The 288,358-nt window shown below is 37.3% G+C and overlaps 3 protein-coding genes, 1 long non-coding RNA gene and 1 other non-coding gene across 7 annotated transcripts; 2 read left to right on the forward strand and 3 right to left on the reverse strand.

Annotated features, from left to right (window-relative positions):
• Positions 1-12,180: 12,180 nt before the first annotated feature.
• Positions 12,181-124,081, reverse strand: LOC131066217 (DEAD-box ATP-dependent RNA helicase 22). 2 transcript variants are annotated; one of them, XM_058000929.2, is made up of 7 exons: positions 123,688-124,080; positions 74,580-74,858; positions 74,192-74,314; positions 73,432-73,901; positions 66,421-66,748; positions 31,299-31,451; positions 12,181-12,626 (listed from the first exon to the last, which is right to left on the reverse strand). In XM_058000929.2, the coding sequence occupies exons 1-7, from the start codon at positions 124,012-124,014 to the stop codon at positions 12,561-12,563; spliced, it is 1,746 nt and encodes a 581-aa protein (XP_057856912.2). In that variant the 5' UTR covers positions 124,015-124,080; the 3' UTR covers positions 12,181-12,560. The 2 variants fall into 2 exon arrangements, with proteins under 2 accessions (XP_057856912.2, XP_057856913.2); XM_058000930.2 differs by lacking the exon at positions 74,580-74,858 and having other exon boundaries at positions 123,688-124,081.
• On the reverse strand, positions 14,098-14,168 carry TRNAA-AGC (transfer RNA alanine (anticodon AGC)). The gene has a single exon. It is a non-coding gene; the product is annotated as a tRNA-Ala (tRNA).
• A 39,757-nt stretch (positions 124,082-163,838) lies between the features above and the next one.
• Positions 163,839-203,679, reverse strand: LOC131066218 (uncharacterized). Of its 2 annotated transcripts, none has more exons than XM_058000931.2 (5): positions 203,139-203,679; positions 175,092-175,233; positions 164,841-165,000; positions 164,510-164,730; positions 163,839-164,365 (listed from the first exon to the last, which is right to left on the reverse strand). In XM_058000931.2, the coding sequence occupies exons 1-5, from the start codon at positions 203,626-203,628 to the stop codon at positions 164,308-164,310; spliced, it is 1,071 nt and encodes a 356-aa protein (XP_057856914.1). In that variant the 5' UTR covers positions 203,629-203,679; the 3' UTR covers positions 163,839-164,307. The 2 variants fall into 2 exon arrangements, with proteins under 2 accessions (XP_057856914.1, XP_057856915.1); XM_058000932.2 differs by having other exon boundaries at positions 164,292-164,424.
• A 32,771-nt stretch (positions 203,680-236,450) lies between these two features.
• LOC131066219 (uncharacterized) lies at positions 236,451-239,754 on the forward strand. Its single transcript, XR_009111632.2, has 3 exons — positions 236,451-238,013; positions 239,167-239,231; positions 239,338-239,754. It is a non-coding gene; the product is annotated as an uncharacterized LOC131066219 (long non-coding RNA).
• An 8,052-nt stretch (positions 239,755-247,806) lies between these two features.
• Positions 247,807-250,425, forward strand: LOC131876293 (caffeic acid 3-O-methyltransferase-like). Its single transcript, XM_059221211.1, has 3 exons — positions 247,807-248,404; positions 249,950-250,014; positions 250,120-250,425. The coding sequence occupies exons 1-3, from the start codon at positions 247,807-247,809 to the stop codon at positions 250,423-250,425; spliced, it is 969 nt and encodes a 322-aa protein (XP_059077194.1).
• The last annotated feature ends 37,933 nt before the right edge of the window (positions 250,426-288,358 follow it).

Genomic DNA, 288,358 nt, shown 5'->3' on the forward strand with positions numbered 1-288,358 from the left:
ATTTTCAATCTTGTCATTTTGCGTTATCATTTTCAATCTTGTCATTTTGCGATCAATTTGTCATCGATCGTCGTCCTTCTCAATCGTGTCAATTTAGATCAATTTGTCATTGTTCCTTGGCGCATTTATCAATCAAATCATTTATCAATTCAAAATCATGATCGAATCAACATCAAATCAATTTTATATCAAGACCTAATTGTCGTCCTTGCATTTCTAATTTATCTTCTAGGGTTTTATGATTTATTCATTTAACCTTGTTTGTCATTTTCTCTCCATTCTCCCTCTAGGTTAAATAATTTATTTATTTATCCTAAGTCTTCTTGTCACAATTAAATGTTTATTTAATTGGCTAATTAATTCCTCCTATTTTTGTAAATTAATTAATGAATGAGAAATTATTAATTAATTTACCTAATTTGCATCAATTTTCTAATTTCATCATTTCTAATTTTCTAAATTCCTAATTTTCTAATTTTCCTAATTCCTAATTTCCACCTATTTTCTAATTTGTCAAATTTAATTTCCACCTAATTAATTTCTCTCTAGTTCTCCCTATTTTTGTGCTTTGGTGGAAGCATGAATTTCTCATGTGTCATACTATTGGCATAGCAAGATGTCATAGGCTTTTAGTCCTCTAACCTTTGCATTGGCAATATGTCATAATTCATGACATAGAAGGTGTCATAACCTTCTTCCTTCAACTCAATTTTGCCATTTTGAAATCAATTGCCTCTAATATCAATTTCATGCTAATCTTGTCTTTTCTCCAATTTGTCTATAAATTGGATGAATTTCTTCAATCAAGACTAATCACTTTGTCGAATCAATCACGCTTCGAGTATTCTTGCGCTACTATCTTGTCTACTTGCTTTCATCTCATGTGTATGCACTTGTAGGTGAGATCCACAAACAAAGCTATTTGAAGAAGAAAGAAGGACAACGGAGCCACATGAAGGAGATATTCAGATCTGCGTTTGGTTTGCTTAGTTTTTTTAATCTTGAATGTTTTGCTTTCATGTCTCTATTGGATGTAATTAGGATTGATCATTGCATTTGTGCTTTTGTGATCGAGCTATGACTAATGTTGAATTGCTTGTGATGATTTTCGATTTCCTAGCTACACAAATCTTTTTGGTTAAAATCGCTTTTCTTATTTGTTTTCTGGTTAGAAGCATTTAAGTTAATTTCTATTCATTGAATATCATCTGAAGGTAGCCGCTACCTTGTAAAATAAGTAGAGAATCAGTCAATAAATAGTTTGGTCAGACTGGTTCAACTGTGGTTACATTTGTCACCTTTGTGGGCGTGAGAATATAGAGTTAGGTGATAAATCTATTAACCAACACTTGGGCAGCTCTTCAAGGCCGCATTTTAACAACAGGTGGTTTAGAAAGATTAGGTTTGAAGGGTCATCTTAGTGCATGCTTTGTGAATTAGAAGAACAATCAATCAATTATATTCTCATTTCCTGTCATTTTTCTCAGAAGTGTTGGCAATGGCTTTGTGCTAAACTAGGATGGACATCAGCACTGCCCAATGACATTTTAAGTGTGTTTAAGAGTTGGCCTAATCTATATTCTTCAAGTATTTTTCATTCTTTGTGGATTTCATCTCCTTCAATTATAATTTGGGGAATCTGGAAGGAAAAAAATAGAAGAATCTTTAAAGGAGAAAAATTACTATGGGAGAGTTTCATTAATAGATTGGAAGCTTCAATAGTGGAAGTAGTCAACAATGGCATAGTAAAACATCAAGGGGGTAAATCTCAATTTTCTTGTTGCGATATAGGATGAGGATTAATTGGTTTGGATTAAGAATCACTCCCTTTATTGGGAAGGGGGGGGGGGGGGAGAAAGAGACTAAAAAACAAAGAAAGGTTGTGGAATGGAGTCCTCCTAAAGCAAGGTGGTTTAAAATGAATTTTGATGGAGCCTAAAGAGGAAACCATCGAAGCTCAGGAGCGGGTTGTATTATTCACTCTTCAGAGGGGAATGTTATAGCTAAACTAGCAAAACCTTTATCAAATGATACCAATAATGTGGCATAAATCAAAGTTGTTATTGAAGGAATTTCAATTTGCAAAGAAAGTGGCATCAAAAAGATTAAAATAGAAGGAGATTCAACGATAATTATCAATGCCCTCAAAATTGGCTCAACCCCAAATTGGAGACTGAATTCATATCTAAGTAGAGCTACAGACTTCCTTAAAGCCTTTGATGCTTTCACCATCAATCATGTATATAGAGAAGCAAATGCAAAAGTGGACTTTTTAGCCAATAAAGGAGCAGATGGACATAAAGAGAGTTTTTTAGATAAAAATCTCTTAGTTGAATTAGGTCATTGATGTAATGCTGAAGTAAAGAATATTAAAATATTCATTATTACAAATTTCAAAAAAAAAATGAATTTTGAATATAACAGTAATGAGAAAGGACTCCAGAGGTAACACATGCATTTTCAAGTCGGGATGGAGGCTAACAGTATTCAAAACGTCAAATGGGCTCTATTCAAATTAGGCCTTCTTTCTCTAGCCTTCAATCTTCGATGACTGCCTACTAGGGGTTGATTTAATTAATCCTAAAAGGTAAGGATTTTTAATTTGGATTAACATTAATTTCATGGTGGGTGGCTTTTCTTTTCATGTGAAAGTTTTTATTCTTGGCATTTGATCTCATTATTCAACCATTTTATCTGTCCTTTCACTCCCTCCTTTCTAAGTGGAGATAACTTACTAGCAGTTTTCTTCACTAGTAATGATTAGACCATTTAGAGTGGATTTTTTGTCCTACTAACAAGTATAGAGGAGTAAATTGTTAAGCGGTTGGCTAACTTGAGAAGAGTTGGCTAAGATGTAATTAGTGGCCAATAAAGTTGGCGGAGCTTTCTCTCCAAGAATTAGCATCAAATTGACTTGAAGGATGGAGCAGAGGGTGTCCTTTCTCACACCCTCGGTTTCATGAAACTTCCCTCTCCAGCAAACTTTTTGATATTATTTTCATCGCTCTTCTTTCCAAATTTTGTTTTAGATCATGGTTGGTTCTCTCTTTTATTTTTTGGTAATTCTAGGTTTGGCTCAGGTGTTGTGGCTATGGATTCCCCTATTTGTTTGAAGTCTTCAAAGAGGCAAAAGGCATTTCTAGGACAAATCAGTGAAAAGAGAATGCAAGAGGTCCTGACGAATTATCATTTCCTCATCTCCAGGGTGGTTAAGTTGATTTTGGGCGACCTTTTTTCTAAGAACTAACCACAAATATAGGGTGAATACTGATATCCCCGCGGTCTTTCTTGCCACCCTACTTCATTTCAGCCTTTCAAAGAGGAAATCTCAGATATTATGCAGGAAAGTCTTCAAATCCGACCTATTGCAGGGCCTAGATCAAGTCTTGTGAAACATTGCTGAAGAATTGACAATTCCACTGCCAATAGATTTTGGGGTGACATTTAAGAATGGAAAAAAACCGCCAAGGTTCCCTATCTTATATGTTGAGGACATGTGGACTTTCAATTACAGAAGGTTCATTGTTGAGAAGAATGTCAATTTCCTATGGACTCTCTTTAACCATACGAAAATTGAAAGTGAAGATTGGATTGCAAAATTTCTTGATTTTCATGGGTTTTCAGAGTTTGCTTCAAAGTAGAGAATGAAGGAATGGGCAAAAGAGCTTCGAGACATCTAGGCAAGCAGTGGAGATGAACCAGCCATAGAGATTGAATGCTTCCCCAAGCCGAAACAGATTGATTGGGGAAAAAGTGTTCCTATCACCCTAATTGATTATGTGAATGATCCATCTCTCGCTCCAGGTTCCCCTTCTTTGGTTAGTTAATTTCTAATTCAGCATTTTGAGTTTTCCTTGATCTTTTCTATTAGCTCGTCTTGTTAGTCTTCTAGTAGTTTTTTCCAGAAATTGAACTTTAGAGTTTGTGGCTCAGCCTTGTATAATTCTTGGGCATTTTGTAATTATTTTTTGATCATGTCTTGGACTTGCAAACTTCAAACTCTCAACTATACTATGTATATCTTGTTTATATTACTATATAAATCTATTGGCTAATACCCTTTACTAATCAAAAATAAAAATGAATTACTAATTTGGAAATAACAGTGTTAAAGATAGTATTGCAATATGTTAAGTGTGTTAAATATAGTATTACAATATGTTAAGTGTGTTTGACTATCTACACGTGTCTATTTTTGGACCCACTATTTTTTGTTTTTTTGTTTTTTTGTTTTTTTGTTTTACCTCCACGTAATTTAAATATAAAAATACATTTAAATCACATATTGTTGGTTAACAAATTTGTCTTCTAAAAAGAATAACTTGTGTGAATCTATTATACCCAAAAATGAAGACAAATTATTAAAAAATAATTAACTTGCCTCTAAATTTTAAATAACGTACAACTCCCTTTTATGATCAATTTTAGATTTTTGAGATTTTATAATAGGCTATATACTTTTGACCAAAAAGTAGAAAAGGAAAACTAACATTTGAACATAGCCATGACACAAATGTGATATTGGGATATAATACAATAAAATATTAAAGCACGTAGACTTGAAAATGAATTTTAAAACATTACATCCAAATTCACACGCACACAGACTTATGAATCCTCCCATAGAATAGGCCAGATTTTTATTTGTTCTTTCTTTCAATTGAGTCTCACTAACACACTACAAGGTGTTGAGGATCAAAATTCCAGACCACCCTTAAAATGTCCTTCAATTATAGATTTAAAGTTGTTTAAATGTAATTGCCACCAAAGTTTTGAAATCAATTCTTTAAAAGAATCATAAAATAAAATTTTAATGCAATTAAAACTTTATAAACTCAAAAACAAACATGTGGCTATTACTAAGGTGGTTGGTTTTGTGGGCCCACGTTAGCTCTGTTCACTAGGACCTACTAAGCGGCTACCATGCATGCCTTGTGATTTTTCAATGCTTTTGTGACAACTGGAATCTTTGTGCATTGAGGAATGTTCATGTTCTTGGTCTTGAACTTCCAAAGGGCCTTGTTAGCACAAATACTATCAATCTTACCAGTAAATCTGGTTGGTTGGCTCTCAAACAAGGCCAAGACAGTTAATTCTTTCCAACTTCAATTTATCCATATTGAAGGCCTGCTCATTTGCAAAATGCATCAATACCCTTCTAAAACTCTACTTTCAATCCATTAGGTGTAGCATCACCTAAATTATCTTTCTTCGGTAACTAGCATCCTATATCTAAAAATTATTTGTGGAGGTCCGCCTAAACACGGTTGCACTAACTTAACAACTTACCCTTCTCCTTGATATTTTGTTTTAAGAAAGAATCTCTTCATTCAATTCTCTTTCTCCACATAATACATAAAGTGTCATCCTTACCTTAGATAATTTGTGCAGTTGCAGCCTTTCTAGACAAAAACCAAGATTTTTTTGGGCTCTTGATCCGCTTGCAACCAAAGGGAATCTTCATGTTTGGTATTTGTTATCTCAATATTGATAGCATTCCTCAACAAAATCATTTTTTCATAAATTTTTCTCAGTTGCTCAATAAAAGGAGGTCCTTTGGCTTTTAAATCCTTTACCCATTCTTGTGTGGTTCTGCCATAAGGACCACCTTTTTGTACCTTGTTGACCAATTCCTTCCCAAATGCAAAAGTAGGGGCAAATGAAGCACTTGCTTGGCTGATTGATTGGGGTAAAGGATCAGCCAATGACTTCAGACAACTTGTTAGTAATTCTACCACCTTTTTCAGATCATCCTTATCTTGTTTGTCCCTTTTAGTCCTCTCCACCAATCTTGTGGCTATTACTTGAAAATTATGGGCATCCCCATCCCTACTCGAGTATCCCAAGTCAACTTTGGTCATATTATAGTTAGCTATTGTAGCCTAACCAAGTTCTTTTTGCACAAAGGGATGTACGATTTCTACATAGAAGTGCCCAAAATCATTGTCATCCATAAGCCTTGATGTTGTCTTTGACTTTTAAGTTTAGGAGACCTTTGTAATAGTTGGCCTTCAATATTATCTTCAAGTAAGCTCACTAGTATTGTCTTTCTTTTCTTTGACAATGTATTCTCCATCCATGAGGGAGAGAAAGTAACACCAACAACTTGAGATTGGGAGCCAGGCAATTAGAGATGCAGTGCTCTTCTCAATTGAGGGGTCTTTGTTACATTTAACAAATTAAAGAGAAAGGAAGAAGAGTTTTACCTTTCTAAACAACATTGACAGACACATTTTAAGAAGGGTTTGGCAATGGGCCAGAAGAATCAACATTACTCTCCTCAATTTCTTGTTCTTGTTCGTTATCTTTCTCCTTTCCTTTCTCCTTGTCTTTCTTTGCTTGCTCCTCCACTCCATTGTCCTATAGTGGACCATCCAAACAAACAAACTCGCTTGAGCACAAACAAACTCGCAAGGAACATGGGGTGCTCAAGCCAAACATTAGGCAAACCCAACTCATCTAAATACATACTTCACCCAAATAGAATACAATCAATTTATGCCCCATATTTGTCAAACTTGGCTTCACAAGATGAACACCAACAAAAACATATAAATTAAACTCTAACAATGATTAGAAAATGGAAGCTTGGAGTCTTCAATGTCAAAGAAGGGTAGCATAAGGGATTGCATTTTTATCCTTGACGAAGGTGATGAAGCAACTACTTTCATTGAAATTAGGTAGCTATTGATATGTTTTTTAGGACACCTTGAACATAGAATAAAATGTCAAGGATTATATCCTCTCTTGAATAAAGAAACCTCATATGCTAAAGGATATCATCAAATGAGACAACTCCAAGGTTTACAATGCAAATGATAGACTTTACATTGTGGATAGGCTCAGTGTATATGATGTGATTTGATCGTAATCACAAAGGGACTTATGCTTATGAACACAACTGAAATGTGGAATCTAACTTAACTCTCTTGGAAAAATAAAAGACAAGAGGAAGAAGGGTCAAAGAATCTAATCTAATTCTAAGATCAATGATGATAAAGGATGATGCTTTGATAGACAAACTCCTTCAAACCAAGATTTGCTTCATCATGATAATAAAAACTATACAACACTAGTGCGATCTCCAAAGGTAATGAAAGATTTTCACACTGCGAACAATTCATTGAAATACCCTACAAGAACAATCTAAATAAGCATTTACAATCGAACTATGTGCCTTCCACATGGGTAGTTATCCTCTTCGTGGGATGAGTCGGGTTCATTGAACTTGGACGTCTTGACTTGGAATCTTTTGATTGGTTGAATGTGACTAGGCACCAACTCATCATGCTTCTTGTAGATCATCACGAAGAAGTGCTTGTGTTTGAGCAATATCTCTTGATACTCAACATTATCAATTGCTTGATTTGATGGATCATATCCCAAATTGCATATCTTTGATGATCAAGTTTCTAACTTTGCTTAACTTGCCATTTTTCCTCAATCACACTTCACTTTCATGTTCTCATTCAGAAATTCTCTTCTTCGTGATGCTTTTCCATCCTCATGTTAGGGTATTCACCTTGTTCTCTCCTTTATGATTGCTTCACATTTATCTTGGACGTCTTGACTCCTTCCTCTTGATGGTCTTTGATCTTGAAGGGCGGAACACATCCTTGATACGATTGAACTCCATGTAGTAGTTGTGAAATCCTTTGTATTAATTTCAACAAGTCTTGGCAGCAACTTTGAGCTTCCTACACTACTTCTACTTTCTAATTACTTTTGCTACTAACTATCAACTATTGTCTATCAAAATCAGGAAAAGACGAGTTTATACAACACAAGTAGCAGTTCACTCAAGAAAAAGGCCCTAAAATCACATTATAGTCTAATTAATTCACATTAGGTCTAATTGCAATGGCTCAAAATAGGTTTGCATCATTTCGCCTAATGCCTAAAGAAATTCACATATTAGGGCTGGAAATCAATGAAAATTCACTAAAATTTGCTTCAAATCGGGCTCAAATTCACTCTCTGCTTGACTCTAAATTCACCTCAAATCATGCAGCAATTTGCCCATATTCAAGACTAAAACTTTGGGAAAGTTCCCTCAAAATCGCCTACAAAGGGAACCTTGTCTAGTTTGCTCTTAGGTCAGATCTTAATTGCTAATGAAAAATTGCTCCCAAACTACTAGTAAGAAGTCGCTCAGATCTGCTAGTGTTAAATTGCTTTGGAAATGAGTTGAATATATGGTAAAATGATCCAATTCACTCATCTTAAATATGATCCTTCACACTTTGAAACACACCCCTCCCAACATAATCGACTTGCTCTCTTCATTTTAAAATTTTGAATTTGAATTCATCAACAACATCATCCAACTTGTTATTATATGTTTGAATTTCATTTTTTGAAGCATCATTATTGTTTGAAAGGGGGTCGACTTGGAAATAAGACCCATATCAATGCTTGGGATAAAGAAATAAGTGGTGAGCACTAGATTTCTAGGTGAAGTTGAGCGCTAGGTGATAATTAGGAAGGTTTTGAACACTGGATGTTGATTTGGATAATGAAAATGCTTAGTGCTACCCCTCACTTAAGGTGGAAGTAAAATTGCCCTTATCACTTGTCTTTGATTAAGCCAAAAATGAAATTGTCCAAAATTACTTTCTTTAGTTTGAGCTGGAATTACTTCCTCTTGTTTTAGCCATAAGTGAATTTGCTTGAGATTGCTTCCATTCATTTAAGTCGGAAATGATATTACTTAGAATTGCTTCCTTACATTTAAGGTGGAAATGCAATGGCAAAAACGTTTTTGATGTTGGAATTACCTTGGTGAAGAATTTGTTAGGTTTAAAGTTGAAATTTTGTCAAGAAAAGTAAATTTGAGCTTGAAAATTCGCAACTTATTTTTTATTGTATTTCTTCACAAGGAATTTTACTAACTTTTTCAAGGAATTTTTTACAAAATTTTATTTCCTTTCTAATCCAAGTCGAAAAATCCAACCTTGACAAATGTCAAAATTCAATGTCTTCCACGCTTATCACTCAAAAATTCAAAATCACAAGCAATTGACACTAACAACATTTTTTACATTTTTACAATTTTTACAAGATTTTACAACTTTGACAACATTTTGCATTATTGACAAGTTTTTGACAATTTCAACATCATTTGCAAGATTTTACATCTTTTTCTACTTAACAAAATCTTACAATTTTCACAACTTCCAACAATTCGACCTCAATTCTAATCTTGACATTTGTTCATGGATTCTAGGCTTGAAAGTTGAGTTCCTGACTTGATTGAACACCATGAACAAGACATCAAACCCTTGAGACATTCCAAAGATCACTCGATCACACCCAACCCAGATTGACAAGACAAACCTCTCTCACAAACAAAGGTTAAAAACTACGATTATTGCCAAGCTAGGATGACTAAGCTAGAAAACACCAAGTTAGGAAACAAAAAAAATGTGGGGTCCCTATTTGCAATGAAAGATATTGTTTACTGATTGGCACAATCTGACAGGTTTGTTTAAATAAAGTTCTTTCACCAGCGTGTAGATGTTTTGGGTTTGAAGAGTTTTTGAGGATAATTTGCGTGTTATTGACTTTTAGAATGTTGCACGATAGATTCAATACAAATAGAAAACTAAATAATTCTGAAAATTGAAAATCAGAACTCTATTTTTTATTACAGCAATGTAATTTGATGAGGAAAGACAAATTATTTTTGCTCAAGGTATAAATTTGCATACCAGGAGTCCAAAACTTGCCTGGTTGAGGCTCCTTAATTGACTAAACTTCAATAGATATTGATGTGTGAGCTCCCAAAGTGTGAAATTATCTCCAAAAGACTTTATTGACCCTGAAACAAATTACCAAAAACAATTGGAGAAGAACTAAACAGACCCAGATTGATTTCCAAAACCTTGCCAAGAGAAGTCACCCAATTTGACATCTTTTTCCCAATAAATTGCATGTGGCTCAAATGAGATATGTATTCTATGAAATAACCACTAATATGCCTTAATCCAATCCCAACAATGAATTCCCAGGCAAAAGTTGATTCCAAAACCCTCATGTTTATTTATTTGATCTCCCAGGCTTGCTAGAATGATACGATCTGGCTGGGAAAGTACGGCTTGCCCCAAATGTGCACAATTTTCACTGAAAATTATCAAATTCCTGCTCATATCTAAATTTCAAAATGATAACATGTAGTTGTCATTAAAACTCTTATTTTAGCCCTCCTTGACCAGATAGAAGCATTCTAGGCAAATTGATATGTTGAGAAGTGAGAGGGGTTTCGTCCTTTCACCAAGAAATGGAGGTTTTCGTCTCCAAATCCACTCTAAAACTCTGCCAAACTTGTTGCAGACCTACAGATGATAATATTCTCTCAAAAAAAAAACAACTCAATGACCAAATGATTGTCAACTTCACTTTTTATTTCAGCTCTAACCCTAATTTTGAATTAGGATTTCATTTCCCCTATTATTAATAAAATAACTTTATTTTATTTATGCCTCCTTATGAAAATCGAACCACAAGGGGTCTTCATCATTATTTTAATTTGGCCCCCTCATTATTATAATAATATTTGCTAAAACACCTAGGTAAGAGGGACAATGAATTATTATAACTTATTTCCCCATAAAGTGACTATAATATCACTTTATTGTTATTTTATTAAGTCCAAACTTAGAGAATATTAAATATTTTTTTATTTATTAATAAAATGAGATCCGGGATTCAAATTGGAATTTTGTCTGAAGTGCTATGGTCCCCGATGCCACCTGAGTCCTGCAAGCTAACTGGCAGTGATCCTCTAAACAACAAGAATCCTCCTAGAAAGTAGGAAAATGTCTCCAAACCCTTGGAAATGCTCAAAAGTGATCATATGCTTCGTGGCCCTCTGAGTGGTCGACTAGTCAACTAGTAGTCCACCCTAAAAAAATAGGACCCCTCCCTAAAATATAGGAGATGGTTTCAAATGATCCAAAATTGTTCCTAAAAAATAGGGATCCCTCCTAATAACTAGGAACTATCATCTGAATGTTTGAATTGGCTCACAAAGCCCTCTACAAAGCTCCATGACTCCTAAACGAGTTCCCTCTTCACTCTACTGGCCTACAAGAACCAAATGATAGGCCAATCCATGTCCAACCGTCAGTCACCTAGGAAGGGGACATTACATGCAATGAGGCGATGTGTGAAAAGGTCACAAGGGTTGCCATAGTAGAAACATTAACAATCATTCAATGAAATTTACTTTTGTTTTAAGAACCCTAGAAGCATAAATCATGAGAAATTGCTAGTAATAACAAACTCCCATTGTTGGTGATTTTTAACTTGCAATAATTGTGATTTTTGCAAGTTCTAATGATTTTTCTCCAAAAATTACAAACAAATTGTCAACATCACAACTATTTTCAATTTTACTATTTTTTGACAATTTTCTAGTGATTTTGACTTTGTCGAGTAATTTTTTAGTCATAAAAAGGGTTTTTGATTTTTTCATCTGTTTCCACACAGCTGTTTTTCCACATTTGTTTGCACAATGGCTGGTTTTTCATAGCTAATTGTTTGCACAAGGTTTCTTTTACCACGGCTAGTTTTTACTAGATTCACCAACAGAGTAGAATGAAGAATGAGTGTTCATGTCACAGACCAGCATGGCAAATGGCTAGGGAGAGCCAAGATGACAGTAAAGCATAAATCCAGACAATTTCCATTGGTTTGGCTAGGGGAATTGTTTATGGTTCCAAATTTGTTTGACCCTTGGTGTGGTACTCATTGTTTTCATCATCTATTTTGACAACTAGAGCCTATTTTTTAAAATAATTTAACTCCAAGGCAGGAAGACTATCAAACCAATTAGACTAAATAAACTTTTTACAGTCTCTCTATATCATAGTTCTCAGACTCAGACTCGGACTCAGAGAGTACTCAACAAGCCCAAAATTTTAAACTAAGCAAAAACTCGGTGACTAAGAGAGCACCTAAAGTTAAAATTTCTTAAAAAAACATATATTTTTTGCAAAATCCAATTACAAGATGTAGTAAATTGAAAATTGAAATCTCGAAAGAGAAAGTGCATGGTTTTATAGACAAAAAGGCAAATGAAAAATGTGTTTTAACCAGTGCTTTAACCACGTTGTTTTTATCCATGTTTTTCCTGTGTATATAAAAACTCACAAGTTAAACTTGCAAAAACTCGCAAAGCAAAAAAAAAGCAGAGTACTCGTAGAGTTTGCAAACTATGCTCTATATTGTACACATGCACATCAACGATGTTAAGCTTCAAGGATATCTTACATGATACCCCTATGCTATTGAAATGCCTTTAAATTTAAAAAATTTGCAGGATCTTCCCCCTTATTTTGCATTCTTCTACATCAAAATCCATTTTTTTCCTATATAAATCCCTATTTTTTGAAAAAACAACTTTATCTTTTGATTTGCTGTTTTCTTTCCTGTAGTGATTTTTGCTGCTATGTATAGAACAATTCTTTCAAGTTGTCCAAGAGTGAGTCTAAAACATAAACAATGATCAGAAACCCATGAATGAGGTCTTCATATGTAGAAAGCTCCAAAAAGAAAAATCAAAGATTAGCACCCTTCTTTTTTAACTTTTTTCTAAAACTCCTTTTCCTGCTAAATGCTCCCTCCTGCAAGATTAAAAGTCTGCACATTAGACATTTAGAAAGAAAAGGGGGATTGACAAGTAGATCATGCATCATCCACTACAAGAATAATGCTTCATAAATTATGTTTTTACCACCATCAGTTTGACTTTTTTTCTGATCAACTTTCCATTTTATCAAAATCATCTGCCAAAAAGAAAATAGCTTGCAGAAAAACAAAAAAATTACACTATCATTACAGGGAAACTTGGTTATTTACAGGAAAAAAGATCAGAGAAATGAATTAATAGTTTCAGAATTAAAGACTAAATCAGATAAATGCTTATTTACATTAATATTACCTTCACTTTGTATTAACTAAAAAGGAGTAGGAGTAGGACAGTGAACCTCAACATGCCTCAGCAATAAGTTCTAAAAAGCGGTACGCATATTGAAACAAATTTACCATGGTGACAACCAGCCTTAATTATACTCAAGGCATCCTACATTCCGTATGTGTTTATATTGATATAATTATATAGCGGATACATTTGCAAGACTTAGCAGCCAAAAGATTAAAGCAGTTAACAAGGAGGCACATGTGATGTTTAGGAAAGGAATACCAAATTAGAAGGAAACAGGTACAGATACGGGAAACATTATTTTTTTGGCAACCTAGGTTTGATTCACCGTGGAAATGTCCAAACATAATTAAAAAGAAAATTAAACATGATATCAATACAAAATGCATAATGTTCATTAAAATAAACAAAAACGAAACAGTGCATAAATCAAAATATCATAGGTTAGCCTGATGAATTGTGCCTGTGATACAAGATAAAGTGGTGCACCCGTAATAAGGCAATGCACAACTTGGCAAACATACACATGTAATAACCTATCCAAGACTAAGGCATATTCATCTCTAGAACTGGATTGGGCTCAATGTTGTTCCTATTTACATTAAACAAAAAAAATACCATAAGAGTAATTAATTGACTTATATCATCTGTTCAAACTACATGGATGTCAAAATAGCTTGGCAGCCAGGTTAACACATTAATTGTTAAGCAATCATGTCTAGTTTAATTTAGAGTTTAGAGATGGTTGGATTGGGCTTGGGAACAGAGATGGATATAAGAGAAATAGCAGAATGGGAAAAAAATAGGATGTTTAGCTCCTTTGTTTGTTTTTTAATTCAGCAGGGTCTGCAGCATGTCTGTCCCCACAAATGCCAAGGGGAATAAGAATCAATATCAAAACTAGGATTGAATCATTTAAGAGTACATGAGAGAGGCCTCCCAAAGAATCCAATAATGTGGAGTAATACACAACCATCTAACTGAAATTTAACCCAATAATACAATGTCCATGTATAAGTCATAGAATATACAAAATTAATGTTGAAACTGCAGACTTCAGGATCACCAGCTAAAATAATGAAACCTTTCACAAAAGTATGCAATAATGAGCTTGCTTGAATACTAAGATATGAGATATATTACATGTTGAGACATGGACCAGCTAGGACTCGAACCTAGGACCTTCCATCGCTGCTGGAGTGCTCTACCACTGAGCTACTGGCCCCTCTTGGACCAGTCCATCGTCGGTCCAGGTGTGGCTTATTTCCAACACCAACATTACAAATGTACAATCGCCTTGACTATATAGTCAAGGTGTGATGATGTATGACAACTACCCGTGATAGAAACATTAAATGCTTAATGCAAATATTAAATGCCTAAGTGACTAAAAGTAAATGAGGTGCACATGGCCCCATTATAACTAACTTCTAGAAGTGACACCTAGGACCTATGTTAACATGTGAATAGGTTCCCACTAATGTCTAGTTAGGAAATAACCTCATTCACACTAACAACCCCCTTAAGTGCAACTTAGGGAGATGAAATTATTATGCAAATGAATGCAAGATGCAAGATGGGTTCCGGCTACTAGGCCACGTTAGGTACCCATGTACAACTGATCTCTCACAAATGGAGAAAAGGAGAAAACCCAATGGGATAAAACTCCTCCCAAAAAGAGAGGATGCAAATAAGATCATATACTAGTGGTAGAATGAGTGACATATGTAGGTCTCATCAATACACCCCAAGAACTACATCCATCACGAAGATACAATACAAGAACCCCTTCGATGAAGGCAAAGATAGAGACTACATAGCCCCCCCATAATCAAGTATCATCAAAACCATTGAAGCATGCCTAAAGACAAAAGAGAATCCAATGCTAACAAACGTCTCCCCTGAAGAAAGAAATCCAATGGTGAATGCTGAAGAAACTCCATCTCCATGAAGAAGCAAGAGGGAACAAGTCTCACAAATAAAATCTCTGAAGAAGGATCAAGTGCCTCTGAAGATGTCTCATCAAAATTAGGAAGAACCCAATCAAGGAAGAAACAAAGGAATGAGGAGATTCAAGAACATCCTCCAAAGAAGAATCTATAAAGAGGAGTTACCCCCTCAAGCATGTCCTCCAAACCTATAGAAGAAGAATGACAAACCAAGTCTGAAACACCTAAAATGAATCGATCCGGCAACCAAAAATCTAAAAACTCAATATATCCTGCTCTATTGAAGTCCAAGAAACTATGTCAACTCTTAACTCTGATTAAATAGGTAATGGGGGAACCATGGCAAGATTCACAAACCCATTAGAAATAGAATCCTCTAAAATAGAAACACTGCCCCCACTAGAATGAGGAGATCTAGGAACATAAGAGTCACTGTCAGGATAGAAGTGGGAAAAAGTATACACCTTAGAACAATGATCAGCCTGACCCACAGCAATATGCTCTCCTGTATCTTGACGAATGAAAACTGATTCAGAAGTGAACTCAACTGTGTTGCGACTCTGTGCTATGTGATAAATCGAAAGAAGATTATGGGCAATCTCAGAAAAGTAAAAAACATTATAATACTTGCCCTATACCCTAGTCAACATCTCCCATAGCAGCAACATTAACATAATGATTATTTGCAATCGGGATCACAGCATAGGGAGTTGGTTGAAGGGACCCTGGAATAACTTGATCAAGTGAGCAATATATTATGAAGCACTCGAATCAATGATCCAACCAATGTCACTATCAACATAAGTGGTGATTAATGCATGACTCTTTTATTTCAAATTCCCATTACCAATATCTGCTGGCCCAGTGTGTGTAGAAGAGGAAACGTGATTGGAAGGAGATTGTGAACTAGAAGATGAAGGTATGGAAATATTATGATCCTCCAAAAGTTATTTCAACTCATGAACTTCCTTCTTATAACAAACCTATTCACTATGCCCAATCCCTTTAAAAAAGTTACACTTATGTTTCTCCTTCTTAGATTGATCCTCTTTAGAAGAAGTGGTGGAAGTATCACTAGTATCTGTCTTAGGCTTATTCTTTTTCTTCCCTTTTCCCTTAAGTGATGAGGCTAACAATGCATAAGACTTAGGAGTAGCATCAAATTGACTAAACTTAGATTGTTCCCTGATCAATCATTCATAGAAATGCCTCAAATGAAGACATGATAAATGAATCACCTAATCCATCCATAGTAGAGTAAAAGGAAGTAGAGAAGTATGAAAAAATACCTTTTAACTTGGACAAAATCAGAAATATGTTTTCCTTATCATTTTTCTCTTTCCCATAACCAGCTAATTGAGACCTCAATGATTTGAGCTTATCCAAATAATCCTCAAGAGTAGGAAAAGTATCAGTAGAAAGAGATGCCAATTCTACTTCCAATTGCATAGCCCTTACCTCACTAACTAAACCAAAGAGATCCTTGTACTTGTCCCATACCTGAATAGGAGTAGTGCACTCCTCAATGTGGAAGAATAAGCTATTTGAAACATGCATTGCAATCAAGCGCGTAGTCTCATCACATTTGTTCCTATGTGAATTTTTTTCATATTCCTTGGTAAAGGTAGGTTGTTGATCATTCAATGTAAACCATAAACCCTTAGAACAAAGCAATCTTTGCATCTTGACCTTCAATGTATGATAGTTATGAGGAGTGAGAACTTCAAACCTTGATTCAGCCATTAGGGTCACAAGCACAAATAGAGAAAAATAGACAAATATCTGATAGAAACTAATCTAAAACCTCCCAAATCTGAAGCACAACTGAAAATGAGGCCCTCCCCATAAACAGAATCTCTCTAGGAGACAGTATGGCCGAGTAATCAAAGTAGATGCCAAAATTGCAAAAACTCAATAAATAATACTTGGGGCTGAATCTAGAAGAAGTGCATGGACAGAATGATAGATCTCCTAATCACCTTTTAAATGCCACTAGAATCATGAAAATCGGACAATCTGGCAAAAAGTTATGAGCTTGGGAGTCCAAAGGGGAGATCCACTTCAAGCTCCAATAAATGCTACCAAACAGAAAACTTTTAAAAAATAACCTTCATCACTAGTAAGTTGACAAAACCAACTATCCAGCAATACCTCGTTTGAATAATTTTGCCTCTTGTAGCAACAGTTATGCCCGTGTTTACCCTCTCGGGTGAATAACTTAAAGCACACAGATAAAACACGTAGTGCAGAATAATAACGCCATAGATATCAGATGTAATATAAGAGATGTTATTCCAGTCATAAGTCTTCCCCCCTTTTACAAGTTACATTCCGGAGTATATAAAGATGCCGAGGGGGTGCGAGCGCCAACCGTCGCACGGCAACTGCCACCCCCCGGCTGCCAACTAACCAACACAATTACAACTTAATTAACTAGTTTTATTTCCGTGTACAATATTGCCGCCAACATCATCCCCCCCAAAAGAAAAGCAGTCGTCTCCGAACGACTTAATACAAAATAGAGATGACATTAAACAGAACTGCTGACGCCAGTCAAGCCCGAAACTTATACACACGCTGCCTCCTCGCTTAAAAACCCTTTTCTACTACCATCCTATGCTCAAGTGTGGATTTCACCATTAGTGCTTCCTTTGACATCACAATCCTCCTGTGCCTAAACCAAACTTGTCTGCAAAACAGGCTTTTCAGTCTCAGCCTCCACCAACTGCTACTCAAACGATACTGTCTCCCTAGCCAATTTGTCCTTGATAGCCACCCGCGCTGCCCTCTTGGCATCCAACTCCTGGGTACGCTGAGCTACGTCTCATGCTAGTACTGCCTCCAACCTAGTGGTCAGCTCCTCCCGAGCCCTCGCTGCATCCACCAAGGCAACCTCACGTCCAGCCGAGACATACTCCAAATTCCTCAAAGCGTACCATTCCTGCCTGGAGGTGGCCACAACCCGCTGGCACAAAGGCTAGGAGACACCTCAAATCCTCCATCACACTCCCCAAAGGCTAATAACTAAACTAAATAACTCCTTGGTGTCATACAACTGCGCGGACCTGCAATGCCTTCCCTCAAACTCTGTTTGTTCCCAACCTCCAAATCCGTCTCCCTCTACGACTTATGGCTTCCCTGCCAAAGCTTAGCTGCAGGCTTCTTTCTCACAGTACGGAAAACCACAACACTTACCGTGACATCTCTAATGCCCTTCGCCCAACTCCAACAAGTGTACTGTAGCTCAAAAATAAACTGGGATTTGGGGGCAGTGCCCCCAGCGAGGTCGAGGGGCAGCGCCCCTTGCGGGGTCCAAGGGCAGCACATCAATTCTATGATATTTACAACCTTCAGAACCACACGAAAGTCCATGGCACGCATCATTTCTGTGATATTTTATGATGTCAAAACCCTTCTTCTACACTCCAATATTTTCAGTGTCCAGGCTCCAGATGTCATCGAATAATTTTTCAATCTGGTTGTCGTTGTTTTTCTTTTTTTTTGTCCACTATAATGTCCCCGATGGCACCCCAGCCATACAACCTCCCCGTACGATCAACAACAACACTGACACCTCCAATCGTGCGACCACCTTCCCATGTGGTCAACACCCCTCCACCGTACGGCTATGTGTTTGTTTGTGCGGGGGCTGCGTGTCTTTCTTCGTGCAGGGTTTTTATTTCTTCTCCTTTTAGTTTGCGCAGCTTTAACCCGCGGCGGTGTCCACCATCGGTGTTGCCACTGCACGGTGGTCCCACTGTTCGGTGGTTCCACCGTCGGTGGTCCACCGCACGGTGGACCCACCGCCGATGGTCCACCGCACGGTGGCCCCCACCATCGTGCACCTTCTCTTTTCTTTTTCTTTTTTTTTTTTCTCGTACGGTTGTCGTACAGACCGCACGGTTTTTTTTCTTGGTTTTTTTTATTTTATTTTTTTTTCCAGCCGTACGGTCAACTGCTGTACGGACCCATACAACCATACGTTGTTTTTTTTCTTTTTTTTTTTTTTTATCATTTCTTAATTTAATTGTCTAGAGAGTCTTCGGCTCGGGTCCCCTGTCTTAGGGATCGCCCTTCATCCTTCTTGGTTTTCCTCGCCCAAGAGTCTCCCGCATTGGTCCCGTGCCTCTCAAGTCGCCTGCCCGGCTTCTTGAGTCCCCTTCCATCCTCTCGGGTCCCCCTCCGGCCTCTCGGGTGTCCTGCTACCCTCTCGGGTCCCCTGCACGCTTCACGTGGTAGGGTTTCAATTTGGACCCGTTGGTGGCAAGTCTATTTTCAATGGCCATCCGAAGACCTGGAACCACAAATTCTACGGCAACCACAGTCTCCTTCCCGTACATAAGGAGAAGAAGAATAATAAAGATTTTGAAGGCTGTGGCCTTCCACACAGGGTTCCAATCGTTGCCAATATTATTGGGATTATCTACGTCATCGAGGTTTGGGGCATCTCCCTTCCAATACTCTCTGTATTCCGGCAGGTACACCTCCTCTGTTGCTTGCTCTGGTTCCTCTACCTCGAGCCTATAGCTCTGGAACATTTCGTAATCCTCCATTTGCCAATGGAAGAGCCCATTCAATGACCCTGTCTCATCCTCGGAGCACTCTCCTAGTTTGAGAATCCCTTCGTCGTTGGGCTCCCTGCAGCCTCCTCCTTCGTCCCTCGAGTCGCCTTTTCCTTCATCCTCCAATTCCGAAGATAATGTCAGTTCCTTGTCGACAACCTGGGTCCTCAGATCAATGGTGTACTTCCGCCCCCCTTTCTCCATAGAAAGGGTGTTCTTTTTCCAGTCGTGGTTCACCTTTGCTATAACCAGTCACTCTCTGCCTAAGATGGCGTCGTACCCCTTCTTGAGTGGGATTACCACAAAATCTAGTATGAAAGGTTGCATGCCGATGGTGACCGGCTGGGCCATCAGGGTGCCGAGTGGCTTGATGTCGTGCTGGTCTGCACCTACCAAGTTGAACGTGGGTGGCCATAGTGTTGGCTTCCCCAGCTTCTTCCACGTATCCTCTGGAAGTACATTCACCCTCGAACCTCCGTCCACGATGGTGTCTTTGAGGATAGCCTCGAGAATTCCCATCTCTACTACAGCAGGATGCCGACCACTATTTAAGGCCAACAACATTGGGTCAGCCGAGGGGCTGACTGGAACTTCCGCCCGTGTGGCACGCAAAGGTGCCTGCGCAGTGGTTTGTATGGAACTAAAAATGGCAGTTCTTAACTGTGGCATTGTTTCTAGAAGGTCCTTTGCCCTTATAGGTACTTCCATCTGCAGTACTTGCCCAATGATGTTATTTTCCACTTCCCTACAGGATGATGTGTTTGCCACCTCGTTGTCCCGTCGTTTGGCCGTCATCTCACGTTCAATATTGGCCTTTGCCTCCCATAATCTCTCCTTCTCCGTACGGGGTTCGGGATAAGTGGTTTTTTTCATCTGGGCGCGGGTGATCGCCAGTACTTCTTTCTCACCAGTCTTCTCAGCCTTCTCAATGTTGAGGAGATTAACCCCTGCCTGTGGGCAATTTGCGTCCTCATGGTCGCCTAGCCCACACCATCGGCAGAGGTGCTGAGGGGTGGCTTCCTTCGTGCAATCACGGGCGAAGTGCCCCCACTGATTACAGGGCCTACATTGGATAATTGGCCGGCCCTTGGCGTCATACTGGATATGGCTTCCGTTATTGTTATTGTTGCTATTCCTTCCGCCGCCGCGTCTGTTGTCCCAGTAACCTCCAGATGATGTCGTTGTGTTGGTTTGTTGGGCCGTACCCGCAGGTGCGGATGTTGTGGCCTACTCCGTGAACAACACTTGGCTCATTTGCGTACTTCGAGTTTTCATGTTGTATGGGCACTCCTTGGTAGAGTGTCCCATCACTTGGCAAATCTCACAGAATGCCTTCTTCAGGCAAGTACCCTTTGTGTGCCCCTCCTCTTTGCACTCAGTGCACCATATGTCCCCTTTGGTCCAACTCGTGCTTCTCATTGTTTTGAATTCCCTCCTCATCTCCATGTCTTTCCGGAGCGCTTGCACCCGTTTGCCAGCCTCACTGTCGCTGCTGCTTTCCTATGACGAGTCATCCTCCTCGGACGAGCTATCCTCCTCCTTTTTCTTCGATGTCTTGGTCTCGCTCTCAAGATCCATCGCTCTATTGTATGCGTCTTCGTACGATGTAGGTGGAACGATCTTCATCTTTGTTCGGAGGGAATGCTTTAGTCCCTCCACGAACCATCGCTTTTTCAACCCATCTGCTAGTTGACTCTCCATTTTTCCCAATAGTTCCTTCAACCGCCGACTATAGGCTCGGGCAGTCTCGTTCTTGTTCTACTTCGTTCCATAGATCTCAATGACTATTTCGTTGTCATCTCTCAGGAGGCGGAACTCTATCCCAAACTCCTCCTTCAGGTCAGGCCATGTGCCGACTTTGGCCTTGTCCATATCTAAGTACCAGTCTATGGCCACTCCTCTCAAGGTTGCTAGGAATTGTGTTACCCATTCGTCTTGGTCGGTAACACCGTTCACTGACCATATGGTTTCGCACGTTCGACAATGGCGGACGGGATCTTCCTTCCCGTCGCCATTGAACTTCGGCAGTTTCTGTTTACTCCCCATCGATGGGGGTTGTCTTCCTGGAGGTGGCTGAGGCTGTGTCTGGGCCCCTGCGCCGCTCCCTCCGGTCCCTCCGATGTCGGTGGTGTGTCCTGCGTGGGTGACTGGAGGTACGATGTTTTGCTTGCCGAGTGTGGCACCTATCGTACGGTTATCCTCCCCTTCGTTGTCACCCGCACCCACTCCTGGCTCCCTTTGGCGATCCTCACTTTGTGGTGTAAGGGATAAGTTTCTGAACCGATCCCAGGTCTCTTCGACTAGATCTCTCCTTAACCTTGTTTCCTCCAGAAACTCTTCGTGGCTCCGCACCCTACGGTGTTCTGGCGACGCGTAGAAATTTCCGTCGGCTTCTACACCCTTCGTGACACCTCCTTGGTTCCCCTCAGGCCACCCTTCGGCAGGTCGTCCTTCGGCAAGTTGCCTCAGCCTCCGTCTACGTTCTACTTGTTGCTCCAGAATCAAGGCCCTTTGCGCGGCCTCCCACTCGTCCGTTTCTGCTTTTTTATTTCTATCTTTATTTAATATATTGGGCATAAATCACTTCCGTACATAGTAAGCACACGCCATGTACACAAAAAAAACTTTTTTTATTTTTCCTTTCGGCCACAATTTATCTCAACATTGTGCCGGGATTATTATAGGGTTCAATTTCCCCTTCGCCTCTTGCCATCACGCTCTGCGTCCCACGACGATTGTTCCATTTGTGCGTCGTCAGCCTCTGGGTTAATCTCACCGACGGGTAGGCCCATCGTGTCCGTGCGCCATCCATGTTTTCCGTTCCCGAGTACATCTAGGCAACGGCGCCAAATGTTTACCCTCACGGGTGAATAACTTAAAGCACACAGATAAAACACGTAGTGCAGAATAATAACGCCATAGATATCAGATGTAATATAAGAGATGTTATTCCAATCATAAGTCTTCCCCCCTTTTACAAGTTACATTCCGGAGTATATAAAGATGCCGAGGGGGTGCGAGCGCCAACCGTCGCACGGCAACTGCCACCCCTCGGCTGCCAACTAACCAACACAATTACAACTTAATTAACTAGTTTTATTTCCGTGTACAATATTGCCGCCAACAGCCCGTTCCAAAAAAAGGCCCAATTTGGGCACAAGGGAGCCAAAAATGGGGCACCTAGGCACTAAATCAGGGTCATCATATGACCACGGGCGCTGGTAGTTTGAAAACTTTTAGCCACCTGGGCAGCAGCAAATTTTGGCAATGGGTGGGTGTCGGGATCCCCACATCACCCGTGCAAGGTTAGCTCCAGGTCTTTAATAAGACCGTGCAGATATGTAGATAAGCACCCAGCCAAACTTTCAAATGCAACAAATAAAAAAATAGTAAATATCTTTTTAAAAGGCTGACGTACCAGATGACACCAAGTTTGTACCATGGTTGTGCAGAGACAACCACTATGCAGTAATCACATAGAGTTCATATGGCTACCGCAGGCAAGAATATTCTTGCGAATATGTCAAATTTCTACAGACTAACCACAAACCTTGTGACACAATACCTACGTAGAGACCTATACAAACTATGCAGAAATGGCGGAAGAGGGGAAAAAACCTTTGATGCCCTGGGGTCACCATCTTTGATTTTGACGATTTGACAAGCATTCCTAGGGTTTTGGGCTTTTCGAAAACAATGGCAAGATTTGTTTTGGCCCAATCTGCACTGAAAATTCAGCTACCTCCTAGATCTAGCAACTTGCCCAAACTTCAAACCCTCTCATAGCTTTGGCAAAAAAGGTTGGATTCAGATGAAACAAAAACCAATCTTGACTTTCTCCGCTATCCTAGACTCAATGATGAGCTTAGATATCCTTCAACATGCACCAAAATTAACCTGCAATAAAAAATCTCTCATCTAGCAATAGCTCAACCCTCAAATCTATGAAGGGTTTTGCAAGGTCATGGCTCCAATACTCAGCATCACCAACAAAAACAATAAAGCCTTCCACAAGAGAGTATACAATAATGAGATTGCTTGAATATTGATATATAAGACATATGTCATATGTACAATCACCTTGATTACATAGGCAAGGTGTGATGAAGTATGACAACTACCCTTTATACAAACATTAAATGTTTAATGCAAATATAAAATTCTTAAGTGACTAAAAGTAAATGAGGTGAACATGGCCCCATTATAATTAACTTCTAGAAATAACACCCAAGACCTAAGTTAACATGTGAATAGGTTCCCACTAATGTCTAGTTAAGAAATAACCTCATTCACACTAACATTTAAGAAATAGCATACCCAATGTCTACAAACTTTCATAATCCTGGTCAAGTACATCATGTATAAGAGGGTCAACCCTAGGCATCATGAAGAATGTCCAAAGGAGTTAGGATGTCCAAGATCAATGCAAGATATCATAAGGAAAATTCATAAACCACATAAAATAAAATGCAAGCGTGATCAAGGAATGGAGATAATTTCAGAAGAGTTAAACAAAGCTAGAAACTTAATCGTCATGATGATACAATTTAGGAATACGATCCGTCATTAACACATCAATCAATTGGAAATGTTGAGTATCAAGAGATATTACTCGTGACACAAACACTTCTCTACGAGTGATGATCTACAAGATAAGTGTTGTGACGTTTTCACACATCGCCCCATTGCAAATGGGGACCCCCTCTTTTTGCCAAAAAAACCAAGTCTTTTGTGGTCAATGTCATCTCTCGACCCTAAGGAATGAGTTATAAGGCCCTGTTGGTCTGGATTTTAATCTTTGAAGGTGATGAAATGCCTAAGTAGGGAATGGATTCTTAAGGAATAAACAAACTAGATAGGATACAGTCTTAATATTATCATCAAGTCAAAAATTAGGGCTTTGATATATAGAGAAATGCATTATGCTTATTGCTTTATCCTTCAAACTTTGCATTTTGCTAACTATGAACTTGATTGGTACTTGTACTTAACAACGTTTCCTTATCTTTTTCAGGTACATTGCAGGGAGCAGGACTTTGGATGCTGAGAAGAGGACATCATTGAGTGGATTATATCGTCATCCAAGGAAGAGATTGCAGTGATAGAACAAAGAATGCACGTGTAGAGGAATGGAATGATGGACATTTGGCTAAGTGTCAGGAAAACCTTGAGAATTGATATAAAGAAATGAAAGAGAAACAACCGAATTTTGGCTAGGTCTATAAGTGTTTTGGAGAAATTTGGCTAAGTCTGGAAGTTGGTATTGTCTATTTTAGGGTTTTTACCCTTCAGACTTAGAAATAAGGTCAATAACTTAGGGTTTTGAGAAATTTGAATGAAGCAATGAAATAAGAACCCTTCAAGGAAGCTACCAATGAAATTTGAGCAAATTCTGAGAACTTACTACTTTTAGTAATTCTATTTTTAGTAAGGCCCATATTGGCCTAATTTTGTATTTAAACAAACTATTTTTAGCAGTGTCTATTTTTAGTAAGTGTCATTGTGTCCTGGTTTGCCCTAATTTGATGCTTGGAAGAACTTACTATTTTTAGTAAGTCTAGGTTTGGAAAGTCTATCTCTAGCAGCTAGCTGGAGACTGACGACAAAGCATTCTTGAATATCCAATTCTAAATCCGAAAAAGTTGAAAAGCAAGCAGACGATCAAAATTTTGGCTAACTCTGGAATTCTTTCCCAAAATGGCAAAGGCACAAAAAGTCTACTCTTGGACATGAAGGAATTCATCCTTCACTGCAAATTCCTCCACTACCTCAAAATTACACTCAAGGACAAGAGGAGAGTACATTTCCTTGGTCAAGGAGGATTTTACTTCCTTGGCAAAATTCCTCCACTACCTTAAAATTGCACTCAAGGACAAGAGGAGAGCGCATTTCCTTGGTCAAGGAGGATTTTCCTTGGCAAAATTCCTTCACTACCTCAAAATTGCACTCAAAGTTAAGAAGAGAGTGCATTTCCTTGGTCAAGGAGGATTTTCCTTCCTTGGCAAAATTCCTCCACTACCTCAAAATTGTGCTCAAGGACAAGAGGAGAGTGCATTTCATTGGTCAAGGAAGATTTTCCTTCCATGGCAAAATTCCTCCACTACCTCAAAATTGCACCCAAGGACAAGAGGAGAGTGCATTTCCTTGGTCAAGGAGGATTTTTCCTCCCTATCAAAATTCCTCCGCCACCTCAAATTTGTACCCAGGACAAGGAAGGGAGCGCATTTCACTGGCAGTGAAGGATGTTTTAAAAATACCAAAATTCCTCCTTCCATGCCAAAATACGCTCAAGTATGCAGAATTCCAAGAAAGTGAAAAATTGATTGTGTTGAGAATTCCACTCCTCCAGACTCTAGACTAGACAAAATTCTTGAAACATTGAAAAAGTGGTTGAATGTCAGAAAATTCTTCCTTCAAGACAAAGCACGCACAAGCATTCACAAAACAGGAAATGGCAAAACTTCACAAGGAAAGGAATTTTTCCATCTCGAGGGTTGATATGTGATCAAGATTTCCTCGGAAACGGAAAAGATCGTGAAATTATCTCCAAGGCAAAGATATCCTTAAGTTCCTCCCAAATGCGCCCAAGCACTTTTACAGCATAGACAGGATGAAATTTCACTAAGGAAAAGTTCCTTCTTTCCCTTCCAAATGCACCCAAGTGTCGAGAGAGGCAAGAAATGACGAAATTTTACTAAGTTTGGGAAGAATCCTCCGTGTCATTTCGTGTGCACCCAAGCAAGAAGAATCCTCCACCATGGAGAATTGGCGCCCAAACATGGAGAATCCTTCCACCCATTTTAAATGCACCCAAAAAAGAAAAGCAATTGGAGACATAAAATTGAAGTTCCTAAGGAGATATTTTGATAAAACGTGGCATTCTTGACAAGTCCGAAAATGATAAACATCAAGAATTCATCTATCCAATCCAAAGACAACATCGGGACATCAAGAGGCACGAAGGTCGAAGATGAGCAAATCCAATTTATGACATCCAAGTTTAAGAAGAAATCCAGTCTCAAGAAGTTCATGCAGGAGGAATTTCAGTTCTAGAGAATGCTAGTTGAAAGACTTCAAGATTCAAACAAGTACAGATGAGAAGAATTTACAACTATCTTGAATGACCATTGGAAGTCCAAGATCCCAGTCAAGAAAGAACGAGGAAGAATTCCAGTTCCAGATGTTCAAGGACTTGAGATCCAGTTCAAGTATGAAAGACTTCAAGAATGACAGGATCGTCGACAAGGAAAGATATTCCAAGAAGGTGAATTCCCAAGCAAGTACATGAAAGGAAGAAAATGATAGAGGAAAGATAATTTCAGAAAATGATGCAAAATGGAATATTCCTCGTGATGAGACACAAGGTCCACATGGCGTCTAACATGTTGAGGTGGTGCCCTATCATCTTCTTCAGCCAATCACGTGTTTTCAAACCGTCGTGACCAAAGTCAATGCATTTGCTGCCAAGGAGAGAGATAGTGGGCATGCTATTTTGGGCAAGAATCTATTAAATGCTTGTTGTGGCGGCTCATTTAATGCATAGTGGTCACAAAATGATGGGTCATTTAATGCAAAGTGGGTGTGATGCCTTATTTATTACCAGACCCACTAATTGGCGCCACAAAGGGTTCATTTTTGGTCCAACCCTAATTAGAATTTTGCATCTTGTAATCTCAACCCTTGATTTCAAATCAATCTTGGTCGTTCATTTGTGGGAGGATCTCTATAAAAGGCCCTACCTTCTCAATTGTAATTCATTGGATAGATAGCTTATTAGTTCAAGTAGAGAGCTCTTGCTCCTTATAGTAGAAGTAGAGTAGGAGAAGAAGAAGACATTGTTCTAAGACTTGGAGAAATAAAATTTGAAATTCATTGAAGATATGGTGGATTCATGTTTATTTCAACTTGTTGCATGGTGTTCTTCCAATTTCTCAATTGTTAGATAGAGTGCTTTGATTTCAATGGAGAATGTAATAGTGTTTGATGAATTTCCATGGTTCATTATTTTTGCATCTTGTTGATTATAAGTTGCAGTGTAAAGTTAGCCTGAGCCACAAAATTTGTGCTAAGTTCGATTGTGGATAGTCGTTTGGATTGCGTCGTTTTGGGTATTCAAATGCACTTTCTTGATGTGAAAATCCTTCAGCATCCTTGGAAGATTGCACCAGTTCTTGTGGAGTTGTAGTTAATCTTGGCGAAGCAGAACTTGGTTTATTTGGAATTCATCCATCAGAGCACCATCCATTGATATCATTGTCCTTAAGAGTAGATTTCGATCTTCCTAACCCTTTCCCCTTTTAATTTCAGTTCATTCGAAGCAAAAGCATCACGAGATTGCAATATTCAATGAAGAAGTTCCAACCAGCATTGCAAACGAAGTGAAGAACGATTCAAACGTAAGTCCCTTTGTGTTACCAGCATATCACATCAAACCAAATGAGCTCATATCCAACATATAGTCACAAGTTCGAAATAGGAACCTTGGAGTCGCCTCTATGATCTTCACAATCTTAGCATACAAGGGGTCTTTGCTCAAGAGAGGATAGAGTGTCCTTTGGCACTTTATTTCGTGTTGGTGTGTGGTCACAAAACACCCATCAACAATAAGCACAATGAGTTGGTGCCTAGTCACATTCAACCAATCAAATCATGACAAGTCAAGACATCCAAGTTCATTGAACTTGATTCATCTATAACTACATATGTGACATGTGGCACTACATCGAATATTGTTCCATGTACCTAACCTTATTTTTCATTGGTCCATATTCAAAGAGGACATGTGTCCAATACATTGTAATTTTCTCATTGGCCAAGAGGGAGTTAGTTGTAACTAACCCTAATTAGGGTTGTTTTAAATTCTTTGGGTCATTGATCTTGAATCAATCAAAGACATTTGTTGTAATTAAGACCTCTATATAAGGCTCAGTCCTCTAGTTTGTAAAGGTTAATAGTTAGAGATGAGAAGTAGAATAGAGTAGGAGGGAAGTCGGGGATTGTTGCCAAGGCTTGATGGAATCAACATAATTCTTTCATTGAAGATGTGGTGAGTTTCGTTCGTTATTTCAACATGTTGCATGGTTTCTACTTCTCAAAGTGTTAAGATTTGTTGATTAGTTGAATGGAAGATCTTATTGTTGATTTATGGTGAAGCATAATGTTCATACCATTTGGAATTTGTTGATTGCAAATTGCAATGTAAGGTTAGACTGAAATTAATTCAAAGCTTAACTTCAATTGTGGTATGTCCATTGTTCATGGTGTTGATGTGCATAAGTAATATGAAAATCATTTGCTTATCATTAGGAGATTGCGCCATCTTCGTGTAGTTGTTTCCTCAAGATGAAGCAAAGCTTATTTTGGTTTCATCGAGTCAGCAATCATTTCCTGCATCCAAAGGTTTAGCTTAGATCTCTCTAAACCCTTTCAGTCTTTTGTCTTTTATTTTCCCAGTCAGTTTAGATTCCACGTTCCAGTTGTTTTGCAACGTGTAAGTCCCTTTGTGATTACCAGCATTATCATATCACGTTTACAAGCTTAGTCTATCCAAAATCCAAAGTCGATCATTCACAGTGTAAACCTTGGGGTCATCTTGATAATCACAAAGCTTAGCATTCAAGATTTCCTTGTTCAATAGAGGATAGAATGTTAATTTTAGTACTTTCAAATTAGATGAAACTCAGAAAATCAGAATTTGTTTCTAACTAGGTTAATTAGATTTATTATTTTTCAGATTTAAGCATAGTAAGAAATGAATGCAAAAGGACAAGACAAAGTTACCCTGGGAAAACCTCCTAGGAGGAAAAACCCAGCCAGAAAAGATCCTCAGATCTGATTATGGTTTTAGATTCAATTGACAGTTACAGACTTATCTGGAGTATAGAAGTTGCAGTCACAAGGAAGATGATATAGAAGACTACACAGCTAGTTTGTTGGCAGTGATCATGATTTACAGTCCTTCTAACTTGTCTTGCTGTGCATTATAAGGGTTAACTGCACCTTTCAACTAGTTCGCAGTCCTTTGCTTGAGCCTTCAATGGAGATCACTGTCTTTGATGATAACTTGCTGTCTTAATGAAGTTCGCTGTGATCACCAATTAGATCTGCTGCACATAAATGGAGTTCGCTGTGACCTAACTGATAATCTGCTGCATATGAATGAAGTTCGCTGTGATCTGCTGCTTACAAGGGAGTTTTCTACCTGAGAATGTATTTCGCATTTACTTGAAACTGCTTGAATGATATTGTGAGAAGTATATGCCTTATTTATAGGAGAGCAAACACTCCTAATCAAGTCGGCTTGAACCTTTTAATTTGATAATTAATTTATTAATTTCTTTTGTGTGTAGAGGATAGGGTCGGCCCTATCAAGGTGTAGCGTGGGGACCTTTTGGAGAGCCGAAAGGTATAGGGCCTGGCCCTATATATTGGAGAAGGAGCTGGCCCCCTTAGGCGGATTCCAATGTTGCCCAAGGCAATTGGAATCCACCAGGCCCTAATTATAAACAACATAGAATACCTTGGTATTTTATTCTATGTTTGAGGTGCTGAAAAACACATCAACAGAACTGAACCCTGGCAAAACTCAAAACTGAATGTTTCCATCTGGGAAATCTAAGGAAAATATTGTAAGGGGACTTCACATTTTTTCTTCTAACATCCTGATCTGGGGTTTCTCTGGAATTTTAGTGCTCAGCAACAAGGGGTTCTTCAAATTCTCATATGTAAAATATAAGATACCTCCTTACATAATTTCTTTATTTATGTATACACAAAAACTACAGATGAAATCCAACATTTATATCAATGGAAAATAAGTAATTCCAGATTTTCAGCGATGTAACTACATAGGACAAGATTACATTATTGATAAAGGCTACAAGAACATGGAAATTTTACTCTGTGAAATGGGCATTCGAACCAAATGAATTTTGCTTGGGATCTTAAAAAATGATGCTTGTAAATATCTGCATTCACAAGATATTTCAGATAATGAAATAGGGCATTTACAGCGTGCTCCTTGTGGCTTAGAAAAAATGTGTCTAATGATGCTATAATTGAAATACATATCATATTTTTATAATTATCATTGTTAAGAATGGAATTCAAACAGTTTTTAATTGCCAACACAAAGAACAGATATCTTCTAATTACTGGCAATGTAATACCAACAAAATGATAGAGATTTCAGAATCCTTTCTTATTGATCACTGTTTTTACTTCCCACTTGGTTGTGGAAACTCATATTCAAAAGATAATGCATAGGATTTCAATCGGGAAAAACAAGTTATGATCCATGACAAAAAGGAGTCGAATAACCAAGTTAGAATTGGCAATAAATGATCAGTTGTGCGTCCAAAAGGTATACATTGATAACATTGCATTCATTCCGCAATGTCAAGATGATCTTGAATTACGTACCACAGATTCATCAGGGCTTTAATAAGAAAGAACTTCAGGATTTGGTTTCTGAAAAAGAAATGGATGGTCTAAAGATAAGAAGGATTCAGGAGAACTTTCACTTTCACTTCAAGAGGAATCAGCTAGCTGCCTAAAAAATATAATTGGGTATTGCCATAAGGGATCAATGATTTTTATATTACATTAGCCATTAAAATCTCATAACAATGAAATCTTTGCCACCATGTCTCTGACATCTCATAAAGGGGCACCATTTGGCTCAGGACTTCCTACATTGGTTCAGAAAGATACTTGATACTAAGAACATTTTGAAACTAATATTGGCTTTACAATTTGAAATGATGAACTTAAAAAATACTCAGATGACTCCCAAACTGAAGTTTATAAGATAGGAGCATCTTTTCTAAACCATAATAATCTTACCACTGGTTTACCCAAGTCTTCTGCTTGTCGCACTGCTTCAACAAGAGGTCGATTGGCTTCTGTGTACAGGCTAGTAACCAGTCCACATTGTCCTGCACGTGCTGTTCGGCCAACCCTGTGCAAAAAGTCTACAGCTGAAGTTGCAAACTCTGCCTGATCACAGAAGTACTAGTCAGATAATACTCAAAACTACCCATTTTTTTGTTAACAAAGCGGGACTTGTTTCAGAGAAAAAAACCAAAAGAAATCAAAGTGTGACAAGAGATTCATATTTACAATTTCATCTTTTCTTGCATTCATATGGAGTTTCATTTTATTTTGTATTTATGTAACTAATTATATTGTATTAAAATGAAAAATGACAAAAATGAAAAATGCATTCTGATTCAACCATCCTATGAGAGATCAAAATGATACGGTGACAATATTCAGACTACATTAGTATTTGACATTTATCCCCGAGAACAAAACCTCCTATTTCCCAAACTATACAGTAAAGTTACAAACCATCTTTCAATACCTAAGACTATACACATGAACAACTGAAGATTAAAACACTAGGCAATAACCTAAAATATGGAACAGGTGTATTTGGAGAGTGAAAGGGGCTATTCTTGGTAAAAGGATGAGGAGAATGAATATAAGAGGAAACATGGGCAGAATGATCAGCTCAAGCCATGGGCAAGATGTGAAATGGATGCCCAATGCACCAATCTAGCAGAATTAAAATAAGTATAACAAGGAGGAGCCTCGGCATGAAAGTTGTAGTGACAGATCAGTTGAGGTTGATCCCCACCAATGTGATTTCTTTAGAGTGGGAGATTTTGGAGGTGGTGCCATTAGCAAAGGAGAATATTTTGCTGGCTTGAAGGAACTTGCAAGTCCTCGCCTTCAACAGTAATGGGATTTTTGAGGATGATGGAAGAGTTGATACTGGCATGCATTTTGCATCAAAAGAAAGCCTACCTCTATTGAAAAATGTGTGATAAAATTTAGTTGTCAGGAGCAACTTAATGGTTTCAAAATCTGATTCAAATCCAATATAGATTAAATATGACAATAAAATAACACGGAGAAATCAACACAGAGAAGATCAACACCATATGTATCCTGGGATAACACTTTACTAAAAGAATCCCAGTGCAAAAGTAGAGATCTTATTACATTAACACCTAGCGTGCTTCCAAATACAATGAGATGATCACTAACACTGATTTTACAGTAAATAGCAATCCCAGAGAAATTTCAGCAACATCCTGGCAGCATTTTCCTATATCCAAAATCAGCAATAAATCAACTATTCCAATGTAATGTCCCACCCTATTCTGGAACACTGAACAAACTGTAGAACTGAAAATAACCTGCTTGTTCCCTGTACTATTTTTTGTTTGGTTGATTTTATCTTTCAGAACTAGACAGAAGTTAAAGAAGGGTTTGTGTTTTTGTTTTGCAATGTTTTGAGTTGATAATATTGAACAGCAATATGTATTTGCAATAGTAAACAAATATGAAACAACATCACATATTTTTGCAACTTGAGAGCTTCAAATTTCAGATTTCTTTAGTCTCAGAATTACAAAATTTGTTGATAAAGAGAATTACCTAGTTCAGAAATAGATCTTACAAATCAAATTTAAGTTAAGTTGCTGAATCGTGGGATTTTTCAGGCGATTCCGGGTACGAAACGTACCAAAATCGGATTCTGAAACGAATCTCCTGCGGGTTCATCCAGGGTTCGTGTTTTTAGATGCCGAAATGTTTAGTGATTCTAATTTGATCTTTTTGATATTCTGCAATGCTGATTAGTGAACTCGGAACTTATCTATCATGACATTCTAGTTTGACCTTTTTGATATTGAAAACTGAATTTAAATTAGTATGTTATGTTGCACAATTTGAAATTTGTAATGGTTTTGTTTAGCATATGTATTGGTATATAACATTCTAAACCATAAATTGAACACCAGATTGTATATGTGGAAAAACCCAAAATGGGAATAAACACAGAGAGTGATATATGGTGTTTACAAAGAGGGGTGGCTCACTGTCGAAATGCTCACTGCAATAGAAAATAATTGAACTGAGAAAAATTGCATCTCCAAATGCATGAGGTTGGTTCCAAGTTAAGCTCAAATAACAATTAACAAAACTCATAGCTGATCCGACAAGGGATCACTGTATCACTGTCTACAATCACCTGCAGCAAGTCCGGTAAGGGATTACTGCACTACTCTGCTGAACCAACTACTTGCAGCAGATCCAATAAAGGATTGCTACAACACTGTCCACAACTCTGTCACTCGCACACTCCTTATTCTACCACATAACACACATGCTCCCCTAATCCACACATTGCTCTTCTATCTGATGATTTTCACACACACTTCTTCTATGTATATATATACCGGTAAGCACATATACCAAGATACTATGTCAGCCAAGCACAAATAATTTACACAATAACACAATGCTCGAATCAACAAGTTATCCAATAAAGCTTCGACCAAAAACATGATAACAAAGTCGACCTTCACTTGATCCTTTACATATTCCATTTACCAAAACATACACCTTAATTACCGGAGCAAAACAGGGGTCTATCAAACCCTTAGACTTGAACCCATAAGCACAAACCCAAAGATACAGATACCATAGATTCCACAAATATTGAAACATAAAACAAATACAACTAATATAACCGATACCACTCATACCAAAACACACACAGCTAATACCGGAACTGGATATAAACCAAGATAAGCAAAACACACGATTCTGAAGAAGAGGATCTTCCAGAAATGACTCCAATATATCATCTATATTTTACTGCAACATATTACGTACCTATCTTCTACTGTAGCTCAACAAGCCTCATCTAGTCCAACCGGGTAACCAAGTTTGACATCAATGACAACAATGATAATATTCACACAAGTCTAACAAACATTACACCCAAGCCCAAATTAAATAGGCAATTACTAAATAGAAAACCATGGTTTTGAGAATTCATGCCACCTTACCAAGAGTATCCCAAATGGCTTTATAAATCCTCTTGATGTGGCACAAATCCCCAAACTCATGTGCCAATGTAACTCCCACTCAAAGATGTTGCTTGCAAGATGCCTTACACATATTACACCAATTAAAGATAGTAGAAGCCTTCCACCACTTACACCAACTGAATGTAGTAAATTCCAAAAACCCACTTACAAATTTTGTCCTCTATGAAATGTGGTGTCCCATTCCACATGCATGGTTATTTTTATTTTAGCAACCTCAAATGTACCGCCCACTATGACATACAACATTCCAAGTGTCCTACAATTTTTTGTATTCAACTTTGGCATCCTACTCTACATGAGGGTCAAATTTTACATAATTTCCAAAGTTGCCTAACCAACTATGATATCCCCAATCTCTAGGTGAGCCACATGAATGAACAACATGGTATGCAAGGTGCAAAGCACCTTCCCAACAGGCTCTTGTCCTTCTATATGAGCTTTCAACTTAGCCACTTTCCTTGTTTTTTGACTACATTTGCCCTTCTATTGGGACCTATATATAGGAGAAAATTCACTCTTCTTATATATATATCGGAAGAATTGATCGGTCGAGTACAAGGGTGGTTGGGAGGTAGAAAAGTTGGTCGAGGTTCTTGTTTTCTTATGAACAGAATACCATTCCAGTTTTTTGGCATTCTTTCTTTCAGACCTCTCAAAAAACTCTGGCAACCATCCGATCCTCAACTATGATTGAGAGACATTGAACCTAGCATGCGCCTGTGCCTTATTTCTCACACCCCCACCCCCCTTTAGAATAGTAGGGCTAATCCACCTCTTGCTCGAATCAATGCCCTACTATTCTAAGGATACACCTGCTAGAATAAGCTAGAATAGGAGGGCCTTCCCACCCACCCCCCAAATCTACAAAGGTTGTTTTGAGTAAATTAGGGAAGGAACGGCAGATAGTTTTAAAGGCACCCATGATGATTAGATTTGCAAGAGAGATAGCTTGAACACAATCTATGAAGCAATGAAGAGACCCATTTCATCGTTCCAATATGGAGTTATATACAAATTGAGGACATCACAAGAGTGCTGAAATTCTTATGAGGTACGATAATAAGAAGGCCCCACAAAAGACTTTGGCAGCTACAAAATGAAAATTTGCCCAGTTCTGACTGAATCAGTGCTCAAGTCTTAAGGCATCAAAGTTCGCTTTAAATGAAGTCTCGGGGACTTTTTGTTGAACAAAGTATTGTCATTGATGTCAATGGTGTTGTCATTGATGTCAAAGTATCTGGAGGTTTGCTGAAGTATTAATTACGTATATCATGACATGCCAAAGCATTTCAAGGACAGAGTCAATTGTTGGCAGATAGTTCACAGCTTGTACCAATATAAATTGTTCCTGATAGTCTAGCATATTTGTTGTTGCCTAGAAGTGTCTGCAATAAGTTTTTAGGTCTATTGCTTAGAGACAATATGTGCACTCATAGTTTTTGGTACTATATTCTACCGCAAAAATGAATTATGGCTTGCGATTTGGAAGTAAAGTAAAGTTGCATATGAAGTATATTATTCCAAAGTTTCAGAGGATTTGGTCAAGCATATAGAAGGTTATAACTTCTAAGTGATATAGTGGTCATTGTATTAGGTTGTTGACTATGCTAATGTTTCTAATGGATGTGCCACAGAATGGTAATGTGTGCCAGCTAGAGGAAGCATGTGAAGGGAGTTTGGGACCAATTGAGTTCATGTTGGGTGACACATCGCGTGACCCTACTCCTAGTGTATCACGTTGGCTTTAGGACCAATCTGAAAGAACTGAACTTGTGGCCGACTTGCCGATGTTGTAAATATGTTCTAGGCCGACTTAAGGATGCAATTAATATTGGAATTCATATATAATATTGATTAGATCATTCCAATGGTGTGTGATTGGCAAAGGTGGCAAAAGTTGTGCAGGTTGTATTTAGGAGCAAAGATGAGCTAAGTGGTTCAATCAAGCCCTCAATAAATAACCTCCTCTTTGATACATCTAGAACTATTGTTGATAGGCCTTTGGCTGAAATCTGCATAAGAGTGTATTAAACTATGGCCCTAGTTCACTATTCCATGATACCACCAGTCATGGGCATCTCCCTCCAAATGCAGTGTGGCATATTTTATTGCTTCTCTCTCAAACATAGGATTTAATGAGAAGTATGTATCCAAAAATTGAATCCATGAACATGCTATGCATTTGTTTGAGTCATCAAAACTAAGATATGGACAACTTGTCCAACCTTCACTCTAGGTCCTACTTGTGGGTACCTCTCTCTTTCAGTTCCTCATTTTCAATTGGCAAAAATCAGTCAACGACTTCACAACATGAAATTCATCCCCTAAGGACTGATACTCATGTAGATAATCTAAATGGCTTTCTCTGTTATTTTGTGTTCCCCATCACCTTCAGGGCCACCTTCTCTATCTAGAAGCTTTGGCATGAGAGGCTAGATGTTGATCCAATTGTAATTCTGGAACTATTATTAATATATTGTTATTGTTCGAGTTACTAGCCTCACCATTGTGACTTTAATTGACTCCTAAAGTGTTCATATTTTGTAACCATAAGGTTATTAAATTTGTGAACTAATACTGACTATGTACGAGAGCATGGAGTTACAGATCTGTTTTATTCCCTTCATTATTAGTCTTCATTTCTCTGTCCCCCATGATTTCTTCAACCTCCCAATCTACAAATGAAACCTATTTTTTGGATTTTCAAGGAAACTAATCTGTCCTCTTTTGAGTTCTCTTTGATAGTACCTGTTAGCTCTATCACCGAGTTGAATATGAGATTTAATTCTGTAGCAAAATGTTAGCTTATGAACAGGCTGGCTTAAAATTAACTGAAATAACGCTGACAGTATTATTTCAAGTGTAGTAACCCCAATATGTTGTACTGTCTTCATTAATTGATGAATGCAAAGTTGTAAACTGAAGTAATGTTGGAGCCTTGAATACAGCTGAAACTAGGACAACTGAAAATCAGAAATACAACAATAAATACCAGTACAGCCTCCTTGCTGTGTGTTAAAACTCGCATAAATGATTGCAATAACCATGCCCAAAAAACAGAAAATTTCACAAACTGCTGGAATATGGACTGTAGCAGTCATATGGATCACTGTAGAAAACTCCAAAAATCAAAAAAATCTTCAAAAACTTCCAACAATCAGTACTGCAGTGATTCCTCGATGAAATCACTCAAATGGCTAGGAGACCTTTCATCCTTGAAAGCATTCTTTGCTGAAGAGTTTTCATCCAAAGTCAGAAAAGATAAACAATGTTCAACCTCAGAAGAATGGAGTTTGATGAAATAAACAAAATGACCTCTTCTCTCCAAAAATTTCCATTGTATACACACTTTTAAAAATAATAAAATATTATAATTCAATTCCTTCTAAAGTGACGCTTGAAATTTCTATTAATTTAACTTTACCTTTGGACCCCAATAAGTCATTTTATAATAATGTCCAAGCCTTCTAAAAATAATTAATTAAAAATAAGTTGCCTTTAAAATGAATATGTCTAGACAACTTAATGTAATTAATTAATTATTACCTTGCAACATCCCAATTAGCCTACAAAAAATAAAATATGCTAAGGGGCCATTACAGAAGATTTGACATAAGATCATGTTGCTGAATGGACCTTGCAAATTGAGTTTTATTTCTACTTTTCATTGTTGATGAAGTTCCAAGGAATATTGAAAGCAATTCAAAAGTTCCAAAGGACTGACCAGGAGAAATTTGTAGCTCTGGATTCTCAAAGAGTTATTCATTGGAACAAGAATTGTTTACATATAATCCATCAATCCTAAGTGAAGAAGATCAAAAGGATTACTTACAGCAATCTATAGTGAGGTAAGATTATTTGGCTTCTTTTTCAAGTGTATGCCCATTGAAATTTGCCTTCTGGTTATAACAAATCCAAAGAATTGAAAGCTTGGAAATCCAGAGTCGACATGGATCTTGGTGCCTAGAGAATAGGATCTATAAAGGTCTGGTCTTCTATTTCCTTTGATTATGCTGTGATCATAGTGATGCTAGTGCACAAACTCTGGCTAGATTCATTATCATGGCAGTTTCTGCACCAGAATGGAATATTTTCATAATTAATATGCTGTTACCATTCTAGGTCTATCATATCACATATAAGCCTGTTCAAAAGAGGATTTTCAGATCTATAATGATGCAGATGCAACCATAATTTAAAATTGAAGACTCCTACTTTAAGTGTCATCTCCAAGGCCATTATGTATTCTCCAATTGCAGAACCAACTTTTTCATGACAAGATTCAGACTCGTACTGACTTAGAGGATGTAATGTCCCCTTCTCCATAGTGATCACTCAGAGATACGATTAACCTATTCCATCACTCCGGTAGGCTAATTTGGAGGTGTAAGGAATGATCAGCTGGACTTGTTCATATTTTGGCCATGGAGAAATAAAAGATTATAATATTATTTTAATGAGCTTTATAAAATAATCTTATAAAAGTCACTTCAAAAAAATAAAACGGAAATTTCATAAAGTGACTTTATAAAAAGAAAAGGCAAAGTGAATTTTAAAAATAAAATATTTTATGCCTAGGAGTGGTATGACCCCTTTTGGAGAGGAGACAAATTATTTAAAATCATATAAAGTGATTTTGAGGTCCAAGGTTGTGCAAGGAGGTATTATAAATGTTAATCTATCACCTCGTAAGCTCATGATGTTGATTTGTGATACTTGAAATTTCTCCATTATCATCTGGTCTTGACAGGTTCAGCCATTTCTGAGGACAGAAACCCTTGGAAATCAGTGGATTGGACACAAGCCCAACTCGACTTTGAGAGGTGGATTCATTCAGGATTCATCATTGGGCTTATTCCATGTTTATGGTGATTATTGAGCTTCAAACAGCCAGGTTTTGAGAGGAGATTATCATATCAATTAGGGTTTGAAGTTTTTATTGCATATTGAAGGCAAAGGAATTCAGATCTGAAGTTTATAATGGCATATTTTCATCAATGGATATATTGCTAGGGTTTGGAGGAGAAGTGTCTTGCTTGGGAAAGCATTTTGGGGTTATTAGCATCATTCTCTTGTCTGCAGATTTATATTTCAGACCTCTGCAATTTCATGTCAGAATTAAGCTACAAGGGTTTGGTGGCAAATTTATGGGTTGTACTGCCAATACTTCCAACTAGGGTTTCATTACCCTATTCTCCAGACCTAGCCTCTTTCATTGGAGGAGACTAAGGTTTGGTATTGGCTGCCATATCCTCAGAATATAATCAGATTTATCCCAGACTTATCTGCAGACATTTCCTTCAACCATACATGCACTATTTGATGTCATATTGGGTCTACACAACGAGATAAACAATCGGGTATGCAAAGAACCCAAATCTTAAGTTTGTTTTGCTTACTATAGGCACATGTTGTGAAAATTACCAGTCTGATACAGTTTGAATCAGGCCTGATAAAAGTTCAATCAGACCTGGTTCATTGTTGAATAAAGTGCAAATCGATTGTGGCAAGCTTGTTATTGGTTTATGCAAATATTATATGTAGTTTCTATGTTTTTATATATGTTTTGGCATCACTAAATCAGACATAAAGCAGAAACAAACTCAGAAAACAGAACTCAAACATTTGCATGCAAAGTGTTTGACAAAATGTCAAACCTACCTAGCTGAAGAACTAATGGCAGAATAAGCAAGGGTTCTTACAAAGGAAGAGTTAGTCAAACCCACACTAGAACAATAGTCCTCTGTGGGATTTAAAGCAAAAGACCAATGTTTCATGAACAGATCCAATTTATTAAAGAAGCAAGGTCCTCATTGGAAAACTTGATCTCCTTCCTGTTGCAATGAGAACATCCCAAGAAGTTCTCTTTGGGATCATAAGGACCTTAAAAAAATTTCCAATGGGTGCCAGTTACACTGGATGTGGAATTTAAGAATTTTAGGGCCAAAGGATCCTCCTATAGATCTATAAATTAATGCTTTGTCTATGAGAATCCGGAGACGACTAACCATTTCATCCATTGAGAATGAGAATTTTGGAGTATCTATTTTAAGTTAATAGCCATTTTTCTTATTTTAAAGGAATGATGGCCTTGCTGTCTCTTTGAAAGCATTTTTGAAGAAACAATTTCAAATATATTATATGTTAAGTAGGAGATTCATTGGCTATGAAGATCACCTAGTTATAATGAGGGGGGGGGATGAATTAGTATAACAAAGAACTTTTACTTTTCAAAACAGAATTAATTACAATAGCAATAATTCAAAACTAGCCATCCATAGCAGTAACATAAATGTAAGATGTAGCAATCGGGAATAGAACGACACACGATTTATGTCGAAACTCTAGTGGGAGAAAACGACAGCAAAATATTGCTTGTATTAGAAACTTTTTACAAACTTCATAGGCACCAACCCAAAGGAGACACCAATCCGTTTTAGATGATCCATAGGCACCAGCCCACTAGTGACACCAATCCCCACAACTGAGCACCAACTCAGCAAGAGACAACAATCTCATTGAATGCAAGGCACCAACCTCCAAAAGATGATGTGATGAGTACTTGATCTTTTTCTTCAATCAGACCTAACTCTCCTCCACAAATCTGCTCTAAAAATTCTTCTTTAAATCTGCTTATGATCTTCAATATTTTCTGCTCATAGATCTGCAATAATTCACCTTAAAATCTGTTCATAATCTTCAATATTTTCTGCTCATAGGTCTGCAATAATTCACCTTAAAATATGCTCATATATGCACCTTAGATCTGCTCTAGATCTACTCTAAAATGGAAATATTATTCAATGAATGCTTGTTGAAATAAACCTCAAATGATCTTCCTTTTATTCATGCAAATACACCCCTTTACCCAATGGATGCAAACCTCCATGCTGGTCAGCCAAGGTAGCATTTAAATATTTTATTTATTTTTATTTTCTTGCCCAAAGTGGGTGCACCACACAAGGGGGTCGGCCTAGTTTATTTTAATTAATTTTTCAAATTTAAAACCTCCAAACTAGGGCACCACAAAGAGGGTGATCGACCCTATGATTAGACATTTATTTGCAATTTTTAATTTTCTTTAATGAGGGTGCCAAGTGTCTGAAGATCAGCCCTTAGCAATAATATATTTCATTTCATTTTATTTCTGACTTCCTTACACCTATAGGACAGTGAACATATGATAGAAACAAATATATAGGATGATCATATACTACTTTGATATCTTTCAATGTTTGCTTCATCCATAAAACCTGAGTGTAACGAGATGCCGATGCTGCAATGTACTCCACCTCTACAGTGGATAGTAAAAATTGGTTCTTGTTTCTTACTCAACAAAGAAACAAGATTATCTCCTAAAAAATGCACTGCCACTTCTTCTCATTTTATCATCAATACTACTGGCCCAATCTCCATTTATATGTTGTTAAGGTGAAATCTTCACTTCATGAATACCATAAGTCAAAATATAGTGTGCCTTTAAAATATTTGAATATCCTTGTAACTGCTTCCACATGAGTTTCTTTAGGTGCAACTTGAAACCTTGCTACCATACCAACTACATGAATAATGTCAAACATTAAAGATGTCATGTACAATAGGCTTCCAATCATTGACCTATAGAGTGTTTGATTTGCCTCGAGTTACATCCTATTACCATGGGTTTACAATCCTCCATTATGAACTTCAACATTACCTTAATATACCTGGTCTGTGAAAATCTTAGAGGCAGAGACCTTAATACCTTTTGAACAATCACAGCTTCTTCAACTTCTTCGCCAAGACCTCTTATTGTGTTCACGATCTCATCAACGTGAAGCAAATAAGAGGCTACGTTTACCTCTTCTTTCCTCTTGAGATTTTTTTAAATTGTCTTCGATGAGTTTGAAGCTTTGCCATCTTCACTTTATCATCTCCTTTAGATATTCTTCAACATATCCCACGTCTTTAGCTGATTTGCAATGCATAAGCACAAAATCGCATGCTTGCCTTTCGCATTGTCCTTACTTTCTTTCTTCCCTACTTGATCCATTGAGGGAGTTGAAGGGGTTGTGTAGCCATTTGCAACAGACTGCCAGATATCATACCCTAGGGCATTCAAACAGTTTTTCAATCCTTATGCTCCAAAAAGCATAATTTATCCCATCAAAAATGGTGCTTATGAGAATCTGTATCCTTCTTGCCCATCCATATGTACTCCTTTTTAGATCTTCCTTCTAACTATTAGTCTATATCCGAAGGAACCAGCTCTAATACCAATTGAAGAGAACTCAGTTATATTGTGAGGGGGGATGAATCAGTATAACAAAGCACTTTTACTTCTCAAAACCTAAATAGTCACAATAGCAATACTTCAAAATATAACCATCCATAGTAGTAACACAAATGCAAAATCTAGCAATCAGGAACACAAGAACACACGATTTACATTGAAACCCTTGCGGGAGAAAACCACGGCAAAATATTGCTTGTATTAGAAACTTCTTACAAACTTTGTAAGCACCAACCCACAGAAGACACCAATCCCCTTTAGATGATATGTAGGCACCAAACTACTAGAGACACCAATCGCTACAACTGAGCACCAACTCTGCAAGAGACACCAATCTCCTTGAATGCAAGGCACCTAAATCCAAAACAATGATGTGATGAGTACATGATTCTAATGTCCCCTTCTCATTGATGACCTTCCAGTGGTCCATTAGCCTATTCCTGAGACCCGTAGGCTAGGTGGAAGGAAGAATGAGGGTCCAGCATTGATGAAGCGAGGACTTACTATTTTTAGTAAGTTAGGGAATGCCTATTTTGGTGACATTGTCCTACTGAGCTCTCCATGCTTTGTCACTGGGCTCGAAGATCACGCTTTTCGGAGCATTAGTTCTTGACTTACTATTTTTAGTAAGTGGCAGTATGGCATAATTCTATTTCTGGCAGTGGACAGGATGCTGATCCTGCAGCAGTTCAGTGGTCTTCCTAGCTCAGTTTCATCCTGGTTCTGACAGTAATCAGTACGGGAGTCATATGTGATGCAATTAAATATTATTTCCTTATCCTAAGGTTTAATATTTAATTAATCTGATTAATTGCTACTGATTTATGGAATTTGGGATTAATGTCTATTATCTCCTAAGTTTGGCGAAATTCATGTGTATTAAGGGATGTCAAAATTATTTAGAGTATTATTTTTTATATTGCATCTCTAATATTCGCCAAGTGGTTAACGTGGGTCCATACCTTTGGCACGAAGTTTGACTCTTGAAAATGGTGCTACACTTGGGTCCACATGAAGGTGAAATGAAATGCAAATGAACGAAGTGGAGTTTGGAGGAATTTGCATTTGAATTTTGATGGTGAGAAGTTATAAATAAGAGCCTTGGGCTCCCATTTCAGGCATCTTGAAAATTTGTAATGTTATGCTGCCAGTTTGGCAATAGAACTTGAGGCTTCGGAGTGCGTCTCCCTAGTGCTTCCCGGTTTCGTACTTGAAACATAGTACCTAGCTACGTGTTGTATTCGACTACATTCTCAGAGCTTGCCTTAGACATTTTTGGTGTTGAAGTGATTCTGGACACTTGCTGGTTTGCCTGTGGCTGAAGTACCTTTTCGATCATACCTCTCTGCTGAAGCGACTGACGGTTATGGGTATCATCTCTTTCTTCCTTCCCAGCACTAGCAATATACTTTGTGAGTTTATAGCATGTTTGTTCGAGTTTTGAATTTTCTAAGCTAAATCAAAATTCCCAAGCTTAGCATGGTTTTTTGTTTGCATTGGGATGTGTGCCAAATTAATGAGGGGTCTTTGGTAACATGGTTTGGGTTAGTTGTTGTTGCATGGGTTATATTGTGGGATTGGGACTGGTTTGAAGTGATTTGGATGTATATTGAGGGAGTTATGAGCTTTTTAGCATTTTCATAGGCTGTTGATTTGTAATCCCAGCCTACAGATTGGTTTTAGCAGAAATTCATGTTTGCATTGTTATAATCTGCATTACTCTCCTTCTCTTATCTCTATTTTTGTAAGGTTAAGTAGTACTACTACTAACCAGTTCTACTTTGTAATTCTCATCCCACTGAAAAAGTGGAAGAGGTTGGCTTGCTGCCTACTATCAAGCAAGTTTGTAATTTCAGTCCTCCCACTGCATAAGTGGTCGAGTGATAGTTATGTGTAATGGTCCTCCCGCTGCATAAGCAGTCGAATTGAGGTTGATATGTAATTGCAATCCTCCTGCTAAAATATTGCGGTTGAGTGATTCTTATTTTGTGTATCTTACTTGGCTGGTTCACCGCCAAGTTTCCTTGTTTTTCCGCTAGATAAGCGGAAGGGGCTGGCTTGCCGCCCAAGCATTGCATTGCATTTCAATTTCTTAAGCTAATGATCCCCTCAGCACCGTATGCTCTCACCTTCCCACATTGGGCACTTGGTGATCAGAAAGTGAAAGGGTTACTTTCCCAGCATGTTTCAGTTTATGATTTCTAACCTTAACGGGTTAATTTCTTGTTGATGTTCATTGTTGGCCTTAAAAATAAAATATAAAATAACTGGGATATTACAGTGGTATCAGAGCTGGTTTTCCTGCCAGCCTGTGAGAGTCAGTGGGTTCAAAAGTCTCCATGAGTGACAGAGACGTCAGATACTACAACAGAGAGCAAAAGAGACAGCAGTTTCAGATTCCGATAGTGCCGGAAGCGGACACTTTCTCAGAAGTACTGAGAAACAGAGAGAAGGATCTAGATACTTCAGATTCAGTGGATTCAATGGCAGATAAGACTACAGAACCGAATGAGGCACCTGATAAGAAGGCAGAGAGACAATTCAATGCCATGATGGACATGATGTCTCTACTTCTGGCTAAGCTTAACCAGAACATTGTTGGGGTCCCTAATCAACCCAACAATGGATTGGAAACCAGCACTTCTAACGCTCCTGTAGGCAATGGAAACGGGAGTAACAATGGAGGTTCAGCCCCAAGGCCTTTACAACCTGTATTTCTGCCTAGAGAAGGACAACAAGCTGAAATAGAGATACCCACAACTGATGAAATAAGAAACAGCTACATGGCGTATGCTTCTCTTCCTAGTGAGATCCAAGATATCCTAACTCTGGATCAGTTTATGAATCAGAAAATGAAGAGGAAGGAGGAATGACTATAAGTCTGCTGCCCCAAGAGATTATCAGCAAGCTCTTGGAAGAGTGACCTTAGCACACTTTGATGGAAGCGCTAAGAGTACAGCTAGAGCATGGGTACAGAAGTTGGACAATTACTTGTCCTTGAGGCCTATGCCGGAGGAGGATGCCATCAAGTTTGCTACCTTGCACTTGGATGGAGTGGCCTACGAATGGTGGTACCATGGGTTGGTCACCCTTGGTCATAACTTAATCACCACATACGCTGATTTCACCAGCAAGTTGATTCAGAGATTCGACACCAGGGATCCAGAGGTGAAGTTAAGAGAACTTGCACAACTCAGGCAGCAAGGTTCATTGGACACTTACGTGATTGAATTCCAAAACTTGTCAGTCATGGTGAGTAGCATCTCAGAGAGGCGATTGGTTGTCCTTTTCACTGAAGGACTCGAGGAACCTTTGAGAGAGTGGGTCAAATCTTTTGATCCGCCCACCCTGGCAGAAGCTATTAAAAAATCTAGAAGTATGGAGTTGGCTGCCCCAAAGAGTAAAATTCGGTCCAAGCCTTTTCCTTTCAGAAAGGATAAGAAGAAGTTTACAAATCAGACCAAGATGTTCCCTCGTATGGATGATGAGCTCCGTCAAGAGCTCCGGAGGAAGAATCTTTGTTACTCTTGTAGAGAACCTTGGGCCCTGGGACATAAGTGTCATGGAAAGAGGAATTTGCATCAGATGGAGTGCTATTCTGCAGATGGATCAGATTCTGAAATTTCAGAACAGCAAACTGAAGTTGTGGACAGCGAGTATGAAGAGGCTCCTAAGGGCCTGAATTTGGGTCAGAAGATAGAGAAGTGGTTGCTCAACTCTCGAGCATTCACAAAAATGAATCCTTTAGAGTTCGGGGTGTGATTGGAGAGCATCATGTCATTGCTCTCATTGACACAGGTGCAACACATAACTTCATTGATGAAAGGATTGTGGCAAAAAGGGGACTAGTGGCAAAAGAAGTTGAGGGCTTCAAAGTCATGGTAGCAGATGGCTCCACTATATCCTGTAACCGAATGAATTCCAAAATGTCTCTGAAGTTGGGAAATCATGAAATCAGAGATGATTTCTTTGTGGTGAGCATTGCTGGGACTAATGATGCAGTCCTCGGAATTCAATGGTTGAGATCTCTTGGTGAGATCACTCTAAACTTACAAACCATGGAGCTGAAATTCATGTCGGAAGGGAAGAAGGTAGTGTTGAGAGGAATGTCGCATGGGGGACTTAAAGTGGTATTCTTGAAAAGAATGGAAAGGCTGATCCGCCATAATCAAGTGGAGTGGGCAGCAGAGTGTTTGCTAATGCCTTCCAATCCATTGGTGGATAAGGGCAGCTATTCCTCAGATATTCAAGCAATGATCACGGATAGAAATAAGATTATGGTCATGCCCTCAGAACCACAAAAAGAGAATAGGAACTATCCGAAAGACATTCACGCTTTGATAACCAAGAGAAGCAAGGTGTTTGAAAACCCACCTCCTAGCAAACCCCCTGAGAGAGGTGCCGAACACATTATTGAGCTTGAAGGAGGAGCTAAGCCAGTCATGACTACTCCTTACCGATATCCTAAGAAGCAAAAAGATGAGATTGAGAAAGCAATTCAGGAATTGCTTGACATGGGTTACATCCGGCCTAGCAAAAGCCCCTTTGCTTCGGCTGTTGTTTTGGTGAGAAAGAAGGATGGGACCATGCGCATGTGTGTGGATTACAGAGCCCTGAATCAGAAAACCATCAAGAATCGATATCCTATTCCAAGGATTGATGAGCTCATTGACGAGCTACATGGAGCAGTGTTCTTTTCCAAGATTGACCTCAAGTCGGGGTATCATCATATTAGAATGAGAGCATCAGATGTGGAGAAGACTGCTTTCAGATGCCACTTTGGGCATTTTGAGTTCCTAGTCATGCCCTTTGGCTTGACTAATGCACCCGCTACATTTCAATCATGCATGAACAGAATCTTCCAAGAACAGCTAAGGAAGTTTGTTTTGATATTCTTTGATGACATACTCATATTCAGCAAATCTTGGAAAGAACATTTACAGCAATTGGATGAAGTGTTATGCATATTGGAATCCGAATCCTTGTTTGCCAAGGAGACCAAATGTGAGTTTGGGATGGAAGAGTTGTTCTACCTCGGTCACATCATCAGTGCAGGAGGTGTGAAGGTGGATCCTGAAAAGATTAGAGCCATCATTGATTGGCCTACTCTCGAGAACATAACACATTTGAGGAGATTTTTGGGATTGTGTGGATTTTATAGGAGGTTTCTGAAGGGATATTCTGAGTTGGCTGCCCCCCTCACAGATCTTACAAAGAAAGGAGCTTTTGAATGGTCCGAAAAGGCACAGACAGTATTTGAGCAGTTTAAAAGGATCATGAGTTCCTGCCCTGTTTTAGCATTGCCTGATTTCACCAAGCCGTTTGAGCTACAATGTGATGCATCTGGAGAAGGTGTTGGCGCAGTCCTCATGCAGGATAAGCATCCTATAGTCTTTGAGAGTAGGAAGTTAAGAGGTCCTGAAAGACTGTATTCAATTTATGACAAGGAAATGCTTGCCATAATGCACGCCCTTGCGAAGTTCAGGCAGTATCTGGTGGGGAGTAAATTCATTGTTAAGACTGATCACAATAGTCTTAAACACTTCATGCATCAGAAAGATTTGAATGAAAGACAACAGAAGTGGGTGAGTAAGTTGCAAGCTTACGATTTCGATATTGAGTATGTTAAGGGTAAAAACAATGTTGTGGCAGATGCCTTATCCAGAAGACCCCATTTAAGCTCAATATGCGAGCTTACTGCTGATTGGAGAGAGTTGCTGCTTGCTGATTATGCCAAAAATCAGTTTGCAACCGGCCTTATAGAAGGTACTTTTCATGATGAAAGGTACAAACTGATTGAGGGATTGATACTGTACAAGGGGAGAATCTTCATAGTGGTTGAATCTAAGTTAAAAGAGAAGATTTTGAAGACTTTCCATGACATCCCCATTGCTGGTCACCAAGGGTATTTCAAAACATACAGGCAGATCCGGGAGAGATTCTCTTGGAAGGGACTTAAAAGTGATGTTTTGAAGTACATTAAGGAGTATCATACATGTCAGAGGAACAAAGATGAGCACACTCTACCAGCTGGTTTGTTACAACCCTTGCCTATTCCCGGTCAAAAATGGGAAAGTATTTCCATGGATTTCATCACAGGGTTGCCTCGGGCTCAAGGGAAGGATAGTATCTATGTGGTGGTGGACAGACTTACAAAGTTTGCTCATTTCTTCACCATCACCAACTCTTTTACAGCAGCACAAGTTGCTTAAGTGTTCTTCCAGGAGGTGTTCAGATTACATGGGTTACCGATAAACATTGTGAGTGATAGGGACAGGAAGTTCCTAAGTGCTTTTTGGCAGGAGATTTTCAGATTGTGTGGTACTGTGCTCACTCCAAGCACCAGTTATCACCCTCAAACTGATGGGCAGACCGAGATAGTGAATAAGTGGTCGGAAGGCTATCTTAGAAACTATGTCTCGGAGCAGCACAATACATGGGTGAGATGGCTTCACCTAGGGGAATATTGTTACAATTCCTCCTATCACATGTCCATCTGGATGTCACCATTCATGGCACTATATGGTTATGAAGCTCCTAGGTTCGCGGACTTGGTATTTGGTGATAGCAGAACCCCTCAGGCAAAAGATATAATGCAGCAAAGTCAAGATATTCTGAGGATTCTTAGGGACAATCTCCAACATGCACAAAATCAGCAAAAGTTGTATGCTAATCAGCAGCAAATTGAGCGCACCTTTGAGGTGGGCGACATGGTTTATTTGAGGCTCCAGCCCTACAGACAGTCTACTCTCAAGAAGAGTGGGGTTGAGAAATTGAAGCCACGATTCTATGGGCCTTTCAGAGTCAGCAGAAGAGTTGGAGAAGTGGCGTATGAGTTGGAATTGCCAGCAAGCAGCAAGATCCATAATGTATTTCATGTGTCTCGCCTTAAGAAGGCTATGGGACATAATGTTGTTGCTTTAGCTGAGTTACCTTCACTTGATGAGGAGAGAGAGTTAGTTTTGGTTCCTGAAGCTATCCTTGAATTCAAGGAACAATCTTTGAGGAGAAAAGTGATCAAGGAATACTTGATCAAATGGAAGAATCTACCAACAGAGGATGCTACGTGGGAAAATGAGAAGATTTTATTGCATCCAGCCTTACAGTTGCTTGAGGACAAGCAATTTTGGGGAGGGCGGACTGTAATGTCCCCTTCTCATTGATGACCTTCCAGTGGTCCATTAGCCTATTCCTGAGACCCGTAGGCTAGGTGGAAGGAAGAATGAGGGTCCAACATTGATGAAGCGAGGACTTACTATTTTTAGTAAGTCAGGGAATGCCTATTTTGGTGACACTGTCCTACTGAGCTCTCCATGCCCTGTCACTGGGCACGAAGATCATGCTTTTCGGAGCATTAGTTCTTGACTTACTATTTTTAGTAAGTGGCAGTATGGCATAATTCTATTTCTAGCAGTGGACAGGGTCTTGATCCTGCAGCAGTTCAGTGGTCTTCCTGGCTCAGTTTCATCCTGGTTCAAACAGTAATCAGTACGGGAGTCATATGTGACGCAATTAAATATTATTTCCTTATCCTAAGGTTTAATATTTAATTAATCTGATTAATTGCTACTGATTTATGGAATTTGGGATTAATGTCTATTATCTCCTAAGTTTGGCGAAATTCATGTGTATTAAGGGATGTCGAAATTATTTAGAGTATTATTTTTTATATTGCATCCCTAATATTCGCCAAAGTGGTTAACGTGGGTCCATACCTTTGGCATGAAGTTTGACTCTTGAAAATGGCGCTACACTTGGGTCCACATGAAGGTGAAATGAAATGCAAATGAACGAAGTGGAGTTTGGAGGAATTTGCATTTGAATTTTGATGGTGAGAAGTTATAAATAAGAGCCTTGGGCTACCATTTCAGGCATCTTGAAAATTTGTAATGTTATGTTGCCGCTTTGGTGACAGAACTTGAGGCTTCGGAGTGCGTCTCCCTAGTGCTTCCCGGTTTCGTACTTGAAACATAGTACCTAGCTGCGTGCTGTATTCGACTACATTCTCAGAGCTTGCCTTAGACATTTTTGGTGTTGAAGTGATTCTGGAGACTTGCTGGTTTGCCTGTGGCTGAAGTACCTTTTCGATCATACCTCTCTGCTGAAGCGACTAACGGTTATGGGTATCATCTCTTTCTTCCTTCCCAGCACTGGCGATATACTTTGTGAGTTTATAGCATGTTTGTTCGAGTTTTGAATTTTCTAAGCTAAATCGAAATTCCCAGGCTTAGCGTGGTTTTTTGTTTGCATTGGGATGTGTGCCAAATTAAAGAGGGGTTTTTGGTAACATGGTTTGGGTTAGTTGTTGTTGCACGGGTTATATTGTGGGATTGGGACTGGTTTGAAGTGATTTGGATGTATATTGAGGGAGTTATGAGCTTTTTAGCATTTTCATAGGCTACTGATTTGTAATTCCAGCCTGCAGATTGGTTTTAGCAGAAATTCATGTTCGCATTGTTATTATCTGCATTACTCTCCTTCTCTTATCTCTATTTTTGTAAGGTTAAGTAGTAGTACTACTAACCAGTTCTGCTTTGTAATTCTCATCCCACTGAAAAAGTGGAAGAGGCTGGCTTGCCGCCTACTATCAAGCAAGTTTGTAATTTCAGTCCTCCCACTGCATAAGTGGTCGAGTGATAGTTATGTGTAATGGTTCTCCCACTGCATAAGCGGTCGAGTTGAGGTTGATATGTAATTGCAGTCCTCCCGCTGAAATATTGCGGTTGAGTGATTCTTATTTTGTGTATCTTACTTGGCTGGTTCATCGCCAAGTTTCCTTGTTTTCCCACTAGCTAAGCGGAAGGGGCTGGCTTGCCGCCTGAGCATTGCATTGCATTTCAGTTTCTTAAGCTAATGATCCCCTCAGCACCGTATGCTCTCACCTTCCCACATTGCGCACATGGTGATCAGAAAGTGAAAGAAAGGGTTACTTTCCCAACATGTTTCAGTTTATGATTTCTAACCTTAACGGGTTAATTTCTTGTTGATGTTCATTGTTGGCCTTGAAAATAAAAAATAAAATAACTGGGATATTACAATGATCTTCTTTTTGCATCTGACATGAATCTCCTCGACAAATCTGCTCTAAAATGCTTATTTAATCTGCTTATGATCTTCAATATTTTCTGCTAATAGGTCTGCAATAATTCACCTTAAAATCTGCTCATAATCTTCAATAATTTCTGCATATATGTTTGCAACAATTCATCTTAAAATCTGCCCATACATGCACCTTAGATCTGCTCCAAGGTCTTCTCTAGATCTGCTCCAAAATGGGACTAATATTCAATGAATGCATGTTTAAATATATCTCAAACGATCTCCCTTCTATACATGCCAATGCACCCCTTTACCTAGTGGATGCAACCCTTCATGCTGGTCGGCCAAGGTAGAATTTAAATATTTTATTTATTTTTTATTTTCTTGTTCAATGTGAGTGCACCTTACAAGGGGAGCCCATTTTGTTTTAGTTAATTTTTTAAATTTAAAACCTCTAAACTAGGGCACCACAAAGAGGGGTCGGCCCTATGTGTAATGTCCCCTAATTAGTTACACCTTAATTTAATGTAAATTTGGCCAAATCTATAAATAGGTAATTGGATTTTATAGGTGTACCTTTATATACTGTTTTCTTGCAACCAAAGTAGAGAACATATATGAAAAAATATTAAATCTGAAATATGAATTATATTAAATGATATCAAATCTACTATATTAATGACTGTTTGAATTATAATTGTTGGATATAATCAGATTATTATATTTCTTAGAGGAGATCACATTATTATATAAAAGTCAGTTATTAATCAATTCCTTTAGTCCATTAGTTGGATAGGGTGTCCAAGAAACCATCCCTCCTAGGCCCAAGGGCAGAATACCATATCCCCCTTGGCTCCATATGGCAGGTGTTAGGCATCCATCATGGAGTGGCATACTGTTGACGTGTATTTTGTATACTGCCTAACACAGAATAAAATACCCAAGGGTACCTTATCCTCTCTTGAATAAAGTTTCCGAATGCTGAAGATATTGCGAAAAGGATCAATCGGAGAAACTTCAAGGTTCTTTGATGTAGGGTCTCTACGTGTGGACAAGCTCCAGTGGTATGATGTGATTTGCTGGGATCACAAAGGGACTTACATGTGATGATTGAACTTCCGATCTGCTTTGCTGGACACAGGCTCTTACTAACTTAGATTTGAAAAAAAATGAAAAAAGGATAAGGGCGAAGAGAGGATCTAATCCTAATACTAAGAATGTAGGAGCAATGACTTGATTTTTGATGAAACTCTAACTAGATCTTGTTTTGACATCAATGGAACATCTACACAAGACTAGTGCGATCTTCTAAGGGAAGCTTTATGATGTTCAAATCATCACCGCAGGCATAGATACCATCCAAGTTGATGCATATCAATGAAGAGGCAACAAATTGAAATTGAGCTTAAGCTGAACGATTCCAGTTGACTACACAAGGCAAGTCTGCAATCAACAAACTGCTAGTAGTATGGATATACGAATTCCACCATCAATCAATCACATTTCCTCCATTCATCTAATCATCTACCATCTAAGATTGAAGACTCAACAAGAAACCATGCAAATTGCAAGAAAACGACATATTTCACCATTACTTCAATGAAAATGGAGTTTGTTTACAATCAATAGCAACAATTTCTTGCCTTGTCCTCCTATTCTACTCTAATTGCTATTCTATCAATTTCTAACTACTCTCTATCTACTAACTGCTTTCAACTATTTCTATATTATCTCTCTAACTCTCTTTTACAAAATGAAATGTCAGGGCTTATATAGTGCCCACAATACAATTTGATGGCTTAGATCAATTCAAGATCAATGGCCAAGAATTTACAATGAAAACCCTAATTAGGGTTTGTTACAACCATTACATAACATTTAATGCTCGACCAATGATAAAATTGTATTGCTTGGACACATGTCCTCTCTAGAAAAATCGACCAATGGATAGCCAGGGTAGGTACATCGGAGTTTGTGCCACCTTCCATGAGTTAAGTACATTGAATCTGGACATGCTGAGATGGACCTCACTGATTGGAGACGTGATGACTAGGATGCCACCTCATCTGACACTTGTAACTTTGGTAAATATTCAACTTGATGTTGTTGAGAAGCTTGCTTTAATTAATTCATCTGGAATTATTTGCTTCTTCAACGAGCCCTTGTTCTAACTCCTTGTGTCCTTGATGTGCAGGATGATGATGTACCTCGCCTTGGAACGTTGGATTGAAAGAGGTTGCCCATGTCCTTACTTGATCGTCCTGGCGAAGACCGTCCTGGATCCGGCTTGATTTTCCTTGAAGAGATCTCCATTTGATGCCTACACAACATTTCAAAATTAGTACCATGATTTTGCAATACATAACATAAATTAGAGAGCAAATTTTAGGAAACTTAAGTCCTTTATTAATCATTTCCTAAAAACGACTATTGAGCTATGAATTCAAAATTTCAAAATTTCAAAATCTAAGCTATGACGATCAAAACTAAAACAATAAAACAAATATCGCCATACCTCAGTTGAGAGCTAACTCTAGAATGCAAAATGAAGAAAATCGCTTAGGCAAAATTTGAAATTAGATGACTTTGACGTGATCTCCAATGATAAGGAACGTCCTCTTTGTCAATTCGCCACCCTTGGGGATATCTTTGATGTGTTCTTCAATGTCCTTGGCAAGTTTGCCTAACTTGAAACTCGAACTCCTTTTATTAATGCTTGTACCTTGACTTTGAAATTCGCTCCAAATCGCATATGAAAGAGGATGCTTGAATAATGATTTTAAAAAAATGAAATAAACACCTCCTTTTATAAACACTTTCCTCATGCATTACCTTAGGCCGACTTGGTGAAAACAAAGACAATTAAAAGCCATTTTTAATCAAAACCAAGGCCGACTTTTGTAAAATAAACCCAAGCGCTCAACTTGTTTTATAATTAATTAACTTTATGCCTTTATAATTAATTTTTTCGATTTTTAATAGGCAAAATTAATTAATAAATGTTATGCGTTATTTTTAAATGCCACTTAATTAAATTTTCAAAACCTATCAAATTTAGCATTTAAAATAAATTCAAAAAAACTTGTTTGAATGCCAAATTTTGAAGATGAAAGATACGTACCTCATCGCCCTGGTCCCTGACTGAGGGACAGGAGCGATCCATCAATTTGGTCTTGATCCTTGCATTTTCGATCTCAAATCTCCATCATAAGGTGAATAATAACATTGTTCCTTTACTCCACGCTTGTCTTACTTGACTTTCACAAGGCAAATTCAATGTTTGGAGGATCATCGCCCTAGTCCCTTGGAGAGGGACAGTAGCGATCCTTGTCTTCTAGCTTGCAACTCTTCATTCTTGATTTTAACTTCTTCGTTCATCACCCTTCAACCTTTCAAAAGACATCTCAAACCCTTTGCAACTTTGTTTTAACATAATTTTCGAAGGATTATAAGTGTTTTGGCAAATATCGCCCTAGTCCTTGTCCAAAGGACAGGAGCGATATAGGCTCCTTGGCTCAATTGATAACATTTTGACGTCAAAAACCTTTGTATATCATCTTCAAAAGACATCTTAGACCTTGTATGACCCCGCAAAACCTTGCCTTAACGTGATTTTTGAGAGATTTGGCCAATATAATCAATATCGCTCTGGTCCCTTCCTGAGGGACAGGAGCGAACTTCAAGTTTTTGAGCTTGTCCTTGCTTCCATCAACTTGCCATCACTTTCATCGCGTAGAATGAAGTCCCTTTGATCCCCTTGGATACTTGATGTTTGATAAACTTTCAAAATTTAGAGCTTCATGAGGATTTCGCTCTGGTCCCTTGGAGAGGGACAGGAGCGAATTAGATGTCTTGGTGCAAATCCTTCATCTTTGGCAATTTTTGATGCTTTGCGCTTGATGGAGATGTCTTAAAATGTCTTCACCACCTTGTTCTTCGTCTTGGAGTGCCTTGAATTTGGAGGAACGACAATATAACCATTATATCGCCCTGGTCCCTTAGAGAGGGACAGGAGCGATCCTGCTCTTGTAGTCTCCATCACACTTCGCCAGCTTCCAAATTTATCTTCAACGGTCTCGTAATGTCCCCTTTCATTCATCCATGCCTTGGAATTCATTGTAACTTGGCAAGAAATTTGTCTAAGACAAAAATCGCTCTGGTCCCTTGGAGAGGGACAGGAGCGAACTTGGGCATTTGGGACCCTTGTTGACGTTTGATAATCTTCAATTTGTCTTCAATGGGTTCAATTCATCTCCTTTCTTGCCTTCAAACATAAAACTTACTTGATTTTTGCCTGAATTTTGCCTTATGAAGAACTTCGCTCTGGTCCTTCAGTGAGGGACAGGGGCGAATTTGACCCTCTAGGCAAAAACTTCATCATTTCATTGTTTTTGATCAAGTCTGGATGCTCTATCATGCTCATTTCGTCCTTCACCATGCCTTTGATGTCTCAATTCGTCCAAACACGGTCAGGAATAGCTCAAATAAGTATTTTTGCTCTAGATCCTCAGTGAAGGACATGAGCGAAATTTGACTTTTCGCACTCTCTATCAGGATAATTTTTATGGAATATAACATTTAAGTATAAGAAAGAAGAAACATAGAAGGAAATGTCACTTATATAAGAAAGAAGAAACATAGAAGGAAATGTCACTTATACTTTAAGTTATATTCCATATATACTTTCAGGATGTTTGAGAGTGGTTTCAGACCTCCAGGAGTTATATTGCAAAATCTAGTTTTTGGAGGTTTTTTTTTTTTAGTTTCCAGACTTAGTCAAATTTCAGGATCAGGACATTCCAGACTTAGCCAAATTTCAGGATCAGGACCTCACTCAAGCCGGACTTGCTTATCCATGTGATCCCCTGGGCGACGTTCAAAATGCAAAGGCTAGCTAACAAAACCCTAAAAAACCTAAAGAACAAACCCTAAAAAGCAAAAAACACGGGTCCCCATTTGCAATGGGGCGATGTGTGAAAACGTCACAACACATACCCAGAGAGGTGTTCTATCGCCGTTCCCCCTCATCACAACTACCTTCTCCCTTAAGCTCAAGAGCAGATGATTCACCCCTCTTGGCTCCATGTGGCAGGAATCAGGCATCCACTATGGAGTGGTGTACTTAAGAGAGGATCCCTCATTTGCAATGAATCATTTATTATATTTATTCAAGTTACCTCATCAGTGAATCATTTATTATATTTATTCAATTCATTCCATTTTGACAATCATTTATCATTACATTATATTACACTACATTTGTGCTTTGTGTTGGGTTTTCATCAATGTTTTCTGTTAGTGTTACTATGTATCAATATTAACCTCAGTTACCGGTTCTTGCCTAAATTGGCTGGGTCTTGGTCCTGGTCCCTGCCCGGTCCTGGTCCCAGCCTAGTTCGCCGCAGGACCCACAGGGAACCCAGCCGCCTGGGCAGGACCCAGGTGGGACCCAGGGCGAACCCAGGAGGACTCGGGTGAACCCAAGAGGACCCGGGTGAACCCAAGCCCGTGGGTTCCCAAAAACGGGGCCCACGGGTTAGAAAGCAATTAAAAACAATTAAAAAACAATTTTTTTAATCTTATTTTTACATCTAAACCCTAATCCACCCCTCTATGATGCATTTCATGCATCAAAACATGCATTCAACCTATTCTACTTGCATTTATCTGTTATCATTTATGTATCATTGTATGGGAAAGTTACATTGTATGTTTCATATTTGTATGTTTGAACTGTGAACATATATAATTTTGATGTTTGAAGTTTGAACATATATATATATATTAAAAATATATATATATATGTATGGACGAACCCGTACCCGTACCCAAAATTTTTTTTTTTTTGCCAAATCCGCGAATCCGAACCCGAATCCGAACCTGAATCCGAACCGGAACCGGTAACTTAGATATTAACCATTTACTGTCATTATTCCATTACAATCAATTTATTACTTATTATATCATATGAGTTCACAGCATTATAATAACTTGTGTGACTGAATTTTGATTGTATTCTGTATTCTTGGATTTATGCACAGATTTACCTTTAAATGTTATATCTAACAATACTCTGATTTTAACGCTGTCTGATAAATACATATATAATTTACCCTTCCACTTAATTTAATTGTCATAAATCTATTTAAGAACACCCACCTTAATTTATATTCAGTAATGTACATCTTTGGACTCTAATACATATATTGAATTGACTGATATGATTTAATGCTGACTCAGAAAATCATAAAATACGTACCTGTTATTGCTCTGACTGCTTTTGCTTATCCCACTGGCTGACTGGGAGGTTCCTTTTGTGTTTTCCTCTTATCGTGCTCCTTCCTTATTATCTTCTCCTTATTCTCTACCGTGCCTCCCCTTTTCTATTTTCTTCCCCCTTCCTACTCCCGTGAGAGGTATCGGGCTTCCCTTAAATATGATATGAGGGCCCCTTTGGGAAGAGACGTGGCTGTAATGAGAGTCACATCCTCCCCCCCTTAATCGCTGCTTATCCCTTTTTGTTATCGTGACTTCAAATTGTTTTTTGATTAGCATTCATTTTGTTTTGGTTAACATTCTTTTATCATAGGAGACTCATATAAATGTCTATTTAGTATATTTTAAATTAGTGTATGATGTAATTAACTACTGATTTGTTATCATTAAATATTATCATGAATTAGTAATTAGTATATACAACCAATAACTGGTAATTACTAAATAGTAATCAGTAATTAGTACTGATAAATTATGTATGACCAAACATGAATGTACACAAAAAGGATTATGGATTGGAATTTTAGCCATTGTATTTACAATTTATGATTTTATTATATTTGGTTTTCATTATGGCATTCATCATTTGGTTTTTCCCCTTTATATTTTATGTTTGAGGGAGTCACAACTCTCCATTCCATGTCTTTTAACCATTCATTTACTTAATTAAATTTTAATTATATTCTCTTATATTTTTATTTTAATATAATTTTTATTCTTGTGCATTATAATTTTATTATTATTATTTACCATTAAATTATATTTCAAAGTGGGGACATTACGCTATGATATAGACATTTATTTGCATTTTTTAAATTTCTTTAATGAGCCTGCCAAGTGTCTAAGGATCAGCACTTAGCAATAATATATTTCGTTTAATTTTTATTCTGATTTCCTTGCACCTATAAGAGGGCGAACATATGATAGAAAAAAAAATAGGCAATTAATAAACTCCCCTCCATAACCAACCTTTGACATCAATGACAACAATTTCAACAATTATAAAGTGAATAATCTTGGAATGCAACAGAGCCATACATCTCGTCTTGACTAAAATGTTCCCCCTTACTCTATTCCTCCCCCTTTGACATCAATGGCCAAGGTTAGCGAAGGCTAAATGTTAATATAATGAATAGCTCCCCCTCAACACATGCTTCTCTTGAACAACTTAGTGAATGGATGAGTGATATCACTCAAAACAATTCTCTTAGATACTCAAAATTCTCTTTAAGGATTGGCTTTGTGAAGATGTCTACATTTTGTTCCTTCATAGGATATATTCCAACTTTACTTGTTGATCGACCACCTATTCCCTCAAGAAGTGATATTTTATGGAATTTGATTTGTTCCGGAGTGCATGAGTGATTCTTCAAAATGTTGATAGCACTCATACTATGACAAAATATAGATATAGGATGATCATGTTCTACTTTGATATCTTTCAATGTTTGCTTCATCCATAAAACTTGAGTGCAATAAGATGCTGCTGCAATGTACTATACCTCTGCAATGGATAGTAAAACTAACTCTTGTTTCTTACTCAACAAAGAGACAAGATTATCTCCTAAAAATAATGCACCGCCAGTTGTACTCTATCATCAATACTACCGACCCAATCTGCATCTATATATGTTGTTAAGGTGAAATATTCACCTCATGGAAAACATAAGTCAAAATCTAGTGCACCTTTTAAAATATTTGAATATCCTTTTACTGCTTGCACATGAATTTCTTTAGGTGCAACTTGAAACCTGCTACCATACCAACTGCCTAAATAATGTCAAGCCTTGAAGTTGTCACATACAATAGGCTTCAAATCATTGACCTATACAATGTTTGATTTGCCTTGGGTCATTCATCATCCTTAACTTTTATATTGTTACCACGAGTGTGCTAACGAGATTACAATCATCTATTCTGAACTTCTTCAACATTTCCTTAATATACTTGGTCTATGAAATGAAATCCCTTTATCTAATTGAGAAATCTATAGCCCAAGGAAGAAAGATAAGTAATCAAGCATAGACATTTCGAATTCTTTTTGCATCTCCTTAGAAGAGTCTTGGCACATTGTCAATAATCCCCCCGAATATAATATCAACCATGTACACTACAACTGTCAATTGATCTTCGCCAACTATTTTGACATAAATGTTGCTATCTGCAACTCCTTTCTTGAATTCTTGTTGATGCAAGTATTTATCTAGCTTTGCATACCATGCTCTAGGAGCTTGTATTAGTCCATAGAGCACTTTCTTCAACTTGCACAAAATCCTTGTTTTCTAACAACAAGAAACCTTCTGGTTGTTCCATGTAAACCTCTTGCTCTACATTGTCATTAAGGAAAGCGAACTTCACATCTATTTGATAATCTTTAAAATTCTTTAAGCTGGCAAAAGCTAAAAACCTCTTAGCGGCTCCATAAAAGGAACAAAGCCAAATGTTTCTTCAAAATCAATTCCTTCAACTTGGGAATACCCTTTGCAAACTAGTCTTGCCTTGTTTCTCACAATTTGTCCATCCTCATTTAGCTTGTTCCTAAATACCCACCTAGTGCCAATCACATTCTTATCCTTGGGTCTTGGGGCAAGTTCCCAAGTTTCATTCTTCTATATTTGATTCAATTCCTCTTCCATAGCTTTTATCCAATGCTTGTTCTCGCTTTTGTAAAGTTCTTTGGTTCTATTTTTTAGAGAAAGCACAGATTCACATGTTCTAATGTGGTACTAAATCTCCTTCTCATCTGAATCTCTGTATTTTTGTCCCCAATAATCAAGTCATCTAGATGATTCTTTAGGACAAATCAAGATGGATTCTTGAAAGAATGGTTTTCTTGATGGTGTCTTTGGGTGCTTTGCTCAACTACCTCTATCTCAATTTCTCTCTTCGTTTCCTCTTCTTTAAAAACTTCTTCATTTTAAGGAACATCTTCTTGTACTTCTTCATAGTGTTTTCCTTCATCTACTTTCACATTTGCACTTTCAATGACCTTGTGCAGCCTCTTATTATAGCATTTTTACTCTATACTTCTTGTAGAGTAGCCTAGGAATATTGCTTAATCAGCTCTAGAATCAAACTTTCCTAGATCTTCATCTCTCCTTATGTAACATATTCTCCAAACACTTTAAATGCTTCATTGTTGTCGGCCTTCCTCTCTATAACTAATGGTGTTTTGCTATCATTTACATTGATTTGTGCATGATTTAAAATATAGACTTCCTTATGAACTGCATCTCTCCAAAAAGTGGCAGATAACTTTGATTCATTTAACATGGCTCTAGCCACTTCTTGGACTATTCTATTCTTTCATTCCACAACTCCATTTTGTTGTGGAGTTCTTGCAACTGAAAATTGTCTTCTTATCCCATGCTTTTCATAGAAGTCCACAATTTTATTGGAAGTAAATTCTCCTCCTCTATCTAATCTAAGACATCTGATCTTCAAACTTGATTCCTTCTCCAATAAGGCTTTGAATGCCATAAACTTGACAAGGGATTCAAATTTTCCTTTTAAAAACGTGACCCAAGTCATTTTAGAGTAATCATCAATTAAAAACATAAAATACCTTTCTCCTTGCATGCTTCTTGTTTTAGTTGGACCACAAAGATCTATATGCATAGTCTCCAACAGTTCCAATGCAGTGTTCCTTTGATTTAAAACTCACTCTAGTACGCTTCCCAAGTTGAGATTGCTTTCAAGTGATGTTTGTAAGCTTTGAAATCCTTGGCATGTCTCTCACAACTTCCTTACAGTGGATTCTCAAAATTTAGGTGCCCCATTCTCCTGTGCCATAGCCAGCTCTCGTCTTCTTGCCCCATATAACATTTTTCGCTTTTGATTTCATTGAGAATGTAAGGATTCTTCTTGATTTCACATCCTCCAAGATGAAATGTGAGTGTGCCCTTGGTCATACATAGGAGATTTTGCTTCAATCCTTTAACATATAGAACATTCTCAAGTTTCGTTTTTCCATTACCATGACTAAGAGTCCCTTTTCCTTTTATATTTGCCTTAGTATTGTCTCCAAATTTCATTGTCCCTTCCTTCACTTGTTCATGTGTCTTGAACAACCACTATCAACATACAATTTATCTCCTTTGTTTTGTGTATGTAGAGTTGTTTGAACAAACATGGATTCTTCCTTGTTTTCTTGATCACGCTTCTTCCAAACCTTAGTTGATTCATCCTGCCTTTTGTCATGAACATCCTCCTTGTATTGTCTTGGAGACTCAACAAAAATAGTTGTGCAAAACTATGTTGTGTGCCCAAAATTGTTGCACTTGTAGCATATAATATTATAATCCATCAAAGGAGCAAATATATTATAGTTCCTTTTGGAGAAACCAATATTATCCATTGTGTGAATCCTACAATCTACTGCTTTACGAACAAAATAATGGCATGAAAAACAATGTCCATGAACGGAATGATAGAACTTGGTTATTCGTGGTTGTCTTTGATAAAAAGGCTTTCTGAAGTTGTCCTTGTTTGCCTTTGTAGGTGTATTGTTCCCTTTTGGGACTTTATTCCCCTCCTTGTTCTCTTTTTTCTCGTTGCCTTCCCTTTTGGTGGACTCTTAACAGCCTTAATGTACCGTTTCAACTTTTCCTCACTCACCTGCTGAGGTAGATACGTAACATTAGAACTTGTATCCTCCTTTGTCTTCTTTTGATTTTCAACAAAACCAAGACCAGTTTTAATAAATAGTGACCTTTGCGAATTGATGGTATCATCCAATATTTCAGTGCTCTTGTCAAACTTCAAGCTTCAATTCAAGTGTTCAATAGATTTCTCCAACGCCTTTCTTAAAGAAACAATTTCAAACTCTAGATTTTCACAATCAGATTCCTTTGACTAAAGTTGAGCTCCTATAACCTCCTCGATCAGTTTTGCCTCTTCTAATTGCACTTTCAGATCTACAATTATTTTATCTGATTTTTCAAGACTTTAAATTTTTCTTGGGCTTCACATTCTCTCTGTAAGCATATAATGGAGTTCTTCCTCAAGACCTACTTCCTCTTTGTCTTCATTGCACACCTTCTTAAAATCATTTTCTTCTTTCTCATTGCCTCCATCATTCTTTACTTCCATTGCCATGAAGAGTATTTCTTCTCCATCACTATTTGAACTTTCTTCACTTCCCCTCCGGTGAGCTATCATCTTTTCTTGAATAAGTCTCATTTTGTATTTGCGACAATCCTTCTCTTTTCATATTGACTCTGCTTGTGGCTCTTCTTTTGATGATGCTTTCTTCCTTTCTTTATGTGGTGATCCTATTCATCCTCGTTGCTTTTATTTGTATCCTACAAACATTTAGAAGCAAAATGTCCTATTCTAACACAATTAAAGCATTTGAATGGTAACTTACCTTGATGTCTCCCGAATTCTCATGAAGTGAGCTTCTTCCTCGTTCATTTCACTGCTTGAACCTATCACTCAGTTCACATACTTTATTGTTTCCCTTCCTTGATGCTTTAAAGGCTGCCTCCCTTTTTTGACCTAATTAGTCACAATAGCAATACTTCGAAACTTAACCATCCACAGTTGTAATACAAATGCAAGATCTAGCAATTAGGGACACAAGAAGTACAAGTGATTTATGTGGAAACCCTTGCAAGATAAAACCACAACAAAATATTGCTTGTATTAGAAACTTCTTACAAACTTTGTAAGCACTAACCCATAAGAGACACCAATCCCCTTTAGATAATACGTAGGCACCAAACCCCTGAAGACACCAATCCCTACAACTTAGTACCAACTCAACAAGATACATCAATCTTTTTGAATGTGAGGCACCTAAATCCAAAAGAATGATGTGACGAGTCCTTGATCTTCTCCTTAATTCCAACCTAACTCTGCTCCACAAATCTACTCTAAAAATGCTTCTTTAAATCTGCTTATGATTTGCAATATTTTCTGCTGATAGGTCTGCAATAATTCACCTTAAAATTTGCTCATAAACTTCAATATTTTCTGCTCATAGGTCTGCTATAAATTAATAATTCTCCTTAAAATCTGCTCATACATGCACACATAGTTTGAAGACTCATGGACTCGCCACGGACTCGCGAGTCCAGTGGCTCCACGAGTCGACTTGCCAAGGACTCACGAGGCGAGTCCTAGTGAGTCTTTTTGAGAGACTCGCGAGTCTTTCTCATGGACTCTCGCAAGTCAATTACACGGACTCGCGAGTCTTTTGAAGGGACTCGCGCGACCCAGTTATGACGCCCAGCAACGTTCAAACGTGATTTTTTGCATTTTTTCATTAATTTGCCTTTCTTTCTTGGTGAAAACAGGTTTGTAGGGTTTGAAGGAGGAGAGCAAAGAAGATTAAATCAGCAAAAGAGATCTTATGTTCTCTAAATGCATTAATTTCTTTATGTTTTTTTGTAAAACTACGGGTTTTGTTTTGCCGAGTCTTTCATGAGTCCGAGTCCGAGTCCAATTTTTTGGTTTGCCGAGTCCGTGGCAAGTCCGAGTTTTAAAACTTTGCATGCACCTTAGATCTGCTCTAAGGTTTGCTCTCGATCTGCTCTAAAATTGGAATGATATTCAATGAATGCTTGTTGAAAATTTGAAACAAACCTCAAATGGTCTTGCTTGTGTACATGCTAATGCACCTCTTTACCCAATGGATGCAACCCGTCATGCTGCCAGCCAAGCTATCATTTGAAAATTTTATTTATTTTTTATTTTCTTGCCCAAAGTGGGGACACCACACAAGGGGGTCGGCCCATTTTGTTTTAATTTATTTTTCATATTTGAAACATCCACACTAGGTCGCCATACAGAGGGGGATCAGCCCTATGACATAGACATTTATTTGCAATTTTTAATTTTCTTTAGTGAGGATGCCAAGTGTCTAAGGGTCGGCCCTTAGCATTAATACATTTCATTTTATTTTATTTCTGATTTCCTTGCACCTATAAGGGGTGAACATATGATAGCAACAAATTTAGGCAATTAATAAACTCCCCTCCATAGCCAGCCTTTGACATCAATGACAACATTTTCAACAGGTTATGATATTTCTGAAGCTTAGTGCCTTTAAAACTTTGAGAGTTGATGAGGAGGGCATGGCCTCCTCATGGGAAGTGAATCTCCAGTAAAGCTAATAAGGATATTTGATTTAGGAAGATTGGCTCAATAAGAAAGAAGGTAATTTAATAGGTAGGAACTGGTGCAGGGAAGAGAGCATGGTGGAGTAAGAGCATCTAAGGTTAAATAAGTAGCAGAATATGTAAATCATGAATCAATATGCTTATCATATACTTTTCACTTTCCACGGAGTTGCTTCAATTTCTATTTTAGACTATTTATTTCCTTCTAAAAAATAGATTTAAAGGAATTGTTGTCGGAATGTAAAATTCATGGTATTGTAGCGTCAAATCTCTTCTCGTGGATTGTTCAATAAAGCTTCATTTGCATTGCAGTGTCATATGTGCTTATTGTGTTTGTTTTCTTTGGTTCATTCATTTTTTCATAACATATTAAGTTTCTACAATTTAGTGTGTTATCCGCTATAATGCAAATTAAATCCGAATTAATGCAAGGAAAACTCCTCTCAAAGGAAGAGATAGCACATAAAGCTGATAGAGATTCAGGCTGGACATGAAACTGACCCTAGTCTATATCAAAATAGAGAGACAAAGGGCTGACATCCACATTATCAACAGTGAAAATTCCATGCAAGAACAGATAATATCTATAAGAGATTGGCTTGAACTAAGTGGACCTGGTTATGCAATCGTGAAAGCACAATGAATGTCCCCTAGAAATTCCATTAACATCTACGTTCAGAGGTCTACTAAAAGTAGAGAAAAATATCTAATAGTATGGAACCATCTGGATCTCCTGGGATGTGGTAAGTATAGCTGATCCTCTACATGGAAGGACAGCAAAACCACCACATTTGGTACAAGAAAAGGAGGAATTGCCCATATAGCTTCTTGTGAAACGGGACACTGTCAACAACTGATCACCATCTGCATGGATATCTGTAGCTTTCAAAAGACATTTGACACCTCCAACAGCTGATATGAATTGGAATAAAAGGGTAATTAATATGGTAGTCCTCAGAGTCCACATCAAAGCTTGACATCTAAGGGTATGCCTACAATCATCCTTTTTAATCTATCCACAGGGTTGCAATATTTTTTATAGCCCTTGATCTTGTTTCTAAAACATCCTATTGGAATGTTTTCTTTTGCATATTTTCCAATTTTATTAATAACTTGAGTAAGAAATAGTTGTGCAATGGTCCTACTGCCTAACAGGTCCATACTGTCACATATCAATACTATATTTTTGTTTACTGTCAAGCTAGCATTTGTTCCCTAAAAATGAGACGTTTCTAAAGCATTTTCAACATTACATTAAAAGGCCATAACAAACACAAATCTCTAGAAATTTGGATGAAGATGCCAGCGCATCCATAAACTGGGAAATTTGATTTAGAAACAAGCAAGACCTGAATAATATGCCAAATGTTTGGAATGTCAAGACCACGTGCAGCAGAATCAGTGCACACCAACACCCCTCCTTCCTCTTGAAAAGTTTTCAAAGCCTGGGCACGTTCCTCTGGCAAAGTATCTCTATGATAAATGATACATTCAATACCATCCTTCATCAGTATTTTTGCAATTGAATCAACCGCATTTACAGTGTTTGCAAAAATCATTGTACGCTTTACAGAGTTGTCTGAATCCAGCTTTTTGAACTCCCAACCCTCTTTTATTGCATTAAAAAGGGTTTCAACTTGTGTCTCTACTGTAACTTCTCTCCATCGTTGCTCCAATCTGGAAATCAAACAAAAGAAACAGATTAGGTTGTCCAACTTAATGGTTGTTCAAGATTAAAAAATTCAAATTAAAATATCAGCCGGTTGAGACTTCCACATTCTACAAGTCTTGATTCCATGAGAAATATAATTTTGGAATGGCAAAGAAGTTACTAAAAAGTATGTTGGCTCAAACAGAATCACAGCATATGCACCATACTGCAAGGTGTAGATATCCCTTCATTATATATTTGATAAAAACAAAAAACGAATTTTTGAAGTTGGAAGAATGTTAATATAGATTTATAAGGAAAGTGATGCGGTCTAGCAGCATGTGAACTACCTATGCTGTCTAATGATAAGCAATAACAAGACTCTATTGCAAGTAAAGTCACCCAGCACTTGCTTTAGCTCAACACAAAACCGAGAAGAACCTAAGCTTAGAGTTCTCAAAATACACCTGTGTCAATAACTTTGTTTAGTGGCAATGTTGTTTATCAATACTATTTGTTTGTCGTTGGAAGAAGTGATCTTAGGATCCCCAAAGAAACATTTTTTTTTAAATTGTCAAATGACACAGACATTATTTTTTTATTTTATCCAAACTAAACTCTATTTTGTTGAATATATGCACAGAATCATGTGTTTAAAGCGAAAGCTAAAGATCATTATTATTCCCATTCACTATACAGAGAAATACTATTGATGAGTTATAACAGTTCTAATGAGTTCACCTCTACAAACCTAAGCAGTGCATACTTGTATTCAAACTATTTTAGAGAATAAACATATAACTATGGTCAAAATTTATGATCCACACAGAGTTGCAAAACATCCCAGAAAATACAGCATAACAAACTAAAAATTAAAATGATGGCAAAATAACTTGAGAGTTTTAACATGCGTTACCAAGTAATAAGTCTCACTTCTGTAAGTTAGGATATTAGTTAATTTTCTACTTATTTGTCATTTAAATATTGCCTTGGGTACATAGTTGTGAATGTGACTCTGGATATCCAAGTTAATGAAACAACAAGCTTCATTAAACACCAAATTATTGAATCACCAAAGATCCAACGCCCAATGTGAAACACCAATGATAAAGCAACCTCAAAAAATTGTGACAAAAATTTTAATAAGAATGAGATCCTCGACGAGTAGAATATGCCATTTGGTCTGTAAACAGGCCATAATTAGAAACATGTATTACATCAAATATAACAACCATAAGCTAGATAAGATCCACAAGGAATGAGTTCAAAACTGTAAGCAATGTTGATATCCAAAAGGAGGAGGCTAACATATAAATCCACAAACTTTTGCCCCAAAGCCATGCTTTCCAGGCAAGCAAAGCTTTTGGTACTGGTAATGCTTTATAAAGAAAATATTATTTGATACACCCAAGCTAGTATGTAATGTCCCCTTCTTAGCCAGAATCAACAGATTAGGATCAGTCTATTAACGAAGTCCTCATAGACTGATAAGGACGGGTAGAGGACGCTGGACTGGTGATTTTCTCATATTTCAAAGGAAACTTTAGAGTAAACGTGGGTGGAATTAGTCACTAGTATTGTTATCTCCAAGTTGCCAATCTAAAACTGCATTAAACCCTAGAATATCTCCTTAAAAGGTATACATGAGTCTAGAGAGAGAGTGAGGTGCTTCCTTGCCAGGTATCCATGAGGAGAGATAAAAAAAGCAAATTAAAAGAGATCTTAAAGTTGATGCAAATTACTTTATAATCTCTGCTTGGGTCACTTAAAACAAATTTATAATATTAAGTTTCACCTTTCCTATGTACCTATTCCTAGTGAGTGAATGGCGAAGAGAGAGATAAAAGGTTAGTATAAGTGGACAAAACATATAACATAAAGTGTATGTCCTAAGTGGGAGAATTGTTATGAGGATAAAGTAACTATTATTTAATTCAGTAAATTTGATTGAGGTGTTAGGGTTTCAACCCTAATTAGGGCAACTTGAGGAAAGGTTTTTAAAAGTCATTGGAGACTCATTTCTATTCATGTTTTTGCTGATTATTATTTCTGCCTCCTTGTGGAGCTTATCAACCTTAGGGTTTTGAAGACCTTGGAGACGGAAACCTCAATTGTTCTTACACACTTGCAGCTGTGAGAGACCAGCCAAGAGTGTGCAAGGAGATTCTACTTCAGGGATCTCAATTGGGCTACAAAGAAATCAGTTGTAGAAGACTTTTTGCTGGTTGAAATCTAAAGGAGCTGCTTGCTTGAGAGGCTGACCCATACTTCAACTAGTTTGGAGTGTAGGAGAGTACTTTCCTTGCATCTTCAGCATTGAGTTATCAAGTCACATCATGACCAGCAAATTTGAGTAAGTTTATATCAGTTTGGAAACAGCTGTGGATAGTTTTTGTTGCTGTTACAGAAAATCTGAGTGAGGTGCTTGCTAGCAACAGCCCCTTTTCTCGACAAACTAAGAATCCAAGGAGTTCCAATCTACAGATGGTGTGGTAGAGCTGCAGAGAAGAGGGTTTGTAGTATGCAACAGCAAAAGACTCAAAGTTTTTGAAGTTGTTTGGACGAATTTTTGAGTGACCTCCATGCTTGCTTAGCTGACCCCTACCTAGGCATTTTAAAGGGTTTTAAGAGGTCAAATCTGCTATGCTCAAGTTGGAAAAGAATTGTGTAATGTGCCCACTTTGAAATAGAATTTAATAATAAATAATAATAATAAAAAAATTAAAATATTAAAAATTAAAATTAAAATTAATCTTGATTATATTTAATGATTAAAATTAATCTACACTAATTGATTATATTATACACTAGTTTAAATTAATATGAAAGTATTTGTATGAGATACTAACCAACAAAAGTGAATATTAACAAAAGTAAATCAAGTGCTAATTAAACAAAGCTCATGTGACCGATCCACCAAGGGTCATAACTTTCTGGAGGCAAGCATAGTTTGGTGGAGGACGTGACTCTCATTTAAGCCATGTCTCTCCCCAAGGATCGGGGCTGCTAGAGGATTTAAAGAGAGAGGGAGAGAGAGAGAGAGAGAGAGAGAGAGAGAGAGAACAATTATATGAATATATACACAGATAGAATAATTAGTAATCCATTTTGAAGACTATAAGTAGACAGTACTTAACCAGATTTGCCATGATACTAAATGCATCAAATATAAATAAATAGATTGATAATTACTGAAACATAAATAGAATGTTTTAAAACTGTCTTAAACCATAATCAGTTCTGTATTTTCTATTCCCCAAGGGAGATGGGTGCTGCTAGGGAAGGGCAGAGTAAAACCACTTCAATAGAAAGCCCCAAGGGTGAATGGACTAAGTTCCGGTAATCTGGGTTACATTAAGGAGGTGGTGTCAAGTGCCCTAGGCAGCTAAGCCCTCTTCTGGGAATGGGGTCGGATTGGTTTGGATTTAGGCATGGTTTTAATGGCATCATAAGTTATATTACAGAGAATTAGTTAGTTATGCTCAATTAAACATGGTAGAAGGTAGTAACATAGATGTTTCCCTTTGGGAATTGACAACCTATAAATAGGGGACATTACAAATTAGGTGTCCAAGAAGAAAGTTTTAAGAGGTTTCAATGCTGGAGTTTTGGAGTTTAAAATGATTCATCATCAAATTTCTGAGTAACCAGCTCGCTTGGCTAGCCGTACCATTCAAGAGCAATTTTGAAATAGTAAAAGTGGAAATACATATTTTATTTAGTGTGAACTAGTGAACTACTTGTGGCAAAACAGGGGAACATCAAAAGAGTGGAAAGTCATCATCGAAGGAGCTGCTGCAAATCATTTTCTGAGTGACTTGGTTGGCTGCCAACTCAGTTCCAAGCTGGTCATCAGCAAGCTCTTGGACACCTTCACCCACAACCTATAGTGATTCTAAAAAATTGGGTATGCTTAACTGAATTCTTGTAAGGCTCAGACTACAAGCTGGCCATCCTTTTCAATGGTGCCTATATGTTGTAAATTTTTCAAGAGTCAGAAAAATCGATAGTTCAACAACTTGTATACAATTTGATTTCAGTTGGTTATTTATTCTATATGTGTTGCAAAACCATAACTAAGTGGGACTCTTCAAAACAATAAAACACACCTTCTGCAACTTCTGTCTAGTTCTGAAAGATCACATTCAAAAAAAAAAATACTATTATTAATTTAATTAAAGAACAAGCACGTGTTCTTATACTGTTCCAGCTTTCAGTGTCCTACAGAGGGTGGGACATTACATAGTAATGGAATACAATAATGTATTTCAACTATTTGCACAAATGGTTAGTTGCATTAGAGCAGAAAACATAGTATTTACATTGTTATCTAAGGCAAAAAGATTAGGCAATCTATATAGGTAAGTGTAAGTTCTTTGTGGCATAAAGCCCTATGTTGATTTAAGAAAATGACATGTTTCCAAGTAGAATGAAATAGATTTAAAGTGCTTGTTGTTTGTAAGGAAGCAAGGAATGCAGAAATGATTCCTAAACCAATCTTGGAGAAGAATATTGTGTAAATTTTAGATCTTTAAATTATAAAAAAGACAAATGCATATGAAACATAAACAAAATCATACCACAACACAAGTGTAAGTGGAGAAAATTCTTTTGAACACTCCAAACTAGCCTAATATATTATTGAGTAATCTAAACATAGTTACAATACACTTGCAGAGCAAGCCTTTACAAGAATCTCACCAACCAACCAAAGATTTGGAGTAATTCAGATAACAAAGCAGTACCTACAAAGTCATTATCCATAGCTCCATCTCAAGCATCCTATAAATATAAGCCACTAAATGGTAATTAGAAAACCAAGCTAAAAACATCCAAAAAAATGGTGCCCAAATAAATAATTAGAAAACCAATACCCGAATCCCAAGACTAGTTCATAGGCTAAAATAGCATATTCCTCCCACCTATCATAAGCGTGTCATAATCCACTCACAAACTTAGTCATTCCATTTTGGCTTCATTATCTCCATTCAATGATACTTCATGATGTTCCATAACATGCATCATAAGTTGGTCAACAATTGTAACTCCATTTTATAACTCTTTTTTGTTGAAAATAATAGACAATATAGAAATAAACACTGAAAAACAATAAACAAAGAACACACAAATATACATGGAGAATTTGATAATGTACTAAGAAAAAATCAAGGGCAAAGGTCTCACAATATTTTATTATCTCAAGAATCAATTCGCTGTTACAATAACCTGCAATTCATCTTGTAACAAATTTTATTCTATCAAAAAAGTCCAAGGATTTTACTGTAAAATGGGCAACCTGAGGCCTCATTAAATGTCATTGTTATTTAATGTTGCTTAGGTTCCTTTAATAGTTGAAATGTATTGTGAATATTTTCAGCATATCACTTTATGGCATCGAATGTAGCTGAATTATATGAACTGTCACAGCCAATATGAGATCAGATTCGACAAAAATAAAATATATATATTAAAGATAGAGCAGTACATAAATCTGAGTTATTAGGTTAACCCACGTTAGGAAAACAATAGATTGCAGTAGTACAGCTATAGAAGCTGGTAATAAATATCATCTGAGCATAAACACTAGAGGTAAATATTCACCCGAAATACATTAAGAAACTGAAAATCTTAAATGTGTTCTATTTTGTTTCAAACATGTTTCTTACTATATATATGTATGTATATGTATGTATACATACATATACATATATACATACATGCATATACATATATATGTGTATGCATATATGTATATATATACATGCACATATGTACATGTGTAGTACATATATGTATATATGTATATATATGTATATATATGTATATATATATGTATATATATGTATATATATATGTAGACATATATGTGCACATATGTATAAATATACATATATATATATATATATATATATATATATATATATACCTACACACTCCCGTGTACTTACTGATTGTCTCTGATGTACAGAGCGGATCTCTAATTAATGCAGCCTCAGGAACCCTAATTAATTAGAGATCCGTTCTGTACATCAGAGACAATCAGCAAGTACACAGGAGTGTGTATGTATATACATATGTATATATATATGTATATTTATACATATGTGTACATATATGTCTACATATATATACATATATATACATACATGTACTACACATATATGCATACACATGTACATGTGTAGTACATATGTGTATGCATATATATACATATATGCATACACATATATATACATATATGCATACACATATGTACATGTGTAGTACATATATGTAGACATATATGTACACATATGTATATACATACACACTCCCGTGTACTTGCTGATTGTCTCTGATGTACAGAACGGATCTCTAATTAATGCAGCCTCAGGAACCCTAAATCTTTCAGGACATTAATAATGTCCACTGAATATGGAGTGGAAGGCTATAAATGTCAAACTCAAAAAACCTTAACAAAGACTTCAAATAATAATAAAAGCCATGCAAGAAATGTTTAAGGAATTCACAAAGTTTTCTTAAAATTCAACATTTGCTAATTTATGTTAAATATGTATTTGCACCTATCCAATAACATGTTGTTACCAAGTTAATTTATACTTATCTAAGCAGCAATCCTTTTCTTGTACATTAGAACTGAAAGACATTGGAAAGATTTCAAGCAAATAAATTTGATGCATAATAACTATCTTGTTAATAAAAGGCCAACCTTGGATTATGCCGATGAAGAAAATTCCCACTAACCCAAGTGGCTTCTGGGAAAAGACGCCTCAAAGTCCCTCCTGCAGTTTTCTTGCCACTTTCGGGTAGAGTGGCAGCAACAAATATATATTGCTTACTTCGATTGTAGATTTTTCTTGACCGTAACCAATCTTTTTTCTTGTTAGAACCCTCAATTTTCTCTCCTTGTACCTCAACTTTCTCTTCTATTAGCTCATCCTCACTATAAGAGTCGTCATCTAAATCTTGAGTTTCTGCATCTGGATTTGAATCGAACTGCTCTTCATCTTCTTCTGGTTTGATATCTATCCAAGACATGGAATCTGTTTCAACTGAATTGTCAACTACTGACCTCACTGCTTTAGAAAGTTGCTTCTCTTGAAGCCGGAACATATTTATCAAGCGTACAACTTGATTTTGGAAACTTCCACACAAAAGCATGTCTGCCTCATCAAATACCTGCCCTTTTAAATTTAAGGATAAAAATTAGAGCGCGTCACTAGGAAAGCTACAATCTCAGTGAACAAAATTTATTTATTTTGTGGTGAACAAATTATGCTTAATAATGATTACAAAGTCATCAAACACCCATTTCCAATTCAGTTCTTTCATACTGATGCTGAAACTTTAAGCATTTTTACTTTATTTCCATGGTCTAATCCACAAGAACAATGTCAGCATTATTGAAGGCATCAAAAGGCCCTTGATAGTAATTAAAATGGAAAGAAAACAATGAGAGAAGAAGATACCACATATTTCACATCCCTTGTAAATACTGTGCGGCGCAGTTTCCTTGGATCGAAAGCTAAAAGGCTATTAAGAAGTGCACCTGGTGTCGAAATCAAAATATCAGGTTGAACAACTGGCCAACCCTGAAAAGTTCAATTCTGGCTCAGTACAGAAAATTGAAACATAAAAGCTCAAAAACAATCTTCAAAGTGTGGGATCATAAATGTGACTACTCAAGCAATGACTTGCTTTCTTCTCATGATCATCATAACATCAATCATAAATTTATGCACAGAAAATATTAAAATATACAGATTGCTTCAACTATTACTTTTAACAATGTCCCTGTTCCACTTTAATGCTCATGGTTGTTTAATTAATCAGGAATCCAGATATTAGAACTTGTACCTGATTTCCACATACTGCCATTACTGTCAACAAAGGGTAACCATTAGAATCATGAAGATTGCTAGCCATGCGAGCCACCTGCTCACACAACATTACATTTGGACACAAAACAAGTGCAAACTTCCGAGGCTCAGATTTTCCTGGCTTATTTTCATGGACTTCAACCATACAGCGCATATTGTGAAATAAAGGCACCAAATATCCATGTGTTTTACCACTTCCAGTTTCTGCTGCCACTATGACATCTTTGCCTGATAAAATAGATGGAATGGCAGCTGCCTGCAGTTCAAAGGACTTTAATCTATTAAGAGTCTCAATAATATCTGCATAGAATTGCATAACATTATTTATTTATCCTGTTCTCTAGTTGGCCTAGATGATGCCAAGTTCAGTATTGCTGCAGCAAAAATTTACAAATAATACACAATGAACCTTTGACCTTAGTTTTATCCACAGATGTGATCTCCCTAGAGTTGACCATATCCCATGAATATTAAGTTTTAATATGATTCTGTATGAAGTGGCATTAAACCTTGATATACATACCTATGCAACATAAATATTTTACAAAGTAAAATCTATGTTGCCAGGATATGGTTATGAGGTACCAGCATGGGAATATAGATTTTACAAGAACCATGGATACAATATGGCATGAAAAAGTCTGCAAAATATTGAAACATGTATAAAGATATAAATTAAACATAATATCCAATGTGTTTCCAAACTATAATTGTGTTGGTAAACGGATTTGTTGCTTTAAGAAACTTTCTTGAAAAACTCTGTTTTGCCCTGTAATTAGCAACAAAGTGTTCACAACAGTTGAAGAATCACAAAGAAATGGTAATTCTTCTCTGCGTTTGAGAAGGGCAGCTCCCTCGTATAATGGGGGTATTTGGATTTTTCGAAAATTTAAAGAACGAACAATAAAGAAAGATTGAACGCCAAATAAGGTATGAATCTAGATTAAAATAAATTCCATATAATCAAGTTTGAGATACCACAACTTGAAATAAAACTTCTTCACATTCAATGTTAAAGGGAAAGCATTAGGTAATCATCAATTAAACATAAGAACATTGATAATAACCCATGAGAATAAGTTGAACACACATCCAAATTGATCTCTATTGCTTAATTGCTTGAATAACACCATCCAAGTCTCTTATACAAAGCTTGTGAAAAAGTGGAATCCCCTCACATTGAATAATAATGAGGTATATATAGGTGAAGTGGTAACCACCTGAGGTAACTACCCTAACCACCTTTATAACTACTTTATAACTTCCTCAACCACTTGAAATAACTTCCTCAACTTTGGGAAAAATAACTACTTAGAATAACTACCCAAAATGAGAACTTAGGATAACTACCTCGTATGAAAAGAGCCAAGATTATCCTTTATTACAATACAGAAATAGAGATGAGAGAAAAGGAAACTCGATCATGAGAGTTATTTACAAAGAAAGACAAAAACATGATGCGAGTAACACAACAAAAATGAAGACTATACAAAATGCAACTCTGCACTTATTCTAAGCTAACTCCTTGCATTGCCGATGAGGCTGTCGTTTCTGTAGGCACATTATGTTGTCCAAGTCCTTTGTCTCTGAAGATTCTGAAAAGTCGGATGGCTGAAGTGACAGATTTTCCTTTGGGAATTAGGATGTTGGCTATCCTCATTTTCCATGTCTTCAAGTTTCTATGAACGCCACTTAGTTCTGTCACCATGCTGAGTATCTGAGACATAGAGATTCTCAAGGAAGAGTAAATATCAATCAATTTTTCCATGGTATTTTCATTGAAGTTTGTCCTCTTAAAAAGCTGTTGATCTACCATGTTCTGGAAGCTATTCTGTAACACCTGCAAGTCTTCCATCAATGTCACATTTGGGAGAAGAGCAGTGAGTTGTCCTTGGAGTTTGACACACACTTGATCACATGAAAGCATGAGCTTTTCTAACTCTGATGAAACTTGATCTATGATCACTAGTTTCCAGTTAATGCTTTCTATCCATATCTTTGGATAATCTTTTTCCTTACTAGGCAAGATTTTCTCGGTTGCAAGGGTGTCCATTCCAATTTCTATCATTTGTTTAAAATCATTCACAATTTCTTTCCAAGCTGCCTCCTCTTTCTTGACATTCTTCAAGTCTTTCTCAATAGTATTTTTCTTTATTAAGGCCTCATCATGGATAGATTTTGCTTGGACTAGGAATTCACATGCGAGAGTTTTGACCTTTTCTACCCAACCTTCAATTACCTTTCCATAGGCTTGGTACTTTTGAAGATTATCCATAACATTCCTTTCAATTTCTCCTTCTGGTGTCAATATAATTGGCTGACGATCTACACTTAGTGGCATAGTGGAGGTATCAACCACAGATTTCAAGTAAGAAGACAAAGTGTGTACTTGTTGTTTCAATTGATCCTTGGATTGCTTATCCTTTTCACTTCTCTCCACCATTCTGGCTGCCATCACATTAAAGTTCTGAATATCAGACTCATGAGAAGAAGGTCCCATATCAATCTTTGTCACAACAAAGTCCACAGAGGTGGCCTCATTTGTATCCTTCTTGGATATGGGTTGAGCAATCTCTAAGCACATATTCTTTGAATTTGGATCAGTCTTTATTCTTGAGGATACTTTGAGTTTCTTCGGTTTTTCAGCTCTTCCAAAAAGATCAGATATGCTACTAAATTCAGGTACCACTAGCTTTTCTACCTTCCTCTTCTTCAACAGACTTTGTTCTAACCATGGGAAAGAAGAATTTTCTGTAGACTCTTGGATGATTTCTTGTCTTGTTACCAGTGTTGTTGTTACCTCTCTGATTTCTTCAAATTGATCGCTTGGATTGCTTGGAAATGATGAATCCATGACTAAAGTATTTTGTTGTGCTTCTTGTCGTAGGGATTCAATAGGAACTGAGGGAGATATGGAATGCATTCCATCATCAAATCTTGTGTCATCCAGAATTTCCACTGGACCTTGATCCTTTACTTGACTTGCAATAGAATTTTCTTCTATGTCTTTTGCTCTGGATTTCTTCCTCTTTTGTCAAGGTTCATCACCACATGTGTTCTGAAGATTGTTCCTCCTTGGAGGGTCTTCATCTCCATCACTTCCTTGAGTATTCTGGTAAGAAGGAGTATCCCTAGCTGGAGTATGGGAAGAATGCAGTGACGTAGAGCTCTCAAGCTGACGTCCTTTCCTTCTTGGAGTTTCCTTTGTTGGTCTGGTAGCAGTCATTTGAGTAATCTTCTTCTTAATCCAAGCTTCAGAATTCTTGATTACAAAACTTGTTCTTTCTCTGACATCTCTCATTTCTGGATCTGCCCAATTCAAATTGGGAAGTGGCTGGGACTGGACTTGTTCAAAATAGATAGGATCAATCAAATCAGATCCATCATCTTCAATGCCTTCTATGGTCCAATCCATCTTGAAATCATTCAATTGCTTCAAAGTCAACCTTGTCCAATCTCTTTTTCTAACCTCGAACTCGTCTTCGCAATCCTTGCAAAAGTCTTCGAGATTAGGAAAATGAAAATAGCCAGGACCTAACTTTAAGCTGTTCTTGACATAATCCTTACTATCAAAAGGAAACCTCATCTGGTATGGATACAAGTTGACCTTAGACAAAGCCTTTTCTGCCTCATCTGCTCTTGAACTTGACTCACATCTATAGTGCCCGAGACAAATGGGAAAGGCTACCCCTTTATTCTTTCTATCTCTACATTTCTTTTGAACTGAAACCAATTGCCGACAAAGCTCAACTAAAAAGAGCTTATCATCAACATATCTGGGTAGCTTGTGTGGATAACCTTCAAATCCTCCTACTCGAAGATAGGTAAATCTCGGAAACTGGATGAAGAAACTTCCATATTTCTTTATCAATTTAGCGGCTTCCTTTGATATTCTGGTGGCAATGTCTCCTTGTAATAACCTTACTGCCCACATTGTGAAAGCATCATTCACCCACCTGAAATACACAAAGCTTTCCTCGAGTTGCAGTTGCTTGTAATAATGGTAAATTTGAGTTTCTTGATTCAGGACACCATTAGTACTTAACCCTGGCCATGACCTCAAATTGGCAATAGCATATATCAAGTAAGAGATCATATGGAAGCATTGACTTGTTTTGAAGTGCACTAACTGGTCATGTATGCAGTTGCTAATGAAATGGCCCCAGTCAATGAATTGCTTACCGGCAGAGATGACTGTTATGAAGAGATACATACGACTCCCTGTCACTCTATGGAGTAAGATAATCAAGTAGCAAATTTCTTTGATGAAAAGAGAATGATGGAGTGTTTTTGGAAGCTGAGACTGTCCTCCCCGTGGCGCAACCATCCATTCTTTAGCCAAATTGTTGAGGCATTTGCTTCTATTGTCGCTGAAGTATTTATAAGCTTTTGCTTATCAATGTGAGTGAACTTTTCCTTATATGGCAAACGAAGAATAATAGCTATTGAAATTCCATCAAGTTTGGCCATTAAGGATCCGTCTGTAGCTCTTATCTCTCTCGCATCTGGATTATATCTTTTTGAGCATTCTAGTACCAAATCTGTACATTGAATTGATATGGGAAAACATGCTGCTTCAATCAAGCCTCTTCCTGCCACTCTACAGGACAACTTTGATCTGTCACCTTCCATGAAGAACTTTTTGATCTCCTGCAAATTTATGTGCCCAATCTTGGTATCATGAACCTCTGGAATCATGGTGGTGATCATTGGGGCATACTCATACTCTTGAGCCTTGTATTTCATGTTGATGTGTTTTGCAGATTCTTATACTAAGAAGTTCTTAAAGCGTCTTGTTATTACCAACTTCTTCTGCATTCAGCAAGCTGAATCGAATAGAGATATGGGACACTGAAGTGTACAAGATTTCAATTTCTGAACACTGTTATCCCTGCCTTGAAAAACTCATGCTAGTCGATAGTTATAATTTAACGGACATTGAAGCATTGCCAACAACAATCAAGTCAATAACTTTGTCATCCTGTGAAAATCTGAAGAATATAAGGGTCATCTGCGATCTGGTAAACCTTGAAAGGCTGGTAATAAAGTGTTGCCCAGAGTTGGTTGAGTTTCCGAGCTTTGCACGATTGACATCCCTCACACCATTTGACCTAAGAGGCTGCGACCGAGTTGAGAAAATTGAAGGTTTAGAATACTTTGTCGGCTTTTGCATGCATGTCGACCGGAGCACTTTCCAACTATAATATCTGACATAAATCTTCCTCCCATCGATGGTTTGGTGGATGTTTACAACCTACTCCAAAGCTCCCATATTCGGTTCAGACACAAAAGAATCGCAGAGCCTGGCACTATTCGTGCAATTCCATTCACTTGAAAATGAAAACCTCTACACCCGCCAAGTGCATTTTCTTGAAACTGAAAAATGCCTTCACACCGAATCTATTTTCTGCATTTACTTAGTGTAACTGTGGAAAACAATTCCAAAGGTGGTGGTATCTATACTTGTTTTATTTCATTCCTGGAGACGACATCTTCTTGAGGCGCTGGATCATGCAATTCAGTTGTAGGCTAGCGGAATACTGAGTTCATTTGCTTTTCTAACGTCTTATCAACATACCCAACATCTTCAATACCTGCGAGTGGAGTTAGAGAGCACGATAGCATGCATCTTTATCGGCATGCAAAACAAACGGTGGAAGTAGTTATAAAACTGATTTTGCTATCTTTCACCAGCCACGTGGTGTATTCAATCCGCCAGATGGACATTCAAGGGGAAGACGTTGTCTTTCGAAATACTCTCATATCGCCAATGAGAATGGAGGAATTGAAGTGTATCGGCATCTTGTTAAGGTTGGCCAACTCACCGGTGTATGAAACAGTTACATGACTTTAAGATTTTCCACTTTGTGCGTAGGAATGGAATGCATCGGTAATTTGATGCTTCCCACCAACTCAGCGATAATGAAACAAAACCGTGGCTATTCTTCTTAAAGCACGATATATGCACCACGTGGGATTCTTGGTCTTCTTTCTTTAAAATTCTCCTTTGCCGATAAGAACAGCAACTTAGCATGTATTGGTATCTTGTTAACTTGTCGGTGCATGGAGGCGATTGCTAAGTTATTTACATTTATCATGAGGGGTCAATACAACTTCAAATTTTCCCACGTTATGCGAAGAAACATATTGGTAATTTGATGCTTTCAACTTAGCGATAATCTGGCCATCAACACTTCATTAATGATAATTGGATCTTTATCTATCGATGGTTTAATCTCTATCCACAAGTTGCCATGGGATATTGAAATAAAGTGAATTAGTTTGTTCTTTTTTTTTTATATATGAACTCCACCAACTTACCGATGAAGAAGTTGTCAAAACTTTGCGTGAAAACATATCGGTTACTTATGTTATTTACCAACTTGGTGATAACAATCAACTCACTTTCTGAACTTGGTGAATATAGGCGCTTTGATTGTTCTACCAACCTGCCGCTAACACTTGGTTAACTACCGGCTTAAACCGCCGATGGTGTACATTTCCCAAGTGAGTCGCTTCTAATGTAAGAATCTCAAAACCATTCTTTGAAGTGTCTTACCTCCATGCCGTGAAAGCCCGCAATCTATATTTCAAACTCGATCGTATAATACGATTATCACATTACATATCACAAGGACGGATAAGGGTGCATTCGGCAATTTGAAGTCCGTCCGAGTAATTTTACTTTCTTTCAAAGCCAAAAATTAATAGTTAACCACGGAATAGGAAGACCATCCCTATCATAGGCAAATTCACTTCTTGTGTCATTGGTACATTTACAAGACATTGTTGATAGTAGGTTGTTTTGTCAAGAGGTTTCTAAATTTCTTGAATGACACGAACATGGCTTTAAATAATAATTTTTTTTTTTCTTTTTAAAGAAATTGATCGGTTAGACCTCTTGACTTCGTCAAATGAAAAGAAATCACACATATTCATGCTTTGCATATATTCATTTTTCGTTGAATATTGTTATCGACTCAGATTGTTTAACACAAGAATTCCAACAATTTTCACTCCACAAAAAGTAGGGTTAACAAATTGATATGTTCAAAAATATCACACTATCATAGTTAAAAACAAGTCAAACAAATAATTATATTACTCTATATAATATGTTTTCCAGGAATAAAATTGAAGCTTCAAAGTTGCAGGTTGCAGCATTCTTCTTGTTGCACAGGATGATTGCAACAAGTCAGAATGAATGAAAGCAAGAAATTATGTTAATGTCCACAGATGACCAAAACTGGGTCAACAGGACTCAAAAGTACAGCAGTTTGCAATAGAAAGTTATAGGATGAAAAAACTAGAGAGGCCCCACAGAGGAGAAGAACAAAAACAAAGAAATACAAAACAGCAGGGGACCACAAACACAATTTTTCAAGAAAATAGTACAAATAACGAGGAAGGGAGAATGTGAAACTCAAAAAGCAAACGCTGAGGAATACTGGAGAGATGGGAAAGTCTCATTGAGTATCACTGTCTGGGCTAGAAATGATGAAGTCGTCAGTGTCATTATTGATCACCATGAAGGGACCAATACAAGATCTGATAAAGTTCACTGGGGATTGGGGAATACAAAAGGCCAATAGAGTTGAGAAAGGTACTCCCCTAGGATCACACCTAACATCCAAGGCGATGTAACTGTCATAATAGTGAAAATGCTTGTAATATGTGTCTACCCCTGTGACTAGGGGGGTGGCTAGGGAGGAGCAGATCTATGCTGTCAAGAAGCAGCTGAACCACACTATCAAAAAGAAGTAGAACCATGATGCTTAGGAGGAACATGTTACGGCAGTAGTTGTGAGAGACATCGTCTTATAGGTCTATCCACATCCATGTGAGTAGTAGTATGGAAAGGCCATCTAGTTTTGTCAATCTCTTAAATGTACTAGAAGAAAGAGGTGATCAGCATGGGGCCTCCAGAATCCCTAGAGATCCCATGTAAGAATCTGTGCTGAAGGTTGACAGCCTCCCAAAGATAAAGTGTCAAGCACTGTTGGTCTATATATTTAAAGAATGCAGAAAGATTGTTGCTTGAGTCCTTGTAGAGACAATATTATCTCCTTCAGATCTCCTAGTAATTAAGGCATCTGAAGATGAAATATTCCTTAGTCTCCACCTCCTTCCTAGAGGATGCAAAGACAGCAAATCTAATCTGAGTGAAGAATATGATGATCTTTCTAAACACATAGCTAGCGGGAATGCAACCTCAATTAACCAAGGCCAAACCTCAAACCATGTGACCAATGATGCTAGAGATAGTGAGGACAACATAATATACCATCTTCCACTTATAAAAAATGCTTAAAAAAATAAAGCGAATTTGGGGCTTAGTGGCACAAGAGGGGAGCTCCAAGTGACCTAGATGTACTATTTGTAAAGGTCCTTTCTAGCAACTCTAGGGATGGAAGAAAGGATCCATGAAAGAGCATCCAAGGAATACATGAAGGGAGGTAATGTTGCCGGGAATAATCATTATGTTATGTTGCTATATTATGTTTATGTTGTTGTCGGTAATAATGAGTTACGGCGGTCAATTAGTTAGCCGATGGGTAGGTAGTTGGAGTCGCGACGGTTGTGTCGCACCCCTTCGGGTATTATATATTGTGTACCTTTTCTTCGAAGTATGATCATGTTAGTCAAGTCGTGTCAAATGTAATGTTATAAGCACTTATTGTACATGGACTGTGGAATTAATACAGAGGCTGGTTATTTAATATATTTCCATTATGTTCTGTGCATTTACTTTCTGCATTTAACCGTTTACCCGAAAGGGCAAACATTTGGCGCCGTTGCCTAGACGAACTCGGGAACGGAAGACACGGATGGCGCACGGACACAATGGGCCTACCCGTCGATGAGATTTACCCAGAGGCCGACGACGCGCAAAGGGAACAATCGTCGTGGGACGCAGAGCATGATGGCAAGAGGCCAAGGGGAAATCGAACCTTGTAATAATCCCGACACACTGCTGATATAAATTGTGGCCGAAAGGCAAAATAAAAATAAAAATAATAAAAGTTTTTTTGTGTACATGGCGTGTGTTTGCTGTGTATGGAAGTGACTTATGCCCAATAGACTAAATAAGGACAAAAATAAAAAGATACAGAGTGACGAATGGGAAGTGGCACAAACCACGTTGAATCTCAGACAGTAGATAGAACGAAGGCGTAGGCTAAGGCAGCTTGCCGAGGGACGACCGGCCGAGGGGTTGCCCGAAGGGAACCCAGGAGGTGTCACGAAGGTTGCAGAGGCAGAGATAGACGGAGAGAATTACACTGTCGTAGGGTTGCCCGAAGGGAACGGAGAAGGAGTCACGGAGGGTGCCGAAGGAGAACTCTACAGTTCGCCAGAATACCACCGTAGGGTAAGAAGTCGAGAAGAGTTGGTGGAACAAACAAGGCGAAGTCTAAACCTGATTGACGCTACCAGAGACTTGCTAAAGAATTTGTCCATTTCAGAGGACAACCGGAGGGAGACAGCAGAAGGTGACGGTACGACCGAAGGTGCCGAGGGAGCACAAGGGTACCGTACGAGAGGCAATTTGTTCGGTTCGGTGTCAGCAACTTTTTCCGGAGGACCCACGAGTGGAGGTTCAATTGCAGGAGGCGGAGGATTGCCAGGTACAAGCACACAAGGAATTAGAGGAGCAAGACCCAGCGGTGGGATGGTGAGTAAACAAAAATTGCCAAAGTTCACAGGGGAGGGCAAGGAAGACCCCTTACGGCACTGCCGTACATGTGAAACCATTTGGTCTGCCAACGGAGTAACAGACCAAGATGACTGGGTACAGCAGTTCCCAGCCACGTTACGAGGAGTTGCCATAGATTGGTACTCCGATGTGGACAAGCAAAAAGTGGCCACGTGGGCCAATCTACAAAAGGAATTCACGGGGGAGTTTTGGTTGCTCCGTGATGACAATGAAATTGTAATGGAGATATACAGTACCAAACAAGGTACCAGGGAGACAATACGGGCATACAGTCGGAGGCTGAAAGAACTCTTGGGTAAAATGGAAAGCCAACCCGCAGATGGATTGAAGAAATGATGGTTCGTTGAAGGGTTGAAATCCTCCCTACGAAGGAAGATGAAAATTGTACCCCCAACGTCATATGACGACGATTATAATAGGGCGATGGACCTGGAGAGCGAACACAAAACATCAAAGAAGAAGAAAAGTAATAAATCCTCATCCGAGGACAATGACTCTTCACAGGAAAGCAGCAGCGACGACGAGGCTGGCAAACGGGTGCAAGCGCTCCAGAAAGACATGGAGCGAATGAGAAAGGAATTCAAAATAATGAGAAGCACTAGTCGGAACGAAGGGGACATATGGTGCACTGAGTGCAAAGAGGAAGGGCACACAAAGGGTACTTGCCAAAAGAAGGCATTCTGCAAGATTTGCCAAGTGATGGGACACTCCACCAAGGAGTGCCCATACAACATGAAAACCCGAAGTACACAAATGAACCAGGTGCTGTTCACAGAGCAGGCCACAACATCCGCACCAGCGAGTACCGGCCAACATACTAACACAACGGCATCATCTGGAGGATACCGGGAGAACAGACGCGATGACGGAAGGAATAGCAACAATAACAATAACGGAAGCCGTATCCAGTATGACGCCAAGGGCCGGCCAATTATCCAATGTAGGGCTTGTAATAAGTGGGGGCACTTCGCCCGTGATTGCACGAAGGAAGCCACCCCTCAGCACCTCTGCCGTTGGTGTGGGCCAGGCGACCATGAGGACGCAAATTGCCCGCAGGCAGGGGTTAATCTCCTCAACATTGAGAAGGCTGAGAAGACTGGTGAGAAAGAAGTACTGGCAATCACCCGCGCCCAGACGAAAAAAGCCACTTATCCCGACCCCCGTACGGAGAAGGAGAGATTACGGGGGCAAAGGCCAATATTGAACATGGGATGACGACCGAACGACGAGACAACGAGGTGGCGAGTACATCATCCCGTACAGAAGCGGAAAATAACATCATTGGGCAAATCTTGCAGATAGAGGTGCCGATAAAGGTAAAAGACCTTCTAGACTCTATGCCACAATGAGGACTGCCATCCTCACCAATGTGCAAAGCACCGCATTGTCGAGTGCACCACAGGTAGGGATTCCCGCCACCGCATTATCGAGTGCACCACAGGTAGGGGTTCCCACCACCGCATCGTCGAGTGCACCACAGGTAGGGGTTCCTGCCACCGCTTCGAAGAGTACACCATAGGTGGAGGTTTCCGTCAGCCCTTCGACTGACCCGATGTTACTAGCCTTGAGCAGTGGTAGACACCCAACTGTGGTAGAAATGGGTATCCGTGGGACCATTCTGAAGGACACCATTGTGGATGGGGGATCTGGGGTGAATGTACTACCGGAAGAAACATGGAAGCGGCTAGGGAAGCCCACCCTATGGCCACCCACATTCAACCTGGTGGGAGCGGACCAACATGGCATTAAGCCACTCGGCCTGTTGATGGCCCAACAAGTGACAATTGGTACGCAACCATTCTTGTTAGATTTCGTGGTTATTCCCTCGAAGAAGAAAGGCTATGATGCCATCCTGGGGAGAGCATGGTTGATCAACGCGAGGGTAAACCACAACTAGAAGAAAAATACACTTTCCATGGAGAAGGGAGGGCGGAAATATACCATTGACCTACACACCCAAGATGTCGGCGAAGAGCTCGCCTCTTCCGACTTGGACTCAGAGGACTCTAATAAAGGGGAAGGGGGTCCCGATGAAAGCAAGGGCAAGAACGCGATGGAGCCGAACAGTGAAGGGGTGCTCGAATTGGAGGGATGTTTTGAAGATGAGGTATGCTCACTTAACGGGCTCTTCCACTGGCAAATGGAGGATTACGAAATGTTCCAAAGCTACAGGCTCGAAGTAGAGGAACCAGAGCAACCAACAAAGGTGTACCTGTTGGAATACAAAGAATATTGGAAGGGAGACGCCCCAAACCCTGGCGACGTAGATAATCCGAAGAGTGTTGGCAACGATTGGAACCCTGTGTGGAAGACCGCAATCTTCAAAATCTTTATTATTCTTCTTCTTATGTATGGGAAGGAGACCGTGGTCCCTATAGAATTTGTGGTTCCAGGTCTTCGGATGGACATTGAAAATAGATTGGCCACCAATGGGTACAAATTGAAACACTAACACGCGAAGTGCACAGGGGACCCGAGAGGCTGGACGGACACCCGAGAGCCCAAAGGGGGACCCGAGAGGATGGAAGGGGACCTGAGAGGTCGGGCAGGCAACTCGAGAGGCACGGGACAAAAGCTGGAGACTTTTGGGCGAGGAAAACCGAGAAGGATGAAGGGCGATCCCAGAGACAGGGGACCCCAGCCGAAGACTCTCTAGACAACTTTTAAAAAAAAAAAAAAATCCGTACGATCGTACGAGACAGTTAACTGTACGGTAGGGGAAAATTGTGAAAAAAACACCATCGCACGAGGCCGTACGGCTGGAAGAAAGAAAAAAAAAAAAAAGAAGAAGAAAGACGTGAGGCCACTGGCTCCACCGTAGGTGGGACCACCGAAGGTGGGACCACTGACGGTGGGACCACCGATGGTGGGACCACTGTGCGGTGGAACCACCGAAGGTGGTCACACAAGCGGTGGGACCACCGACGATGGATGCCACCGAAGGTGGATGCCATCGTGCGGTGGTCAACCGCACACCCAGCATAAACCCCCGCACAGCCGCACACAAAGCCGCTCCGTCGTTATGGTCCGCCGTACGGTGGAGGGGTGTAGGCCGCACGGGAAGGTGGCCACACGATCGGAGGTGCCAATGATGTTGTTGACCGTACAAGGAGGTTGTATGGCCGGGGTGCCATTGGGGACATTACAGTGCCAAATTATAAAAAAAAACGATGACGACCAGATTTAAAATGATTCGCTGGAGTTTGAAGCCAGGACACTGGAAATTCAGAGTGGAAAAGAAGGGTTTTTGGCGCTGCCCCTCGACCCCGCGAGGGCGCTGCCCCCAGACCCCCAATTTATTTTTGAGCTACAGAATACCACGGGAAGTGTTGTGGTTGTCCGTATTGTGAGAAAGAAGCCTGCAGCTAAGCATTGGCAGGGAAGCCATAAGCCGTAGAGGGAGACGGATTTGGAGGTTGGGAACAAACAGAGTTTGAGGGAAGGCATTGCAGGTCCGCGCAGTTGTATGACACCAAGGAGTTATTCAGTTCAGTTTTTAGCCTTTGGGGAGTGTGATGGAGGATTTGAGGTGTCTCCTAGCATTTGTGCCAGCGGATTGTGGCCACCTCCAGGCATGACTGGTACGCTTTGAGGAACTCGGAGTATGTCTCGGCTGGACGTGAGGTTGCCTTGGTGGATGCACAGAGGGCTCGGGAGGAGCTGACCACCAGGTTGGAGGCAATAGTCACGTGAGACTTAGTTTAGCGTACCCAAGAGTTGGATGCCGGGAGAGCAACACGGGTGGCTATCGAGGACAAATTGGCTAGGGAGATAGTATCATTTGAGTAGCAGTTGGTGGAAACTGAGACTGAAAAACGTGTTTTGCAGACAAGTTTGGGTTAGGCAAAGGAGGTCTGTGATGGCAAAGGAAGCAATATTGGTGAAATCCGCATTTGAGCATCGGATGGTAGCAGAAAAGGGTTTTCAGGCGAGGACGCAGCAAGTGTATAAGATCCGGGCCCGACTGGCGTCAGTAGTTCTTGCCGTTCATCTCTATTTTGTATTAAGTCGTCGGAGTCGACTTCTTTTCTTGAGGGGGATGATGTTGCCGAGAATAATCATTATGTTATGTTGTTATATTGTGTTTATGTTGTTGTCGGTAATAATGAGTTACAGCGGTCAGTTAGTTAGCCGATGGGTAGGTAGTTGGAGTCGCGACGGTTGTGTCGCACCCCTTCGGGTATTATATATTGTGTACCTTTTCTTCGAAGTATGATCATGTTAGTCGAGTCGTGTTAGATATTATAAGCACTTATTGTACATGGACTGTGGAATTAATAAAGAGGCTGGTTATTTAATATATTTCCATTATGTTTTGTGCATTTACTTTCTGCATTTAACCGTTTACCTGAGAGGGCAAAGGAATACATGAAGGGAGGTAATCTATCAATAGAGATTTTGATGGAATGAAGGAGCAAACTAGTCTTAGATTACCAACAAAGGGGCTAGACAAAACCTAGTGAAGCAAAGAGCCAAGTACAAATATTTGTAACAACTAGAAGTAAAATCCCCCATGGATCTAAGTCCATGTATGTAGAAGGTAAGTCAAAAGATAGTCTCAAGATGCAACGATAGGGCAACAAACTCAATCTTGACAATGCTCCGAGGAAGAACTCGCTTACACTAGATAAGTAATTGCAGCATGAGAATTTGGACCCTCTCAATACAAAGCCCAATCAGAGGATCCCAAGCTAGGCCCCCAAACCTCAAAGCCATACAAGACTATAGGCTTCATGATGGTATCAAAAAGATATATATTTGAAGGAATATCTTGGAAGTGGATCAAGAAACATTGATGTTCCAAGGCAAAGAGAGAGGTATGCCCATTTTTCATGTCCCTTTTTGGGGATTTACCTAAATTTAACCCTGAAACAGCAATTTCAACTTAGGATGAAAATCGCATTATCTTTACCAATATAACTTTATAATAAAATTACCAATTGTAATGCCCTTTATGGGATATTCCTTGTTTAGGGCCTGCAAAGTGCAAACAATATTAATCACTAGAAACTGAAATTAAAAACATTAAGCATCATATCCATGATAGCATCTAAATCCATATAAGCATCATTCTTATCTAAATCAATACACCCTAATATAATTAATATTTAGGCCAGGTCATATTCCTTATAGTCGACCATATTAGGAATTCATTGGAAATGCTTGCAAACAGAAATCTCAAGCATGATCGTCCTTATATTGCAAGAGCATGGAAGGATTTCTAGTGCATTCCATCCCTCGGTCCACCTTGGAGATTGGCCGTCCTCCTCGACCAAGCCCAAAAGCACAGAAAGGATTTCTAGTCTATTCCTCCTCCCAGCCCACAAGCTTCAGGGTGGGGATCAGGGCAAATAGGTTGTTGGTAGGGCACACCAAAAAAACAAAATTAGCATAGGAAACCCACACATTGAGGCTACTATTAGAGGTTTTATTTGAAATTTTTTGTGGGAGAAGAGTGCAATAGAAGGTTTTGAGGGAATGGTGAAAATCAACAAGCAAGGAAAGTTGCCAAGTCACAAGAAATTCCTGCTTCTTGCAACATAGAAGACAGCATACTTAAATAATGCAGTTATAAATACTGTTATCACTCTACTAGTGTTTAAGGTTGAATTGGAAAAAAGAAATCAAAAGAAAGGTGGAGGCAATTACTGCTCAAGCTAATCCTATCCTTTCTAGTCCTACTAATTGAACCCACAATATACAGAAAGATGCCAAAACTAAATTGGTTGTGTTGACGGGAATAATCATTATGTTATGTTGGTATATTATGTTTATGTTGTCGTCGGTAATAATGAGTTACGGCGGTCAGTTAGTTAGCCGACGGGTAGGTAGTTGGAGTCGCGACGGTTGTGTCGCACCCCTTCGGCTGTCATATATTGTACCACCTCCGGGTGTTGGAGGACATGTAATGTGGACGACAAAATATAATATGAACATCTCTTGACATTAATGGAAAGCTTATTCTGGTACTTCTTTGGTATTTGGATTGTGCATTGCTGTTCAGTTTCTGTATTCTTCCTGTTTACCCAGTGAGGTAAACATTTGGCGCCGCTGCCTAGACGAACTCGAAACGGAAGACACGGATGGCGCACAGACCCAATGGGCCTACCCGTTGCTGAAATAAACCCAGAAGTCGACGATGCCCAAACAGAACTCTACGTAGGAGAAGACACCTACCGTGAGAACCGACGACAGCAAATCTTACGAGAATTTCATGAGCGCCAGGATGACGGACGTAGGGAAGACCGACGAAGGACAAATAATCCTTAAATTGTGAAGGGAGAGAAATAAAGAACACTGTTAGAAGCAGAAGAATTATGTTGATTGTATACAAAAGAATGAATTAATAAAGACGTGTTGTGTTTTGGTTTATGTGTTGTGAAACATGAAATTGTACCACAATTAATGCCCAATTTACTGAATAAAGACAGAAATAAGAAATTAGAAACCGACGAGTGGGAGGCTGCGCAGAAGGCTTTGATTCTAAAACAACGTGTAGAACGTAGACGGAGGCTGAGGCAACTTGCCGAAGGACGACCTGCCGAAGGGTTGCCCGAAGGGAACCAAGGAGGTGTCACGGAAGGTGCAGAAGCCGAGGGGAATTTCTACGCGTCGCCAGACTACTGTAGAGCGAGAAGCCTCGAAGAGTTTCTGGAGGAAACTAGGTTACGGAGAGAACTAGTTGAAGAGACTCGAGATCGGTTCAAAAACTTATCTCTCACGCCACAAAGGGAGGATCACCGAAGGGAGCCGGGCACGGGTGACGGCGAAGGGGAAGCTAACCGCACGGTAGTCGCTCTCACGCCACAAAGGGAGGATCACCGAAGGAAGCCGGGCACGGGTGACGACGGCAAAGGGGAAGCTAACCGCACGGTAGGTACAAGGCAGAACACCGTACCTTTGGTCACCACCACTAAAGACATCAGCGGCATCGGAGGGAGCAGCGTCGGAGGGCAGACACGGCCACAACCACCTCCAAGTGGATGACTTCCATCAATGGCGACCAAACAGAAGTTGCCCAAATTCAACGGGGATAGCAAAGATGATCCCGCACGACATTGCCGTACCTGCGAAATCATCTAGACAGCCAACGGGGTGACTGACCAGGATGAATGGATGAAGCAGTTCCCCGCCACACTAAGAGGAGTGGCTATTGACTGGTATTCAGACTTGGATAAAACCGGGGTAACTACGTGGGATGAATTGAAGAAAGCATTCGAGAAGGAATTTCGGCTTCTCCGAGATGATAATGAGATAGTCTCGGAAATCTATGGAACAAAGCAAGGAAAGAAGGAGACCGTACGGGCATATGGCCGCCGGCTGAAGGAATTAGTCGGAAAGATGGAAAGCCAACCGGCTGACGGCTTGAAGAAGCGGTGGTTTGTCGAGGGTCTGAACCCTAAGCTACGACGAAAGATGAAAATTGTACCTCCGACATCCTACGATGATGCATACAACCGGGCCATGGACTTGGAAAGTGAAAATAAGACGGCCAAAAAGAAGAAGAATAGATCTTCGTCATCCTCTGAAGATGATACGTCGGAAGAAGAGAGTAGCAGTGATGAGAAGCCGAAGAAGAAAGTCACGGCCCTTCAGAAGGATATGGAACGGATGTTAAAAGAGTTTAAGACAATGAAGGGGACCACAAGCAAGGATGATGAACTGTGGTGCACGGATTGTAAGGAGAGCGGCCACACAAAGGGTGTCTGTCCCAAGAAGGCATTCTGTGACATCTGCCAGATCATGGGACATTCTACGAAGGAATGCCCATACAATCTGAAGGCACGTAACCAGCAAGTGCTCTTTGCCCAGGAGCAGCCCTCCACATCGGATTCAAACAATAATGCATCTTCCGGAGGCTACCGAGGAAACCGACAAGGCGGACGGGGGAATAATAATAATTCCACTAGAAACAGGGTCCAATACGATGCAAAGGGACGCCCGATTATCCAATGTAGGGCCTGTAATCAGTGGGGGCACTTCGCCCGTGATTGCACGAAGGAAGCCACCCCTCAGCACCTCTGCCGTTGGTGTGGGCCAGGCGACCATGAGGACGCAAATTGCCCACAGGCAGGGGTTAATCTCCTCAACATTGAGAAGGCTGAGAAGACTGGTGAGAAAGAAGTACTGGCGATCACCCGCGCCCAGATGAAAAAAGCCACTTATCCCGACCCCCGTATGGAGAAGGAGAGATTACGGGAGGCAAAGGCCAATATTGAACGTGAGATGACGACCGAACGACGGGACAACGAGGTGGCGAGTACATCATCCCGTACGGAAACGAAAAATAACATCATTGGGCAAATCTTGCAGATGGAGGTGCCGATAAAGGTAAAAGACCTTCTAGACTCTATGCCACAATTGAGGGCTGCCATCCTCACCAATGTGCAAAGCACCGCAGCGTCGAGTGCACCACAGGTACGGGTTCCCGCCACCGCATCGTTGAGTGCACCACAGGTAGGGGTTCCCGCCACCGCTTCGAAGAGTACACCACAGGTGGAGGTTTCCGTCAGCCCTTCGACTGACCCGATGTTACTAGCCTTGAGCAGTGGTAGACACCCAGCTGTGGTAGAAATGGGTATCCGTGGGACCATTCTGAAGGACACCATTGTGGATGGTGGATCTGGGGTGAATGTACTACCAGAAGAAACATAGAAGCGGCTGGGGAAGCCCACCCTATGGCCACCCACATTCAACCTGGTGGGAGCGGACCAACACGGCATTAAGCCACTCGGCCTGTTGATGGCCCAGCAAGTGACGATTGGTACGCAACCATTCTTGTTAGATTTCGTGGTTATTCCCTCGAAGAAGAAAGGCTATGACGCCATCCTAGGGAGAACGTGGTTGATCAACGCGAGGGTAAACCACAATTGGAAGAAAAATACCCTTTCCATGGAGAAGGGAGGGCGGAAATATACCATTGACCTACACACCCAAGATGTCAGCGAAGAGCTCGCCTCTTCAGACTCGGACTCAGAGGATTCTAATAAAGGGGAAGGGGGTCTCGATGAAAGCAAGGGCAAGAACGCGATGGAGCCGAACAGTGAAGGGGTGCTAGAATTGGAGGGATGTTCTGAAGATGAGGTATGCTCGACTAACGGGCTCTTCCACTGGCAAATGGAGGATTACGAAATGTTCCAAAGCTACAGGCTCGAAGTAGAGGAACCAGAGCAACCAACAGAGGTGTACCTGCCAGAATACAGAGAATATTGGAAGGGAGACGCCCCAAACCCTAGCGGCATAAATAATCCGAAGAGTATCGGCAACGATTGGAACCCTGTATGGAAGACCGCAGTCTTCAAAATCTTTATTATCCTTCTTCTTCTTATGTACGGGAAGGAGGTCGTGGTCCCTATAGAATTTGGGGTTCCAGGTCTTCCGATGGCCATTGAAAATAGACTTGCCACCAACGGGGCCAAATTGAAACCCTATCACGCGAAGCGCGCAGGGGACCCGAGAGGCCGGACGGACACCCGAGAGCCCGAAGGGGGACCCGAGAGGATGGAAGGGGACCTAAGAGGCTGGGCAAGCAACTCGAGAGGCATGGGACAAAAGCAGGAGACTTTTGGGCGAGAAAAACCGAGAAGGATGAAGGGCGATCCCAGAGACAGGGGACCCGAGCCGAAGACTCTCTAGACAACTTCACAAAAAAAAAAAAAAAAAATCGCACGGTCGTACGACAGCGACCGTACAGTCAAAAAAAAAAGGAAAAAGAAGGGGAAAATGGCCACCGTACGATGGGACCAAGGTGACAAGGTGACACCACCGTGCGGTGGACGGTGCACCACCGTGCGATGGAAGCACCGACGGTGGCACCACCGTGCGGTGGAACCACCGACGATGACACGGAACCACCGACGGTGGCACCATCGTGCGGTGGTCACACCGTACGGTGGGAGCCACCGAAGGCGGTCACCAAGCAGCCCGCGGAAGAATAAAACGCCGCCAAACATCAAAGACGCCGCACAACACCACCGCGACGAAGAACAAAACAACCCCGCACACCACCACCACCGCACAGCAAGGGGTAAAGGGAAGAAGACGCTGAACACCGCACCACCACGTGATGCGAAGGGTAAAGCACGGGCCGACCGCCACAGGTAGACCAAGCAGCCGCACGATCAGAGGTGCCAATGCTGTTGTTGACCGTATAGGGAGGTTGTATGGCCGGGTAGCCATCGGGGACATTACAGTGCCCTTAAAAAAAAAAAAAAGAAACGACGACGACCAGATTTAAAATGTTTTGCTGACATCTGGAGCCTGGACACTGAAAATATTGGAGTGTAGAAGAAGGGTTTTGACATCATAAAATATCACAGAAATGATGCGCGCCATGGACTTTCGTGGGGTTCTGAAGGTTGTAAATTGGTGTTGGCGGCGGGGGCGCTGCCCCTCGACCCCGCCCTGTACTGCGACAGGGAGTGCACCTAGGGCGCTGCCCCAGGACCCCGCAAGGGGCGCTGCCCCTCGACCCCGCTGGGGCGCTGCCCCTCGACCCCCAGTTTATTTTGAGCTACAGAAGACCACGGGAAGTGTTGTGCCTGCAGCTAAGCATTGGCAGGGAAGCCATAAGCCGTAGAGGGAGACGGATTTGGAGGTTGGGAACAAACAAAGTTTGACGGAAGGCATTGCAAGTCTGTGCAGTTGTATGACACCAGGGAGTTATTCAGTTCAGTTTTTAGCCTTTGGGGAGTGTGATGGAGGATTTGAGGTGGCTCCTAGCATTTGTGCCAACGGATTGTGGCCACCTCCAGGCATGACTGGTACGCTTTGAGGAACTCGGAGTATGTCTCGGCTGGACGTGAGGTTGCCTTGGTGGATGCACAGAGGGCTCGGGAGGAGCTGACCACCAGGTTGGAGGCAATAGTCGCGTGAGACTTAGTTCAGCGTACCCAGGAGTTGGATGCCGAGAGAGCAGCATGGGTGGCTATCGAGGACAAATTGGCTAGGGAGACAGAATCATTTGAGTAGCAGTTGGTGGAAGCTGAGACTGAAAAACGTGTTTTGCAGACAAGTTTGGGTTAGGCCCAGGAGAACTGTGATGGCAAAGGAAGCAATATTGGTGAAATCCGCACTTGAGCATCAGATGGTAGCAGAAAAGGGTTTTCAGGCGAGGACGCAGCAAGTGTATAAGATCCGGGCCCGACTGGCGTCAGTAGTTCCTACCGTTCATCTCTATTTTGTATTAAGTCGTCGAAGTCGACTTCTTTTCTTGGGGGGGATGATGTTGACGGGAATAATCATTATGTTATGTTGGTATATTATGTTTATGTTGTCGTCGGTAATAATGAGTTATGGCGGTCAGTTAGTTAGCCGACGGGTAGGTAGTTGGAGTCGCGACGGTTGTGTCGCACCCCTTCGGCTGTCATATATTGTACCACCTCCGGGTGTTGGAGGACATGTAATGTGGACGACAGAATATAATATGAACATCTCTTGACATTAATGGAAAGCTTATTCTGGTACTTCTTTGGTATTTGGATTGTGCATTGCTGTTCAGTTTCTGTATTCTTCCTGTTTACCCAGTGAGGTAAACAGGTTGCTCACCCAAAAGATCCTCTAATCAAAGATGACAAGATGAGAGGAAAACCTAAGGTGGTTTCATTCAAGAAGTTGGAATTCCTCAATTGTAATGGTCGGCCATTGATGGCCTAAAACTCCTTGCTGATCTGTAGCTATCGTTTTCTGGTCTTCTGTTGTATTTGGTGTTTGTTGTCGGTTCTTCCTAGTTTTGCATTTGTTTTTAGTTTTGGTTCAGTCTCACGACTCTCACCCTTGGTGAGACTTGTTCCATTCACCTATATGCCTATTTTGTAATGGGCTCAAGCCCTTTCTCCATGTTTATCTTTAACAAAACATTCATTGAAGAAGCAAACGAGTTATATCATAATATCAATTCTGAGAAAAAGGAGATTGATGAAGAGATTAATGCATTCAAACAAGAAGAAACAATTTGGATAAGATTGGATAAGAATCTACTTGATTTTGAAAACCCATTTGCATCCAATAGCCTTCTTCCCTGGTGGAAGATCAACAAGTTCCCATGTATTATTCGTTAGTAATGCTTAATATCCTACATCCATGGCATCCTTCCAAAGGTGGTGACTTAAGAGCCTGCAGAATTGTTTTTGGTTCTGAACTCTAAATAACTATAAAAATAAGAGCCAGATTTACCTTTTCACAAGTCTTCTTGCGAGTTTTGGACCCAAACAGAGATGTATATGTAGTTGCATCATCTTTAGTATCCTTTATTGTAGCTCAATACCACTTAGGAAGCTTTTTGTACACAAGAGATGAGGATGGGGCCAACGAAAGAGGGGGAAACTATTCCAGTGGAAACAAAGCCTCTTCTTGTGCTTCTTCATCAAGGTCCTCATCTTCAAGTTCAAGAATATTCGGTGTTTGAAAACTAGTAGGGGATGTTGGGAAAAAGGTCTTGCATCTTGTTTCCTCATCAAAAACATCCCAACTAATGTACACTTTCTGTGTTAATGCAACCATATGTCGATATCCTTTCAACTCTAACATGTACCCAAGGAAAGTACATTTCAAGGACTGACCATCCAATTTTGTCCTTTGTACCTGTTGATGTGTCTTTTGTACACGACCAAACATAGAATAAAATACCCAGAGGTATCTTATCCTCTCTTGAATAAAGCTCCCCGAATGCTGAAGATTTCGTAGAAGGATCAATCGGAGAAACTCCAAGGTTCTGTTATGTAGGTTCTCTACTCATGGATAAGCACCAGTGGTCGTTGTGTTTGCTGTTTTACAAGGGGCCTTACGTACTTTCTAAGAAAGTGTGTTCTTGCAACTACTTTTCAATGAGGAAACTGAATTCTCCTAATACTAGCTGATGTTTCAAAAAAAGGCAAAAGATAAGGGTTTAAGAAGGCGATGCTAAACTAATCCTAGGAATGACTAAATGAGGACTGGTCTTGATAAAACTCTACCAATTTCAGTATTGCCAAAAGATTACAACTCTACTGGAATTGGTGCGATATTCTAAGGGGATTCAATGATTTTCAAATCATCAATGGAATAGATAACATCAATAAGATACATATCAATATCTCCAACTATGATTGAACTCTTAAACAATCTTAATATCTCCAGTTGACCACACAAGGCATGCTTACAATGAGTAAGGAGCTAGTGGTTTGGACTATGAGTTTTACCAAAGATCAAACACAACATTCGTCCTTCAATCTAATTCTAAAATTTGAGTACTACCTCTACTAAGAGTGATTCAAGAAGATAAACAACCATGAAAATAGCCACAAGGATTGCAATAAAACACCATAACTTCAATATTTCATTGATCTCATAGAAAAATAAAACAACAATTGTTCAACTTTCTTCCTTCACTACTTTCTCCGTTGCTAACAATCTTAATCTTTTTCTCTCTTTTTCTCTAACTCGAACTATTCTCTGACTATTAACCTTTACAAATGAAAAGCCAGGGATTTATATAGAGAGCCCTTTACAAATTGGCGGCTCTGATTGACTTAGAATCAATGGCTAGGATTACAAGATGAAAACCCTAATTAGGGTTTGTTATAACAAACACCTCAGCCAATGAAAAAATTACATTCAATGAGTGTGGACCAATAGGAAGCAGGGGTAGGTACACCGAAGTTTGTGTCGTCCCCGATGAGTAAGGTACATTGAATCTGGACATGTTTGTTTTGCCAATAAAGTGTAATTCAATGCATTGCAGAAATAATAGACATGACAGAATATAAAGAAACTCAGATCTTCATTGATTCATAATAATGTCAGTACAATGACAATGACCATACTAACTCCATCCCCATGACCAAGGACTCGCTAATATATAAAGGTGACCGATCAGTTACCCGGTGTCAACTGTCGACAACCGATGGGTTAACTGTCGTCATTAACTCTAATTACATTAAATGTCTTATTGCTTAATTACCCGACAACATCATCCCCCCAAAAAAGAAATGTCGTCTCCGGACGACAAACAACAAAATGGGAATGATATGCCTACAACAGATAACAACTACGAACCCCACAAAATAACAACTACACACAGACTACTGAGGGGGTAAGGGAGGCGTCCTTGATGGTGGAGGGGCTGGGACTGCTACTGCCAACTGCTCCTGAAGCTGAACCACCTGGTCGGTTCGGTATTGGAGGTCCTGCTCAGCCTGCAACTACCGCTCTCGGGAACTCCTCACTCGAAACACTGCCTCCATCCATTCCTGATGCTTCGCCTCCAACTCGGCTGCCAGGGTAGCAACTCTCGATTCTGCTAAGGCTCTCTCATTTGACTGCATTGCCAACTCTGCCCTCACGGCACTCAATTCTCCTCTCACGGTGGCAAGGATCTCATCTGTACTCCTAGCATGGGTGCGCTTCTGCTCTAACTCTGTCTCCAATGCAAGGATGCGAGTGGCCAACTCCTTCTGAGCCCTATCCGCCCTGAACTGAGTCTCTCGAAGCTCGAGATACCTATCTCGTACAGCCTGCTCAATCTGTCTGACCACAAACTGTGTCTGACTCCCTCCGGCCACCTCTTGGCTTTGCCACTCTGCTCGCATCTCTGGAAGATCAAGCGTCGGCCATCCATGCTGCTCAAAACACTGCTGAAATGACACTGCTACTCCAAATGTAGCAAATGCAAGGAGTCTCCGCAAAGTGAGTTGTCCGACAGACTCCTCTACTGTCGAGGCAACCAGTAACTGAACCTCCTCCTCCATCCTAGCTAAGAACTGCACCATGGCAGTAGGTCTCCCCTCTCCAATCCGTCCAACCTGATGCTGCTACTGCGGTGATACCGCCCCCTCCTCCACCAGCAATGTCTTTCTATCGCCCTGCTTTCTAGTGCCACTGTCCAAGTCGATAACCCCTGGAGGTGAAGGAATACAAGGGTAGGAAGGTGTGGGTGGTGCCTGCTTGCGTGGGGATGAAGGTAGAGCCGCATATCTGTCTAGCCATGAATCGACATCATCCCCCGCCGACCTCTCCTCGACCGTCCTCTAGGCGTCCTCTGTCCTAGGTTCCGTCAAGATGACGGGCATGCGTACCGGTGCACTCGCTGGTGTCGTCATCTTGGCTGTGACTGGCGATGGCTAGACTGGTGGAGGCCGAGGATGCATCTGACCAAACCCAGGTATGAGGATGGTAGAGATGGTACCCACTGTGACTCCAGATGATGCCAATGGTCCTCCCTCTCCTCCGACGGTCAGGAATGCTGGAGTAAATACCACCTGGCCGGTCCTACCAGCTCCCCCTCCAGGCATTCCACGATGCCCCCTCGGTACACTTGCCAACGATATTGTCTGAGTGGTGGGGGTCTCCTGCGGCGGTACTGGCTGCTCGATCTATGAAAACCTGAAGGTGCTATCTTCCTCTGAATCATCCGACCCCTCACTTTCCTCCTCACTAGTGCCATGTCGCCCTGAATCTGTGTCATTGGCTGACACCACTACGTGGACCGGTCTCCTCTTCCTGCTAGTTTGTCCCTCGGCGGTTGTCAAAATATCCATCTCTGACCAATAAAATATAGCTGGCTTAAGGGAGTCGATGCTATCCCGCAGCTGCCATCCTCTACGGTGTGGTGGCACCTGTACCCACACGGAATCTAAAAATAATCTGATAGCGTGATGTGACATATAAAATATTTTATGTTTCAGCATCATACAGTCGTGAGCTCTGTCTGACAGTAGACTGGCCCAATCATACACCATGCCCTTTCTGAGTCTTGCCATCAATGCGATCATAGGTACTGCCGCGACCGACGCTCTGCTGGCGCCAGTCAGCGTGCTCTGTACTACGTCAAGTAAACATTGCCAGATGCCAGATTTTAAAAATGTCTTCTTCAGACCTCTTCCCTTCGGATCCAGGATGCGACTCCATTCTTCTGTAGTCAAGTTGTCCCTACACATTTCTTTTAATAGCTGGGTTCTTCTTTCCTCGGACAACTTTGTTACCTTTTCGTCAATCTTTTTACCCTTGTCAGGAATGCCAAATACTCTCTCAAAATCATCAGAGTTAAATGAAACAATGATGTCAGTGTGCTGGAAATTGAATGACGATGTGCAAAGTTCAGGATCATATGTTTTAATCATTTGTCGTAGGCAGGGTTCGAATTCCTTAATATTAAAAATGGGCATCTGAATAGCATCATGGACCCTAGCTTTTGTTAATTCGATTTTTACCTCAATATCTGACGGGCTCGTGGCATTTTCCCACCATTGCCTACACACCGTTCTAGCCAAACCCTCGAATAGAATTGTATCTGCGGTGACCTGCGTAACTCTTCCCTTTCCTGCATCTTGTGCAATTGCTTTGCCCTTGTCTTGGTCGCCCATTGCTACAGCAGGTTTCTTTCTGGCTTCCTTCTTGGTTTGCTCTTCTCTTTCCTGCAATTTCTTCCTCTAGTCTAGCTTTTTCAATCCCCTAGGTTCAGTCGCCATTAATCAAAATAAAATAAAAATTCCTTGTCTGGGGTTGATTTGTAACTATTTCGAGTCTTAACTGTCTTTCGTTTTGTACGGATTTGCTAATGTGGTACGGCTGATTTGATTGTACGGCTATCACCCGACAATTTCTAACTGGCAAGTAGCTGATTTGTCCGTACGAACGTCTTTATAACCCGACAATTTTCTAACTTGGCAATTTCCTGAGTATTCATGCCATATAAAACACTTAATGACAAAAAAATAACTTCAACTTTTTTCTGTATGTCCCTTTTTTTTTTTTTAAACTCAATTCCGTACGACCGTACGGGTTTTTTTTTTAAACTCAATTCCGTACGACCGTACGGATTTATATATATATATTTTTTTTTTAATTTTAAAAAAATTCCATACTGTACGGCCGTATGAACCCATTGTACAGTTATTTTCGTACGACAGCATTTATATATATATATATATATTTTAATTTTCCGTTTTTTTTTTCCTACGGCACTGTACGAGGTCGTACAGACCTACCATACAGTCATTTCCATACGACCGCACTTACCTGTCCGCCTGGGCGGACCTCGTCTCTTGCCTCCGTTGGTGATAGATTTTCAACTTGGAGCCATTTACAGCATCAGGCACCTCCATCCCGTCCATCGTCCACAGCTTGATGGCTCCATTCGCACCAACTTCGCGAATCTTAAAGGGACCTAGCTATTTTACCCTGAACTTGCCTGGCTTAATTTCATTTCGACCATTAAACTTCAATACCAATTGCCCCGGGGTGAACTGCATCCTTCTTAAATGTTTGTCGTGCCAGGCTTTCCGTTGTTGCTGAGCTATCTCCGCCACCCACTGTGCCATCGTCCGTCTTTCATCCAACTTATTCAGGGCGTATAGTCTCTCCCAGAGGCTTTCCATGTCACCTAACCTGTTGTCAATGGCAATTCTGAGACTTGGCACCATGAATTCCACTGGCACCACAGCCTCTTGGCCATACATTAATTGGAATGGTGTCTGCCTAGTGGTTACCTTGTAAGTTGTTCAGTACGCCCAAAGTACCGACAGTAGACGCTCTTCCCAATCTTCCTTCTCAACCCCGCAGGACTTATAAATTACTAACACCATGATTTTGTTGGTCGCCTCAGCCTGGCCGTTTGCCCGAGGATAGTATGAACTTGAAAGAGAATGGAAAATTTTGAATTCAGTTGTCAACAGCCGGATAATGTGGTTTACGAAGTGCCCTCCTCTATCACTTGTCAACTGTATAGGTATTCCATACCGGGTGATAATCTGTTCATAAATGAATCTCGCCATACTAACGGCGGAGTTGTCTGCCAAGGCCCTCGCTTCGACCCATTTGGTCAAGTATTCGGTCGCCAGGACAATGTATCTACATCATTGGGCCCGGCTTGGTTTTAACGAACCAATGAAGTCTAACCCCCATCTTTCGAACAGCTCTTGAGCATTCGACGGGTTGAGTGGCATAAAATCCCTCTTTATCGGTCGTCCAGCACGTTGACATGTATCACAACTTGTCACTCATTCTCTGGCGTCATTATGCACTGTCGGCCACCATAAGCCAGCTAGTAAGACTTTCCTTGCCGTCGTGTCTGGTCCCATGTGTCCTCCTACGACCCCTTCATGTGCTTCTCTCAGGACTCCTGGGATTTCCTCTTCCAAGACGCATCGTCGTAGGATCTGGTCAGGTCCCATCTTGTAGAGAAGGCCATTTATAAGTTGGAACGTTCTGCTTCTTAGTACAAGTTTTCGTCTTTCGCCTGACGACATTTCCTTAGGAAATTTTGAAGTTGACAGGTATTCACCCACACTCGTGTACCAGGCAAGAAGGACGGCAATGCGGAAGAGATGGGCATCCGAAAAATACTCGTTAACACCTTCAGCTGGCTCTCCAAACTTGATCCGTGATAGCTGGTCGGCGATGACATGGCTCTTGCCAAGTCTGACAATGATGTTGAATGTAAATTCTTGTAACAGCAATAGCCATCAGCTAATCCACCCCTAGATGATTGGCTTGTTCACCAGGTACATCAACGCCTGGTGATCCACATAAAATGTGAATGGTGTCGCAAATAGGTAATGTCGGAATTTCTGGATGGAGTATACCATCCCGAGGGCTTCTCTCTCCGTCGTGCTATAATTCTTCTCCGCTTTTGACAAGAGTCGGCTTGCAAAATACACTAGGTGGTCCAGCCCGTGGCTGCCAACCTGCGCCAGTGTGGCCCCTATGGCAAAGTTGGATGCGTCAACATGTACATGGAACTCTTTGTCCCAGTCTGGATATGTCAGGATTGGTGCACCTACCAACCGTGATTTTAACTCCTGGAAAGCCTCTCCTTGGGCCGTCCCCCAGATGTACGGCACCCCCCTTCGTGTCAGCATATCAAGTGGGTATGATACTTGGGCAAAGTTCTTAATAAACCGCCTATAATACCCAATGTGTCCAAGAAATGACTTGACGCCAGTGACATCGTCGGGCGCCTCCATCTCCACAATGACCCGTACCTTGTCAAGGTCAGTCTTCAGTCCGGCCTTGCAGACGATGTGCCCTAGTAACTTGCCTTGAGGCACCATAAATCTGCATTTCTTGGGATTTAGGGCGAGGCAGGCTCGTCTGCATCTTTCCATGCATTCGCCAAGTGCAGCGAGATGTGCCTCTTCCATGTTGTAAATGGAACAGTTGTCCAAGAATGCTTTGAAGTTTCCTACGGACATTTTGTCGAAAATATGGAGGATTATCCGTTGAAAGGTAGCTGGTGCGTTGCACAACCCGAATGGCATCCAGTTGTAAGCATAGACGCCATCTTCTACGACAAAGGTGGTCTTCAATTTGTCCTCCTCTGCAATGGAAATTTGATTATATCCGGAGAATCCATCCATAAATGAATAAATTTCATGGCCCGCTACTTCCTCGAGGATGGTGTCTGTGAATGGTATGGGAAATGGATCTTTAATTGTGACAGCATTCAAACACCTGAAGTCTACACAGATTCTTATCTGATTGGCCTCCTTTTTCAAGGATATCACAATGGGTGATACCCATTCACTGGTCTGGACCTTGAAGATGATACCTGCTTCGAGCATGCGGTCAATTTCGTCATTTACCCTAGCGGCATAATTTCTGTTCATCCTGTATGGCCGCTTCCGTACAGGCACGGCTCCGGGAACCAGAGGGATCCGGTGTACACAAAGTTCTTGTGGTACCCCTTTGAGGTCTTTATACGTCCAGGCGAACACATCCTTGTACTCTGTGAAAATTTTGAACACCGCCGTCTTCAAGACCGGATTCCAGTCATCGCCAACCAGAATATTTTTCTGTTCTAAAGTTTCTCCAAGATTTGTAATTTTAAGTGCGGATTCCTCGTGCCTTATGGGCTTACTCTTGTCGAACTGGTGCGCCGGTGCATCATCCACAGGGCATCCCCTTCCTTGTATTGTCCGTACTCTGGCGGGAACTCGTTCTCGTCAGGTTCTTCTTCGATCTCCAGCATATTGCACCCGTACAATAATTCATTGTCTTCCATTTGCCAATGGAAGAGCCCTCTCAAAGAATCTGTCTCGTCCTCAAAACAGGCTTGAATTCCTAAGATGCCTTCGTCATCTGGTTCCCTGCCATCCTTCCCTTCATCCGTACCGTCGTCCCCGTCGGACTCTGACTCTGATGCCAACTCTTCACTGACCAGTTGGGTTTTGAGGTCAATGATATATCTTCTGCCGGCCTTTTCCATGGACAAGGTGTTCTTTTTCCAATTGTGGTTTGCTTTTGCCGCAACCAGCCAGCCTCTGCCAAGGATGGCATCATATCCCTTCTTCTTCAATGGGATGACCACAAAGTTCAAGATGAACGGCTGTGTTCCGATCGTCACTGGCTGCGCCATGAGTGTGCCAAGCGGCTTGATGCCGTGTTGGTCTGCTCCCAATAAATTAAAGGTGGACGGCCAGAGAGTAGGTTTGCCCAATTTTTTCCATGTTTCCTCTGGCAAGACATTTACTCCCGACCCGCCGTCGACAATGGTGTCGGTCAAGATGGTGCCCAGTATACCCATTTCCACCACTGCTGGGTGTCTACCATTGTTGATCGTCAGGGCTAATGGGTCTACCGCCGTCTCGCCAAGGTTGTCCCTTCCATGTGTTGGTCGGTCGACTGGGGTTATCAGTACGGATTGCAGAAGTGTCGTTCGCAAGTGTGGCATACTTTCCAAGAGATCCTTCATTTTGACGGCTATCTCGACCTATAGCAGTTGGTTTATAATATTTGTTTCTGCTTCAGAGCGAGAAGTACCTGCAAGCCCGTGTGCATCCTTGTTCGTCAACATCTCCTCCTCCAGTTCCGCTCGTGCCTCTAGTGCCTTTCGTTTTTCCGTATGAGGATCTGGGTAAGTGGCCGTTTTCGTCTTGGATCTTGTTATGCCGAGCACATCCTCCGTTTCTACATTCAACAAATTAACTCCAGACTTCGGACAGTTGCCATCGTCATGGTCCCCCGAACCGCACCACTTGCAAAGTTTTTGTGGCACTTCCTCCGCCGTACAGTCCCTGGCAAAATGCCCCCATTGGTTGCAAGCCCGACATTGTATCATCGGCCGCCCTTTAGCGTCGTATTGGATTCGGCTTCTATTATTGTATTATTATTATTGCCTCTTCCTCCTCGCCTGTTGTTTTGATAGCCACCAGACGACGCATTGTTGATCGCAAGCTGGGACGTGTCGGCTGGCGCAAACGGTTCCGTAAAGAGAACCTATTGGTTACGGGTCCTCATATTGTACGGACACTCCTTGGTAAGTTGTCCGGCAATTTGACAAAAATCACAAAATGCTTTCTTCGGACAAGACCCCTTGGTGTGTCCGTCGCTGCGGCAGTCCGTGCACCATAAATCCCCTTCGTCGGCTTTGCTTGTGCTTCCTTTGGTCGCCTTCATCTCTCTCATCATTCGCTCCATATCTTTCTGGAGAGCCCGTACCTTCCAATTAGACTTGTCATCACTGCTACTGCTTTTGTCAGAAGAGGAATCGTCATCTGACGAGGATTTCTTTTTCTTTTTCTTGGACGTCTTCTGCTCGCTTTCTAAATCCATTGCCCTATTATAGGCATCGATGTATGAAGAGGGAGGTACGATCTTCATTTTCCGTCTAAGAGACGTCTTCAGACCTTCCACAAACCACAGTTTTTTCAGTCTGTCTGCGAGCTGGTTCTCCATTTTTCCTAGCAGCTCTTTGAGCCGCCGGCTGTAGGTTCAAACCATCTCGTTCTTCCTCTGTTTTGTGCCGTAAATTTCGGCTACGATCTCATTATCGTCTCTTAGGAGACAAAACTCCGCTTGAAATTCCTTCTTCAAGTCAGGCCATGTGCTAATTTTAGCCTTCTCCGTATCGGAGAACCAGTCGATGGCCACACCCCTTAGGGTTGCGGGAAACTGTGTTACCCACTCGTCCTGATCGATAACACCATTCGCTCCCCAAGTTGTTTCACAAGTGCAACAGTGGCGAACAAGGTCTTCTTTCCCGTCCCCATGGAACTTTGGAAGTTTTTGTTTTTGCGCCATACCTTGTCTTTTTAAAACTGGTGGCTACTCTCCTACTCCGGATGGGTTAGATCCTGTAAGAGGTGCTTGACCGTCGTGCCCCGGTGTCCCTCCGACACTCCTGGCAGCCCCGATGTCTTCTCCCTCCCTTGCCTCCTCCCCACTCCATGGAGTTTTCCTAGCCTCTGGTGTGCGTGACAAGTCCCTCAACTGAGTTTTAGTACACTCTATCCTGCGGCGGGTTTCCGCAAGTAACTCCTCCCAACTCCGTGGGTGGTCGTTGGCCTCACCGTCCCCTTCGGAGCGTTCCTCCTCCCTTCGCTTATACCTCTGTCACCTTTCCACTTGCTGTTCAAGGATCAAGGCACATTGGGCTACTGCACGTTCATCCATATACTCTTGCTTATTTTTGTCTTTATTCAATGTATTGGGCATTAATTCCCGTACGGCTTTATATATAACGACATATAAAAAGTAGAACACTTTTATTCATTCATCCTGTGGGATACAAGTCTATGTCAACAATATGACATAATTATTACAATAGGTGTTCTTTATTCCGCCCCGTACGGCTCAAGGTTCAAGTGTCCCGTCGCATGCCATCCTGTTGCGCTTCCCAACGACGGTTGTTTTCTTCATACTGTAGGAGGATTTGTTGGCGTCGTTCTTCGCAAGCAATTCCTCCAGGCGAGCCCGCTGTGCGAGTGAAGCCTGTGCGAGCAATCGGGGGAGGTGGTTCATCAACTGATTCACCGCAGGGCTAACTTCCAGTGCGGTCCACACGGCACTTGTTGGAACTTCTGCCTCCGTGGCCTCTCTTCGGACATAGGTTTCGATGGCCACCTGAAGCGGGATTGAAAATTCCCTCATTGTAGTATCTTTTCCGTCGTCGAGCTCTGTTCGTGCGTCGTCCGCCTCAGGGTTAATCTCGCTCACGGGTAGGCCCATCGTGTCTGTACGCCATCCGCTCCTTTTCTCAAGTCTGTCTAGGCAACAGCACCAAATGTTTTGCCAATAAAGTGTAATTCAATGCATTGCAGAAATAATAGACATGACAGAATATTAAGAAACTCAGATCTTCATTGATTCATAATAATGTCAGTACAATGACAATGACCATACTAACTCCGTCCCCATGACCAAGGACTCGCTAATATATAAAGGTGACCGGTCAGTTACCCGGTGTCAACTATCGACAATCGACGGGTTAACTGCCGTCATTAACTCTAATTACATTAAATGTCTTATTGCTTAATTACCCGACAACAATGTTGAGATGTACCGATCCGACTAGAGGAAAAGTGACTGGGATGCCACCTCGTCTAACGTTTGTATCTTGGTTGATCCTCCTCTGTCCTTGATGCGAAGAAAGATGCACTCCTTGATCTTCTATGTGCTTGATGAGGCTTCCTTACAGTCAAGTTTTCTTTCTCCGGTAGCATACCTCACCTTGAAGTGTTAGTAAGGTCATTCTTCTCTGTCATCATGTGGGTCTTTTGTGTGGTAGTATGGAGTCTTTTGAGGATAGCCTAGAACTCTTCGAACACTTGTAGTCTTCCAATGCTTCAAAACACCTTGAGTCCTCCTCCATGCCTTTGAAGTGTCCTTGATAATGATGGGCTTAGAATAGGTCGTCCTTGTCTTGGCCTGATTTTCTTCCATCTGCAGAACAAACCAAAAGGTGATTAAGTACAAATAAATTCATTCTAACATAGCATTTCCTTTCATATCTTTGACAAGAAGGCATTAGAATGAAATTCGCTCAAGATCCTCTCCAGGGATAGAGCCTACAATAAAATTCGCTCAAGACCCTTTGGAAGGGTCAGCAGCGAAATTTTGCATTTTAGGACAAAATCTTCACATTTTGTGACCACAACTTGATCAAATGCATGCCTAAGGATGCCTCTAATCTCAATCAACACTAGGTTTGATGCAAAATTGGGAGCAAAATAGAGGTTTTAAGGATTTCGCTCTGGACCCTTTGGAAGGGTCAGGAGCAAGATTCTTCCTTAGGCTCAAATTCTATCATTTCTCTACTCCAAAATGCCTCCCAAGGCAAGCATACACTAGTCTTCTCTCCACCAAGGCCTAGGAATCCATGTCTTGGTCTCAATCATGAGCAAACTAGGTGATTTTGAGAATTTCTCTCTGGACCCTCTGGAAAGGTCAGGAGGGAAATTCAAGATTTGCTTGTTTTTTGTAAATGTAAATAGACTGTGATGACTTTCAAAACAATCAAAATTCTGAGACAAAGAATTTATACTGTTAGTATTTGATTTAAAGAAATATAAACTGATTTTATTTATGTCTTATCAGTTTGCCTCTGTAGATACGAAGACCAAGCAATTATATCTTCTACGTTCACCACGTGTATCGTCCGACGCTATATCTCATTCAACGAGGGTGGCAGATATATATTACTTGTCTTCATTGGATCGTGCCTCCACAGGGGGTCACAATCCTATGTGGAACCACGTGGTTCCACATAGGGTCGTGACCCCTGTGTGGAGCCACGATCCTTCTACACCGGCGGGATTACTTAACCAAACATAACAATAACAAACTAATGTGTTAGTTTAATACTCACTTACATAAATCTCAATTAAATCGCAAGTATATCAAATCAACTTTCTGGGCGTTAATAACTAGATTAGTTACAACTGAGACTAATTTTAACATTTTCCTTCACCTAGATTCATTCTTCATACCTTGCTTCCCTTTGACATTCAACTTTGGATCCCTCTCTCATGAAAGCGACATTTGTTTGACCCCTAAGAAGGCCTGAAAGGAGAAATTCGCTCCAAATCATGGCCAAGGACAGGACCTTTTGAGAATTTCGCTTTGGACCCTTTGGAAGGGTCAGGAGCAAAATTCATGTCTTGAGCTCATTTCTTCAATTTTTTCAACTCCAAATTACCTCAAAAGGCAAGGACATGTCACTTCACTTCCATCCACGCCATAAAAAACCAAGGATTTGACCTCCTCCAAGGGAAAATAGGTGTTTTCAAGAATTTCGCTCTGGACCCTTTGGAAGGGTCAGCGAAATTCAAGTTTTAGGACAAAATCCTTCACTCCTTCACATCCCATCACTTCAAAAGGCAAAGACATGTTCATCCACTTCCAAATATGCCCAATGAACTAAAATGTTGGTCTAAACAAGGAAGAAAATGAGGTTTATGGACATTTTCGCTCTGGACCTTTTGGAAGGGTCAAGAGCGAAATTCCCAATCTTGGACAAAATCCTCACTTTTCAATGCTTTCATTCTCTTCCTAAGGCAAGAACATGTCCATTTACCCCTACTATGTCCAAGGAACAAGGCTTTTAGTCTAAACAAGAAAGAAAATGAGGTTTATGGAGAATTTCGCTCTGGACCCTTTGGAAGGGTCAGGAGCGAAATTTCCATTCTAGGTTGATTTTCACCATTTCATCACCTCAAACCTTCTTTCAAAGGCTAGAACACCTCAAGGTCACTCCAACCATGCCTTAGAAGTCCAAAAATTGGCCATGACAAGGAAGAAAAAGAAGGTTATGTGAATTTCGCTCCGGACCCTTTGGAAGGGTCAGGAGCGAAATTCTTACTTGGGCTCATTTCTCACCTTTTTCCTCCCTTCTTTGGCTTGGATATAACTTCTTAGGCCTCCTTCCATCATGATCAAGTGCATTTTCTCCTCAAGTTGGCATCTAGTTCAAGATTTTGTGAAGAAATAGGGTCTTACAAGAATTTTGCTCTGGACCCTTTGGAAGGGTTAGGAGCGAAATTTGCATTTTGGGTTGATTTCTAACTCCATTTCCCACATTTCTTCATTTAAACAAGTGAATTGCCCTGAATCATACCTAGGACATGGATTAGCTCATGGCTTTGGGCAATGTAGAGTGTCTTATAGAGGAATTCGCTTTGGACCCTTTGGAAGTGTCAAGAGCGAAATTCCTATTCTAGGCTCAATTCACCTTCAAACTGACTTGACTTTGTCTTAGACTTGATCCTAGATCCATTTCCTTCCATATCCTTGCAAATTTGCTCAACCATTCAATGATTTAGGTGAAGAATTTAGGTCCTTTGTGAAATTTCTCTCTGGACCCTTTGGAAGGGTCAAGAGCGAAATTTGACATTTTAGCCTCTCCGTCAGGATTCATATATGGAATATAAGATATAAGAAAATGTCACTTATACTTTAAGTTATATTCCATATATACTGTCAGGATGTTTGAGAGTGGTTTCAGACCTCCAGGAGTTATGATGCAAAATCTAGTTTTTGGAGGATTCTTGAATTTTCCAAACTTAGTCAAATTTCAAGATCAGGATGACATTCCAGACTTCTCAAGGCAAATTCGCTCTGCCCTTGATGTAAGGGATGGGGCCTAGGAGGACATTATGCATTCAACCAAGGTTTGATTTAGCAACTTGAAGTGCGACCAGATAGTACACAAAAAACACCCTAGGAATGATCTAAATTACCCCTAATCACTCAATTGACCTGACCTCTTGAGTAGATCCACCTAACTCAAGCAAAGCCTGCTACCTAATGAGCCCCCTAGCGACCCTTCAAATGCAAAAGGTCAATAGACAAGAACCTAAAAGACCTAAAAAGAAAACCCTAGAAAGCAAAAAGTAGGGGTCCCCATTTGCAACGGGGCGATGTGTGAATATGTCACAAAAGTACCTTGAAAACATGCATGTAAGTTGTACATCCAAACACTCTAAAATGTGATATAGAGGGCTCCTTCCCAATCCAAGCTTCTTCTGGTGTGAAATTTTCAAGCACTTTGGTGGGTGCTCGATTCAAACAATACACTATTGTGTGAGCTACTTCAGCCCAGAATGCAAGAGCAAGATCTACATCCTTCAAAATACATCACATCATTTCCACAATAGTGCGATCACACCTCTTCACAACACCATTTTGTCAAGGCATCTAAAATGTATTCAACTGTCTTTGGATCCCATGTTCTTGAAGGCAGTTTGAAAACTCCTTACTTGGTAGTTCCCCCCCTCGATCTAAGCGAAGGGCTCTAAGATAATGACCTAATGACCTTTCTACAAGGGCTCAAAATTCTTTGAATTTCTCAAGTGCTTGATTTTTGTGAGCCAAACAATAAACCACATTTAGTATTGTTAGTACTTGGTGGTATTGGTCCACATAGATCAATGTGAACCAATTCTAAGGGACTTGAGGTTCTATTCTCTACAACAAGAAAAGGAGCTCAATGTTGCTTTCCAGCAAGACAATGTGAGCAAAGAACTTCTATTTTCTGCATGGGGGAAGTCCTCACACCAAATCTCTCTTACTCGGTGTTGGATTATTGTCATTGATGTGATAAGGCAAATCGCAGGCCAAGTTAATAAAGCATAGATTGTGCCAAATTTATGGCACCAGTTTCAGGAATTCGTTGGGAAAATAAGGAGGCAATTTAAATATTAAATTGCACAAATATTAATGCATGGGCGACCCATGTTTGGAGGAATTTGAATCAAAATAAACTAAAATTAATTATTGCTAAGGGCCAACCCTTAGGATTTGGCGCCCCCTCTCTACATTTCAATTATTGTAACACATTTTTTGGGTGTGGTTGACCCCCCCTAGCCCCTAGTTTGGACACCCACTTTGGGCAAGCAAACAAAAAACAAATAACTATTATTTAACGCCCTTGGAAACCTGTTTTTGAAGAGGTGCATGGTTTGGATAAAAAGGTGTAAAAGCATGTTTAAATAGAAAGAAGATTGAGAGGGCTTCATTAAACAACCAATTCATTGAAAATCATTCCTATTTTCAAACTAGATCTAAAGAAGAAAAGTTCAGATTTTTGGAACAGATTTAATCCAGGTTCATGAGAAGACATTAAGACAAATTATTGCAGAATTGTGAACAGACCTTAAGGTGAATTATTGCAAGATCGTGAGCAGAAATATTGCAGATTTTCAAAGATATTTTGCGCAGACTTTTGAGAGAGTGTTAAGGAAGACCTTAAAGATATTTGGAGCAGCCACTTAAGACAGATTTTGAAGAAGACATAATTTTTGTTATTAGAGGTTGGTGCCTCTCATTAAAAGAGATTGGTGTCTTTTGGTGGGTTGGTGCTCAGTTGTGAGGATTGGTGTCTCTAGTGGGTTGGTGTTATGAATCATCTAAAGGGAATTGGTGTCTCCTATGGGTTGGTGCCTATAAAGAATGTAAGAAATTTCTAATACAAAAGCAATATTTTGCCATGGTTTCTCCCACAAGGGTTTCCACGAAAATCATGTGTTCTTTTTGTATTTCCAATTGCTAGTTCTTGCATTTATGTTACTGTTGTCGATGATTGAGTTTTGAAGCATCGCTATTGTGATTAATTAAGTTTTGAAAAGTAGAAGTTTGTTGTTATACTGATTCACATCACCCCCCCCCTCTCTATATAACTAAGTGCTCTTCACTCAGTGCAAGAAGATAGCCAAAACTAAGATGGACAAATCTTTGATGCCATAGAGTTGTGGATGCAATAGTTTTCACTACAAGGGCCTGATTTTTGCCATTGACAATCAAATTCAACTTTCAAGTTGTACTCAACTAACTGATTTCTTGAAAGATAGTTCTTTGTGAGCCCTAGAACATATAGAACCTTTGTAATTCTACATTTGTGAGTTTTGAGGGACAAAGAGATATCTCCCATTCCCTAAACTTCATACTTTCTCCTTATTTTGCATTTGAAGGCAATGAAACTGGCATTGCAAGTGGAGAATTTGATTTGGATTTTTGGCTTCATAAACTATTTTAAGACAATCCTAAGCATCTTTGCGGTGGTGACTGTTCTAATATGAGGTTGAACCTCATTAGACACTCCAAACAAAATGATCAATTCGGCCTTTTGATTGACCTTGTCAAACCTGGTTTGGTCTGCACCATCATGGTTAGGTCTAATGGTTCCCAAAAACTATATCCCAAAGGTCTTCAAACTCTACTTGGGTTTGGACTTTAGTTTTCCACGCAACATAATTACTGCCTCCCAGAAGTTAAGAGTTGGAAAGCATGATATTGGGTGCATTATTAGCCATTTTCTAATGTTTTGGGGATCCTTGTCTCTCTAGAATCCTTATAACTCCCTAATATTTGGTTTTAAAAGGGTTTTACAAAACTACTAATGGCTTTCTTGACAAAAGAATTAATGTAAACTTCTCTCCCAAATTCAAATATAGTTTTTAAATATAACTATATTTTGAAAAATACAAAGTGGGAAATTAAAAATAAAAAATGCACCTTTTCTTGCTTCCTTCACCCAAATTTGGTCTGCTACTGCACTTTTTCACCAAAAACTTTGTACTTCCAGCAAATTGAATGCCCAGCAGTCAAACCTTTCTTATCTATTTGCTACAAATCAATATGCAAATGCTTCATATGCACCTTCAATGGACTAGCATCAAGCACTTCATTGGTTTTGCTGTTGACTGCAGATTTCTATGCTTTGTTTCAAGCTTCGAAAACACCAAAAATGCCTTCGCATTTCATATGCTTTCATATGGCAACTTCTGCATCTTCTTCTAACGTCTTATTGCATTCTGCAACATTTTATCATGCTAAATTTTGTCCTCGTACCATGAAAGATTTAATCCTTTATTAATGCAGATTTCAGTGCCTTAACTTTGCAAATTTCAAAGCCCTTTTTTAAGCTTCAAATGCCTTCTCCCAGCAGTTTCCAATGCCATATTTCATCAGCATCTTCAAGCGCCCAGCAATGGATACAAATGGAGCGCCTTTATCTTGCTGAAAGTAAAAGAGCAAAAAAAAAGAAATTTTTAAACAAATTGCTTTCTGGTTAATGCATGGTTCGATGAGGAATGCAAAAAGGCAAGGAGAACTTTGAAAGAGAAAAACAAGGAAAAAATAAATCTCAAAGTGTACAAGCAGATTTTGAAAAAGAAAAAGCTGATTTCATGATCACAAGGAGGGAAGAGCTAATCTTCCTTGGAAAAAATAACCCCAAGTTATTTTGGAAGGAGCTTCAACCAAGAAAGAGGCAAACTGAAAACAATGTAACAACTTCTCAATGGTTTGACTATGCAAGGCAGCTTTATGAGCAGGATTTTCAGGTCGTCCCTCCCCCTTTGGTCAGTACCACTACTAAATTTTTCACCGTGCAAGAGATCAAGATGGGTATTAAGAAGTTGGGTGTTGGAAAAGAAAAATATTTAGTTGAACTTCAAGCAAAGTATCTAAAGTGGGGTATGAAAACTCTTGCACCTCACATTACAAAAAATTTCAACATCATCATTCAGCAGGGGTGCCCTACAGATTGGACAATTAGCCTAGCAATACCTCTTTTCAAGAGTGGTGACGTCAATAATCTCTCCAATTATAGGACCATTATGATCAATCCTTTATTTGTGAAGTTGTTTGGTAGTATGATAGAAAATAGAATCAACAAGTGGACAAAAGGAAGAGATAAACATGCTAGAGGGCAAGCAGGTTTCAAACCTAAACATTCCACAATTGATCACAGTATAACTTTAAGGCACATTATTGAAAATGTTTGGGAGAAAAAGGAGGAAGCCTTTTGTTGCTTTGTTTATTTCAAAAAAACATTTGACATTGTCCCTAGGGATAAGCGTTGGCACAGAATGGAGGAACTTGGGGTTCCTGTGCATCTTAGAGCAGCTGCTCATAGGCTGTATGAGGAGGTTAACGTTAAAATCAGAACTTCAGCTTGCATCTCCGAAAGTTTTAAGAGTGATATCAGGGTCAAGCAAGGATGCCCATTGTCCACTCCCTTTTTGGTTTATTTACTGACAAACTTGACAAATGATTAAACTTGCAAGGGGCTGATGGTGTCCATTTGGGTGAGTTTGTTATAAGGCTTATTTTATGTGCAAATGACCTTATTCTGATTGCTAGCTCTGCTCTTGGCTTGCACGAGCACCCACTTTCCCTACAGCATTTTTGTAGAACGGTGGGAATGCAAGTCAATATTAGCAAGACAAAGGTGATGGTTCTCTTTAATAGAAGAAAACATAGCCAGCATAAGTTCTAATTTGATGGCAGTACTCTTGAAGAAGTGGCAGAGTACAAATACCTCAGAATTGACTTCAACAAAAATCTAAGTTGGAAAGGTTGCAGAAAGAAGAGAATTTGGGAGGCTGGAAAGTGTTTTATTTTTTTCAAAATAGGTGCAGTGAAGCTGAGCTATGGGATTGGAAGACTACCCAAACTCTTTTTGGGCTTTTAGTGCTTCTGGTTGTACTCTATGGTTGTGCATTGTGGGCCAGAAATACCTCTGATTTACAGTGGAAGCAAATTGAGAAAATTCAAAAATGCTTGATCACAAACAAGTTCAAAATTAAAAGTTCAATCCCTTGTGATATAATGCTGAGTGAAGTGGGGACTGAACCTATTGAAGCAATTGCTATGGTGAGACTCATAAGATATTTAAAAAGAATTGAGCGAATGGAACGGGATAGATGGCCTAAAGTTGACTTCAATGACACATTGTGCAAAAGAAAGAAGACTTGAATGTGACAAAATAGCAAATGGTTTAGTAAATGGGATATTTACTTAAACACGTGCCCCACAAATAGTAAAGAGATAAAGACTTTTGTTATGGATAAGTTCAGCAAGCGTACTTGGAATATAGGGCTTGGGAGAAAGAAAAAGTATTATATTGAAGAGTTTAATCCCACTCGTAATCATCATCAAAAAGCGTACATACGGGCCAATATACCTTGGAGAGCCAAAAAATTTATTGCTAAGTTAAGAACTAACTCTCATCAACTCCGTTTGTGAAACCAAGCATTCGAAAAGACCAAAAGAAGCTTGGAAAGAAAGAGCATGCATCTTTTGCGACTCCGAAAAAGTGGAAACAGAAAAACACTTCATCTTAGAGTGTGATGCCTTGAAGGACAGCAGGGACAGTTTTGTTGCCTACTGTGGAGAAGTTGGGGGCGCTCAACAGCTCGTTACATAGGAAAAGGGCTGAAATGCAGAAGTCAGCACGTTGCATAGGAAAAGGGCTGAAATACAGAAGTCAGTTTGTGAGGCTATCTGTCCCATAGGTTATTTTTAACCTCGTGGATGTTAAAATAATTTCTTTCTTTCTTCTCTCTTCCTCATGCTACGCAATATTTGTCATGCCCAGCAACTGGCCCAAAAACCTTATCAACATCTTTCAGTGGCATCTTAAAAACATCTGCAATTGATGCCTCCTCTGCAGTGTTTCACAGGCAAAGGAAAGAATTTCACTCTGATACCATAATGAGCAGAGGTGATGAGCATAAAACAGGTGATGATCTATTATAAATAGCAGCAACAAATGTATACAAATGAATAGTGGCAGTTAAATGTCCACTAACCAACCTGATGATTGTAATTAGGTAGGAATGGCGGATTCCAATTGCCTTAGGCAACATTGGAATCCGCCCAAAGGTCTGGCCCCTCCTTCAACGTGTAGGGTTGGGCCCTCTCTCACGGCACTCCCTAAATCCTCACGCCACACTCAAGGTAACGTGCTCCCATACCTGCCATTGAAGGTGCTAACATCAAGCACATACTGTCATAAAGAAGTGCGAACTGCTCTAGATTCAAGGCACTAAGGTTACAAATCAGTTTCAAGCATAAGTGCAGACTTAAGATGCACTAAAAGTGTAGATCTAGTGTATGAACCGGATTGCTGGTTAGTGTGCTAAAGGGGCAGACCTAATACTTATGAAAGAGCAGACTTCTTGAAGATTTCATCAGCCCTAAGAGTGAACATCTCAGACCTCTACAAGTACTTGAGATAAGTATTGTAATCAGAATATTGAATATAATCCATAATCAAATCTGAGGATCTTTTCTGGCTCGGTTTTTCCTCCTAGGAGGTTTTCCCAGGGTAATTGTGTTTTGTTCTTATTTGTTCATTTCTATGTTATGCCTAAATCTAGAAATCTCTAAATTTCACAACAAACAATCTAATTAGAAACTAAATTCTGATTTCTGAGTTTTACATTAATCTAAAAGTATAAAAATCAACATGGTATCAGAGCTATAGGCTAAATCAACTTTCAAATTTCATAATTTAGTACTCCGTTATTTCCAGATTGTTGTCTCATTCACAGGTCAGGTCAATGGGGTTGAAAGTTGACGATAGGCTTGATGGAAATCTCAACTTTGCTGCATGGAAGGTTTGAATCATGGTGGCTCTAGAGGAAGAAGATCTTCTTCACTTCATAGAAACGAAAGAGCTAACTGAACCTACGGATGCAGCTGAGCTAAAACAATTCAAAAGGGATGCTGTCAAGGTCAGGAAGCTTCTCATTGATTCAATTAAAGACCACCTAGTCATCTCCATTGCCTCATTCACTACTACAAGAGAAATATTCAGTCATCTACAAGGTACCTATGAAATTAACAATCTCAGTAGGACAATTACTTAATATCAAAATGTCAAAAGAAGATTCTGTTATTTTTTATTTTATGAGAATTTCATAACTAAAGAATCGGCTAGGTACAATTGGACATAACATGGAAGACAATGACCTTGTTATGATTGCCCTAAATGGTTTACCACACTCATGGGAGTCTTTTATTCAAACCATAAGTGGTAGAACTGAGTTACCTACCCTTGATCGCTTTAAGAATGATTGCATTCAAGAAGAGTCACGCCTTATCACAAGGGGGCAACTCAAAAGTCCTCATGTAGATAATCAACACATGCTTGCAGCCCAATGCAAGAAAGGTGGAAATTGGAAGAAACATTATCCAAAGAGAAATAGAGAATTCAGACCACCTAGTTCTCAGCATTCTTGGAAGAAACAAAGAGATATCTCTCGTGTACGATGTTTCAAATGTGACAAATTTGGTCACTATGCTAAAGAATGTCAGAATGATCCTACTCAAAGAGAAGCCAACCTAAATGAAGTCTCAAAACAAAATGATGACTTCTTATTCATCTCTGCCCTGTCAAGCAACATACCCACAGACAATAATACATGGCTGGTTGACAGTGGTGCTTCCAGACACATCACAGGCTACCGTGATCATCTTTCAGACTTAGTAGAAAAGGATACAAGTCTTCACGTGGTAATTGGTGACGATGCTCGATATTCGGTAAGAGGTTCTAGCACTACTTCTTTAAATTTAGACTCTGGTATTTCACTTCACTTTAGTGACATCTTATTTGTTCCTGGAATTAAAAGAAACTTAATTTCCATTTCTGCTCTAGAAGATAAAGGTTATCAAATTGCATTTTCTGAGGGAAAAGTACTTGCTTGGCCTAAGAAATCTAGTTTTAAATCTGCTCGTGTAATTGGTAATAGATATGATAGTTTATATAAGCTCTCTACTGACCCTGTTCAAACCCTCATTAATGAGGCTCCCAAATCCTATGAGCTATGGCATAGAAGACTTGGACACTTACACTATCAAGCACTTCCCTCTCTTGAAAAGCTAGTCAAAGGTATGCCTAAACTCAGTCAAATTCATGATAATACATGCAAAGGTTGTGCTATAGGTAAAAATGTTAAAAGCCCTTTTCATAAAAGTGAAAATAGAGCTAAAGATAAACTAGAACTTGTTCACTTTGATTTATGTGGTCCTATGTCTATAGCATCTCCTAGTGGATTTCTTTATTACGTAATCTTCATAGATGATTTCTCTAGGAAAACTTGGATCTACTTCTTGAAATCTAAAGAATTTGATGAAGTCTTAAGTAAATTTAAAGAGTTTAAGGCATTGACTGAAAACTCCTCTAGTAAAAGAATTAAATGTTTAAGATCTAACGATGGAGGTGAGTATACCTCCGATAGCTTGTATGATTTTTGTGTTGAGTCGGGAATTAAGAAGGAGTTATGTGTTCCATACAATCCTTAGCAAAACGGAGTTGCTGAAAGGAAGAATAGAACTATTGTTGAGGCTACAAAGGCTATGATTCATGATCAAGATTTGCAGACCTTTCTATGGGCTGAGGCTTCAAGAACAGCGATATATATTCAAAATAGATGTCCTCGCCGTGTTCTAAAGAACATGACTCCTGAAGAAGCCTTCACAGGATCCAAACCGGACATCAGTCACCTCAGAATTTTTGGAAGTCTTGTTTATGTTCATGTGTCCAAGGAAAAGCAAACCAAGTTGGAGCCCTCCGGGAAGAAAGGCATGCTAGTCAGATACAGTGAATCCTCCAAGGCCTTCAAGATCTATATTCGAGGTCAAAGGTATGTTGAGGTAAGTAGGGATGTTACTTTTGAAGAAGATATTGCCTTTAAGAAATCAAAAGGTTCTTCTGTTATTGATGAAGTTAATGACAATCAAGATATGAATGTTGATACTAACCCTGAGATTCAGAGGGAGCCTATTGAACCTCCACCTCAAGAAGAACATGACGATCCACCAAAGCCTATGAATCCCACTGATATACCTAGTGACATTGTTGTTACCAAAAAGAGGCCACTTTGGGTAAGAAACACCATTCAAGAAGCCGAAAGATTTGCTGCTCCCAGTGGCACTTTCTGAGAAACCAAGAGACCTCAAGTATTCTCCAACTACGTTGCATTGATGTGCAATCTTATTGAATCTAAACCTTGCAATGTTGAAGAAGCCTTGAACCATCATGCTTGGAAGCTTGCTATGGATGAAGAGTATCAGTCAATCATCAAGAATGATGTTTGGGACATTGTGCCCAAACCCAAAGGTAAATCTGTTGTTTCATCTAAATGGTTATTCAAAATTTAACATAATATTGATGGTAGTATTGAAAAATATAAGGCTAGATTTGTAGCTCGTGGTTTTTCTCAAAAGGAAGGCATAGATTATGAAGAAACATTTGCTCCTATTGCTAGATATACCTCTATTAGAACTATAATAGCTATTGCTGCTGCTAGAGGTTGGAAACTACATCAAATGGATGTTAAGACTACCTTCCTTAATGGTGTCATTGAGGAAGAAATCTATATTGAACAACCTGAGGGTTATGAGATTCAGGATAGAGAAACTCATGTGTGCAAATTGAAGAAAGCCCTGTATGGCCTCAAACAGGCCCCTCGTGCTTGGTATGAAAGAATTGATAAATACTAGTTAAGTTTAGGATTTTGTAAAAATGATGTTGACTCTAACATCTACTTTAAGTTGTCCAATGATGAAATGCTAATTCTAGTTTTATATGTGGATGATTTATTTCTTACTGGTAAAGATGAACTTATCATTAGATGTAAGAAAGAACTAGCTTCAGAATTTGAAATGAAGGACTAGGTCTAATGCATTATTTTCTAGGTCTAGAAGTATGGCAAAGATCTAACGAAATTTTTCTAAGTCAAGGAAAGTATACTATTGATATTTTGAAAAGATTTAGAATGATGGATTGTAAACCTATGTCTACTCCTATGGAATCTAACTTAAAGAAGTTAAGTGTTTCTGCAGCTAACTCTGATTTTGCAGATCCATCGGAGTACAGGCAGTTGATTGGGTCACTGATGTATCTAGTTAACACTAGCCCAGACATATGCTTTGCAGTGAATGCTCTCAACCAGTTCATGAGCATGCCCAAACATGTTCATCTTATTGCAGCCAAGCACATCCTACGATACTTGCGAGGCACGGTTGGTTATGGGCTGAAGTATCCACTTAACACTTCAATAACCTTGAAAGGCTATTCAGATGCAGATTGGGTAGATGCAAATTGGGCAGATGCAGATTGGGCTGGAAGTGTCAAAGACAGAAAAAGCACTTCCGGCATTTGTTTCAGCTTAGGATCCGCAATGATCTCTTGGGCTTGCAGAAAACAATCCTCAGTTGCACTAAGTACTACTAAAGCTGGTATATTGCAGCAAGTGTTGCTTCTAAAGAAGCGGTGTGGCTTCGTAAGCTTCTTGCTAGGTTGTTTGGACAACCTTGGGGACCTACAGTTATTCATTGTGATAATCAGAGTTGTATCAAAATGTCTATCAATCCAGTATTTCATGACAGGTCAAAACATGTGAAAACTCATTATCACTTCATTGGAGATATGGTGCAAAGAGGCGCCATTCAGCTGAAGTATGTCAGCACTGATGAGCAGGTTGTAGATATTCTTACCAAGCCTCTGTCCAAAGTGAAGTTTGTGTACTTCAAAGACAGACTCGGTGTTTTGGAAAATGAACCTTGATTGAAAGGGAGTCTCAACCTCAGTGATACATTGTGTTGTATCAAACCACCCTCTGCAGGCAATGTAAGATGGTATTGTAATCTTCTTAGGGAGAAGAGTTATTGTTAACCATCCTCTGCGGGCAATGCAAGATGGTAGAAAAGATCCTCTCCACCCTCTGCGGGCAATGTAAGGTGGATCCAGTCTATGCTTATGTGCGAGCTGGAAGATTATATTATGTAGTTCCATTATATGCTTGTGTTTGTGTGCAAAATGGAAGACTACAATATTCTGATTATGTAATTCATTCTTTGCTTGTGTGCAAGATGGAAGATTATGATTATGTTTTCTCCTCCCTAATTGAGAGGGAGTGATGATTGTAATTAGGTAGGAATGGCGGATTCCAATTGCCTTAGGCAACATTGGAATCCGCCCAAAGGTCTGGCCCCTCCTTCAACGTGTAAGGCTGGGCCCTCTCTCAAGGCACTCCCTAAATCCTCACGCCACACTCAAGGTAATGTGCTCCCATAAATAGGGCCGACCCTATACTAATAAGGCATTTTGGTAAAAGAGATGTTAATAATTAAAAGTTATCAATTAAGTAAAAGCCGACTTAATTAGTTCTTGCACCACATATAAATAAAGGGCATCTTCACCTCATTCAACACACAATACAATATCCTTTCATGCGAAATATATATCTGCTTAATGCGAAGGCTGAAGAAGGAACATATGCGAATCATACCTGACATTGAAGGTGCTAACATCAAGCACATACTATCATAAAGAAGTGTGAACTTCTCCAGATTCAAGGCGCTAAGGTTACAAATCAGTTTCAAGCATAAGTGTAGACTTAAGATGCACTAAAAGTGCAGATCTAATGTATGAACCGGATTGCTGGTTAGTGTGCTAAAGGAGCAGACCTAATACTTATTAAAGAGCAGACTTACTGAAGATTTCATCAGCCCTAAGAGTGAACATCTCAGACCTCTACAAGTACTTGAGATAAGTATTGTAATCAGAATATTGAATATAATCCATAATCAGATCTGAGGACCTTTACTGGCTGGGTTTTTCCTCCTAGGAGGTTTTCCCAGGGTAATTGTGTTTTGTTCTTATTTGTTCATTTCTATGTTATGCCCAAATCTAGAAATCTCTAAATTTCACAACAAACAATCTAATTAGAAACTAAATTCTGATTTCTGAGTTTTACATTAATCTGAAAGTATAAAAATCAACACAACCAACAAACAACCAACGATAACTATATGAAATAGTTACGAGTCATGACGGTTATGGTGTAATAGAATGCTAACACAAAACATTGCCCAGCTTCAGTTCAGCCATCAATACAAGCCATTGTAGTTCCAATGTTTTTCGGTGTGACTGGTTACTTACGAAACCCACTATTCTTTCTGTAATTGTCAAATGTGATATAATATCTTAAAAGCAAATCCAAAATAATCAAAACAACAACCAGCTTCCGCTTCTGAATTCAATATAAGCCATTATGGTTCAAACGTTTTGAGTTATTATTCATAGCTCACGACGCCCACTATTCTATCCATAATTGTTGAATGTGATGTAACATCCTAATAACAATTCCAACAAGAAAAATCTGAAAACAACAGCCGGCTTTTAATAGTAATACAATCAGTCAGAGTTCTAAGTTTTCAAGGTGTGGTTGATGGCATCCAATATCCCAAAAGAGCATCGAATAGAAGAATTCTTGAAGCGACAAATTATAAATCGTAACTGTTAAAAAAAAAAAGGATGAGAACGAAAGTAAGGTAAATGTCCCGTACTTAGGTCAAATGGAATAAGCTCAAGTGGTAAATCCATGGAGTTTTCGTAGTCAAAACCCATGTTCAGAGCCCCTGGATAAATTTGAGAAAGATATATTTCTTAATTGTGGTTATGACATCCAAGCCAAATGGAAACTAGATGCAAGTCCTGCGTGCCACCGGGCATGAGGAATTTAATTATTAAAAAATTACACACATATATATGACAGATGAAACAAAGTGTGTGTATATATATATAGAAAACAGATGAAACAAAGTGTGTGTGTGTTTATATAGCAAACAGATGAAACAAAGTGTGTGTTTTTATATATATATATATATATATATATATATAAAGCGAACAGATGAAACAAAGTGTGTGTTTAAATATATATATATATATATAAAGCGAACAGATGAAACAAAGGAAAGAATAACAGGTCACATACTTACAGTGTTACAAAAATCTCAAATTGTTGAGTAAAAATGATATAATATTTTCATATTTCTATGCCAAAAATATATACTGAAAGTTAAAAAAACAAAAGAGCCCTGCCTGAATTAGAGAAGGTTTGTTTAGGCCGGCTTGTTTCACTGCATTTTCAACTTCTTCCGAGAGACCGAGGGATTTCCAGCTCACTCCTTCAGCGAAAAAATCATCTTGCCCTGTAGACTGTGTAACGGATTTTGGTGACTTATGAACATCATTTTTCACAGTTTTCTTAACTTTGGTTCTTGAAACTGGAATGCTTGAAAAGACCTTGGCTGCAGAGTAATGCGTTCTGTACCTGCCTGTCAAACGCGAAAAGTATTCGAGGGCAATGGGATGTATATTTGGGCGCAATATGAGGTTTCTGCAACTGCACATTGCAGAAATATGCATGGCTGCAATGCAATTTTTCTTTTTCGACAAGTACTTACTCAGTAGCCAACTATGGGAAGGAGTTTTGAAAATCTTTATCTAGTCCGAAATGAGACGATTTTAATATTTTAAATTATATTTTTGAAATAAATTTTAATTGTCAAGACCTAAGTGTGTATGGGATTCTTGAAAGTTATGATATGGAAATCTAAAGTCTTTAATGGTCTAAATGTGGTTAAAGATTGAATTTAAATTATATAAAGATTTATTTTATTTTATTTTATTTTTAATTTTATTTAAAATTTATTGAGTGAGATAATATTATTATGAGTAACAATTGACATGTTCTATAGCAATGCATCAATGAAAGTCATCTCAACTAGTCATATTCATTATCTATTGAAGACAAGGAAAAAAGTGAGGAAAATACAAAGATTCAAACATAAGAAATAGACCTTTATACCTTGTTTTTCTCCGCTCATATGATTGAATTGAAGTAGAGTGCACCTAATGCTCCTCTTGATGTGTTATTTATGATAGATTAATGGTGGAAATGTGGTTGCTCCTATTATTATAAGAATGAAAATAATAATACACACACACACACTTGGAGAATATACATTATTTTTATTTATTTATTTTCCACTCCCAATTATGGCACATGTTGTAGGAAGAATAAGAAGCTTCAAGAGGATTCTCCACCACCTTGCATGTAACTCCCCCACTAAGTTTAATCACTTTGCATGAGTCCAATATGGGAAAAGAATCTCCTTTTTAATTAAATTTTCTAGATAGTGGAATGGAGGGAATTTTCTTATAAAATTGTATGCAAGTTTCAAAGAAGGGAGTTGATTATGTTTTGAAGGAAATTTCCCAAGTTTTAGAAGTAGATCTTCTTTGGTAGTCTCATTTTCGTTGTAGGAATTTTAAGTTGTTGTTTGAAGGATTTCTCTCAAGTTGCAAGAAAGGATCATAAGGATAGCTAGTGGATTCAACATCAAGCTCGATAAACCAGGTTCTCTCCTTGTTATTTCACATTCACTTATGAGGAATTCGTAATATCAAAAATATAGTTATAGATCTTCCTTTATATAAAGAAATTTTTTTTTTATATTAGATTGTAAATCTTTTATTTAGGGATAAATAATAATGATAATGCTTTCATATAGTGCATGTAAAAAATAGTTTATTTATTTATTTTATTTCCCTTAAGAAAATATGCACATGATCTTGCTTTTTTTTTTTCCAAAGATTTTAGCAAAAAAAAAATCATATTCCTTTATTTGTTTAAAATCTCTTTTCTGAGATTAAAATTCTTCCTTGTGTGATTTGAATCTTTATTTCTTCCCTCTAATTCATTTCTCTGGTTCTTCAAATGGAAATCTGAATCTCATTCTTTAATCTCTCTGTGATTTTTAGTTAAACAAATCTCTCTGTGATTATTAGTTAAATAAATCTCCCTATGAGTTGAACAAGATCTCTCTTTGAATATTAGTTGAATAAACAATCTTCCTATGAATACTAGAAATAAACAATCTCCCTGTGAATACTGGAAATAAACTCTCAAACCCCCTATGTGAGCTTTGTATAAGCATCTGCCTACTTCTTGATAATCTGGAGCAAATTATTCTCTTTTTATTTTATTTCTCTGTTACACTCTCATCCCTGGAATTGAATTGTTATTCTCACTCTTACATTAATATTTTCTTATATACACATACATGTTTATGTATTCTCCTTTTATACAATTTAATATTCTGGAATGAAACTATAAAAATATATATATTCATATATATGCATAAGGTATTAATAAATTTATGTGAAGTAATTAATTTTTATTCTGGCACGATATAGTACTCCATACGTATCGGCTCACAGGTGGGGAATGGAGTTAATACTCCGCAGGGGAGTGGTACCATAATGGTACCCCCCACTAGCCTGCGGTCACTACTGCGGCAGTGGCCGCAGGGTAGTGGAGGGGACCCGTGGGGTCCCACTCCCACTTGCCCTTTGTTAATGCCAATCAAACTTTAAATCCAAGCCAATGTTAATTTTTAAAAATTCTTTTTTTTATATATGTATAAAATTTTAGTTTATTTAAATTCTTTCTTTTTATATATATAAATTTTAGTTTAATAAAAAAAATGAACTTAGGTAATTTTTAGATTTATAACTAGTTTTAACAAATTTATAAATTGTAGATTAAATTATACTTAGATCCTCTTAAGATCCACTTAGCAATTAATCCATATTAAATGACTTGAAGCTAAATTCTATTTTGGGATTAGTGACTTTATAAGCGATATTCTCGCATGTAACTTACCCTACCTTCGCCTCATGCAAATTGCTTTACATTGATTACATTTATTGGTGTTTCCATCTCCATGCAAGTTTCACGTTTAAATATTATTATGCAAGTTTCCTAATCGTTATTATTATGCAAAGTTATATTTCAAGTTTTGAATAATAAATAATGTTAGTTATGGTTTTTATTTCATGTAATTCATCAAGTAGTTATTTCAATTAATTGAGCTTTGCAATGTCTAATTATACGTGTTCAATTCATAATTATTTTTCAAGCATGATGTTTATCATAAGTTAGAAAATTAAATAAAGGAAGTTGGAAAACCAAAACCTAATAGTGTTCAGTATATACAGTGCCTCTGGGTCACGCTTACGGGTAATGTCGTTGTGTTGAACTACTGCACTTAATGCCTAATAAAGCTACATCAACGACGTCTGTGGCATCGTCCCTATAAATCGTCGGGGAGTAATAAGGGACACTTGGAAGTTAAAATCCAAGGGGCGGGTAATCCCCCTTGGATCGATAATTTAATAAGATAATTCTAAAACGATCTTTCATTCGCTGAGTTAAACTATAGTAAACCCCTATAGGGATGATGAGTGAAATGCTTTTATAAAATTGATTTAATCTCGAAGAATTGTTGGCAATTGACAATTGGTCAAGGGTGACGCTTATGTTAAGAATTAGGATCTAGTTGTTTTAGGCCACAAGCAATAGGCCATCTTGAGCCCTTGCTTAAGTGCTACCATCGTGGGTAGCAACCTTAGAGAAACTGTCTAGGGCATTGACCCTAGAAAGAGTTGGGTACCCACTAATCAGTTTACATCAAACCATAAAGTAGAAAAATAGAACTACATACTTTACGCCTCGATCCCGTGCCAAAGCGGGTATGCCGGCAGTCTTGGGATGGAGTTGTCCCTCGTACTCAGGCGTTCGTGGGTGGGGTCTAGGCTTGGTATAGAAGGATTGAATAGAATCATAATTTGAAAGATAATTAAAATGGAAAGAGTAATTCAGTGCATACTCAGAAGGAATCATGTATGGATTCGCTTGACTTCCCGAGGCTTTAAGCTAAATTCCAAGGTGGAATTCAAGCTTGTATTATGTTATTTAATTACTCGTAAGGACGGCGACCTTGGTGCACTTCTATTAGAAGAGTGTAGTACTTAGTGAGTGGCTCAGGACCCGAATGGTCCTGATGAGTCTAAGTCTTTGGCCAAAGCACCTCCTATCCCGATTCGATAGATGCCTACCCTGTATGGGTAGATGCCTATCCCGTATTGGATAGATGAAATCTTATGTCCTGTATGGACAAATGCCTACCCCATATGGTTAGATGCTCATCCTAGAGGGATGAATGCCTAATCCAAATGGATGGATGCCCAAAGTATGCAATTGAATCAAACATAAATGATTAAACAAAAAAAAAAGAATGGTCAATTTTGTTGAGTTAATTATGGGTGGGTTATTACAGAAATAACATTAAAAATTAATGTAGGTCTCAATTACAAGGCCATGTTAACTACCTATATACGAATGAATCTCTCACAAATGGAGAAAAAGGGGGAAAAATACAAAAAACTCCTCTCAAAAAGAGAGAAAACATAATAAGATGTCCAAAAGTATGAGGATGAAATCACATGTGAGGAAGAAGTCTCCCTATAAGAGAGAAGAGGAGAGACCATTCACCCCCTAAATTATAATATTCTATAGTAATGGTTGATGTTCAACATTAAATGTTAAGATGCTAGAAAATTTTCAAAAAACATTCCTTCCCTTAAGAAGAAACAAAACCGATAATTAATGTAGGATGTTTTGCCATTTCTAAAAGAAATATGAATAAGGGAAGATGTGACATCTTTTAACTCTACTCAAATGTTTCCATATAAATGCCAAAAGGTTCCATATTCAATTTACTTGTTTCAAGCCACACTAATGAATATGATAATCTAGAACCTTGTAGAAACGGATGTAAAACATAATCCAAATAAAAATATTTCTCCTTCAAATGTTGCTTAAGAGTCTCAATTCCAATGTCAAACTATGACAAAAGATGATGTAGAGAAAGAACAAGAGGCCCTAAAGGTTCCCTCATAAGATCCAAACCAGATGCAATTCCATAGGAGCAAACATCAAAGAGGAAATCAATGTCCTTAATAATTTCCCCCAATTTTGTATGATAGGACTCACAAAATAAACCTCCAATTTTCATCAAGTACCCATCCCAAGTAGTTGCATCTAGAAGATGATGTATGTCTTGCAACACCAAATTATTAGAATCCATGGATGTAGTAATACTAGTCTCAAAAGTAATAATAGATGAAGATGCGATCTCAATAAATGTCACTTGACTACACCACTTATCTTTGAATGATATGTGCACACAAGATGCCTAAGTGCGAACATAAAATGAATATGCCAATATTGGATTACTAGAGGTCTTAACCTTAACATTTTGACTTATATGAAGCAAATGAACCCTCTAAATCTAAATTAGGAGTTGCATAAGTTAAATGATAGTTCTGATACTTAATGTTAAGTACAGATGCCAAGCTGATAAGATGTGAGGGGGGGGGGGGGTGAATCATACAAACTTAATCTTCCATAAAAACATCAGATTCAACCTCGGTAACATATATTTTAGTAATATAACCAAAACTGTTAAACATGCAAACTCAAAAGCATATAAACATCATAAACCTCATAACACCAGATTTAACATGGAAACCCAAATAGGGAAAAACCACTGTGGGATTTCGGACCCACTAAGAAATATACTTTTCTAGAGTATGCTCAGTTAAAAGCAAATCTTGTTAAAGATTACAAACACATTGCTAGATGTGACCCGGTTAAGGGATTTCCCTCGGTTCTGTTAGGATCTTCACCTTGTTAGAAGTGACCTTGTTAAAGGATTTCAAACACTCAATCAGAATGTCACCTTGCTAGAGGGTTTTACAAATAAGACTGTTAAGTCCACTCGGTTAAGAGATTTTCTGTCACTTAACAAAATAACAATAATAAAATCTATCTGCAACTTCACATCTAAAATGCTAAAGCAGGTTCTTATTTGCTCAATACAATTTAGACATAGAACTAATCTTGTCCATCTGTTGGGCTCTATACTCTGTTATTCAAAACAGGTCTTCAAGCTTCTGTGCTCGGTAATCACTATGTAGCATCCCTGTGCATACACTTGCCCGCATACATTGTTTATCAACAGTTCCCTATTTATAAATAATTCACCAACTTCTTAATCTCCTTGATCACATTTCCCATGATCAATCATAGCCATCAAATCTTCAAACTTTGACCAGGTTCAATGTATCCTTCGATCTGAAAAGGTTTTACCCTGCCTTGGAACTTGCATACATTTCTTGGAACTTGTGCTAGGGTATTACGGTTCAATTTGCATTGTAGATCTTCATGTCGATTTTCCTTTGCCATAGATTCTTTAACAAACTTCATTCATGACATTCCAATCATTTAATCATAGCCAGCTCATCAGGTTCCTTCATTAAATAATGAATGTAATCATTTAATGCATTCTGTTACAGCTCGGTAAATACTAAATTTTACTCGGTAGACATTTCGCCTTCATTAACCGATAGTGATAACCTTAGGGTTTACCGACTAGGTTTCTTAGGGTTTACCGACTAGGTTCTTTGCTCGGTAACATAGTATAGTATTAACCTTTCATTCAATAACATATGTATGATATCAAAACAATCTAAACATCATGATCTCATCATTGTCTAACTCGGTAATAGTTGCCCATTGAATAACTTATTCATCCCCTTATTCATCATATTCTTTCTGTGTCTTTTACCGACATCTTTATACTCATCAAATCATACTTTTCAAGATATGGCAACATCATACTAATTTAGAAAATCAATATCTTGACATCAAAGACAAAATAATAATATTAAGACAGTAAATCATCCTTAATTAGTTATATCCATAATCATCAACAACCTTCTCAATATCCTTATTGAAATGTCAACAATCTCCCATTGTCTGTTATAATGCCAACAATCTCCCCCTTTGGCATTGATGGCAAAACCAATTGATTTGAACTAATTGATTCAGATTGCTGTGAGATTCTGAGATGTTGAAATGCTCTCCCCCTTTCATCAGTTTTCTCCCACATACATTATACTTCTCCTCTTTTCTCAGTCTTTCTTTTCTTCAGTCTTCTCCAGTCTTCTCCCCCTTTGACAACAATGCCAAAAAGTAAAGAATTAAAACATAATTTCTTCCTATATGAAGTGATTTCCTATTGTGATGTATCAACTTAGTCTCGGTCAAAGCATTTTGTCTTCAATTCTTGTTTCTTGTATTGTTTCCTGCACACCTTTAGAAAACATCCTAAAGTGTGTAAATCAGCATCAACTCCTAAAAGATATTTTGTAGAGTCATCGAATTGATGCCTTCACCGAACTTGGTCAGTGACTAGAAGATAGGGGTAGGACCCCTAACTTACTTTTGAGATACTCAAAAGTGTCCCTTGGCAGTGGCTTGGTGAAGATATCTACTATTTGTTCCTTTGTGCTAACATACTCCAACACCACTTTCTTCTCTTGGGCTTCTTCTCTAAGATAATGATATTTGATAGAGATGTGCTTTGTCTTAGAGTGCATAACAGGATTCTTTGAAATGTTAACGGCACTAGTATTATCATAGAGTATAGTTACTGGCTCAGTAACTTTCTCATTTATACCTTCCAATAGTTTTTTGATCCATGCTATGTTGGTACAATTCAATGCTACAGCAAAGTATTCAGCTTCTGCTGTTGACTGTGAAACACATCCTTGTTTCTTGCTAAGCCAACTCACTAGTCTTTCTCCTAAAAAGAAAGCTCCTCCACTTGTGCTTTTTCTGTCATCAATGTTGCCTGCCCAATCAACATCAGTATAAACTTTTAAATCAAAATCATTTCTTTTCTGATATACTAAGCCATAATCTTCAGTGCCTTTCAAGTATCTGAAAATTCTCTTGATTGCTGTCATGTGTGTTTCCTTGGGATCTGCAGAGAATCTTGCAACTATACCTACTGCATGTGCTATGTCTGGTCTGTTGTGAACAACATATTGTAGCTTTCCAATCATGGATCGGTAAAGTGTCTCATCAACAGATGCAGATTCATCATTCTTTGATAGTTTACAGTTAGTAGTCATAGGAGTACTTACTGGTTTTGAATCCTCCATTCCAAATTTCTTCAAGATTTCCTTTATGTACTTGGATTGAGTAATGAAAATCTCATTTTTCATTTGCAGTATCTGTAAACCTATAAAATACTTTATCTCACTGATTAATGACATCTCAAATTCTTTGCTCATTTCATTTCCAAAGTTCTTGCATAAAGAGTCATTTCCACAAAATATAATATCATCAACAAATATGGTTGAGATTAGTATTCCATTTTCATCATTCTTCATGTACATATTGTTGTTTTCACTTGTTCTTATAAAACTAATCTTAATCAAAAAAGAGTGCAATCTTTCATACCATGCTCTAGGTGCTTGTTTCAAACCATATAAAGCTTTGTTCAATTTACATACCTGATCTTCATTCTTGTTTTCAACAAATCCTTCAGGTTGTTCAATAAAAACTTCTTCTTCTAATACTCCATTCAGAAATGCAGATTTGACATCCATTTGATATACCTTGAAATTCTTGTAAGCAGCATATGCCAACAATATTCTTACTCCTTCAAGTCTAGCCACAAGTGTAAAAGTTTCACCATAATCAATTCCTTCTTCTTGGACATAACCTTTGCAAACTAGTCTTGCTTTATTTCAAATGACCTCTCCTTTTTCATTCAACTTGTTTCTGAAAATCCACTTTGTACCGATTACATTTTTCTCCTTTGGTCTTGGGATTAGTGTCCATGTGTCATTCTTCTTGATTTGATCAATCTCTTCTATCATAGCATTTATCCAATCTTCACTGTTAAATGCTTCTTTCACTATTCTCGGCTCAAATTCAGATATTAGACATGTGTTTTGTCTCAGTTTGTTCCTTGTCATCACTGGATCATCCTTATCTCCTATAATCTAACTTGATGCATGATGTATTCTGACATACTTGGCTAATATAGGCTCGGTAGGCTCTGTATGATCTTCTTCATCACTGGGTAACTAGATATTCTCTTCATTTTCTTCAACAGTTTTCTCGATAAGACTTGTCGGTTGAACATAGACAAATTCATCGTAGTCTTTTGGTTCCTTGGAATTTCCTTCAGCATTTCTTTTTGCAAATTCATCAATTTTCACATTTGCACTTTCTACTATTTTGTTAGATAATTTGATCAGACATTTAAATGCTTTTCTTCTAGAAGAATAACCAAGAAATGTTTCTTCTTCACTTTTCTGATCAAACTTGCCATTTCTATCATCTTTGTGTACATAGCATCTACTTCCAAAGATTTTGAAATAACTTACATTAGGTTTCTTGTCATACCAGATTTCATATGGTGTCTTCATAGTTCCTTTCTTCAGTTGTACTCGATTCAGGGTATAAACTGTTGTGCTTATTGCTTCTCTCCAAAATGTTTGTGGCACTTTCTTTTCAATCATCAGGGTTCTGGCACAATCCACGATAGATCTATTTCTTCTCTCAGCTATTCCATTTTTTTGTGGAGTTCTTGGTGCAGAGACTTGTCTTTTAATATCGCGATCATTGCAGAATAAGTTGAACTCATCAGATGCGAACTCTCCTCCTCTATCTGATCTAAGACATTTCAGTTGTCTTCCTGTTTCATTTTCAACTCTTGCCTTATACCATTTAAACATTTGAAAAGCTTTTGATCTTTCTTTTAAAAACATTACTGACATCATCCTTGAGTAATCATCCACAAATAATATGAAATATTTATCACCATAATAACTTTGAACTTTCATAGGACCACAAAGATCGGTGTGCACAAGATCTAAAATTCCCTTAGAAGTGTAAGACTTACTTGTAAAGCTTGATCTTGTCATCTTACCCATCTGGCATCCTCTACACATAGCATTCTAAGGTTTTTCCAAACTCGATAGACCTCTTACTCGGTGCTTCTTACTTATTTTGATCAGATTATCAAAATTTACATGACAAAACCTTTTATGCCATAACCAGGTATCATCTATCTTTGCATACAGAGACTTATTCCGAGTTGAGTCAAGGTGAAATGTGTTACCTTTTGTTTGTGTCCCAGTAGTGGCTAACTTTCCATTCTTGTCATGAACTTTGACAATTCCTTTCTGAAATTCTATTCGGTATCCTGTATTGTTTAGCTATGCTACACTCAACAAATTGTATTTCAAACCTTCAACCCAATAAACATCATGGCATCTTGCATTATCAAGAAGTGTTATAGATCCTTTACCTTTTTCTGGACATGGTGCATCATTACCAAATCTTACATAGCCTCCATCATAATCTTCTAACATAACAAACTTGTGTTTATCACCAGTCATGTGATGTGAGCATCCACTATCTATGATCCAAGAATCATTAGTATTTATGTGAGATATTAGGGATTTTTCTTCATACCTTTCTTCATCCGATCCATCTTTGATAGCCACATAAACTACTTCCTTTGTATCAATTGCATTTGATTTATCATCATTGGATTCCTCATCAGCTATTAAGCATGTCTTTCTATCTCTTCTTCTGAAGTCTCGGTGTCCTCTGTAATGATTATCTTTTTGTCTATCATCTTGGTAATCTCTCTTTTCAGTAGAATCTTTTTCAGGATAGTTAGAAGCCATATGTCCTATCTTATCACAATTGAAACATTTCAAAGGTAGTTTTCCTTTATACTTACCTTTGCCTCTCAGTAACCTTCTGGCTAATAGTGCTTCAAAATCTTCTTACTTTCTGATTTCCTCATATAGTTTGTGTACTTCCTCCATGTTCTTACGAAATCTTTCACTTGCTCCACTGTGATCTCCTTCAGAGTACTTATACTTTCTTTCATTGTAATCATTAGATTCATCAAGATGAAAAAAACTAAATGCAAATTCAATTTTATTTACCGATGACCCACTGTTATCAAAGTTACTTAACTCAAATGCATGTAGCTTACCAATAGTAGCATCTAAAGAAACTGGCATATTAGGTACGGATCTCAATTCATTGATTGCAGAGACTCGGATTGCATAAGCTGGTAGAAGGGTTCTTAACAACTTACTTGTTATATCCTTTTCTTCAATAGTTCCACCTGCTCCTTTGATTTGATTTACAATCTCCTTTAGTCTTGTAATGTTAAGTACAAATGCCAAGTTGATAAGATGAGAGGGGGGGGTGAATCATATAAACTTAATCTTCCATAAAAACATCAGATTCAACCTCGGTAACATATATTTCAGTAATATAACCAAAATTGTTAAACATGCAAACTCAAAAGCATATAAACATCATAAACCTCATAACACTAGATTTAATGTGGAAACCCAAATAGGGAAAAATGACTGTGGGATTTCAGACCCACTAAGAAATATACTCTTCTAGAGTATGCTTGGTTAAAAGCAAATCCTGTTAAACATTACAAACACATTGCTAGATGTGACCCGGTTAAGGGATTTCCCTCAGATCTGTTAGGATCTTCACCTTGTTAGAAATGACCTTGTTCAAAGATTTCAAACACTCAATCAGAATGTCACCTTGCTAGAGGGTTTTACAAATAAGACTGTTAAGTCCACTCGGTTAAGAGATTTTCTGTCACTTCACAAAATAACAATAACAAAATCTATCTGCAACTTCACATTTAAAATGCTAAAGCATATTCTTATTTGCTCAATACAATTTAGACATAGAACTAATCTTGTCCATATGTTGGGCTCTATACTTTGTTATTCAAAATAGGTCTTCAAGCTTCTATGCTCGGTAATCACTATGTAGCATCCCTGTGCATACACTTGCCCGCATACATTGTTTATCAATAGTTCCCTATTTATAAATAATTCACCAACTGCTTAATCTCCTTGATCACATTTCCCATGATCAATCATAGCCATCAGATCTTCAAACTTTGACAAGGTTCAATGTATCCTTCGATCTGAAAATGTTTTACCCTGCCTTGGAACTTGCATACATTTCTTGGAACTTGTGCTAGGGTATTGCGGTTCAATTTGTGTTGTAGATCTTCATGCTGATTTTCCTTTGCCATAGATTCTTTAACAAACTTCATTCACGACATACCAATCATTTAATCATAGCCAGCTCATCAGCTTCCTTCATTAAATAATGCATGCAATCATTTAATGCATTTTGTTACAGCTCGGTTACAACTCGGTAAATACTAAACTTCACTTGGTAGACATTTCGCCTTCATTAACCGATAGCGATAACCCTAGGGTTTACCGACTAGGTTCCTTAGGGTTTACCGACTAGGTTCTTTGCTCGGTAACATAGTATAGTATTAACCTTTCAATCAATAACATATGTATGAAATCAAAACAATCTAAACATCATGATCTCATCATTGTCTAACTCAGTAATAGTTTCCCATTGAATAACTTATTCATCCCCTTATTCATCATATCCTTTCTGTGTCTTTTACCGACATCTTTATACTCATCAAATCATACTTCTCAAGATATGGCAACATCATACTGATTTAGAAAATCAATATCTTGACATCAATGAAAAAATAATAATATTAAGACAGTAAATCATCCTTAATCAGTTATATCCATAATCATCAACAACCTTCTCAATATCCTTATTGAAATGCCAACAATCTCCCATTGTTTGTTATTATGCCAACATTAAAATCTCAATGGAAGTCTCTATATGATTAAAAGGAGAATGTATAGAAGTATTAATGTCATCACGATGATCAATTTCTTCTCATTTAGTGAGCAATATAGTTGTGTTATGATCATATGATAAAAAAATATCTAGTGGAATAAGATATTTCACAACATAATCCTCTAGGAATGGAGATTCATTCAAGTGTCCATACATCTCCCAAATTGTGATCCAAAGGTCACAAGGGTATTCATTGTTATCATGGTGTAAAGCGGAAAAATCGCAATCGAACCCTAGTTGTTCTCCCCTCTTCCAACTTCGAGGAGAGAGAAGGGAGGTTCGCTAGGATTCGATGGTTTTCACTTAGGGGAGAGACTTTACATTCAAAAGAGGGGTTGAAACTCATAAGATCCAATCCCACACAATGTAAGATTGGATGCTAAATGAATTTCAAGGGTTAGGAAAGCAAGGCTACCCTCTTTTGTAAAGAATGTTGTTAAGGAAATTAAGCTAGGAATGCATAGAAAGTCATAAAGATTCGCTTATAAACTGAGTTCGGGTTATAGGATGAAGCTGCGGACCTGGAATTAGCAGTAAAATGTCGATACGACGTTGTCCTGCAGATTTGAGCAAAAGTTGTCGGGACGATGGCGCCCGGCACCACGGTCCTCCGGAAAATCCGCGAAACGAAGGGGGATCTGTTCGTCTCTGCACAAGGATTCCAGATCTTCAATTTCAACCGCGTACCTGCAACCTACACACAGAAAAGCGAAGACGATTGGGGGGTTAGGGATTAGGGGTTTGCCTTTAGGTCAAACCCCGGTTTTGGAATTAACCAAGAAATGAGCAAGAGCTGTAAATGTAAATGTATGTAAAACAAGTACTAATACCTTGTTCTAAGGATGTTTGTATCCTTATGTGCGAAGGTTTAGATGTTGTATGTTGTATGTTGTAGCATGTAGTATGTGATCTCCTCTTCAATGGTTGAATCCTTGTCTTGAATGCAACACTTAGCCTTGAATGGAGACTTGAAATGATCAATTGCTTGAAGGAATGCTTGAATGCTTGAATGCTTGAGTATAATTTCCACGCTTTGTACACATATCCTCCTCTCTCCCAAATGAGAGAGAAAAATGTAGTTTATATACTTGTCATTTAGGGCTGATAGACTGATTTTCCCGACCTTAGGCCGACCAGGAAAGTTAATTTCCAATTTGCAAACAAAAAGACCCGAGACCCCTTAGGAGACCGGGCCCAAAATAGGACCCAGGGACCAGGGCGCTGGGCGCTCTGGTCCCACCTCCCGGGACAGCAGGGTGCAAGGAGGTTCAGGCCAGGGTGCTTGAAAAATGCAGTTTTCAGTGTCGTGAGCAAGTTTCAGGGTCTCCATTCATCTTGCGTGTTGCGTCGCCATCGTGAAGACCGAAATGCGGTCGAAATTGCAAGTGTCACAATTTTAGGACGCTACATTTAGCCCCCACTTTAGCGGGAGTATGTATGCTCATACTTCCGGTAAAGTACAAGGAAACAACATTGAAAGACTTTCACCACGTCAAGGAGGCAAGATACACCAAGCCCCCAGTGGACTAAGGATCTTACGACTTCGATTGACAAACTAAAAGGGAAGATCACGAGGGAGAACCATGACTGTCAGTAGTAAGGCTCCCTCACTATGAGTCATGCAAGAAAGATATCAAAAATTTTCAAGGCAAGGCTAAATTTGCCAAGAAATTTTCAAGTATCTTGAAAAGATATGAACGGGATGTATGCCCCCCTACGTTAAAGCGATCGCACACGCCTCACCGGGGGTGATTGTTTTAACGTAGTGATACACATAAGAAATGAGAAAGGAAAGGAGAACGTTATCGCAAGGATTTAGCCCCCAAGTGTGAGATAAACCCAAGGATAATAGACACAAAACACAAAGCACAAGGTGACTTCGCTGTCCTCGGGGTCAGTATGCTGTATGATAATTCATGTATATGTATCATATGTATGTATGCATAATTGTTCTTCATTCCCCAATCAAGGAAGGTCACCTAGAAGAAGGGAACACATGTGTCTTTTGAGTCAACATGATAGAGATCGAGAGATCTCAATGCTTTGCATCGTCCTCAAGTAGACAACACCAAGGACAACAAATAGAAGAATGAGAATAACATATAGAAGAAGTAACAAAAGAGAGGAGGAGAGAATCTGCTATGCTAACGTAACTAGTCTAGCACGTCATCTACCCCCCGATCTTGCTGATCAATGTTTCGGGAAGGCAGGGAACATGCTAGAGGAGGAACATCCAACACAGCAGATGGAGCTATCACAAGATCCAAACAAGGGCTATGTTCATGTTCCAAGCCACATTGTTCTTGTCTAGGAGCTAGGATAAGTGCTTTAGAAAATTCATTAGATAAATGGTTATCAACATCAACAAGTTCATATTCACTATCAGAAGCAAGAGGAGTAACATTTTCATCATGAATAACATTTTCATCCATATCATCATCAAGATTTATAAAAATAGGATCTTTAACTCGCACCGGATCAAGACCATCATGCATCTTATGTTTAGGAGATTTAGGCTCAATGTCCGGCTGAGGAGAAAATGGAATAATGCTTGTTGAAGGTGTTTTTGGAGATTGTAAAGTTTGAGAAGCAGCTGTTTGAGCTCTAAGACGACGCTTTCGTCGGCGTTCACGTGCAGAACGATTTCGTCTAGTCTTAGTAAGAAGTGGAGAAGACTGAGGAGGAGGAATGTTCTCATCCTTAGCACTTGGGTGTTTAGGTTGTGGTCTCTTAGGCTGGATAATAGGAGAAGAAGAAGGTCTCTTCTCTCTATAAAAAGAAGGAGGAGGAACTGCTCCATACAAAGGAGGAATTTTTGGTTTAGGGAGAAGACCAAGTCCATCATGACGAGGAGGTATAGGTCTACTCTTAGGAAGTTTATTAGGTATAGACATAGTCACATCCATAGGGATGGGTTGAGAATCTTCTTGAGGAAAGACATTAGTTTTATCTTTCAAAGGAAGAACTTCCTTCTCAAGAATGATAGGAATATCAAGTTTAGGTGCTCTAGGTTCACTTAGAGATAGGATCATATCTATTTTCCACTTTTGATAAGATTTGAAAAGATGATCACTTCGTGGAGGAAGAGATTGGAATTGTTTAGGCCAAAAGTAATCAATAGGAACACTAGAGGTTCTTTCAGCTGGTTTAAAGAGACTATGATTGACAGTAACAACTTCACCATTATGGGGAAATTTCAAACACTTATGAATAGGAGAAGCAATAGCTTTCATGGAAGATAGCCAAGGATAGCCAAGCTTCACACGAAATTGTTCGGAAGATGGAATAATAGCAAAGTTCACATCAAGGGATTTGTTATAGACCTCAATAGGCAGTGGAATAGAACCAATTGCAGGAGAAGAAAATGCATCAAATAATTTCACAATCACATCTGTTTTGTCATATATCACTTGATTCAATTGCAAAGTAAAAAGAAATTCTTCAGTAATAACATTAACCATGCACGAAGGATCAATAAGCACTCCACGGCAAGGTGTATTCTTAACTTTTGCAACTATGTATAAAGGACCATCAGGTGCCCTAATGGTTTCACTGGAATCAAATGTGATGGAAGGTTCTTTAGGGATTTCTTGCTGCTCTACAAAGTTAATCACATTCGGAGTCATAGACACAAGACCATCAGATGAGAGAGAGGAATCATTAGCCTCAATTGCATTAGAGGTATGAGAAGGCAATGGATCAGTGAAAATCTGAAGATTTTGGTTAGGAGGAGCTACAGATGTGTTGCCTTTATCATTCACTCCAGAAACAGAGATAGTATTGTTATCAATCAAATCTTGAATTTTACCCTTTAAAGAAAAACATTTTTCAGTATCATGCCCAGGCTGACGATGAAATTGACAAAAGGCTTTGTTATCAAAATAAGGTGAAGTAATCTTTGCAGGATCAATTTGCCTTATAGGAGGAAGAGTAAGCACATTTTGTTCCAATAACTTATTCATAATACTATGCAATGATTCATTCAAAGGAGTATACTTTCTTTCTTTCTTGAAAAATTTAGAAATAGGAGGCACACCTGATGCTGCATTCACATTGTTGTTGATGATGTTTTCATTGAATTTGATGGAATCTCTGTTCGGTTTAAACTTCCCAAATGGTTGTTGACTGCTATCACCCTTATCACTCGGAGCCATAGGATGTGATTGTTCCATTTGACTCACAGTCAGTTGATAATTGTGAAGAGTTGCACACAACTGTTGGAAAGAAGTAAACTCAGAAAACAGAAGTTTGTCTCGAATATCCCTTTGTAAATTAGAAATAAAGATTCTTTGAATATCATTGTCAGGCACTGGAAAAGAAATTTGAGCATACAAATGCTTATATCTACCAATGAAATCAGTCACTTTTTCTTTAACACCTTGTTTACAATGCATTAAATCAATCAAAGTAACTTTAGGACTTATATTGTTTTGAAATTGTTGAATGAAAGCATTTGCAAGTTGTTCGAAAGAAGTAATAGAATAAGAAGGCAACGAGCAATACCATTGTAGGGCTTTGTCTCTTAATGTTCTAGTAAATAGTTTCGCAAGCAATCTTTGGTCATAAGCAAAATCGGTACATATTGTTTGAAAAGTCTTAACATGTGTTAGAGGATCACCTTTACCATTATAAAGCTCCAAATGCGGGATTTCAACATGTTTAGGAGGGATAGCTCGAACAATGTCAAGAGAAAGTGGGCTCGCAACATCAAATGTGGGCACACTAAACTTAGATTGATTCATAGAGGCAATTTGTTGCTGTAAAGAAGAGATAGTTTGTGCAAGATTGTTAATGGTCGCTTCAGTCGAAGAGTTCATATTGGATGTGTTAGATTGAGATGGAGGTGTTATGTTATTGAAAGAAGGTAGAGAGTAAGGTGGTGGGACTCTATGATAATTAGTCATAGGAGATGATTGGACAGGAGGAACACTACAAGGAGGAATAGAATGGTTAAATGAATTGCCCCCTTGCGTCATGTTCATTTGTGGTGATATAATAGGGACACTCATTGAAGGAATGAATGAAGAAGTCGGATTGAATGAAGGAAGAGGGTTAATTGAAGAAGAAGGGTTGCCCCCATGACTAGTAATCACGGGAGGAATGTCTTGTATAGAAGTAGCCATTATGTTTGATGTAAAGGTAGGTATACTAGCAATAGGAGTTGTCAAAGGAATAGAATGATTGACTTGAGTAGGAGGTTGTGTATAACCTAAATTTTCAGCACAACTCTTCATAGGCATCACATTCGAATTCACAATGTGTGAAATACCACGCAAAATATCAATTCCATTCTTATCACTTTGAAGCATACGTTTTAGACCCTCAATTAAAGGAAGAGCTTGACTATCAGGGTATTCTTGAGACATCCATTGTCGAAAATCGTCAAATTGGTTATCCAATTTCGAAAGTTGTTCTTCAGAAACCTCATGGAGAGCTTCTTCATCATTAGGAGGATTAGAGGAATTACCCATGTCCTCGTTAAAAAGGCTATTCAAATTAGGTTCCATCTCCTCAGTAGTTAAACCTCGGAAAGACTTAATTCTACGGCTTCGTCTAACGGGAATAGTGTAAGTAAGGCTTATTGTTGTAAAACTCATGCACTAGAAAGAGAGAGAAGATTTTTGAATTTAGAGGTAGCAATTTTCAGTAAAATCAGCCAATCTTCTGGATTTAAGCTGTTAAATGCAATCACGACAGTCTCCCGAAATTTTGAAAAAAATGTCCGGGACCGTGGCGCTTGGAGTGCAACACGGTCCTTGCAACTTTTTTCGAAATTTGCAGGGATGAAAGGTATGATGATTTTAGAGCTAATCTGAAAAAATTGAGTGATTTTACGATCTGTAGATAGGCCAAATTAAAGTTGTAATCTCAAAATTGAACCCTACCAAGATTGTCAAAAAATGCAAAATTTGAATTTTGAAAAAGAGAGGGAAACTGAAATTTTGAATTTTATGATTTTAGAGGGAATGTCAAGAGCAATGCAAATTTTGAAATTTGAAAATTGACTCAATTTCACGCAAAATTCAATTTTGAAAGCGGAAATCAAAGTTGTTGTAATTAAGCACTTAATTTCAAAAGTCACAAATTGCAAGAATTTGAATAAAGCACTGAAATTTTTAATGAATAATAACACACTTTTCAGATTTAGGACAGTAAGAACACAATTTTGACACAAAATTTCAATTTCAATGATTTTCAAATGTTTAAAAGCCTTAATCCAAGCAATCACAAGACCAACTTTGACTGTAATTTTGAAGGTGTTAAAATTGATAAAATCAGCCAAAATTCTGGATTTTAGCAGCAAAATATAGTAAGATCTCGCTCCCGAAATTTCGGAAAAAATGTCGGGGACGATGGCGCCCGGCGCCACGGTCCTCGCAACTTTTTTCCAAATTTTCAGGGATGAAAGATATTGTAATTTTATTGTGGAATCCAAAGTTACAGCTGATTTGGAGATGTTTTGATCAGTGAAATTGTCGGACAAAAGTTGAATCAAGAGGGTTTCAAAAATTAGGGTTTTAACACTTAACCACTTAATTTTCAGAATTAAAGCACAAATATGAATTGAAAATTTGTAATAGAAGGGCAGATCTGAAACAGGCATTAACATTTAGACATTTCGCAGGTTCAATTACCAAAAAGAAAATTTAGGGTTTTTATGCAATCACCTCTAAAATTTTGCAAAAGATCAAACATGGAAATGTAATCAATTTAAGCATGAAAAATCAGAAAGGATGTTCACGTCGGGTTCACCAAAATGTAAAGCGGAAAAAATCGCGATCGAACCCTAGTTGTTCTCCCCTCTTCCAACTTCGAGGAGAGAGAAGGGAGGTTCGCTAGGATTCGATGGTTTTCACTTAGGGGAGAGACTTTACATTCAAAAGAGGGGTTGAAACTCATAAGATCCAATCCCACACAATGTAAGATTGGATGCTAAATGAATTTCAAGGGTTAGGAAAGCAAGGCTACCCTCTTTTGTAAAGAATGTTGTTAAGGAAATTAAGCTAGGAATGCATAGAAAGTCATAAAGATTCGCTTATAAACTGAGTTCAAGTTATAGGATGAAGCTGCGGACCTGGAATTAGCAGTAAAATGTCGATACGGCGCTGTCCTGCAAATTTGAGCAAAAGTTGTCGGGACGATGGCGCCCGGCGCCACGGTCCTCCGGAAAATCCGCGAAACGAAGGGGGATCTGTTCGTCTCTGCACAAGGATTCCAGATCTTCAATTTCAGCCGCGTACCTACAACCTACACACAGAAAAGCGAAGACGATTGGGGGGTTAGGCATTAGGGGTTTGCCTTTAGGTCAAACCCCAGTTTTGGAATTAACCAAGAAATGAGCAAGAGCTGTAAATGTAAATGTATGTAAAACAAGTACTAATACCTTGTTCTAAGGATGTTTGTATTCTTATGTGGGAAGGTTTAGATGTTGTATGTTGTATGTTGTAGCATGTAGTATGTGATCTCCTCTTCAATGGTTGAATCCTTGTCTTGAATGCAACACTTAGCCTTGAATGGAGACTTGAAATGATCAATTGCTTGAAGGAATGCTTGAATGCTTGAATGCTTGAGTATAATTTCCATGCTTTGTACACATATCCTCCTCTCTCCCAAATGAGAGAGAAAAATGTAGTTTATATACTTGTCATTTAGGGCTGATAGACTGATTTTCCCGACCTTAGGCCAACCAGGAAAGTTAATTTCCAATTTGCAAACAAAAAGACCCGAGACCCCTTAGGAGACCGGGCCCAAAATAGGACCCAGGGACCAGGGCGCTGGGCGCTCTGGTCCCACCTCCCGGGACAGCAGGGTGCAAGGAGGTTCAGGCCAGGGTGCTTGAAAAATGCAGTTTTCAGTGTCGTGAGCAAGTTTCAGGGTCTCCATTCAGGTTGCGTGTTGCATCGCCATCGTGAAGACCGAAATGCGGTCGAAATTGCAAGTGTCACAATTTTAGGACACTACACATGGATGCCTCGGTGTCAATATCCACTACAACCAATTACTCATAATATTTTTCTAGTATTAAAATCCAACACAAGTTTCTTCTAATATGAGGTATGTTTAGGAATTGATCCATAGAGATAAGGCAAAAGATGAAGCCACCTACGATGAAAAATTTCATTTATCTAAGACTTATAGTTTCATCTCTCCAATCTCATTACACATGAAGTCCTTTTATGACTATGATAAACTCTAAAAATTTAGTCACACAATAGACTAATCAAAAAACTCAATCCAACAAAAATATAATATTACCCCCAAATACACACTATCACAAGACCCCCAATAATATATGATTTTTTTATACTTTATATATAGTGTAATTAATACAAGTGGAGAATAGTGCACCAAGGTCATTCAAAAGTAGGGAGATTGGGAGGGTGGTAATAGGCAATAGACTAACTAGTGAGTATAGACAACATTTTAAGGCCCAATTAACATACACATGGATGACCTAAGGATGCAATGCAACTCTTACCCAAGATTAGGAAAACATGTTGGTCAATAGAGGTGGGCATAGTTCTGTCTTATATCACTTTTGTTACAAAAGGTGGCATGCGTATTTGGGGTAGTACTAACAATGCCACCCTTGTGCCCTATTCAACATTGTTGTGAGTGATGCACCCTAAGAGGGAGAGATGTGAGGACCTCATTATTCATACAAGTACAAACATATGATGAATAATGGGATAAGGTGATAGAGGAAATGGATATAGATGATGTAAGGTGTAGTAATGGTGGCATTGGTTTTATGAATTAAGACAATATACCCCACTATTGTTAAAAGATTTAACATCAATTAGTGTTTATACTATTTTTGTTTCTTTAAAAGTCTTGTTAATGGGGGGCTATATTTCACCAAAAAATGACAAGACAAATTCAACATGTTACATCTAATAAGAAGTATCACACTTGAAGCACAAGCTATATCCTAAACAAAGATGAGGTGGAACGAATGAGATAAGAAAACTTGAATTGATGTCAACACTCTATTTTCCTAAGCATTCCCCATTGATACAGAGGGTCTAAAAAGTCTCACAACAATCAGGAATCATATTCCAATCCCCACCTGATTTTGAACATTGAATGCTCAATCAAGACTCTAGCCTAAACAACGCTTCACCTAGGCCTAATGAGACAACATAGCAAAGGGCACAAGAAGGACTCAGGGAAGGAGTTCCAACATGTCCTCTGACCTATTTGGAATTAGAAAAACCAGTCTCACCCTCGGAATAACGTCCTGCTAGATCATCCAACACCAATTGCATCCTATAGGCCTAGACTCTAGTAGCCCTATTCCGTGATAAATTTTATTATATCTATTGATTCACAGACACAAGGAATGAAATGAAACCATTTTTAGATACCCTTTTGGAAGTAGTAAAACATATGTGAAAACTAGGGTGAGGTACTTTGGATCAAGTTTCTCAAAATCAAACTGTTACAGTCCTGTGAAAGCCCAATTAGGCCTCCAACTACACTATATCCACCTCTTAGATTCTCCACTGCCCTGCAAAACCAATTTAGAAGGTAAGGGGATGACCAAAGTAAATTTATTTCATAGTTTTTGTGGTCACTTTGGTTGTTTTGGTACCAAAACCATCAAAAAACCACTTAACCTTGTCAAACTGGCCTAATACATGGAGATATTAGGCGTTCAAATGCTCAAAGACCCACTTTAACTCCTCCTCTGCAAAAATGGTTCAAAACCCATTTGAATCACCCTCATACCCATAATTACACCAATTCTTGAGTCAAGCCATTAGTGGAATGAGTTGATATGCATAATTCTTGTTAAAACCCTCCAAACCTAAGGTTTTAGACCAGTCTAGACAAAATTGCTTGTAGCATGCACAAAAACCAATGAAATCAATCCAAATCAGTGCCAAATGAAATTTAATTCAGAGACCTTTCCAACAATTCTATCCTTGAGTTCTAATTCATCCAAATTAGAGAGTTATGAATCAAAGTGCAGTGTTTTTTCTGGAAATCGAAGAGAAAATATTCATGAATTACCTCCAAACTTTGAGTTCTCCATACAATACCATCAACCAACCCCTTCCAAACATTTGAAGGGTCTATAAATACTCCAAAATCAATGGCTATAACTACCATTTTAATTGGTTATTCGTACAACTACCTTTGGTATGCTAAGTATCTTGACAACATTGAAAAGTTGTCAAGCAACTTTTACAAAAAATGCACATTTTGCATATTTGACACCAATGACCCTTAGGAACCTTGAAGACATATCAAATAGGGTACATAAAAACCAAATACATCAAAGATACTCCCATACCACACTTTGGGAGGCATTGACCTAGTTTGACCAAGATATCCCTATCTGAGTATATTCAACAAATTGATACATTAAAAATTGGAGATATGGCTACCCCACGGGGTAACTTAATCTCATATGCATTGGGACCAATCTCGTGAACCACCTAGCATGGTCCTATCTTTTTTATCATCATCTTGGTGTACTTTCCTTTGCGAAGCCTTTCCTTCTTCAGATGTGCCAATACCAAATCACCAACCTTGAATTGTAGGTCTCTCCTCTTCAAATCTGCCCTTTCTTTATACTTTTCCACATTGTTTTGAAGGGTTTCTCTTACTTGTTGATGAATGTCCTTAATTGCTATAACAAAATATTCTCCTTGAGCACTCCTCTTGTCAATCCCTTGTAGATCTCTCAATTCATATACACCTCTAGGGTTCATCCCATAAACAACGTCAAATGGGCTTCTTCCAATGCTCCAATTCATGGAATTATTATAGGCATACTCCGCTTGAGGTAGGACTAGATCCCAAGCTTGCCCATGTTCTTTGGTAAGACATATCAAGAGATTTCCCAATGATCTATCAACAACTTCTATTTGACAATTGGTTTGTGGATGATAGGTTGAGCTATAAAACAATTTTGTGCCAAGTTTCTTTCATAAGGTCCTCCAAAAGTGACCAATAAACTTAGAATCCCTATTAGAGACAATATTCAATGGTAAACCATGAATTCTCACCACTTCTTTGAAGAAGAAACCTGCAATTTGAGATGCATTATTAGTACATTTACATGGAAGAAAGTGTACCATCTTACTAAATCGGTCAACAACCACAAAAACACTGTCAAAACCCCTTGGAGTTCTAGGCAGCTCTGGTACAAAATCCATTCTCACACTCTCCCAAGGCCTATTGGCAAGTGGTAAGTATTGATAGAGCCATAGATTTGAGGAAGTACCCTTGGCCTTTTAACATACAAAACATCCTTCAACATACCTCCTGACATCAACCTGCATTTTTGGCCAATAATAGAGCCTCCTAACCAAATCCAAAGTTTTGTCAAGCCAAAAATGATCCCCCAAACTCCCACAATTCTTCTCTTTTATAATATTGTCCCTCATTGAGCATCTAGGTATGCATAACCGACTCCCCTTGAAGAGTAAACCATTTCAACGTAAAAAATCATAATACTCACTGTGGAAGGTATTTAAGGATTGTTCACAAACCTCATAATTCTCTTTGAAATCTGCATCATCATGGTACATGCCTTTCAGTGCATCTACCCCCATGCTTTGTAGTTCAATTTTTTGCACCATGAGGGGTCTCCTACTAAGAGTATCTACCACCTTATTAGCTTGACATTTCTTGTGCTTTATAGTGAAGGTGTATGCTTGCAAGGATTCAACCCACTTCATATGACTATGGTTAAGCTTATCCTATCCATTCAAGAAATTGAGAGCATGGTTATTGTTGGATATTGTTGGCATATGGGGAGATTGTTGATATGATGATAATGTATGTTGTCATTGATGTCAATAAAGTTGGTGAACTGGTATGAAGAATCATGAAGAGATGTAGTGAACTGGTGTCAAGGTTTCACTTAGTGTGACTACTGGTTGGTAGTCTCAGCTCTATGGTTATCGGTTTGGTGATTCAGCTTGTGTGATGCAACCGATGATACTCTATGATGAGTTAACTAAGAGATGTGAATGAGATCGAGGTGTCACGTCAGCTTTGTGCATGTGAAGGTTTTTCTTGAGGATCTTGTATGAGAAGATCGACTGCGTTTAAAGTCTACCTCGAGAATGATCATTCTTCTTAATGGTATGAGAAGAAAGCGTGATGGGTTACTGATTCCCATGAGCGGTGATGAATGAACGATGCAGATTGTCTTGTGATCTATTTGAAATTGTAATACTCTATGCAATATGTTTGGACGGTTAGGATTGGACCGCTTGTGTTGTAAACCTAAGCATCTTAGGGTTTAGGGTTTATGTTACCGACCTAACTGTTGTCTATAAGGTTGATGATGTTTTTTATTGTAAAGTTGTTGGCAAATGTTGTGTGTGTGTATCCGAGTAAAGAGATACTTGATACTTGCTAGACCAGTAAGAGGGAAACTGCAAAGTGTGATTGAAGAGTAGAGGATATGAAAAGGATCTGCCTTGGCATGTAGTGTTGTTATCATATCAGGAGTTTTACCTATTGTCTTCTAATCATTTCAACAGTTTGAAAATCTCGTTATCGGGTAGCTTTAACAGGCTTATTGTAAAACTTGTAACCTGGTAACTCAAGATCATTGAGTTCTTTAAATCCTCTAGTGTGGTAACCTTTAACAAGGTTTCAAACCTTTAATAGGGTATATAGCCAACCCTTAACCGGGTGATCTCTAACAGGATCGGTTCCTAGCAGAACCTTATTGTAAACTCTCTAACCGGACTAGGATCCTAACAAGGCGAGCTTCAAAAGAGTTCAAAACAAGCTTGTGGGTATTCATCCCCACCATGGTTTTTCCCATTTGGGTTTCCACATGAAAAATTTGTGTGTTATGTGTTATGCATTTTTCATGTGATGTTTATGAAGTATTTGGTTGAAAGACTATGCATGTAGAATCTATAGGTTATGGTATTTCTAGTATACCACATGCATATGTTTATGGGTGAAATTGAAGTCGAGTACTGATCGTATTTGAAGTGTTCAAACTCATCAGTTTATGGTGTTTGGTGTCTTACTGTGTTTAACCGGTATTGCCATGGTTAAGTTCAGTAATGATGATAACCAATTGGTATTGCTTTAGCTAGAGAAAGTGGTTGAAGAGAGTTTTTATTTGTACTGATTCACACCCCCCCCTTCTCAGTACCGGTTGGGTATTTGTTATTCATCATTATTCATCAGTTATCAGTAAAAACAACAGATTATTTGGGCAGAAAATAATGCCTCCAATTTTTAAGAGCCTGCACCATAGCATACAATTCCAAGTGATATGAAGAATACTTCCTTTTTGCATCATTGAGTTTCTTTGAGAAGAATGCCATCGGTCTGCCCTCTTGGCTTAACATCGCCCCTATGGCCTGATTGCGAGCATCACATTCAATAGTAAAAATCTTGTCAAAATCAGGGAGAACAAGTATTTGTTGTTGTGCTACCCCTTTCTTCAAATACTCAAAACTCCTATCAGCCTCATTAGTTCAAGAAAACTTACATTTACTTCCACCCTTAATAGTATCTAACATAGGTGCACAAATCTGACTAAAATTCTTTATGAAATTTCTATAGAAACTAGCAAGCCCATGGAAACTTCTAACATCACCAACTAACCTTGGGGTTGGCCAATTAAGAATGGCCTCTACCTTGGAGGGATTCGTTTTTCAAATTTCCCTTGGAGATGACAAAACCAAGGTACACTAGTTCCTCCTTCATGAAATCACATTTCTCTAGATTGATCATGAGTTTCTCCTCATGTGACTCTTGAGAACCATGTCCAAATGTTGCAAATGTTCTTCCTTTGACCTGCTAAACACAAGAATGTCATTAAGGTAAACAACAACAAATTTACCAATAAAGGGTTTCAACACCTCATTCATTAGACGCATAAAGGTTCTAGGAGCATTTGACAGCCCAAAGGGCATCACCATCCATTCATATAAGTCTTCATTAGTCTTAAAAGCAGTCTTCCATTCATCCCCCTCTCTAATCATTATTTGATGGTAACCGCTCTTAAGATTAATATTTGAAAAGTAGCATGCTCCCCCCAAACAGTCCATTAGGTCTTCAATCCGTGGCATTGGGAATCTATATATGATAGTGATCCTATTAATGGCTCTTGAATCTATACAAAGTCTCCATTTACCATCCTTCTTGGGTGCTAAGACGGTGGGTACTGCACACGGGCTCAAACTCTTCCTCACCAAACCCTTAATAACAATTCTTGCACTTGCCTAGCAATTTCTTCATTTTGGGAAGGTGTCATCTTATAGGCAACCTTATTAGGGAGTGTGGCACCTAGAATAAGGTCTATATGATGGTTGATATCTCTGATTGGAGGCAGGTTGTTAGGCATTTCATCAACTACTATACCTTTGTATGTCTCCAACAATTGCAATACCTCTTTAGGAGTGTCTTTCCCCTTACTTGTTAGCAAATCAAATTCACCTTTTGGCTTCAAGATCAAGGCAAACACTTTTCCACCCTCTTCCTTCAAGGTTCTCAAAAATTCCTTCTCACCTACCACCATGACACTAGAGCCAACTTGTCTAACCCCATTCTCATCCGGTAAAGGGTTCAAAGTGAAGACTCGCCATTTTTGGTTATGGTGTAAGTATTTTTATGCCCATCATGTTGAGCATTAAGGTCATACTGCCATGGACGTCCTTGAAGAAAATGGCAAGCATCCATGGGAATCACATCACATAGGACTCTATCCCTATACCCCCCAATCTGAAATTATACCCAAGATTTTTCATTTACAAGCACTTGTTGGCCCCTACTCAACCAAGACACCTTGTAAGGGGTAAGATGAGGAATTTTCTTCAATCCTAATTTCTCAACCATTTCTATTGACACCAAATTATCTGTGGATACTGAATCAGCTATAATTTTACATACCTTCCCTCTAGATTTTCAGGAAGTCCTAAAAAGTGACTTCCTCTGTGGTGGCTCCTTGGTGCTTAGAACCTTCAAAAGTGTTCTCCTCATCATTAGGCTCTCTCCATATTTTGGATCTGTGGGTTTGGGTGGTGCATTGACACTTTGGTTATCTTCCTCTTGCACTAGTTGATTCCTCCCATCTCCTCCATGAGAACTAGAGGCTTGCTTTTCAAGACATTTGAAGGTCGGATGTCCTATTTGGTTACAATTATAACATCTATCGGTAAAAGTACTTGAACCTCTTCCCAGTCCACCATTTCTTCCTCTTCCATTGGGCCTTCTTCCTCTAAAAATTCCTTTACTATTTGAGTCTCCATTTTGTTCATTTGGATTTGACTCTCCTTGTTGTCTTTGGGACTGATTTTTGCCCCCAAAGTTTCCTCTTCCTCTGAAACTCCTACCTCTTCCTCTACCTTGTTGGTCACTCTTCCTCTTCAACTTTTCTTCCAACCCCAATGCCACTTGAAAACACTCATCCATGGTCTTAGGAACAAGAAGGATGATCTCATCTTGGATATTGAACCTCAAGCCATTTAGGTATCTAGCCACCTTTTCTCTTTCATTCTCCACATGTCCTGATCTCATGTTGAGTTTATGGAACTCCTCAGTGTAGGCAACCACATCCATGTCTTTCTGTTTCAAGTTTTGCATCCTCCTGAACACTTGAACCTCATAATCAGAAGGTAGGAATTGTCCCTTCAGTTTGTTCACCATGCTATCCCATAAATTGATTATGGATTTGTTTTGTTTCACCATTTCTCCTTGGGTGTAGTTCCACCATGTCAAGGTAGAACCCTTCAACTTGGTCTTGGCAAATTTTACCTTCTTATCTTCAGGAACCTCCTTGTACTCAAAATAATTGTTCAAGGCATCACTCCACTCTATCAAATCCTCAGCATCCATTTTTCCTCCATACATTGGAAGCTCCATCTTCACATCAGCAACATCTACTTTTACTGACTTCAAGGCATTGATGAACCTTCTTTCTTCAGGAGAGATCTCCTCTACCCGAGGTCTTGCAGGAGGGGTATCACCTTCACCTTCTCCTCCTTCCTCTTTAGGGTCACTATCACTCTCTTCACCCCTATCTCTCCATCTCTCTTTGGACTTCAATGCTTCTACCTCTTCTCTTAGGGATTTCAACTCCCTAGCTATTGTTGATCCAACCTTTGAAGGCATATTGCCTACTCAAAAATCAATTTCCCTTCTTCACACACTGGTGCTTTTCCTACCAAACCAAATGTGGATTTGATACCACTATGATGTAGAGGTTCTAAGAGGTCTCACAACAATCAGGAATCGGATTTCAAAACCCACCTGAATTTGAACATTGAATGCTTAATCAAGACTCTAGCCTAGACAACGCTTCACCTAAGGCTAATGAGACAACATAGCAAAGGGCACAAGAAGGACTTGGGGCAGGAGTTCCAACATGTCCTTTGACCTATTTGGACTCAGAAAAACCAATCTCACCCTTAGGATCACGCCCTGCTAGATCATCTAACACCAATTGCATCCTATAGGCCTAGACTCTAGTAGCCTTGTTCAGAGATAACGTTTATCATATATTTTGATTCACAGACAACAATTTTGAGATACCCTTTTGGAATTTGTAAAACACATGTGAAAACCAGGGTGGGGTACTTTGGACCAAGATGCTCAAAATCAGACTGTTACAGTCCTACAAAAGCCCAATTAGGCCTCCAACTACACTATAGCCACCTTTTAGACTCTCCACTACCCTACACAACAAATTTGGAAGGTAAGGGGATGAAAAAAGTAATTGGATTTCATATTTTTTGTGGCCACCTTGATTATTTTGGTACCAAAACCATCAACAAATCACTCAACCTTGTCAAACTGGCCTAATACGTGGAGATAATAGGCCTTCAAATGCTCAAAGCCCCACTTGAACTCCTCTACAAAAATGGTTCAAAACCCATTTTAAGCACCCTCATACCCATCATTATACTTGTAGACACCTAAAAATGGTCAACGCTTGTGGAATCATACTTTAACATTTGCACATTACCTCATTTTAGGTTTTTGCGTCGCATTAACATTTCTCCTATGTTTCGCACTTGGTCTTTATCATTTGTGAGCATCGAGTCATTCTTCTACATTCTTCAATCGTCTCGCTCTCGAATTTGGTCTTGTCGACAACACTATCCAGTCATGATTTTAATCGATTTTATCATGTCACATCAATGTGCGTACTCATTTGTCATTATTTTGGACATCGTCAATCCTAATTAGGGTTTTGTCCTCTGATCAATCTTATCATCTGGCGATTGATTTGTCATCGGTTGTTGTCATGTTTGATCTTGTCATTTTGCGATCGATTTGTCATCGATCATGGTCATTTTCAATCCTGTCGTCTTGCAATCTATTTTGTCATCGACCCTTGTCCTCTTGTCAATTTTGTCATTTTGCAATCGATTTGTCATCGATCGTTGTCTGTTTCAATTATGTCAATTTGGATCAATTAGTCATTGTTCCTCGTCAATTGGCGCATTTATCAATCAAATCATTTATTACATTGGTCCTTTGTTAATCAGAATCATGATCGAGTCAATTATCCTTTGTCAAGACCTAATTGTCATCCTTGCATTGCTAATTCATCTTCTAGGGTTTCGTGATTTAATCATTTAACCTTGTTTATCATTTCTTCCTTTGGGATTAATAAAGTATTTACTTCATGTCGCAATTAAATGTTTCATTTAATTGGTTAACTAATTATTCCTTTTTTTGTGAATTAATTAATAAATGACAAATTATTAATTAATTTACCTAATTTCCTAAATTCCCTCTTTGTGAATTATTAATAAATGAGAAATTATTAATTAATTCTTAATTTCCTAATTTCCTATTTTCTCAATTTCCTAATTCCTAATTTCCACCTATTTTCTAATTTCCTAATTTTAATTTCCACCTAATTAACTTGTCTTTAGTTCTCCCTATTTTTGTGCTTCGTACGTCATACACTTGGCATAGCAAGATGTCATAAGGTTCTAGTCCTCTAAGCTTTGCATTGGCAATATGTCATAATTCATGACATAGAAGGTGTCATAACCTTCTTCTTTTCACTCAATTTTGCCATTTTGAAATCAATTGCTTCTAATATCCATGTCATGCTAATTTGATCATTTCTCCAATTTATCTATAAATTGGATGAATTTCTTCAATCAAGATCCCCAATTGATCGCATTTTGAATCCCTAATCAGATTATCGAATTTCTAATCAATCACGCTTCGAGTACTTTTGAGCAATTTTCTTACCTACTTGCTTTCAATCATGTATGTGCACTTGTAGGTGAGATCCACAACCAAACAATTTGAAGAGGAAAGAAGAACAATGGAGCCGCATGAAGGAAGCATTCATATCCACATCTGGTTTGCATAGTATTTACTTTGAATGTTTTGTCTTTATGTCTCTATTGAATGTGTTTAGGATAGATCATTGCAATTGTGCTTTCGTGATTGAGCTAGATTAGTTTTTATTTGTTTGTGATGATTTCCGATTTCCTAACGTACAATACTAAGTCTTGATTCAAGCCGTTAGTGGAATGAATGGATAGGCATAATTCTTGTTAAAACCCTCCAAACTTAGGGTTTTAGACCAGTCTGGACAAAATCACTTGTAGGATGCACAAAACCCAATGAAATCAATCCAAAAAAGTGCCAAATGAAAGGTAGCTCAGAGACCTTTCCAACAAGTCTATCCTTGAGTTCTAATTCATCCCAAATAGAGAGTTATGAATCAAAGTGCAATGTTTTTTCTAGAAATTGCAGAGAAAATACTCATGAATTGCCTTCAAACTTTGAGTTCTCCATACAATACCATCAATCAACCCCTTACAAACATTTGAAGGGTCTATAAATACTCCAAATTCAACGGCTATAACCACCATTTTAATTGGTTAGTCGTACAACTACCTTTGGTATGCTAAGTGTCTTGACAACGTTGAAAAGTTGTCAAACAACTTTTACAAAAAAATGCACATTTTGCATATTTGACACCAATGACCTCTAGGAACCTTGAAGACATCTCAAATAGGGTACATAAACAAAAAAATACATCAGAGATACTCCCATACCACACTTTGGGAGGCATTGACCTAGTTTGACCAAGATATCCCTATTTGAGTACATTCAACAAATCAGCACCAAGGCCTTACAAAATGAGACAAAAGGACTCCAAAAGTTTGAATATGGTCCTTGAGACCTTATTGCATCCAACATGAACAAAAAACATGAAACCAAGAACAAACACACTGAATAGGTCCCATGGACCCAACTATGCCCCTGCACCATCCATCTGAAAAATATTAAATTCAATTAAAATTGTCCAAATAATCTCTATTAGAGCTAAGGAAACCCAATGACAATAGAGCTGTAACCATCAATGACAAATATAGTATATACCCATAAATGCTTGATTTATAATAGTCTTGTATTACATAAGAAGTAACATATGTCTATTAACTTGAAATATCATGATTTCCTTTGTAGTTGATAAAACTAGAACTACACAATTAAACGAATACAAAACTCACGCTCCTTTTCAAGTAGGATCTTAGCAATGCAGATTGACGAGTCTAGGGTTACCCTTCCTCATTTAAATGCTAGGGTTTTGATTGCCCTATATCCAAAAGTTGAAATCCCCAACAAAATTGCTTTGACAATTGATGATGAAAACATACATGGAAGTTTTGGATTATCTCAGTGGTTATTTCTTTTGTAAAAATTGGGCATCTCAGGCAAGATTGCCCTGGTATTAACCCAAAACAAGTTGGGGTTTTCAATACCAAAAAAGGCAAACAAGATACTTCTAATGATCAAAATAAAGGGCAACCTCAACATAATGAGTCAAAGAATTGTGGCATGGCTATTGACAACCAGTCCACCAAACAGTCTACCCCTAATGACATTGAGATGATTGAAATGACAGACTCTCCTGTGAAGGAAATGATACATTTTAGTGGCTCAAGGCCTGATAAGTTGAAAATGTCCTAGTGGACCCTCTTTTTGAAGACCTTTAAGTGATTCCAATATTGGGTTTAGTTGCTCCTATATCCCACCCCTGCCCCCAACCTGGACAGGGCTCGAACGCCATCCAATCAAGGAAAAATGCACAACAATTGGTCCTTGATTCTATTGAGGCTAAGGCTATAAGAATTAGACAGAGTATGTTCTCCTCTATTCCGATGAGTTTTGGTGACCTACAAGCCATAGATTTTGGCCCCAAACCTGGTGATGAGGCTTTTGGTAAGGAAATAATACTAACCAATCCTTATTCTAATCATACAAAAGATGGTATGCAAAACCTAGTGGTGGCTCAGCCCCCGATTCCTTCCAAAGAGGATAAGAAAAACAAGAAAATCAAGGATAGACATGGTAATTCAGAGTCTAGGTCTGAAAAAGAAACATAGTAAAAAAGAAAAAGGAATTCCAAAATGCTTTGACAAATTGTATAAAAATTAGAGAACACCCCCCCTTCTGATATTGAAAGAATTATTACATCTATAACTAGAATGTGAGAGGGATGGAAACTGGGGATAGAAAGTATGTTGTTTGAGCCTTCTGTAATGCTAGGCCAAACTTTTTTTTTCTCTCTTCAAGAGATTAAGGTCACTAGCTTTCAAGCTCAAAGTGTAATCAAGTTCATCTAGCACAAAGCTAGGGTGATCATCTTTGATCATGACAAGGGCAAAGGAGAAACTATTATTCTCATACACCCTAAATGGGTTAATAGCTTTATTTAATTTGGTTCCTCTCCTTGCAACAGACTGGTGTGGATTGTCATAAAAGTGGAAGAAAATCATTTTGGGATCTATTCCTTGTATGCTTCTAATGATTGTAGGGAAAAGCTTTCTCTTTGGAATTGGATGACCGCTAATCTCCTCGAGGTACCATGGATCTGTATTAGAGACTTTAATATGGTTGAATTTGAGGAAGATAAAAGATGGGAAAGGAGTTTTGTGGAAAGGTGATGAAATGTTTTTTTCAGACCAAATTCAAAAGATTTCTAAACTTAGTGGACCCCCTTGCCAAGAAGAAATGTGACTCTTGCTCCATATGGTATACCTCATGTAACAATCAAGCCTTGCTCAATAGGATCTATTGCAGACACGACAAGGTATATGCTAATAGGTCAGTGTTTTCCTTTAATCCTCCCAATGGACGTAATGTTGTTTCATGGTCCCTTCTTCTATGCCTGATCACTCTCCTATAGTTGTAAACTTGACTTGGGATGCCTCTTTCACTCCTAAGTGGGCCCCTAGATCTCAACTTTTCAAATTGAATGTGTTCATGCTCAATGATGAAAATTGTTTATAGGCTTTACAGTCTACTACTATAATCACTAAAGCTCTTAATATATAGATGTCTCCTATCCAAGCATGTGAGTCTTTGGTGGAAATGTGGAGGAAAATTTTTCAGATTATGGGAAAGAAGGTAATAAATAGGAATAGAATTGATACAATGTTACATCAAAAACTCTTTTGCTTAGAAGGGCAATTGCAGGAAAGTGGACCAGACCGTCTTTTAGAAGCTAAAATGATAGGACTAAATCCCTTATTAGAAAAATACATAACTATAAATATCAGGGTCAACAAATTAGAGCCAAGATGAATTGGCTCAAAGAAGGGGATAGAGGGTCTAAACATTTCTTTAACCCAATCAATTATAAACAAGAAGGAGAACTTATTCATTTGATTGACTACAATGGTCAAACCTTCAATGATAAGGAATTCCTTAAATTTGCATTTATGATTTTTTTCAAAAGCTCTTCTCTTCAGAACAAGGTTCCAAGGATCATGAAACTATGGATTTTTGTTTTAAATCGATTCCAAAGAAAATTACTATGGACTAGGCCCAAAGTCTTGATAAAGATATCACAATGCAAGAAATTAGCAAATACCATTCGGTCCCTAGCCAATGGAAAATCTCCAAGACTAGATGGAGTCTCAACTGAAGTTTACAAGAAGAATATTGGATGGATTAGCATGGAACTCCTAGAGCTGTATACTGTTGTATTTGATAATAACTCCTCGGGGAAGAATATTAACTAGGGAATTATTAAGCTCATCCCCAAGGATGGAGATAAAACCCAAATTTAAAATTGGCATCCAATTACTTTACTCAATCTTTTCTATAAGATTTTGGCAAAGACGTTGGCTAGAAGGCTTACAAAGGTCTTGGGGAAGATAATCTTAGTAACTCAAACATGTTTTATTAAAGGAATGTTCATTCTTGAAAACTTAATAACAAGTTGGGAAGAGATGCACTCGGCTAAACAAGATGGACAAAACGTGGTGTGATCGTATTGAATCCTTTGTAATTGGTATGTTGAGGGCATTTGGATTCACTCCTTAAATTCTGTAAATGGATCACCATACTTTTCAAAGATTTTACTGTTATAGACATCAATGCTAAACTTTCAAAACCTATTACTCTCCATAGGTCTATTAGGTAAGGATGCTCTATTGCCCCTGCACTCTTTGTCATTGCTAAAAATGCTCTTCAGTATATTTTTAGAATTGAATCTATTTTTCCTCTTAGGGGTATCACTCTCCCCAATAATGACATGCTCTTAAATGCCTAGTTTGCTAATGAAACAACTTTGTTTATTGAGACCTCAGAAACTAATTTTGATAATGTTGTTAATAGGCTTAAAAAAAATGTCAAACTTCAAGATCCAAAATTGCCCCTCACAAATCAATTGTTATTGGGTGGTTTGACGATCCTCCAATTTAGTTTGTTGATAAAGGATGGGGTTGGTCCAACCCCAATAAGTTGGTACAGCATCTTGGGATCCCATTTTCTATTTATCCTTATTTAAAAGATATGTGAGAATGACTTTTTAAAAAAATGAAAAGAAATATAAAAAGTGGTAAACAAATTTTCTCTCATTAGCTTGGAGAATTCAAGTAATCCAAAAAGTCCTAGCCTCACATGTTATTTATCACTACTCTTCTTGGCTTTTTGCTAAAGTACATTTTAATAAGTTAGAAAAAATTCTAAGAGACTTTTTGTGGTCCGATGGAAAAGGTAATCAGAAGAGACACAATGTATCCAAGAAATAATGTTGTCTCCCCAAATCTCATGGTGGCTTACGTCTGAAGGACTTAAAATTGTAGGGCATAGCCCTTACCTCTGAATGGGTATTTAAGGCCATCCAAGGCAATAAGCCTTGGAAAGTGTTGATTAAGAAGAATTTGTCTTTATCTAAGACAAGAAGAGGGAGAATATGGAATCCTATCAATATGTTTGATATCCTCTTTGGCCAATTTGAGGTCAAGACCTATGGCTCGGTAGTCTTTTCCTCCTCGTGGAAAGCTTGGGCACAAGTGGGAATGCTTGTAACTCATTGACCAGTTTTTTGTGATGCTCCTCGATACACCGTGGTCAATAGATTTGTTTGATGGGGAATTGATGCTCATGGAAAACCCTTGGTGTTGACTCAAGGTTGTTCTACTAAACAGGGGTTCTCTATGGGGATTGGAGTCTTGAATGATATCCTGATTGATGGCAGGCGTGGGACATGGGAGCAACTAAGATAGAAATATGATTTGCCTCTTTCTCATAAGAAGACATATACTATGATCCATAATGCATTGCGGGACTGGTTCCCAAGCAATATATTCATTGATTTTGAACTTATACAGGTGATTAGATGGTAGGATAGATCTACATTTATTGATGTCAGGATGGAAAATCTATTAAATGCTTGTGCACTCAAATGAAGTGTACTCTTGACTAAACAATGTTTGGAATTTAAGCTGGTCGAACACCAAATGGCTGAAATGTCTTAACCATCTGTGGCATAGCCTAGTTGAACCTAAGAAGATATGTTTTCGTTGGTTGCTTTTATTAAAAAAATTAGCTACTGATAATGTTCTCCATTCCTATGGCTTGCCTACTAGAATTTGTGAAAAATGTAATGTGTCTAAATCATTCTAACATTTATTTTTTTAGTGTCAATATGTTGTTGCTCTAAGGTCTTTATTATTTGATCTGCATGTCAATTGGAATGCTAATGAGGACGTTAGTTATTATTTTTAAATGGGGTCTACTTAAGTAATTATGAAAGACTAACTTGTAAATACTTGATTTTTTTTTAATCGTTCATATGTTAGATTCTTTTAAACAAAGATATCAAGTTCTTTTAGTGTTCAAGGTAAACAAGATTTAGCAAACTCATTTAGTAACAAGATCAATATAAATGGATCTACAAATAATAATACCTTGTACACAATACCAATTAAGCCTTACAACCACATGCAATGGTGTCATATTTAATAGGCCGCAAAATAGCATTGATTTGCATGTACAAAAAGCCTCTTGTTCATTAAAGGAATCAATATCCCTTTGCACTTTACCATAGAAGGGGGGAGTCTTTGATGAAATTTAGTCTCAAGAAAGGGAAGAGGTTTGTGAACCACAATTTCAAATATCTAATCAATATTTTTATTTCTTGTTGAATGGTTGTGATTCATTTTGAATGAACTACATATAGAGAGAACTCAATTTTTTTTAAACCTTCAAAAATTGCTTGTAAGATCATGTTCAATAATCCTTGTTAAAAATGTGTATTTAATTTATTGAATTACATTGTTTAAACCCTTTTAACTCAATTTTGAAACAAAATTCATCTAAATCTTGTGTCATAATAAATTTGGGAGTTTCATTTTTAAAGCAAATCCAAGATCATTAAGATCTCTACCATTGAAACAAAAGAATTCACATTTAAATTAAATTTTACTTAATTGTTTTTTAAACCTTGTATTAACAATTTATGTCAATATTGTTTATTCATTCTAAGGTTTGTAGCTTTAAGCCTTCATTGAGAATTGATATCTATGAGACAGTTTCATTTAAAAAATATTATTAATAATCCCGAAGTTAATGTGTATGTAAAGATTAGTCATATCACAAGTTTTGAAAAATGCATCTGAGAAATAGTTGAATCATGATTTATAATGATAATAGGAAAGTACCAAATGATCAATATAATGCAAGGAGAAGCTGCAAAAGAATGTCCATATAACAACTAAACAAAATCATCAATTGTTAAATGGACGATTTTTCATAATTGAGGATTAAACATGTTAACAAGTGAAGAAACCATTGAACTAAATGCTAATTTGTCTATAAAAGATTTGCTATACAGATTGAACACATGAATAAATGACGAAACCATTAAACAAAACCATCAATAGCATTTAAAAAAAATCTTATAACAAAGAATTAACAATTAAGAAACATTGAGACACCAGATGAAATTATTAATCATGTTGATTAGGCATTGCTCCAATTGAAATGTACCAAGTAACATTAAAAACATAGTTATAGAATCAAAGTGAACCTATTTTTCAATTTGCGTAAGATTGCAACATGCATAATATAATTACTCCACCAATTATAGAATTTGTCTTGAAGATTGCAACGAGTATAACATGATTACTTACCTGGTTTAGGACAGAAGCTTAGTTATGACCATTTATCATAAAGTTTAAAACGAAGTTGAAGAAAATTCTTCATTTTCAAAGTTCAGACCATCTCCATTGCTCAAGGGTGATTGTGTGCCATGATAAGGCAAAAGAGGGGAATCAAGTCAAGCTTCAAAATTTATGTATCAACTACAACACCATGTAGGTTACCTAGCCTTAGACCTTAATATACAACGTGGACCTATTTTATGGAAGGGTGATAGAAAACACTAAGAAACATAAATCACTTCAAGTAAGTGTACTCATAAGAAACGTAGATCACTTTAAATAAGTGTACTCATTCTACATTGTCATTTTGGGTTGAGAATGGAGCCTGGTTAGATAGATACCAGGAATAGATCTAAAAGCTAATAACTATATCTTATTATTCTAAGAGTGATAGTAACTTCCCCATTGACTTTAATCTTGCCAGGTTCCATTAAAAAACTGTTTACAACATTGATTTTTTATAACATAATGAAAGCTAATTTGCACCTAATAAGATTTATGCATACCTCCCTTGGACAGTGCATCAAATTAATCACCGCACAAACTACCACTAAAGCACACCTCATATGGTGGTGCTCTAGAAAGTGTGCTCCATTATTTCATCAATGAACTTTGTAGATGTTTTACTACTGATTTACCACTCGTAAAACTAAAACTCTAGTTAACTTTGATTTCTTTAAAGCATTGTGAAAGGAAACCCCACAATTTTTTCTTAAAATGCTAAATCTACTCACATTTGTAGCCCGTCGGTGATTTGTTTTCATCTTGTCTTATGATGTCATATGAACATAATTTTTCATTGGTTACCTTACAAAACATTCTATCAAAAGTCCTTCCATGGAACATAACTCATTCATTTGACAATATAGCGAAAGATACATTATTTTGCATTAATTGAAATGTGCATAAAAGCTTCAACAAAAAATTATGTACTTCGCCAAATAAGATTCTATCCTGGAAATACGTTTGCAGCTTTCCCTAAGAGAACTGGGGAAAACAGTATGCTATATTTGAACAAATGATACTAAAATTTAAATAGCAGCAACACCTGCACACCCAACAGAGATTTCTACCTGCATAATTGATTGGAAATACCAAATACTTCACGTCTACACAATGGCTCCCTGTATTAAACAGCGTGATGAAAAAAGATAACAAAAGTATTTGCCCTCAATTTATGCAAGGGGAAAAACCCTAAATACATCTTGGTACCATCTTTTTCTAATTTAAACAAAACATAAACTGATCCCTACTAAACTAATAAATAGGACACAACTCTGAAGACCAGTGATGACTTTAAGATTCCCCACCTCAAAAAAGATAAAATCTCGGCCAATATTTATTTATTTTGGATAAAAATAATAATTTGTATAGGCGAATCTTTCATTTTTTTAAAGAAAAATATTAATTTTATTGGCAAATTTTTTTGGTAGAAAATCTTGGCGAATCTTAAAAAACAATATGTATGCATTAATTACTATTGTGGATAATTTCATTAAAAAAATTAAATTCTTATAAAAAAGTAGAGGTCTAAGGTGGAAAACATTAATGAGTTTAAACGGTAGACACTACTTTATTTAGTTACTATCATTAATTTAAATTAATCTAATAGCCTTCTTTGTATTTTGTTAGATAAAATGTACTTAAAATTTGTAATACTCATGAGCCCGAAATTGTTTTTATACCATTAATTTCCATTGAGGTCAACAATTGAAAAACAACTCAAACCCCATGAGCATTATAGCTTGTAGGTACAATTTACCTCATGGAATGAAATGATGGTCATTAGATTATATTTTGAATCAATGGTGGCAACTAAAGATTGCTGATAAAACCCTAAAGTAGCTAATAACTATGATGTATTATTGGTGAATTAAATTAATTTTTTACAATAAATTATTAAATTTTGTCGAATTTGATCCAATCATGTATCAAATATTTTGGTGAATCTTTGAGTTAAAAACTTTAATAAAATAAATTACTTGGTGATTTAAATAAGACAAATAAAATTTTGTAAAATTGTGGCGATTGAGGGCACCTTAAAATTTGAATTATTAGCCAAATTTTGATATGCAAATTTTTAAAAATAGCCAATTGGCGAATATTAGCCACTAAAAAAATCACTGCTAAAGACGGTAGATAACATACTAATATTTTGTTGAGCCCAAATACAAAACAATGCATTCTATAAATATGGTAATAAAACTGATTGAGAATCTGTTTACTTTTAAAACATGGTTACCAGAAGACACAGGAGTTCCATGATGGGGGACAGATGGGGATGAGGATGCCAATTAAAATAAGCTACACAAGTAAATTTACAAGGAGATGGCTCTGTTATATATAACTATAGTCACCATTGTTTGTGGGTATAGGGACGGGTAAACAGTCCATGTCCCTACAATGGAGTATCTTGGTAGCTATACTTTTTAAACAAGCATTTGTTGATCAGGAGATGTGAGATAAAAAAAATGGTTGATCCATGTAATAAATAACTTCACGGCATTTGAAAATCATGTTCATAATATTACAGCCCACCTTCAGCTCTTCATTTGCTCGTTTGCTGCTGCTCCTTGTAACAATTCATTGAAGCTTGCATTTACAAGACATTTTTTATCCAATAAAAATAATATCTATGAAGAAAATGCTGCTTTGAGAAAGATAATAATTTGGTTCACTTGCCTGAGCCCCCGACCATGCCTTTGTCCTCTAATTAAGTGCCATTTTCTTCGTTCCTCAAACTCAACTCCACTAGTCTTCAAATTGTTAGCCCCTTCCAACATTTTATTGTCGGTCATTTGTGTCTTGGAATTGCCATGCCTCTTGATTCCTCCTTTTACCTCTAACATTCTCATCAAATATTGAGATTAGTTGTATAAGACAATCACATTACATTTGGTCCTAAACAAAGCAAAAAGAGTAAAACATAAGATGCACCATATATCTTTGAGAGAAATATTGATTAGTACAGAAAAATTAAACTGACCTTGATGTGAAATTTTCACTATTTTGACCATGCCTGCCACTAATTGGGAACTGGGCCTTGGGAACCATGAGATCACTTTGAAATGGCCTACCTATGAGTTGCCTGTGTTCCATGTCTGCTTGTATTTTATTCTCATGAACTCTCCTCCTAACGTTTATTTCCATGAAATATCCCTCTTTATCCCAATCAATTCGATAGTTTGCCTTGAGTCTAGAACCTTCCTGCTTCCACAATAGCATATTCAATTGTCACCTCTAGTGATGAGACAGGTTTTTTCTGAAAAAAATCAAAATACCAAAAAAGTGTAAATACAAGATATTTAATAACCCACTTTTTGCATTGATCGACCACAAAAAGCTTTGACAGCATTGAAAAAACTGCTGTATCTCTCATATTGAACCCAAACTTTGCAGTGCAATGCAGATGTGATATCCCTGCCTATGTCTTGCACAGCTTTACCCAAATCATTGTTTCCAACAAAATCAAGGTTCCTATTTCAGAGTGTAAAACAAACATATCAAGCAATTGTTACTAAAGATTACCAAATCGCTAAGAAAGAAACAAGCTTCATGAATAACAAAAGAGTGCAATTTATACATTGAAAGAAAAATGCATGAAATTTGAAGAGAAACTTGTGTTAATTGAAAGGATGGCAGCTCTTTGAAGTATCTGAATAAGGTTTACCAGCACAAAAGGAGAAGCCTGTGATATCTCTCTGAAAATTTCATAATTTTAGAAACTTGATTGCCAATGATGCAATCTTAAGAAAATATGCAGTAAATCCCAACATTTGTCTTCTATTGACCCATCATGACCTCTTAACCCCAGAAATAAAATTCTCGCCCCTAAAAAAAGTCCATTGCTACAATGCCTCCCACTCATCACTGTCTCTGCTGTTCACAATGTTTCAATCCCTAAATGTATTAAAATATTGTAATATTTCTATAAAGGTCATCTTAAGTTATTTTTAGAGTCTTAGAGTTAGAATAGCTTGTCGCTATTTTTAGCTTCAGTTAAGTGAAAAAGAAACACCATCATGTAATCTCTATTTATGGAGCCTTCATGTCCTCTGTTTAATATCGAATTATCTGAACATGATATCAGAGCGGGTCAATGGGATTTCATAAAATTTGGAGAATTTTTTAAGAATAATTCGAGCCTCTTCTGATCTGGATTTTTTTTCCAGAAATTTGTTCTTCGATTTTTTATGAAAATAAAAAATTCGTTGGAGTTTGTTTAAGCACTGTTTTTTGTGTTTGTGGGCTTCTGTTTGCAAACCCACGTCTGTTGGTTTTTGGTTTGAAGGCAAAGGTTTTTTGTGAGCATTTGAGGCATCGCTTTTTCTTTGTACAGCTTGCGCACGGTTTGCATCTGTGATTTCGTCTAGTTTTCTTCCATTTCTGGGCACTGTTTTCACCAAATTGAGTGATTTTTTAGATGAACCAGATCTTGTGTCGACCCTTCTGATTTTCGTGACTGATTTTTTTTACCTCCATTTTTTCACGAGTTTTCATGCTGTGCGCAACAACCCTCCTTTTCTCTGTTCACGACAGGATTTTTGATATGCGGTTTCTTTGTTCAAATTTTTCTTGCCTAAGCAAAGGTTTTGTGAGCCGTTCTCTGAACCCATGCCATTTTTTTGGCAAAGGCCACATTTTACAGACACATCAAGGCACCCTTATCTATGTTTGGGTGCCTCCTTGTTGCCTGCAATGTGGATTTTTGGGCTCTTTTGTTCACGGTTTTTTCTTAGAGCTTGCAACCTTCACGAAGTCCTTTGAATTCTTTTCATCTTTGTGTTTGCTCTTGTATGCCCTTGTTAGGGTTTCCACGGGTTACGAGGGCTCTCTGGTTGCATGGGTTTTCTAATTTTTGTCCATAAAAAATTAGTGTTGGTTTTTCTAAATTTTCTCCATAAAAATTAGTGGTGGGTTTTAAAAATTTTTCTCAAAAAATTTTGGAAGGGTTTTACCGTTTTTTCCTCGAAAACGAAGTTTTGTATGTTGATCCGCATCTTGGATTTTGTGCCAGCTACTTTGATATTTCAGTTTCTGGGCTTTGTGCGATTTTCTCCTAGAGTTGCTAGGGCAACAGTTTGCACAAGGGTTTGCCATATCGGGTTTGGCGATTTTCTACTCAAAAATCGTCATTTCAGGTTATTATCGGGGTTTCAGTTTTGTTGCCCAACATCAAGTTGGAAGGATTCTGGTACTCTTTATCATTAACATTCCGCAGATCCAGGGAGGGTCTCAACAGCAGCAGTGTTTTGAAAAGAAGGGGCAGCCTTCTTTGTGTTTGTGATCAAAAGACCTATGTCTTTTGTAGGGGAGTTAGAATGATGACCATTAAGGGAGGTTATTAAAATATTGTAATATTTCTATAATGGTCATCTTAGTTGTCATCTTAAGTTATTTTTAGAGTCTTAAGAGTTAGAATAGCTTGTCACTATTTTTAGCTTCTGTTTTAGCTTCAGTTAACCGATTGTTTCTTTTTAGAAGCATCGTCATGTAATCTCTATTTAAGGAGCCTTCGTCTCTTCTATTAATATCGAATTACTTGAACAAAATGCTCTTTGCCTTTGGAGAGATGCGAATAGTCTTTAAAGAATCACAATAGGGATCTCAACTCTTCCCTTCACCTAGACTGCCATTACAAGAAGGCACTTTCAGCCACATTGACTGATTGCCCCGCATTGGGTGCAGTTTTGGCAGGAAAGAGGAGAGCGTCCAGTGTTCACAAGTTGTCTCCAAACTTCCCAAAAACTTCTTTTGTGTCTCAGTACTCAAACTCTAACAGATTTTAACTCCAGTGCAGCTAAGTGTTTAAGGCTTTAGGTGATTTGAATTTAGATGAGGGTGCCATGCCATTAACCCATAGTTTGCATAAGGATATGTATAGACAGCTTATGGCTAGCAGAATTCTTGAAGGTTTGTGAATTGTGGCATGCATGATCATTTATAGTCCTTATAGGTAATTAAGTTAGTTTGGGTGGCATCCATGGCACAAGTATATAAGAGGTAGTGGTTAATTCATTATTTTGCGAATTGTGTTCTTGAGGACTTTTGGAGGTTTGCCCACTCGAAGTGGCTTGTTATTCTCAAATATTTTCAAGTATTTTCAATTATTTGCAGTGTAGTTCCCACTACATTCTTTTCTTGTGCAAGTTATTTCATTGCAACTGGCATTAAAGCATAGTCTTGGCATTCAAAAGGCAAGAAACAAAGCAATTTTTTTCAATTTTAGAGGGTTGATCAAGTACACATTCAAGCTGCTACAGTCCAGAATTGAGATAATTTGAAGCAAAATTGATCTATGGTGAAATTAGGGTTTTGACTAGATTCACTCCCAAGACTGCCTATCAATGATTTCTTGTAGTTGTATGCCTTATAAGTTACAATAAAGATTTCAGGTTATTTGTATTCAAGCTGCTACAGTCCAGAATTGAGATCATTCGAAGCAGAATTGGATTTATGGTGAGATTAGGGTTTTGACTAAATTCACTCCCAAAACTGCCTATCAATGAATTTCTTCTAGTTGTATGCCTTATACGTTACAACAAAGATTTAAGGTCATTTGGATTTGTTTTTTGAAATTTATTGCAAAATTGTTTTGCTGCACTATGGCAGGGGCTTGAACAAGAGGCATGGAAAGGAACCCTGTCACAACTAGAAAATCTCCAAACAAGGATGATCCAATAATTGAATTGAGGAGATGGGTTCCATAGATGCAAAATCTGTTAGGGGATAAACCACGAAGGTCAAGGATGATATTTTGGCATGGGAAGAGATGACAAGGTTTGCTACTGAAGACGATATTAAGGTATTAATGAGAAGATTTGATTCTTTTGTAAGTTCTATAGATTCTACGTAACCAAATTCTCATCACAAGATTTGGGAAGAAAATGCCTCTTTAAGAGACATGATGCTTTTGGGTTTGACTCGGATAGAAAGATGGACCATCACCCAAATTATTCTATGGCTACGCACTTGGTGCGAAAGCTGGATATACTAAAGTTTAATGGCAAGGATCCAACCAATTGGCTCTACCAAATGGAGCAATTCTTTAATCTTCATCATGTTCAATGTCAACTAAAGGTGGCAATGATATTCTTACACTTGGAATTATACCAATTCATTTAGTATCGTTGGCTTTGTCAAGAGAAGAAAAAGAAGGGAAGTGATGTCACATGGACAATTTTCCAAGAAGAACTCACCACACAGTATGCTAACAATCTTATAGATAGCTACTTCTGCTAGATTCCCAAATTAAAGCAAATAGGTATGGTCAAAGACTATATTCAACAATTCCAAATCTTGTCCTTATGAGTGGAGCCTATTACATAGTAAAACTTGAACGAATTATATCTAGGGGATCTAAAGGATCACATCAAATATGAGGTATGCATGTTGAAACCACTTTTGTGTCCCAAGCAATGTTTATGGCAAGGTAGGTAGAGGAAAAAAAGTTGCCAATAGAAGGCAACGCTTTGTAAACATAAGATATAGAAGCACTCCTACACTATCATTCCCTTAGCCTACCAAATTTCACTCCACAACAAATTGAAGAGAAGAGAGCGAAAGGGTTATGCTTTAATTGTGATAGCAAGAATAGTCGAGGACAAAGTGTGGAGAAAAGAAACTGTTACTGAGGTTACCAATGAAGAAGAAAAGGATGAAAACTAGGTAGGGGTGATCGGTAAAGAGACCGAGGAAGAAATTGAAATCATTTCTTGCCATGAACTTTTAGGAATCAATAGTCCACAAACCCTCAAGGTAGTCTAAGTTGACTTATTGAAAAAACCATAGTTGATAGTATCAATTGACTCAAGTAGTACTCATAACTTTATCAATAATAAATTAGTTATACACTTAAATTGTTTTGTCCATCAAGCTCCAAAGTTTCATGTCATGATTGCAAAGGTGTAATAGCCAATGGTTCCGGTAAATGTCATAGTTTTATGTGATCCATGGGTGAATATAACTAGGCAATTCTTTGTTCAACATTCCTATGGAGTGAGCTGGCATTATTTTGGGAGTCCAAGGACTTTTCATGCATTTCCAACAAGAGCAGAAAATTTGAACTTCATGGACTATGTGCAACATCACCACAATTGGTGAGTTCTCATCACATACAAAAGCTTCTAAAAAGAAGTGTGGATGGGATTTGTGGCTCAATTATTTTCAATAGAGGCACGACCAACAAAGGAGTCTACCCCACTAACCCTACAAGCTGTTGTGGTGAAACATTCAACAATCTTTGGATATATGCCAAAAGGACTTCCTCCCAATGTAATATACCCTACTGTTGTATGACTGAAAGTGTAGGGAATATTAACAAACCATTGTCTGATAAACTGCTGTTCTAGTTTCAGGCTGAATAACTTGCGTGTTATGCAGTTTGGACAGCTAGCATAATTCTGCGTGTTATGCAGTTTTCTTTGGGTTTTGGCTGTTTGGTCATATTAATCCAATGCGATGAATCTAAAAATAGATTTACCGACTAAGAATGCATACTAATATCATATTCAGATAGTTGGCATTTTGTCAAACATATTGCATGCATCCTAAGTTAGCTAATATGCTCCTACAGCAACTAGACATTGATGCAAACACTTGGCAAGCATTTATTCAATTCCGAAATGGAGGTACAGCAACAACACTTTGCCATGACATGTAAAACTCTATGCAAATAGTCTCTTACAACCAATAGGCATTTAGACAAACACTTGGCATGCATACTAGTGATTCAATATAAGCTGAAATGAATAACTACAGCAAAGACATTTCATCAAACAATTATTGTGCAACCTTGTAACTCCTTATTTTTGAATGCCAAAGCCAAGTACAATGTGCCAAACTAAGTGATGTTAATATATAATGAGAAACCTGGAACATAATGGCAGTTTGCTGTTGAAAATACTTGATGGTGCGATTGCTGGTAAAGAGTTCGTCAAGCTGCAATGTTTGTCCCTTTTAATTTGCTCTCAAACCCTGCTGTAACATTCTGGCGAAAATATGCAGTTGATAATATGAATTTGTGTGCAGACCCTAGTTGCCATTATGCTAAAAGCATGAATTAAGAACCTGCAATAAACTCCATTGTTATTCCTGAGTGAAACCACCTCACAATGGTGCTTGGGTTTCCGTCCAACACCAAGAAATCAAAAGGTTTTCGTCCTTAGAATAATCCAGTCACTGATTTTGGGCAACAATGGAGAAATAGCTTCAAAGAAATAATCTCATAACATGCTCTTGAAGGTAGACAAGCTTTGTTTATAAAGACTCCTCGAACTCCAAATCAATCTCCACGCTCAATGTGGGATAAATCCTCCTTTAATTCTAAATCCTCCTTATGAAGTCAGCCATCTAGAGTCTTCTAATAAATCATTAATAATATAAATTTATATTTGCACTTTATGTCATTTAATTGCCTCCTTGGCTAGGCGCTCAATAATTAATTACAACATGGCCCCATTTTAATGATGAGTATGACCCTTTCTTTATGAAATAATAATAACTTATAATATAACATTAAATGGCCTCATAATAAAATTTATTAATGAAGTTATCACTTTATTAATAATCAAATAAGCATAACTCCATGATTAATCAATATTTCTTCATTCTGTCTGCACTGGGGACTTGAAAATTTTGTCCTTTGTCCAACCCACTGACTTACTAAAAATAGATAGGGTCCCTCTCGATCACCTCCTGACTTACTATAAATAGTAAGTATATGAAACTGAGCCCAAACGAAGTCCAATTTGAACCAAACGAAGAGCAGTCCTGAACACTTCTGACCTCTGGAATGGGAATAAGCCTCCTGCACTGCCAACTGGAACCCTCTTACAATCAGTCTTATAGCCTACAAGGGCCAATAATAGGCTAATCCAATCATAAACCATATCATTCGGAAAAGGGGGCATTACAGTCCGCCCTCCCTGAAATTGCTTGCCCCCAAGCAATCTCAGAAACAAAATAACACACTAGTCCACTCAGGTCCCAAGGGAAGAACTGTGTAATGTCCCTACTGATACCAACTGCCCACCAACATCAGAATAACTGACAGTAGCTGCCAAACCAAACCAATACCAACAACTGGTGTTGCAGGAGGAGACGACTCAAAGAGAAGCAACTCAACTGAACTATGCATCTGAAAGGGGTCATGCACATGAGGATCAAAGGTAAAACTGTAGGCACTCCTCATTGTGTAAACACCTGAAAACTACTCTGCAAACCCTAACTAAAGTCCCGATGCACTATTAGGAGTCCAAACACTACAATCAATGCTCACCTCAAGACTTGGGTCAAAAGAGTGGTCAACATCTAACTCAAAAAGAGGATTATCATAAGGGGTTGTTCACAAACTGAACAACACCTTCATGTTGATTCATATCATACCACTTTGAACCCACATCACGTGTGCTATCATTAGTGCACACACCAACAACTAAGGTACTTCTGCTTTGTACCTCAAAAGATGGCTCAACTGGTAAAGTAGAAGTTGTTGATATTACAGTATCTTCACACGATTCCACCCAAAATGTAACAGCATATCCATCCAAGTCACGATCCTAGAATTCATTGCCAACCAATGAATTTTCTGAATTATTTTCCAAGGTCTGATTTGCAGCACATTTCCTACTATATCCTTCTCTTGTGCAAGTTATTTGATTACATGGGGGAGGGGAGTGTTGGCCGGCAGCTAACTTTTCCAACTCAAGCAATCAAAACCTTCTCTGCAATACTTCCAAAATTGATAATCCTTTCCATCTCTCTACCCATTTGCTCATATTTCTAAAGTCTACATAAATGAGGAGACAATTGACTACAAAATTCACCTACAGGAACATGCTCTCCTATAAAAATTTCTATGTTACTAAGTTCTTTAAAATAGGTCACCAAATTGCAAAAATTTAATACATGTATTGGTACAGGTCCAAGACAATCTAAGGTTTGCCAAAGGTTCACTCTGAGAAACCCAAGTCCTCTGTAGGTTTGTTCGAGCCATAATTGAGCAAGTTGTCGGAACCCTACTGGTTCTAACTCTCCTGAAATACTATTGTTGTTGTGTTTTTGGATTTTCAAAGTTTTTGAACAATTTTAAAGCAAAAAATAACGAGTGTGCCAAGCAAGAATTGCACATAAAACTGAATAGAAACAGAATTGAGAGCAACTGCAACTAAATTATGAATAAGATAACAGATACAATTAATTCTACTGCTAATAGCATACCCATAGGTCCTCAACTTATTTTAAATGAAGAATTCAAGAGTTTGCCAACCAAAACTGGGAAACTAACCAAAATGAGAATACAAATTCAGAATGTGATTTCTCTAAGCCAAAAAGTTGATGGAATAGCTTGAATAGGCTAGGCGTTGGGAACTGTGCACTTAGAATGCAAAATAGGGAGGCATTTCAGCCTCCAATCAAAAAACGTCCTTCTTGGAACCCCCACATGGCAGCTGAAAGTGTACGGCCAGCGAAGGAGAAGTGTACGGCTGCTTTTATTGAAATTAAAATGCTGCAAATGGGATGTCTAAACCTGAATGTCCCTCTTCTTATTCAAAATCTATGAATAACTGAATACATTAACCTTTGATGAAGCACATAAAGACTCCTGAATGAAGCCCTCTTAGTTTGCAATAATTCAGCTGATCTTTCACAGCCTTAGAATCACAAATCCATGAAGAATGCACATTCTTCAATAGCAAGCCCTCTCAAACCTTTGTCTCAGACAATCCACAGAGAAAAATCAAACAATGTCAAATAATTAATAATAGAGTTTGAATTGCTTACAATTTCCTTATAACCTCCAAATGGCACGATTTTCACTAAGTACGCCCAAATGCATTTTAAATACATTAAAATGTATTTAATTAACTTTGCATAGTTTAAAAGTCAACTTGGGCACCCAAATCATTTAAGTGATTTAATAGAAATCACTTTATAATATTAAGTGGCTTTTTAATTTAATAAAGTCACTTTATGATTTTATAATAACCATATAAGTTAATTAAATAACTTAGCCACTAGAATATTAATATCTCCTTCATTATTCAGTCTTTTGACGTGTCATCTAAACCTGGAGTCAATACTGAATAACCCCCATGTGTCCAGGTGCCCTAACTAAAAATAGCACAACTGCTAGATTGACTTACTATAAATAGTAAGTTCCTCAACTAAGCCCACACACTAACTGCTAAGTCCTTGGAACTGAACCCAAGACTGAACTGAAGAAGTGGAACTGCCACTGAGACCCTCTATCCAGAATGTTAGCCTACGAGAGTCCAAAATAATAGGCTAATCCATCAGTCACTGAAACTGAGCAGAGTGGCGACATAACATAAGCCCATAGAAAACCCACATCAAAATAAAAAAGATAATCGTATTCGAGTGGAGTGAATATAGAAGTGGGATAGTTCTCCATTGTGAGCAGGTGTGCAAGTCAAAAAATTTGTTCTTTAGCTATTTTGGATCGAAGAAGTAATAGGTTCAATTATTGTTGCCAATCATAATGTGAACCCAATCAAAGTTTGATTGTGCTCTTACAAGATAGGGCCTTTAGGGTTGTGTGCACCCTTCTCTTGCAATTTTGGACGACACTCAAACCAAATAGGGTTAGCTTTTGACCAAACATTTCACAGTCATGAACAAGTGTCAGAAATTCATTTGTTGATCAAGACACCCATTAGTTCATACATTGTTGCCTCTTCTTTCAAGCAATGCCTTCCTGAAATTTGTAACAATAAGTTCCTTGGTTTAGCAGTTGTTTTCCCAAGGAATTTGACTTGGTATAGACATCATAAAGTCATTATCTTCACAGTTAGAAATGACTGGACACTTACATTAGAAGCAATTAGGTGGCCTTGTGCCTGCCACAAAACAGTGGCATTGCCATATGCATCAAAAATATCAAACAGTTCATTTACTAAACAAAAGTGACATCCTCAATGTCCCAAATGCCTCAGGGACTTAAGGGGCATATCCCCATTTTCCAATAGCAGACAACCTGTTCCATTTGGTACATACAAATTTAAAAATATAACCTTTTAATGAAACAAATGCTAATGACCCCTAAAAATCTAAAAGAGGGAGGATCACCATTGTTAATATAGCACATTGTATTTACTTCTCAGATTTTTAGCTGCTATTAGTTTGTTTAAATTATTTTAATTGCCACCCCCTTCATTTCCAAATTTGCTAATAATTTTGCCATCCCCATGTCCACATCTCAGAAACTCAGAGAAACACTAACATTTTTCATGAACATGGCTAGGGCATTCAAAGCAGAAATAGATCCTTCTGGGCTGTGCATGCATAACCACATTCTTTCTCTTGGCTTAGACGCCAGAATCTGAGAGGTAACTATTCTGTCAAAATTAACCACAGACATAGATTTTTAACCTCTTTTTTCTTAATATGGTAAGCACCTATGTAAGAATTGTTCCCCAAGTGAATGTATAAAGGCCAAATTCTATCCAAGATACCATGATGTTTGAAAGAATGCCTAATCAAATAGAAATAGAAACTACTTATCAGTGCAAGACCAACCACACAAAAAAATATATACATCATGTGACCTGATCTTGCCAAATTTTGAAAAAATGGTGTGTGTAACAAGGACAGAAACTTTTGACGACACCCTAGGCTCTGCAAACCACCGAGATGGAACACCTTCCAATATAAGGGTATCTGGTTGTAGCATATTCCTTGAACCATACCCTGCAAGATAAGTTAGAAATATAATTAGAGGAAAAGTGCCATGTACTTTACCAAGTACCACTGAGTCAAAAGATTATAGACACCAATTAACATAAATGCAGCACAACATATACAAAAAAAAGTTGATTACTCCTATCCAGCACTGATATTTTAATCAAGAGCAATCACGGTTGACTTAAAAACACCAGAAGCTTCTATGTCTGATTGCTTGCTTATGACCATTTAATAAATATTCAAATTTGCTCCCAGTGTCCCCATCTAGGAATTAAGTTCAGAGATTTGTATTAAAATTTGTCTCATTGACCTGAAATATGCCTCCAACAAAAGTAACTAGAAAACCTGTCACGGCCCATAATTATTTCAGTACACAAAGCTTGCAGAAAATAGGTAAAAGACCTAAGTTGTTTTTAAAGTCACAAGCAAGCCAAATGCCAATTTGGCATGTGGAACCACCTTGAAGAAGTTCATGTAACTTATTTGTTGTTAAAATTGTGCATGCTTGGGTTTTGAATCTTCTGACCTTATGACCATGTTTAGGATTAATCCAGCCCTTGCCAGCCCTACTCAACCAGAAGTACAAAAAGCACTGAATTTTGAGCAACAGGTTTAAAGACATGGCCATCTGAATAAAATCAAAACTGAAAGATGGAAACAGTAAGAAAAACCCACAAGTAGGCCCAAAAGGCAACAAAAAGAGCATTACATATCATTCAAGCATGTAGATTACTTGGATATCGAAGGAAAAGTGACTAATGCCCCTTTTATGGTCATTTCTGAAGGATTAATAAATACAGAAGAATGTATGATAAATGGTTATCATCATTTTCATATTATCTCTACTCATATCTCAAATACACTCCAACAACAGTATGCATTGCAGTCCAAAGAAACAAATAGTTTTCTTGGGAATATCTCAACAAGTGAAAAGAAAAAGATATTTTTGATTTCTCAGGATACTATAGGGAAACTACCAGGAACCTAAAAGAAGGCAGAAAAATTTAAAAAAAAAAAAAATCATTCAAAGTCATCTTAAATGCATCAAGAGTGAGAGTGAAAGTAAATGAGAGTCTACACCATGAATATTGATGTATGGATTTTCCTCATTAATTTTGAGATCACCAATTGCAGTGCCCATTGTACAGTGTATTACTTTATAGTTTGACTTCAAAGGTCAAACCCTTAAAATCAATTATGCATCAATTATGTACTACAGAGTCACAGACTACAAAATTCAGGCTGCAAGGTAACACAAAGTAGACAGAGCCAATGAGACTAACTGCTACAAACTATGATCAACTACTATGAGGCTGTGTTTTTATGCACTATGCAACACAGAATAAAATACTAAGTATTCTATCCTCTCTTGAACAAAATCTCCTCTTATGCTAAACTTCATGATCATAAGAGGTGACTCCAAGGTTCCGAATGTCAGGTTTTGATGTGCTCTTTGATAGACTCATTGTGTATGATGTGATTTTGCTGGAATCACAAGGTGGATTTACATTGAATCTTAAATGCGTGAAATATTGTTGGAATGAGGAAATTAACTTGATTTGAAAAATCAAAAAGGACAAAAAAATAAGGGGTTTAGAAAGCTAATCTAATCCTAAGAATGTAAGAAATTATGAATGACTTAGTGAAATTCAACTAGACTTTTCTTTGTCGTGCAAAGCAACAACTCCACAAAATTTAGTGCAATTTCCTAAGGTAAGCGTATGATGTTCAAATCACTACCATGGACATAGACACCATCAAGGCAATGCATGTCAATGAGCAAGTAGCAATTGGAGTTAAGATTATAAAGGGTTCAATCGACCACGCAAGATATTTCACCATCGATGAAATACTAGTAATATGAACATAAAAATTCCACTATTAACCATTCGCAAAGTTCTTCCATCCTTCTAATCAACATGAAAACAAATAAGTGGAGACCATGCAAATTGTAGAATCAACATATGAAATAAACAATGCTTCTTGCTATCTTGACAACAATCTCTTTTTTCTCCTACTTTACTCTAGCTATTTGCTTGCTACCTGCAAACTATTAATTATTAGCTATTCACTATTAACTTTTACAGATGTAGAAGTGGAGCCTTATATAGTGCTCTTATTACAATGAAGGGCCAAGATCAAATCCACATCAATGGTCGAGATTAAAAGATGAAAACCCTAATTAGGATTTGTTACACCCCTTACAAAGCATTTAATGCTTGACCAATAATAAAATTACATTTTTAGGACACATGTCCTTCCTTGAATTTCTACCAATAGATGATGTGGGTAGGTACATCAACCTTTGTGCCCACATGTGGTAGTTATCTGCCTCGTTGGATGAGTTAGGTGCATTAAATCTGGACGCCTCAACTTGGAATGATGTGATAGGATTGAAGATGACTAGGTGCTACTTGAGCTGGCTGCTTCTTGTAACTCATCACAAATGTAGGTGATTAATGCATATCTCTTGATACTCAACATTTCCAAGCTCAATCATGAATGAGACGAAGATAGGAGATATTCTTAATTGCCTCATCTTCTAACTTTGATTAACTCTTCTGGAACTATCTCCCGGATGTACTGGCCATAATTCTTGGATTTCCGGAGGAAATTCAAGATAGTCATATGTTCTTCTTTTGATGTTGAATTTGATCTTGCCTTCAAGATGCTGATATCTTTTCCTTTATGATGGTGAGTCTTTATCTCTCCTTTGCAATGTTGATAAATGCTAGCATGCTTGGGGAATCCTTCACCTCTTCGTGTGACTAGATATCACTTTGTCCTTCATGTCTTGTCTTCTTGATCTACACTTGTCATTGTGAATGCCTTCACCTTGGAGCTGATCCTCATCATGTGTGGCTAAGCTCTTCCACAACTTGAATCCCTCTCTAGCTTCGCCCTAAGTATGTTGAAGTGTGAATGTCATTCATCTTCACCTTGTTGTCTTCCTTGGGCTTGGACACCATGAGCTGATCTTCAACATATCCCATCTGCTTCAAGTGATGAAGTTCATCCTTGCTTGCTTACATAACCTGAAAAGCAAACACAACTTGATCAAGATAGAGGATAACAACATCACTCTTAGAATCTGAAATGAATTCCCTTTATCTGATCTTTGATTTTCACATTTCAAGGTCTGATTTCTCTGATTTTTATTGATTTCAGGTCTGAGACCTACCCTTCCTCATTAGCTCTCTAAGTCGTGGATTGGAAGTGACTTCCCAAGAAGTTCGGACTTTTAGTAGGGCATTGACAGGAAATGGTCGGACTTTTTGGGAGGCACTGACTGTGGTGTAATCAGGTCGGAGTTTTAGTGTAGCACTGGCTGAAAATGATCAGACCTTTTGGTAGGCACTGACAATGCTTGCAAGTGGCTCCAACTAGCTGGGCATAAGGAGAAGTGGGTGGTTTTGCTTGCTAAATGGAAGTGATAACTTCCTTCCTTACTCTTTCATCTCTCCACAAATTTGATCATACACATGCCTGATCCATGAAATCAATCATCATTCAATCAGTATAAACACCATCTCCATGCTTGGGCAAGATTTTGAATATCATTGACACTAACATATAGCAAGTCGGAACTTTGATATGTCACTGACAGGGATGCCAAGCTGATCGGAGTTTTGAAGAGGCACTAACAAAAAGTGGTCGGGCTTTTGACAGGGCACTGACTGGAAATGGTCAGACATTTGCACGGTCCCTAACGGTGGCTCAAAAGGATCGGGTTTTTGGAGGAGCATTGACTGTGAAAGGTCAGGATTTTTGGGTAGGCATTGACAATGCCTTAGCCATGTCTTAGGCCTTCAAGTGAAGCAAAGACTTCCAAATACCATCAAATTTCATTGATCATTGTTTGGTCTCCCCTTTGCATCTTGTTTAACTCATTGAATTCATGTTTTGCCAATCATCATAGACTTCATTAACTCACCTAACTTCAGGCGAGGATTTAAGCATGCACTGACAGTCATCCAAGGAATTTCGGACTTTTGAGGTGTCACTAACCGAAAGTGGTCGAGGATTTATGGGGTCATTGACGGGAAATGTTTGGACTTTTGGGGGGTCATTGACAATGCCCCAAAAGTGTCAACTTCACTTGCTCCATTAGTTGGTTTAAAGCATCTCAAGTCTTTGCTAGAAGATTTCATCTAAGTCATTCATCACTACCCCCCAAAACATCAAGCATTTACCTCAATCAATGTTCATCTTGCCAAGTATAAGACTGCCACATCTTGATCGGGCTTTTGAAGGGTCACGAGCTGGGTATAAGGCAAGTCAGAGATTTGGATGGGCACTGACTGTAAGTGGTTGGGGTTTTCACCCCTCACTGACAGTGAACTAAAAAGATGTTAACTCTGCATGCTCAATCACCTCAATTTCTTCAAACATCAAGCACTCACCTCTCCGACTCTAAGGATCCATCATGATCAAACAAGCCTCCTTATGATCAGCATCCATCAACATCTCAATTCCTGTGACTGACCTCTACTTGCACTCATTCATACTATCTCTGATGACGATGACCTAATGAAATGATCATCATATCGTTCATTGCCAAGCCTTGAGAGCTATCTAGCCTCAATCCCACCTAAAGAGAGAAAAATGACCTCATTACTTCTTGACTAATTGGGCCATCACACCTCCTACAGGTAAAAGGTTAATAGCTAAAACTACTACTAGATGACGAAACTAAGACAACAATCCTAGAAAGCGAAAAAAGTGGGGGACCACATTTGCAATGGGGCGATGTGTGAAATGGTCACAACAGGCTGCAGTTTATGTTTTTGTCATGGATTATACTGTATACATAAGTAAGTGATGCTAGATCCTCAAGCTTTTTTATATGAACAAAGTAAATAGATTAAATTGTCTTACAATAGCTAGACGTGATTGTGTGCAATATAAACCACATTGCTTACAATCACTTAGTTCAGTCATGCACTGAGTTGTACCACTATTCAATGCTAAATAATACAAGGGCCTTCATCATCCATTTGAAGTAAAGCCAGTTCAAAGGGAGCTGTCAATGTTTGGTCAATCCTCATGTTATAATTCAGTGTTGTTGATTGGTAAACATGAGAAATAGCAAAGCATCATGTTTCTCATGAAGACCAAACATGCCACCATTTCCATATCCTAGGCAATTGCTTACAACAGAGATCTGATTTCTATAGTGCTCAGAGCATTCCACATTACCACCATCAGAACACCCTACCAATGAGTGTACAGGGGTTCTAACATAGCTTGCACATTCTTACTTCCACTGAGTACATCAGAATCTGTGCTGAAAATTTTAAGGGAACCAAAGGAAATATGGTCATGTGTACTCCCAAACTGAAATATCTTCCTACTCCCAATCATGAATTCTAACAAAGAAATGAATAGAACCGAGGTGCCCTTAATATATCACCATAACACAAGATGCAAAGTTTGCAAAAAGCACATCAGCATAAAACAATCTCATAAAGGAATTCAATACAGTTGCTGATGTTGAAGCTCCAACATTCTGCTCATATTTAATTTGATTCAGCTGCTCTGCATCAAATGCCTCATCCATCCTAAATACAACAGAATCATTCGGTGCTTGGAAAACCTGTTGATCCTAATTGTAAATTTGACAACCATAATTCTTCTTTGTTTCCATGTAAAAACGGGTCACTTTAGTGTGAATGGTTCGTCATATATTTGGATGTATTCGTAAAAAAAAAAGGAATATACGTGAATTCCCAAAGTTCGCCCAAGCTTTAAAAGTCATAATTGTACTTCACGCTATGATGGTGAAGGGTCACAAATCATGTTTTTGAGAAAATCGAGAAACTCTTTGTATTTGTATTTGCAATCCTATGAACATTTTCAAAGTAAAGGATATGATTCAAAGTAACATGTTGACTTCTAAACTTCAAGTTAAATGATCCCTCGAATTGCCAATAAATGAATGATAATATTGTATTGTCTTGGATTGCTATTGGCATTTTCAAAGAGTTTAAAGTAAAACATGATCATCAACGGTCTAAGCTGGCAGTTGACCAAGTATTAGCGGCAGGTTAGTAGAATAATCAAAGCGCCCATATCCACCAAGTTCAAAAAGTGAGTTGGTTGTTACCGCTAAGTTGGTGAATAACACAAGTGACCGATAGGTTTCTTCAGAGAAAGGTTTAAATATTGATCGGTGAGTTGGCCAACTTTAACAAGTTTACCATTCATTTCATCCTCTCTATTCTCATCGGCAAGATGAGAGTATTTCAAAAGACAACGCCTTCCCCTTGAACGTCCATCTGGCGGATTGGATACACCACGTGGCCTGGAAGAATGGCGGAAATCAGTTTTATAACTACTTCCACCGTTTGCTTTGCATGCCGATAGATATGCATGCTATCGTGCTCCCTAACTCCACTCGCAGGTATTGAAGATGAGATGTTTGAGTGCCTTGTATTCTGTAGATACGTGGTATGTGTATCAGATGGTTCTCTTCAAAGCAATGTGAAGTATAAACGCCAAAGTTTAAATGCCTGTCATTGCAATAAAAACAGTTGTGAATAATATTCTGCCAGCCTACAACCGAATTGCATGATCCAGCACCTCAAGAAGATGTCGTCTCTAGGAATGAAATAAAACAAGTATAGATATGCACAAAAAGGATTTGTTGAAAAGAGACATAAAGCTAGCAAGCAAATGCTATTGGAGTGTATAGCGCTTAATTCCACACAGATTCCTCCAGCATTCAGCACGCCATTGCCAATATGGGATCTGTGATTGCAGGATATAGGAAAATTCGATTTGTTAAAAAGGCTTTAGAAACTTGGAAACAAATGCAAGTGACAGGTTGATGCCAGATACCACCACCTTTGGAATTGTTTTCCACAGTTACACTAAGTAAATGCAGAAAATAGATTCGGTGTGAAGGCATTATTCAGTTTCAAGAAAATGCACTTGGCGGGTGTAGAGGTATTCATTTTCAAGTGAATGGAATTGCACGAATAGTGCCAGGCTCTGCGATTCTTTTGTGTCTGCACCGAATATGGGAGCTTTGGAGTAGGTTGTAAACATCCACCAAACCATCGATGGGAGGAAGATTTATGTCAGATATTATAGTTGGAAATGTGCTCCGGTCGACCTGCATGCAAAAGCCGACAATGTATTTTAAAGATGTCATCACAGCAAGTTTTAAAGTTATTTATATATTGTATACAATGAGGACTAACTTTATAGAATGGCTCAAAAGAGATCTTATCTCGTGGAATGCATGAAATGAGAAATTTAGAAAAACACAAGTGATCAAATGGCAAGGTTTCTGTCAGATTTGTTTTAGTTTGAAATATCCTTCGACTTGCAGCATTTCAGAGAAGATGTCATCTTACAGATACCTGCTATAGGCAGAGGGTTCTCCAAACGTAAAGAATAGATATGCATGATTACTTTCTGCACTGGCAGAGTAATGTGTTATAAAAGAGCTTTAAAGACTTCCTTGTGATTAAAAAGGAACTTATGTAAGTTTCAGTTCAAATCGATATTATTCATGCATTGAAGAAGACTGGGTCGGTTTACTTCAAAACCTATGCTCGCTATCTCAAGGAGCTTTAAATGTGTTATAAGTATCCTTTTCAAATACAGATTGAAGAAGGAGTTGTGTCAGATATCATGAAATATGGAGAATGAGAGATATGATTTATTTAATAAATTATCCCAAAGAAACGTAATGCAATGATTCTAGCAGTAGCATGGTATTGTTTTAAATGATCTTTCAAGTTATCAACCCTATGGGATAAGAGGGAGTCAAGAGATATTTTTAAACATTGTTTACAAATTTCCAATTTGCTGCAATTGGTAATAAAAAGACGCTTTAGAACTTCTTAGTATAAGAATCTGCAAAACACATCATCATGAAATACAAGGCTCAAGAGTATGAGTACGCCCCGATGATCACCACCATGATTCCAGAGGTTCATGATACCAAGATTGGGCACATAAATTTGCAAGAGATCAAAAAGTTCTTCATGGAAGGTGACAGATCAAAATTGTCTTGTAGAGTGGCAGGAAGCGGCTTGATTGAAGCAGCATGTTTTCCCATATCAATTCAATGTACAAATTTGATGATAGAATGCTCAAAAAGATATAATCCAGATGCAAGAGAGATAAGAGCTGCAGATGGATCCTTAATAGCCAAACTTGATGGAATTTCAATAGCTATTATTCTTCGTTTGCCATATAAGGAAAAGTTCGCTCACATCGATAAGCAAAAAGCTTACAAATACTTCAGCGATAATAGAAGCAAATGCCTCAACAATCTGGCTAAAGAATGGATGGTTGCGCCACGAGGAGGACAGTCTCAGCTTCCAAAAACACTCAATCGTTCTCTTTTCATCAAAAAGATTTGTTACTTGATTTTGTTACTCCATAGAGTGACAGGAAGTCCTAACTCCACTGAGTTTGAAATGTGGATGTATCTCTTCATAACAGTCATCTCTGCCAGTAAGCAATTCATTGACTGGGGCCATCTCATCAGTAACTACATACATGACCAGTTAGTGCACTTCAAAACGAGTCAACGCTTCCATATGACCTCTTACTTGATATATGCTATTGCTAATTTGAGGTCATGGCCAGGGTTAAGTACTAATGGTGTCCTGAATCAAGAAACTCAAATTTACCATTATTACAAGCAATTACAACTCGAGGAAAGCTTTGTGTATTTCAGGCGGGTGAATGATGCTTTCACAATGTGGGCAGTAAGGTTATTACAAGGCGACATTGCCACAAGAATATCAAAGGAAGCCGCTAATTTGATAAAGAAATATGGAAGTTTCTTCATCCAGTTTCCGAGATTTACCTATCTTCGAGTAGGAGGATTTGAAGGTTATCCACACAAGTTACCCAGATATGTTGATGATAAGCTCATTTTAGTTGAGCTTTGTCGGGAATTGGTTTCAGTTCAAAAGAAATGTAGAGATAGAAAGAATAAAGGGGTAGCTTTCCCTATTTGTCTCAGGCACTATAGATGTGAGTCAAGTTCAAGAGCAGATGAGGCAGAAAAAGCTTTATCCAAGGTCAATTTGTATCCATACCAGATGAGGTTCCCTTTTGATAGCAAGGATTATGTCAAGAACAGCTTAAAGTTAGGTCCTGGCTATTTTCATTTTCCTAATCTCGAAGACTTTTGGGAGGATTGCGAAGATGAGTTCGAGGTTAGAAAAAGAGATTGGACAAGGTTAACTTTGAAGCAAATGAATGATTTCAAGATGGATTGGACCATAGAAGGCATTGAAGATGATGGATCTGATTTGATTGATCCTATCTATTTTGAGCAAGTCTAGTCCCAGCCACTTCCTAGTTTGAATTGGGCAGATCTGGAAATGAGAGATGTCAGAGAAAGAACAAGTTTTGTAATCAAGAGTTCTGAAGCCTAGATTAAAAAGAAGATTACTCAAATGACTGCTACCAGACCAACAAAGGAAACTCCAAGAAGGAAAGGAAATCAGCTTGAGAGCTCTACTTCGCTACATTCTTCCCATACTCTAGCTAGGGATACTTCTTCTTACCAAAATACTCAAGGAGGTGATGGAGATGAAGACCCTCCAAGGAGGAACAATCTTCAGAACACATGTGGTGATGAACCTCGACAAAAGAGGAAGAAATCCAGAGCAAAAGACATAGAAGAAAATTCTGTTGCAAGTCAAGTAAAGGATCAAGTTCCAGTGGAAATTCTGGATGACACAAGATTTGATGATGGAATGCATTCCATATCTCCCTCAGTTCCTATTGAATCCCTACGACAAGAAGCACAACAAAATACTTTAGTCATGGATTCATCATTTCCAAGCAATCCAAGCGATCAATTTGAAGAAATCAGAGAGGTGACAACAACACTGGTAGCAAGACAAGAAATCACCCAAGAGTCCACAAAAAATTCTTCTTTCCCATGGTTAGAACAAAGTCAATTGAAGAAGAGGAAGGTAGAAAAGTTGGTGGTACCTGAATTTAGTGGCATATCTAATCTCTTTGGAAGAGCTGAAAAACCAAAGAAACTCAAAGTATCCTCAAGAATAAAGACTGATCCAAATTCAAAGAATATGTGCTTAGAAACTGGTCAACCCATATCTGAGAAAGATACAAATGAGGCCACCTCTGCGGACTTTGTTGTGACAAAGATTGATATGGGACCTTCTTCTCATGAGTCTGATATTCAGAACTTTAATGTGATGGCAGCCAGAATGGTGGAGAGAAGTGAAAAGGATAAGCAATCCAAGGATCAATTGAAACAACAAGTGCACACTTTGTCTTCTTACTTGAAAACAGTAGTTGATACCTCCTCTATGCCACTAAGTGTAGATCGCCAGCCAATTATATTGACACCAGAAGGAGTAATTGAAAGGAATGTTATGGATAATCTTCAAAAGTACCAAGCCTATGGAAAGGTAATTGAAGGTTGGGTAGAAAAGGTCAAAACTCTTGCATGTGATTTCCTAGTCCAAGCAAAATCTATCCATGATGAGGCCTTAATAAAGAAAAATACTATTGAGCAAGACTTGAAGAATGTCAAGAAAGAGGAAACAGCTTGGAAGGAAATTGTGAATGATTTCAAACAAATGATAGAAATTGGAATGGACACCCTTGCAACTGAGAAAATCCTGCCTAGTAATGAAAAAGATTATCTAGAAATATGGATAGAAAGCATTAACTGGAAACTAGTGATCATAGATCAAGTTTCATCAGAATTAGAAAAGCTCATGCTTTTATGGGATCAAGTGTGTACCAAACTCCAAGGACAACTCACTACTCTTCTCCCAGATGTGACGTTGATGGAAGATTTGCAGGTGTTACAGAATAGCTTCCAGAACATGGTAGATCAGCAGCTTTTTAACAGGACAAACTTCAATGAAAATACCATGGAAAAATTGATTGATATTTACTCTTCCTTGAGAATCTCTATGTCTCAGATACTCAGCATGGTGACAGAACTAAGTGGCATTCATAGAAACTTGAAGACATGGAAAATGAGGATAGCCAACATCCTAATTCCCAAAGGAAAATCTGTCACTTCAGCCATCCGACTTTTCAAAATCTTCAGAGACAAAGGACCTGGACAACATAATGTGCCTACAGAAGCGACAGCCTCATCGGCAGCACAAGGAGTTAGCTTAGAATAAGTGCAGAGTTACATTTTGTATAGTCTCCATTTTTGTTGTGTTACTCGCATCATGTTTTTGTCTTTCTTTGTAAATAACTCTCATGATCGAGTTTCCTTTCTCTCATCTCTATTTCTGTATTGTAATAAAAGATAATCCTGGCTCTTTTCATATGAGGTAGTTATCCTAGGTTCTCATTTTGGGTAGTTATTTTAAGTAATTATTTTTCCCAAAGTTGAGGAAGTTATTTCAAGTGGTTGAGGAAGTTATAATGTAGTTATAAAGGTGGTTAGGGTAGTTACCTCGGGTGGTTACCACTTCACCTATATATACCTCATTATTATTCAATGTGAAGAGATTCCACTTTTTCACAAGCCTTGTATGAGAGACTTGGATAGTATTATTCAAGAAATTAAGCAATAGAGATCAATTTGGATGTGTGTTCAACTTATTCTCATGGGTTATTATCAATGTTCTTATGTTTAATTGATGATTACCTAATGATTTCCCTTTAACATTGAATGTGAAGAAGATTATTTCAAGTTGTGGTATCTCAAACTTGATTATATGGAATTTATTTTAATCTAGATTCATACCTTATTTGGCGTTCAATCTTTCTTTATTGTTCGTTCTTTAAATTTTCGAAAAATCCAAATACCCCCATTATACGAGGGAGCTGCCCCTCTCAAACGCAGAGAAGAATTACCATTTCTTTGTGATTCTTCAACTGTTGTGAACGATTTGTTGCTAATTACAGGGCAAAACAGAGTTTTTCAAGAAAATTTCTTAAAGCAACAAATCCGTTTACCAACAAAACCCTATAAACCAGTCTGTTTTGTTGCAGAAAAAATCAGAGCAGAATAAAGTTGAAATGAGCAAAAAAATTCGGAAAATATGAAATAAAAATCAGATAACATCAGAACAAATTTGGTCAAAATAGAGGTCAATTTTTTCAAAAACATCATAATGTTTTCATGAAAATATTGATCTGGAGTCCAATATACAATATTTTCTGAGATATCGTTATATCTGCTTCTGTGTATTGCCCAGGAATGGTTAGCAAACACAGCACCACTTTAATGACTACCAACCACCTCATCCAAATTTCACAAAAAAAAAAAGATCTCCAGTATGTCCACTGGGAGTCCTCAATCAATTGTAAAGGAAATTATAGCATCAAATGTGATGATATTAAGTGCTAACAGTATTGGGCTATTCATAAAAGAGCCCCGACATTGAATTCCAAGACATTGGATTGAAATTCCCAAAAATTGAACATATGCACAGGTCTGAGATGGCAGCAAAGGCGAGCAAAAGACAGAACAACAGATTTTCATTAACACGTATCAGTAATCCCCTAAGATGGATGGTTACTATGAATAATAAAATCAAACTTGGGTGTAAAACAGAAAATAAAAGATAGGGTTCAAAACTTGAATTTGAATAGGCTTAGGTCCCAACAGAGCACAATATACACTACCAATACTATTTGCATGTGATAATGTAAAACCAGTCAAAATGACAGAGATTGTAATAGCCCTAGTCTAAAAAAAACCTAACCAACGGTTTTGTGTTTTGTTTTTATTTTTATTAAAGTGAATTTATAGGGCTATAAAATGCATTTTTAGATTTCCCAATTCCTGAATGAGCAAGCAAAGGTATCCAATATAGAAATTAAACTCTTAATGCAATCTAACATGTGTTACACAATCAATGATCAAATGAACCAAATATGCTAACAATATACTATCAGAAGTCCAGTTTAAAACAAACGCAAATCATTTGAGGAAAAAATTGGCAAACCAAAAGGTATAAAATTATTTGAAAAAATTTGGGAAAAACTCAGATTATAAAAAACATAAAAAATTGTAAGAAATCAAAAAGACAAAAGCAAACTCTTTAATATTTATGGGAATTTCCATAGCATAGAGATATAGAGTGCAAATAAAATAGAGTTTAACCCATAAGTTTTGGCAAATAGAATTTTGTTGTTTATATTCATATCGTTGATTACCTATGTTACCTTGAGTTTCCGGGACGGCAAAATTTTTTGCCAAATTTGGAGATGGGAGGGGGGGGGAACGGCTATATAAAATATATAGGAAAATTCTAAATGTTTATATGAAAACATGGATAAAGCATATGCATATATACATTGACTTCATATGAAAACATGGATATAGCATGTGTATGATACTATGAAAACATTTTAGAATGTAAACTTTGAACATACAACATTGTCAATAGACTCAATACTCAATATGCAATCATAATCCAGAATTTCAATTCATTCATATTGTCAATATCATAGTTCCCAGACTCGGACTTGGCTTGGACTCAGCAAGGCCGACTCGACTTGTGACTCGGCAATGACTCGGCAAAATAAAAAAACCCTTGAAATTAAGAGATTTTTAACGATTTAAAACTTGTTTCATGCACCCATTATTGAATAAAGCCCAATTATAATGTGTGCTAGTTTGTTATGCCATGAAAGGCATGCTGGTAGAGTATCTACTTGTTTGGGGCTTCTGTTTAGTATTTTCTTTGGCCAAATTGAAATTCTGGGAGCACCAACATGAGACATCATGAATATCTTCACTTGGAAACTGTAAGGAGTGCTTGTGTATGGTAGCATCAAATAGTGTGCTTGTTGAACTTAGGTTTTACCTTGGAACTATAGTTGACCTTGGTCTTTCTTGGACCTCTTAGTTTTTAGGCTATATATATGTTGGATGGAAGGGGGAATTGTGAGGCCAAAAGGGTTTGAAAATATGCTCCTCAGAGACATGTCCCTTGCCAAAACTAGCCTTGTGCCCCATGGGGGGATTTTTTGGGATATGGGGACAGGTAGGAAATGTCCCCAACTCACCCCCTTTTTTCAAAATTTTAAGAAACATCCCTGTTGTGAGGTACTCACACATCGCCCCATTGCAAATGAAGACCCCCACTTTTTGCTTTCTAGGGTTAGCTCTTTTAGTTTTGTTGTTGGTCGTTTTAGTGTCTTAGCCTTTGCATTGAAGGGATTGAGTTTCTCAAAGGTCATCAAATCAGGTGGATCTCCTCAAGGTGGAGTGAAGGAGGTTAGGTCAATTGAGTGATTAGGGGTTATTTAGATCATTCATAGGGTTTTTGTGTACTATCTGATCACACTTCAAGTTGCTAAATCAAACCTTGGTTGAATGCATAGTGTCCTCCTAGGTCCCGTCCCTTACATCAAGGTCAGAGTGAACTCGCCTTAAAAGTCTGGAATGTCATCCTAATCCTGAAATGGCCTGAAATTTGACTTAAGTCTGGAAATTTGAAGGATCCTCCAAAAACTAGATTTTGCATTATAACTCATGGAGGTCCGAAACCACTCTCAAACATCCTGACAATATATATGGAATATAATTTAAAGTATACGAAAGAGAAAAGACATAAGGAACTCTCAATATGCATATCATAATAGATATTAAAGAAATAACATACAAAATGCCCAAAGGCTACACTGCTGCCATATTGTTTCATTGTCAATTATAAGTTTATATTGTTACATTTTAAGTTTTAATCATATATATTATAACTTTATATCGTTAAGTTTTAAGTTTTTATTTTTTAACTTACGAATTGATATTTTATTAGTTTGCTTTTCTATTTATAATTTATTATTTATTAATTTTTAATTTTTAAATGTTTAACAATTTAATATTTTCTATTTATAATATGAATCAATTTTAAATGTTTGATATGAATTAATAAATTTAAAATTTAATTAATGTTGCCTTTTAGTTTTTTTAATAACAATTTGAATTAATTGGGGGCCATGTTAGAAAATTAAAAAAAAAAATTGAAAATATGACATTTTTTATTTTTTTAATATTTTTTAATAGCCCTAGATGTGGGGGACGTCTGGCCGTCCCTGGAACGTATGGACGTCCCCCACAGCTAGGGCAGATGTTCTCTCGTTTCGGGGACGTCCCCTCTAAATTTTGGCAGTTTGGGGACGGGGGGAAACGTCCCCAGAATTGGGACGAGGGTTTTCAGGCCGAGGACGTGTACCCGGGTTTCATAGTGATTACATTGCATTGCATAAAGCATACTAATCTAGAATCAACCCAACCTCACTTTGCATGTTATCAATCACTTCTTCTTGAATGAGCTGAAGTATTGCATCTTCAAGCTTTCTAATGCACCTTTGACAATTTGGATCTGCAACTAAGCGGCTTGGTCAAAGCAAGAAAAATCTTTATTAATACCTTACATACACCAATAGAAACACTGTGAGATATGCCATATCTTATTGATTATCATCAATAATCTCTTTCCCCTTTGATATTTGGCTCTCTTTTGCTTCTATTGCCATGATTTGAACTGGATATGCCAAATAGGGGCTTGGATTTGAAAATACATTCTCACTAGGCTTGACTTATATTAGGGGATTTTCATCTTTTATCCTTTCTTGACCTTGCATTTGAATTGTGTTAACATGATAACCAATAACAATTGCTTCCTTTTTTATACGAGCATCATCTAATAAGTCCATATAATGAGGAGTATTTTTCAAAGATTAATGCTCAAGGAAAAATGGATCTTTTCAATAGGCATCACTGTTGATTGTAACTAAGTAGGATGCAGATTCCAATTGCCTTAAGGCAACATTGGAATCCGCCAAGGGCTGGGCCCTTCTCTCCCCTCTCACATGCCACACTAAAGGGAAACGTGTTCCCCCTAATAGGGCCGACCCTATAACTAAAAGACACACACCACTCTAAGGGAAACGTGTTCCCTCTAATCGGGCAGACCCTATAAACCAAAAGTCATAAAATAAATAAAAGGGATTAGCACCAAGCCGACCTCAAATAGGTCCTCTTGCCTCATATAAATGAACAGCTACTTGACCTCATTAACACAATCATATCTTTCCTCTCATCATGCGAATTAGCTCTCAAGTTGAAGCGAAAATAGTCAGTTGTCTGCTGTGCATGAATGTGAACTACATCTGCTGCCAAGGTGTAAACTTTAGGTGTGAATATCTCTAGTGAAAGGTGTGAACAGCTGTCAAGAATAAGGCGTCAAAAGTGCAGACCAGATTACTGGTTGATGAAGACAAAAGTGCAGATCTGAGGTGCATACCTGATACTGATTAGTCATCTACATCAGCCCTAAAGTGTGGCCATTTCAGAGCTCCTAAAGAGATAAGTGTTGTAATCAGAATATTGTATAATTCATAATCAGATCTGAGGATCTCTTCTTGCTGGGTTTTTCCTCCTAGGAGGTTTTCCCAGGGTAATGTTGTCTTGTCTCATTTTCATTTGTTTGTTTGTTTGCTCTCTGTCATTCACTAAGTTGAAAACCCTAACAACAAACATCTATTTTCTGAGTTTATTGTTAATCTGAAAGTAAAACTAACATGGTATCAGAGCCCTAGGTAACATATATATATATATATATATTAACTTTCAGATTTCAGTAGTTTTTTATTTCCAGTTTGTTGTTTCATTTTCAGTCAAGACAATGACAGGGCTGAAAGTTGAAGATAGGCTCGAAGGGGCACTTAACTTTGCTGCCTGGAAGGTTCGCACCCTACTTGCTCTTGAGGAAGATGATCTCCTTCAGTTTGTACAAGACAAAGAGCTAACTGCGCCCACAGATCAAGAAGAACTAAAGCAGTTTAAAAGGAATGCCCTCAAAGCCAGAAAGCTCATCATTGATTCAGTCAGAGATCACCTTGTCACCTCTATCTCCAAATTCACTACAGCTAGAGAGATATTCAAACATCTAGAAGGTATTTATGAGATCAATAACCTTAGTAGAGCAATTGCATTATGGCAACAATTACTTCACATTAAAATGACAAAAGAGGATTCAATTATGTCTTACTTCATGAAGATCTCTGAACTAAAGGATCAACTAGGCTCAATTGGTCATAACATAGAGGACAAGGACATTGTCATGATCTCATTGAATGGTCTCCCAGATTCATGGGATTCCTTCATTCAATCCATAAGTGGGAGATCTGAATTCCCAACCTTTGATCGTCTTCAGAGCGATTGCCTTCATGAGGAATCTCGCCTTGCCAGAAGAGGAAAACTCAAGAGTCCTCAAGTGGATGATTAGCATATGCTTGCAACCCAATGCAAGAAAGGTGATAATTGGAAGAAGAATAATCCTAAGAGAAATAGAGATTTCAGACCACACAGCTCTCAGAATTCTTGGAAAAAGCCAAGAGATCTCTCTCATGTTCGATGTTTTAGATGTGACAAATATGGTCACTATGCTAAAGAATGTCAGAATGAACCCTCACAAAGGGAAGCCAACTTAAATGAGGTCTCAAAACAAAATGAAAACTTCTTATTTATTTCTGCCTTGTCAAGCAGCATACCCTCAGATAGTAACACATGGCTGATTGACAGTGATGCTTCCATACACATCACAGGCTATCGTGAGCAGCTTTCAGACTTAGTAGAAAAAGATATCAGTCTACATGTGGTAATTGGTGATGATGCTCGATATTCGGTAAAAGGTTCTGGCACTACCTCTTTAAATTTAAATTCTGGTATTTCAATTCACCTTAGTGATATCTTATTTGTTCCTGGAATTAAAAAAAACTTAATTTCTATTTCCGCTCTAGAAGATAAAGGTTATCAAGTAGCATTTTCTGAGGGTAAAGTACTTGCTTGGCCTAAGGAATCTAGTTGTAAATATGCTCGTGTTATTGGAAATAGATATGATAGTTTGTATAAGCTCTCCACTAACCTTGTTCAAGCCCTCACTAATGAGACCCCTGAATCCTGTGAGCTATGGCATCGAAGGCTTGGACACTTACACTTTCAAGCTCTTTCTTCCCTCGGAAGGATAGTTAAAGGTATGCCTAAACTCAGTCAATTTCATGATGATACTTGTAAAGGTTGTGCTATGGGTAAAAATGTTAAAAGTTCTTTTCATTGAAGTGAAAGTAGAGCTAAAGAAAAATTAGAATTTGTTCATTCTGATTTATGTGGACCGATGTCTGTAGCTTCTCCTAGTGGATGTCTCTACTATGTAATCTTCATAGATGATTTCTCTAGGAAAACTTGGATTTATTTCTTAAAGACAAAGAATCTGATGAAGTCTTAAGTAGATTTAAAGAATTTAAGGCATTGGCTGAAAACATTTCTAGTAAAAGAATTAAATGTTTAAGATCTCACGATGGAGGTGAGTATACCTTTGGCAGTTTTTATGACTTCTGTGTTGAGTCAATAATTAAGAGGGAGTTTTGTGTTCCCTACAATTCTCAGCAAAATGGAGTTGCTGAAAGAAAGAATAGGACTATTGTTGAGGCTGCAAAGGCTATGATCCATGACCAAGACTTGCAGACTTTTCTTTGGGCTGAGAATTCTAGAACAACGGTCTATATTTAGAATAGATGTCCCCGCCGTGTTCTAAAGAATATGACTCCTAAAGAAGCCTTCTCAGGATCCAAACCTGACATCAACCACTTGAGAAATTTTGGAAGTCCTGTATATGTTCATGTGCCTAAAGAAAAGCAAACTAAGTTGGAGCCTCCGGAAAGAAGGGGATGCTAGTTCGATACAGTGAATCTTCCAAAGCCCTCAGGATTTACATTCCAGGTCAAAGGTATGTTGAGGTAAGTAGGGATGTTATGTTTGAAGAAGATATTGCTTTTAAGAAATCAAAAGGTTCACTTGTTGTTGATGAGGTTAATAATAATCAAGATATGAATATTGATACTAACCTTGAGATTCAAAGGGAGTCTGTTGAGCCTCCACCTCAAGAAGAGCATAATGACTCACCTGAGCCCATGAATCCCACTAATATACCAAGTGACATTGTTGTTAGCAAAAAGAGGCCACTTTGGGTGAGAAACACCATTCAAGAGAAAGCAAGAGACCTCAAGTATTCTCCAACTATGTTGCATTAATGAGCAATCTCATTGAGTCTGAGCCATGCAATGTTGAAGAAGCCTTGAACCATCATGCCTGGAGGCTTGCTATGGATGAAGAATATTAGTCAATCATCAAGAACGATGTTTGGGACATAGTGCCTAGACCCAAAGGTAAATCTGTTGTTTCCTCTAAATGGTTATTTAAAATTAAACATAATGTTGATGGTAGTATTGAAAAATATAAAGCTAGATTTGTAGCTCGTGGTTTTTCTCAAAAGGAAGGCATAGATTATGAAGAAACATTTGCTCCTATTGCTACATATACCTCTATTAGAACTATAATAGCTATTGCTGCAACTAGAGGTTGGAAGCTACATCAAATGGATGTTAAGACTGCCTTCCTTAATGGTGTCATTGAGGAAGAAGTCTATATTGAAAAACCTGAGGGTTATGAGATTCATGAAAGAGATACTCATGTGAGCAGATTGAAGAAAGCTCTATATGGCCTCAAACATGCCCCTTGTGCTTGGTACGAAAGAATTGATAAATACTTGTTAAGTTTAGGATTTTGTAAAAATGATGTTGATTCTAACATTTACTTCAAAATATCCAATAATGAAATGTTAATTCTGGTTCTATATGTGGATGATTTATTTCTTACTGGTAAAGATGAGCTTATCATTAGATGTAAGAAAGAATTAGCTTCAGAATTTGAAATAAAAGATTTAGGTCTAATGCATTATTTTCTAAGACTAGAAGTATGGCAAAGATCTAACGAAATTTCTTAAGTCAAGGAAAGTATTCTATTGATATCTTGAAAAGATTTAGAATGATGGATTGTAAACCCATGTCTACTCCTATGGAATCTAACTTAAAGAAGTTGAGTGTTTCTACAATTAACTCTGATTTTGTAGATCCATCTGAGTACAGACAATTGATTGGATCCCTGATGTATCTAGTTAACACTAGACCAAATATATGCTATGCAGTGAATGCTCTCAGCCAGTTCACGAGCATGCCTAAACATATTCATCTTGTTGCAGCCAAGCACATCCTAAGATACTTGCGAGGCATAGATGGTTATGGGCTGAAGTATCCACTTAACACTTCAATAACCTTGGAAGGTTACTCAGATGCAGATTGGGCAGGAAGTGTCAAGGACAGGAAAAGCACTTTTGGCATTTGTTTCAACTTAGGATCTGCAGTGATCTCTTGGGCTTGCAAAAATGTAAAGTTCCCTAACAAGTACTTGTTCAATATAAAACGGATTCTTATTTACACAGCACAACCAGTGATAATGAATGTTTTCATACAGCTCTAATTTGGAATCTTCCTTGTCTATTAAACACATAGTATCTTAACTCATATTGAGTACATAGCAGACGTGGGTAATTATTATTCTCAGACATTAAACATTCTGTAAAGAGCAAAGAAGAGAGATATCAGTTGTGATGCACTTGATGATATAACTGTGGTTGTTGTTGCAGAACTTCACGTAACACCAAACTCGAAGTAGAAGACTCCAAGACTGCGGTAACTTCCACTGAGTTTACCAGAAAATGATTACCATTCAATTGCATTCACTGAGTTTATGGTATTCAGAATGATAGCTTCTCGGTCACGTTGCCAAATCCTATTCGCTCCATCTCCCGTGTGGTTCAACTGGCACGATACCCCACTACGGATACTCTCGTCTCAATCTACAACACCCCACTGCGAGACTTCCGTTTCAATCTTCAACCCGTTTTCGGGTTGCTAGACACGGATGCGATGCTGTGCAGAATCCTCTTACGCGGAAAGGTAATGTATTTACTGCCGTTTCCAATCACCTATTCCCTCACAATAGCTTTGGTTAACTTCGCGTGTATGAACATGCCTATCTGCTACGTATACCACGAACTTCCCCACGGACAGCACTCTGCACCCTCAATGTTGTCACTTTTCCATACCACGAGACCAGTAGGCCAGCCAATGGCTGACGAAAGGTTTATGTACTTCAGGGTGTGTAATCACCATACACTAGTTTCAATTCTTCTTTTCCAGGCATGCCTTTTTATTCATCCACAAATTAGTTTTATGAACTACCTTTATTCATTAATGTGTTAACAATATTAATTATTTATATTAATCCAAGTTAGAATATTAATATAAAATAATTAATATTATGTCATATTTATTTTCATGATTTATTTGTTGGGGAACATTACAAGAAAAGAGTCCTCAGTAGCACTAAGTGCAGCTGAAGCTGAGTACATTGCAGCAAGTGATGCTTCTAGAGAAGCGGTGTGGCTTCATAAGCTTCTTGCTAGGTTGTTTGGACAATCTTGGAAATCTACAGTTATTCATTGTGATAATCGGAGTTGTATAAAGATGTTTGTCAATCTGGTGTTTCATGAAAGGTCAAAACATATGGAGACTCATTATCACTTAATTCGAGATATGATGCAAAGAGGCGCCATTCAACTGAAAAATGTCAGTACTGATGATCAGATAGCAGATATTGTTACCAAGCCCCTGTCGAGAGTGAAGTTTGTGTACTTCAGAGACAGACTTGGTGTTGTGGAAAATGAAACATTGGTTGAAAAGGAGTCTCAACCTCAGTGATACATTGTGTTGTATCAACCACCCTCTGCGAACAATGCAAGGTGGTATTCTTCTCAGGGAGAAGAGCAAATGTAACCATCCTCTGCAGGTAATGTAAGATGGTAGAAAAGATCCTCTCCACCCTCTGCGGGCAATGTAAGGTGGATCCATTCTATGCTTGTGTGCAAGATGGAAGACTATGTTATGTCATTCCAATCTATGCTTGTGTGCAAGATGGAAGACTACAACATTCTGATTATGTAATCCATTCTTTGCTTGTGTGCAAGATGGAAGATTATGATATTCTGATTATGTAATTATTTCCTCCCTAGTTAAGAGGGAGTGTTGATTGTAACTAGGTAGGATGCGGATTCCAATTGCCTTAAGGCAACATTGGAATCCGCCAAGGGCTGGGCCCTTCTCTCCCCTCTCACACGCCACACTAAAGGGAAACGTGTTCCCCCTAATAGGGCCGACCCTATAACTAAAAGACACACACCACTCTAAGGGAAACGTGTTCCCTCTAATAGGGCCGACCCTATAAACCAAAAGTCATAAAATAAATAAAAGGGATTAGCACCAAGCCAACCTCAAATAGGTCCTCTTGCCTCATATAAATGAACAACTACTTGACCTCATTAACACAATCACATCTTTCCTCTCATCATGCGAATTAGCTCTCAAGTTGAAGCGAAAATAGTCAGTTGTCTGCTGTGCAAACATGTGAACTACATCTGTTGCCAAGGTGTAAACTTTAGGTGTGAATATCTCCAGTGAAAGGTGCGAACAGCTGTCAAGAATAAGGCATCAAAAGTGCAGACCAGGTTACTGGTCAATGAAGACAAAAGTGCAGATCTGAGGTGCGGACCTGATACTGATTAGTCATCTACATCAGCCCTAAAGTGTGACCATTTCAGACCTCCTAAAGAGATAAGTGTTGTAATCAGAATATTGTATAATTCATAATCAGATCTAAGGATCTCTTCTTGCTGGGTTTTTCCTCCTAGGAGGTTTTCCCAGGGTAATGTTGTCTTGTCTCATTTTCATTTGTTTGTTTGTTTGCTCTCTGTCATTCACTATGTTGAAAACCCTAACAACAAACATCTATTTTCTGAGTTTATTGTTAATCTAAAAGTAAAACTAACAATCACTACTAAATCTTTCATCTTCACATGTTGATTGTACGTGCATTAGAGTAGAAATTTCTTTTACCTCATCTTCACCTTTTTCAGTTTCTTGATCACAACATATTTTATCAAGTCTCATTTCCTTTGTAGGATAGGATTCTACATTTAAATTATTGCCTGATTCCTATGGATGATATAACATAACATGTTTTCCTTCCACTACTTTAACTGCCTTAGGAATGAATGTTTCTTTGGATGTATGTACCGCTTCTAATGATGGCTCCTGGTTATGAAAAAGAAATTGAGAAAGTATTTCACTATAGAGAAAGCCATTGTCTAAAGTGTAAGGACAATGTTTAGGGGTGAAGATTTCATGGAGCAATTTACTAGGACTTCCTTGATCCTAAGGCAATTCACAACAATTTCCATATCTAGGGTAAAATATAGACAATAAGGAAGCAACTCATAACTAAGGAAAAGAAAAAGGCAACTAGACAGGAGGGTAACAAATCTTCGTCTTCTTCTTTGAGGCCTACCAAGCTCGAGAGGGCATTTACCAAAGATCTTGAAGATAAGAATACAACTGTCATGACAATAGATCTCTAATTTAAGCAATGAGGCCAAATGATGTGACTAGATATAAAATGATTATTCATTCCTATACATGTATGCATTGAGTTTTTCACAACAATCATTTGCTTAATAATTAATATCACACACAAATCCTTTGTGGATACAACATCAATAGTTTCTCTAAAAGTTTAGTAGATTAATAACACCAAATTTGTGAATGATGGAAAGAACGCCTACTATATCACAACACCTACGCAAAGAATTTTTTGTTTGCTTTAAATAGGTAGATAGCCATCTTCCAACTATCAGACCAATGCCCAATCCTATAGCACAAAGTCAAATTTGAATAAAACCCTAATGAAGCAAACATTAATATTCAAATTGAGTTTGATCTACTTGGCTCTGTCTTGTAGACCTCGAAACCTCAAAAGCCATTTTATCCCAATGATATAACCTTTACTTAGTAATCCATCATTGGTTCAAAAGCCCCACATATCAATATTGAAAGGTTTCATACCCTGGCACAAACTAGACACTGTAAGATGATTTTATGGCACCCTTTGAGTGTGAACTAACAAAGGACTGATATAAAGAACAACAAACATGAACTTGGGGAATTCTTGAATCCCCTAAAACTCTTGAACAGCCATGAAGACCAAAAAAGTCAGCATAAACGATCTCTCACATTGATTTATTGAATAAATCTTACAAAATCACCTCAAATTGTATACAAATTCATTGATTCAAAATTGCATTGCATCCATGAACACTAGTTTTACAAATGATTTGCAGATAGACCTGAATGAGTCCCTTCCCAAAGTACAAAGAGCAACACCTCCCAAGAACAAAGAATGTGAACCCATTACATAGACAAATAAAACCAATAAAGTATGTAGGGAGAAACCATGTTGCAGACATCATAGACATGTCCTCAAGCTTTGAAAACACCATCCCATAAGCAAAGAATATGCCATCTATCGAGAAAAATCCTACCACAAATATGCTCTACCAAGACAATCACCTATCACACTAATGATTGCATGAAGGATGACAAGGAATCCACAAAATCCACCAAGGAAACAACTCTAAATGGCATGAAAATCCAATTGCAGTAAATAATGAATTACATGCAATGAAATCAGCATGACCATGGCATCCAACAACATCAAATCCACAAAATAATGAGGATGAACATCATTCTGGGTTTCCTCAGGTAGGTGTGAGGCCAGATTTAATGGAACACTACACACCTACAACAAAATGCTGGCAAAAACTACTTCGAACATGTGACAAAATCACAATTTAATCTTCTCCAGTTGTGATGATATATCAACACCCACTATCTACACCATATATTGTCATTTTAGGTCCTTGCCAATGGCCACATGGCACTACAAGCCATTTCGATGTGTTACAGATAAAATAAAATAAAAACTAGGCAAACTTGTCAGACTACAGAGTTCAAGAGGAACTCATGCCAAAAAACTTGTAGTTGAGTCTATCAGACTTCAAAGTTGGATTGGAGTTCATGCCAAAATGGGATGCAAGGAAAGGAAAGCATGAAGAGGAAACTGCGATAATGGAAAGGCTTTAGGGATGTTGGGAATGAGGTGTTCTTATGATGGATATTGGGATATGGAATGGTCAAAAGTTCAACTCCAAAAGACAGTAAATTTTTGGGGTGCTTAAAAGGTGGCATCATGACGACATTAGCTCTAGACAACAATGACATCAATATGGGTGGATTGGGTCACAACTCAAAAAAAATGGGTATGACATCAACGTCATACAATGATGGCATCAACAAGCAAGGGGCATCAAAGTTGGATGGAAGGGTGTACTAACACAACCAAGTCCGAACCACCAAAACACTTACGCAATTGTTTCAAACTAGCAAGGACCAAGGAGACAAAGCATGAATTGAAAGGATAATCGAGGATGGAAGTCTAAAGGCCCAATACTTAGAACGATTAGAGGCAAAAATTATTGGACTCGAAGTTGCAAGGAAAAGATGGAGATGGTATGAGGGTCGAGGGATGCTCAATACCCCAACTCTTAAAGACAAAGTTCTAAATACGAAGGAGCAAGTTTTCAGGATATCAAAGCATCAATGGAAGTGGTAAAATGGAAATGGTTGACCCTAAACTCCAACAAAAAATAACATGAAAAAGCTTTCCAAGGAAGACCATCTCAAGAAGTCGAGAAAGGGAAAGCATTACCGAGTTCAATGCACAAAGGGCAAGCGATCAAGGATTTGGGAATCAGAGGTACAAGATGAAGGAACCACTCGACGACCAAGCCCAACAACCCAAATAAGACTCTTAAGGCCAAATAGGGTTGGGATAGGATTTATGACATCCCTGACATTCCAAATTCCCAAACAAAGATCCCTAACAATACAAATACAAATGATCAACGGGATGGGTATGCCTAGGATAATGCCCATCTTTGTGGCAGATCAAGGACCAAGGATTAGAGGCTGCAACGTTTGGAATTGGCATAGGGCACAAGAGGTTAGGCTACAATTGCAATAAACAGTGCCTACACAAGTTGATCAATAGCAAATTGTAATGTCCCCTTTTGAAATTGGATTTAATAATAAACAATAATAATAAAATTAAAATTTAAAGGAATAAAAAATAAAAAATTTAAATTATAACTATAAAAGAATCAAGTTAAACATATCCATAGCTGAAATTTAGTTAAGTTTAATGAATGGTCAAAAGGCAATGAGATGAAAAGTTGTGACTCCCTCAAACATGAGATATAAATGGGAGAAGAGAACTTCATTTGAAAGGGAGAGAAGGATGGAGTAAAAAAGGAAAGAATAGAAGATGTGTAAGAGGAATGAGAAGAAAATAAGAAATTGGTTCCTTCAATAAGCAGAAATGATGAAGGGTTGTGACTCTTTCAAAGAGGGGTAATTATGAAAGGTAGTGACCCTTGCAAAGGGGCAGACATGGTGAAACGGTGTGACTCTCCCTCACATTGGAGGATATAAAGTGGAGAAGTTTTCATTCAAGAAGGAAGGATCCATGGAATAGAACAAAAATATCTGAAGCATTAGAAGCAGATTTAGGAGCAGACCTAAATCAGAATTATAAGAAAATCTGGAAGAATGATATGAACATTTATCAAAGAGATCAGACCACGAATACAAATCTGCAAACAATAAAAAGCAGGCATCGAAGGAAAAGATGGGGAAACATTAAATCAATAACCACAGAATCAGACCCTGATGAAATAGAAAGGATTCTCACACTCTCTCTCTCCCCCCACCCCCCACACACACATATATCTGAGTATAGGCAGCAGATCAGATTGATATAAACAGCAGGCCTGTGCATTTAAAGAGGGAAACGACATCGAATTGAATCTATCCAAATTACCACAGCAGACTAAAAATATATAACCTGCAATAATTCTACAAGTATATTGAGCAAGATTTAGTGTCCTTCCAAAAGGGGACATTACACAAATGTATATGATGATCAACAAGATGGGTATGCCCAAGATGATGCCCATCTTTGTGTCAGGTCAAGGACCAAGGATTAGGGGTTACAAGGCTTGGAATTGGCATAAGGCACGAGAGGTTAGGCTACAACTACAATAAACAAAGCCCACACAAGTTGATCAATAACAAATGTATAGCAGGCCAAATAGGTTGCGGCAAGTATTGTTGGATACCTTCACAATATGCTCCGAAACATTTGCTGGTCCCCATTAGATCAAGGGGGGTTTGTTGGGTCTTGTGATCCAAATAGGTTTTGTTTTACTTAGTTTTAATAATGTATGAAGCATTTATCTCTTTTATCGAACACCTCTTCCCTTGTTAGTGTTATATTATGAATGTTTTTTTAATAGTAAGTTGAACAAGTAGGTAGTCAAATCCCATGAAATTAACAGGTAGACTTTATTATTTAAACTTGTCTTTAGCAAGTATCAGATGCAATGAAGTATTGCAAAACTCCGATCCAATATTGATTCAAGTCCATGCTGGATTTGACAAAAGAGATGTCAAATGGACAAAAGTAAGATCAAGTCCAAGGAGAATCTGATGGAAGTAATTGCCAACCAACAAGATTAAGTGCAAATCTAGGGTGACTAGACAAAAGATGCACCCAATGAATGAGGACAAGTGCAATACTTGGGCGAATTTGGCAGAAGAGATGCCCAATGGACGAGTTGAGGTGCATGTTTGGGGGAACTCGATGAAAGAGATAACTAGCAAACAAGATTTTGGGCAAGTATTGATGAATTTGGCAAAAGTGATGCCTGACAAACAAGGCCAAGTAGAAGTCCAAAGAAAATTGGACAAAATAAATACCTAATGAATGAGGCTGGCTATGAGCATAGTATTGAGATTCATCTTTGAAATGGAAAGCACATTTTTAGGTGAATTTGATACAGAAGGCTCCCTAGTGGACATAGCTGAGTGCAAGTCTCAAGTCAAGTTAATGGATAAGATTACTCGACAAACAAGATCTGCTGCAAGTTGCAAGTAAATTTGGAAAGATGCCCCTCATAAAGAAAACATCTAAAGGAGAATTTAATCAAACACTAAATAAAGCGCTCACAAAATCATAAACAAACAAACAACTCCTAACCTACTAGGGTTTCTGCTGTGAGGGGGTTTACCTCGACCTCTGGCGGCAAAGAAATCTTTCCACGCGGCTTCCATTTGACAGAAATCATCCTCCCCAGGCAACCCCGCGGAGACCTTAAATGTCAAGCCCTCCACGTTCAATTCGAAGCCATCCATTTTCCCGACCACAAACCTCGTCAATTCGTCATACCTCTCTTGCAAGCTCCTCCTGTCCTCCCTCATTTCTCTCTTCACGGACGACAAGTCCCACAGAAAGAGCGTCCCTGAGGCCACAGGTTCGACTCTCTTCCTCTTCTTGAGGTCCCTGAATTTTTCGACCACCAAATGCTCGTCTGACAGAGTGATGGAAAGCGTTTCGCGGAGATAATTTAGGAGAGACATCTTGAGCTGCCATTCGTCGATGGCTTTTGTGGAGGAGATATCTGAGCGCGTGAAGGAGAGGAGGAGTTTCAGCCTCGGAACGAGTGACAGGCCACACTCCAGACTTACTTCCTCTGTTACCTCGATTGTCTCTGCCGCCATGAAATTCTCTGTGGCGAAAAAAGTGAGGTAAATATTTAGTATTTTGAATTTGACGCGTAGAGAGGTATGCATATAAATATTTTTTAGTTTTTTCCAACAACCAAATAAAAAATCATTTTTGGGGGTAATAAGTAGCTTTTATTGGTTTTGATTCTTTTGAATGAATGAATTTATTTTAATGATATTTAATAGACCATCATTTTATGGGATTAAACATGGGTCAATAATTTTGACTCAAAAACTATACAACTGAATTCTACTTATCTGTATCATTGTTGTTATTGATTATTTTCAGGTTTTTTTTAATGTTGATTTTTTTGTTGTGGATCTTGATCAAGAAACTTGTAGCTTTGTGAAGTCTTGCCTTCTCAAATAGTTCATTTAGACTACTCACCTTCAAATTATTTTTATATTGTGTATGAACATCCTCATATGCTACACACTCAAAGATGAAGTGCCATTCAGTTTCCACCTCTCTTTTATTGCAAAAAAGACAAATTATTTCATCCCACTCTTCCTTAGGAACTTCTCATCTACTCGTCTCACATCTAAGATGGTGAGAACCAGTTCTCATTATGCAACTATAAGTCTAGTCTTTCCCTTAATTGTCACCCTTAAATTGTCTTTTTCATCATGTTTCCTCAAGGGGTTGAACTCTTTAATATAATGTGTTTTTTTTTCGACCAACTTGTTTTGTCTACGTGACAATTCTAAATTTTTCAAACACAAACTTTGTTTTTCTTTTTTTAAGAATGTAGTTATTCTTATCTGTTATTTTAGTTTGGTTTGGCTTGTGTTTTTTTATTGGATAATTTTTTTCTCTTTGCCACCATGTTTCATATTGTATTTTTTAAATAAAAGTTTTTTGTGAGTTTTACATATGTAAAGATGTAACATACCTCAAAAATATATATCTTAAACTAGTCATGTCATAATCTATGAGAATCAATGATATGCAAAAACGCATATGCAACTCTCATAAATGTATAACAAGCATCAATAATGAAGATAGCATCATTTATAATTTCAATATCAACCCTCATAATGATAGTGTGTGTCTATATATATATATATATATATATATATATATATATATATATAAAGTCAACATCGCATGTACAAAGTGACCATAGATGTGTACATCAAAATTGATGGATTTCATGTTCAATAATGTAAGCTAATTCCTTCAAGCTTTTGCTAACAACAAGTAAGGCTTGAAATCATCATGAGAATGCCTTTGTCATCACCAACCATTGATCTAGGAATGAAGCATCCAATCAATAATCTAAGAGTGTGGAAGTTACATAAAATAATTATTATTATCTAATAGTTCATTCCATTTCTATATATATTCATTCACATCTAATCATATTAAACACGTAGAAGATCATAGCATCAAATAATAAATCGATGAACCTACAAACACTATATGCATTACTCCCTAAGTTGCACGTAAGGGAGGGTGTTAGTGTAAATAGTGTCTTTACGTATCTAGTTAGGATATCACCTTTTAGGATTCACCAATTCATACTTAGCTTAAAATTACTTGGACTTTTTTATGATTTTGTCTTGCACCCCATGTGGTTGAAACATGTGTTCTAATTGTTTGAGGCACCTACCAGTACATGTAACTTAACACACATGTCATTTGAGTTAAACAAGTGTTTCATCTTTAGAGGGGTAGTCAATCATTCAATCCTACCTTTTTACCTCCTCTGACTTTCTTATACATGCAAGGTTCATCATTGTACTTACACACTCTTGCTTGTATATGATAGACATCTCATCATGCATGATTTGTTCACAAATGGAAGGTTATCAATCTATTCTTTCAAATATTTGCATTCTCCAACATGGTATCAAAGCCATGAATGCACGTTCCTTCTTGCATTAATGTGACTTTAGCACATATCCATATAATCAAAGCATCATGGAGCCAAATGGACTACATCGTTAGGTCTAGAAGGCCCAAGAAATGAAAAATACCCTTCATTTCATCAATTTTGATGATTTTTTTTTTTTTTTTTTCAAAAAAAATGGATCTACTAAGTTTTGTACAATATTAAATTCATATGTTACAAAAAAAGTTGAAAAAAAACAAAAATTAGCAAAAGGTCAAAATTTCCCTTTTCCCATCTGCCCATTTTGTTTGGCTATTATAGGTTTATTTTAGCCTATTCGACTTGTTTGAAGGTTAAAATCAATTTTTAAGTTTTCAAAGAGTCCACTTCATCTAGTTTATTAGCCATACTCTAGCTCTAATCCTAGTTTGAAATATCTAGTGTGTTCTCCTCAATTAGTCAAATGCCAATTTTTGGATCTACTCGCAACGACTATTTCTTGTTGGTAGAAATTGTTGTCACTTCTCGCTGAAGATAAGAAAATTCTATGTTACGAAACTATTTGATGTATTATAACTATGTAATTGGAACGACAACCTATGTTTGGTTGTTTGTTGTTAAGTCTCTACTCCATGGCAATCAATTTTTTATCGTCAATGTCAAAATTGATATTTTCGTAATGACCAATATTCATGTAGTCCACATTGAAGGCCTCTTCAACAACCCTTCTAACAATTACACATAATTTATAATAATATATTGTGCTACCCCGTCAACTTGGTAAGTGGCTTACATCGCATTTGCAACTCCATTTCTCCCGTGTGGATTTTTTTGTTGGTGTTACATTCTACATTTGCATGTTGTTTATGCAAGGTGAGGGTTTAATAAGGTTTCGCCCCAGTTTGTATGTTCTCTCTTTCATGGCTACACCAAGTCACCAATTAAGTGTTACATTTGTTACATCGTGGTCTTTTTACAAGTCTCGAGGGTTTAATGAGGAATATTGGCATACCAACACTTGTTTCTATCAATGTTAAGGCCATTATCACCCACACTCAACACCATGCTCCTTGTATTTTGAGGTGACCTCCAACCCTTACAACATTTCCCACGTGATCAACACGTTCAAGGTTTTTGGTGTTTTGGAAGAGAATGGCTAAGAAGGCTTTGAATTCTTTTACAAGTTCTTCTCTTATGCACATTCTTCTCTAGTGCATCTCTAACAACCTCCACACCTAGTGCTAAAGGTTTCCTCATTTACTTGGACACCCACATGGCCCCTCTATCCAACAACTCTCCCCATTTGCAATGGCTTTTTCATTTGACTTAGCCTTTCCCTATAGAGGCACCCCTCAATGTAGCAGTCAACATAACCATCAAATTTGACAGGGATTCCATTTTAAATGAACAAATTTTTAATTGTTTGTTGTTATTTTTAACAAACATTTGTGTTGTAAATATGACATTTTATTATGATTATTAGCATTTAATTCTTTTTTAGTGGACAAGGAAAACCATTAAGTTTATAAAGAGCTTGTGAGCTGGGTCTTTTTTTTGCCATAACTTGCAAACATGTATTTATTTTTTCAAGTTTAATTAGTTTACAAGAAGTGGTTTTGTTGTCTACAATTTAACATCGAGATGACTTAAAAATTATCTTCTCTTTTTTTTTTATGTTTTTGGCCTTTGAAGTCACTATTATATGTGAATTTCAACAGGGCATAACTTTCACCCCAACTATCAAAATTTCACAAAAAAAAAAAATTAACACCTCAAAATCTCACAAGGAATTTGTCATGCCCTCTTTTTAAAAATAGCAAGCTAATTGTCCAAAAATGGCAAACCAAGACTTATCAACAGATCGAAAAAATAATATTAATGTTGATGATATGGTTTTTATTTTTAGATGGTTAGTTGATATTATATTATTTAATTGTATTGTTCGGGTAATTTATATTATGATTTGGCTACCCTTTTGTTTTACAAATATACCTTATATTTGGACTAATATACAATCATATGTTTGCCTAATGGTGGTTAGTTGACAGTGGTTTGTTTGGGTATATATGTTACTCTTAAACTCTCCATTTCACTTGATTTGAGTTGTGAGATGAGTCTTCTTCAACTTAGTGAAACCTTGATCTAAATCAATGTTGATTTTATATTATTGTGTCACAAATGAACTCATAAAATATGTTGTTTCCTTGCGTGGGTTTATTTAGTTATTCTTGAACTTGCATTCAATTAGCTTTATGATTCTTGTTATTATGTTTGCAAAATATCCATTATGTTTGTATCAAGAGAGTTTAGTGATTTACGTATTGGTGTAAAAAGTCATGTGCATTTAATATTGAAGGTTGAATGAGGATTTAGAAAGGTTAATTGCTTCATATAAATTTTATCCATTAGGTATTGAAACTAAAATATATTATGCATAATTTATTTAAATTTATTTTGAAAATGTATTATTCTTTCGTTGTGTGATATATATAAAATTAAAAAGTAATTTTTGAATGTCAAAAGGAAACTTCACTAGAGGGTTTTACAAGTTTTTATATTCAAAAGGGAAAAGGATAATCAAATTTTATAAATAATTATCTACATCTTCATTTAGAAAGAAATTGTTGGTGTAAATAATTATTCATCATGGATATTATTACACCTTACTTAAGTTTACTTAGGAAATGCATTTCATAGTAGTTTGGGTATGAGACACTTGGGTGTTTGTGCCACATTAAGATAGTGTGTGTAGGAGAATTCCACCTTTTATGGTGTGATATTGTTGTTACATTCCACCTTCGGTGGGTGATCCACCTCATGTGGAATATTTTATTGTTTCTCCTACCTACCACACCTATTTCCTACCTACCCTTGTTTCTCATTAAGCTACATGTCATGTTTGTGTGCTCACATATCCATATAGCATTCCCTATATAAGCAGGCTCATATTCATTGTATGTAACACTTGATGATCCAATTGATTAGCATTTTCATCTTGATAGAATACAGTTTATTCCTATCAATATTTTGTCTCTCTATTTTGTACTTTTCATTGAGCTCTTGATCTTGGCAAAATCTCACATGGTATCAGAACCATTAGAGTGTCATTGGTTTGCCAATTGAGAGAAATTTGATGTTATTTGGGGTTGTGTATTTTGGAGCTTTCTATTGTAGGTTATTATTAAAGCTTGATGGGTCAAATTTGAGGTCACCATTGGATTCAGGAGGTCCAAGAAAGTCAGTTTTGCTTTTTGTTTCATCCAAATTGGACTTCAAAGGCCAAATCTAGAGGCATTTGAAGTTTGAAGCTGCGGCAAAAATTTTCCAGAAATTATAATTTCGCAGGCAATTTTCAAATAGTGATATCTCACTCATCCAGACTCCTTTTTTTGAGATTTTTTTTTGGGGGGGTATAATTTCATGATCAGTACAACAGTGTAGGAGTTTTCTGATTTTCGGATACGGGTTTTTCTGAAATCGTGAAATCTTGATTTTTACAACTTTGGAGGCTTCGTTCAGGCTCATATGGACTCCTTTTTCAAGTGTCATTTTTTTTAAAGTGCATAATTTTTTGTCTACTTTCATAATCTACCATTAGTTTGCAGTGATTTTGAGTAGAAGTTGTACTTTCAGTATTTGGTCATTTTTGGCCTATTTGGTACTTGTATTTTGCTTGGATCTCAATTTAGATCACTTGCAGTATTTGAAGTCTCTTATAGCTTATTTGAGGCAGTTGTAAGATTGAAATAAGAATCCCACCTTGCCTTGTTTTGCAAGTGGCCCATTGTATACGCACTAAGTATAAAGTGCCAAATCGCCTTTTTTTTCTGGGGGGGGGGGTTCGTGATTGAGTAATTTGGGGGGATATCTTGTGTGATTGTGCCTCTCTCTATCTCGTGTTTTTTCATTTTGGTGATATGGGTTCTCCTAAATTTCCACTTTTAACTCCTCATAATTATGCATCATGGAAGATAAAGGCATAGAGTAAACTAATGGAAAAAGGACTCATTCATTATGTAAACGAAACTATAACAACACCACCTGATCCCAAGGCTGATCCTAATGCTAAAATTGAATGGATCACTAAGAATTCTATGGCACTTGGAACTCTTAGAAATTATGTATCAGAAGACCTCATTTTTCACATTGATAAGTGCACTACAATTAAAGAGGCTTGGGATATTTATGATAATTGTATGGTCAAGTTGATGAGATTAAGGGCTACAAGCGTGAGCTCACAACTTTGGATCCCAAGGATTTTGATACAATCCAGGATTATGTCCCAAAAGCAATTGAGCTAAGAGCAAAGCTAAAGGATTGTGGAATTGACAAAAAGGATGATCAATTGATTTATAACTTGTTGGACAAGCTTCCTTCAGAGTATGCAGCATTTGTATCTAGCTTTCACACCTATAGGTTAGCTCAAGGTTTCTCTTACACTTCTCCCTCATTTGATTTATTCATAGAAATGTGGACACTTGAGCAATCTAAGTTGACCAAGATGGGGATTCTCAAATCTTCAAAGTCACAAGCTTTGGTGGCTAACAAAGGGAATCAAAGCAATCAAGGAAAAGGCAAGAATCAAAAGCAACCTAGGTCTAAACCACAACAAGATGGAGCACAATCTTACTCTCCACAACAAGGTGATTCTACATTCTCACCTAAGAGGAAATCATATAAGGACAATCTTTTTTGTGCATATTGCAAGAAGTTAGGACATGATGAACAACATTGTTACAAGAAGGATATTGATGAGTTGAAGAATCTTCTTGAGAAGAACAAAATCAACCTACCTTCTAGAATGTCTACGTTGACTTCTTCCAAGGATAAGGATAAAGGAAAGGATCACTCTTTTGGGATAGATAAAGGAAATGGACAAGCTCTTTGTGCTACTACAAGTCATGATTTGGGGAGATGGCTTCTAGATTCAGGGGCTTCTCATCATATAGAATCTTCGCAACTACATTTAAGCCTTGCCACATGCCGTAGATTTTGATGGGCAATCATACATACATGGATGTGACTGGGAAAGGATCTATTTCCATTGGGGATATCTCCTTCAATGATGTGTTGTGTGTACCCCATTTGACAAACAATCTTCTTTCCATCTATCAAATCACACATGGGGCAACTAGGAAAACTGTGGAGTTCACACTTGATTCAATTATCATTAGAGACTTGGAGAGTGGAGTTATCATTGTGACTAGGGTGGTTGATCATGCATCTCGGTTGTACTCTTTTTCACATTTTGGTCCTATTGATAAGTTGATTCTTCCTATGTTGATGATTCAGATTTCGAGGAGAACTATGGGTACTTGAACTTGGGGATTGTCACATGTGACCCCGTTCTTGAGCCTTGCATGTCATCTCCTCCTATTGATATCACATCACTTATTACACCTGATGATGCAACTAGTGCAACAATTTTTCCTTCTTGTGATTCAGTGTAGCAAGATATTTCATGTCTTCCAGCTTCAGTTTATTGGGATGACTACTTGACAGACATCGAAGGTTTGTTTGTGGAGTCCTACATTGCAGATTTGGGAGACATCATTGATGACATTCATCTTCTCTTTGATGAAGATGAACCTTCTTCGATTGTTGTGAGGGACCACTCTGACCCTCTTGTGCATTCTCTACATGATCATTCTTTAGAGGTTGACATGATTGTGGATGCTTTTATACAACAGTTGGAGGAGGTCTCTTTATTCTTTGAGGAGACATGTGAGTCTTTGGATATTTTTCTACATTCTTCTCCACTAGATCTTGGAGTGCCTTTTTCAGCAGTGTGGAGCAGTTTACCACCTTTGGAGGGGGTAACTTTCAGCATCGACATGGGGACACTTGAGCAGTTTTCAGAGATTCCATTCATCATGAGTTTTTTTCTTACATCTTCCCTTCATGATTGGGGAGACTTCATGGATACACCTTTGGTTTTGTTTCTTCCTAAGGGGAGGAATGTTGTTCGACGTTCGTGGAAAAGTTTTTTCATTCACCTTCGAGCTTCTATCATTGGTGCAGATTTTGCATTGAGGGGGGGCTGCCTAGCTTCTCTTCTTCTCTTATATGGGGGGGACTTTTTCCTCACATGGGGTTTTGTTCCTCACATACTTCTATGATATTTCTCTCGTATCGTTTTCATCTCTCTTTTGGGGGAGGGTTTTTTCCCATTGGGTTTTTCTCTCTTTCCCCGCTTTGTGGGAGATTTCATTGCATTGGTTTGCATGCATTTGCATTTGTACATGGGTACCTAACTTGGCCTTGTAGCTGGGACCCATTTTACATTGCTTAGTTGCATTGTAGACTTAAGTGCATTCCCCTAAGTTGCACTTAAGGGGGGGTGTTGGTATAAATAATTATTCACCATGGATATTATTACACCTTACTTAAGTTTACTTAGGAAATGCATTTAATAGTAGTTTGGGTATGAGACACTTGGGTGTTTGTGCCACATTGGGATAGTGTGTGTAGGAGAATTTCCACCTTTTATGGTGTGATCTTGTTGTTACATTCCACCTTCGGTGGGTGATCCACCTCATGTGGAATATTTTATTGTTTCTCCTACCTACCACACCTATTTCCTACCTACCATTGTTTCTCATTGAGCCACATGTCATGTTTGTGTGCTCACATATCCATATAGCCTTGCCTATATAAGCAGGCTCATATTCATTGTATGTAACACTTGATGATCCAATTGATTAGTATTTTCATCTTGATAGAATACAATTTATTCCTATCAATATTTTGTCTCTCTATTTTGTACTTTTCATTGAGCTCTTGATCTTGGCAAAATCTCACATAAATAATAGTACACATATTCATAAAAAGTTGGGTGGACATAAAATCACACCCCCATAGTTCACCTGGGGCTAGAGGTTCGATGAAAAAACATAAAATAAATAGTCGATAGGTTGTAATAGTAATGGAAAAAGGTGGACGTATAGGGTCTTAGTCATCTAGCTTATCTCATACATCAATGGATTCTAGAGTGTCCATGAGAAGGGTCCTAACACTTGTCATCTTTCTATTTATCTTAATCATCACAGGCTAGGGAAATAGCCAACACTAGTTGAGGAAAGAGTCATACTAGTTTTTAAGCACCACTAAAAGGCCACGCAAGAGCTCCACCATAAGGCCATATAGGTGTTGTGCTTATAAATTACACTGTGTATGCTAAAAGTCTGGGTGTGATGGTGACCCAAGTTGTAATTGAAAAAGCCTAATTTGTTGTGTGTGTACATGAAACCTCTCTCTAACTAGTTGTCAATGAAATGGAAATGCCCCATCTTTTTCATATGACATCTCAACCATATTATATTTCCTAAACATAACCAAAGTGATAATTGGAATTGAACTTGCAATGCATTTCTAAAAAAGAGATCTCTTAACAACATAATTGAGACTACAAATATTTATGATTCCTAGAGAATGATTATTCATATTTTAGAGGATCCAAATTAAATAGCGAGTAGGATAAAAAGCATCATCAACAACATAAGAAATCTATTTTGGAGAGAAAAAGGTGACAACTCATCCATTAATAGTTTATTTCTAATGAGTATTCTACATGAAATATTTCCATTGACAAAAACACCTTCAAACTAGGGTACTTAGCTCACTGGTTTAGCACTTTTAGTTCCAGGTTTTTGTCATAGGTTCTTCTTGGTCTTTTAATTTTAGATATGTTCTTGTTTGCTTCTAGATTTGTATATTTCCATTTCTACCGAATCTTGTCAATTTTCTATCTTTTTACCTAGACATTATATTTTCATATTAAATCATATCATATCAAGTTACACACACTCTTCTTCAAAAAGGGAAAAGTTAATCAAAGTTTTCAACTTTCCTTTGGACTGAAGTTGAACCTTGTTGGTTGTTCCCCAATGAAGGAATCAATGCATGTAGAAATGGTGAATGAATAACATCTTACTTTGCATTCTTAGGCTAATACTCCTTATTTTCATCATTACACACACAAAGTTTTTTTATTTGATACTATGAAATCCCATGTTGAAGGTTTGAAAACCATTAAGGATGAATGAACATATCAAAGACCATGCTTTAGGATATCCCGAGAATGGTTGAATTTAGAAAAATTGAAAGTAAAAGAATGACATAAAGTCAAATCCAATATGGGGCCCAATGTTTATTGACCTGATTTTAGGGGCAGTTCTCCCCAAAAAATGACCTATAAGAGTAAACTTCTTTGACCAACTACATGCACTATATCAAATTCAAGGATGGGAAAAACCACTCCATTGAGGTTTTAGAATGAATACCTTGTGGAATGCCTTTGGCACAAATTTACATCATTAATTTATATCATTATTGCTCGAGTGAGGCATGTTTTAGAGCCTCTAAACTATCAACACTAATAATAATTCCTTGGTTGAAGATGGTTGTTGCCATATAAAGATTTTTTTTGTAAAGAAATACAATAATGTGGGAGGATGAGATATTTTAGATTCTAGGGTACATGTTGAAATGTAGGGGAAAGTGATAGTTCACTAGCTTAAATATGCAAACTAGGAAGCATTCCCAAACTTACTTCATTAAGGAACAATCAGTTAGGCTCAACTTCAGTTTCTTAGAAGAGATGAGAATTAATGATCAATTGTTCCCTTTTTATTGTTGCAAGAGATTAGGTAAGATTCTAGGAAATTGTCAGGATTCAACATAAACAAACAAAAATAGATCAGAAAGCAAGCATAGAAATATAGATATGGAAATGAGATACAAAGAGGACCCTGCTGCTAAAATATGAACCTAAAAATGTCAGTCAAGTGTGCCACGTGCCCTAGACCTAGAGATTCTTCCATTAGATAACACTTCAGATCTTAGATGAAGATGCTCTATAGATCACTCCCTCCAAAATTCAACCAAAAAGTGTCCGATGCATGTACAAATAGACATAGACCATGAGTTATCACCTATTTAAAAACTAGAGTTACATGTCTTAGTCTACTCTCTATGACTCTACGACTTTCAATTGTTGGATCTAAAACCCACACACACAAAAAGAGGGAAGATATTGTGTTGTTAAAGAGTTTGTCTAGGTCAAACCTCGAGTAGGAATTAAAACCTCCACTACAACTATGATATGATGTGAGAGATCTTACTCCTAGTAGGGAAAAGGCTGAAAACATTAAGGAAATGTATTGACAAATGATACCTTTGCTACAAACTTCTTGCCTTGAAGTATTACAAAAGGTTGATGTTGCTTGATAAGAGTTAATGCATGCCTCCATTCATGGAGGAACACATAAACTTGATCGTGATTGTTGGACTTGAATGCTTAACTTCCTAATTCTATTGTAATGCTTTGAAGATGCGAGAATGTATTACTCAATTAGAGTGATAGGAGAATGAATGCTTATAGAGAGATGTCCAAATGAGGGGGAGGGAATTGTATAATTTATACACAACTTACATGTTTCATGTTTAAATTTTGAAAAGGCCAACATCAGGGAGAACTTTCCTACTCTACATTTTTCCAATCCTTAGAGGTTCAAATTTGCTCTCAAAATGATTGGACTATGATGTTAGGCACAATAGTCTAGAAGGTTTGTGGTGCTAAACGTCATATTCTAGGAGGTCTATGGTGGTAGGCACCATAGTCCTGGAAATATGAGACAAAACTAAGGTCAGTGAGCTCAAGATTGTGTTGTGCTTCTATATTTGGCCATGGATTGAGCACGATCAATCATGAATCAATGGAATGAGGGAAAACCACCAAATTGAACCCAAAATAAGTTTGAAATTGTAGAGAAAGAATTTATGATAATATAGATGTCCACCAAGGAAAGTCTTTTAAAAAATATTAATTCTATTTTTTTTTTTAAATTATTTTTGGGCTTCTCTCCCCCCCTCTCTCCATCTTCTCCATTGCTTGATGTCTTTTATTGGAAATGATTATTTCAAGTTACTTGTAGATTAGAAAGATTGGATTGGATCTTGAATAAGTTATTAAGAATTGAGAGTAGTAATCAAGTAAGGACCATCTCCATCTTTGAGGGTTTCCTTGGTTGAAGGTATTCTCTCTTTCTAAACTATATGCACATACTTAATTATATTTATGTTTGGATATATATTACACCAGGTTGTTTGCATATGGATCCCTTGGTTAGGTTAAATTAAACTTAAGATTTGTGAAAACCGTTTTGGGACGATTTAATTCGATAAGCTTTCATTTTTGAAATATAAAAGCAATACTATAACTATGACAAAAAAAAATCAAATTTATTATGTGATTGGAAAATATTCATCTAATTATTAGTAGGCTCTAAAGGGTGTTCTTTATTTTGGAAAATTATATTTTAAACTCGAAGAAATTTTTGAATTCATCAATGGTGTTTTTAGGAGTTTGCATTGTTCTCGACTTATGAAAATGTCAAAATTAATTTTAGAACATTACTAACTTTTTTTTAGGACAAGATGTCTCTTGTATAAATATGTGTAGGCACATAAATCTGCCAACTTATTTAAATGAATATTTAGTATTTATTTGATTATTTAACCATCAGTCAACAATTAATTAAATTTATATTTAATTAATTCATCCTCAACCTCTTCATCCATTAACTAAATAAATTATTCAATTTATTTAAATTAATTCATTAAACCACACTCTAACAATTAATTAAATGAATAAAACATATTTGTTTAATTTAACCGCTTTCCTCATTTAAATAAATAAATAAATATTTATTTAAAATCTCTAAACTCCCCCCCCACTTGCATTATCCTACAAATGCAAGTTGCACAATTTTAGTTGAAATAAATAAAATTTATTTTAATTAAAATCCTATTTTCTCTCACCCACCAAACCCACTTGCATCCTAAACCCCTTCTAGATTCTTCTAATCCATTCCAAATTAGCCTAATCCTATCCCCTAATTATTGTCACATTCCTAAGCAAAGAGAAGTCACTTCTCAAAGCCTCCAAAGTCTTTGAAAAACATTAAAGGCTTTTATTCTCCAACAAGTTAACCATTAAAGTCTTCCAAACCATTTATGGCTCTTACATGACCATTAATGGTTAAACTCAACTCGCCCACATGGTTAGAGGATTTCCTTCTAACTAAACCCTCATTTAACTCATGGGTCTCTTCAAGCATTCATTGCTTTGACCATAGTTATCTCCACTAACTCTTGCACAAGAGTTTGTCCATTGGATAAAGGCATTATTCATTGGATAAAATCTTTATTCACTAACTCAAAGCCTAACCAAACCCTCCCAAGGTAATCTTCATGTCATCTCAAGCATTTAATGCTTCTTCCCTCTCCTCTCAAGCCATCTCATGTTGACATTTGTCATCGTGGGATTGGGTTGAAAGCCATCACATGGATCACAAACCCATCAATCTTGACCCTTGTTGAGATTACCCAATCTCAGCCATCCATTTCTCCATTTTTTCTATAAATAGAGTCGATTCCTTCTTTAAAAAGATCCAGAAATCTTGTATGCATCAAACTTATAGCTATTTTGAGATAGCATTTAGGAGCATTTACTTTGTTAATTTTCTAAAATTAACATAGACTAATTAGGTTCTTTCTCATAGTAGCTTATTTACACTTGCATAGGCATTTGTTCTTATTTTCGTAATCATCTTGAATCTTCATAAGACATCCATAGATAGTGCAAAAAGTTGAGGGCTACACTCATGTGGAACTTAGAGAGGAGAGGAACAAGGGAGGAACAACTATGAGCATTGTGGGGAGCATCTTAGGGGGTTTTCTTTCCCTCTTTCATTTATGTATGCTTCTTCTTGTATGCTTTTTATCTCTCTTGATATGCATGTTTAGGTTCATAAGTTCATTTGTGCTTCGTTTTTATTGTCACTAACATACTAACGTTTGAACTTGTGTCTTGTGCCTCCTTTTTAGCGTGCATCAATATGTTTATCTACTTTTTAAATTAGAGTCTTGTGGCTTTTGACCTCATTTTTTGTGTCGCAACCCTTATATTCTCTTATCTTATTATATTTAAATAATTTAAATTATATTTTTTGTGTCACAAAGAATCTTATCAAATTGATGAATTTTTTAATTGGTAGAAGTTTTTTGTAGATTCATGGTGACTACTTGATGAGGAGGCAACAGACCGGAAGGATAACCTTGAACCAACCAATCTCTAAGGCTCACAAACTCAAGCAAAATCCCTAATTCCAAAGATCCTTACACAACACCAAGTCAAGCAATGGATCAATGACACCAAAAAAAACCTTGGAAGATCCAAAGGCTCTAGTATGTCCACTTACAAACAATTAACACTTCTCAAGTTCTTGTGTGACTTCCCACACCCTTGCATACATGAGTGGGCTACTACTAGGCTTTAGGGTTTGAATGGCGCACTTGACCAATTAAATACATCGATCCTTGGAGGGGTGTTCTCACTACACCTCAACACAAATGAAACAGGATTTCATGGTTTAGATCCATCGGAATATCAATTTTGACTCACTTGCCCACAAACTGAACCAATTGCTATTAAGCCTCCATTTGAAGGAATCAGGTGATAAATTTTGACACCTTGATGATCTAGGAAAACAAATTATATTTTCATATACCCTTTTGGGAGTTATCAACATTATCTCAGTTTTCGGTATCGAACCAACTTGCAGATATCCCAACCAATACTGCACTAACAGACCTAATAAGGCTATTTGACCTATTTGACAGAACATCTTCCACAAACTGGTTTGGTTCTCCTAATGTGTGACCATCACTGACCATGAAATTATTATTTAAAGCCCCAAATTACTCTTCTACCATATTCAAACCCCTTTCCAGTGCTCTACCACTCAATTATCACGTACTGCACTCATCAAATCGGTCTATCACATAGAGATGCCAAACCTAAGGTTAGTTCTCCATCCTCTTTGCCCTGTTGTATCCTCTTAATGGATTTTGGAACTGACATATGATATTGTGTGAGCTTGAATTTCATCCTCAAAATGTTACCTGTAATAAGTTAGTTTCACAAAATACAAATGGAAATGTATACAAGAAATCAAATTCAACCAATGAAACTGCATGAAATACATATTAAAATAAAACATTATTTTACCTTCATGGCTTATGTCTCATTATGTCCTAACTCCACTGTTCCTGGTTACAGATGGTGTGCTCTCAAACAATGCACTGTTGGCTTCCAATATGGCATATGAAGAATGGACTGATAACTTGTAGTTAACCGATACTATGATATGCAAATGTTACATGATTATGCTAAAAATGCTATATGATAATTGCTATTGCTATTTGCTTCAAAAAAACTCATGAATGCATATGATTGGTTGAAAAACTATTTTGAAGACTCTTGATTTTCTAACTCTCTCTCAACTGAAGCTCTTGATTTTATAGACTTTGAGAGGATGAGATGATGTGGCTCAAATCAACGGTCATGATCAAATCTGTAGATTTGAATGGCTGTGAGCAAAGATGAAGGTTGAGAGAAAGGGGGAAGGAGAAGACAAGTGTCACTCATCTCACCTTGACTGGGTTGCTGACTGAGAGAATCTAGGGATGGTTGGAGAAGATTTAGGCATGAGAGGACAAGTGGACTCAAGTCCTTCCTAAGATGTAGGGGTGTTGGAGAGAATATAGGAAATGGTTATGAAATATGTATACGTACACAATATTCATTAAGTTTGGAGGTTGGAGATAAATCATGAATTAATATTTAAGAAATATTAATTTCCTTAGCCACATGATGGATGAGTTGGCAAAGGGAAGATGAAGTGGAGATGGAGGGTGAGTTGGATAAAGGATTAAATAATTTAAGAATTATTTAATATTTGAGACTATAGGATAAGAGAATAACTATTAAATATTGGATATTTAATTGATTGGAGAAGATAATTAAATATTAGATATTTAATTAACTTAGTTAGAGGAATAATTAAATATTAGATATTTAATTAATTAGAAGAATAGGATAGATGAATTAATTAATAAAATATTAACTAATAGAAAGACACGAAATGAATTAAATAAATTAATCTTTTCAAATTAACTATTTAATAGAAGAATAATTATTAAATAAATATAAAATATTTATTTAGTTGCTCATAGCCAATTTTTAGGTGTATACAGATATAATGGAATATCATCTCCTATAACGACAAAGTGTTCAGTTAAGGATCGAAAGGCCAAAACCCATTATTATAGTCAAACCCTAGGGGTTTGAAGGTTTTAGGCTACCCGATAGAGATTTTCTTGTAGAATGGGGCAACGACCACTTCAAAACTTCACACAGAAAGAAAAATAAAGGTAAAATGATCTAATTATAGAAACTATGCCATGAGCATTCTTGTCAATCCACCTTCAGTGTGCAATCAATAGAAACTAGATAGTTTTTCTAGTTTCCAACAGTTCTTGATGCTTCAATTTCCTTTCCAAATCAACCGACTTACATCCTTCGGTGTTTAGGGCCTTTAAAGGTATCTCCCAAATGACCACAAACTCCTCCAACTATTTTTCAAACTGAACTGACCATTGGAGAATCACAACTTACAAAAAAGTGCAAAATTGTCATGACAACAAATTGACAATATGACAACTTTTGCATAATTCAACCAACTTAGACTCCAGACTATCGTAGTCCCCCAAAATGATTACATTTGATTCTAAAACATAATAATGACTCAAATAGATGTATGGTCACTTGATCCCTCAATTTAGACAATTGTGACCCTTGTTGACTCAATTTGCTCTAATAGACCCTAGATGACAATTTGACCCAAACATGGACAAACTTGTCACACTCCTAGGACATTGAATTACAAAAAGGACCCATAGGGTCTTATTACATTCTTTCTAGGATAATAGAGAACCATCTTGTTCTTGGTGCATGTCTTCATAGGTAGGTGCTACTGCACCATACTCCCTGGGTGAAATTTGTCTCAAGTCCTCTTAGAGACCAACTGCTGCAAATCACCACCCTACTCTTTGATATCTTCCTCCAGCATCCAGGTAGCTTCCGAGTCAAGAAGGCCCTATCATTCAACTAAGTGCTCAAAATAGGTCTTGTGCTTTGTTTTCTTGGTTTCCCTGCTATCTAAAATGCACTTCATCTAAGGTGGCTCCTTAGGTGGTAAGTGCTTTATCCATTCTTCACTTTCCTGAACAGATTCACCTGCACATTCTCCTACAGTAGGACTCCTATACAATGTTAGATCGTACAGATTAAATATAGGTGAAATAGCAATATCATCAAGGAGTTCAATTTTGTAAGCATCAGGACCATATTTATCCCAAATTTTACAACGTCCAATTTTTCACATCATCAACTTTCTATGGCTTCCCTTGGGCAACCTATCCTTGCTAAGATGAACCATGACCATGTTACCCACTTGGTACTGCACATCTCTCCTTCTCTAATCCACTCTTTCTTTAACCTTTTGATTGTTCTGTTGTAAGGTATCTATGACTTGTTGGTGCACCTCTTTCATAGCCTCTGCAAATTCATCAGCATGCCCACTCCTCTTGTCCAACCCTTGGACATCTCTCAATTCAAAAACTCCTCTTGGATGACTACCATACACAATCTAAAAAGGACTCAGACCTGTACTTCTATTTGTTGAATCATTACAGGCATACTCTGCCAGAGGTATCACCACATCCCAACTATTGCCATGATCCTTTGTCAAACACCTAAGAAGATTTCCCAATGACCTATTCACAACCTCAGTTTGGTCATCAGTCTGAGGGTGATAGGTTGAGCTAAAAGAAAAATTTGTACCCAACCTTTTCCACAAGGTTCTCCAAAAATGCCCTACAAACTTGTTGTCTCGGTTAGATGCGATACTCAAAGGAAACCCATGGATTATAACAATCTCTCTGAAAAACAATCCTTCAATATAGCTAGCATCATTTGTGGTTTTACAAGGAATATAGTGAGCCATCTTACCGAACCTATCTACCACAACAAACACACTATCATGTGACCTGTCTTTGTCTTGGGTAATCCCATCACAAAGTCCATACTCAAAATTTTCCATGGTCTACATGGTATAGGTAAAGGTTGGTACAACCCTGCATTGGTTGAGACCCCCTTTGCTCTCTGACACACAATACAACTCTCCACAAACTTTCTGATATTAGTCTGCATCTTTGATCAAAAGTAAAATCTCCTAACTAGGTCCAAAGTCTTATTTATCCCAAATTGACCTCCTAAACCATCACTATGTTTCTCCTTTACTATATTATCCCTCATTGAATACCTAGGGATACATAATTGACACCCCTTGAACAAAAGACCATCCTGCAAGGTTTAGTCATAAATCTCTCCATGAAAAGCATTTGCAAACTCACAACATACTTCATATATTTCCTTGAAATCTTGGTCCTCTTCATACAATCCTTTGAGTGCTTCAACACCCATACTCTGCAAGTGCGCTTCTTGCACTGTCAACACCCTTCTACTTAGAGTAGTGTTGTCCTCGATTTCAGCGCGGCCAAAAATCATGAGGCAACCCTACGAAACTGGTCTGTTTCATACCTCACGGTCTCCGGGAGAGCTTAATCGACTTTGTTGGTTAGTTCGTTTAGCTTCTTGCTTTTCATTTTTAGTGTTTTCTTAGTTATTCTAAGTTTGCAATTTTACCTACAGTTCGGACTTTAAAGTCCGAACTGCAGGGTCTTTCTTTGCTTTATGCACATCAGGCTTTAAAGTCTGATGTGCATTTGCTAGGGTTTTTAGCCTGCAAGTCAGACTTTAAAGTCCGACTTGTAGGTGGTCTAAGCCTGTAGTTCAGACTTTAAAGTCTGACCTGTAGGTAGTCTTCCTCTGAACTGCAGACTGTTTGGCCAGAGATTGCATGTTAGACTTTAAAGTCCGACTTGCAAGGGTTTTTATCCTGCATGTTAGTCATTAATTTCACATTTATTGCTAATTTTTGGGGTTTATTTATTTATTTTAGGGTTCATTTCTTCATTATCATTTGTGTTTTCTTTTTCTCTGCATGCCCTCCATCGCTTTGCTCACCGCAACTCAGATTGGATCTCTCCATCATCAGATTTTTCCATCATCGGATTTTTAAGGTAGGGTTTCGTGTTTTCTTTTCAGGTTTCTTTCCCTGTTTTGCGCTTTCTTTTCCTTGTTTTGTTCTTTTTTTGGTTTTTGGTTTTTGTTGAGAGGACTATCAAGTTTTAAAATTTGATTCCTCTAGAGTCTTCTTTTTCCATGCTGCATAGCGGATTTTAAGTCCGGTATGCAGTTGGGTGGAGGAATCTCCGCATATCGGATTTTAAAGTCCGATATGCGGGATCATGATGTGAAGGTTTGGTTAACATGTCTGGTTTTAAAACCCGACATGTCAACTGATTGCTTTTCCCTTTGTGTGCACATTGGACTTTAAAGTCCAACGTGCTAGTTTTTTCCAATGGTTTTACCCTTGCTGATTTTTTTTCCTCGGATTGCACATCAAAGTCCAATGTGCTGATAACTTACCCCAAGTTTGCACATCACACTTTAAAGTCTGATGTGCTAATCAACATTATTTACCCTTGCATATCAGACTTTAAAGTCCAATGTGCTGATCAAGGTGTTTATCCTTTCACATCAGTCTTTAAAGTTCGATGTGCAATTTTTGTTTTCAAAAGAGCATTTTGGACTTTTTTCCCCGACCTGCTGTTTTTGGCAGTTTTACTCCCAAGCCTGTTTTGAGTCCCGTTTTTTGATCCGTTTGAGAAAATTTGGTTTTGATAATGATGAAGAGATAATCCTTAGTGTTGAATGTAGTCATCACAAATGTCAAAGCTCCCTCAAAACAAATCCGAGCCTTCCTCAAGTCAGATGGAATCTTCTCCAAGTAAAACATCATCAAGAAAGATGAAGTACAAGTACGACAAGTACTTGAATCTGTACCCAGAGAGTTCAGTAGACTCAAATATCAAGGAGATCAGAGACACTAAAATCAGGCACATAAATATGCAAGAATTCATTGACTGATTTGAGAAGGCTCCTGCTCGCCTAACTAATCTGATCAACTCCGAGTTGCATAAATATGCATCTTTTCCAGTTGCAACTCATGATCCAGAATTTGTGCCTGCAGTAGTGGATCACTTTGATCCAAATACAAGATAGGTGAAAGATGAAGATCAGAATGTCATCATAACCCTGGACAATGTATTTTTCAATAGTGTCTTCAAGGGTTCCCAAGTTGAAGAGGTGGTTGATATTACTCAAGAAAGTGCTCAAGAGTACTATGAGAAAAATGAGGATAAATGCAAGAAGGTAATCAATACTATTTTCCTCTCTGCTGCAAGAGGTTACCTAACCTCACAATGGCCTAAGGGATTTCCCAGGAGTGATTTCAATGAGGAGTACAACGACATGGTCACCATGTTATCAAGGGTGAGAGAGTTAAAAGACTCTCATTAGTTTCAAAGATGGATGTGCTACTACATGAAAATAATTAGGAAAGGAGCAGCAAGAATTGATTGGGGTGAATAGATTAGTGATGCCCTCTGTGCTCAGTTGAAGGAGGTCAAAGTAACACTGAAATTTTATATGACCTCATACCTGGTTTATGCGGCTACTTCAATGAGGCAATATCCATGCTTATCTACTAAGGGTGATAAGAGGTTGGTACCTATTTGGGATTACTATGATCAATTTACTATCAAGAATCAAGGTAGTCATTACAGAATAGTTAATGACACCTTCTTCGCTGTATGGAAGTGCATGTTTGATAAGGGCCTGCAAAAATAGAGAATATCAGAGGCTGCTTATAACAGGGTATCTCATTTTGGCTGTGTATTCCTGCAGTTTCCCACATTCACTTACATCCGAATTGGATATTTCTTAGGTGAGCCCTTTATTCTACCAAGGTTCCCTTTAGACAAAATCATTCTCATGGAGTTGTGCAGTGAACTGATTAATGTGCATGAAAAACAATCACAAGCACATAAGATTGGGCTGAAGTTCCCAGAATCAATCGACAGGCACTTAGTGCTAACCGACCCTAAGGCCAAAAACATGGAGGAAGAAATACAGTGGAATACCATGAGAAGATTCAAGGCCCAAAACAATTTTGACTTTCATGGCATAAAGAACAAACTCAAAAGTAGTTATACTCATGTTTATAGGGTGGAAGATGTTTGGGTAGACTGTCAAAATGATGAGGCTATAAGAAGGATGGATTTCAGCCGCCTTACTCTGGAACAAATTGAAAACTTGTATTTAGCAAAGATCCCAATGGCCATGGAAGATACGGATGACATAATAGACCCGGTCTATTATGAGAAGAAAATTGTTGACTCTCTGCTTCCTCCCGTATAATGGTCAAAGAAGGAGAGAAAATCAATCACTCAAAGGATTGCTCCCATCCTAGCAAACAACAATGCATGGCTAGTAAGGAAAAATCTCAGGATGAAACAACTTCCTGCTAGTTTAGGAGATGATGATAACAGTGATGGCCCAATCAGCAAGACAACTATAGCTGAGACGAGAACAAAGAGCAGGGCAGACCCACAAGCACTATCCTTAGCTCCTGTGATACAATCAAAAGGGAAAGGGCCCAAGATTAAAATTACAGTGAAAGGATCCAAAAAGGGTGAATCATCATCCGCAGTATAGGAAGCAGTGACTAAAGAGCCAGAACAGTCACCTGCCAAGGAAATTGAAGAAGGTGAAATTCCTTGACAAGAGGAAGTACAAGCTGAAGAAACATCACACCCAACTAAGGTCGATGCCCCGATCACCTCACAGGTAATCGTCCACTCTATTGAATCTGTCTCTAACCAAGAGGATGAGGATTTTTCGGATGGGGATCTAAGTATGGGCATGGCGCAATCAAAGTCTGCCAATCATTTTTTCACAATAACCAACTTCTCCAATCTAGATGATATCCCTTCGTCTACCATTGAATCCACGATGATGGATTTTAATGAAGCCTTGGAAGAGGCACTTGCAGAACAGGTTTCAGTAACTAACCTGTCACTACCACCACCACCATAGAAATTCCACCATTGGTAAGTGCTGAAGTTGCATTCACGACGCCTTCAACTCTCCCATCTATAACTGAAGAGGTGTCAACAGCAACAAATATTCCACTAGAAACTTCAATATCGGTGCCATCAATAACACTCATAATTGCTCTGATCTGTAGTCAACTTGCTCCCGAAACTTCAACTCAAAATTAGCAAGGAGCTACTACTCCATCGGCCAATCTAGAATTACCCCCTTGGATGGAAGCAGTGGCCCCTAAGAGGAAAAAATAGGTAATTTCTCCAGATGAGTTTAACTTTGAGCTTTTGGTTCCTCCAAAGCCTAAGGGAACAAAGAAGCCAAAGACGATATCTCAGGTGGTAGTAGACCCTACTTCTGAAAGAAAGTATATTGAGGTCATGGTGCCATCATCAGATAAGGACAAAGGCAACATACGACCTGAGGATTATACCATGCAAGTCGTAGAACTCAGGGTGGAGACACATGAGAGTGTCAAATTGGACTCTTAGACAACTTTTGATTCCTTGTTGAGAAGATTTGATCAGGAGAGGGATGAAAAGCATGAATTAAAGCAAAAGTGTGAACAACTGACCAATGTTCTTCTCAAAGTCACACAATCTTCACAAGAAATCGAGCCCATAGGATCCTCAATCGACACCAAAGCTCTAAAGAAGATTGAACAGGTAGGAGCTAAAGGCCGAGTGATGGATGAGTGGATTTCACAGGTAAGGTTAGAAGGCTCTCATCTTCTGAGCTCAACAGTGGGACTATTGTCAGATTATGAAGTAATCCAAAGTCAGATGCAAGGACTCAAAACCTCTTTATCACAAGAGATTGAGGAAGTTGTGAAAAGTACTACCTTTTGGATCTAAATGGAGGAATTCAGGATAGATGTCCTTGTTGAAAATAAGGTAATTCCCACAAGGGATAAGTACATCCAGATCTCGTCTTTATTGTCTCATAAGCAAGAGACAATAAGGTTAATGATTGTGGAACTGGACCAAGAGAAGAAAGAAGGTGATGACGAGGTTGATCTCATTTTTGCCAAAGTTGCTGATCTTCCTTGTTATTTATATGATGACAATCAAAATCTCGTTACTGCTGAAGTTATCAAGTAGGAATTCTTTTTCTTGATGGATCACTGCACGGGACAAGATTTCTCACTTGATACATTTGATAAGCTGTTAGAGATCCAGGCCAGTTTTGAAGTCCTCGCATCCATGCTGAAGGATGTTAAAAAGAAATAGGTAAAGATTGAAGATGCAATTTCCCACGTCCGAGTGATCACAAGTTCTACCCCAATGTCGAACGAAGCAGAGATGAAAGCTATCCTAGCTAAGTTCAAATATTTTCAGAAATCCAATGAGGAGGAGAATGAAGAATGAAGTGACTCCTTTTGGCACCTTTTCTTTATGCAATTGCACCGATAAAATACTGTCAATTTTTATGCAGTTGCACGTTTTCTTTATGTTGTAGTTGTAGTAAAATGGGACTGTGCAGTTGAATAAGTCAACTGTGCCCACCTTTTTCTCAACTTCTTTTCCTATATAAGGAGGACCTCATTTGTAAATATTTATCTTTTTCATGCTTAGCAAAACTCTGCAGAATTTTATCCCAACTAAAACTTTGGGCTTTGTGGTGAAAATTCTATCAAGCAAATAAAGAAAATAGTTTTGTTGATCTCAAACTTTGTGTTGTATCAAGAAAATTGTTTATATAATTTAATGTTCCTATGTCCATTGAATATATATGTTCTTTATTTCTTGGATCTTGAAGATATTGTTATGTGGGTTAAAGAACTCCTAAATCGTGCAAGTAGACTGTGTGCTCTTAGCATATTTGGGAAATCTTCAGATAAATTAAGTAGTTAGTGGTAAGCTTTGTATTGCTGCAGTTACTTGTACTTTAAAGGATTAGAAATTTATACTTGAAGACTTTGAGCTACAAGCTAAGTTTCTAATTGTTTGATTTGTAATAATCAGTTTGAGTTAGTGTTACCTTCAAGGAGACTTTGTGTTGCTTAATAGTACCTCTTGGTGTAGTTTGTTAGATTCATAGTTCTTTTCTTTAAGTATCTAAAGAGATGGAGAAATTGTAACCAGGTGAAGGGAGAATACATAAACTCTGAAAAAAGAGTGTTATATGTGGGCAACACCAACCAACAAATTTAATTTCTTATTAATTAGAGGAGAAATTTCATAGGGAACCTCCCCTTGATGAGAGGAGAGATTAATTTCTTAGCATAGCTTTGTGTGAATTCTATATTTTGTCATTAGTATGCTGGTGACGAAATATTCACCCAACAAGCATCTGCAATCTTATTGGCTACCCCTTTCTTGTGTTTGATGATGAAGGTGTATACTTGAAGACTTTCAACCCATTTCATATGCCTATGACTGAGCTTCTCCTGTCCATTCAAAAAACTAAGAGCATGATTGTCAGTATACACAATAAACTCCTCAGGAAGCAAGTAATGCCTCCACTTTTTCAGAGCTTGTACCATGGCATACAACTCTAAATCATATGAGGAATACCTCCTCTTTGCTTCATTTCTTTTTTCATTGAAAAAGGCCACCGTTCTCCCCTCTTGGCTCAATGTTGCTCCTATTGCCAATCCACTTGCATCACATTCAATGGTGAAGACCTTACTGAAATCAGGCAATACTAGGACTAGGTACTTGGCAACTTTCTATTTTAAACACTCAAAAATCTTATCTTCTTCTTTGGTCCACACAAACTTCACCTTACCACCACCCTTGATGGTGTTCTAACATAGGTGCACAAATATCACTGTAATTTCTAATGAATTTCCTATAAAATGTTGGCAAACCATGAAAACTTTTACCTCTCTAGTTGTCTTAGGTGTAGGCCAGTTCAAAATATCCTCTACCTTGGAAGAATCCATCTTCAAGTCACCCTTAGAGATGACAAAGCCTAAGCACACCAATTCCTGCTTCATGAAGTTACACTTTTCTAAATTTATCATCAACTTCTTCTCTTCCAGCCACTTCAAGACTACCCCCAAGTGTTTCAAGTGCTCCTCCTTTCTCTTACTGAATACCACAAATTTCCCTATAAACTCCTACAAGACTTCATTCATTAGTCGCATAAAGGTGCTAGGGGCATTTGAAAGACCAAAAGGCATCACAAGCCACTCATACAACTCTTCATTGGTTTTAAATGCAATCTTCCATTCATCCCCCTCTCTTATCCTTTTCTGATGGTACCCACTCTTGAGGTCAATCTAATGACTAATATCTTTGATAGGTGGCAAGGAGTCTGGTATGTCATTTGCAACCACTCCTTTGTACCTCTCTAGAAGCTCCCTGACCTCCTTAGGTCCTACCTCACTCACACCCTTCTTCCTTTCTTCCTTGGGCTTCACAATCAAAGCAAAACCTACTCCACCTTCCTCCTTTAGTGTATCAATGAATTATTTTCCCCCTTACATCATCACACTAGATGCTACATGTTGTGGATCCCCTTCTACCACTGACTGTATCCTAAAAGTCACACCATCCTTTTGGAAAGAGTAAGCATTATTTTCTCCATCATGATGAGCCTTTTTGCAAACTATCATGGTCTGCCAAGCAAAAGATGGCAAGCATCCATTGGAAGGATGTCACACAAAATTTTATTCTTATACCCCCCAATATTGAACTCTACCCATGCTTGTTCATTCATGAGTATGTGTTGCCCTTTTTTCAACCAACTGACCCTATATGGACAAATATGGGGTGTCCTTTCCAAGTTCAACTTGTTTGCTACTTCCAAAGATACAATGTTATCAGTAGACCCTGAACCTATGACAACTTTACAAACCTTACCTTGAATCTTACAGTCAACTCTAAACAAAGCCTTTCTTTGGGGTGGCTCAGTCTTCACTAGTTCCTTGAGCAGTGCCCTCTTGATCATCAAGTTCTTTCCCATCTCTAATGTCAAATTCACTTCAGGAGATGTCACACTCCTTTCATCTGCTTGAGTAAAAGTGGTTCTCCTCTCACCATCATAAGAAGTTGAGGTCTTCTCTGGACACCTGCAGGCCAGGTTCCCCATCTGGTTGTAGTTATAGCATCTCATACTGGAGAACTTGGATCCTCTCCCTGATCCATTTGTCCCACCTCTTCCATTAAGTCTTCTCCCACAGTAGCCTCCTCTGCTACTTGAGTCCCCAACTTTCTTTCCTTGGTTAGACTCACCACTAGACCTTTGGTTAGGACTTCTTCCTCCAGAACTGCCTCTGCCTCTTAAAATTCTCCCTCCTTTACCTCTATTACCCTACTCAATTCTTCTTATTATTTTCTCTTATGCCCTTAGGGCCAATTGAAAATACTTGTTCACTGTCTCCGGTGCCAAGATGTTGATCTCATCTTGGATGTTCATCCTTAGGCCGTTCAAGTACCTGGCCACTTTCTCTGACTCCTCTTCTTGTCTCTTTGATCCAAGACTGAGTTTATGAAACTCCTTCGTATATGCATTCACATCAAGGTCTCTCTAGTTGAGGTTCTACAATTTTTTGTACATCTGCACTTCATAGTCAATGGACATGAATTGTGCCTTGACTTTAGCCTTCATCCTTTCCCAAGAGGTTATCATACTCTTTCCCTCCTTAACTCTCTCCCCTTGTACATAGTTCCACCATGTAAGAGGAGACCCCTTCAACCTTGCTTTTTCCAACTTAACTCTCTTATCTTTAGGGATTTCTTTGTACTCAAAATGACTGATCAATGCCTCAATCCAGTCTATCACCTCTTCTGCTTCCATACTTCCACTATATATAGGCAACCCATCAATGGCGTCCCTATTGATTGACCTCAGACGTCTACAAATGCCCTCTGATCTGCAGGTATCTTCTCTACCCTCTTGGAGGATTAACCATCTTCTTTATCCCCTTCTTCATCAGTTTCACTTCCATCTTGCTTATCCTTAGTCTTTTTCAATTCTTCAAGCTTGGACTCAAGCATCTCTTCAATCAACTTCTTCACCACATCTTGTGACATACTCTTAGGAGGCATTTTGTCAGCCCCTATTTCAATCTCTTCCTTTGACATACACTAAGATCACACCACCTGAGTGATCTTCAAAATCCCGCTCTGATACCAATATGATGAGGAGGCAACAAACTAGAAGGATAATCGTGAACCAACCAATCTCTAAGGCACACAAACTCAACCAAAATCCCTAATTCCAAAGATCCTTACACAATACCAAGTCAAGCAATGGCTCAATGACACCAAAAAAAACCTTGGAAGACCCAAAGGCTCCACTATGTCCACTTACAAACAATTAACACTTCCCAAGTTCTTGTGTGACTACCCACACCCTTGCATACATGAGTGAGCTACTACTAGGCTTTAGGGTTTGAATGGCCCACTTGACCAATTCAATACAACAATCCTTGGAGGGGTGTTCTCACTACACCTTAACACAAATGAAATAGGATTTCATGGTTTAAATCCACTGGAACATCAATTTTGACTCGCTTCCCCACAAACTGAACCGACTGCTATTAGGCCTCCATTTGAAGGAATCGGGTGATAAATTTTGACACCTTGAGGATATAGGAAAACAAATTATATTTTTAGATACCCTTTTGGGAGTTCTCAATAATATCTTAGTTTTCGATACTAGACCAACTTGCAGATGTCCCAACCAATACTGCACTAACAGACCTAATAGGGCTATTAGACCTATTTGACAGAACACCTTCCACAAGATGGTTTGGTTCTCCTAATGGGTGACCATCACTGACCATGAAATGTTATGTAAACCTCCAAAGTACTCTTCTACCACATTCAAACCCCTTTCCAGTGCTCTACCACTTAATTCTCACGCACTGCACTCATCAAACCGGTTTGTTACATAGAGATGTCAGACCTAGGGTTAGTTCTCCATCCTCCTCGCCCTGTTGTATCTTCTTAGTGGCTTTTGGAACTGATATATGATACAATGGCCTATCATCTCCTATAGTGACAACGTGTTCAGTTAAGGATTGATAGGCCAAAACCCGTTATTGTAGTCAAATCCTAGGGGTTTGAAGGTTTTAGGCTACTTGATAGAGATTTGCTCGTAGAATGGGGCAGCGATCGCTTCAAAACTTCACACTAAAAGTAAAAAAAAGATAAAATGATCTAGTTACATAAACTATGCCATGAGCATTCTTGTCAATCCACCTTCAGTATGTAATCAACAAAAAATAGATGGTTTTCCAAGTTTCCAACAGTTCTTGGTGCTTCAATTTCCTTTCCAAATCAACCAACTTACACCCTTCAGTATTTGGGGCCTTTAAAGGTATCTCCCAAATGACCACAAACTCCTCCAATTATTTTTCAAACTGAATTGACTGCTGGAGAATCACATCTTACAAAAAAGTGCAAAATTGTCATGACAACAAATTGACAATATGACAACTTTTGCATTATTCAACCAACTTAGACTCCAAACTATCATAGTCCCCCAAAATGATTACATTTGATTCTAAAACATTAAAAATGACTTAAAAATACGTGTGGTCACTTGATGCCTCAATTTAGACCATTGTGACCCTTATTGACTCAATGTGCTCTACTAGACCCTAGATGACAATTTGACCCAAACATGGACAAACTTGTCACACTCCTAGGACATTGAATTACAAAAAGGACCCATAGGGTCTTATTACATTTCTTCTAGGCTAATAGAAAATCATTTTGTTCTTGGTGCATGTTTTCATAGGTAGGTGCTCCTGTACCACTATCATATGCATGAAAAGAGAAAGAAGTAAATTTATTTAAGCATATACATGTTTGCATTAGTGTTTTATTTTAAGGAAAGAATATTGTTTTCTTGGTGTGTGTTGGGTTTATGTTTCTAGGAATGGGTGTTGAATATGGGTAAATAGAGAAGGTCAGTCATCTTTTTGGGATCTAATGATATATTGCAAGTACTTTGAACAAAGTCATGTATTCATTGAAATATATGAACTAGCCTAATTTTTTTATAAAATTATGTTCCATATCATGATAGTAGGACAATGTATTTTATACAAACAAACATGCATGTAGATATGTTAGGTTGCACTAGGGTTTCCCTCATGCTTATTGTTTCTAGGTAGCAAGACATTTCATGCAAGTTCGAGTATCTTTCATGTCATGGAATATTTTAGGGGAGTGTAAGCTTCATGGTTGGGTAGAAAAGCGCTCAAACCATGTTCTCCTCTCTCGAGCTTGTAGATGACAATTGAGGTTGATGGTTTTGATAGACACTTGATTATATTAAACATACATCATTTACTATATATTCTTATACTTGTACATTATTATTGAATTGAGTTAGCTTTTGGGAATGAGGGCCTAAGTTGTAACAATTATACATGTATCTCATTTACATGTGTTAACACCTAGTTCAAGCACTACTTTATTGAGAGGTGAGTTAGCCTTTGGGCATGAGGGCCTAAGTTGTAACAATTATTTATCTCATTTATATGTTAACACCTATATTAAACACTACTTTATTGAGACGTATTTGATACTTAATGTGAATTTTGAGATAATATCGATTTTATTTTTATATTATTGTAATTATGAGAAAATTATTTATTTGTGCAATATGGTTTAAGGGTTGTGTACCTTACATTTTGTGTCACAATATTTTATTTATTTAGGACCTTCTTATGTTAGGATAATTTGTAGAGCTATGAGGAGAGTGTACCTTATTAACCATTCAAAATTGGCATGAAAATTCTAAGGATAACATGAAGGGAATAATATCTAAGATAAAATTTGCAAGAGATCAAAAAAATAAAATAAATATAACAAGGATATAATCCACTTCTAGTATTGAACATGCATGAGAGGGTTCTTGAATGACATCAAGGGACATTAATTGTATTCCATTAATGACTGCTTGAATGCCATTTAGAAAGCTCAATTTGATATAGAGGAACAAATTTCAACTTCCATGCAGATTTAAATTTCATCATGATGACACTCTATGCCATGTGTCTATTATGCTTTCTTATTTAATGTTAGGTCATTGGTTCTTTATTTATATACAAGATTCTCTTGGCATAATTATAGGTGACTATCACTGTTCTTATTATACATTATTGTTAGTCATTTACATTTTTTTATATAATTAAATTAATGACTACCATAATTCTCAATGCCTTTATTGACATTTATCACCATTCCCTTTGCATGGTTATTTGTGGTATTGTCATTCTCATTAAATATTATTGGTGATAAGTGTCATTATTTTGTGTGTTATTGGTGGATAATTTAATTTCTAATGTATGCCTCTATCCAATATCATGTTAGTAGTGTGTATACCATTGGATGTATTTCTTAAGTATTAGTCTAGTAGCATAGCTTATATTAGTTTATGTACATGAATTTATATTGTTCATCTATAAACCAACTCCTAGTTTTAGCAATGTTTTTATTGAAAATAGATAGATCATCCAATGATCAATGGTCAAAAAAGTTTGTAATAGTTGGAGAGATCAATATTAGATAAAATGACATTCCTTTGTACTTGACATGGGTAACTCTCTTATAAGATGGAATTTTAGGCTTTTATGATTTTAACTAGAAAGTGATAAAGCTACATAAATTAAAAATAAAACTAAAAGATAAAACACTGCATAAGGTTGGGCCAATAATGTAGTTTTTCCTAAAAATAATGAGTAGATTTGAATAAAAATTACAAGGCTTTAAATGAGGAAATGCCCCTTAACATAATAAAAGATAAATTAACCTAGGCTTTCTTGATTTATAGATCTTATAGGACCCAATTTTACATCCACTATTGCATTAATTCATCCACCACATGACAAAATATTTGGAGAAAAGCTACAAAATTAATATATAAGAAAAAAACATAGCATAAAAACAATACACAAGTTCGTTGTCCAACAATATTCTTCTTTGTTGAAATCCAAAAAGGAAGAGCTCAAAGTCTCTTTCTACTCCTACACATACATATATGAATAATTTTTTTCAAGGAAAATAACCATCCCCTCCTTATTCATATATATAACCTTTATTTTTTTAACCTCCTCAAAATAGTTTCTTTGAAATTTAAAATTTACATTTAAGTCATTAGGGTGACTTAAGTAGAATTTCAAAAGTGTAAAGAAATATAAAGTTGACTATTTATGCTCTAAGAAAATTGAAATTAATTTCACCATCTTCACAATCCACTAAGTCTTAAAAAATAAACTAGACTTAGAGTTCCTTCTCTAAAATTTTATATAACTCAAGATTTGCAGTCAATAAAGAATTTAAATGATCATTTAACTCACACATATATTGATATTTGATAAAAAATGTAGATTTCAAAATTGCCCTTGATTTATACTTAGGTTAGTATGTAAGTCAAACACAACACATTGTACTTGAATCAAGTATGATCAAATACAACAATAGAAAGGTCCAACGTATGATCAAGTGTGACCAATTTACATTTAACAATAATAAACCAAGAAAAGACAACAAATTATAATGATAAATACACTCCCACAAATACAATTCTATTATAATATTCTTTACTACTTTAATTTTTAAATGATTATTATATATATTATATACATTCATTGAAAAAAAATATGTCTAAATCACATTCTTGAAAAGTTGACACAAGTGTCTTTTTGGACAAATTTGCATATTTATTACACTAATAAAGTTTTAAAAGTATTAAATAGATTTTCTTATTCTATAATAATTTATTCCAAAATAAAAAAAGAGTCAAATTTACGATGATGAAATCAATTCAATTCTTATGTCACACATTATGTTTTAAAATGTTATCAATTTTATCAAAAATTCCACACTTCTTGCTTTTTTATTATTGCAATATTTTAGATCTTTCTTATTACGTTTTATATACCTCATTCCTTTTTGTAATCAACTTGACTAACACTGCCTTTAAGTCATGTGGGTCATAAAGTTTCCTTTCCCACTGAGACTAAAAGATAAGGTAGTTTCCTTCCTTTTATATGAATACATGTCTAAATTATCATTTTTAAAAGATAATATTACAAATATTAAAAAAAGAGTGGATATAAAACATACCTAAAGTCCATATGGAGCTAATGTTGAATAGAAATCATATAAATAGAAACAAAAAACTACATGACAAGAAAATAGGTGATGTCAATGACATTAGCAATAGATGGGGGATGAGGTCTCAATCTCTTGATTCATCCCATACATTAGTGAGATATGCAGTATCCATTCTTTAAGTTTATCTTTTTCTTCATTGATATGAACTAGTGAAATTAAAAATTACAACAAATTATAATGATAATAATTGTCTACATTGTGCCCTTGAAAAACTAACACAACTATCCTTTTGAGAGATCCACATATCTATTACAGTAATCAATTTATTTTAAAGTTTTCCAATTATTTAATTGATTTTCTTATTCTAGAATAACTTATTCCAAAATAAAACAAAGAGTCAACTTTACAATAATGGAATTTATTCAATTATTATGTCACACAATATGTTTCAAAATGTTACCGACTTTACTAAAAATTCAACACTCTTTTTTTGATATTGGAATATTTTAGATCTTTCTTATTACACTTTATAACACTCATTCTTTTTAATAATGAGATGCCATTAACACTATCTTTGATTTATATGAGTCATAAAGTTTCCCCCTCTTGTGAAGTAGAAGACGAAGTAGTGGGCTTATTTTTGATGAATAGGTGTTAAAATTATCATTTATAAGAAATAATAGTACAAATATTAAAAAAAGAGAGTAGATATTTAACACCTTTTAAGTTCATACAATGTCGAATAGAAAGCATTAAAATAAAAACAAACAACTACATGGATAGAAATCATAAAGATAAAAACAAACTACTACATGGATATAGATCATAAAGATAAAAACAAATGGCTACATGACAATAATAGTAACAATAGAGGGGAGATTAAATGTCTCAATGATCTGAATTATTTTGTCAATTCGAGGGACAATGCTAAAAGAAGAATTAATGGCATTCTAAACACACAATAATCCATTGGAAAGCTTCATTTTATTCAATATAAGAAAAATCCATACAATTTGAGCAAAGTTGTAAGAGAGATGTATGCCCTTAAATCCATCCAAATTGAGCAATCTTGTGGGAGAGTTGTATTCTCATGAGACTCCATTTGGGAATTGATATAGGCAAACTCGATAGACGAGATGTATGTCACAACTTGAAAAACTTGTCCTAAAGGATGTATGCCTATTACTCTCTCTATTGACTTTAAATTGATCTCATTTATATATTTTCAAAAAAGATGAAAGATCACATCCATATCCTCTTTCGAAATTGAGGACAACCTAAATTGAAAGATTAGACAAAAATTAACCATAAGATCAACTGACCCCACTTATTACTCATCACTCATCAATTGAATACCCGACTTATTTATCCACATCAATGAGATCCAGGGTATGCATGGATGGATCCCACGCCTGGCCATCCTTTTCTTTAGCTTCATCATTTTCCTCATTGATATGAGCTGGTGAAATTGAAAATAATGGACTTTTTAATAATGATCTTGTGGGGCAATTTTGGTCAGCCATTGCTCAGTCTTAGCAGAAATCCCATCCTGCAGCGAAGATTTTGCCATAGAAATTTAATGGGTCATCATAGTTTCTACTTTGGGAGTAAAAGGCAAAGTAGTGGATTTCACAATCATAGTCTTGTGGACCAAATTTGGTCCGCCGTCGCCAAATTTGGTGGACCAAATTTGGACTGCCATCGCCAAATTTGGTCCACCAAATTTGATCCGCCATCGCCAAATTTGAACACAAATCCCACTCGCTTCATAAATACTGGGCATTCCTGTGCATCCAAGACTAGATATTTAATTCCTCCAATTCAATTCAATTCAACAGAAAAATGGAAGCAGAAGCACTAGAGAATGCGGCAGCGTCTACACAGGAGGCCTTTGAGACCATGTTCTCCTTTGTACCGGCCCTTGTTCTGAAATCAGCCCTCCTCCTGCAAATCCCAGACATAATTGCAAGCCAAGGCCCGAGCGCCTCTCTTTCCCTCCACCAAATCGCCGCCCGACTTCCGACCCAGACACCCAATCTTGACTATCTCTTTCGCATCCTCCGATATCTTTCGGCCAGGGGCGTTTTCATTCAATCCCAAGCGGGTGACGACACCTCGGAGGTTCGATTCTCGCTGAGCGACTGCACAAAGCTTATGTACGTTAGGGAGAACAATCCGGCGAGCCTGGTTCCATCGGTTGTGATGCAGATCCATGAAGTGATGATGGCCACGTGGCACCATCTCCATGAATGCGTGCTCCATGGCGGCCATGCGTTTGAGAAGGCTCACGGGATGGACATTTGGGCTTATGGGAAGGCTTATCCGGAGGTTAATTCTATCATCAATGAGTGTATGGCGTCTTTCACCATGACGCCCATGAGATTGTGAATTGTTACAGAGGATTTGAGGAATTGGGGACGGTTGTGGACGTTGGCGGCGGGCATGGAGTGGCTTTGGGGGTGATTGTGAAGGCATATCCGCATGTTCGAGGAATCAACTTTGATCTTCCCCACGTTGTTCAGACTGCACCGGCTATTCCAGGTTAGTTGGTTTCTTCATTTAGGTCACACGTTGAAAGTATGTATGCTACATTTGTAGCAGAGTTAAGTGCCTTTTCCATGAAGTAAAGGTAGTCTTAATATATATAGCTACTAGTCATCTGTAAACCCAAAAATAAATTGTTTTGTATCATAGGTTATACAAGGACCCATCTATTGCATAGAGGTGTGGTATTCACACTTGATATAGTCAATGGTGCAATCTGATGTATGCCTTGTTTGTAAAATAGTTAGATGCCTTCTACATGAAATATGGAACAGACTTAAAATTAGATTTTATGATATTTGGACTTAAAATAAATCCATCCATCCATCCATTCATTTGTCTCTCCATCTCTTAAAGGTGTGGTCTTCATGCTTGATACGATTAAATACACATTATGATGTAAGGATAGACACTATACGTTATTTTCTTTCCTCCTTTTTCTTTATCTTTTATAAAAGAAGCTTTTATTTTATCTTATTGGTATGTTGTGATTTGACTCTAGCGTATTTGATTAAAAAATAGATGTTTTTATGTGTTGTATGTAGTGGATTTCATTAACTTGTTAATTGGTTTAAACCATATAAGATTTTTTTTGATGTGATCACTTGATATTTTTGATATTTATAGATATTGCTAATTTTAAAATCATATAGTGTTTAACACATCTAATGAGACAATATGGGTTGCATGGGTTGCATAGATATAATTTTCATAGGCTATGATATTAATACACATTTTATTGGGGGTTGCACATATATGATTTTCATAGGCTATGATATTGATGAGTTCATTATTTCTGGTTTTGATTATGTGATATTTTTCTTAACTAGACAACGTGAGTTGTATAGACATATAATTTTCACACACCATGAGATAAGTATGCATTATATTTCTGGTTTTGATTGTGTGAATATTTTTTCTAGTGAAAAAAAACTTCTTAATTGGTTCTAAGATACCACATTTTTTAATGTGGTCATTTCATATTTTTAAATTTTCTAAGATCAAGGGTTTTGCTCATTTTAAGGTTGATATTAGCATAATTCTCATAGTGATGGACCATTAGTAATGGACTAACAACTATTTAACATGTAATAGTCTATAAAATCTATAATTTTACATGTCTTAAATGATTTGGATTTTTGGTATGTAGGTATTGAGCACGTGGAAGGCAATATGTTTGAGAGCATACCACATGGAGATGGCATAATTTTGAAGGTGATTGATTGATTGATTGATTCTAATGCTTTAGCTTTGGGTAGTAGATAATGGGTGAATGTACATAATATGTTACAAATTGATATATGGTGATTTGGTGATACAGAATGTATTACATGATTGGGATGATGAGAGTTGTGTGAAGATAGTTGACAATTGCTATAAGGCTTTGGGTGAAAAAGGAAAACTTATATTGTTAGAAGTCGTTGTACCCAATTTGAAGGTACCAACTAAATGTCCTGAAATGCTTGGTGATTTGGGTATGATGGCTCATGGAAATGGAGGACGAGAAAGGAGTGAGCAAGACTGGAATATGCTACTTTCAAAGCCATCCTTCTATATCATCAAAATCACGGGACATTCTAGAATGTATTCAAAGATTATAGAAGCCGAGAAGCTAAAAATAATGTAATATTGATCTATTCTAATTTGTGATCGCCCAATGAGAGATATTAAATTAATTTATAAACATTGTATTTGTTTGTATGATATTAAATAATACCAAGCTATTTATATTTTTATATTCTAATGTCATCTAAATGGGCTAGGGGCCAAAAATTGGCCACATATATATATTTTTTCTACTAAAATCACAATGAAGCTATACTTTTTGACATAAAAAAGTGTCATCGACACATATATCATAATGTTTAATTAACTAGAAATTTTATAGCATAGATATTATGTATGTAACTAGAGTTTAGATAGTCCTAGTCCACTTAATTGGAGTGTGTGCATGTACAATTAACTAATATACAACTCTTAGCCATCTAAACTTGTACACACAAAGTTATCTTATTAATCACATGCTAGGGTGAAGTGCCTATAAATCTCCATGATTTTAACTAATGAAATACATAATAAATAAATAAATATACACATGAACTTTGATTAGACTTTCAATTTAATTAATAAATGCAAAAAAATCTAACTAGGATTTATTGTGATCCATTTTGATTTTCAATTTAATTAGTAAATGTCAAAAAAGTCTAATTAGGGTGCATTGTGATCCCTGGATATACAATGGCCATGAGTTTAGGATATGTACATCTTGTTTGTAACACAATTAGGTGTGCTTTGCATGGAGTAAGCAATAGTTCCATATTACTATAAGTCATCTGGAGACCCAAAAATAAATCATTTGCTATTATGGACTATAAAATGATCCATTCATCCCATAGAGACATGATCTTTGTACTTTATATGATCAAAAGTGCACTCTGATGTATGGATATGTAGTATAAGTTCTTATCTCACCTCTTTTTTCTCTTTTAGAAAAGAAACATTTTTTTATTGATATGTTGCAATTTCAACTTTATTTTATTTGATTAAAATTAAATGTTTTTACGTGTCATATGTTGTGGATTTCATGAACTTGTAAATTGGTTTACACCGTATATATATATTTTTTTATGTGATCACGTGATATTTTTGATATTTCTTGATTTTTATGCCGAGGGGCGTAACACTACAATGACACCCAAAGATCTTATTTGTGTCATTTTTTTGAAAGAGGCAAGTTTCTAATTTAGTAAGTGCATAGTATGCCATCGAATTGGTAACATTCCATTTCTCATGAGAATTTTTTTTATCTTTACCAAAAACGCTCTGTAAGAAAAACAAAAAGAATAAAGATAAGAACAACTAGAAATAAGATAAACCAATAATTTAGAAATTTATTTATTTATATTCTAAAACAACTTTGAATACATATGGAGAATGCAAAAGGCAAATTTAAGTATCAAATATGGATAACTCGATAAGGAATGTTTCAATCGAAATTAGAATGTAGAATTGACAATCTCCATTTTTGGGGGATTTTGTTTTAAAAGGTTTGCATCTTGAATTCTTTTTAGAAAGATACAATTCTTTTCTCTTGGATTGCAGCCCTGACTTTGGGAGATCCCTAGTTCGAGTTTAGTTTTTTGTTAGTCTTCACATACATGAGGAAAACAATCCCCCACATGCCTTCTACAACCATAACAAATTGAAAAGGAAAAGCAACATGTATGAAAAAGTAAGCAAATCTAATCACTGATTTGTACAAGGAAGGTAATTCATTCATGATTTATGTTATCTTTTTCATGATTTGTGTTCTTTTTTCTATTTTTTTGTACAAGGAAGGTAATTCATTCATGATTTATGTTATCTTTTTCATGATTTGTGTTCTTTTTTCTGTTTTTTGTTTTTTGGAAGGTATTAGGGCATGAGGGCAACACACACATACACACACACACACTTTTTTTTAAATATAATTATTATTTATTATTTGTACTCTTAATAATGTAATTTTCTTGTTTTCTGTTTGGAATTTAAGTCTGCTCAATACAAAGATGAAAGTCACCCACAGAGTTGGACCGAAGTGTGAATAGTCTTGCCCTTGAATTATACATAATCTCAAATGTGAGTAATATAATAAGCCTGTTGTATATATTAATATGTTTTATTTTCTTCTATTTGTGACAAAAAGGTATATATATATAAAATAAATGTTTCTTATTTTCTTCTCTGTGGTTGTCTACCAATTTCCAATGTAAATATCCATTGAATGATATGAAAGATTATAAATATTGAAAAATATGTTTGAGATTTAGAAATATAAAAGATTATATATGAACAAAGAAATCTCATATAGATTTTTGAAAAAAAATTGTATAGTTAAATTTAATTATTTAATAGTTATCCTATTTAGTTATTTTTGAAATTATTTATATTGTGTGCCAGTTCCTGCTTTGCTAACCTGGGGTATAGGAATGGACTTTACAGCTAACATTTTAGCCGCCACTTGTAGTAGAGTTGGTTGGGGGCTTGGGGTTTGCATCCGTCAAGGTCACAGGTTTGACTCTGCTTCGTAGTGGGATAAGGCATGGGGTCAGTTATATTGTGTGCCAGTTCCTACTCTGCTGACTCGGGGTATAGGAATGGACTTTACTGCTAATATTTTTTACTTGAGTGATACTGAACGATTTTCTTACTAGTTCTTTCCCTTCAGTGCTCTTTGAACTAGACACTGTAAAAAAACAAAAAAAAATAATTAATACATTTTAGTGGTTTTATCCACTTTTATCAAAATAAAAATAAAAATTTGAAATTAAAACACAACATGAAAATTTGATTTTGATTTTATGTTTTTAAAAACTAATTTAAATTTTCAAAAAATAAAAACTTGGTTTGAGTTAAATTAGTAAATCAAGTTTTATTGTTGAAAAAAATGGAAAGACACCTACAAGAGTTAATAATTAGATTATAATTATATTGTATTCTTTATATTATATTTTTTGGGAGAAATGTTGATTATAGATTCAATCTACATATATTTTAAAAATAGATTATCGAATGAAACATTTAAAGCTGCAATAAAAATAAAAAAAATTATATTTTTAAAGATTCATTTCCTTCAATGAGCATGAACATACATGCTTTTAAAGTGCTGTTTCTATAATAAATAAAAAATAGATGAAAAACAACTAGTCTTAATTTCAATTTAGAAAAATTGAAAACTTGTATGTTACAAAATTGTAAACACAAAAACATAATGTCACTAAATTCACAAAATTAAAGTTATATGCATACATAGATCGATAATATTTTTTAAATTCAAAAAACCAAAGTTAAATGCATACACAAATATTTAATTTTTAAATTCCAATTTAGACAAATAGAAAACCATTTATATGTTTCTAAATTTTAAAAATAAAAATATAATGTTTCTAAATTCACACATATTTTAAAAATAATATAGTATTTTACATCACATTTAATCTCTTTATAGAATATATATTTTTTTAATTTTCAATTTAGATAGATTAAAAACAATTTCTATGTTTCTAAATTTTAAAAATAAAAAACTAATATTAAGATATTATTAATTATAACCTTTATAATACTTAATGCTAAGGTTAATATTGATGTTTAATCCCTTCAATCAAACCCTAATACTAAACCATAATGAATTCTAAGGCTAAACATAATTGAATGCTAAATATAAACCAAATCAAATTAATTAATCTATGCTATAGGCAACGATTTTTTAAATTTGGTATCTCCCAACGTCTCCTACATAAATTTTATTTATAAATGTAGGTATGCTAGTGTTGATTTTAAGATCATATAGTGTTTTACATATCTAATGAGACAATATGGGTTGTATATATATAATTTACATAAGCTATGATATTAATACACATTATTTATGGGTTTGATTGCGTGATTTTTTTTTTCTTAACTAGACAATATGGGTCGTAGACATATAATTTCCACACACCATGAGATTAGTATGAATTATATTTTTTGTTTTGATTGTGTGGATATTTTTTCTAATGAATCAATGTGGGTTGTAGACATAATTTCCACAGTCCATTATATTAGTATTCATTATTTTTAGTTTTGACTGTATTAGCTTTTTTCTCACACATTCCATGAACTTAGTCTTCACACTATAGTGAACATAAAGGTACATTTTGATGTCTCCATAGATAATACAAGATCATCTTTCTCCTCTTTTTTTTCCTTTTCTTTTGACCTTGGTTATTCCATCTGTTTAGAAATAATGATGGAAACAAAGAAGAAGAAGAAAATTAAGCTAAGATGAAACCAAACACGAAACAAATAACAGTGAAAAGAACAAAAATGAAATTGTTGAAGAATATGATTTTCTATTTTACAAGAAGAAGAAGAATAACAAGAGTATTTTTGGTCCACCAAGAACCAACATGATCCAATATTGTAGAACAAGCTGAACAACAAATCACACAACAACAAGATGATGTTGCCAATTTTACAAAGGATAAAGTAATAATTTTGAAGACTTAGTATCTCTATTGCAAGAGAATGATCTAGTTGTCAAGTTAAAACAACTAGGTAAATATTGGAACATGCAGAAACAAAATATAGATTGAGAAACTAATTGAGGACTAAACTCGAAGAATGGCCCCTTGCTCATTAATATACATCTTAATGGTCAGAAGGTAAAATATTTGACGGTTGATATTAATGTACATGGGAGAATCTGGGAAGGCCAAAACTAGTAAAAGCACCCATGAACATCAATTTAGCATACTATAGAATAGAAACATTTGAAACTTGGAAGAACACTAAAGTTAATATTAAAGGCATAAAATAATTTGTTGATTTTGAAGTTGTAGAAATGATAGAACCTTTGAACTCTTTTAGAGCCCTACTAGGTAGGTTTTAGATGGTTTGTGAATTCTAATGGTATTATAGATTCTCAGAAGGAAGAGATATATTTTTCCAATAGAAAATGTTAAATTTAGTTGTGAAGCCACCCAAGACCAATGCAATTGAAGGAAAGCACGACAAGAATCCAAGAGCTGAACAAAACTCAACACTCTCATAGCACTAAACTAGTCTCATAATCTGAGCTAGTGTTATGATACTCAGTACTTCTTAGTACTTATCATAGGGAGAGGTGAGGGTTTGTTTATATAGAAAAATATGGGCATATAAAACCAAGAGGAATAATAACTTCCTGTACCCCAAAACAGGAGGCAGCTTTACCTACTTGGTAAATGCCAAGTATATGGTTATGACAACTCAGGTAAAGACAAGAAATGGTTATGGGGAGGTGGAAAATAAATTCAAAAGATGGTGTGATATTCAACCACCCAAATGTGGGTGTGAATGACACATGTGAATGTAGGATTATGCCACATGTCCTCACCCTAACCATTATATTATAACCTAAGCAAGCTTAATAATGTGTAGGAAAAATAAATATTCCCTAGCATAAGAGAAAATAAATACCCACACTAGCACCCCCCTTAAGTGTAGCTTAGGTGGGTGAAACACACAAAGATGGGTCCCAACTATAAAGCCATGTTGTGTACGCATGTACAAAACAATCTCTCTCAAACGAAGAAAACCTAGTGGGACAAAAATCGTCCCAAAAAGAGAGAAAAGAAAACAAGGTTTCGAGCACAAGAAAGAATCCCATGCAAGGAAAAAATCCTCTCCAAGATAGAAAGGATAAGAAAGACTATGTAGCCTTCCCAAAGTAGTCAAAACTGGATGTAGAAGATGGACCATGATTGCCGAACAACATTCCTCCCCTTAGGAAGAAATATAAAACAAAGGTGTATGAAGACTGTCTTCTCATTCCTGAAAGGAATATGAAGGAAGAAAGTTCAAAATGTATGAAGTCTCTGAATACGGCTCAGGTGTCTCTATGTCGATGCCAAAAGTCACATCCAAATCAGGCATTCTAGGCTGCATTGATGAAGATGACAATCCAAAACCAAGTAGAGATGTATGTCAAACAAGCTCCAAAGGTTTCAATATCTCTTCTAAAGATAAAGATGCCTCCAAATTTTGATCAAAAGTATCCACACTCATGTCAAACTATGATGAATGATCATGTGGAGAATGAACAAGAGGATCCAAAGGTTCCTCCATAACAAATGAAGAAGAATCAACTTCATCAAAGAGAAGAGGAACATCATGTATAGTGTCTCTCGAATTTTAAATATGAGACTCCACAAACAAACCTGCAATGTCTATCAAGTAGTCATCCCAAGAAACTAGATCTAGAAGACAATACATTTCCTGTTGCACTGAATCACAACTAGCCATGGATGTAGCAATACAAGTATCCTTAGAAGAAATAGAAGATGGAGGAGAAGGAATGCAAGGTTCAAGAACTGGATCTAATGTCAGAATACTTAGATTCAAGTAACCAAAGTTCTCCTTAGAATTAAGATTCACACTAGGAGTGTGATGAACAACCAAAGGATCAGAACCATCATCAAGTGTAAATTCTGTAAAGGTATATAACCGAGATGCATGATCAACCCACATGGGTTTCACTTAGTGAACCTAGGTTATATCACGTGCGTTCATGGTATATTAAAGAATTCCCCTATTTTTAAAAAATATTTCCCTAAAATCCTTTTTTTCACCCCCTCCTAATACACAACCCAAATTAAAATCCTCCCTATTTTCACCAAATATTGTATTTTTCATAGCTTGAATTAAAACCCCCCTATTTTCACCAATAGGCAGTATATTGTACCCTCATTTTGGGGATATTAAACCCCCCAATATGAATGCACATGATATAATATTGCCTAGCTAGTGAAGCCCTCATGGATCAACCATCCCTGTAGCAATTATCTCTCTGCTTTCCAAGTCTCGAATGATAACTGAATCAAGTGTGAACTCCATAATCTTCCCTATTCCACCTTAGGTAATCTGATAGATTGAAAGAATATTATTTGACATATGAGATACACACAAAACATAATTGAAAGTGCCATCCCTAATATCAATAGAACCTTTCCCAGTCACACTCATATAAGTGTTGTTGTCCGTCATAATAGGTGTTATAACACAAGGCTCAAAAGAAGAGAACATTGACTGTGTAGAAGCCATATGATGAGAAGCTCTAGAATCTAGGAGCCATCTCTTTGATTCACAACTTGTAGTAGCACAAAGAGATTTACCTTTACCTTTAGATGCTTCAGAAGCAAGTCTCATGTGACCTTTTATCTTAGTAGATCCTGACTGTTTTGAATTGGAAGAAGAAGTTGAATCAACCATTCTAGAAGGAAGATCAATGTTATTTTTCTTAAGAAGACGTTTCAGTTCATCAATGTCCTTATAACAAGAATGTTCTTCATGTCTAGTCCTTTTGTAATATGAACAAGTAGACTTCTCCTTCTTAGATGAACCATCTTTTGAAGATGATTTATTTTGTGCTTGATCTATATGTGGTTTTTTTCTTGAAGTTCTTTTGTTTCTTGTCAGATTGTCTTGACTCTTTTTGTCGCTTAGGTTGATTAGCCAACAAGGCCTGATTCTTTGATGGCTTAATGAGACCCATAGAAAGAAGCTTATATTGTTCATGTATCGACATCTCACAAAAAGATGCAAATGAAGGCTTAACATAAGTTGATCCCATAGTTAGCCTGTGAGTATGAAAGCTAGAAACAAAAGATGCATACTCAGGACCCAATTTATTTAGTACATTATAGACCAGCTGGATGTTCTTTTTATCAATACCACATTCTTTACATTGTGCTCTAAAATCATTTAGTTATGAAATCCTGGATGTTGTCAAAGTTCTTTGGATCAAGGCTCATCACATCGTTATCAATCCGATAGCCTTTTACTTCATTAGTAGTACCATACAATATTTTTAGCTTTTCCCAAGCTTCATGTGAAGTTTTACATTTTTCAATTTGAAACATTAAATCAGGAAACAAAACTATGAAGACATCCAAGAGCTTTGGTTTGTTCAAGCATCCATTTTATCTTTTCCTTATCTTCTGTAGGTTCAGTTACCTTTCATTCAACATAAGGAGTATATCCAAGTTGCATTAGTGCATTCCATGCATGTTGATGCCATGTTGCATAGTTATAAGGTGTTAGCAAAGAAACCTAAGAATGATCCATAGGTGTAGGAAAAGAAGAGCACAAGTAATCAGATCAGAAAAGACACAAATCCCACTCGCTTCATAAATACTGGGCATTCCTGTGCATCCAATACTAGAGATTTTAGACCGTTGGGTCTCCTCGACGCCATTAAAATTCCTCCAATTCAATTCAATTCAACAGAAAAATGGAAGCAGAAGCACTGGAGAATGCATCAGCGCATACACAGGAGGCCTTTGAGACCATATTCTCCTTTGTACCCGCCCTTGTTCTGAAATCAGCCCTCCTCCTGCAAATCCCAGACATAATTGCAAGCGAAGGCCCGTGCGCCTCTCTTTCTCTCCACCAAATCGCCGCCCGACTTCCGACCCAGACACCCAATCTGGATTACCTCTTTCGAATCCTCCGATATCTTTCGGCCAGGGGCGTTTTCATTCAATCCCAGGCGGATGACAACACGTCGGAGGTTCGATTCTCGCTGAGTGAGTGCGCAAAGGTTATGTACGTTAGGGAGAACAATCTGGTGAGCCTGGTTCCGTCAGTTGTGATGCAGACCCACGAGGTGATGATGGCCCCGTGGCACCATCTCCATGAATGCGTGCTCCAAGGCGACCATGCGTTCGAGAAGGCTCACGGGATGGACATTTGGGGTTATGGGAAGGATCATCCGGAGGTCAATTCTATCCTCAATGACTGCATGGCGTCTTTCACCATGACGGCCATGAAACAGATTGTGAGTTGTTATAGAGGATTTGAGGAATTGGAGACGGTTGTGGACGTTGGCGGTGGGCATGGAGCGGCTTTGGGGTGATTGTGAGGGCATATCCGCATGTTCGAGGAATCAACTTTGATCTTCACCATGTCGTTCAAACTGCACCGGCTATTCCAGGTTAGTTGGTCTCTTCATTTCTGTGATTTTATTTCTAAGCTTAAAAGTGAAAACATTCAGAATTGACTAACATCTTCTAGGCTTAATATGTTGTTTAGTGTGTGTGGTTTAAGGCTGGCGAGAATTTATACTCTTTTATTTCTACAATTTCATCTATAATTGTCTAGTGGTGAACTTGTACTCTTGAAAGAGAGGTCACAAATTGAGAATATGTATGCCTCATTTGTAGTAGAGTTAGGTGCCCCTTGCATGGCTATATAACTATAAGCCATCTAGACCCAAGAACAGATCGTACTATATCGTGGGTTGTAAAAGGACCCATCCATCTCGTAGAGGTGCGGTCTTCACACTTGATACAGTCAATGGTGCAATCAAATGCATGCCTTGTTTGTAACATAGCTAGAGTGTCTTCTATATGGAATGTGGGATGCACTAAAAAATAGTGTGTACGATATTTGGACTATAAAAGAATCCATCCATCTGTCCATCTCTTAGAGGTGTGGTCTTCATGGTTGGTATGATCAAATGTACATTATCATGTATGGATAGATACTATACGCTCTTCTCTTTTATGAACTTGTTAATTCCAGTTTAAACTAGATTATATTTTTTTTTAATGTGATCACTTGATATTTTAAATATTTATAGATTTTGCTAATTTAAAATCATATAGTGTTTTACACATCTAACGAGACAATATAAGTTGCACAAATACAATTTTCATAGGCTATACTATTAATACACATTTTTTTCTACGGGTTGCACATATATAATTTTCATATGCTATGATATTAATAAACATTATTTCTGGTTTTGATTGTGTGAGTTTTCTTCTTAACCAAACAATGTGAGTTGTAGACAAATAACTTTTACACACCATGAGATAAGTACGCATTATATTTTTGGTTTTGGTTGTGTGGATATTTTTCTCTAATGATTCAATGTGGGTTGTAGAGATATAATTTTCACAATCCACAATATTGGTATTCATTATTTTTAGTTTTGACTATATTAGTTTTTCTCTTACATAGTCCATGTGTTTAGTCTTCATGCTATACGATTAGAGGTGCATTTTGATGTTTCCATAGATAATACATGCTATTCTTTCTCCTCTTTCAATTTTTCTTTAAAAAAAGTTTATTTTAGTGGTATATTGTAATTTTGACCTTGGTTTATTTGATTAAAAATAAATGCTTTATGTCTTGTATTATGTGGATTTAATAAACTTCTTAATTGGATCTAAGATACCACATTTTTATTAATGTGATCATTTCATATTTTTGAAATTTCTAAGATCAAGGGTTTTCCTCATTTTAAGGTTGATATTAGCATAATTTTCATGCTGATGGACCATTAGTAATGGACCAACAACTATTTAATATGTAATAGTCTAAAAAATCTGTGTTACAAGTCTTAAGTAATTTAGATTTTTGGTATGTAGGTATTGAGCACGTGGGAGGCAATATGTTTGAGAGCATACCACAAGGTGATGGCATAATTTTAAAGGTAATTGATTAATTGATTGATTCTAATGCTTCAGCTTTGGGTAGTAGATAATGGATGAATACATAATCTGTTTTGAAATTTATATATGGTGATTTGGTGATACAGAATGTATTACATGATTGGGATGATGAGAGCTATGTGAAGATACTTGACAATTGTTATAAGGCTTTGGGTGAAAAAGGGAAACTTATATTGTTAGAAGCTATGGTAACTAATTTGAAGGCACCAATTGAATGTCCTGAAATACTTGGTGATTTGGTTATGATGGCCCATGGAAATGGAGGACGAGAAAGGAGTGAGCAAGAGTGGAATATGCTACTTTCAAAGTCATCCTTCTATATCATCAAAATCATGGGACATTCTAGAATGCATTCAAAGATTATAGAGGCTGAGAAGCTAAAAATAATGTAAAATTAAGATCTATTATAATTTGTGATCTCCCAATGAGATGCGAAATAAGTTTAAACTCCAGTTAATGTTTAAATGATGAGAGATATATTAAATTAATTTATGAACATTATATTTGTTTGTATGATATTGAATAATACCAAGCTATTTATATTCTTATATTCTAATAAGTCATGCAAAATGGACGAGGGGGGGGCCAAAAATTGGCCACATATATATGTTTTTTTTTCTACTAAAAGCACAATAGGGTTATACTTTTTGACATCATAAAGCTTCATCGACACATATATCTTAATGTTTAATTAATTAGGATTTTTATAACATAGATATCATGTACCTAACTAGAGTGCACATAGTCCTAGTCCACTTTTTTGGAGTGTGTGCATGCATAATTAACTAATATATAGCTTTTAGTCATCTAAACTTGTACACACAAATTTATCTCATTAATCACATACTAGGGTGAAGCGCCTATAAATCTCCATGATTCTAACTAATGAAATACACAATAAATAACTAAATATAAACATGTATGTTGATTAGACTTTCAATTTAATTAATAAATACAAAAGGGTACATTGTGATCCATTCTAATTTTCAGTTTAATTAACAAATGAAAAAAGTTCTAATCAAGGTGCATTGTGATTACTGGATAGATAATGGCCATGAGTTCAGGATATGTGTTCTCTAGATTAAATTTATTAAATTAAGTTAATGATTTAAATAATTAAATGTTAAATATAATTGATTAATTAATTAATTAATCATTATAAAGAATTAAAAAAGTTATTAGTAAATTAATATGTAATGGCTAATTAATGTAATAAGAATGGTTATGACCATTTGGGGAGTTTTATGTAGTTCATAGAATCATTATGAAAGGTAGAGGGGGAGACAACAAAATTCCACCGGTTTGAAGGATTCAGAACTTTTAGGTTTTGGTTTACTATGTTTCCAGGTTGGTTCGATCTTCTTCTGTACAATGCTTGATTGAATAATGATATTTTATAGAAACATAATATATAGAAATGAAATTTCAGTCTGTAAATGCCTTGGTTGGATTTGATTGATATGCATTTGTTTCAAACATGCTTTCTTTTCTGAAATGTGTTAGGCAAGATCCAACTTTATGCAAGCATGTACTGTTAAGCATATATGTATATCTATTTGTTTTTCCCTGTAGTTCCCTCCCTAACCTATCCCATACCATGCTCGGACCATAGAACTATAATTATAGGTTGGTTTAGATTCTGCTGTGCGATCTTGTAATATTATAATTATCTAATATTTGGATAATTTATAAAGTAATTTAGTGATGTTTATTTTTATATAATATTGTTGTTGTTTTTTTATATTAACCATCGAGAGTAACAGAGAAATACAAAAGAGAACTGGGAGGCTGAGCCTCAACCATTAAAGACACAGAAAAAAGCACCATATACAAATGGAGTAGTATCATAGAATGTAGTCCTAATTCTCAACCCACGTGGTCCAACCAGCCAGGCCTTCCATCCAAACATTGTTCTTCTGGTCTTGAATCTGGGCAAGCATAGAAGCCCGAGCATAAGAAGGTTCTTTGTTGTCACTAATATCTTTGATCAACTTCTTGAGAGCCTTCTCAAAGGAGGAAAGATTCTCAACACACCTCATCCAGTTGCAACCATCCTTCATCTCGTAGGCAAACATAGTGGCAGACCCATCCTTCAGAAACCTGAGAAGCTTATTCCTTTCCAAGTCCATGACAATGGAGACCTGCACAACAATGTTATAAAAAGTGAGTCTTTTAAAGGACTTAGTAAGGGCTCTGGTGTGGCCTTGATACCTATCATCATTCCTAATCTTCCAAATATACCAAAGCACATTAGCATAAATAATAGACCAAAAGAGATTAGCTTCCTTATTAAGCCCATGAATAAAACCAGTAATAATTTCCACAGTATTAACAAAGTGATGAATCAAAAAACCAAATAAAAGCCAGACTTCCTTAGTAATATGACAGTCAAAGAAGATATGCTTGCAAGAATCCAAAACTTTATAGATAGAGCATAGATCAGGAGAAGACATATCTCTTCTAAGAGGAAGCCTATCAATAAGCATTAACCATTTAAAGCATTTAATTAGGAGCAACCACAACTTATTAAGAAACGTTTTCCATTGAGAAACATCCAAATCAGCACACCAGAGAGAATTAAGATGCTGGATAATAGAGTCATCAAAAGTAAGAACATAATAAACATTATGAGCTTTAATCTTATGAAGTAGAGTGCCATCTGACCATTTAAAGGAAAGAAACCTGTGAGAATCAAAATGACAATCTTTAGGAAGGCCAAGATCTCTACAAGCAAGTTGGATTATAAGTTCTCTTCTAAGAAAGGGGTAGGTCAAACTTGTTACTAAGCTCCTCCCAGGAGATAAGAGAATTATTCTCCAGAATGTCCATAAAACAAGAAATACCCTTATGAACCCAAGATCTAGCAGAGCACCCCCTGGTGAGAGCGAGGGGTTTGGAGGAGTGAAGAAGATTCCACCAGATGGATCTTTCACCATGCACCACACTGTTAGAATGAAACTCAATGTTAATCAAAAACCTTCTAACTGATTCCCAAGCTTTCCAAATAGATTTAAAAACACAAGTACCTTGAACGGAGACAGGGAAGTTACCAGCCACAATGTCACTAAATGGAAGGGACTTCCAGGACTTAGCACTCTTAGGGACAACCTTTTGAATGTTGTTCCTAATCAAAATATTCCAAGATTCCTGCCCTTCAAGCGCATGAAAGATCCATTTATTAGCAAGGGAGATACCTTGGGTTTTAAGATCCTTAAGGCCAAGACCACCAAGCTTCTTATCAACAAAACACCACTTACACTTAACAACATGTTTCTTACTACCCCCTTTGCCATCAGACCATAAGAATCACCTAATGGCCTTTTGAATTTCATAAATTTGATAGTTACTAAACATCCAAGCCGAAGAATAATAAATGTTGTAGGATGAGAAGATTTTTTGGCACACTTGGAATCTATCAGCCAGGGAAAGAAACCTATTATTCCACTTATTCTGTTTCTTATCAAATTTTTCTCTAACCCAGAGCCACATATCTTTGAGTGAAGGAGATATGGAGAAAGGAACACCAAGATATCTAACCAATTTGTGAGGGCCACCCCATTGAAAACCAAACTGCTGGATCCAGTTGGGAGGCTCATCCTTCCACCCAAGAAGGATGGATTTAGATTGTGATATTCTGGCCCCTGAAACCTCACCAAAGAATTTTAGTTTATGATTGAGATCATCAAAGTTCTTCTTATTGAGGTCAAGGAAAAGGGAAGTGTCATCGGCAAATTGAATGTTCAAGAGTTGAGAGTCATCGGGAAGGACTAGACCATTAACCCTAGGGGAAAGAGAGTCATCCCTCAGAAGATAAAAAAGAGCATTTGAAGCAATAACAAAGAGAGTAGGGGTTGAAGGGCATCCTTGTCTGATGGATCGAGAAAGGTTAATGGGCAGGGAGAGAGCACCGTTAACCTCAACAAGAGCATAAGCATCTTTGAATAAAACTTTAACAAGGTTACAAAATTCTCTAGGGAAGCCAAAGGCTTCCAGTATCATGATGATAAAACCCCATTCAACCCTATCATAGGCTTTTTCAAAGTCAAGGAGGAACATGGCAGATTATTGACCAGAAATTCTAGCCCATTCCATGGCCTCCTAGCTAGTAATTAGATTTTCAAGGATGTACCTACCCTTGATGAAGCCGGTTTGGGTAGAACAAATGAACTTAGGGAGAATTTTCTCAAGTCTGAAGGCAAGGACTTTGGCAAGAATTTTATAGGACACATTAAGGAGAGTAATAGCTCTCCAGTTTTTGATAAGGACTTTGTCACCATCTTTAGGGATAAGTTTAATGATTCCTTGATTAATATCACCACCTAAGGTCCCATTCTCAAAAGCTTCCAAATATAATTCATGCAAGTCTTTGCTAATCCAGGCAATGTTAGCTTTATAAAACTCAATAGGGAGACCATCCGGTCCAGGGGCTTTTCCATTTTTAAGAGAAGTGATAGCTCACTCAATCTCTCCAATTGAGATCCTTTGTTTGAGAAGAAGAGAGTCTTCAACAAAAATCCTACATGGGATAATGCCCTTACATCCAAGTCTCAAGTTTTTGGCATGGTCAGAGTTCTCAGAGGTAAAAAGGTTCTGATAAAAGATGGAGAAAGCCTCAGTGATACTGCCAATATCAACAATTTCTTGGTTATCTATGATCAACCTATCCACTCTCTCCCTGGTGTTTTTATGCTTAAGAAAATTAAAGAAAAACTTCAATCCTTTGTCTCCAAATTGGAGCCACTGATGACGAGCCCTAACTATGGCCCCTCTAATCTTAACCTGTTGATATCTTCTGAGAACATCTCTAGCCTTAGCCACTTTAGTAACCAAATCACTATTACTAGGGGAAAGCTGCCATTCTTCCTCAAGCTTAAGAAGATGACAAGTAAGAGATTTCTCAACAAATCTATAATCCTTAGCCTTTTTCTGCCCAATGGTTTGAAAAAGTTTTTGCTAGGCAGAAACATTATAGTTCCATTTACTAACAAGGGAGGGGAGGTTCCTATTCTAATTATTAAGAAGTCTAATCATGTTGGTGGTAGCAAGCACCACAGGATCTTTAAGCAAGGCAATGTTAAGGAGGAACTTAGAGTTACAAACAGAGGTACATGCCAAGGAGTTGGGGATTTTAAAATTGGAAATAATAGGGTGATGATCCAAGAGCGTAACAGGACAGACACCAACAAAATTACCTCTCTCATCCAACACAAAAGAGAAAAAATCCTTGTTAGCATAAAAATGGTCAAGTCTAGAGTAAATTCGAGAATCACCTTTCTGAAGGTTACACCAGGTGAACCAGATGTACCACTATCAACACCTTTATTACCCACTAGAGGGTCAAACAAGTTTTTCTGATGTTTAAACCTATCCCACTAGATCTTCTTGTTAGAGTTATCTTGTATTAGCTAATAATTATTTATTTAATTATTAGTCTATTGAACTCTATGCTTAAGCTAAACTTAGGCATTTAATAAATATTGTAGGTATCTAATAATTATTCTAATTATTAAATACACATTATCCCTTTAGGGTTTCTGTAGGGTTGCATATCTTTAGGGTTTCTATTATCCTTTTATAAGGATTGTATTGTACTTGTTCATTAAAATTGATGCCCTTTTTGAATGATAATTTTCTTCTTTAGAGCATTTATGCTTTTTTGCTTTATGTGCCTCCATTCTTCTCTTGTGACAGGTATTTGCATGCAGGTGTTCTTGGGATCTTTGAAGTTGTATTTCCTCAACTTTTCTCAACACCTTTGATGTTCCTGGTTCTTCGTCATGCAGTTCTTTTCAATGTTCCTGTCCCTCTCCCTCTTCAGCATTATGGGGAGGTTTGTCCTATTGGTTCTAATGCTTCCGTGGTTCGATTGATCAGCTCTTCAGGCTTTGGTTTCTCATGCCATCTGTATCTTCGATTTTAGTTGTTTGCCTTGTTTGCCTTCTGATTCGAGTAGTGTCATTTGAGGGCACTCATGCAAATTACAGTCTTCTCTACCTGGTCATGTTCTATTTCAGTGGAGGTTCTTCAGATCAACAGTTTCTCAGAGACAGTGTTTGCATCTATTTCTTGCTTCAGTGGTGTTCTTCTTACTTTTCCATCTCTTTTTGGAGTAGAGTTTTTTTCCCATGTGGTTTTCTCTATTTCTCCAGTTCATAGAGATTTGGTTGTGATTGGGTACCTCATCAGGCCTTGTTGTCGGGACCCAAATTTGCCTTCATCATGTAGTTGCATTTTTTTGCTTCATGCATTTAGTTTTTTAGCTACTCCCTAAGTTCATCTTAAGGGGGGCTGTTAGAGTTATCTTGTATTAGCTAATAATTATTTATTTAATTATTAGTCTATTGAACTCTACTCTTAAGCTAAACTTAGGCATTTAATAAATATTGTAGGTATCTAATAATTATTCTAATTATTAAATACACATTATCCCTTTAGGGTTTCTGTAGGGTTGCATATCTTTAGGGTTTCTATTATCCTTTAATAAGGATTGTATTGTACTTGTTCATTAAAATTGATGCCCTTTCTAAATGATAATTTTCTTCTTTAGAGCATTTATGCTTTTTTGCTTTATGTGCCTCCATTCTTCTCTTGTGACAGGTATTTGCATGCAGGTGTTTCTTGGGATCTTTGAAGTTGTATTTCCTCAACTTCTTCACTTCTCAGGGCCTTTCCACTCAAAAGGGTTCCCATCAAATTTATCCTCTTGGTTCTTAATCATGTTAAAATATCCCCCTATAATCCATGGTATATCATTCAAGGAGGCAAGGTAGTTCCACACTTTCCTTATAGTCATTGGAAGCATAGACATCACAAACCCCGAAAGAAGAGTTGTCAATACTGAAAATAGCCCAAACAACCCTATTACAAGGGGAAATGCCTTTCTGAATAAGGTGTTTCTCCCATTTTTGATTAAAAAGCAGCCCAACACCTCCTCTACCTCTGGGGTGGTCCAAGCAAATTTTAGCAGAATCTTTCCAAATAAAGAAATTAAGTTTAATTATTATAAAAAAATTTGAGATGGGTTTTGTTATGTAAATAATATTTTAGTAATCAAATATATATGTCTAGATATTGATCAATGTAAATGATAATTTAAATTATTAATGATAATTAGAACTAATTCTTAGTCAACAATGTTAATATTAATGTTGTTTTGTTACTTTATTTTTATCAATTAAAACTTTACTCTAGGATAATGATGTTATTGTAATATTAATTTAGAATTATGACAATGATAAGTTTAATAATTTTAAAACGTTATCTAGTTCTATTTGAAACATTCAAGTACAAACTTATATTCAAAGAACCCTCCTTAGTGAAGTGAAACATATTTGATACCAAAACTCAAGTGTTGAAAAGCTTTGGATTTTAAATAGAACCTTAAATAAAAGTCATAATATTTTATTTACATAAAGCCTAAATCAAGGTTAGCGTGGGTTCAAAGGAAATTCCAGAATGAGGAATGCATGCAATTTAATAAAAAAAAAGAAGGCACTTTGTTGAATTATCATAATATGATGAGGTAATAATATGTTAGTATGTAAAGGAATTAATAAACTATAGTCAAGGTTATACATTTATCATAATGTTGTGTATATTTAGCCTTGATGAGTATTTTGGGAGAAAGTCTTTAACCTTTGCAATGTTTATCATAGGTTCAATTTATATTATACCAATAGGTCGAGGTCAAATTCCTCTTATCATTGAAATGGAAATTTCATTATTATGTTTTGAGAGTAGTATAAGTGTCAATGTTTTGGCAAGGATAACTTGTTATCTTGGTTAAAATTTAGTACTAAGGGGTATTTCTTATATGAACTTATTGATTAAGTATTGTTTCTAACAAATTGATGATTTTTCTCAAATACCATATATTAAAATGCTTATGTGTTTCTAGATTAGCTATTTTCTATGGAGTCAAGTGAGTGACCCTATTGTGAATAGGAAGGTGTTAAGGAAGATTACTACCTCTTATTTGGTAATGTAAAAAGATTAAATTAATGGAGTGTGTGATGTGATGTTCATGGGTATTGGCTGTGGATAGACCATTTCTGCAAGTTTTGTGTTGGATATATCTCTCTTGTGTCGATCCATTGTTAATGAAGGTTATAACTTATGACTGTTACTTTGTGTACTATTCATGATCATTTGCAGCATTTTTATTTGAGTATCTTTGTAGGGAGACCTAGGTGTGAATAATCTTATTATCTAATCCATCTTAGACTTTATCTCTATTTCACCTTAGTGGGTGGCAGCCAACGAGAGAATTGTCTAGGGTATATGGCCCTAGAATTGGTTGCGTACCCTCTTTTATAAACTTATATGTTTTTTTTAAAGTCAAACTATGAAGTATTTGCACTTTCATGTAGGCAAGACCATTTGTGATGAGCCCCTGAGACTTTAGGTCTAGCCTTTTCTATGTATGGTTGGTCTTGCCACTCCTTCCTTGTGTGACGTGTTTGTCCATGTGGGTTTTGTACTAATTTGCTATTTGATTGATCCAGTTAAAGTAATGATATGATTTATCTTGATGATTGTGTATCTAATCTTTAATAGATTTTATATTGTACCTCTAGTCATATAAATAGGTATGCAGGTACATGAAACAAGGCACAATGTTTACTATACAAAAAAAATGAACTTAGCTATGAAATGTCAATTTTATTAATTGAGTATTGTTATAAGCTATTGTTCCAACTAGATTCATTAGTATCCTAAATGTTAGTTGAGTCTTATAATGAGTATGACCACAATCTCCTTTGCTATAATTAGAGTAATATGTAAAAAAAAAGTTCTTTTTGGTGATGTTCACTTGGGTAAGAAGTGGGCATTATAGTGAATATCAAGTTAATGTAGGAAGTGATGTTGCAGGAGTTTATGACGTTGCTTATATTCTTAGTGTCATGTTAAGTGATGGCATTGAGATACCCTAGGGAATGTTAGACTATGAGATGTTATTTATTTCTACTTGTGTACTTATGCCCTTGTGATCATGGTTGTAAGTTGATTATGTGTATGTTAAAATGAAGCTAGATTAAATGTTTATATTTATTTGAGATTCATGTGTGATGCATTAGAGGATTTTTTTTTAAAATTATCGCGACTTGCGTATTAGATAGTTAATTTCTCTAGGGCATTTGGGCATTACATGGAGTATGATGTATGGATAGATAGTATGTGTTCCTCTCTTCCCTTTTTCTTCTTTTAAAAAGAAGAGTTTATTTTATTTTATTGATATGTTATAATTTCAATGCTATTTTATTTGATTAAAAACTAAACAATTTATGTGTCCTATGTAGTAAATTTTGTGAACTTGTTAATTGGTTTTAATCTTGTCATTTTTAATATTTTTCCTCATTTTAAGGTCAGCTATGTGTCATATGTAGTAAATTTCATGAACTTGTTAATTGGTTTTATTTTTGTCATTTTTAAGGATTTTGCTCATTTTAAGGTCATATAGTCTTTGCACATTTAACAAGACAAAATGGGTTGCTAATATATATTTTTCAAAGTTTGTGATATTAGTATGCGTTATTACCAAATTCAACTATGTGAATTTATTTCAATTTGTCGATATGGGTTGCAAACATATAATTTTCACACTCCATGATATTAGTATACATTATTTCAGGGTTTTATTGTGTGAGCTCTTTCTAATGAGACAATATGAGTTGCAAACATATAATTCCCACATATCATGATATTAGTATGCATTAATTTCAGTTTTGACTATGTGAGTTGCATTACTCTTGGTTTTGATTGTGTGAGCCTTTTCTAATGAGACAATGTGGTTGCAGACATACTATTATGAATCAATATTGTGATATTATTATTAATTATTTATACTATTATGAATCAGTATTATGTTATTATTATTAATTATTTCTGGTTTTGAGCATGTGAGTTTTTCCTTAACATAATATAAGCTAAAGATAATCCATAGTAACAATGTTGGTTGTTTATGTAAGTCAGATTTAGTTATTTTTTTTGAATGTGATCATTTGGCAATGTTTGACATTTCTATTTCAATAATTTGACTAATTTTAAGTTCTTATAGTTTTTGTATAACTTACAAAACATATTGATTGTTTACATGAGTTGGGTCTAATGAAAAATTTTATTTATTTATTTTTTTAAATGTGATTATTTGATTAGTTTTGATATTTTAATCCTAAAGATCTAAGTTAGTTTAAGTTTTTTATAAATTTTCTTAAATATAAAAAATAAAATTACATCACATTAGTAATCTTAATTGTTTATTATAGACACATATGACATCATTGTTTTAAAATTTAATTTTAGAAAGTTTGTTTATATGTTTACTCCATTTTAATGTCTTTAGATTAAAAGTTAAATATTGAGAAGAAATATAAACATTGAACTGTGATATGTGTTATATATAAAAAAGTAGCCTTTAAATTAAAAACATTGATATATGAAAATATTTTTGTATTTAAATTTTTAAAATTTGATTCACACTTAAAAAATTTAAAATATCATGTTTTTGTATAGCATATTCATATACATTTTAGTGAGTGATTAACTTCTATTTGGACTAGCTTATCTAGAAATGATTTTTTATTATTTATTTTGTTAAATTTATATAATAATGTCTCTGTTTTAGTGAAGGATTATAATGCATCTATATAACAAATCAATCATGGATAAGGTAAAGTTAAAAAAATTAGGTAACATAGATTTTGTATATGGATAGATGAATCCATGCACAAAATCAATTGATTCAGTCAACTTAACACCAAAGGATTCAAGGTTATCTATTCTTTCCAATTCAAACACAACCTTGTTTGGTATTGTAATTTGTAAGAATTTCTTCTTGAAATAGTTTTAGTGGCCATTAGTAATGGACCAATAGTAATTTGACATATAATAGTCTGTTAAATTTTTTTTACATCTTAAATAATTTCGATTTTTGATATAAAGATATTAAGCATGTCGGTGGCAATATGTTTGAGAGCATACCATATGAAGATGACATATTTTTGAAGGTAATTAATTAATTAATTGGTTGATTCTAATGCTTTTGCTTTGGGTAGTAGATAATGGATAATTGATATATTATGATTTGATGATACAGAATGTATTACATGATTGGGATGATGAGTGTTATGTGAAGATACCTGACAATTTTTACAAGGCTTTGGGAAAAAGGAAAACTTATATTATCAGACCTTGTGGTATCCAATATGAAAAAACCAACTAAATGTCTTGAAATACTTGGTGAAGAAGCCAATTCGATTGGTATAAGAGATCCCACGAATAAGTTCACACATCTCCAGTTCGATGCAGACCCACGAGATAATGATGACACCATCTCCATGAATGCGTGCTCCAAGGCCGGCCATGCGTTCGAGAGGGCTCACGGTATGGACATTTGGGGTTATGGGAAGGATCATCCGGAGCTCAATTCTATCATCAATGACTGCATGGAGTCTTTCACCATGACGACCATGAAACAGATTGTGAGTTGTTACAGAGGATTTGAGGAATTGGAGACGGTTGTGAACGTTGGCGGTGGGAATGGAGCGGCTTTGTGGGTGATTGTGATTATTTGTGAAGGCATATCCGCATGTTTGGGGAATTAACTTTGATCTTTCCCATGTGATGTGGTGCAAACTGCACCGGTTATTTCAGGTTAGTTGGTCTTTTCATTTTTGGGATTTAATGTCTGAGTTGGTCTAGTGGTGGAGAATTTGTTTTTTTCATTTCTACAATCTCATCTAAGACTTGTCTAGTGGTGAATTTGCATTCTTGAAAGAGAGGTCACAAATTGAGAGTATGTACTCCTCATTTGTAATAGAGTTAGGTGCCCCCTGCATGCAGTACAGTGCAGTCTTATATAATTATAAGCCATCTGTAGATCCAATAACAAACCGTTCTGTATCATGGGTTATAAAAGGACCCATCCATCCCATAGAGGTGGTGTCTTTTCAATGGTGCAATTTGATGTATGCCTCGTTTGTAACATAGTTAGGTGCCTTCTTATATGGAGTGGACTCAAAAATAGTGTACGCTATTTAGACTACAAAAGAATCCATCCATCTATTCATCTCTTAGAAGTGTGGTCTTCATGCTTAATACGACCAAATGTGCATTATGATGTATGAATAGACACTATACGTTCTTCTCCTTCCTTTTCTTCTTTACTTGATATTTTTTATATTTATAGGTTTTGCTAATTTTAAAATCATATAGTGTTTTGCACATCTAATGAGACAATATGGGTTGCATAGATATAATTTTCATAGGCTATGAAATTAATACACTTTTTTTTTTTGAGGTTGCACATATATAATTTTCATAGGCTATGATATTAATAAACATTATTTCTGGTTTTGATTGTGTGAATTTTTTCCTTAACCAGACAATGTGGGTTGTATAGACATATAATTTTCACACACCATTTGATAAGTATGCATTATATTTTTGGTTTTGATTGTGTGGATATTTTTTCTAATGAATCAATGTGGGTTGTAGGCATATAATTTCCACAGTCCACGCTATTAGTATTCATTATTTTCAATTTTGACTGTATTAGTTTTTTTCTCAATGAGTTTAGTCTTCACACTGTACAATTAAAGGTGCACTTTCATGTCTTGATGGATAACACAAGCTCTTCTTTCTCCTCTTTTGTTTTTTCTTAAAAAAAGAAGTTTACTTTATTGGTATATTGTAATTTTGACCTTAGTTATAAATGTTTTATGTTTTGTATGTTGTGGATTTTATAAACTTCTTAATTGGTTCTAAGATAATGTATTTTTTTAATGTGGTTATTTTGTATTTTTGAAATTTCTAAGATCAAGGATTTTGCTAATTTTAAGGTTAATAGCAACATAATTCTCATAGTGACGGACCATTAGTAATGGACCAACAACTTTTTAACATGTAATAGTCTATAAAATTTGTTTTACAAGTCTTAAGTAATTTAGATTTTTGGTATTTAGGTATTGAGCATGTAAGAGGCAATATGTTTGAGAGCATAGCACAAGGAGATGACATAATTTTGAAGGTAATTAATTGATTGATTGATTCTAATGCTTCAACTTTGGGTAGTAGATAATGGATGAATACATAATATGTTAGAAATTGATATATGGTGATTTGGTGATACAAAACACTTTACATGATTGGGACAATGAGAGTTGTGTGAAGATACTTGGCAATTGTTATAAGGCTTTGGGTGAAAAAGAGAAACTTATATTGTTAGAAGCTGTGGTACCCAATTTGAAGGTGGTAACTGAATGTCCTAAAATACTTGGTGATTTGGTTATGATGACCCATGGAAAAGAAGGATGAGAAATGAGTGATCAAGAGTGGAATATACTACTTTCAAAGTCATCCTTCTATATCATCAAAATCATGGGACACTATAGAATGTACTTAAAGATTATAGAAGCCGTGAAGCTACAAATAATGTAATATTGATCTATTATAAGTTGTGATCTCTTAATGAGATGTGTAATAAGTTTAAACTCTGGTTAATGTTAAAACTATGAGAGAGATATTAAATTGATTTAGGAACAATGTATTTGTTTGTATGATATTAAATAATATCAAGCTATTTATATTTTTTTATATTCTAATAAGTCATGTAAATGGACCAGGGGGCAAAAATTGGCCACATATATGTTTTTTTTTCTACTAAAAGCACAATGGAGTTATACTTTTTGACATCATAAAGTCTCATTGACACATATATGATAATGTTTAATTAACTAGGACTTTTATAACATAGATATCACGTACCTAACTAGAGTGCACATAGTCCTAGTCCACTTATTTGGACCGTGTGCATGCACATTTTACTAATATATATGGTTGTAGCTAATTGGGCTCCAAAAATACCATGATTTCTGCATAACACGAGGGTAAGTTGAAAATTACAGATCTCAACCCTTCTTAGCATAACTAGTTGCGTCTTTTATTTTTTGGCTGTGTGTATAACATGAAGGTTATTTTTGGAGCTAGGTTAGTCAATGGTATCTAATTTATTTTTCTTATGGTTTTATCATTCACAATCCTCATCTCATATGTGATTAGGATCCCATGTAACTCATCCATTGACAAACTATCCAAATCCTTACCTTCTTTAACCAAATAGACTTTTGAATGAAACTTTGAGGGAAGTGATATGGGTATCTTTTTGTCCACCACCAATTATTTTACTTCACAAATTCCTCTCATGGTATCAACAACTTCATTAACCTAGAGTAGGTATGCAACAATATTATCTTCCACCTTCATCTTTATACTTTTAAATAGTCCTTGGTGGGTCTGAAATTTGGCTTCCTTGAATTTCTAATCACCTTCATAGATGTTATAGAGCTTGATATTATATATCTTGTCCTAAATCTCATTTGTATTCCTACATTACATTATCTTCATAAAATCAGAGTTATATAAATCACATAAATAGAATTCATTTCTGTTGTATTAGTCTCACATGCTCTCCTTCATGTATGATCTCTTGGACGATTCTTTGGAATTTCATAACCATTTACAATTTATTGCCAAACATCAAACTCTAAATCCATCAGATAGGCTCCCATCCTTACTTTCCAAAAAGAATAATTAGATCCATCAAATAAAGATGCCTTGTTTCATTAAAGACCTTCCTGATAAATGGTGTGTGTCATTCTAGAACTACCTCAAGCTATTAAACTTCTTCCAAGGAAATTGACTTTAATACCTATTGTTAGACACAAATAAATTGAGAGGGAGACACATTACTATATACCAGTTTTAACTTCAAATCTAATCTAGTATTAAAACCATTACCTCATCTCACATTATCATTAAAGAGGCTATGCAATTAATAAACAAAACCACACATCAACACAAGAGAACTAGATATACATGGAAACCCAAGCCTCATAAAGATAATAAGGAACTTACAATATTTTGTAGGCACCAACCCATAAGAATTACAACCTCAGATAGAGACATCGATCCCCAATCAGATTTCTAGGCACCAAACTATATGAGACACCAATATTCTAATGAAAGAACTAAGAACCAACTCAAATTATGAGGTACCAACCTCAAATAATAAAAGAGATACACAAGATATATTATGTTGGCTTTCACAAATCAACCTTCAACATCATTCTAATTTGATTTTTATATGAACACTTTCTTAGTGAGTATAGGATTTGCAACTTGATTTTCACACTTTAATTCATCTCTACTACCTAATAAATATACACCTTGCACAACTTTTGCCACTTCTACCAACTCACAACCCTTGGAATGAACCTAGGAAACAATAACATATGAATTTTAATAATTTAATTAAATTTTTGTTTCAACCTAGAATGTATCTACAATATATGCACAAAACATTCACAAGTATATTTCTTAATCCAAATGTATAGTTGTCTTGTTCCTAAAGGCTACACATCACACGAGGAGTGAAGACATACAATGTGTTACCCAAAAAAAACCTAGTTGGTCCCAAACTACACATGATTCCTCTAGCTAGTGCATGTTATTGATCTCTAGAGAATCCGATAGGAATACCAACATAGTTAGCAATTTAATACAATGAACACTCTTTCATGTATAGCTTTTTGTCTACTAAAGCTCAAGTTCTAAAACTCTTGAATATGATACATCATATGAAACTTTACTTTTCTTCCAAGTCACAAGTCCTATCTCTAAACTGCGGTAGAATGCGATAATAAAAATCAAGATAGTACAACTAGGTGTACATGATGTGTAAGAGCAATATACCCGAAATAACTAGTGTAGACACTTCCAAATATTTGTAAATACGCTAGACAATCACAAACAACTAATGTAGGACCATTATGAGAACAATAAGATATCTATTCAACAATACTTTACTCTATACTTTTTATTCTCAAATAATTTGACATGATAGTAATTCAAAGCTTCAACAAATTCCTTGATATCTTGATATTAATGACAATGTTGACTACACCTTTGACATCAATGCCAATACTATGTCCAACAATCTCCCCCTTTGTCATTGATGAAAAACCACAAAATTCTCTGCTTATGACTATCACTTTTCTTTTTTAATAAGCCTTGTTTAACAAGAATTTTGGCTTTCTCTCTACCCCTTTGACATCAATGGAAAAGGAACACTTGAATCCTTCCTCTGATACATTCTCTCTTATTGTTTGAAATAATCCATGTACTAATACATTATGTATTTCACCACAATGCCACCATGTGAACTTGAGGTAAGGAGTCAACACTCTATTTGAACCTACATTTCCTCTTAAAATATTAAAAAGGAGAGAGATATTTGTCTCATATTCTATCTAAAAAACTCAAATATATTATCATACTCAACTTTTTTGTACCATGGCAAACTTTTATCTTTGTCTCACAACATGCATTTTATTACCTTGATCTCATTAAGGTCATCACTTTCTATGCTACAACTATCCACAATGGGCTTGTCGATACTTTCTTCTATGATTTCACATTATTTCATATTAGATGAAGCATTGTAGCCTTTATCACCAAATTCATCACTCTTCTTAATTTGTGCATGAAATGCGATATGAACATTATTGAACTTTTGGAATTATGTTCCTCTTTCTTTCTTTTTCACACCTTGTCAGACTCATTCCTTCGATCAACATAGATGTTTTCTTTTCTATTCAATTATAATTATTCATAAAATTACATCTATAATGTCTTGAAATATGTTAAAAAATATTTAACTTGTAACATATAGCATTGAAATCAACCAAAGGAGCAAAATATATTTATGCTTACACAATTATTCTTCATTGTAGGAAAATTTATGCAATCTACTGCCTTATATCCATAATAATTTCAATAAAAATAGTAAGCATAAAAAGAATGATTTAACCCTGTATTGTCACTACTATTCTTGGATTTTTTAAAATTTTGGAACTCCCTTTTTGTCTATAAAAATTGATGAAATGATGATTTTCCTTTTTTCTATTGTAAGTCACCTTGGTCCGCTTAGACCTTGAAATTTTGAAGTCATATTCATCTCTATCTTCTACACTTTTCTTCATGGAATGCTCAGTAGCCTTACTACCCTACATTTCATTCAATTCAATAATGATCTTGATATACAATATCCTCTGACTGCTAATTGTAAGGAAAATAGAGTGTGGAAACGCCTTCTATAATGTCAATTTCTTAAAGGAGACAAGTAGGGATGTATTTCAATTTCAATTTCAATTACAGTCATGAAGATGCACAACAATGAAATAACAGAGTAAACAACAAGATTCACAATCATATAATTGACACCATAATTCATGTGGGAAAATCCTTACGGGTGAAAAACCCACATACCAAAGCACTATCCACTTGTATTATAGTAATTGAAAATTACATACAAGTTAAAAGTCTTCATGCTCTATCATAATCTCTGTTCAAGAAACAACAAAGATTACAAAATAATTTCGAATCACACATATTACAAACACAGTCGGTCTGCACTTTAGCATCCAATAGTACCATGAATCAATCATCATCACTTTGCAACTATTTTTCCGGAAGTTTATATCTCTCTTTTGCAAATTAGTTTGATTCAGTTTCCATGGCTTCCAACTGTTGAAGAAGATTCACAGAGAATTCACAATGAACTCCCAAAGCTCCAGCTTGGACCAACCATCGACATCCAACTGAGTAGGTCAACATGATTCCATCGAGGTCCCACCACATTTCATGGTTTATTGGCAAGAGTTCCTCACCTCGACAATGTCTTAAAACTCTCTTAGCAAACTCCAATAGCACACCAAAATCCACAACACATTGCCAAGACAATTTCATGTCTTATCGATGTTGGCTTTTCGACATAGACTATGTCTTTGATTTTCTTCTTGGAATGCCTTACTGAACATTGAAGTCTCATCAAACTCTTAACTGGTTGCCAAGACTTAACCAAGTCTCATCGACATGGTCTTATCGATATGAGCACATAGTTTCGTCTAGTTGCTAGAAATATCTTACCGAAACCTTAAGTCACACTAAAAACAATATCTCATCGCCAAGACTCAACAACGCTACACCAAAATAGGACTTGTTGGTGAAGTAACACGACTTCTGCTACCGGCTTGAGCTGTCTCACCGAAACTGAGTCTCACATCGAAACTCTTGACTTTGCCAAGACCCGTCAAATGTCTCAAAGATATTTGTAAGATGAGTGACTTTTGTGAACTGCTTGAAGACTCTTGCCGAACCTAGATGTTACACCGAAATCATTTCTTTGCTTGAGTTTGCCAAGATACTGTATAGGTCACACCGTTCTTTCTAAAACTAGTCCTTTATGAGAGGTTCCAACCAGTAAGTTTGAGGCACACTTCCTCAACATTCTCCTACTTGACAAAGACTTTACTGGTACCTCTAGAACACTTAAAGAATATTGAGAATCATGGACTCTAAGGCCCATAGAGTTAGCATACTATTTGAACTTAGCCACGCTCATAGGTTTTGTCGATGCATCTGCAACATTCTTTAGAGTATCCACCTTTTTGAGATTAACCTTTCCATCTTCCACCATGTCGCGAACAAAGTGATACTATACATCAACATGTTTCGTCTTGGCATGGAAAGTGGGATTTTGTGCCAAATAAATGACAATCTGACTGTCACAACATATAAAAATATGCTCTTCATTAAAACCAATATTGGAACACAAACGCTTAAGCCAAATAACCTCTTGACAGAAACGAGTTGCTTCCATGTACTCTGCCTCTATAGTGGACAAAGGGACTACAACTTGCCACTGCTCATCTAACTAATTGCACCATCATTCAATGTGAATACATATCCACTGGTGGATCTTTTGTTGTCAATGTACCCTGCCCAAAAAAAATCTAGATATCCCTGAATGCTGATAGTTCTCTACAATCCAACCGAGTTTCCATGATAACACATAAAATATTGAGTAAGTACCTCTCAGGTATTTAAACACTCTTTTCACAGCATCCCAATGTGGTATTTCTTGATTTTCCATAAACTGGCTTAATACTCCCACTACTTGGGCAATGTTTGTTGGCATTTTTGATGATTGATGCTGTGATTGTCATTGATGGACACACACTTGATTTGAGATCACTCTTTGTATGTATGAGTTAAAGCTCAACCGATATTTGTTCCAACTGGTATGATATATTATAGTCTTTAGACTATCGGTGTTTTGCAGAAAGTGTTTACCGATATGAAGCGGTATGAAGACCCCAAGCAGTTCGAGGATCTCAAGTGGTATGAAGGAATGAAGCGGCACAACTCATATTTCCCACTCTTCATTTTGTCAAACTGGAAACCGGTATTTTGCTTAAACCGGTATTTTGTATGAACCGGCAATACTCTGTAATGAGTTACCAACCAACATTTTGTGATGAGTTACCATCCATCGATTGTTTGGTGGTGCCGACACTTTGGCGGCGCTTTTTGTGTCGTGTTACCAAATATGTCTAGATGCATTGAACCTAGGAAATTGTATTGTAATCCTATTGGACCGACATGAAATTAGATTCCTTGATAAGGACATCATGTCTAGGGTTTTAGGTTGTTGCTAGGGTTTAAGGTGGTTGATGAGTTTTTGAAAGTGTGAATGTGTTGAAGACTGAAGTAATGCTAGAATACATTAGAAATGAGCTATCAAGGATCTAACCAAGCAATATGTGCTATTTGCTAGATCACTCACTTGTTGATTACTCACATCTTTGACAAGTCTGAAGCCCTCAACCGGGTAGGCCCAAAAAGCATTTTGTAAATCCTCTAACAAGGTGGTTAACATCTGTGGATCTAAAATCCTCTAGCAAGGTAGTCTTTAATCGGACTTATCTCCTAACAGAGATTGATATTCCTAATAGGATCTGTTCTGGTAAAGAACATTGTATGACCTTAACCGGTTTGGTTCCTATTCTACAGATAGTTACTTGTGAGTTTCATCTCACCGTGGTTTTTCCCATTTGGGTTACCATGTCAAAATCTCTTGTGTTATGGTGTTTGTGCTTCTTTGGGTGAATGCATTATTTTCTATTTGGTTTGCATATGTGCTAACCGGTTTGTTTGCTAAACTGTTTTACCGATTTACTAGTAGTCTAGTAAAGTGTTTAAGTACAGTAATTTTTGGCATACTAATTCACCCCCCCATCTTAGTATTCATCAATTGGTACCAGAGCCAACCTTTCTATAAGTCTAACCACTTGGAAAGAGATATGGGGAAATACACTATGAGGGAACTTACTCATTGGCTCACTTAGTCTGAGCAAGCCTATGGTGATCTTATGGTCAAATATAAGGCCTCTCAAGAAAAAAGGAGAGAACATGCTAAAAAATTGATGGAGCTATTTGAAAATAGTTCTTCTGATGAAGCGGACATGGAAGCCCTAATTCAAGAAGTAGAAAAGTTGAATGAATCCAATTCCATCCCGAGAAAAGAGTTGGAAGGACTAACTATTCGAATGTGCCAAGAGCTTGAGAACCGGAGGAAAGCTGAAGATCTGGTAAAAGACAAAGATCATGAAATCTCCAAGCTGAAGCAAGAGATCAGTGCCCTAATTGCTCAACTCCATGCGAGCAAAGTGGAAAAGGAAGACATGCAAGGAGAACTGAACATAGCCATCTCTAAGAATGCAACCTTGATGGAAACAAATGCTGCTATTTCCAAAGAACTCTCTGAGTCAAAGGAAATACTTGCTAAGTTCAACAAGAGTACTGTTAAGCTAGAGCAAAAGCTTGAATCGGCCAAACTTGTCAAGAATACTGATGGACTTGGAAAGTCCGGTCATGAGGAAGGTGAGACCTTAGGTGCAAATGCTGAAGCATTGAAGAAGCAACAAACATGCAAAGGTAAAGGTAAACAAAATTTTATACTTGTTTGCTTTAACTATCTTAAAGAAGGACATACTGCCAATGTGTGTAGGAGCAAAGCCTACAATAATTTTCCTTACTTTAAAAACAATGTACCTAGATCCAATAAGTTCAATGGTAATTTTTATGCATGCAACTGATAGTTCTGATACTTAATATAAGTATAGATCCAATAGCCAACAAGATGAGAGGGGGGGAGGGGGGGTGAATCATACAAACTTAATCATCCATAAAAACATCAGATTCAACCTCGGTAACATATATATTAGTCATATAACCAAAAACTGTCAAACATGCAAACTCAAAAGCATATGAACAATATAAACCTCATAACACTAGATTTAGCGTGGAAACCCAAATAGGGAAAAAACCACTATGGGATTTCGGACCCACTAAGAAATATACTCTTCTAGAGTATGCTCATTTAAAAGCAAATCCTATTAAAGATTACAAACACATTGCTAGATGTGACCCGGTTAAGGGATTTCCCTCAAATCTGTTAGGATCTTCACTTTGTTAGAAGTGACCTTGTTAAAGGATTTCAAACACTCAATAAGAATGTCACCTTGCTAGAGGATTTACATATAAGATTGTTAAGTCCACTCGGTGGTTAAGAGATTTTCTGTCACTTTCACAAAATAACAGTAATAAAAATCTATCTGCAACTTCACATCTAAAATGCTAAAGTAGATTCCTATTTGTTCAATACAATCTAGACATAGAACTAATCTTGTCTATTTGTTGGGCATCTATACTCTGTTATTCTAACAGGTCTTCAAGCTTCTGTGCTCGGTGATCACTATGTAGCGTCCCTGTGCATACACTTGCCCGCATACATTGTTTATCAATAGTTTCCTATTTATAAACAATCTTCTAATTGCTTAATCTCATTGATCACATTTCCCATGATCAATCATAGCCATCAGATCTTCAATCTTGTCTAGGTTCAATGTATCCTTCGATCTGAAAACATTTTACCTTGCCTTGGAACTTGCATAATTGCCTTGGAACTTGTGTTAGGGTATTGCAGTTCAATCTGAGCTGTAGATCTTCCTGCTGATCTTTCTTTACCATAGATTCTTTAACAATCTTCATACACGGCTTACCAGTCATTTAATTTGCTCTAGCTCATCAAATTCCTTCATTAAATATCACATGTAAACATTTAATGCATTCTGTTATAGCTTGGTTGTAACTCGGTAAATACTAAACTTTACTTGGTAGACATTTTGCCTTCATTAACCGATAGTGATAACCTTAGGGTTTACTGACTAGGTTCCTTAGGGTTTACTAACTAGGTTCATTGCCTGATAACATAGTATAGTATTAACCTTTACATTTTACAACATATGTATGATGTTAAAACAATCTAAAACATCATGATCTCATCATTGTCTGACTCAGTAGTAGTTGCCCATTGAATAACTTATCCCCTTATTCATCATATTCTTTCTTGTGTCTTTTACCAACTTCTTTATAATCTTCATATCATACTTCTCAAGATATGGCAACATCATACTGAATTAGAAAATCAATTTCTTGACATCAATGACAAAATAATAATATCAAGATAGTAAAAAAATTTTAATCAGTTATGTCCATAATCATCAACAACCTTCTCAATATCCTTATTGAAATGTCAACAATCTTTCATTGTCTGTTATAATGTAATATTGCCAACAATCTCCCCCTTTGGCATTGATGGAAAAACCAATTGATTTGACCTTTAAAAGATTCGGATTGCTGTGATTCTAAAATACTTGAAATGCTCTCCCCCATACATTAGACTTCTCTTCTGTTTTCAGTCTTTATTTCAATCTGAAGTCTTCTCTCAGTCTTCTCCCCCTTTGGTAGGTCTTCTCCCATATATTAGTCTTCTCCCCCTTTGACAACAATGCCAAAAAGAAAAGAACTAAAACATAATTTCTTTTTGTAAGAAGTTATTTCCTGTTGTTGTATATCAACTGAGTCTCGGTCAGAGCATTTGTCTTCAATTCCTGTTTCCTGTAACATTCTCTGTAATATTCCAGTATTAATTCCAGTACACTTTTAGAAAACATTCTAAAGTGTATAACTCCAGCATTAACTCCCAAAAGATATTCAATAGAGTCATCGGATTGATGCTTTCACCGAACTCGGTCAGTGAATAGAAGATAGGGGTAGGACCCCTAACTGACTTATGAGATATTCAAAAGTGTCCTTTGGTAGTGGCTTGGTGAAGATATCTACTATTTTCTCCTTTGTGCTAACATATTCCAACACCACTTTCTTCTCTTGAACTTCTTCTCTAAGATAAAGATATTTGATAGATATGTGCTTTGTCTTAGAGTGCATAACAGGATTCTTTGAAATATTAATGGCACTAGTATTGTCACAGAATATAGTTACTGGCTTGGTAATTTTCTCATTTATACCTGTAGACGTATAAAAATGACCATATTCCTAAAGGAATATTTTATGTTCATTTCTCTATTTGATTAAATCCAATTTAATTAAATTATCCACATTCCTCTATTTAATTAAGTAAATTACTCAATTTATTTAAATTAAATTCACTATACCCATTTAATGAATAAATCATTTTATTCAATTAAAACCCCCCTATCCACTTTTAATTAAATTCAAATTTAATTAAATAGTTATCCTAAATTGAATAAATCTAATTTATTTAATTTCCCCAAATTGCAACCAAATTGAATAAATCATTTATTTCAATTAAATCTTATTATCCCTCCATCCACTTGCAAAATCCCAAACCCCTTTCTAATCCCTTCTAGAATCTTCTAATCACTTCTAATTAACCTAACCCCTCTTCTAAACTTTGTCACATCCCTAAGCAAAGGGAAGTCACTTCTCAAACCCTCAAAGTCTTTGATAACCATTAAAGGCTTTCAACCTTCAACCACTAAATGGCTCAAAGTCTTTGAAAACCATTGAAGGCTTTCAACCTTCAACCACTTAATCCCCCAAAGTCTCCAATAACCATTAATGGTTAACTCAAACCCTCCTACATGGTTAAAACATTTGTTTTGACTCAACCTTCATCCAACCCAAGGGTCTCATCAGACCATTAATGCTTTGACCATGATTATCTCTTAATCATTTGCACAAAGGTTTATCCTTGGATTAACTCTTAATCCAGTGGGTAATCCTAATTTAGACTTGACCCTTAGCCTCTAGATAACCATGAGGTCTTCTCAGGCATTCAATGTCTCCAACCCCTTCTCTCAATCCAACCCTATGTTGACACTTGTCACCATTACATTGGTGCAAATTGTGCACATGGATCCCCAACTTTCAAATTCAACCCTTGATCAAACCTTTCAATCTTGGCCATCCATTGCCCTATTCTTGCTATAAATAGAGCTCTCATTCCTCCATAACAATCATCCTTCAAATTTGTAGCATCACACTTATGCTCAAATACATTCAAGCTTTCTCATTTCATATATGCTCATCCGTAGGTACAATTGTTTGATCCATGCAATGTTGGTACAATTCAGTGCTACAACAACATATTCAGCTTCTGCTGTTGACTGAAAAACACATCCTTGTTTCTTGCTAAGCCAACTTACTAGTCTTTCTCCTAAGAAGAAAGCTCCTCCACTTGTGCTTTTCCTGTCATCAATGTTGCCTGCCCAATCAGCATCAGTATAAACTTTTAAATCAAAATCATTTCCTTTTTGATATACTAAGCCATAATCTTTAGTGCCTTTTAACTATCTGAAAATTCTTTTGATTGCCGTCATGTGTGTTTCCTTAGGATCTGCAGAAAATCTTGCAACAATACCTACTGCATGAGCTATATCTGGCCTGCTGTGAACAACATATTGCAACTTTCCAATCATAGATCGGTAAAGTGTCTCATCAATAGATGCAGATTCATCATTCTTTTATAGTTTATAGTTGGTAGTCATAGGAGTACTTACTAGTTTTGAATCCTCCATTCCAAATTTCTTCAAGATTTCCTTTATGTACTTGGATTGAGTAATGAAAATCTCATTTTTCATTTGTAGTATCTATAAACCTATAAAATACTTTATCTCACCAATTAATGACATCTCAAATTCTTTGCTCATTTCATTTCCAAAGTTCTTGCATAAAGAGTCATTTCCACAAAATATAATATCATCAACAAATATGGCTGAGATTAGTATTCCATTTTCATCATTCTTCATATACATGCTGCTGTTCTCACTCGTCCTTATAAAACCAATCTTAATCAAATAAGAGTTCAATCTCTCATACCATGCTCTAGGTACTTGTTTCAGACCATATAAAGCTTTGTTCAATTTACATACATGATCTTTATTATTGTCTTTAACAAATCCTTCAGGTTGTTCAATGAAAACTTCTTCTTCTAATATTCCATTCAAAAATGCAGATTTGACATCCATTTGATATACCTTGAAGTTCTTGAAAGCAGCATATGCCAACAATGTTCTTACTCCTTCAAGTCTAGCAACAGGTGCAAAAGTCTCACCATAATCAATTCCTTCTTCTTGGACATAACCTTTGCAAACTAATCTTGCTTTATTCTGAATGACCTCCCCTTTTTCATTTAGCTTGTTTCTGAAGATCCACTTTGTACTGATTACATTTTTGTCCTTCAATCTTGGGACCAATATCCATGTGTCATTCTTCTTGATTTGATCAACCTCTTTTGTCATAGCATTTATCCAATCTTCACTGTTAAATGCCTCTTTCACTATTCTCGATTCAAATTTAGATATCAAACATGTGTTCTGTCTTAGTTTGTTCCTTGTCATCACTGGATCATCCTTATCTCCTATAATCTGACTTGGTGCATGATATCTTCTGACATACTTGGCTAATACAGGCTCGGTAGGCTCTGTATGATCTTATTCATCACTCGGTAACTGGATATTTTCTCCATTTTCTTCAATAGTTTTCTCGGTTGCACATAGAAAAATCCATCATAGTCTTCTGGTTCTTTGGAATTTCCTTCATCATTTCTTTCTGCAAATTCATCAATTTTCACATTTGCACTTTCTACTATTTTGTTAGATGATTTGATCAGACATTTAAATGCTTTGCTTCTAGAAGAATATCCTAGAAATGTTCCTTCTTCATGTTAGTGTAGGTTTTTTTATTTTCCTTATGTTAGGGGGTATTTATTTTTCCTACACATATATTATTAAGCTTGCTTAGGTTATTAGGTGTGGTTAATATGAGGACACGTGGTGAAATACATTAGCTACATGTGTAACTCTCCACCTCACATGGGTAGTTGAGTTACACACCCTCTTTTGGCTTGTTGTGCCACCTCTCATAACCACTATTTTGTCATTTCCTAAGTAGGTTATGGGGTAGTTGGGTTTCTCACCCTCTTTTGGCCTTATGTGCCACCTCTTATAACTCCTTTTTTGTTTTCATGTAAGGAGGTTATGCCACATGTTTTGGCATTTACCAAGTAGGTAAAAACCTCCCACCTTTTATGGGGTAGTAGGTAAAACCTCCCACTTTTTATGGAGGTGGGAGTTAATGCACCTCTTGGTTGTATATGCTATTATTTTTCTATATAATAAGCAATATACTCTCACCTTCACAAGTGAAGTGATAGCTCGGTGAGAGTCTTCTCTAAATTCTCTTCTTTATCTCTATTTTTCTCTCATATCAGATTTATCTTCATTCAGCTATTTTGATCTTCGATCATCCGTTGCTTGGAGTTGCATGTGATCTATGACCGACATCAGATCCTGGCTCAATTCTTGCTTCTCACAAAATTTAACATGGTATCAGAGCCGTGTTGTTTGGTATAGCTCATTGCTTTTCTGATTTATTTGAGAGATTTGAGATTGTTAGATAGCTAATATTTTTCTTAAAAACCAAGTATGCTCTTCTCCTGCATTTTCGTGTGATCTGGAGAATCAGAACAGTTTAAAGGAAAATAAGCTTCTAGTTAAATCTGGTTTTATATATGTGTTCTTTGAGATCTGGGTGATTGCAGCATTTTTGGTAATATTGGAGGCTTCTTTAGCATTTCCAGAGTGTCCAGAAGGCTTGTGAAAATCATAAGTGACTTTTATTTCACCAAATTCAGAGTTTGGAGAACACAGTAAAAAAAATCAGAGTACTTGACGGAAAGCTGGAAATGAGCACTCTTCATAATTGCAGGTCTTATTGAAATATTCTACCCTTCTTTGTTAGATATTGCAGGTTGAATCAACTGCATGTTTTTTTTCCCTTCTATAGATCATATCTTTCTTCTCACAACTCTATTTTACAAAAACGAATAGTTGTTGGAAAGGTATTAAGATACATTGAGCAGCTATAAGGCTAATTTTTTCAGATTTTGTGTTAAATTTATATGTATTTAAACTTTCTATTTTGGCCATTAAAGCCTTAGAAAGCATTGTAATTTGATAAAAGCCTTGTAAATGAACTAATTATAAAGTGCCAACCTTGTAATATTTGGGGGGGGTGATTTCAAAGACTAGTGAAAAGGGGGGGGTGTCTCTTGTGTCTTCTTTCTTGCACTCTTCTTGACTCTTTGCAATCTTCTTTTCTGCTATCATGGATGCATCTATAGTTCCACTTTTAACACCATATAATTACTTTGAATGGAAATCTAAGATGATAATATATCTGAAAAGACATGGATATCATCGTGTTACTATGGGACTTGAAACTGAACCTCAAGATGTTGCAGAAAAGATTAAATGGTTTAATAAATGTGATGAAGCTTTTGGTACATTGTGCATGTCAGTCTCTCCTGACCTTCTTTTTCACATTGAATCTGCTACTACACCAAATGCAATATGGACTACTTTGGGAAACCTCTTTGGTAAGCAGGATGAACTAAGAGGTCATCAATTGGAGAATGAACTCATAGGGTTGAATCCAGCCAATTTTGATACTATACAAGACTTCTTCACTAAACTTAAGTCTATAAGATTGCAGTTGGAATAGTGTGGAATTAAGAAAGATGATAAGCAACTGATCTTGAGTATTCTTTCTAAGCTTGGTCCTAACTATTCAGTGTTTGTTTCTACATTCTATGCTACCAAATGTGCCCTAGGTACCACATTCAAAATGCCTTCTTTAGATGATTTTGCTGCAGAACTCACTAGGGAGCAGGACAAATTGGTTCAAATGGGTACAATAAAGCCCTCTAAGTCACATGCCTTAGTTGTAAATCAAGGCATAAAAGAACAAAAAGGGTCTAGTAAGCAAGATAAGAAACAAAAGAACCAAGGAGAGAAGAAGAAAGATCAGAAATCTGCTACTTCAAAAGCAGACAATGAGACCTCTTCATCAAAAGGTGAAAAACCTAAGAAGGAGAAGGTCAAGTGTTCTTATTGTAAGAGGCCTGGTCATGATGAACATAAGCGTTTAAAGAAGCAAATTGATCACCTTTCAAATCTTCTTGAAAAGAATAATATCAAGGTTCCTGATTCAGTCAAACAGAGTTCATCAGAAGGATCTTCTAAGGACATAGATAAGAGTAAGGGGAAAGGAAAGGGTAAGGCCCTAGTTGCTATTGCTTCACAACCAAATTCTTGGATAATTGACTCAGGTGCTTCACACCACATGGCTTCTTCAGAAGATGATTTCACATCTTTAGAGCCATGTTCTATGCCTTCCATCCTAATGGGTGATGACACTCCTGTTGAAGTGCATGGGAGAGGGTCTGTTGATGTGGGTGAAGGAACATTTCAAGATGTCCTTTGTGTTCCATATTTATCAACTAATCTCCTATCTGTTTATCAGATCACTCATACTAGTTCTGGCAAGCGAGTTGAGTTCACACCAGATGCAGTGGTAATCAGTGAAATGCATAATGGGTCTACTGTTGCTGTGGGAAAAGCAGATCATCATTCTAGATTATATCAGTTTTCTCACTTTGTTCCTGACTCTCCTTCGACAATTTTACTCACTCATGCAGATGAGGTGAGTTGTTTGTGGCATCAACGGTTTGGCCACTTGAACTACCGTTACTTGCAACAACTCAGTCAACAAGAAATGGTTTCAGGGTTACCTTCTATTCGATTTTCTGATGGAGTTTGCCAGGGGTGCATTCTTGGTAAGCATCCAGAGGAGAAGTATGATAAAGGTAAAGCTTGGAGAGCTACACAACTATTGGAGTTGGTACATAGTGACTTGGCAGGACCATTTCCACAACCATCCTTCAGCAAGGCTAGATATGTCTTGACATTTATTGATGACTTTTCCAGATATACATGGGTTTACTTTCTTAAACAAAAGTCTGAAGTCTTTGAAAATTTTCTAGATTTCAAAGCTTTTGCAGAGAAACAATCTGGGAAGTTCATCAAGATTCTGCGTACAGATAATGGGGGTGAATATGTTAATAATCAGTTTGAACAGTTTTGTGCTTCAGAAGGTATCAACATGCAGCACACAGTTCCATACAGTCCTCAACAAAATGGTGTAGCAGAACGAAAGAATAGGTCCTTGAAGGAGATGGCTAATTGTATGATTCACTCCAAGTCTTTGGCACCTCCGTATTGGGCAGAGGCCATCAACTGTGCGTGTTACATCCATAACCAAGTTCCTCATAAAGCTGTGAAGGGGGTAACTCCCTTTCAAGCCTGGACTGGTCGAAAACCCACAGTTAAACACTTTAGAGTGTTTGGTTCTCTTGCATGGGCCCACATTCCAGCGGAAAAATGCAAGGCTATGGATCCACAAAGTAAGCCGTGCATATTTGTTGGATATCCAGATGATGTCAAAGGGTATAGGCTTCTCCATCCCACTACTCATGAGTTGTTCATTGAGAGGAGTGTTCATTTTGAGGAGAGTTCTTCTAGTTCTTCTCATACCACTTCTCCATCCACTATCACATTGGAGAAATTGCATTATGATGACAGTTCTTCAGAGGATCTTAATCCTCCTAATCTTGATGAGGAGTCTTCTTCCTCTACTTCAGATGGTGACAGTGATGATGAGGATTCACATTCCTCTCATAGTCATCATTCAGAGGTTGATGATTCTCCCCTAGACTCTCCAGCCTCAGTGCCTCTTTGGGCTCGCCAAACATTTGAGTCAGCAGGAGATTGGCTTGGTGATCCATTAGATACTAGAAGAACAAGGTCACAATTTCAGCAAGCTCCACATCTCTTCATTGCTTCAGCTTCTGATCCACAGTCCTTTCGAGAAGCTTCAGGTGTTCCTGAGTGGGATGCTGCAATGCAAGAAGAGTTCAATTTCTTGGAAAGGAATCACACATGGGATTTAGTTCCTCTTCCTAAGGGAAGGAAACTTGTTCGATGCAAGTGGATCTATCGAACAAAATTTGCAGCGGATGGGTCAGTTGATAAGTATAAGGCTTGCTTGGTAGCAAAAGGTTTTTCCCAAGTTCCAGGGGTTGATTACTCTGAGACTTTTGCTCCAGTTGCTAAGATGAATTCCATCCGACTTGTTCTTGCTATAGCTGCAGCACATCATTGGGAAGTTCATCAGATGGATGTGAAGAGTGCATTTCTTCATGGTGACCTTCAGGAGGAAATCTACATGGAGCAACCACAGGGGTTTGTTCAGGATCCTTCACTTGTGTGTCGACTTCGAAAGTCTCTCTATGGCCTCAAACAGGCTCCTCGAGCTTGGTATGCCAAGATGGACTCATTTCTTCTGACAGTAGGTTTCACTCGGTGCCATTCTGATCCGAACGTATACATTCTGCAATAGGATGAAACTCTCACATTTCTAGTTCTCTATGTTGATGACTTGTTACTCACAGGGAGTCACTCATCCACCATCAAAGCAGTGAAAATTGCTCTACATGATAGATTTTTGATGTCAGACTTGGGTCTTCTGCATTACTTCTTGGGAATTGAGATCACTCAATCATCTTCAGGAATCTTCCTTGGACAACCCAAGTATGCACTTGATATGCTCTCTAGATTTCACATGGCTGATTGTAAGCCTGCACCTACTCCATTTTTGTCAGGGGTCAAACTTGAGGCTAAGTTCTCTTCACCCTTGGTTGATGGCACTTTATATCGACAGCTTGTTGGAAGCCTCATTTATTTGACTCATACGAGACCCGACATTTCTTATGCTGTGGGCATGGTCTCTAGATTCATGCAGGAGCCACATGAGTTGCATTGGAAAGCAGCTAAGCGGATCCTCCACTACATTCAGGGTACTCACAATTATGGAATTCAGTATGTAGCAGGTGTGGATATTGACTTGGTAGGATATACGGATTCAGATTGGGCAGGTGATTCTCAGGATCGCAAGTCTACTTCTGGGTATTGCTTCTCACTTGGTTCTGGTCCAGTTTGTTGGTCGAGCAAGAAGCAGTCTGCAATTGCTCTTTCATCGACAGAGGCCGAGTATCGGGGGGTAGTCAATGCCACCACTGAGGCTATTTGGCTTCAAAATATTCTTACTGAGTTTGGTATTCCAGTTAGAAAGCCTACCATCATCTTTTGTGATAATCAGAGTGCTATACAGATCTCAAGAAATCCAGTTCATCATCAGAGGACGAAACACATTGAGATACATATGCACTATATTCGGGAGCTCATTCAGGAAGGCATCATTGATCTTAAGTATTGTTCTACATCGGAGCAAACTGCGGACATCTTCACCAAACCTTTCACCGAAAGCAAGTTCCTTCATTTGCGATCTTTGCTTGGGATGCAAAAGGTGTCTACTTCAGGAGGGGCTTCTTAGTCCTTCATTCTTTCTCTCTCTATTTAGGGGGGTCTATTCCTCTTATGGGGTGTCTTCTTCTTTTGGGGGGGATATTTATGTACATGGGTACCTAACATGGCCTCATTTGCCGGGACCCATCTTTTCACCCACCTAAGCTACGCTTAAGGGGGGGTGTTAGTGTAGGTTTTTTTATTTTCCTTATGTTAGGGGGTATTTATTTTTCCTACACATATATTATTAAGCTTGCTTAGGTTATTAGGTGTGGTTAATATGAGGACACGTGGCGAAATACATTAGCTACATGTGTAACTCTCCACCTCACATGGGTAGTTGAGTTACACACCCTCTTTTGGCTTGTTGTGCCACCTCTCATAACCACTATTTTGTCATTTCCTAAGTAGGTTATGGGGTAGTTGGGTTTCTCACCCTCTTTTGGCCTTATGTGCCACCTCTTATAACTCCTTTTTTGTTTTCATGTAAGGAGGTTATGCCACATGTTTTGGCATTTACCAAGTAGGTAAAAACCTCCCACCTTTTATGGGGTAGTAGGTAAAACCTCCCACTTTTTATGGAGGTGGGAGTTAATGCACCTCTTGGTTGTATATGCTATTATTTTTCTATATAATAAGCAATATACTCTCACCTTCACAAGTGAAGTGATAGCTCGGTGAGAGTCTTCTCTAAATTCTCTTCTTTATCTCTATTTTTCTCTCATATCAGATTTATCTTCATTCAGCTATTTTGATCTTCGATCATCCGTTGCTTGGAGTTGCATGTGATCTATGACCGACATCAGATCCTGGCTCAATTCTTGCTTCTCACAGAATTTAACACTTCACTTTTCTGAGCAAACTTGCCATTTCTATCATCTTTATGAACATAGCATTTACTTCCAAAGATTTTAAAATAGCTTACATTAGGTTTCTTGCCATACCAGATTTCATAAGGTGTCTTCAAAGTACCTTTCTTCAATTGAACTCGGTTCAAGGTGTAAACAACTGTGCTTATTGCTTCTCTCCAAAATGTTTGTGGAACTTTCTTTTCAATCATCAGTGTTCTAGCACAATCCACAATAGATCTGTTTCTTCTTTCAGCTATTCCATTCTACTGTGGAGTTCTCTGTGTAGAGACTTATCTTTTTATACCATGATCATTGCAAAATAGGTTGAACTCATTAGATGTGAACTCTCCTCCTCTATCTGATCTAAGACATTTCAGTTGTCTTCCTGTTTCATTTTCAACTCTAGCCTTGTACCATTTAAACATTTGAAAAGCTTCTGATTTTTCTTTTAAAAACATTACTGACATCATCCTTGAATAATCATCCACAAATAATATGAAATACTTATCACCATAATAACTTTGAACTTTCATAGGACCACAAAGATCAATGTGCACAAGATCTAAAATTCCCTTAGAAGTGTAGAACTTACTTGTAAAGCTTGATCTTGTCATCTTACCCATCTGGCATCCTCGACACATAGCATTCTCAGGTTTTTCAAGACTCGGTAGACCTCTTACTTGGTGCTTCTTACTTATTTTGATCAGATTATCAAAATTAACATGACAAAACCTTTTATGCCATAACCAGGTATCCTCAATCTTTGCATACAAACACTTATTGTGATTTGAGTCAAGGTGAAATGTATTACCTTTTGTTTGTGTCCTAGTAGCAGCTAACTTTCCATTCTTGTCATGAACTCTGACAATTCCTTTCTGAAATTCTATTCGGTAACCTGTGTTGTTTAGCTGTGCTATAATCAACAAATTGTATTTCAAACCTTCAACCCAATAAACATCATTGCATCTTGCATTATCAAGAAGTGTTATGGATCCTTTACCTCTTGCCGAACATGGTGCATCATTACCAAATCTAACATAGCCTCCATCATAATCTTCTAACATAACAAACTTGTGTTTATCTCCTGTCATATGATGTGAGCATCCACTATCTATAATCCAAGAATCATTAGTGTTTATGTGAGATATTAGGGCTTTTTCTTCATACCTTTCTTCATCTGATCCATCCTTGATAGCCACATAAACAACTTCCTCTGTATCGGTCTCATCTGATTTATCATCGTCAGATTCCTCATCAGCTATTAAGCATGTCTTTCTATCTCTTCTTCTGAAGTCTTGGTGTCCTCTATAATGGTTATCTTTTTGTCTATCATCTCGGTAATCTCTCTTTTCAGTAAAATCTTTGTCAGGATAGTTAGAAGCCATATGTCGAATCTTATCACAATTGAAACATTTCAAAGGTGGTTTTCCTTTATACTTATCTTTGCCTCTCAGTAACCTTTTGGCCAATAGTGCTTCAAACTCTTCTTGGTTTCTGATTTCTTCATACAGTTTGTGTACTTCCATGTTCTTCCAAAATCTTTCACTTGCTCCACTGTGATCTCCTTGAGAGTACTTATACTTTCTTTCATTGTAATCATTAGATTCATTCAGATGAAAAGAACTAAATGCAGATTCAACTTTATTTACCGATGACCCACTGTTATCAAAATTACTTAACTCAAATGCATGTAGCTTACCAATAGTAGCATCCAAAGAAACTGGCATATTAGGTACAGACCTCAATTCAGTGATTGCAGAGACTCGGATTGCATAGGCAGGTAGAAGGGTTCTTAACAACTTACTTGTTACATCCTTTTCTTCAATAGTTCCTCCTGCTCCTTTGATTTGATTTACAATCTCCTTTAGTCGTGTATTGTACTGGGTTATGTTCTCACCTTTATTCATCCTCATAGATTCAAGTTGTCCTCTTAAACTATCTACTTTTGCTCTTTGAACATGTTCATCTCCTCCATATACAGATATGAGCTTAGTCCACATTGCCTTTGCATCAGTACATCCTTCTACATCATTAAACTTTGAGTCAGTCAATGCAGATGTTATTTCAATCATTGCTTGAATATGTTCTTGCTTTGCCTTTATCTCTTCCATAGTCAATGGATAGGTGCTCGGTGTGACAAAATCATTCTCCAAATAGTATACAACATATTCTCCAACTCCTGATAGATGTAGCTTCATCCTTTTCTACCATGTAGAGAAACTTGACTTATTCAGCTTCGGTGCATCCCTCTTATACATCTTTGGATCTGTAACTCAAGTGCCTTTAAAATTTCCTTTCGGAGTCCAAAGCTCTGATACCAATTGATAGTTCTGACACTTAATATAAGTATAGATCCAATAGCCAACAAGATGAGAGGGGGGGGGGGAGGGGTGAATTATACAAACTTAATCATCCATAAAAACATCAGATTCAACCTCGGTAACATATATATTAGTAATATAACCAAAAATTGTCAAACATGCAAACTCAAAAGCATATGAACAATATAAACCTCATAACACAAAATTTAACGTGGAAACCCAAATAGGGAAAAAACCACTGTGGGATTTCGGACCCACTAAGAAATATATTCTTTTAGAGTATGCTCGGTTAAAAGCAAATCTGTTAAAGATTACAAACACATTGCTAGATGTGACCCGGTTAAGGGATTTCCCTCAGATCTGTTAGGATCTTCACTTTGTTAGAAGTGACCTTGTTAAAGGATTTCAAACACTCAATAAGAATGTCACCTTGCTAGAGGATTTACATATAAGACTGTTAAGTCCACTCGGCTAAGAGATTTTCTATCACTTTCACAAAATAACAACAATAAAAATCTATCTGCAAATTCACACCTAAAATGCTAAAGCAGATTCCTATTTGTTCAATACAATATAGACATAGAACTAATCTTGTTTATCTGCTGGGCATCTATACTCTATTATTCTAACAGGTTTTCAAGCTTCTGTGCTCAGTGATCACTATGTAGCATCCCTATGCATACACTTTCCCGCATACATTGTTTATCAATAGTTTCCTATTTATAAACAATCTTCTAACCGCTTAATCTCATTGATCACATTTCCCATGATCAATCATAGCCATCAGATCTTCAATCTTGTCTAGGTTCAATGTATCCTTCGATTTGAAAACATTTTACCTCGCCTTGGAACTTGCATAATTGCCTTGGAACTTGTGTTAGGGTATTGCGGTTCAATCTGAGCTGTAGATCTTCCTGTCGATCTTTCTTTACCATAGATTCTTTAACAATCTTCATACACGGCTTACCAATCATTTAATTTGCTCTAGCTCATTAGCTTCCTTCATTAAATATCACATGTAAACATTTAATGCATTCTATTATAGCTCGGTTGTAACTCGGTAAATACTAAACTTTACTCGGTAGACATTCTGCCTTCATTAACCAATAGCGATAACTTTAGGGTTTATCGACTAGGTTCCTTAGGGTTTACCGACTAGGTTCATTGCCTGATAACATAGTACAGTATTAACCTTTACATTTTACAACATATGTATGATGTTAAAACAATCTAAAACATCATGATCTCATCATTATTTGACTCGGTAGTAGTTGCCCATTGAATAACTTATCCCCTTATTCATCATATTCTTTCCTGTGTCTTTTACCGACTTCTTTATAATCTTCATATCATACTTCTTAAGACATGGCAACATCATACTGAATTAGAAAATCAATTTCTTGACATCAATGACAAAATAATAATATCAAGATAGTAAAACATCTTAAATCAGTTATGTCCATAATCATCAACAACCTTCTCAATATCCTTATTGAAATGTCAACAATCTTTCATTGTCTGTTATAATGTAATATTGCCAACAACAACAAGTTTGGGCATAGAGCATCTGAATGTAGGTCTGTTATGAACAACACTGGAAGATATCCTCAAAGGACTCAAGGAGTTGGTCCAAAACCTTTTGTGAACCGAAATCACAACCGATTTAATGCCTTTAATCATCAGTCAGGAAGCGGTGGCTATCAAGTGGCAACCTGATGGAGAGAAAACTGTTTGATCTATCATTGTCATGGTCACACTGCTGCAACATGCAGGAGGAAGAACAGTAACATGAATAATGGACCTTGGAGAGCACCAGGAATGGTTTGCTATCATTGCAACAAATCGGGTCACATTGCCAGATTCTACAGAACAAGAAAGAACATATCAGATGACATACCGATCACTCCGAAAGGAAAGATTGATATTTAAACTATTCAAGCAGATATGAACAAAACCTGGAAAAAGAAGCTAGGAGTGTTGCAAGAAGAACCAGTTTCCGCACCTAGTGTGGAACCCACATAACCAGCAAACTAAGCATCAGAAAAGCTTAGGGGGAGCAAACGACGAAATACTTCGAACCCCCAGTTTACACCGGTAAAAAACCTTAATCGGTATGAGATACCTGTCAGTTGGCAGAAGACCAGAAACGGTAAAAGGAAAATTAAGGTTTATGACCTAATATTGGAGCATTTATTATGGTAGTTGGAGACCTATTTAAAAAGAATTTTGAAATCATTTCTCACTTATCATTTTTTGAGCGAAGAAGTTTTTCAAGTGCAGAGCGAAGGAAAGTGATGTACACTACAAATCAAAGAATTTATCAAATTCCTGAAAAAGAATCTGAAGCAAACATCTGTTCGAGGAGTGTAGAATGCAAAGCAATATCTTTGCAACCGAAGGAGTGTGAAGCGAAGTTCAAATTGCGAAGCCCTAAATTTCAATCTGCAAAGGTATTTCTCATAATTCTTCATTTATCATGGCTTCCTCATCTCATGATAGCTCTAGTGCAACTGTTGATTCTATGGACTTCATACAACAAAATTTGAAATACAATGCCCTGTCTCAAGTACCTGCTGGTGTAATAGTAGAAGAAGGCATTTCCAACTACATAGACTGTAAAAAATTGAAGACCTATGGTCTCTTGTAATCCATTCCCAGCTGAGCTTATTCTGCGGAAAGGATAAGAGGATTAAACCGGAATTCAGCATTTTGGAAAAGAAGAAACCTCAAAATGCAGTTTATTTTTTTGAAGAATTTTTGGATGATCACATTCGCATTATTCTAAGCAGGATACACGGTAATAAGATGTACCTAGAGCGGACGCATGATATCACACTTGAAGCGATTCATGCCGTCACTGGTTTTTGTAACACAGGGGAAGTGCCAGCCCTAAGGAAGGTCAATGAGACTGTAATGTCCAAGCGCATCGGTTCAGTGAGCGACTCACGTGGTATGACCATCAACTCAATCAAGGATGATCTGGTCAAGTATGCTTGCATGGTGATAGGTTACTGGACATTCTCTACTAGCATAATTAATTCTGTCTCTGCTGTAGTGGTAAACACCACTTACAGGATGATCAAGGAAGATGCATTGTTTGATCTGTGCAATTGTATGCAAAGACAACTTATGTTGAATCTTAAGTCGATCAAACAGGACAATGCACTGAGATTCAAGTTCGGACAACTACTAGTTGGGTTGTTCTTTTACTTCCAAGGCTACTTTCCAAGAGTAGGTGACATTCAGTGGTCTACTGACCAATCGGTGACAAAACAAATCAAGGAGAGCCTACAAGCAGTTGGAACCAACTATTTGAAAGCACTGAACAAATACTTTGATGAGTTCAGATGCAAGATGAGCCAAAGGATAAGAATATCTGGTGATTTAGTCAAAAAGTATGAGGAAGACATCTACTTCACCATCGAAGTGGATGAATGCATAATGGAGGCCGTTGAGCCTAGGCAGGAAGAAGTAGAGCCTATGGGCTATGAGGTAATGAATGATATGCTGGACGGGTATACTTCTACCCTAATCGCCTCACCCCTTGATCCTAAGGCAAAGAGAATCGACACCTATTTGGAAAGGGTTACATCGGTTGTAGAACCCTTAGAAAAGAAAGGAAAGGCAGTGCCTTCAACATCGGCACTGGTTACTGCAGCCAGT

This window comes from Cryptomeria japonica, chromosome 5, assembly GCF_030272615.1.
Source record: "Cryptomeria japonica chromosome 5, Sugi_1.0, whole genome shotgun sequence".
Lineage (NCBI taxonomy): Eukaryota > Viridiplantae > Streptophyta > Pinopsida > Cupressales > Cupressaceae > Cryptomeria > Cryptomeria japonica.

What these genes read in the sequence shown, in the direction of transcription:
- LOC131066217 (XM_058000929.2), bottom strand. Translation starts at nt 124,014, where the DNA reads ATGCATATTTCTGCAATGTGCAGTTGCAGAAACCTCATATTGCGCCCA. An exon ending in CAAGGGATGTGAAATATGTG is followed by an intron (nt 73,902 to 74,191) that starts GTATCTTCTTCT and finishes TTAAAAGGGCAG; the next exon opens with GTATTTGATGAGGCAGACAT. An exon ending in AAGACTTGGGTAAACCAGTG is followed by an intron (nt 12,627 to 31,298) that starts GTAAGATTATTA and finishes TTAATCTTGCAG; the next exon opens with GAGGGAGCATTTAGCAGGAA.
- LOC131066218 (XM_058000931.2), bottom strand. Translation starts at nt 203,628, where the DNA reads ATGGCGGCAGAGACAATCGAGGTAACAGAGGAAGTAAGTCTGGAGTGT. An exon ending in CTTTGCCGCCAGAGGTCGAG is followed by an intron (nt 175,234 to 203,138) that starts GTAAACCCCCTC and finishes CTTATCTTGCAG; the next exon opens with GGTATGGTTCAAGGAATATG. An exon ending in GTGGTCGATCAATGCAAAAA is followed by an intron (nt 164,731 to 164,840) that starts GTGGGTTATTAA and finishes TTGTGGAAGCAG; the next exon opens with GAAGGTTCTAGACTCAAGGC.
- LOC131876293 (XM_059221211.1), top strand. Translation starts at nt 247,807, where the DNA reads ATGGAAGCAGAAGCACTGGAGAATGCATCAGCGCATACACAGGAGGCC. An exon ending in GACGGTTGTGGACGTTGGCG is followed by an intron (nt 248,405 to 249,949) that starts GTGGGCATGGAG and finishes TTTGGTATGTAG; the next exon opens with GTATTGAGCACGTGGGAGGC. An exon ending in GTGATGGCATAATTTTAAAG is followed by an intron (nt 250,015 to 250,119) that starts GTAATTGATTAA and finishes TTGGTGATACAG; the next exon opens with AATGTATTACATGATTGGGA.